This window comes from Phyllopteryx taeniolatus, chromosome 20 (genome assembly GCF_024500385.1).
Source record: "Phyllopteryx taeniolatus isolate TA_2022b chromosome 20, UOR_Ptae_1.2, whole genome shotgun sequence".
NCBI lineage: Eukaryota > Metazoa > Chordata > Actinopteri > Syngnathiformes > Syngnathidae > Phyllopteryx > Phyllopteryx taeniolatus.
The window spans coordinates 6,327,175-6,561,137 of record NC_084521.1 but is presented as its reverse complement, the minus strand read 5'-3'; the positions used below and the strand labels follow the sequence as shown (position 1 = coordinate 6,561,137).

General features: G+C 41.7%; 7 protein-coding genes across 15 annotated transcripts; 4 read left to right on the top strand and 3 right to left on the bottom strand.

Moving 5' to 3' along the window:
• Positions 1 to 1,089: 1,089 nt before the first annotated feature.
• On the top strand, positions 1,090 to 4,109 carry si:ch73-174h16.4 (leucine-rich repeat-containing protein 14). The gene is given in 4 exon segments (XM_061757800.1): positions 1,090 to 1,943; positions 1,945 to 2,021; positions 2,137 to 2,898; positions 3,172 to 4,109. Coding segments are annotated over 4 exon segments (1,611 nt in total). The 5' UTR covers positions 1,090 to 1,739; the 3' UTR covers positions 3,740 to 4,109.
• Positions 4,110 to 5,278: 1,169 nt separating this feature from the next.
• Positions 5,279 to 14,997, bottom strand: dync2i1 (dynein 2 intermediate chain 1). 5 transcript variants are annotated; one of them, XM_061757795.1, is made up of 23 exons: positions 14,090 to 14,997; positions 13,746 to 13,894; positions 12,865 to 13,169; positions 12,735 to 12,793; positions 12,511 to 12,663; positions 12,391 to 12,441; positions 11,484 to 11,528; positions 11,085 to 11,280; positions 10,909 to 11,017; positions 10,493 to 10,622; positions 10,297 to 10,408; positions 9,760 to 9,848; positions 9,402 to 9,531; positions 9,154 to 9,329; positions 8,869 to 9,031; positions 8,511 to 8,618; positions 8,380 to 8,441; positions 8,244 to 8,295; positions 7,299 to 7,359; positions 6,973 to 7,072; positions 6,774 to 6,905; positions 6,148 to 6,371; positions 5,279 to 5,620 (listed from the first exon to the last, which is right to left on the bottom strand). In XM_061757795.1, exons 1-23 carry the CDS (start codon positions 14,102 to 14,104, stop codon positions 5,449 to 5,451), a joined length of 2,793 nt encoding a protein of 930 aa, XP_061613779.1. In that variant the 5' UTR covers positions 14,105 to 14,997; the 3' UTR covers positions 5,279 to 5,448. The 5 variants fall into 5 exon arrangements, with proteins under 5 accessions (XP_061613779.1, XP_061613778.1, XP_061613780.1 ...); XM_061757794.1 differs by lacking the exon at positions 14,090 to 14,997 and having other exon boundaries at positions 13,746 to 14,078; XM_061757796.1 differs by lacking the exons at positions 11,484 to 11,528; positions 14,090 to 14,997 and having other exon boundaries at positions 13,746 to 14,079.
• Positions 14,998 to 15,004: 7 nt separating this feature from the next.
• On the top strand, positions 15,005 to 43,183 carry esyt2b (extended synaptotagmin-like protein 2b). The gene is given in 24 exon segments (XM_061757799.1): positions 15,005 to 15,920; positions 19,601 to 19,642; positions 19,889 to 20,023; positions 20,361 to 20,437; positions 20,576 to 20,648; positions 21,864 to 21,953; positions 25,630 to 25,685; positions 31,406 to 31,526; positions 32,780 to 32,842; positions 32,844 to 32,957; positions 33,042 to 33,124; positions 33,867 to 33,915; positions 34,568 to 34,657; positions 34,729 to 34,824; positions 35,396 to 35,497; positions 37,356 to 37,430; positions 38,586 to 38,672; positions 38,761 to 38,910; positions 39,459 to 39,805; positions 40,864 to 40,962; positions 41,370 to 41,501; positions 41,609 to 41,714; positions 41,850 to 41,899; positions 42,328 to 43,183. Coding segments are annotated over 24 exon segments (2,622 nt in total). The 5' UTR covers positions 15,005 to 15,569; the 3' UTR covers positions 42,362 to 43,183.
• Positions 43,184 to 44,316: 1,133 nt separating this feature from the next.
• On the top strand, positions 44,317 to 57,524 carry ncapg2 (non-SMC condensin II complex, subunit G2). Of its 2 annotated transcripts, XM_061758493.1 has the most exons (27): positions 44,317 to 44,464; positions 44,559 to 44,674; positions 45,573 to 45,740; positions 45,846 to 45,951; positions 46,030 to 46,187; positions 47,124 to 47,258; positions 47,357 to 47,451; positions 48,462 to 48,618; positions 48,934 to 49,026; positions 49,116 to 49,232; positions 49,614 to 49,790; positions 50,138 to 50,290; positions 51,193 to 51,415; positions 51,494 to 51,591; positions 52,478 to 52,651; positions 53,078 to 53,148; positions 53,226 to 53,382; positions 53,474 to 53,641; positions 53,933 to 54,043; positions 54,117 to 54,266; positions 54,649 to 54,745; positions 54,946 to 55,130; positions 55,432 to 55,557; positions 55,797 to 55,900; positions 56,870 to 56,970; positions 57,050 to 57,140; positions 57,238 to 57,524. In XM_061758493.1, the coding sequence occupies exons 2-27, from the start codon at positions 44,597 to 44,599 to the stop codon at positions 57,296 to 57,298; spliced, it is 3,354 nt and encodes a 1,117-aa protein (XP_061614477.1). In that variant the 5' UTR covers positions 44,317 to 44,464; positions 44,559 to 44,596; the 3' UTR covers positions 57,299 to 57,524. The 2 variants fall into 2 exon arrangements, with proteins under 2 accessions (XP_061614477.1, XP_061614478.1); XM_061758494.1 differs by having other exon boundaries at positions 44,317 to 44,674; positions 52,478 to 52,600.
• A 1,136-nt stretch (positions 57,525 to 58,660) lies between these two features.
• On the top strand, positions 58,661 to 178,731 carry ptprn2 (protein tyrosine phosphatase receptor type N2). The gene is made up of 22 exons (XM_061758492.1): positions 58,661 to 58,860; positions 65,166 to 65,216; positions 69,641 to 69,754; positions 75,970 to 76,214; positions 76,450 to 76,828; positions 77,191 to 77,484; positions 78,051 to 78,094; positions 79,383 to 79,741; positions 83,749 to 83,835; positions 88,494 to 88,573; positions 117,581 to 117,645; positions 144,067 to 144,282; positions 149,556 to 149,762; positions 156,898 to 157,045; positions 158,483 to 158,556; positions 160,794 to 160,871; positions 163,572 to 163,691; positions 164,678 to 164,844; positions 166,829 to 166,882; positions 170,128 to 170,192; positions 173,048 to 173,121; positions 176,155 to 178,731. The coding sequence occupies exons 1-22, from the start codon at positions 58,773 to 58,775 to the stop codon at positions 176,224 to 176,226; spliced, it is 3,081 nt and encodes a 1,026-aa protein (XP_061614476.1). The 5' UTR covers positions 58,661 to 58,772; the 3' UTR covers positions 176,227 to 178,731.
• Positions 178,732 to 182,970: 4,239 nt separating this feature from the next.
• dnajb6b (DnaJ heat shock protein family (Hsp40) member B6b) lies at positions 182,971 to 198,837 on the bottom strand. 3 transcript variants are annotated; one of them, XM_061758661.1, is made up of 11 exons: positions 198,726 to 198,837; positions 198,200 to 198,329; positions 194,793 to 194,886; positions 193,144 to 193,253; positions 192,968 to 193,071; positions 192,705 to 192,809; positions 190,698 to 190,811; positions 190,459 to 190,618; positions 189,536 to 189,606; positions 184,339 to 184,494; positions 182,971 to 183,353 (listed from the first exon to the last, which is right to left on the bottom strand). In XM_061758661.1, the coding sequence occupies exons 1-11, from the start codon at positions 198,820 to 198,822 to the stop codon at positions 183,238 to 183,240; spliced, it is 1,257 nt and encodes a 418-aa protein (XP_061614645.1). In that variant the 5' UTR covers positions 198,823 to 198,837; the 3' UTR covers positions 182,971 to 183,237. The 3 variants fall into 3 exon arrangements, with proteins under 3 accessions (XP_061614645.1, XP_061614646.1, XP_061614647.1); XM_061758662.1 differs by lacking the exon at positions 198,726 to 198,837 and adding an exon at positions 198,441 to 198,577 and having other exon boundaries at positions 192,968 to 193,036; XM_061758663.1 differs by lacking the exons at positions 198,200 to 198,329; positions 198,726 to 198,837 and adding an exon at positions 198,055 to 198,151 and having other exon boundaries at positions 192,968 to 193,036.
• Positions 198,838 to 200,516: 1,679 nt separating this feature from the next.
• Positions 200,517 to 233,754, bottom strand: ube3c (ubiquitin protein ligase E3C). 2 transcript variants are annotated; one of them, XM_061758740.1, is made up of 24 exons: positions 233,636 to 233,754; positions 232,335 to 232,445; positions 230,273 to 230,326; positions 230,084 to 230,158; positions 228,915 to 229,046; positions 228,711 to 228,826; positions 228,305 to 228,462; positions 227,781 to 227,934; positions 227,007 to 227,227; positions 226,728 to 226,879; positions 226,452 to 226,639; positions 222,977 to 223,063; positions 222,549 to 222,706; positions 221,891 to 222,117; positions 219,129 to 219,233; positions 218,949 to 219,036; positions 216,899 to 216,996; positions 215,942 to 216,074; positions 214,693 to 214,940; positions 207,811 to 208,023; positions 205,442 to 205,630; positions 205,295 to 205,361; positions 204,936 to 205,066; positions 200,517 to 202,097 (listed from the first exon to the last, which is right to left on the bottom strand). In XM_061758740.1, the coding sequence occupies exons 2-24, from the start codon at positions 232,398 to 232,400 to the stop codon at positions 201,927 to 201,929; spliced, it is 3,231 nt and encodes a 1,076-aa protein (XP_061614724.1). In that variant the 5' UTR covers positions 232,401 to 232,445; positions 233,636 to 233,754; the 3' UTR covers positions 200,517 to 201,926. The 2 variants fall into 2 exon arrangements, with proteins under 2 accessions (XP_061614724.1, XP_061614725.1); XM_061758741.1 differs by lacking the exon at positions 233,636 to 233,754 and adding an exon at positions 233,258 to 233,577.
• Positions 233,755 to 233,963: the final 209 nt, after the last annotated feature.

The following is a 233,963-nucleotide window of genomic DNA, read 5'->3' as shown; positions in this document are numbered from 1 at the left end:
TCAAAAAAAAGTCTTAGTATTAAGAATATAGTCTTGTTTTTACGGGAAAAAACTGTAACATGACAATATTAAACTAATATTTACTTTACAGAAACAAGTCATAATATTAAGAGATTAAAGTTGTATTTTTTTTTCACGATAGAATTTTTGCAATACTACAAGATTTAAAGTCATATTTTTTTTCCCGAGGGGAGAAAGGTGTAATAATATGATAATAAAACTCCATTTGTCAAGTTTTATATAAAAAGATGTAATATTATGAGAATAAAGTTGTATTACTTCAAGAAAAAGGTGTACTATAACAAGAGTAAAGTCATTTTTAATAGGAAAAAGGGGACATATCGTGTGATTAAAGTATTATTTTTGAGGGGAAAAGAGAACATTAAGAGAATACAAAGGTAAATTGGGGATTAAAGATTTTTTTCAAGTAAAAATTTTGTAATATTATCAGAATAAAGGTGTTCTGTTTTGACAAAAGTAACCTTGGTCCCTTTCGGAGAAAATGGTGAAAACTATAAATTATTACTATTAATATTATTATTAATATTACTGGACTCAAGTTGTTGTTTTTTTTGTGGGGGGGGGGGGGGGGGTGTAGCATTACAAGATTAGTTTGAGGGGAAAATATGTAATATTAGGAGACTTACGTCTAAGTCTAAGGTAATGGTTGTAAAATTCTGCGAATAAATATGTATTTTTACAGAAAGAAACAACAATAGTCAGTCGATGTCGCATTTTTCCGAAGAGGGTGGGGGGGATTACCCCTGATAGAAAAGCGGTTCCTCAGCCTTGACATAAACACATAAAGATTGAGGCTTTGCTGCCACCTAGTGTTGCATTTACAATCGCTACATTCCCTTTCAGACATTAAGAAAAAAATACAAATAATCTACTTTTGGGATATCCTAACTAGTGTACTCCACCATACTGTCACCCAGGAGGTTTAATCAACATCTGCTGTGGCATTTCATAACAACCAAATGAAATCTGCACGTGTGAGTGAAAATTCAGAGCAACATTGAAAAACAATGTTCACTTTTAGGGTGTACAATACCATACCAGGATGTGTCACCCATGTAGTTTCATCCGCATGGGAATACTTTCCATTTAGTCGTGCAATATCTGCCAGGTTATGTGGTGTATGCAGCAGGGCGCTTGCACCCCTTTCACCTCTCGCCTCTGCAGCAAATAAACAAGCGTCAGCCGTGCTGATGTGTCCTGAATGTGTGGTGGGCTAAACTGGGCGGCAATGACAGCGCTTGGTCATCATGAAGCTCTACTTGATGTACACCCGGATGCCAAAGTGGACGACGTTTCCAGGTACAGTGGGAGGGGAGGGTTCTTGAGCAGATCTACGTATCCAAGAATCCACACCCAGCGTTGAGCCCGTTATTTAAAATAAAAACATTCTCAACATATTGTTACCCAATTAGAAAAAAAAAGTTTTAACTTAAATATGATTAAATAATAAAGGGTTGAACAAATCCAAAAGACAAGACGATAAACAAGCCACCCGTTCTGTTTTACAGCTCTATGGCCGTAACGTGAGTCTCGTGTGGATACGTCACAATAATGCGACAGTGTAAAAGTGTAAACAGATTCTGCAGCTTCCTCACTCGGTCGCTAACATGAAGGACCAATGTTTAGCTTTCCGGTCGTAAATGTTAACGTGGTGTCAATAATCTGAACATTTGTATTACCAAAACAAAATTGAACGTTTTACCTCGAACGTCTACCGAATGATGGCGCTTTCCTTGTTGAGCCTGTGCGCCAAGGAGGTGGTGGGCGACCACAGCTTGTCGACCCACTGGCTCCGCTGGGTGCCTCGCGAGCTCTACGGCCCGCTGCTGGAGGCCTCGTTCGCCGGATGCAAACCGCTGGCCGTCGGGGAACTGGTGCAGAAGTGGCCCGAGCGTCGGCTGCGCGTCGGGGGGCGCAGGAAGCCAGGGCAGCGGCCCCCCGTGTCGGCTCTGTGTGCAGGCTCTGTTGCTCGCCGTCGTAAGGGGACTTTCCGATCAGAGGTTGGTAGTCGAGGATCGATTATTGTTATTTATTTTTTATTATTATTAGTAGTAGTAGTAGTATTATGCTGCAAAGCGAGGATGCATTTCATGTCCCCCCCCTCCTTGCATCTAGATGTGCACTGCGAGTGTTGGACCTCTGCGGGTTGCAAGGGGATGAGGGTCAGACGGTGGACTCGATGGGGGGCTGGTCCCTCACCATAGCGCTGTGCACCATGGTGGTCCAGGCCCGAGCCGGAGAACGGAAGACGTTCTGTACCCTGGAGCGAGAGAAGGATGTGAAACGAGAGAGGGGACAGCGCAAGAGAGTCAAGGAGGCAAATGGTGACAAGAGCATTGAGGGCTCTGCGGGGCTCTTCGGAGAAGCAGATTTGATGAAGGGGGTGAGGAGGAGGATGGAGACAGAGAGGAGGCGACAGAGCGCGGGAACGGATGGCGACGAGAAGGAAAGTCACTCGCCGTTGCAGGTGAGGGCGGACATTTTCGTCAACGCCCGCTCTTGGGAGCGTGTGCGCGCGGCCCTGAGCGCGGGGGGACCCCTGGAACTGCAGTGCAGGTATCTGCACGTGGAGGAGGTCTCCATGAGCAGCATCGGGACCCTGCTGGACTTTCTGCCACCCCGGGGCCTGCTGGGCGTGGACGTGCGCTACAGCAACCTGGGCGTGGCCGGCCTGGCTCAGCTGCTGCCTCGACTCGCTGCCTTCCCCGACTTGAGCTCCCTCTGCCTTCACTATTGCAACTTGGACCTTCGCCGGGACCGGCCGGGGCAGGAAGAGGCGCTCCGAGACCTCTCCCGGGGTCTGGCACAGCTGCGGGGACTGCAACGCCTAAGCCTCACGGCGCTGCGTTTGCCTGGACAACTTCGTGTGCTGCTCAGGTATGAAAACATTGGTTAAAGATGCGCGCAATGAATATCCTGCCTTTTGTCACTAAGGCAAGGCGTCCATCAGAGCGGCGGCCACTATTTGAAGTAATAAAGTAATGCCTTGATTTTATTATTGAGACATCCATTAGAGTGGAGGCCTTTATTTGAAGGAACAGTATCCACATACTCTTATGTCTTATCTTTTGATAGTTGAGTTATTTTATTCTTTAATGAGTTGAAGAAATGCAGTGTTGTAATACTCTTCAAGTCCTGTACTTGTTCCAGTTCCTTGCCTCAGCCTCTGGAGGTGCTGGAGCTGCCTTACTTGAGCCTCAGCGCGGCCGATCTGGCCTACCTGTCGTGCAGCCGGCACGCTTCCTCCCTGCAGCGGCTGGACTTGAGCGAGAACCGACTCAATGCCGACACGCTGCCCTCCGTACGCCGCCTCCTGTCGCAGGCGTCGGGCAGCCTGCGCCACCTGTCGCTGAGCGGCTGCGGGCTGAGCGACGACCTGCTGGGCCCGTTGCTGCCTTCCCTTGGCTGCTGCTCGTCCCTCCGAAGCCTGGCCCTCGCCCTCAACCCGCTCTCCACCGCCGGTCTGGTAAAGGCGGTGAGGACGGTGGCGAGGGTGCCCTCCATGCGCCAGCTGCTCTACCCCAACCCCCTGGAGGACTACCAGCCAGGCCTCCCCGAACTGCCGTCCAGCGCGCAGCTCCTGGACTGGCCTCTGGACGAGTCCACGGATATTCACGCCACCAGCAGCCTCCTCAACAAAGTTCTGCAGGACTGCGGACGCTCGGATATTGTGCTCACTTGCGACCTGCTCAATTATGATCAAGACTTAGCAGAGTGATGGTCATTAATGCAGCGTTCTCAAAGGATCCACCTTTTCATTTTTATATTAAACGTGAGCAGAATGTCATACTCGTGCAATGTATTCTTATTTTCATACTTCATTTCTTAATATATCAAATTTCCATTTTCAAACTCATTTTGTGTCCTATGCACTAAATCTCTAGTCAGTATCGATAGGCAGATTCTAAGGCTGCCAAATTTTTCCCGTTCCTATTTTTTTCAGGCGCACCTAATGTTCTGAAATTATTTCAGATTTTTTTTTTAACACCAGATATTTGTTTCACATACAATAATCATCTTTCATGGCGTAAACATACTGAAAAATGTATATTTACGTGACATTTTCATTAAATGTTTTGTAATTCTAATACTCTTGAGTCTGGTGATGTTTGCTGTTGCTGAGTGGAGGCCAGGAAATACTCTATTGTAATACAGTTGATACCCGCATACTCGCAGTGGATTCAGCTATTTGTTTTTCTTCTTCCCATTCCGAAAACACTGATGGCAGTTTATCTCTGCTTATTCAAGAATTCTTCGGGTTGGGGAAAAAAAAAATTCCCAAGGCAATTATCCGAGGATTACAGTGAACATTAGCTGACCTGTGTTGTTTTCTTTCGAGATTCCAGCTAAAATTCGGCGTCCCTACCGTTTCAGTGAGTTGAATTTACACACCACGGAGTTTTCTTTTGCATGTTGTTGTACATATGAAGCCTTTGTGGTTGAGGAAGCCAAATTTACTTACTGTTGCGTTAACTGTTCTCTCAGTTTATTATTTACATCTCGAACCTTTCACTTCCGCTTGTGTCCCTCAGTCACAACACCGCTAAGGTTGCAAGCATTGTGGTGGTGGTGGTGTTAGTAAGACATCAATGTAGTTGTTGTTTTACAAAGTACTTCTCCCTATTAGCACATTAATGAAGTTGAATAAGAGCAGATGAGTGCTGCGCTCCACAGAATATCCCAAGTCTGGCCAATGCAAGAACGAGACAAGACCAAGACTTTTGGGGCCGAGTCTGAGACAAGACCAAGACCTTCAAAATGCGGTCTTGAGATCGGTCTCGAGTGTTCCAACACATACACCTCCGAAATCTCCTGTCTTGTGTTATTGAGGCACAGTGTCCATTAGCGAGCGAATCCCTATTTGAGCACCTACAGTAAGCTAAAAGTATCTTCAGAGGTGTCAATTTTACCCCGCTGGGTTGCATGTGTGGTACTTCACATATATGTATTGTAAAACTGCTCCTGAATGAAGTACAGTGTACCGTAGGTAACACTATTATTATGCATGTCATTAGACGTTCTATGTAGGTGTTACATGTACTGCACGTCCGCCACAGGGAAGGCAGGTGGAGGCCACCTTTGCAGTAGTGCTGTGCACGCCTATTTACAGGAGGTACAGTAGGTCACAGTGAGGACAACAACAACTGCTCTCCACTTTTGTCCCACAATACTTGAAAGGATAGAGATGATAGTAAATATAATTTTCCCTACACTTCCAAATGACATACTGTATATGAATTTTTTCTGTGTGTGTGTGTGTGTGTGTGCATACACAGACCAACAGATGCACGATGTAACAAACCCTCGCCATTCGCTCATACTAGTACACAGTAAAAGTTTATGTTTGTGTAACTATACACTATAAAAAATATACACAATCTATTTGTGTCATGAGTCCCAATTGACAATAAAGGTCCTTCAAGTGTTTCAAAAGGATTCTACAATCATTCCCTCTAATGCGTTTTCTTCGTGACCACTTCGGATGGCGAATTCCCTTGTGAAATAGTGCATTTCTATTTTACCCGAGTGGTGTGCTGTCGCTATTCCTGAATATGTGTTCTGTTGTCCCGCATCTCCAAATGCAGCCATGGCCGTCAGCCTGAGGATGTAAAATAATACAGTGAACACATACACTATTAAGACATTTAAAAAGTAATTAAGTGGGAATCCTTGAATGAACCTTGTGCACAGTCATAGTGAAATTGAAAGTTTCTTTTTGCTTCTCTCACAATGCAGCTACTAATTGCTCTTGTAACCTACTTTGCGTTCAAATCTGCCAGTTTTCCCTAACATATATTTTGTAAATATACCAAAAAGTGATTTTAATGACTTACATCGTTTGTCCACAGTGGTAGTGCACACTTTAATTTGTGGTGGTTTGTTTGTGTTGATTACTTTAACTACTGAATACAGTCATTTATGTAACATGGCTTTATGATTGTGTACATGCTACATGGATGGTGTTGATGCTTATGATCCTCTCCGTTTTAAGCTCTTTGTCGGCATCTTGTAGCATCTACGTTTTTATCGCAGACTTTAAATATTTGCGGCAGGGCTCAGTCCCTGTCCCCCGCAAATCGCAAGTGTTCGATGTATATGAACACATAATACAAGTGTCAAAATCACCTGTCAGCGTCCAATTGCTCTGTAACCACAGGCGCCGTGTCGCTCTTCAACAGGTCCCAAATGTGAAGGCGGGACGCAGCATCCAGCACGCAGAAGACCGCCGGCCTGGTCTGGCTCCACTGCAACGAGACCACCTCCTCGCCGGCAGTGCCGTCCGTCCACTCGGCCGCCGGTTTGTCACGGCTGACCTCATGTAGCCGCACACTCCCGTCGCTGCAGCCCACCTGGCACGCGACCACGGTAACGTTTAAAAGGCTCACTTAAGTTACAGTGCAGTCATTAATAGATTTATGAATGTGATGGATGTTGCTCTCCTGTCATATAAAATCATGTATCTAAATGGGCAGATAGATGTTTGCACTTTAAGTGCATCTGGGAAGTATTCACTGTGCTTCACTTTTTCCACATTTTGTTACATTACAGCCATATTCCAAAATGGATGCAAATATTTCTTCCCCTCAATATTCTACACAAAAAAAACCCATAAAGACAATATGAAAAATGTTTTGTTGAGAATTTTGATAAATTATTGAAATCAAAAACACACAAAAAAAACGTTTTGTTTCTAGATGCACTGTATACGTATAGCGCGTTTTCCTACATAAACACGAAAGGCTGTTGCTCACCAAAAACAAGTGTGGCCTAAAAGGAGAAAACTGGATGGCGGTGACATCAACAAGGCGGGTGGCAAGCTGCTGCGAGCTGTAGCACTTGGGCAGGGCTTTCAAACCCTGAGTGGTGCCGTGACTGACCAGACCCTTGAGCGGAAACAAGTCGTTTTAGAGTCCGTATGGCTTTTATTTCTGTATTTTGAATCATGCTCACCATATTGGTGCCGATGAAGAAATGGCTGGGGTCAGTGGGGAGAAATTTTAAATGAAGCGACTGCGGCGGTCCTGTTTTGTCCGCGTGCGACGGCGAAACCCTGTGAGGTCGATCAAGGTCAGGGGTTATAAGATTCCCATCCAAAAACAACCCGGAACAGTCGACACTCGTACGCAGATATGTTTCCATTAAATGTAAACAAGATCGTGTGACCCCTCCCCTCCATGAACTCCATTGCGGCAGCTGTGTGCCGCTTTATGGCCTATTTTGAGAGGGCTCGCCTGGCGCTGACAAAGGATCATCACATGCTGTTTATCATAGCTCACCCTTTGGCCGTCACGCAGGCCGAGCTGTGGAGCAGCTTCACTTTGCCACCCGGCCTCAGACCTGCGAAACCACATGCGCGCGCACGTGTGAGAAATACGAGTACATACATAATGTTCATGACCCGAGCCAGCTATGAGGTCCCGACCTCCGGACTTCTGTACATTCTTTCTCTTCTCAGACTGACATTTACATGATTTGTGTAAGTGAATGAATAGACAAGTCAGTTCACATGATGAGTCTATGATAATTGAAACGTTTTTACATTATGTGTGTTTATGGAGAGACGTGTTTATGATTATGTGAATGGACGGACAATTTTGTATTGTGCCTGTTCATAAATGTACATCAACATGTTTTGACTGTGTGGACAAAAAAGTTGCTATTGTTTGTATGTCAGCAGAGTTATTAGTGAATAACTAAATAAGGACAGTTGAAACCTTATGAAGTTTACAGAAAACGCATGAGTGGATGGGTTCCCAAAGGGTTATTTTTTTTATATGTAACTTAAGCTCATTTGCAGTTGAAATGTGATATGTCACTTGCGTAGCCATGGTTGAAACCTTGAGTATATTCCATCCATCCATCCATTTTCTGAGCCGCTTCTCCTCACTAGGGTCGCGGGCGTGCTGGAGCCTATCCCAGCTGTCATCGGGCAGGAGGCGGGGTACACCCCGAACTGGTTGCCAGCCAATCGCAGGGCACATACAAACAAACAACCATTCACACTCACAGTCACGCCTAAGGGCAATTTAGAGTCTCCAATGAATGCATGTTTTTGGGATGTGGGAGGAAACCCACGCAGGCACGGGGGGAGAACATGCAAACTCCACACAGGCGGGGCCGGGGATTGAACCCGGGTCCTCAGAACTGTGAGGCTGACGCTCTAACCAGTCGGTCAACGTGCCGCCTTGAGTATATTCATGGGGAAAAAATATGAAACTTGCCGAGATCTGTCTGGGAGCCCGCCTCGTTGGCTTTTGGGAGTTGCACTACCACCTACAGGCCACACAGAGAACAACCTTTAAGGACATTCCTAGAAAACAAAACCAAGCAAAAGAGTAAAACCAAATGGACACCTACCCAAAGATTCAACAGCCCGTTGTCGTCCATCGAAGCCAACTGGAACGACAATCCCAACAACTCTGGACAGGGGAGATCGTTGAAATTAGGACACAGAACACTCCTTCTTCTCCGCAGCCTGGATGCCTCACCTTCCTCAGACGCTAAGAAGACCGCCTCTGGCCCCGCCCCTCCGGCAACAGTGGTGGGAACAATCTCGACGGACGTCACTGATGAGAAATGGACTGAGGGCACTGCATCTACACACACACAGACTCTGATTCGACGTTCTCAACGGTTGCTAATCGTATGCAGCACCGCAACATACGATTCACACAGACTTACTCATTTCTAATTTGCTGGGCGTATGTACGTATCATGAAAGGACAAACGAAAACAAGAAGCCACTGGAGGGTTTCGGGCTGCTATTTTAGGGTTATTTTGACCATTTCCTGGGGTCGTCCCGCCATTAAACTCCACAGGGTCAGAGCCCGGTCAAACGTGACATACCGGTGGAAAAGGTAGGCCGTCTGAAGGTCCACTCGTCCTCGCCCACCTTCAAGCGATGGTGGTTGCCGTCGGGCTCCCGTAGGTCCCACAGCGCCACGGAGCCGATGCGCGTGCCGGCGAACACCAACGTTGCCTTTCCCGGGCTGAAACAGCAGCACTGCACCTGTGAGAGGATCGACAGGGGTCACAGCCTAAACTAAAACGGTACCCATGTACTTGGCCATTTGAAAAGCGCTTCAGCCCGCTTGACAATAAGCACGACAAGAAATAAACCACAAACGGCACCTCTGATTCACAGAGCAGGATCTTCTGCGGTCTGGATGGCTCCCACATGTTCCAGACGCAGATGACGGCGCAGCCGCGATGCCGCACGACGTCGCCGGTCGATGCTGAGGGCTCGTGGACCGACAGGAGCCTGTGCCTCTGCGCTTGAGAGAAGAGCACCCGGCTGACGGCGCGACCTGGATGAAACCGCAATGAGTTGAGTTGAATACGTAGAGTAAACACGAGCCGACGTGCTGGCACCTGCGCACCGCGGAGGAAAGGCAAGTCGGTGTTGAGTTGCAGACTTCCGTCGCTGAACGACAGAGCGTCCTTTTGTGCCGTCCGGCCCTGGAAGGAACTCCTCTCGGCGTGATCCTCCTCCAGCAGCACGGACATCACCTGTCATCAGCGGTAGGAACAAACGAGTACAAGTATTTTGTTACTGTACTTAGGTACAGGGTCAGCAGCAACGTGGTGGAACGTGAACGAGCATCAACAATAACAACAGATTTGGAGAAGCGAGATACCGTGGTGCCCCAAAAAACAAAACAAACAAAAATGATATTGTTGTAATGCCTATTTTAATAATGAAAAATAGCACTCAGCACCCAAATAAAAATGATTCACCTGGGAGGCGGCACGTAGGAACGCGGCCAGGCGCCTCGAATCGAAGTTCATCCCGATCATTTTTCCAGTTTCATGTGACTGGTTTGGATCTGTGACACAAAAAGGCACCACGTCAATGATATGATTTTTGCATTTTAGTTGCGTTATACTGGCATGACTGACCGCATGTTGCGTTTGTTTCACTGCAATCTGTTGCCTCTTTCTTGTAAGCGCATATACTGTATCGCGGTAGATCAGCCATTCTCAGTGTGGTACAAGTACGTGGGCTCCCTCTTGTGGTACGTTCAAGAACCACAGAATTAAACCATCTATTAACTGTGACTGTATTTTATTTAATCCCGTTCTGTTACAATACATTTTGGGGTTTTGAGTTTCTCCTTTTTAGGGTTTAGTTCAGGGGAAGTTGTCCATCTTTGTCAGCTGTTGGCCTATGAAGCCCTTTGCGACTCTATGATTCAGGGCTTTAGAAAAAAAACGTTACTTGACGTGTGTATCTATGAAGGTTCAAAATGTCTGCATTCCAGGTTTGTTTCCTACCGCCACAGGCCCCGCTTTGCTCTGCGGGATGCTGAGTCCACTTGTCACTTAAGTCCACCTCCTCAGTCTGGATGTCCCGGTCGGCATTTTCCTCATTACACTGGACGTAAGCCTGGCGAGGGATTCGTCAGCATTGGGCGAGACCGCGGCTAACTAGAAATCTGGCGATCAGTGTAAAAGAGAGACGTAAACTGACCTGCTTTGTGTTTGCGGCTCCGAAGTTCCTAATGTACATGTCATATTCGCTGACAGGAGGTAGATCCAGAAGGGAAAACGTGGTGGAGAAATCCAGATCAATTAAGCGAAGCAGCTCCGCACTGCGCTTCCTGTTAGCAAGATGCAAAATTGAGGGAATAAAAGTTATTAGCCTTTCAAACATCCTATAGAGATACTCCATTGTAACATGTGACTTTGCAGACTTAAATGCCTCGTGACGGAAAACACTCGGTTAGAGAGTGTTCTAGTTGTTTTGTCTCTATGGTTGATTCTCGTTTTTTGTTTTTGGTTTTTTTTTTTTAACTGTTTTCATGTTCAACATTAAAGTTCAAATAAAAAACAATCAGTTCAGATATTTAACGGGTTAGTGTCACAAGGTTAATATTTGTTGCCTGCCTTTGTTTTATGGCGACTTTCTTGCTGACTTCTCGCTGCTTCGCCGCCACAAAGTCGATGAACTTTCCTCGCTGGGAGCCTCGACTCTCCTTCTCGTCTGAGTGCTTCACTGATTGCGAAAGGTACATTATTATTCCACATTCGTTGATTTTTTTTTACGGAACTATCAGGACTACCTCTGGACCATTCAGGCTTTTCTTTTCCTTCTTCCTCCTCTTTGCTAAAAGTAGAAAAAGATGCCCGGACTCGTTCATTCTCTTCACCCATGGCTCTCTGGATGGCTTTAACCTCCTCGCCCACTTCCGCATTCCCGTTCTCTTCCTCGCCGTCCTTGTCGTCCTCGTCTAGTTCCTCGAAATCCTCTTCGTAATCCTGCCGAAACGACAAACCGCGCCCGAGTGAAGGATGCGACGAATCGGCGCAAACGCATTGTACAAAGGTGCGTAAAAACTCCTTACCGCTTTCTTGTCGAGCAAACCGATTAGGGCATGCAAACGTAACAAATAACACATAGAAAATGAATGACATAAAAGACGCAACGCGATGATATGCGAGTGCAGCAATAATCATTTTACCTCGAAGTCATCTTCGTACTCATGTGAAGGTTCATCCTCGGCTACCTGCACACGTGACAAAAAACACGCATGTGATCGAACTGATTCTATAGATTGTTTCGAGTTGTTGTGTTTAGTTTTATTTTGCAAAGTGGTGATTATTATTAATAACTCGCATTCATCATAACGTGTACATTGTGCGTATGCACGCTCGTGACCGAGGGTGCCGTTGGACTTTATTTTTTATTTTTTTTAAACTATATGGATTATTTCTAGTCGTTCTGTTGATTTCTATTGTGCAACCTAGTGGTTATCATTAAACAGTAAATAATTCAAAATCAACATAAATAATATATAGCATTATTAGAATGATCCATAGGAGAGCTACATTACCCAAATTACCGTAACGACGACTTTAGTGTTAATTGTTTAAAGTGGAGTTCAGCGTTCTAGTTTTACGTCTGCAATCTGTGAAATTGATTTGAGTTTACTTTGTTCATTTAAGACGGGACATTTAAATCTAATTTGTTACCATCATTATTTTGTGCTGCACCGCTGATATGCTCTATTTAAAAAAACAACAACAACATTTTTATTTGTTCAGCTGGTTGGAACAACTGCTGCAATACACCTATTGCCATATAAAGGCAAGGTATCATGTTAGAATACAAAAATATGTGATTTGGACATCACCTTGTCACGTCTAACGAATGAAAGAATTGATAGCACAATCATACAACATGGACATTGCGTAACATGTACCATACATAACCAAGTGTGTCGTGGACTTTTGTTTTATTATTATATGGATTATTGCTAGTCGTTCTGCTGATTTATTTCGCGAGGTGGCGGTCCTCAAGAGTAAATGGCGAGACAAGGAAAAACTGTGTTCAATAACCCATAAAAGTAATCCGGGTTGGAATCTTACTGGGTCTTGTGCGTCTCTAGCTGCCACGTTCCCTGAATGCATCACATCCTCCTGGATCAAGAAGACCAACAAGGTCATGTATTTAGGTATGGCTTCCGTACACATAAGTGACCCACTAACCTCAGCTTTGCTAGTTTTAGTGTCATGGCGGTGACTGGCTTTGGATTCCCTGGAGCTGCTGTGCCGTCTCTCGACGGCTTCTCTGCGTCGTTCCCTCTCGGCTCGCTCTTCCTCGGCTCCCTCCTCCTCTCTCTCGCGCCTCGGCTTTTCATCCTGGCGGAGAGCGACGGATCGTAAAGGCGAACGCGGCCGAAAGCTCCATTTATCGCCGTTAGAATGCTCACGCGGCAGGCTCTCTCCTTGTGTCTCCTTTCTCGGTCTTCTTTTTGTTTTCGGTATTGCTCTGCGGCGTCGGGAATGAGAAACGTTAGAACGGATGCGAGAAAAGTGACTGAAATGCTCGGGAACGTTGACCTCTTTCCTCCCTCGACTGCTTCCTGTCCTCGTGCCTTTCTCGTCCGTCGTGGTCGTCCCTCCTCTCCTCGTGTCTCCTCCTGTCCCGTTCCTCCCTCCGTCTTTCTCTGTCCTCCTTCCTCTTGAGTCTGTCCTCCTCCTCCTGGGGTCCCTCCTTCGGCCTGCCTTTATCCCGCTTGCCTCTGCCCTCTCTGGAGTCGCGCGCACGCCTATTCGCGTCCTCCGGCCTTTCTGGCTCCGCCCTCGCGTCCCGGTCACCGCGTCTCTCCTCTGCGCCCGAGTCCCGTCTCTCTCCGTGACGGTCTCTGTCAGTGTGGCGGCACATAACCAAGTAACGCTACTCTATTTAAGCCATGTTTAATGACATGCTAACAGTTAGCATCGACTTTGCGATTTTAAACCCTTTAAGCAACGGATATTTGAACACAAACGGTGGAGCAATACATGTAGACAGATAATGTAACGATACTCGCAGGCATATATTCTTTATCCTCAGTGAAAAATGTCTATTACAGCATCTTACTGAGCCACTCACAGTAATAATTGTAGAAGAAGTACTATTGTTTCTTTGTCTGAGTGACTCTGTTATACTGCCTCCCGGTGGCCAAGGCTGGCACACTGGAAGGAGCAGCACAATGAATGGGATTGCAGCATTATGGACAAACGCTATTTAATTATATGATTATGTTACGATTTTATAAATTACAATATTATAGATTGCTGTTTTTCCTGGAACAAATGATGGCACTTCGATTCATTCCAAAGGGGAAAGATGATTTGAGATATTCCTGTTTTGAGTTATGAGGGTGGTCACAGAACGAATAAAACTTGTATCTGAATGCAGCACAGTGTTGTTGTTGCTGTACTTTCTGCCCCCCCACCTGTGGTCTCTGTCCCCTCGCGAGTCCCTGTGGCGTCTCTCCGCGGATTCCCCACCGCGGTGCTGCTTTGTGTCGCGTTCCTGTTCCTTCCTCCTGGAAAGTCGTCTTTTCAGCTCGGCAGCGGACCAGGTGTCGTCCATGCTTCTTTTCTGAGCGCACACACATTTGGCGACCATTAAACGCGCACATCAGAAGACACGCTGGTCGTGATTATACGCTTATACCGAGCAACAAGGCTCCGTGGGAGAACCGCACGACAACGTCAATTTACTGACATATTGACGCTACGAAGCAGCGAAACAACAGTTGAGACACAAAATATCCCCAATTTGAAGAGTTTCTACCTTTTCGTGGTGCATCTTGCCATCGGCGTTCGGAAAGCTTACATGTTTGCTAGGACGACACCATTACGAGAAATCAGCTTTTTTCTTCTGGCTCTGCGCATGCGCAGTTGTCCGAAACCAAGGCGAGCGCGTCACGTTCCCCCTTGACGACAGGCGTAATAATCGATAGAAGAGCGCACGGCTCGATCCATTGGTGCATTATCTGTTCTCTTCGAACTCTGATTTTAAACAATTCATGAATGATCATTCGGAGATATATTACGTGTGTTATGTTTTTTATTTGTCTCGTTATTAAGAATATTGTCATCTTGGTACCGTTCTGACAGACCGTTTCAATGCTCAAACTGGGCATCATGTTTTTACGCTGGACCGCGTGTCGTACACTACCGGTCAAAAGTTCTAGAATACACCTTTTCCCTTCTCAAATGAAAGGTAATCAGTTCAAGTCCAATGAAAATCCAATCCAGGTAATATTAAAGAAAAAATAAAGTTAAGCTTACCCAAGGAAGAGCAAACTAAATACAATGTTTTTTTTTTGTTTTTTGTTTTTTTGTAATTTTCAGAATTATACAAAAAGTCACAGTCTCTACTCTGCACTTTTAAACTACACGTTTAACAAATGTGACTAGGTAGGGGATCGAACACGAGTAAACTGGGATCTCCGCACTTAACACCCCCAAAATCTGCAAATACGGGAATGACCTTGTTTTTGTTTTGTTGTAGCATTCACAATTGCAAATCATTTTAGTCAAGGGAATGCCAAATTTAAAAGTGAGTAGGGGTTGAAGGAAGGAAAGCAGGGAAGCAAGGAGGTCCGTAATAAGGAAAGAAGAAAACCAGGTCTGATGAGCAAGACAGAAAAAGCAAGTTCAAGTGATGGAGGGAAAGCTTTAGGGAATAACACAACAGGCGTGATGGAAGGAAGTGAGGGAGTGAAGGAAGGCAGAATAGTAGGCTGATGTGAAGGCAAGAGGGATGTAATGATGCATGAATAAAAAAGGGGTTCTGAGAGAAGGACAGTAAGAAGTGAAGGAGGGAAGAAAGGAAGAGGTCAGGAAGGAGAAGATGCCTGGAAAAACAAAACAAAAAAAATAATAATATTCATCCATCCATTTTCTGTACCGCTTTATCCTCACAAGGGTCCCCGTGAGGGATTTCAATCAGTGTAATAAATGAAATTTGAGACATCAATATCAACAGTATCGACTCCATTGCGTTGCGCCTCCCGCTAATGACCAGTAGATGGTGCTGTTTGTCCAGTTGTTAGAACTTGAGCCTTCGCTGTACGGGATGAGCACAGCAGACACGTTCAAGCAGATGATCCCCGGTGCACGTTTTGGGAATGTTCATTCCCAGCCCCGAGTGAGCGCCGGAGCCGTTCGTCGAATGGCGTCTGGGGGCTTCCCGTGAGGGTGATGGCTCAGCTGCGGCGTGCTTCCCTTTTGGACATTCGGAAGACGCAGACGTGTCCGGAGACAGCATGACGGCCGTGCGAGGAGCCCACGGTGCGAGCACCAGCACCGCCAGAGAGAACGGCCACGCCGCGCCGTGCCCCGCTGCGCCCGGCGATGACGCTCCGGCGTCGGCCACCAGCGAGCTGACGCAGACGTTGGTGCAGTTCGCCAAGACCTTTGTGCTGATTTTCCCCATTTACGCGCTGGGCTACTTTGAGTTCAGCTTCAGCTGGATGCTGATCGGACTCGTGGTTTATTTCTGGTGGAGGAGAATTGGCGGAGGGAAGCGGAGCCGCCTGAGCCGGGCTTTGGCGTTCTTTGAGCGGGAGGAGAGGAGCCTCGTGCCGGGTCTCAGCACCTCGGAGCTACCGCCGTGGGTAAGACGCGCCAGATCGCTCCGTTTTTCCACCTGTACGACTATAACTTTGCCTGTCAGCTGACTGGAGGTGTCAAGCTGTGACTGGGGACCAGCTGTTCAACACCCCCCCACACCCCGCCCGCCCCCCACGTGAGGCAATGACGTTAGACCTATAGCCCCAGCATGAGCTAAATACAGCAGGGGACAATGGCAAACAAGACACCCTGTTATTTTCACATCTAGCCTGCTCACTCTCTGTGTTTTAGTCACCTGTGTTTTTTAAAATTTTAAATCAGGGTAACAGGTAGTGTTGTGTGATACTGGAAGATTTGGTGTCAACTTATTATCGAGTAAAAATAGGGCCAGTTATCACTGATGCCGATATCAGTGTCGTCGATACTGATCATGGTTTACCCCAATTAAAGGCGACTAAAACACATCCTGATATTTTGCGATCTAGCCTGTACACTCTGTTTTAGTTACTTTTTGTGTTGTTTTCAAGGTAACATCAGGTCAACGCTGCAAGTTTTTGGTATCGGATCAAAACCAAATAAGTACGTTTCCACTATCACTGATACAGATAATCAGTACTGACGATACTGACCAGAGCTTTGCCCCAATAAAAATTCATTAAAACAGATGCTGGTATTTTGGGATTATAAGGAATTCAGCCGGCCTCGCAAGGAAAAAGTCCTTGATGGAATTCCTTCTTCCCGGTTCTTTCAATGTTTGGTGGTGATCTTGTTTCCAAATAAGAATCCTGATACACTCAACTTGTCTTTTGGGTATTTATTACAACAAAATCAAGAATACAAGTTTACAAGGCTACGGTCAGGCGGAAGCATATAGCGCGCTGGATTCTCTTCCTTCTCTCGTGGGATCCGGAAGCCGAGTGGCTCCCCCTTTCAGATAACAGTCAGTTCCCTCAGCGGCTCCTTATCAAAACCAGTTCTCGCCTGCTTTCAGTCTGAATGTTATCAGTATGTCTGTGGTGCACGTGTGTGCGTGTGTGTGTATTCATAACATAGTTTGGTCAGTTTTAACACAAAAAAAAAAAGCTGGTTTGTGTGTCCTACTGTCCTGTAAGCAGCAGCATAGAAATATATCTTTCAGGATCTCGGCTGCTCCCTCTGTTGTGGTCACTTTTTAACAGGGTCACATCAGGTTGGGGTATGTGACGTAGAACGATTTGGTATTGACCCGATAGCAAATGAATACATTCTGACAGGAAATCTTTTCAATACTACTCGATGTGAAAAAATCTTCAATCTGCGCCAGCATTCAGTTTGTCCCCACAAGGTGAAATTTTGCAGTGGCTTTATCTGCACTTGTACTCCTAAATCAATAAAGCACACTTGGTCAGTCACAATTAAGCCTCTAAAAAAAGACGCATTATATCCACAGCCTTCTCCCCAATGTTGTTGCTGCCTTAACCCTGTCATGACTTCTCACTTATCTCTTTGTTGCTGTGGAGCTCATAACAAGATGAGTCAATACGTCGCTCTAAGTAGGACTTCCTGTTCCTGTTGCAGCTTCATCCCCGCGATGACATAAACGCCGCATAAGCACTTTGGCGGGGGACTCCGGTGGGAATGGCACCGTGTCCTGCCTCTGCCTGACTGCGTTCCATAACTCACGCTGCTGCATTTGAGGAGGGGGGCGCTCTGTGTACTTTCAGGGGGGGGCAGTTGCATTGACTGGGTGGCGGGGCGTCTCCTTTGGCCTGTGTTCAATCAATACTTCATTGACTATTGGAGCCAATTCAGCTAAGCGTCAAAGTGCGGAAAAAAAAGGTGTGAGAATGTCATCAAAATTGAGGATTTCAGAGCGATGAATTGGATTTGTGCTCATTAACATCAATGAACTTTGCATTGTGACTTGTCTTTTGGGTTTGATTTGAATCTGTACTGCTTCTTTGTCCTTACGATGCAGTGTAGCCAAAAAGAAGAGGGAGTCTGTGTCCAATCCAATTGGGTTTAACTACTTCTGCCGGCGCTGGGTTTATTTATGCGTTTGTCTGTGCGCTACAGGTTTTGATATACAGCCATGTGAAAAATAGCATTCTTGTTTTCGTCAGCATTTTCCACAGCTTGATATAATAAACCTGAAACAGTTGGACAGATAGAGGCATTTGAAATGACTTTAGTAAGGGTTTCATTGCATTTCGTTTTTAGAGAGGCAGACTCAGTCCAACTGGCTGGTTGGGACCCAAAATTGGACCCGCTGTGGGTTGGATCTTCCTATTGTTCTCAATATTGGTTGATCCAGTGAGTTCCTTTTTTATGCTGGCGAAGAGAGACCACCAACTGGATGGCTGTGGATTGGCACCTGGTCCTTCAGTGGGGACTAACCTGACTCAATCCACCTCTTAGTACCTATACTATCACGTCACAGTAATAGTAACAAGCGATACAACACAAAAACACAAGCTAATAGCACACAAATATGCCACATATATTTATGGAGAGGTTCATAATCAATAAATAATAATCATTAAAAACTCACCTTTCTGCACCCGACACCACAGGAAATTCCATAATGATAATCTTTTCGAGACATCAGATAGCTTTGATCAGAATAGCGACAAGTGCTCAAATTTTGCCGGAGTATCAGGACATGTGCACCCAAGGATGAATAATATACTATAAATTGAACCTGTACGTGTAATTTTGACCCTGTTCGTATTACAGAAAATCCCAAACTACTTCACACTTTTGCACCCGATTCTTGTTTTTAAAACTCAGTGAAGCTGTATGTTGTATCAATCATTCCACTCTGGAAAAATAACAATTCAACGAAATCAATACAAGCCCCAGATTATGACATTCATGCTTGTGATGAGTGTATGTAAATCACCAATTTGTAAAAAAAAAAAAAAAAAAATCCCATCTCACATTTTCTGAGTACAAGTATGTATGTCATATAGCGAATCAAACCTGTTTATGTTGCTGAGTTTTCGAACGTGCCATTCACATCCAGAATTTCATCAAAATGTTAGATTTTAGTTGCTAAGTTAGAAGCCAGAAGCCCCGGCATTCAAGTTTGGCATAAACGTACTTTTTGTATGATGTATTTACATAAACAAAAACACTGAACGATTGCGTTAAAAAATGAAATATAGATATTAAAAAAATCCTATTATGATGTTTTTCAAGGTCAGTCTTCAGATTTCCTCCTTTTTCTTTCCAGAAACAGTGCTTTTATTATTTTCTGTGTTGCGTTTTTCAGTTGCATCTTCTCGAGTTTCACCTTTGACTGGTATTAATTTTACTGGCAGTTGTGATGTTAGGGTGAGGGGCCAATCGAAGGTGAAACTCAGGAAGTTCAAAGGAAAGAAAAATGGAAAACTAGAAAAATAAAAGCACTGCCACCGAAAAATCTGAAGACTGACATTGAAAAACACATCATAATATCAAAATATCAATGTATTTTTTTTATGTCTATATTTTACTTTTGAATGCAATCATGTTTCAGTGCCAATAATTCTTTCACTATTTTTGTTTTGTTTTAACGATGTCCAGTTTTATGCCAAAACTTAATCGCCTCGTAATAAATTGTTTGGCTTAAGTATTTATGAACTATTCATGCATTCTGTCAAGCGTGGAAGCAGAAAATGTGTAGTTGACCTTTAAAGACATTTTGGCATTTATCAAGCTTACAGCCCAACTGTGGGATTTGACTGCTCTGTTTTTCCCGCAGGTCCACTTCCCGGACGTGGAGCGAGTGGAGTGGCTAAACAAGGTAAAAGAAGCCAGCGGCCGTCTTTTATTATTATTCGCTTGAATGAAGCCACACCTGTGCAGTACATTCTAAAGCAGTTCATGAACATTCATGCTCCAACTTTCCTTTCTCACTGTGTGATTGGAGCGTCATCCTGACCGAAGCAGCATATTTAATAAACTGGAGTTCTGCGACAGTTGCTGTACACGGCGATGGGCTGTTAGAATAATAACTGTTACAATTATGAATTACTCTCCGTAATGTCAGGCGGTGAAGCAGATGTGGCCCTACATCTGCAAGTACGTGGAGAAGCTGTTCCGCGACACGGTGGAGCCAGCGGTTAAGGAGTCCAATGCTCACCTCAGCACCTTTCGCTTCAGCAGGATCGACATTGGAGACAAAGTGAGCGTCCTTAACGGCTACATTCGTTGTGTCAATTAAGCTGAGTTGCTTGTGCACATCAGCATAGTGAACTAGTGGCTAGCACGTCTGTCTCACAGTAAAAAAGTTCTTGGTTCGAATCTGGACTCAGGCCCTTCCTGTTTGGAGTTTGCTACTTTGACCGGCGCTTGCGGAATGCCGCGTCGCTGTATGAAAGCGCACACAGTTGCGTCAATACCTTGCTTTGCTGGGCCCCAATCACCCCTCCTTTTAAAAACATGAAAATGAAATTGTGGGAACAAAGTCAACATGACATAGATCATGCTGAGTAAAAAGTTTCGCCTGTTTTGCGGTGTAGCCTCTAAGGGTCAATGGGGTAAAGGTTTACTCCGAGAACGTGGACCGCCGACAGATCGTCATGGACCTACAAATCAGGTATGACAATTAATAACTGTGACGAATTTAGTGTTCGTTTGGACTACATAAACAACCTAGTTAGCCGGCTAAGATAGCAAGGCCTGACATTGGCAGTAACATTTAACAATGGCAAATTGTTGACTGTTTCTTTGCCAGCTTTGTAGGCAACACAGAGATCGACGTGGACATCAAACGCTACTACTGCAAAGCGGGAATCGAGAGCATTCAGGTCAGTGCACGTTTGGCGTCGTATTCGATCCATAAAAGTGTTTTGTGGCTCTCTATGCGTCTCCACGGAGATCGATTTCTATCGTGTCTTTCCCACCTGGGCTGCAAACAAACGCAGACTCTGTCGCTCGTTAGCAAAACTGTCAAGTTAGCGCAACGATGGCAGCACGCGTTTTACTTCGATTCGACTTATGAAGAGAGAAATCTTTGTTTTTTTTCTTCTTCATTAGATCCTATTATGGCTCAATTGTCTCACACTGGGCTGTCAAGATGCCATTTTTTAAAAGCGACATTTTGGCTTCATTAGCAATGCTGTTCACACAAATAAATTACACGAGCACACACTTGATTACTAATTTCTTAGAAAGGTTTTAAATAATCAGAATTGTTAAAAATATGTACCCCTTAGCGTTCGATGTACATTTGCATGGTACCTTCGCAACACTGAAGTCCAAATAACTCACAAGTATTTATGGTGGGAAATATTTAATACGTCTCTTTACGTTGCTCAGATGACAATTTTTAACAGTTTGTGGTTTAGTTGCCAAGGCTATTCACGCCAATGAAATTAGCACTAATACATTACGCAAGCTAACTGCAATTCTCAATGTTTAATCTGAAAATAATGAATCAACATTTGAGCCCATTAGCATTAGCGGTGCAATTGTTAGCAGCTTTCTGTATGATTGAAAACTGTTGATTTATTTGATTTTGTACATATTATGTGCTTTAAGCACAATTTATGGATTATAATGTGATATATTATATTATATACATATTTGTGTCAGTTAAGAGTATGTGGACAAGTGTACTTGAGAATGGTGTGCTTAATTACAGTTACTTATTTGGCGCGTCACGTCTGCATTAAGTTTGGCGGTGCTATTTCATCGTTGCCTATGTGATTCACGCCAACGTGATGCCGCAACATTACATTAATAACGTTTCTAACTGTCAAATTACAAATATAAATACAAATGCAAATACAAATAAATAAAAAAACATGCATCTGTTGTTGCCTGGTGTGGATGACAGCAGCTGGCGTCCTCGAACGCACCGCCAGTCCTTTAATCCCCTGTAATTGTCTTAATATGTTATGAATGAGACGGTGGAGGATGATACTGGGATTGAGTTTCCAACCTGCGGGGTGAACACCAGGGTGCCACCATTATGTGTGTGTGAGTGTTTGTGTTAACGTGTTCCTGTTGTAATCCCTCAGATTCACGGCGTGTTGCGTGTGCTGATGGAGCCGTTGCTGGGCGACGTGCCTCTCGTCGGAGCGCTTTCCCTGTTCTTCCTCAAGAAGCCTGTAAGGGTGGTATATTATTATATATTTTCAGGGGCAGCATATATGCCTCACATTTATGGGGTTCTGGGTTGGAATCCCGGGCACTCTCGCATTCAAAAAAAAACACATAACTTTGCCTTTCGAAAGTTCGTTAGCCTAATGCTAACACACAGGGCAATAAAATATAATAATAATAATAATAATACATCGCAAGTAATTATACTTTTAATGTAAATGTAAAATAAATACATTTAAAGAAATTGTTTGAAAAAATATCTTAAAAGCCAAAGAAGGTGTCCCTAATGGAGTGTCTGGGGAGTAGATGTGATATGATTGGAGGCCATAAAATAGGATATTTCTGCCAAGCTTGCATCATTATCCCGGAGCTCATTGCTTTTTCTGTGCTGCAGATCCATTTTTTTCTCTCACAGCCACTCATCTGAGTTTAATCTCTGTTCGCTCTTCCGACACGTTGTTAACCGCCTCGCCGGTTATAACAATCCACACACATTTGACCGATTTACAGCAAATGGGGGCACCCAGTGGAGCTGTATAGCAAAGCTTTTAATAGGCAGCCCTTGTCGTCACACCCACGACTCGGAATCACTAAATTACTAAAGCTCGCTCAACATTGTGCATTTCTTTTTCTATACGCCAGGAATGCCAGTCACGTAAAAAGAATTGCGGCGGCGCTTCTTCGTTGCAGCAAGCCATAAATGGTGTGAGTGCTCAAAGAAATTTCCAGACCTTAAGAGGTCTCGTGGATCAGTGCAAAGTCATGAAGTCAGTAAAGAGATTCTATTGTTGTGTATGTTGACATAATACTGTACATTCAAATATTGAAAACAAATACAGTACAGCAAAACATACTGTAAATCCGAGAGGACGCATCATAGTCAAATGTACAAGAAGTACATGACAAAAACATTGTGAAAAAAAATAGGCTTCAAAAATCAAACAAAACATCATTATGTGTGACTTTATCTACATCTAAAAGATGTACTCCACTTACCAGAAATGGACACAAACAGGCCTGGCTGCTCAGTGCAACATGCAAAGACTGCAATTAATTCAATACAAAATTGAATAAAACTCATTTATTGTATTAAATTGTATATTCATTTAATACCATTGTATTGTTTCTATATTATACTATTTAATTTAATTTCCTGGAATTACACCAAAAGGTCATAGGTTCTTCCCATTGTTACTAAGATTCATGGATTATTCACCTGTTTGAGAAATTAGGGAAAACTTTCTAAAATAAATATAAATCCTCAATTTACAGCAATGTTTGGTTCTTCTTTCAGTCATTAAGTTTCATTCATTATTTAATTGATTGGGGAAATTTTCATTTTGTGTTAGTTTGACTGTCAATTGGGTGTGTCAATAAACAGCTTGAAGCGGGCACACGTTGACTCTTTTTGAAGAACTGTTTGCTATTTGTCAAACGCACAGGCAGAACGGAATAGTATACTGTAGTATGCGACAGGCTGGTAAAGTGATTTCGGGCGTCGTAGTATTGGAGACTTTTTACGTGCACGAGTATAGACAAACAGTATCCGTCTCAGTGCATCCCTGATATAATTAGATTAAATTAATGGATTTAGAGCACTATTTCATTGTTTCTATCTACCAAATATCCATTTTTCCTCCTTGTGTCGTTGTCGTCCACAGAATGGGAATCTTGTTCTCGCCAGCCACATAGCATGTTGCAGTGCTCAATATCTGCTGCAGTGGTAGCATTATGAGGATGGGGAAAGTAGGGTGGGCTCATTAGGTAAACCATGAAAACTGGTTCAGCGAGTGTGAATAGCGACATCATTCCGTTCATATTTCTCCATCATTCACTGTGTTATTTTCTGTACAGTGCCACCCATGTCAACTATGTTTAATTGCATCTTTGCTCATTATACCGTTCAACAGTGCTAATGAGGCCCTGAGGAGGACTGCTGGTGCTCTTATTAAAAATTTAAACAGCTGTTTCCACATGAGAATTTGTGCCCGCTGTCCCACGTGTGGCTATGGCTCATCAAGTGGAGCCAAAGCAGCCCGCAGCAGCATTGGAAACACTCACTGGACACTTCATTAAGTACACCCTTGCAGCCTAGTGAGAGCTCCAAAACATCAGTTACAGCGGTGCCTTGAGATACGAGTTCAATCCGTTCCATGACCACACGCATAACTCATAACACTCATATGTCAAATCATCTTTTTCCCATTAAAAAAAACATTGATTTTTAAGTAAGAAAAATAGCACTCTATAATATTCTTCATAAAAACATACCGTAATAAAAGAAAAAACGTGTTTTACCAGGTGACATTACAGTAATTTAGCTGAGGTTAAAATCGAGTTTTGTACAACATAAGAAGTGATCAAAATGAAAGAAAGTATCTCAATTTAGTAAGGAGTCCTACATATTTTGAAAGCTTTTTTACAAGGAAATCAATATGACTTTTAAAATTTAGTTTATACCCAGAAATTTAGTGGTCCTTGCTCTCGATATTGCCTGTCCATCAATTACAAGATGTATGTGCTCAGCATTGTCTTTTTTTTTGTGGGTGAGTGCGACAGAGTTTGTTAGATTTAAACTACTTATCAATTTCAATAAGTTCTTTGTTTATAATTTGTTTTAGTTCAAAGGGGCCAAAAATAGATTTGTATCATCCGCAAACAAAACTTTGTGGAGCACTTTCAAGGAATTCACAAAGTCGTTGATGTACAGAATAAAGAGAAGCAGTCCCAATATCGACCCCTATGTAACCCCATTTTTAATTGTTCTATTTGATGATTTATGTTCTTTCACATATACATATTGTTCCATTCATAAAGTTATGTGGTTGTTTTCATATAAAACATGTAATTCTCTTTGTTTATTTTTTAGTTTGACAGTAAACTTGTCGCAATAAACAACAAAAGCCCCTTTTCAGAAGAATTGTTCATTATCTGCTAAATTGCTGCTTGTTGTGAAATTAGCTGACTGCCACCATATATTGCCCGTTTCTTAATTTTTTTGCACGTTAGTCAGAGTAAAAAAATCAGCTGAACGATGGCTTGCATTTAAAAAAAAACCTCATTAATCGGGTCACTCGTAGCTCAGGGCACCACTGAACTGTATATGGAGTTGTATTCACACCTTTACAAAGTTCAATTGTGATATATAAGCAGTGGTGAAGGAAATAATTAATATTATCAGTAGAATCGTCACTACACATGAACAATAATACTGTACTATGCAGTAAGAATCGTCAGTAGCATTATACGTATGTGACAACTTTAACTCACTCAACAATGCAATGAATATATGCACAAGCGAACAAACACAATCAGATAAAATGTATACAAATGAATGCAGATTTTGTGTGTGTTGGAGCTCATGAAATTGTGCACGTGTACCTAATGTGCATCATCACTGTTGTAGTTTTTACTGTGCAACAATCTTTGAATGCCTTTTCTATGAACTGAGCAAGCTGAAATGAGTCTCACTTGTGCCCATTAATAATAAATGCATGCAGTCAGTGAGCTGTTGCACCCAACGATATATGTAAGCTTTCATTTATCGATTTACAACATATGTTGCACTCTTCATTATAGATCTGCAGGGCTTGTTGGCCCGAGTGGGAGTTTAATTGTGAATGAAAAACAAATCAAGTGTGCAATTCACTTCAAACGTTCTCCGTCTGCTTTTTATCGTAGCTTCTCGACATCAACTGGACGGGCCTCACGAACGTACTGGACATTCCCGGGCTCACGTAAGTCGCCTTGCTTCTTTTGAGACCAAAAGCGGTGGTCCGCTAAAATCGGTTGTGAGATAATAGCTGAACAGAGGAATCGCTTATTCGGCGGTCGGTAATGTGCGGGCTGATGGGAAAGTCAATGGACTCAAACTTAATTACTCGTGCTAGGGAGTTCATACATTGCTAATGTTCTAAATCAACCCCTTTTTTAGGGGTGTCTGCCGATCCTTCAAAATTCTTCTGCGATTTAAGCTCACTGAGCCAAAGTACATTGGACCACCACGCATTCGCGGTTCAAAATTCGCAAATTCATCTTTGCTGATTTTTGGGGGAACATATCCTTTGTGATTCGGGGGGGAAAGTCTCCGTGGTGAGTTTCTGCAACGTGGCAAAAAAAGTCTGAAATTTTTATTTTCATTGCAAAATACAGTGGTGCCTTGAGATACAATTTTAATTTGTTCCGTGACCACACTCATATCTCAAATCATCTTACGCCATTCAAATGAATGGTAATCCATTCCGGCCTACCCCAAAAAACATTAAAAGTTTTATATTGTACTTAATAAAAACATACCGTAATGATATAATTAAATCGAATGTAAAGAAATATACATTTTTTCCTTCAATTCAATGGACATTGTGCTGCTCCTTCTGGTGTGTCCGCTGTGGCCACCAGGGGGCGGTATAACACAGACATCTGGATATACAATGAGATGTCTCAGTTCCTCAATAAGCTGCAATAATATTAGTCGTTCTTCTCAGAGGATAAAGAATATATGCCTGTGAGTATTGATATATTGTCTGTATACATGTGTTGCCCCACTGTTTGTGTTCAAATATGCATTGCTTAATAGGTTATAACACCATGATGCGTATGCTATTCGTTAGCGCTAATGCGTTCGCCTTTATGTGTTAGCATTATGCTAGCAAAGGCAAAGTTATGTGGTTTATTTTAAGTACATAATGTGTAATTCTCTTTTTTTTATTTGTAGTTCAACAGTAAACTTCAACTAGGAGAGTCAATAAGAATTGCTCATTATCTGCCAAACTGCTGCTTGTTGTGAAGTGAGTTGAGTTCACTGCCACTATACAGCGCTCGTATCTCAAGTTATTGCTTGGAAGTCAACGCAAAACATCGACCGAAGAACAGCTCGTATCTCAAGGCACCAGTGTTTTGTTTCCAGTAATTATGTTATCTATCGTAGTGTCTCTAAAAATGAGAGAACAGTTACTGTCAGCCATAACTTTGCCCAAAAAAGGATCAAAATCCGTGGAATCCGTGACAACAACTCAACGAAACATTGCTAATCCTATCTACGACGCAACTTTGTGTTGTCGCTGCGTCGATCCAGCGGTTTCGGGTCAGTAAAGACCGACGCTGTAGTCATTCTAGCGCTAACTGCTATGTCGCTCAGACCTAGTGGCCTATGGAGCAGATGAGTTTCTCAACAGCACAGGAGCGTCGGCACCATCGATGCTTGACCGAGCAGTGAAAAATGTTTATTGATTTTCATCGGACTGCACCGCTTCCGCAATTCATCATTATCATCATTAGAATTGTTATGTACGTTCAGGTACTGCACATTGTGTTGAACTTAGCTACAAGCCGTTTACTGTATTTTTAAGAGTACAGCAATGTTTGACGATGTTTGGAAGCATTTGAAATGCTGTTGAAGTTTTTTAGGTTCATAGTATGTGGTATATTTATACTTTAAACTATTAATATAGGCAGTTCTAATCACTTTTAGGGGAGCTTCAATTATTTGCAGAAGTTTAGCATATTTTTTTCCCTTTTGTAATTCATTTATCTTTTTCAATAATTGGTTGATTCATTCATTGTAAAATAATAATAAGAATAAATTGTAAAATATATATATTGTTAACATTTCACTATTTACAGTATTTTATTGGTTATATCATTTGTATTGAATTATAAATAACTTGAACTTTGACTTATCTTAGTCTATATTAAAATGAACTATTACACTTATTTCACATTTATATCCATCCATCCATCCATTTTCATTTATCCTCACGAGGGTCGTGGGAGCGCTGGAGCCTATCCCAGCTATCATCGGGCAGGAGGCGGGGTACACCCTGAACTAGTTGCCAGCCAATTGCAGGGCACACATAAACAAACAACCATTCGCACTCACATTCACATCTACGGGCAATTTAGAGTCGTCAATTAACCTACCATGCATGTGTTTGGGATATGGGAGGGAACCGGAGTGCCCGGAGAAAACCCACGCAGGCACGGGGAGAACATGCAAACTCCACACAGGCGGGGCCGGGGATTGAACCCCGGTACTCAGAACTGTGAGGCAGACGCTATAACCAGTCGTGTACCGTGCCGCTCGCATTTATATGTACTTATCAATTTTGTATTTTTATTAATTTACAGTATCTAAATCATTGTAAATAAAAAAATACAAAAATATTTGTAAAATAAGCAATTTTACATGTAAATTTATGTCATTAAATAATTGCTAAGTAATCAGATTTAAATATATTTTAGATAATAAAGTAAAAACTTTTGAATTAATTTATTAATTAGTATTTTTTTATTGATTACAATATGCTATTTTACGTACACATTGAAGTATTACTTTACAGAACCGGAAACGGAGATGCGTGATGTGTCTGGTAAATATAATTTCCATACACGCAATCATTTTAGCAATAAGATGCTTTACATGTGATGTCTGAAACATCACATGACCCTCAGATGAAGGCAACAGTAGTTTGCCGGAACGTGTATAACAAATTAAAAACCGTTAAATAGTATTATTTCTCTGAAAAACAGTGTGACCCTTGTTACATGGATATAATATTGAGCCCATATTTTCCACCCCTTGCGGTCACATTTAGTGAAAGAAAGTTCTTCAATTTGCTGTAAAACGGCTCATAAAAAGTTGGGCTTCCATAAACCTGGAGATATGCTGTTTTTCCCAGCAGGGGCCCCATTTTAGTGTCTTAAAAAGGCCTCTGAAGGCCATACACCGAATGTATGAAACACAAAGAAACCGACAAATGCTTATCATATGTCATGATGATGCGTCAGTTAAATGTGTGCTTTCTTTTCTAACATTTCCAGTCAGATTTTTGTTTTGGGGTATTATTAGATTGTACTGTGTCCTGGGAGTGGTCACCATGCAGTACGGCTAGTGGTGGGAAGTAAGGAAGTACAAATACTTAGTTACTCTACTTAAGTACATTAATTTTACTTTGATACATGAGTTGACTCAGTAAATTTTTTACCAATCTTTTTTCTTTTTAACCTAATTATTTCTACTCCTACTTACGTGCAGACTGTGAGTACTCTTTGCCACCTCTGAGCATGGCAGACACGTTGGCACAAGTGCTTGCTGCCCTTCTGTGGTGTCCTTTGTGGGGGTAAAATAGATCCATGTAGCTTGTGCAATACAATACGTATGTGTGTGTGTGTTGTCGTTTGTTTGTTGTAGGGGGGGGGGGGGGGGGGGTCACGTCAAAGGAGGTGTTGGCAGGTGAAGGAGAGGTCGCGGTGGTGAAATCAGACAGACGGCATCAGCTGGCTGCACAGCACGTGGTCGTAATGTTATGATTCAACACGTGCGCAGTTGATAATGTAACAATGTGTTACAGTGGTGTGTTTGCAGTGGTGTGCAAGTACACCGCATCGCAGTTACTGTATATCAACTTCAATTTATTTTTTTTTTTAAGGGAGCATTGCCCTTCCGGCGTTGCTTTTTTGTTGACATTATTCATTTAAATAAGTTGAATATGTATTTTTTTTCTTTCACGGGGGAAATAAAATCAATAAATACATCTTCCATAAATAAAGTCATAATCAACCTCAAAATATTTGCGAGCCTCGATCAACCGAATTTCTCATTTGTTGCTTGGCAGAATTTACAACAGCCTGACAAGAAATTCGCCACTTGTACTGTACAAGGTTTTTTCCTTGGCAGTGGCTAAAATAAATAACTAGAATTAGAATTGAAAACTTTATTGTTATTGCATAGTGTATAAAGAAATCCAAAATATATATACTTTTTAAATTCTTCCACCATTATCGCTCTGCCTCCTGTTGCTAGATCACATTTGTGACAGCGCGCCCTCTTTAAAAAAATCTTCTTAAGTTTACTGTTTACGTTTACTGTTCTTGGCAAAAATGTGACTGGGAAAAAAAAGTAAAAAAGAATCATAAAAAAGTACAATTATTACAAAAACAAGCAAAAAACAAGTCTCTCAAATAACTGCAAGCCAAGATCATTAGAAGTTGTTCCTGTTGCTAATCAGAATTCGCAACAAACCTGGTAAGAAAATCGGCATTAGCCAATCACCTGCTGTTGCCACGGAGACAGAGGGGCAGAAAACGGTAGTCATAGTTACAATTTAATTAATAGTCGCACTAACTTTGCTGCTAGCAAAGGCTAAACTGTTGACATTTACATGGTTTGGCATTTAGACCGTCGCTTTCTTACCGTGTTTCAAATTGATCAGAGACAAGGGACGTTATTAAGATCAATACTGTATTTGGATGAGGACCCGATTTGATCTCTGGCTTAAGAGAAGACGAAGAAGAAGATGGCGCACCCCTAAAAGCCGCATCGAATCTGTCCCTGACTGATTTTAGATATTAGATGCCTTGTCAAAAAGATGTTTGTTGTAGTGCCCCTTTTGTTAGATAGAGGCTATTTGTTTTGGAGTCCTTTGGACATCATTACAAGCAGTTTGTCAGATGACATTCATTAGGTGGTAGAGTGGATGGACAAGGGCTTGTAACATCCTTCTTGAAATTGCACCATTTTCTCATTGCAGTACTTCCTTGACACCAATGAACTACTTTCGTCTTTAGACAGGGCTTTAGTGGCATTTTGTGGCATTTTAGGGCGTTTCTGAAAGAGTGGGAAACTGTGAATTTACATTTGATTGGGCTAGTGGGGTGAACCCCCAAAATTGATTTTTCACCTGAATTTTGGGAAATTCCAGTACCAACCCATGCCTTAAAAGCCAGCCATTTTGGTTTGAAGCGGCCGTGTAAGGGGCATTTTGTCCATTTGTAGGGATCATTCAAAGAAAATTCAGCCCCCGAAGGCAGTTTTACTTAGCAACATGAAATTTGATAGACATGTTGATCACTGGTAGACCCACAAAAAGTCTCAAGAGTCCGTCCCTCAAAACTAAGCTTAAGTCTGCCATTTTGGTTTGAAGCTGCCGTTTTAGGGGCATTTTGGTCATTTCCAGGTGTCCTTCTAAGACAACTTTGTCTTAGAGATTTTGTTCAAATGCTACCAATACTACAAATTTCTTATGCACTCAACAGATGGGCGACACTAGACTGGAAAAGATGTTAGTTTTAGCCATTACAAGCACCCTATTGATGGCACTTTGTTTTTTATTTTTCAAAATTGGCGAGGTGTATCTGGCTAATACAGTATATACATATTTTCGGGGTCCCGGACGTATCCAAATGATACAAGATTTGGCACACTAGTCCATCGTGACAGGACGTCCCACATCAAAATAGGACCAATGCTGTAAAAGGCACAGACGGTCATCTATTTTGGTTAGAAGGCGTTTTTTAGGGGGGTTACGACACCATGTAGATGGAAAATTGTCAGTGAGAGCCTTCTTGCCCGTGCTAAAATGAGATTAGGCCAGAATATTTGTAACCCAAAGGGTGTACTATTTGACTCATCTTGTTCATAAATAATGCAAGGCTCTTGTTTGTATTGCTTTCCTCACAGCGGCCTCTCTGACAGTCTAATTCAAGACATCATCTCCTCCTATCTGGTCTTACCCAACCGGATAACCATCCCGCTGGTTGGAGACGTGGAACTGGCCCAGCTCCGCTTTCCCATGCCGAAGGTACCGGCGGAAACAAACCTGGGACGGTGTGGGACTTTGGTGGTTAATTGATGGAAGTAGGCAACTAGTTTTCATGAGGGGCTGACAGTCCGCCGTTGGTTTTGCTGCGGTTCAAATTCTGAATCGTCGGTGAATGACATCGCATTGTCGCAGATTTTACAATTTCATAAATACCTGTGGCTAGAAAGCAAAGCGTGGCGAGTCTCTGTCACCGAAATGCGCCGGTTCAGTTTGTAAATGGGCTGATCGATCATTGCCAACAGCCTCTCAAAATATCAAAATACCTTTATTATCACTTGTATTTTGTCTTTGTGGCAATCTGTTTCTTACTTGATAATAACGTTATGTTTTTGTGGTTCAATAAAAAAAATGAAATAGTACTGCATATTGTATGTGGAGCCCTATAACCCGATACAGGTCAGCTTTTTTTTCGGTTGCAGCGCATCGATAGATGTGGGGTGCTAAAGTGCTTGGTGTGCGACCAAGAGTCGTCAGTCGCCAACTTTAATTCCTTAGCGATGTTCCACCAGTCACGTTGGCGGGCGGAAAATTTCCCAAAAATACCTTGATGGACAGCGACGATTGCTCTCAACAAAGGGGAAATGAATACATTCATTTTCACACGCTTCATACTGGAAAAAGTTGGTAAAATACAATATTTTTACGGGCAGTGTGAACGGGGTTCTAGAATCCTGACAAATGTAAATTTGAATGTACATGTTTTATATACCAAATTGAAGCGACAGCACAGTGTGTCAAGGCCTCAATCCCGTAACCATCACAAAAAGTTGAACACTCGCGGGCAACAGCCTCGATTGAGACGCTTACATTTTTTCATCCCACTTGAATCATTAAATGAATTAATGAAAATGTCAACTTATTACTGTTCACTGAAACATGAGTGATGAAGCTACGCTGTTGTAAGCCCTTGGTGGCATAAAAAGCCAAAGCAAGAAATTAATTGAGCAATATAAAACTGGTTGGTACATCAGAGAATATAGGAACAACCACGCCGCAAAATAGCCCCCCAGCGGCGCTGAGCAGTAGGGAAAAAATTCCGTCGAATGACGGCTGGTATCTCGGAAAATGTATAACGCAAGTCACTCGTATCTCACGGCACCAATGTATACTGTCAGTATTTTCCTCCAATTGCTTCAAAGCATGATTCACTGAATGTTTCAAAATAATTTAGACTTTGCATCCTAGCATCCAGTTGGTCAGTAACCTATAATCTGTTCGTCACGTCTTCCAAGGGAGTGCTTCGGATCCATTTCTTGGAAGCCCAGGATCTGGAGGGCAAGGATAAATTCCTGGGCGGGCCTCATCAAGGGAAAGTCGGACCCTTACGGCATTCTGCAGATTGGCAATCAACTCTTCCAGAGCAAGACCATCAAGGAGAGCCTTCACCCCAAATGGAACGAAGTTTACGAGGTGACAAGGATTGAGGATTTGCGCTTTCATGAATCCGCATGTCGGCTGTTTACATCAATAATAATCAATAATTGTCCTCATCAGGCCTTGGTTTACGAGCACTCGGGTCAGCACCTGGAGATTGAGTTGTTTGACGAGGATCCCGACAAAGACGATTTCCTGGGAAGGTGTGTTTCCTCTGATTCTCATTTTGGGGGCCAAGCCTTTATTTCTGTTTTAAAAACATGTAAGGGCTACATGGGGGAGAAAGGGTTCCTCTTGAGTATGTAAAGTGAAACCCCCTTTATCGTGGAAGATACGTTCCAGACCCACTCGCAATTGGTGAAAATCCATAATATACAGAGAGCAATGATCATATTAAAAAAACTTTTTAAAATAGTTTTACCTGTCCCTCATGCTTTGAAGACATTTAGACTTATTAAAACACACTTTTTAAACACATTGTAAACATATTTGAATAAACCGAAACCATTGCAAGCGTAAAATACTTTACGTATTGTATTATCTTTGTGTTGGATATGTGCCTTTAAGAGGCGGGGCCTGCTTAGGTGGCGAGTTGTCGTGTGAGTGTCTGATCATGAGCTGAGGCTGACAGCAGCTACTGTGTGAGTGTGCTCATTGGGTTTATACTTTACTGTTCTCCCGGTGTTTAATAAACGGCTGAAGAGTACATCAGCGACTGTGGCTCCCCTTTCCCACATGCAAGGTCATTACATATTTCCGCAATATGGCAGCGATTTCCCCAGTAGACAAGTGGTAGAGATTTTGTGAGAGACAAGTTCCACAATAAAACCTGGGCCGTGGTATGAAAAGAGTGTGCTATGAAGACACCTGGGAACTGTTTTGATTTGGGTGAAAAATGCCTAATAAGTCCCTTTTAACTCTTTTTTTCATTTCGGTTGCCCGCAGTCTGATGATCGACATGACCGAGCTGCACAAAGAACAGAAGGTGGACGAGGTGAGCTTTTTTTTTTTTCTTCTTCCTCTCCTTTCAGTTTAACTCCACGCTCTCGATGTCTTTTAAAGGTTCCGTTTCAAAAACATCAGCAAATGTGTCGAAGACACCGGCCTCGTGTGCGTTTGTTGAGCGAGCGTTAAAGCAAAGCCAGTCGGCTTTGCATAGACAAGGGCGAATAATGAGCCCCCGGGCAGCTAAATCCGCCTACCGTCTGCGTTTCTTTGTGCAACAATGTGACTCTACTGTTTTGCCATAATGACGATAAATGCCTGAGCTGAATTCTGGTTGAAATAGAGTGGTAATGAGTTGAAATGGTAAGGATGGAGAGAAATGAATCTAGGACATTAACACCAGTTTAAACCTCGCAGGAAATCGTTCCCACGATACTGCTTTTGTATGTTTGTTGTTTTTGTATGTTTCTTCCTCGACTGAGAAACCCTAAGAGAGAGACTTTGAGAGAGTCTTGGTATGTCGGGGAGGAGCTAACTTTTGCCTAGTTTGTCTGTGTGTTAGTTACGGAGAGTCTTTGCCGCGTGTGTTTGTTAAGCTTTTTTAAAACATACAAATTCAAGGACGGTCTTGGACTTTTGCTTCATACTGGATAAGTAAAGTAAAGCTTCACATCCCAAAGATGTTCTTGTGCGCTCGGCAGTGGTTTGACCTCGAGGAGGCTCCGACCGGGAAGCTTCACTTGAAACTGGAGTGGCTGTCTCTGCTGTCCACGTCAGAGAAGCTGGAGCAGGTACGCGACCGTTTCTGTCTCGGGCCGTCCGTTGCCCGTTGTCTGACTCGGCCTCGTCTCGGACCAATCAGGTGCTGCGGAGCGTGCGAGCCGACAGGAGCCTGGCCAATGACGGCCTGTCGTCGGCACTGCTGGTCGTCTATTTGGACTCGGCGAAGAACCTGCCGGTAAGAAAAGTCATACATAAACACACAGGCAACCAGTTTAGTAGGAAATGCCCACTTGTTCAAATAAAAGGGATAGTTCAGTATTATCACAAGGCTTAAGTTTCGTCTACAGTTTGCTTTCTGTGTTCTTTGGTTTCCATGACAACTGAACTCCTTGTGAACCCGATAGTAGCAATCAATTCTCCCTTTCTTCATTATCTTGATCGTATGGATGTACTTTTGCTTAAACCCGTTCCTTTAAAAAAAATAATTACGCTCGAGTTAAACGGTTGCTGTGTTTTCTTCTCGCTGAGCCAACATTTTAAATGGTTGAGCGCAATTTAAAAAATCCCAAATCAAACAATTCGGAACACAGATATATCGCCAGTTAAGTGTGCACACTTGTGCAACCATAGTTATCTTTTCTTCAAATTGATTTGTACAAGTAATAGGTCACAATGGTAAAATGTATCGCTATCACAAAAACCTGGCATTTGTAGCAGGGGTGTGTTGACTTTCTATATCCGCTGTGTGTCTGTTTTAAGTCGCGCCTCTTCATCTTCATTGTATCTCCTCCTGCCCTCCCCCCAAGAGCATCTTCAGCGGCAGCTTAGGCTGCGGCAATTTAAGCGAGAGACGAGCTTCTGGCCTGGTGTTTTGCGAGAGCAACAGCTCGGAGTATCGCACCATCGGCGTGAGTCGTTTAGCATGTCGGTTGTGTTTTGCCTGCACGGCCTGGTGACTAATCGGTTGGCTTGGAGTGGTCATAATCGGTTGCGATTAATATTAATAGTAAAATAGCAACAAGAAAGTTGAGAATATCTACTGTAATTACTGTAATAAACAAAAAGTAGTCTGTCTAGTACAGTGTTTTTCGAAAATTTCACGCAGCGTACCACCTAAAAAAATACTTTTCAACTCAAACAGGCTTACTCCAATTGTACCTAACCTAACCATTTTCACTCGTTATCGTCCCCAAAAAACAACCGGACTTTCAATCTCGAGGCGACATAATGCCACCAGTGCGAGGGAATAAGCGGAGTTTTACAACACTGCTCAGACAGTTGAGCGTTCAAGAGAGTTCATAGATTTGTTTTCAAGCTATTTTCAACATTTACACACGACAGTAATAATGCTTAACATTAGCAGACGGCATGGAGACAGAGCAGTAGTATCGATTTGGGTAAAAATATGAAATATTTGGACGAATGAGATTTCGTCCCACCAGTGATGATATGCAATATTATTAAATATAATAATAACAGTAATAGATAATAACAATTGAATAATGATTCTTTTTAAACGTATTGCACATCAAATTTAATTTTACAAATTGTACCTAAATGAACAGACAGGTCTTAACGAAAGCAAATGTCATGCACTTCAAAGTTGAGTACAACTGTACTTTACTGAGGCAATGATTATTTTACTTACCACTAGGGGGCGCCCATGTACCACACTTTTAAAATTACTGATCGAGGTTCTTCGATCACCCTTACATTCATGTTTTTGGAATGTGGGAGGACGGCGGGAGCCAAGATTTTAACCCAGAACTCTTCGACTGCGATGCAGGCTCCTAACCTCTTGCCCCCCGTGTTGCCAGGCTGAAACTATAGAAGAATGTCACAATGGGGAAATTGCATTTTGACTTTCAATTGAGGACCCCTGTTATGTGGTTCTTCATTATTACTTTCAAGGCTGACTTACACTATGTGATTTATAACAGAAAAAAAGCTAGTAGACAGGCTGTTATACTGCCCGTCAGAAAGGCTAGCTTGTTAAAGTGTTCCCTCCCTGCAGTCCCGACAAAGTCATACCATTCATCTTTTTCGACACGTCGCCCAACTCCAACCCTCCTAACTGTGGATGTGATTTGTTATTTGTCTCCCTTCAAATTCTCCTCTTTGGCTTGAAAAGAACAACCTGTCAGATTTCACCTGTGACGGGTTGAAGCAGGTCTTTAAGGCCCTGAAGGTAACGTGGGATCAGTATACACACGCGACACCACGCGCACCTGCACTTTCCCCGAGTTGAATCGTTAAAATATGCATGTGTGATGTCATCTTGCATGCTTTCATACTTTAACCACTCGCATGTCTTGCACTTTATCTAATTTGCTTGCATTGCGTTCAAACTGCACATTTCAAACTCACTGAATGCTCACTGAATGCTTTCTCCCTAGTAATGAGCTAGGTGACTTTAATAATAGGACCAAAACAACCAGATGAATGTCATCATAAAGAATTTTGAATGGAGTATAATGGATAAACAGTTTAAATGTCCAAATATTTGAAACTCTTAATCTTATAATTCATTTACGATATATTTTTAAATTCTAAATGTTGAAAACATGTTTACTTATTATATACACAGAATATATTATGTGTAAGGCTTGTCACGCCGATAGTATTCATGCGAAACCTTTCAGATCTTGCATAAAAACATGGGACCGTCGCCTTGCGTGTGCAATGGGGGTTATTTGTAAGAAATGCAATAGCGGAATCGAAACGTCAATGTCTCGATATCGATCCCCCCTGTGATTCTTTACATAGTCGGCAAAGAAGAGCAGCAGCGAGCCGAGTCCTTACGTCCAGTTAACCGTCGGGCACAAGACGCAAGAGAGCAAGGTCGGTATCTCCTTTGAGCCTTTGCGTTTGATGCATCGACTATGTTCTATGTATGCTTGAACATTGAAGTTTAACAACAGCTTGGGCGACTTTGAACTTGGAATCCATCCGGCATGCCTGCAAGTGGCTGATTTCTGTCGCCTGTCAAATGAGGAGAGAGCGAGCGATGAAGTAGGAAGGAAATACGCAGTGGATTAGCGGACACACCTTTGAGTGGCTGCTTAACAACTGTGGGCCAATAGGGATGGCACCTTCCTCATAGTGTGTAATGGACACTACGGTTGCAGCTATCGATTTTGCGACCGATATTCCCGTTGATTAATTGGATAAAAATGCATTTTACGTTATTGAACAACATAATGTGGACGTGTGATTATTAAGTGTTTAATGAAGCCATTGAAAGAGTACCGGCGGTTGTTTCTGTCCTTGACCAGTAGTGGGGGCATGAGAAAAATGTTCTAAATAGCGGTGGTATCTACCATCAAAACCTTGTGTTGGTGATCATAGCTGTGGTGTTGTAGTACGTTAGTTAGTTTTGTTTTGCAGCTTCCATGGCGGCAACCTATGTCTACAAGGTGTGGTGCGTCTGCAGTAGCATTAGTCTGTGTGGAAAAAAGGATCACTGCGAAGCTATGAGGCGAAGATTGTGTGTCATTTTTTTTAAAATTGAAATATTCATGTTATTTGATTAATCATCTCAGCCTTAATGGAATTGTTACAGACCAACAAGCAATAGTGTGCGCATGTGTCTCAATGCCTTTTCATGGGTGATTATGTGTATGTCACGTGTCGTAGTGTGCCTTCACATGTGGCCATGTGTTGCGTGTGTGTTCATGTCTCTGTATGTGTGGGCGTGTGTCATTGCGTGGTCACGTCTGGTAATGTTTCAAGCTTCCTCGGTCGGCCCTTTGAAAGGCGCTTTCTAAATCTAAGTTATCCTATTACTATAAATGTGGTGGTCGGTCGGTTTACACACTGTATCATATGCGACCATGGGCTCCTAGTTATCTTTGTGAAGGCAGATTTAGAAGTGTGGATGCAGATTTGCCTGATAATGTGTTTATAGCCAGCGAGAACTTTGCTTTAATGAAGCCCGTCTAACTAATTGTCTCCACTGCACTTTTTAACGAAATGATTTCCTGTCTGCTCTTAAAGATCCGCTACAAAACCAAGGAGCCTTTGTGGGAGGATTCCTTCTGCTTTCTGGTGCACAATCCCAGGAGACAGGAGCTAGAAGTGGAGGTAAGATGCACATTTGTTTTGTTTGTTTATAGCTTTGCACCAATTTGTATGAGAGTCTCTGACATTGTCTTCTCGCTTCCTTGTGCAGGTGAAAGACGACAAGACCAAGTGCACCTTGGGTAATCTGACCGTGCCCTTGAGTGGCCTCCTGCCCGAAGAGGACATGACGCTGACGCGGTGCTTCCCGCTCAAGAACTCTGGTCCCAGCTCCAGCATCAGATTTAAAATGGCCTTGCGGGTAAAAGTGGTCCGGTACACGTTCATTTTAAACCAACTATAGCCTCTAAAACAGGGTTGGGGGGAGGGGGGGGGGACATTTTAAAGACTTTCCCATCCTCATATGCCTGTTGACATACTTTGAAAATTCGGCCCCCGTGCCCAGTTTTACTTAGCAACATGAAAATTGGTAGGCATGTCTGTCATGCGTAGAACTACAAAGACAATTTTGTTTGGAGTGGCCATTTTATGGCAAGTTTGGTTGTTTCCATGGGTCCAAGACGAACTACCATCGCCGCCACCAGGGAGTTTGAAATTATAAGTGTTTTGGCCTTATAGATTGTGGTACATATGCAGTTGAAACGACAGTATTAATATAGGCAATTATAAACATTTTCAGGAAGGCAATTACTGACGTTTTTTTTTCACTATTCGCAGCAGGGCTTGGCCCCAAGTCAAAAGTCACTGTAAAATATTGCGGAGAAAATTTGATTCCCCTTTCACGAGTCTAAAACAAACCTTATAATATTGCATCAGTCAACAATGTCATGTGTCATAACTCCTCCTTAGATCCTATCACTAGAGAAGCAGGTTTCCTCAGACCAGCCTTCTTCAGTCCGGGTCCGCAAGTCCAGTTTACCCCAACCGTCCGCCTCGACGAGAGCGTCCCCCTCCGACTCGCCGCCGCCCCATTGTCCCACGCCGCCGCCCGCTCACGCCTCTTCCCTCACGCTGCATCACCGGGACGGCGAGCCGTACGCCGCCAGCCCCCTGCGCAGCGTCTCCAGCCTGTGTGTCAACATGTCGGCCTCCCAGAAGCACCTGGCCCACAAGGACTCCACGCCCAGCCTGGTCTCGGACATCTCGCTGCCCTTCGCCACCCTGGAGCTCCAACAGAGGCTACGACAGCTGCGCAAGTAAAATGACAAATCTATTATTTATGGTTCCATTTCCTCTCGTCACATTTTTCTATATTGCCAAACAACTCAGTCAAAACCCCTCCCTTGCTGCAGAGAACCACAACCTCTCATATCAGACTGGCGACACCATCATCATGTCCGCCAGACCACTTTCGGCTATAAAAACTGCAAGTGGGATGTAAAACGGACTCCCAAACTACAACATCTAACTTTGTTCATCATTTAAAGAGACATTCTGCTCAGTAGATACCGGGAAATTACTTAACCTGTTCTTAAGTGCAAGACAGTACTGGGACTTCACTAACATCCATCCATCCATTTTCTGAGCCGCTTCTCCTCACTAGGGTCGCGGGCGTGCTGGAGCCTATCCCAGCTGTCATCGGGCAGGAGGCGGGGTACACCCCGAACTGGTTGCCAGCCAATCGCAGGGCACATACAAACAAACAACCATTCACACTCACAGTCACGCCTACGGGCAATTTAGAGTCTCCAATGAATGCATGTTTTTGGGATGTGGGAGAAAACCCACGCAGGCACGGGGAGAACATGCAAACTCCACACAGGCGGGGCCGGGGATTGAACCCGGGTCCTCAGAACTGTGAGGCTGACGCTCTAACCAGTCGGCCACCGTGCCGCTTCACTAACATTAGTTTGATATTATTGAAAGTTGAAGGTAGCTGACATTTTTGTTTCGTCTTTGACTCTCGAGCCATGCGGAAATGTGCTTTAAAATGGTCAGTTAACAATGGAGTTAACAAAGTAGTCATGCTTTTAAATGTGGGTACATTTCAGTTAAAAACAGCACACTACACGGAAAAAAATATATATGATTTTAAAATGAAGTGAATTTAAGTTAAAAACTGCACATGCAGTAAATTAGCTCCTAGATAAATTGTTTGGAGATAAGTGCTGAAAATGTGCAAAGGCAGAACTACGTAGTACTCATTTGTGGTGATATAGCGTAAAACTGTTTCCCACCATTTCAGTTTTCCTGATTGTTTTTTTTGTTGTTGGTGTGGCTAATATGGTGCCGAGTGACGCACTTGTACTTTCAGTGGCTCCAGCTCCTGCCAGTTTCCCCTGGGGGAGGTCCACCTGACCGTTCGACACAGCACCCAACGGAACAAGCTCATCGTGGTGGTGCACGCGTGCCGGTAAGCTTGCCAAGTGGCGTCAAGTATAAATGCTTGACGTCTGACTCTCTGAAAGCTTCGGAATTATTTTCATATTTCCTCAAATTTCGGGGTTCCCTCTCGCCGGGTGCGTCATCCACCTAAGACCAACTAAGGCCTCCCTGTTCCCAGTTTATATTTCATACAATGACAATGCTCACAAACTCAGTGTGGAGTCTTACCGAATGTTGTAAATGTTAAAGATGATTTTACGTTATGTGGCCATGGCAATTCAATGTTCCAGTAGCCTCTGACAGTGACACGTCGCTGTCCGTAAATACTGTAACAGCATTTTAACTCTTGGAGGCAGCAGTTCAAACTCAAACGCAACGACACATCACCGAACACAACTTTTGCCTTTTGTCTGTATGCGTCTGTTTTTCCTTCAGAAATTTGATAGCTTTCTCCAAAGACACATCGGACCCTTTCGTCCGCCTCTACCTGCTGCCTGACAAGAGCCGCACGGGCAGGAGGAAGACCGGCACCGTGAAAAGGACCCTCAATCCCGTTTACGATCAGACGTAAGTTTCACGTAGTAGGATCACATGACACGGGAGATTGAAAACTCATGTAGTGTTTGAGAATCATGAAGTTATTCAATAATATGGTGTGTGTGGATTCATTGCAGGTTTGAGTTTAGCGTGTCGATCGTGGAGCTCCACAGGAGAACTTTGGATGTTGCCGTAAAGAACGGAGGGAACATCTTGTCCAAACACAAAGGCCTCTTGGGAAAGGTCATTTTCATTTTCAGTTTTTTTTTTGTTTGTTTATTTTTGTTTTCTTTGTGGGTCTATTTGAGTATGTGGCTGTTTTTTAATGATAATAATCTCCAGTCTCTGCATGTTGAAAGTTACCATGTGTAATTGCAGGTGCTGGTTGATTTAAGTGGAGAAGATATAGCGAAAGGATACACGCAATGGTAAAGTTCTATTTTATTCTATTTTGAAGTCTTTTATAAACATTGTATTGTATATATTATGGATAGTCTGTCAGCTTTATTTTGTCATAACGGCGTATTCACAGGACATACTTTATAGGATTACTGGTGAGAAATTACAGGAAAAATTGCAGGAGAAAGGAAAAAAGGTGACAAAAAGCAAATTAAAACAGTAAAAGGTAGAACAAATACATACAAATATAGGAATAAAAAAGGGGACTCACAACATCTCTATTTTTAATAATTGAACATTATTATAATTCCTATTATTTTTTTTTTTATCTTTACTCACTATTACAAATATGAATTAAAATGTTTTTTTAAAAGTAAAATTATATCTATATAATCTACAGTGTATTAAATAATTAAAAAATGTACTGCTACAGTTATTATGAATATTTCCTTTGCAGGTATGAGCTCAGTGAAGGTGGTTTGTCATCGTAAAGGAGCATCCAAGACACGTGGTGATTTGAACCATTTTATTTATGTACTGCACATTTTTGTCATCTTGAATCATTTCAGCATGCGTTTTCCTATCATTTTCCCAGACTGACTGTTGTCAGAGCATAAAAATATTGTAACATATTGTAATCTAATCATAATGAAAGGTCTTGTCACTGTTTGTGATGTTGTTCGTATGTAATTTAGCAGGGCATTAAAAAAATAAAAATAATAAAAATGTGACAAAATTCTTACCAAAGGAGCAGAATGATCCCCACAAGTTGGCCAAGTAGCAATCGCGTTTATATTGTGTCCTGCAGTGGATGCTTTGACTTTTGTTATTTATTTAGTTTGATTTCAAACATGGAATGCACATAAAATTGAATGCTTTGTGTATTTTTAGGTGGACTTTGTGCAATATTTTTGTTTTGTTTTTGGACATGCATGGTCTCCACAGCGAGGACCTTTTATGGGCATTTTCTAAGGATGCAAAAGAAATATCTATACTTGAATTTGGAGTTTGATGGTGATTCAGACCAGATGTGAGCCAAGAAACCAGACTAGAGACAACTGTTCACGTGTGTGTGTGTGTGTTTTTTTAATATTCAGGGCTGCCAACAAACTGTAAAGATAATAAAACAAAGGTTTGTATGTTTGTTTTGCCATGCAGTTATAGATGTTTGTTTATTGGAGCTTTTTATCTATCATGTGCCTTAAAAAAATGAAAAAAACCTCACCACAGTGTAATTTTTGCCTTCTTAAAGCTATTGATTTTGAATGACGTGTGGCATTTTGATAAATAAATTGTTTCTTTTGTGAAAATGGTGCGACTTGTTTTTTTTTTTGGGACTGGTCATCAAAATAAAGCCTTCGAGTCAACTGTATCCATCCATCCATTTACTACAGCAATTTTCACCCCATGTTTTTTTGTAATACAATAAATTTACAATGACCATAATCTTGAAAAAAATCATTGTATAATATATTATAATTATGTAATCATTACATATAAAAAATATTTAGTGGATTGTCACAAGATTTAATTAAAAAATGTAACCCACATTTAAATTAATTGTGAATCAATGTATTAATGTTTTATTGTACTATTACAAAATATATTTTTGATGGGTAGAAATATGTTCTTTAATGCTCTAAATATTTTCAGCCATCTTTTTGTTACAGTAAAATAATAAAATTAAAAAAAATGTTAAATCAAACCCACCCATCATAAAATTGGTATTTTTGAAATTGTAATTTTTTTTAGATATGGTCACCCATCGTGAAATTATTATTTTTGTAATTGTTCAATAATTTCACGATGGGGGACTATATTTTTGGAATGTCATTTGAGCTAGTGTGGAAAACAATAATTCATCGGTAAAATTATCGATGTTTTACACATTTTCAAAGAAAAACAGAACGTCAAAAATACAATTTTGTCAAGTACGTCATGACACTCCACACATTTATTTTAATGATGGGTGAAAAGATCTAAAACTAAATAAATAAATAATTGTATGACTACAAAAAATATATATATTTTTATGACGAGTAAACATATTAATATATAAAGTATGTTTAAACATTTTCAACTATTTCAAGGTATTCATATCTTTTATCAAAGGCAAATTGTTTGTCCAGCTTTTGTGCTGGGATGCGGGTCCTCGATTTACGACGGGGTTCTGTTCCAGCAGTGCCGACATAGTGTTAATTTATTTCCAAGTCGAAACCAAGCATTAGTAAAGTCTTAATAAAAATAATTTTGAAGGAAAAAAATGAAAGTCAATTGCTCGCAAGCAATGTATATCGGGGACATCGTAAAGGAGGTCAGTGTATTGGATATCCAATGTATGAACATCTATAGGACGGTGTCGCCATCAAGTGGCAGTAAATGACAACTACATATTATTGACGTCCCCAATGACGCTGTACGTCATGACGTATCGCAGTCGTACGAATTTGAGCGGGTCCTCAGCGGCTGGTATGGAGCTTTGTAAACATACGAGCTCACCGAATTATCGCTACAGAAGCTAGCTAAAGACGATTATAGCTGAACGTTTGAATGTTTTATGACTACAAGACACATTATTGTCTGGGAATAATTCGGTAGGGCTTAGTTTGCTTTTGTAAATTGACGTCTGTTTTAACCGTAAAGTAAGTGACGCTCCCCCATAGTTCACCACCCATAACTACTTTTCAGTTTTAGTCCATCACTTCTTTCCAAATAAAAGCGACAACATGTCCAAGCGTGAGGCTTTCGTTGAAGCCGCCTGTAAGGAAAATGTGGACGACTTCCTTCAGCTCATCCAACTTCACGTAAGTAACCGTAAACCGTACAGAATGTCCCGTACTATAAACTATAAATGCTACATCTCAACACGTTAAGTCATACTTTTAATTAAGTCACAGTTTGAACACTAATACTTCATGTAAATATAAAAAAGTAATAATTTAAAAAAAGGCTAAAAATGATTTAATTCATGTGTATTTTACACAAACGTTAAACAGAAAATGTACTCAACTCAACTTTATTAATCAAAAACTTTAAAGAACAACAGCTGAAAAACAGTGCTGTACATAAATAAAAAATGGAAATCTTGAACAAAGCATATACTGTATTTTGATGGGTCGTCCTAAAAAATAAATTGTGTAGATTCTTGCGGAATTTGAAATACAATATTTAATCTGCAGGAATCCATCTTGAAATGAAAAAAAATATATATATTTTTTTACTGTTATAAAAATGTGTTGATTGAATTGGTGATTTAATGTTTTCACGCATCAAAAATATATTTTTAAGTGAAATTAATAATTTTTGATGGGTGAAAATATTTAAAATTATTTTAATATGGCCAACTATCATAAAATGATGAAAATGAACAAAAGTTTTTTTTTTTTAACTATCCCAACTATTTGAAACAAAACAAAAGCAGAAATGTTATATAAATATTATATATTGTATTATCCATCCATCCATTTTCTGAGCCGCTTCTCCTCACTAGGGTCGCGGGCTATATTGTATTATTCATTATCAAACTTAATGTGATGCTATTCTGCATAATATAGTGATACACATACTATACTGGACCCCAGAGAACAAACTGTAAACATGTCAGGTGCTGTTATAACTTGACAATGTTTAAGCCTGTGCTCTTCATATTCTAAATTGTGTCTTTCATGATTGTTTTGCCCCACTTGCGGTTTTGCTGAGCAGAAGGACAAAACGGATCCTTTTGACGCAGAGGAGGTGATGCAGGAGATGTCCAGGGACCAGCGTGAGGCTCTGTGGGGCAAACTGGCCTCGCTCCTTCGGGACTTTCTCCTGGAGGTGCCCCCTGAACGCTGGGAGGAGGCTACAGATGCTGAGTCGGCTGTGGATGCCGTGAGTTGTTTTAAAAAAAGATATATATATATTTTAATTTTTTTTGTGGGATGGGGTAGGTGTAGGGCAAATATTCAGCTGAATCTTTTGGCTTTTTTTCTCCAGAAACGTGTTGTGGCCGGTGTGACGCTTGTGGCCACCGTGTCGCTGAAGGTCCTGCAAGATGGTGACACCTACAACGGCCTTCTACAAATTGCCCACCAACTTCACGGTGAGTTTGCTACTAATTTGTCAATTTCTCTTCAGAAAATTGTGTCGACCGAGCGTTTTTCTCGTTCTTCGCTCCCAGATGTTCTGGTGTCACTTCCCGTGACGGAAGCTCATGTGCTGCTCCACATCCACATGCTGTGCGAGGCCTGGTGGAAGAAAGACCTAAAGGACAAAGACAAGTTTGGTCGCACCGCTTTTGTCATTGCTTTGAAGAAGAGCTTCCTTTTGGCGAAACCGGTTAGTAAGTTATCGGAACGTTGAGGGACGCAGCTAGATTTCCAAGTGGAAGCCATCCTTTCAATATTTTCCATAGGCAATAATGTAAAGTGACTTAATCATTGATAAAGGCTTTACATCTTGCCCTGTATTTGGGTACTACTTCTAAGGAAAATTGATGAAATGGTAACATGCTAGCAGTTGGTATACCAACATATAGCAAGATGGCAACTTAGTACTAAGGTACTACTTTCAATGACAATTGATAAAATGCTAACATGCTAACAGTATGTTAGCATAGAGCAAGATAGCAACCTGAGGAGTAAAAGCGCTAAGGCAGATCAGGAATGATGGCACACATTTCTCTGTAGTCAGGTGTTTATTAAAATGAGAATTGCTGAAATTCTAACATGCTTGCATTTGGTATGTTAACATGGCAAAATTGCAATTTTAATAGAGAAAGCGTTGAGGCTCATTGAGAAGAGTTTTACGTACGGATGGGTGCGTATCGATACCATGTTGGTATCGGGCCGACACCGGCCTCATTTCACGGTATCGGGTACTCATAAAGGTTGCAGATACCAGCCACCGATACGTAAGGCAAAAAAATCGGACATCGAGTAAGTCCTCCTCGCCAGTAGTTGGCGTTACACTGCAGCGGTTTGAAACATCATTTGAATCATCATGTGCGAGAAAGAAACAAAGAGGTCTTTTTTTCCCATTTATCTGTCATTGTGTTAATTGAAATTTGATGTGTCAAAAGTAGTAGTGGTATCAGTGAGTTCTCGAGAGTGAATACACGAAGAGTTAATGGTCTGGGAAAAAAAGTAGTATCGAACAGCCCTAATTTTACAAATACTCTTGTATTCAGATAATATTTGTAATGAGAATTGATAAAATGGTAACATGCTATCAGGTGTGATGATTGCATCGGTAATATTTATTTGATCTTGTCAGGGCGCTGAGCTCCAAAGACTCTGGAGCCTCCACAAGGTGCTCTCGAATGTGGACTACGCGTCCGAGTACGGCGAGCAGCTGGGCAAGCAGCTGGTGCAGTGTTTCCTGCGTCCCCCCTTCATCCGTAACGACGAGGCGAGCGCAGAGGGGTTCACGCCGATTGCCCTGGTGTCAACCAGCTGAGAGTGTGACCGTGCGTGCGTTTGTGTTTGTGTGTGCGTGCGACACCACAGGGCAAGAGGTTCATGGTGTTTCTCTTCAGCTGGCACGTGGACTTCATCCCGCTCATCCACGGCACCATCAAAAATCAGCTGCAGTTTTTTAACAAGTGAGAGGTCACCCTCTGTCTTATACCCTTCAAGCATTTTTATTTGGAATATTCAGTTTTCAAACCATTTCGGTTGTGTTGAATGAATGCAGGTGGAATTTGACGGAGGGTTCGGAATTGAATTTTTGGGGAGAGTTGTCAACTCTGTGCTTTAAATTAGCCTTAAATGGCCAAACTAAAAGCAACAAGCAATTTGGACTGTTTGTCATCTCACTGAAATGATAACTACTCAGCCTTTATCTTAACATGTCTGACTAATGCAATTCCTTACGTTAACTTCCGGCTTTTAGGGTTTTTATATTTGTCCACCAGGTGGCTCTACTTCCCCCATTTAAACTACGCAGCCAATTTTGACACATTTTACCATTTTTTGAATGGGTACCTTACGACTTATCTGATCATGACTTCAGCCTGAAATATATGAATATATTGGTGCATTTTAACTTTTTACTTTTTTTATAACTTAAAGTTTAGACTTCTAAGAAAAAAATACGTTGACACATACACACCTACTTTCCTTTTATATACCGTTATCCAACATGCATAGTGAAACGCAGGCATCAGTTCAATAGCAAGGCATCTTTTTTTAGAAAACAGAATGGAAGAAAAAAATGTTTGCTTCCAAAATATTTAGGTACAATTTTTATTTAACTTTGAGCAACGCATTTTTAATTAACTCATTTGTCTTCCTATATTTAAGCTCAGTGTCAATGTTCAAACTGTTCATAATGCTTACAGTGTTTTACTGTATTTTAATGTTGGTCGTGATGGTGGTTCTTGGAGAGCTAAGTATTTTTTTGAGCTGGTACTAGAGTTTAAGAACGAGAGTTTTAACCTTTTAAAATCGACTCGTTTAAAGGGGGGGGAATCCTGATCGAATAGGTGTTTCATATGTTTTTGGGAAGTTGGCCATTTTTGTGGTCTAGGGGAAAATAAGTGAGGATATTTAAACGTCCTCTCAAGGGTTTTAACATTGTTACCTGTCCTCACAATGTCATCGTTTCTTCCAGGATGACTGTGGCGCATATCACGGAGATCTACTTCAGCGCGTGGAAGAAGGCCAGCGGCAGCTTCCTGGAGGTTATCGAGAGCGAGTGCGTTCAGGACTTCATGAAGTGCGCCATCTTGATCCGCAGGTCGTCACCCGTCCGCAACAAAGTCCAACAGGTAGAAGGAAGAAAAATCCTACAAAATGGCTTTTGATGGTTCCATTTTAAAGCATGGTATCTCATTGTTCAAACTTGCAGCCTGTCTCATGCAAGTAAGCGACTGTACACCCCGACCCGATATACCGTTTGGCCTATGGCGAGCCCGTCTTTCGTTACCGTGACAATCAAGTGTGGATTTAGGGAATTGAACCGGGAATCAAGTGCCTTGTACTTGCAAGGGCCTCAGAATGTGAAAGTGTGGAAAAATAAAAGTGCCCCTAAAAAGATTGTTAAAGAAAAACCTTAATGTTTTCCCTCACTCGACTTCCTGCAGATTGTCTTCTATTTCCACAAGAGGAAAGTCTACCGGCCAGTGGTAAAGATGCTCAGTGCCCTCTACAAGCCCATTCTTTGGAAATATCTCAATGTGCGTATATCTTTTTATCCTTCTTCTTTAGTCCTATTTATCTTGGCCCCACGCGCGTCCAACGTCTGCACCTTGTCTCATCGCCACAGGTCCCTAATTTTGAGGTTCGCGCCAACGCCACCTTGCTGTTCACCGATGCCTTCCCCATCCTCGACCCCGATCAGGAAATTGAACAGGCAATTCAAAAGCAACTGGACACACTCATGGTGCGAATGTTTATTTGATATATTCATATAAAATAATGTGTCTGTGTGTATGTGTATGTGTATATAAGAAACGAAGACGAGCGTAGAGTCTGGTGGAATTACAAGTAAGAATGCTGATGCCATGTTACCTCTGTGTCTTAACTACAAAACGTGAGTTAGGCTGGTAAATTAATATTGCTGTCGTAGTATCGGAGCATATTTTCAGGTACGAATACAGATGTACCCCTATAATTAACCTGTGCGTTCACCTTTTTTGAAATTGTTTTGTTTTGTGGTGTTCTATGAGATTTTGAAATGTAAAATGTGAGTCTTGGCTCAATAAAGATAGAGAAACACTGGTGAAGTATTTTCACTAACGTATCCGTCTATCTGTGTTCTAAGGTGCTGCTGTTTGACAAACACCCCTGCGTCCGCTGCAACGCCATCCTGGGCGTCTGCAAGATCCTCGCCAGGTGCTGGGATTTGCTGCCGGGGGTCATCATCGTTGACTTCCTGAAGAAGTTCGAGGAGCTGGCGGGGGATTGTAGTTCAGGCGAAGTCCGCTGCGCTGTCTTCACGGTGGGAAAAGTTTTGAAATATGATTCTGTATATATATTTTTTTAATTAAGGCCTTATCCTCAAAGCATGACATAATCCTCAAATCTACCCTTCAAAAAAGGTCACATTGTTGTCCAATTGTGTCGAACCAATTGACAAGAAAGTAATAAGATAGATGATATTGTCATCGTCGAGCGGAAACCTCCTATGTCCAAATTTGATCGATTTCACATTTTTTTCACAATCTATCTATCTCTTCTTTTTACGGGAGGTTTTAAATATGAACAAATTGGCCTTGCATTTTCTTTTTGTTTTTTTAGAGGCTTCCTCAAACCTGCAGGTATTAATGACAGCGTTGTTCTCCTTAGTATCTGTGCATGGTCTTGGACAATGTGCTAAGCCATCCCGTGCTGGAGAAGCTGGTGCCCAGGTTCAAGTACAGCCTCCACGACACCTCGGAGAAGGTCCGCGTGGCTTTTGTCGACATGCTCCTCAAGCTCAAGGCGGTCGGTGCGGCCAAGGTAGTTGAACTCGCCATATGTGCTCAAGGGAATCTTCATGAGCTACACCGCACCATCTCATTTGGTCCAGAAATTGAAGAAATGCTCTGGTATGATTCCCAAATGTCCAATTTGTTTCCCCCTCCTTGTGTGCTACATGAGCAGGTAAAAAGAAACCAAATTGTTAGATTAGTATTCTTTTTTTTTTTTTTATTACCATTTCTGAATTAGCCCTTACAAAATGGATCTCATTACTGTGCCAGTGTACCAAATGAAGGTAGGTGAACACTGAGCCTTGTATATTATGTGACTTGTGCTTTATTGGTTTTCATATTGCTCCACCAAACTATTCAACATGTATTTTGTATGAATCAAGATGGCTAAATAAGTCCTGTGCAAATGCCTAGCAGATAGTAGTCCCTTTCACACTACCTCTGGCCTGTGCCTTTCTGACAGGCAGAACAATTACACACGGCCCTAAACACAAGCCGCATTGTGTGCCACATGGGCATTTTAAGCGGAGTATGTGCATACCAATAATCAGAACTAATTTGAGCATTTCCCCCCCCCCCCCCCCCCCCTTTCAATCAGTGTCAACAAACACTCGAATGTCAGACGTCTCTAAAAGATACCGTGATGATTTATCCTGTGGTGTGCTCACGAATCACTGATATTATAGTGTGGAACATGAGGATTGCGACTCCAAGTGGAGTGTCATGATAACAATAATACCTGCAACCCGCATGCACATTTTGTTTAATAATGCAAAATAAGTTTTTATCCGATTCACCGATGGGATAATCGATTGTAAAAATATTCAATAGGTGGAACTCTGGTTTGAATACAGCTATTTACTTAAGTGACTAGTGACTGTACATTAGGGTCTCATCTCTCCCCACCCCCATCTTCACGCTCCGCCGCAGTTCTGGGATGTGTGCAGCCTGGACCACCTGGTGGTCCGCCTGGCCTCCGACAAGCCGCACGTGTCCAAGCGCCTTGCCGCACTGCTCTTCGACTCCTACTTCCCCGCCGACGCCACAGAGCGGGACTTGTGCGGCCGCTGCATCTCCTTCATCCAGATGAACCCCGTGGCGGCCCGGAAGTTCTACCAGTATGCCCACATGCACACCGCCCCTGCTAATATAGGTCACACTTTTAAGCATTATTATCTCATTCTAGCATGTAGATTCTTAAGATTAAACTCTGTTGTATGCTTACAATCAGTGAAGTTGATGCTGGCCATCCGCCGTATCCTGAACAAATGCATCCAGAGCAACGGTGACAACACGGAGCATACCGAAGGCAACAAGGAAAACAGCATGGTAAGGAAAGACTACAGCACCTCCCACAGAGATCTTGCACGGGTTTTTTGACTTGCGAGCGTAAACTTGATACAACAGCTGTATGGTGGCTTTGAACTCAATTCACTTCACAATGAGCAGCAGTTTGGAAAATAGTGAACAATTCATCAAAAAGAAAGGGTTGCTTCAAGCTTTTTCATGTCACTCCCAGTTGAAGTTCACTGTTAAACTAAACAAAACAGAGAATTATACGTTGTGTTTTTAAAACAGCCAAACAAGTGCCTAAAAAGAAATTCCCTGCTACATATTACTGTACAGGTGGAAATTAAAATGACCTCTCAAAACCTTTGAATGCACAACAGTTCAACTCTTCCGTGTTGCAATACTTTTGGCACAACTTGCTGTTCTTTAACAAGGAGCTGAGTGGGAAAATTCACGACAGGTGTTTAATTCATGTTTGGACCAATAAATATCCTGGTTCAATTCAGTCAACACGCAGACTGGCTAACGGGCTAGCCGATAAACAGCCAGCCAACTCTACGATCTCATTTGCTGACTCCCACGCCAATCACCAGACCATGCCCTACCTTTTAAAGACACACTCAAAGTCAAAGATATTATAGTGCGGAACGTGAGGATGCCGACCCCAAGAGGACATTGTTGTTTCATGATGCAAAATCATGTTTTTCATTAATTGATGGTATAATTGGTAGAATAATCGACTCTAACAATATTCAATAACCGCAGCCCTTATAAGAATCCTAAAATAACAGTGTGGACTGATGAACGATACGAAAATGTTTTCTTATTTGTTGATTTTATTGTGATGTGCACTGCACCTAGTTTGTGCCTGCATTACAACACAAACTTGTAACACACTGAGATACAGATGCGTAGTTCTCCTCAGCCTCTAGGCGAAAATCCGCTGGGACTGGAGAAGGACGTGGTGGCCAGTCTACTGGAGGTGGTGGTCATCCTGTGGAAGACGATCAACAAGACGCTGCATCACAACGAGGAGACGCAGAAGCAGGTGTATGCCCGCTTTGGCGCAGTCATGACCAAATACTTCAACGCCTTCACGGTACTCAGTCGCACCACTTTGACTTGATTCCTTTGTCCTTTATTTGGTAGCATCACATCTCTGGTTGTTATGTATGTGGTTGTTTTGTGTATGTTGTGTGTGTTATTTCTGTTTGTTTTGCCTGTTAGCATGTGTGCGGTGGTTTTGATAATCAATTCGTTGTCACTTATTCGATTAATTGTTGCACCTCGGTTTGGATGTTTTGTCTGTGGTTGTTTTTTTCTGTTTGTTGCTTGTGCGTTCTTGTGAGTATTTTGTTAAATTCCAGACATGCATGCCGATGAGAAGTTTGGATATTGCTGCTCTGATGCCTTAATTTACTTGTTCTCATTTCTGTACATAACTACTGTAAACCTAGGCAGAGTAATCAAAACTTACCTATGTATCTATACTTATTGCGATTAATCTAATCTATCTGTTGTTCAGGATGAGCGATGCCAAGATGCCCTCATCCAGATGGCGTCCTACATGCCCGCCAATGCGGTGGCAACATTTAGGTGAGTAGACATCCAGCAAGTACATCTATCTGCCCCCCTCTTGCACTGACATCTTTATGGGGAATGTCTTGTCCCAGCTACGGCGTGCTGTCCCGCTTGAGGAAGATGGACTCCGGAGCGCCGCCCTTGGAGTACGGCCAGCTGCTGGACTGCATTTGCAGTTGGGGCAAGACCGCCGGCATCATTGAGCTCATCAGCGACTGGCTCTCCGAAGCCCTGCCCAAGAAACGAGGGGTCGGTCTGTCTGGCTGTCTGGCTGTCTTTCTGTCGTCATGGCAACAGTAACACTCAAGTGACTTCGCCTGGCTGTCGCTCAACCCAACAGGAAAGTGCCAAGCGGAAGGTGACCATCCAGGTGACGGCGAAGGCCAAGCCGTACCTGGCGCTGGCATACTTGGACTACTTGCTCCTCCATCCGTCCACGCGGGACAAAGTCCTAGCGCTCAGTCAGGGTCCACTCAAGCAGCTCCACACGCTTCTAGGGAACTGGAAGGTGTGTTGGAGTCATATTTTAACATGGTATAATTAAATGTGTGTGTTTAATATATGCTATACGTGTGTCTGAACTGTACAGTATGTGTGTGAGTGTGCGCATGTGCAGCATATCCATAATCGATATACAGATTAAAATATCTATATATACTACATGTATATATGTATGTATGTATAGGTAGTGTACATATGAGTAAATATAGCATGTATTCTGTATGCGCGTATTTGTCACTCTTTGTTTTGCATCAACAGTAAAAGAAGCTTCTTCGTGTTTGAACGGTCTTGTCCACAGTCGCTGTTGTACTCTCACCTCAGCTCTTCCACTGATGGCGTGGCCGGCGCGGACTTGGCCCTGAAGGTTTTCATGTTTCACGCCCGCCTCAGCGTGCACCTGCAACACAAGGTGAGTCTCATCCATGTCTTTTAAGCCACTGAAGGAAAGCCATCTTCTGTAAAGTAACCTCAGCTCCCCCTAGCTGTCCGAAGGCCGTGAGTACCTGCTGTCTCTGGAGCACACTGCGACGTGGGTGGGCGAGAGGGTGCTGCCCTTCCTGGCCAACAGGCGTCAGGGAGACGGCGATGATGAGGCAGAGCAGTCCAGAGGGTTAGGGGCAGAGATAACCAAGGTGAGCGCCATATTTTTTTGGTTGTGCTCGCTCCAGTTGTGAAGTAACGTTGCCATTTTGGAAACATATATAACATTGAGTAGAGAACTATTGAATTCAACCAAAGGTTTCCTGGGGGGGGGGGGTTCCTCGGAAGTACTGTAAATCTGGCGATACTTAAGCTCACTGGGAACACAAAGCAAAATCTACCAGGCAACGACTCTTAACTTGAAAACTCGCGAGTTAAGGCACTGTTATTTCGAGGTACCAGCGTAACTACAGTATCCAAAAGTGTAGGGAGGGAACTTCGTGGTAAACCAGAGGTCCCGCTGTATAGAATGAAACCCAACTGTAGGGACACCTTGAACTGGAACGTGACGTCTTCTCTCCACTCCTCCATCAGAGCTTCCTGTCAGTGTGCACGGACGTGCTCGTCTGTTTGGCCGACGACGACTTCAAGGCTCACGTCCTGCACCTGTGCTCGCTTGTCGTGCTCTCAGGTGACGCTTCTGAAATTCTAGAGTTTTATTAGGAACAAAAAAAGTACAACTAGGTAAACGTGTCACTTGTGTCTTTCTCTCTCTCTCTCTTCCCTTGTGCGTGGGTGTGTTGCCGTTGATGTATTTCTCTCTCGCTGACTGTGTGTAACTCTCTCTACGTCTCTCTTCCCTCACTCACACTCGCTCACTGTGTGTTACAGAAACGGGCTACCTGTGCATTCCCGCCCTACTGCCAGTTCTGAAGGAGTTGACGGAGAGTTACCAACTGACAGGCGAGGAGCAGGATGTCCCCACTAAGTGTTTGGTGGTGGTAGCGAACATATTCCAGAGCATTATAGAACTTTTAGCTCGTCGATTTAAGAAAGAGCCGGAAGAGGGGAAACGGGTACGTAGAAATTTGTATTCATGACTTACTTTATTATTCTGCACCAAACTTGTTTATATGCAATAGGGATGAATGGTAACATTTAAAATGGTTACTAAAGGGAGAGGTAGAGGGAAATGTGTGAAGATTCCGTTTGGTTGGTGCTTAATCTTTTTAAAATTCTAAATCAAATGTGTAGCAGTGCTTCCGGTGGATGTATTTGTAATTTGGTTTCTTTTAGCAATGTTGTGATTGTACCGATAATCAAGATTACTTTGGTCATGTTGTAGTTGTCAATCAGTCTGTCGTTGTTGTTTCTTAGCTGTGCCAGTCGACTTTGAGCAGCCTCGCTGACTTCCTGCAAGTGGCTCAAGCCTGTAACCTCAGTGGCGTCTTCGACACCCTTTTCGCCATCGTCATCGTGGAGACCAGATACACCCTCCAGAAGGTGAGTGGAGTGGTCAGCTAAATGGATGGGTACCTGTATAGGTACTGTAGTTGGATGGATAGCAGGGCAGCCCAATAGATAGCTGGCTTGTTACATAAGGAGATTGGTCGATAGATGGTAGGCAGATAGCTACATGGGTATGTAGGTAGAGTAGCAGATTGGTTGCTAGATGGATCGACCTCCCCACTCGCGAGGTGAAGGGGATATTAATGTGCTTCCCCACTCCCCTCACCTCCAAGATGACGCACCCCGAAGAGGTGGTGACTCCAGAGACCATGGAAGACTTGCCTCCTCTGTCCGGCACCCTCTTGTCCGTCATCCTCAAGTCGCCTCCAGTTGCCAGGTAAGGAAGAGACTGACAGGAAAAGAAAACTAATATGCTAATAAGTCTTAAGAGAGTTGTCATAAGAAATATGACTATAACATTATTTTCTTGAAGAAATATAAAAAAAATATTAGCTTATTCTCATAAACTGACTATTTCCCCCCCCCAAAATCTCAAAATAAGTATTTTTTCTTGATATATATATATATATATATATATATATATATATATATATATATATATATATATATATATATATATATATATATATATAATAGTAATGAGAAAATTGGACTTTTACTCTCATGGCATTACTACAAAAATTAGATGATTTCTCATAGATGACATGGATCCACTTCTTAAAAAAAAAATCAAATCAATGTATCCGTTGAAGGCCTTTTAATTTGTTTGCTGTTTAGATGTGCAAATGTTTGTGTAATGGTGGGATCATTATTTAAAAAATATATATTAGAATAATTAAAATGTACCTCACAAAAAAAAAATCTATCTACTTGTTGGATTTATCTTACCCAACATTATAAAAAATAGACACAAAAGGAATGAAGACGCTGGTTTCTTTTTCTCATGAGGAGGGCGTATGGGAGATTGTTCAGATCACAGCCTCTCAACACGCTCTAAACAATCCCCCCCCTCGCTCCTGCTTTTATTTGAAATAGGAGGGATTTACAAATCATAATGTTCTAAGCAATAAGACACAACACAAAATATTTGATAATAAGAGGGTTTTTCCCAGACATAGTATTCTAAGTAATAAGACACAACACATAATATTGAACCAACACCTGTCATGACCCGACCACATCCGATCACATCCTTGGTCCAGGCGCCCTTCCATCGGATGATGCTGAGTCTTCTTTTTGAAGGCGAGACATCTAAAATTGTCCATTATACTAATGCAAGCTAAGCAAATAAATGATAACTTCTACAATTTATCTAACACTACTGTTATTATTGTGTTACCCTCAGGGCCTTTTCGGCCGAGGTTCTCTCCTCACTGGATTCTGACACCTTCGGCAGTCTGACTGAGCTGGCTGCTGTCGTGCATCTCCTGGCGGTCCTGCGGCACGGTGGGCTGAATTATCCTGCTAATACCACGTCATTTGTTATTATTAGCATATTTAACTGTGATATTTCATTTTTTTCCAGTGGGACAGTCCAATGCGTGCTTGAAGAGAGCCGCCGTAACCGTGCAGCAGCAGATACACACGCACGCAGATGCAGGCGGTGACATCCAAGGGTAGGGCCACGTCAAATAAGAGTGGATTTTTGTGCCTCAATTAATTTGAAATATATATTTGGTTTATGAAGCAAAAATTTTGTCATTCTCTTTGCAGGGTCCTTTATCAATCTTCTGTGACAACGCTCAATGAAATCCTGACACATTGGGCTGACTGAAAGAAAAAAATACTTGAGCTCTCTGGAGTGGCTACATTTCTCTATTTTCTATTTGTATTAAAAGCATGTATTATTTTTCATGTATACATGAAATGTTTGGGTGGGTGATAAAAATATGTATTTGGTGTCGTGTTCATATGGTATCCATGTGCTACTATCCTACTATATGAGATTTGCCGAAAATGGCTGCTTCCAAATAAAAGGGCTGACTTCCTGTTCAATTTTGCGCATGAGTCCTAAGACTATTTACTCTATACAAAATAATATTTTATGTAATGTAGTTACTACAGTGTATAGAAGTATGTTAATAGATGGGTAGCTCGGTTGGTAGGATAGTTAGGAGGTAGGTAAATAGAAAGCTAGATGGCTATGTAGGTAGTGGTACGGTTAGGTAGGTAGAAGTATATTTGAGTAGATTGGTTGATAGATGGTAAACAGGTGGATAGATGAGTGGATTAATAGCGAGATGGGTAGTTAGGTGGATAAGTAGTTTGGTCGATAGATGAAGAGCCAGCTACAGAGATTGGTAGATGGGAATATACATGAGTAGGTGGATTGGTAAATAGATGGGCATGTAGATGAATATATGTAGATTAGTAGCTAAACGATAATAGGTTCATGGGTGGGTAGTAAGGTGGTACGTTGATGAAGCGGTAAATAGGTGGGTGAGTATGTAGATGGTAGAGTGGTAGGTACAGGTAGTTAGCTGGGTAGATAGGTGGCTAGTTACAGATTTGTGAGAAAATGGCAAGTAGATAGCACGGCGAGTGGGTAGGTACATACCGCGTGTATGTAGGTGGGTAACTGGTAGGTACATAAGTAGGTAGGTGGCTAGTTACATAGAATGATAGGTCGATAGATTGTAGGCAGATAGCTAAATTGGTAGGTACATAGGTTATATGGGTAAGGGGATTGGTGGTTAGATAGGAGTTAGATCGCAAGATAGGTAGGTAGATGGGCAGCTCGAGAGGTAAATTTGGAGCTGGATTGCTCTGTACATATAGTCGGTACTTAGTTGTGGAAGTAGATAACTGGATGGGTGAGTAGGTAAATAAAATGGGTTGGTCATCGAGATTGGTGGGTGGGAATGTTCAAGAGGCGTGTCCCAATACTTTTGTCCATGTCAAATCAAATGCCAGAGCGCCCCCCCCCAGTCTTCCTCCATTGTATTGACGCGGCCCTGCCCGCTCTTTCTCGCACGTTTCCACGCCACGGCTCTGTGACGTCACGGCTAGGAGGGGCTCCTCAGTCTGCCACGGTCGCTGTTCTCGGTGCTGAAAGCGACGGTCGCGTTCCGCTCTGCTCCGCTCTCCCCCCCACCCCAATTTGCAGCCATTTTAGGTTCTTCCTCCAACCCCCTCCCCCCGGCCATGCGACATTCCCCTCTAGCCCCCCCGCCACTACCCCGCTGCTCCCACCTGGCGTCGGCCGTCATGCGCTCGTAAGGCGGGCACGGATTGAGCCAAACGGCGGGATGGAGTCTCCGTGGTGTCCCGTGCTCGTCTTCGCGTCGGCCGTCTTCCTCTGCTGCTCCACATCTGCCCGCGCCAACGGAAGCTTTGGTGAGCACGTCTCTTCTTCTTTGACTCCAAAATGTCATGATGTGGGTCCTACTGTTAAACCGCAAAAAAGAAAAAAAAAAAAAAAGGAAAAAAAAGTTAAGACCTGGTATTAAAAGTGCTGCAAATTCATACGATGCATGTTTACTTCCTGGAAAAAAAAAACAATGTTCTCATAATAGTTCTGTGTTGCAAGGTGAAATCCATACATCCCCGATAGCAAAGTTACATAATCGACAACAAGGCCCAGTTAGCGTCATGATATACTCCCACTGGTCACATTATTAGGAACACCTGCATCTAAATAGAACTACCATTCGAAAGATGATAATAATCACGTTTGAGGTATTCATTTAACAGTATTGTTATTGTGCTAGTTTGCACTGCATAATACGTTTGAGAGCTGTGCCTAATATTTTAATTACCTCGTGGAAAAAATGTCAGGAACGACTCAAAATTGCATGTACTGTATGTTTATGCAGTGCGCGCACATACACACACAAACCCCAATTCCAATGAAGTTGGGACATTGTGTAAAAAACAGTTAATGTTCAAACTGATAAACTGCCTGCAGCATGTTCCCAAAAAAGCTAGGACAGGGGCATGTTTACCACTATGTTATATCACCTAAATACACTCAATAAGTGTTTGGGACCTGAGCTTTGAAGATGGAATTGTTTCCAATTCTTGCTTGATGTACAACTTCAGTTGCTCAACAGTCCAGTGTCTCGCTTGTTGTATTTTGCACTTCATTATGCGCCTGCACAGATTTTCAATGAGAGACAGGTGAAAAGATGTTGACTGGATGGCAGCATATGTTGCTCCAAAATGTGTTTGTACCTTTCAGCATTAATGTTGGTTTCACAGATGGACAAGTTACCCATACCATCACAGATGCTGGCTTTTGAACTTTGCGCCGATAACAATCCGGATGGTCCTTTTCCTCTTTGGCCCAGAGGACCAGACGTCCCTGATTTCCCAAAACTATTTCAAATGTGGACCAGACACATGCAGACCAAAGTACACTTTTCCACTTTTGCGTCAGCTCGGGCCCAGAGAAGCCAGCAGGGTTTCTGGGTGTTGTTGATGTATGACTTTCGTTTTGCATGATAGCGTTTTAACTTGCATTTGTTGACTTTTGGCGATTCTCTGAATCTTTTGATGATATTATGGAGCTTCGATGACGAAATCCCTAAATTCCTTGCAATCGTACATTGAGAAACGTTAAATTGTTGGACTATTTGCTCATCTCTTCCATGCTTGTTAACAAGTGAGCCTTTCAGAGATGCTTTTATACCCTATTGTGACACTCACCTGTTTACAATTAGCCTGTTCACCTGTGGAATGTTTAAAACAGGTGTTTAAAATTTTTTTTTTTTTTAGCTTTAGTCTTTTGTAGCGGATTATCACCTTCCTTCACTGATTGTCTGGGATAAAGTCATTTATCGTGAAGAGTGTGGCGTCCATTTTGACTTCAAGTGACCAGCCAGTAATGCAAACTGACTGACGCGTGAGCATAACCACCATACACTATGGGTACTTAACACACGGCATTTATAAATCAGCTTAAATATTTAATAACATCCGCTGCATCCCATTCAAGCATCACATTAGGGCGTTAAAGCGCTCCTTGTTATGGAGCCACAGCGGGAAGTTGAGGGATGATTCATACAGGCTGCTTCGTATTGATCATGTGGTGTATATTTGGAAGCATTCATTTTGCATACATATGTCAGAAGCGCGGCGTGGGAGACAAACTTTAGCATGCGATTGCACATAAATTGTCGGCCAGCCTGAAATGCTTTTCAGTTCAGCATATTAATGGGTTTAGAATATGAAACGGCGACAGCCTTTATAAATTTCCTTCTACGCAGTTGTATTCATTTGGTTTTGTATGAGAAAGGACAAAACAAATCCTTGGATGGCACTTACACTAGTAGCTGTAGTTGATAGATGGGTGGGTATATACAGTAGGTAGTTAGACTTGAAGGTAAATGAGTAGGTAGGTAGGTAGTTAGATGATAAATTGGATGGGTAGATACTGTAGATGAGTCAAATAGGTAGTTGATAGATGTGTAGCTAAATGATTTTGATTAAAAAGATTTTAAAAAAATATAAATGAGTTGTGCAGGTTATAGGGCACATTAATGCTAGAAAAAGTTTTGAAATGTTTCATCTTGGACTAATTTTTATGTCCCAAAAACCTGACATTTTATATCCATTGTACATAGGTAGGTAGTTAGATGGGTAGGTATATAGATGAATGCGTAGGTAGTTAATAGAGAGTAACTTGAAGGATATATGGGGAGTACTAGGTTGGCAGGTAGGTAGTTAGATAAGTCTACTCGTAGGTAGATGCATAAGTAGGTAGTTCATAGATGGGTGTGTATATCCTAGTTAGATTAATGGGTGGATAGAGGGATATTTAATTAGATAGTCGGTAGATGATTAGATATTAGATGTGTAGCTACGTAGAGGGTAGATAGGTAATTCGACGAGTAGACACGTTGTTCATATACAGTAGGGAGTTAGATTGCTAGGTACGTTGTGTGGTATAAAGTTGAGTAGGTAGTTGATAGATGTGTAGGTAGGTAGTTCGTAGATGGGTAGCCAGATGTATAATCAGTTAAGTAGGTAGGTGAGTAGATGGTTGGGTTCATGGGCATTTAGATTTATAGATGGAAAAAAATATAAATGCACTTAAAACTAACTGTATGGTTGCATATCACTCATAATAACAATAAGCTAACATAGAAAACAATCAATTTCCGACCACTGAGAAAAAAAATCATATAGGAACCAATGGAAATATAAACTGTCGGCGTCACAAAACCTTGATTTAAAATTCTTGCTAAATGTACTGTCATACAAGTGTAAGAATACACTGATGCTAACCATTATGCGTTTGTGTATGCTTGTAACATCCTGACTGAGCTGAGACGGCATTCATTCACAGTGGCCAAATGTGGCTGCGGCTCTATATAGACGGACGTACAGCGTTTGACGGGCGTCGCACGCCTGTGTCGTTGCACTGTGATGTTTTAGTCGAGCGTGATAGTGAATCATGGCGGGGGACGCTGACATGCGGCGTCATGTAACATTGATGTATGGGTTTTTGTTGCCTCGCAAACAAGGACGCCGCGTGGCAGTTGATTTGTTGTCCTGACATATGTTGGTTGTCATGACGTTGCCTTCTGGCAGCCCTGCTCTCGGGGACAACATCAGGCACATGTCAAAATCACAATCCATAAAGTCTCCATCTATCTAGATATGTATTTAAAAAATTGTCCGCTGCGTATCGATCAAAGATATTAGATAAATAGATGGGTATGTAGGTACGTAGTTTCATACGTAGGAAAGTAAATGGGCATATAGAAAGGTAGATAGATGGGTAGGTAAATGGAGAGATCACTATGTAGGTAGGTAGTAGATGTATAGATGAGTAGGTACTGTATGGAGGTAGTTGATTGATGGTAGCTAGATGGATAATAGGGTATTCACATTAGTAGATAGAGGTACGTAGGTAGGTAAATGGTTGGGTAGATTTGGATGGTAGCACACATTTCAAAGTGATGCTTCCTGTTCTGGCTGGTGTGATAACAGAAGGAGTGTGAAGAAGAAGTAGCGAAGAATTAAATCACGCTGGAGCGCGCATAGCCTCCCTCGGAGACGCTGTTGGCAAAATAAAGCTGAGCGCTCTTGTCGCTTGTGTCGAAGTGAAAATCTCGCCTCACGGGGCCCGGAGTGTGAAAACAGCCTCGGGTATTAAGAGGAGGGCCGCCGGTGAGTCATCGGGTTCTAACGAAGAGAGAGGGAAAAAAAGAAGAAAAAAAGAGAGGTCGGAACAGGGGTCGTCTCATGTCGCGTCCATTCTGGGAGCTAATCCACGCGTGATAATGAACGGCGTCGTGTCTGCTTCCTTTCAGGGTGATTAATACCCTACACCAGTTCTCATTGCAGCTCGGAAGCACACAGCTGAGGCGGCAGATGGAAACCCAAAGGTGGCATGTTTTTTTTTTAACATTATTATTATTAGTTTATATATATATATATATATATATATATATACAAAATCGCAGCTAGTAAGAGCCATCAAATTACTCGTTATCCACAGCTTGAGGACAGGCACTACCGCGCAATGCCACCGTGAAGCTATAAAGCTACTATGCTTCCACCATACTACACTGCATTAATACAATGATCCAGTACAGAGAATCCAGTACAGCAAATAGAGACATGTACTTGATGCATAGGTAGATATATGGCTAGGTAGGTAGTTGCTAGCTATAGATGAGTATGTAAGTAGAATGCAGGTAGGTAGGTATGTACATAGGTTTGTAATGGGTGCGTAAAGAGATAGGTTGGTAGATTGGTGGATAATTATGTAGACACATAGATGGGTGGGGTGAAGAGATTGTTGGGCCCATCACTAGAGGATTAGGTAGGTCAATTGATAGGTGTGAAAGTAGGGTAGCGATTCAATGGTTAGGTAGAAAACATTTTAAAAATAAAAATGTGAAGATTGCTAAGTAGGTAGATGTAGTGGTAGATGAATAGATGGGCGTGGTAGTAGGTAGGTAGGTAGGTATCTGGGTCGGCAGATAGATGGGTATGTACGTATGAAGGTTGTTAATTTAATTGTTAGGTAGCCTGATGGGTATGTACTGTAGGTAAGTAGGTAGATACATAAATGGGTCAGTAGGCAGGTAGACACTTACTGTACACGCGTAAGTGGCCATAAATGGGTGGGGAATCGTTGGCTGATCTTACCTGTCAATCATTACAGCAGCTCCCACCTCACTAATGCCGATGCTAAGCTACATGCTAACTAACTCGTTAATGTTTTTATGAGTTTTGAGACACACTTAAAACAATCCTAACCCGAGAGACGAATCCGTCGTGCAATTAAGGCCAGACGCGAGGTCGAGCTCGCCTATTTCTGGTTGCTCCGTTGCCGTGGCGACGCAGCCATGTTTAATTCATGGCCTGGCTGTTGCCGGGTGGACGGGCGTGTCGCCAGGAACTAGCAGAGAGCGACCTGCATGGGAATTCTGGAAGACAGTCGGTGTCGAATGTGTTCCGCTCGGTTGCACCTGCACTCTCGGATGTGCTGCGTGCACTCCCACGAAAATCTCAAATTATTAATGTGGTTAAAAATAAACTATTGTAGCTCTATACGTCAAACTGGGATCATGTAGGAAGGCCCCAAGATTTAGGTGTACTTGTACTTACTCTAGTCAAGATGGTACAACATTACCTTTTATTAGTTTGTTTCCCCCAGCTGGAAATAAAAAAAAATGCACAAAATTTCACTTTATCGTTAAAATCTTTTTAAAATAAATCACTGTTATTTTGCCAGCTCCTGCAAAACCTCCACAGCCTCCACGCTTTTATGTAACAGGTTGACCAATTAGCATGTGAACATTGTTTTAGTCTGGATGCTTCATTAAGATATAGACTGGATAATTGTTGTTCCACCTGCATTTATTAATTGGTAATCAGCAGCATCAACATAGATTATATTTTAATTAAATGGGGTCGTTTTTAATCATATCTGCCGTGGCGGCGGAGGAAGACGATGGAGCTTTTATCAGCTGCGCACATGCGCGCACGCTCGGCCGGATGCTTGATTTAATGCAAGGTCATAATTAATATTGAGAGCTGACGTGCTCCTCGGTTAAATGAAGGCAAAAAGTGATGAGGAGGTAAAGTAGGCCTGCCGCTCTACAATATGCAAATTGCATGTTAAAAACCCCAGTGGGCATTATTTTAACTCCAAGGTGGAACAAGTGATGTGCACTTTCTCATTAAAACAATTTTTATTCTCTTATCGTTAAAAACGTGGTCTTCTCAACCTTTAAAAAAAAATCCGTCATCAGCTTTTAACTTTTGCCTCGTGTTTGTGCTAAACACAGAAATCTAAATTGTAGTTTAAATAGATCTTATGCAATATGAATATGTAATATCATAAAACATTGACATACATGCTTTTCATTGAAAAATAGAAATAATAAATAAAGTAAAAAGTAAGTAAATGTAATGCAAAAAGGATTTATTGCAATAGTATTTAAGATAAAATAATTGTGCCAGGAAAGTAAATAATAAATAAAGCAGAAATTCAGCAGTAAAAAAAAGTAAGTACATAATAAATTAAAAACATCTTTGAAAGTGTAATTGTTTAATCAAAATTTTTCCCCCTAAAACCAAAATGATTTTTGTTTTTGACACACACACACACAAAGTTCCTGTATTAGCTTAGCCTTACTTCACCTTGTGAGTCTTCAGTTACGCTGTATTTTTTCTTCCAGGTTGCCTGTTTGAAGACGATCTCTGCCGAGCTTACGAGTTCTGCGTCAACGGTATGTCCACTTTATTGTTTTGTTAATTTTCTAGTTAATACAGTATTTCCCCCAAATCATTATACTGTATGTGTTAATTCATGCTGCGATGTGGGCATCTGCAGATTTTCACCCAAAAGCCAAAAAAGAGAACAATAAAGCAATTTAAAAGAAAATTAATAATTAAAGCTAATTGTTAAGTAGATATCATGCAAAAAGTGATTTATTCCTAGACATTTAGGATAAAACAATTGTGCCCAGAAAGTAAAAAAGATGTTTTATTAAATTAAGTAAGAATAAACATATTATTAATTGTTAATAATTAATTTGGAAGCACTGTGAGCTCATGTGGCTCTATGTGGAATGGAGGAACACAGTTGAAAGGCCGTGTGACGGTTCTGCCATTTCAAAGACGACACAGGTTTGTGTATTTGAAAACCGCGATTTTCGGTTTCCATACAAAATCGTTACATACGTACATACATACATAACATAATTATGTAGCTGTATATATTGCTTTAAAATGAATGCTGAACTACATGTATTTAGCCATATCATATGAATCCTAAAGAGCTGAGGTTGCCTTCATTTACATAAGAACACAGTTTGCAGGTTGCTGACTGGTGTGGATGCTTTATGTATTATTTTATATGATGTCACAGACAATATGGACAAAATGAGGGCTGGTTTGGTTGCCTGGTAACCTGGCATTGCTGGTAAGGAGTGGCAGGAAGTGCCGGGGACGGGGTGGGGGGGGGCACTGCACTTCCTCCCTCCCTCCCTGCTTTACTCTTAGCCCAGTTTCTATAACAAAAATAAGGTTTTGTCACCCCGTGGGAATAACGCTGGATTCTTTTTTCTCTTATTATATATGTAAGGAAGGAAGGCACACTGGCGATGACATAACAGGTCTGTTCAATGTTTAATGTGCTGCATCTTTCGCAGGTCTCCATGTGAACGGGGGTCTATTTGAAATACAATTTCCTTCTGGGATTGTCATTATTGTGTGAACGCTGAATATTCATTATTATTAATTTTATTTTAGTTGAATATAATCTCACAATAGATCCACTTGCGAATGTTTTTACGGAATTAACTATTTAGTTTTTTTAATTATTATACTTCTATTTTCAATTTTCATATATTTTATTTGATTATTTAATTAAATATTTCACAATTGATTTACTTATGAAATATTCTCTAGTACATTATATCATTTCATTATAATGAATAACAATTACTTTATTTTTAGAAATTTCTTTTTTATTTTATTTCTATAATCTCACAATGAAGAAACTTGTTAAAAGTAAATTTAATTATTTAATATTTTAATATTAATATTAATAATATATATATTTTTACATGACTTTTTTTAAAACATTTTTTTACATTATTTGATTTGATTTCCCTGTAGATCAACTTGTGAAATACTTTAAGATAGTATTATATTCAATTACATTTTTGAATTATTTTGAATAGATTTTCAATTTTTATTTACATTTTATTTCAATAGATCCACTTATTTCGTGCTGCAAAACAATACACCTCCTGTGCCGTGATGGCCAAAAGCTATTATTTTATTCTATTCTAAACAACCATAAAGTACCTATAATGAATAAAACTGTCCCTCTATTTGTCATGTCCGGATCATATTGAGGGGTATAAAAGAGGATTTTCTTTTTTTTTTTTTTTTTTTTAAGTATCAAAACAGTTAAGAGACATAAATCCAGACACTCCTCCACCCAGACACTAATGCAGCCTGCTAACACTATCTACAGTGTGAACGCTAATGCTTTTGGAAGGTGACAGCAATGCGTTTATGCAAAAAAAAGACGAGGAGGAGACAAATGATGACTTATTAGGACGACGTTTGGACCGGTGCATTAGGAGCGCAAATCGATATGTCCAGACAGGCCACAATGTGGAGTGTAGATAAAATGAGCCATCAGGGTGTGTGAATGATGAAAGTGTTGCGATTTATCTCATCAGACTGTTATGTCTGAGAAGTAATGACACTTATTGTTCATACAAAAAAAATATATATATATGCTAGCTTGTCGCTTTGAGTTCATCCCTTCACAAAATGGAAATTCTTACAATGCTAACAGTTAGGCTGCTAACAGCTAGAATGCAAACAACCTGTGTAGACCCATGATATTAATTCTACAATATTTAGTGCCTCAGTGGACATGGGACAGGCGGAATGCTATAGTAGAGTGAGTGTTAAGAAAGATTGGAAAAAGGCTTTTTTTGTAATCTTGCCCTGTAGTCTAGTACCATTTCTAATGACAGTTGCTAAAATGCTAACATGCTAACAGTCTATATGCCAACATATAGCAAGATAGCAACCTAAATCGAGAATGCAATGCACAAAGGCAAATTGATGTAGATTTTACATCATGCCGTTATTGTGTCCTCATTCAAAAGAGAGTTTATAAAATGCTAACAATTGGTATGCTAACATGTAGCAAGATGATATATATTTTTCTTTTGAATTAATAAAATAATGCATTTCCTTTATATTGACAATCTTAAAAGTGCTTATGATGCAGGTGAAGTGATCCAAAGCTGTGATCAATAATAATGTCCGCTAAGACATTCAAATGTAACATACAGCGTGGGCTTTAATGGCCCCAAGCAGGGTCGAGGTGACCACATAATCAATAAAACACTGCTGGTTAATTGTTTGTTAGGGGTCTGGGCTACACACTTGAGGGAGGTAACATGTAGCACTTATCTGCTGGATTTGAGCTTATAAAAGCAGTGAGCCAAAGAGCCACAAGAGAGAGTTAAAGGAAATTAAAATGCCTTTCTGTAGTCACGCATGGGTTGAGTGGTCTTCTATAAGCGGTCCCCTAAGGACATTGGTATCATTTTCACTGATAAAAATGACGCTTGGTTAAAGGAAGTAACTTCGACAGTCAAGTCAATGCATGAAACGTTGCTTGCTGCCATGCTGCACCGAAATTAAGAAGGATGTGTACAAATCTGAGGACAAATAGCAGCGTGAATATTGAACGATGCAGTTGTATGATATTTTAGTGGGGTAGTTTTCTCTTTTTAAGGCAGTGCGTGATATGCTGCTTGCTGCCATGCTTTTCTGAACGGAAGATAAAAAAAATAATCCACTGGCACCAACATTCTGCAAACAAATAGCCTTGGTGCATTAGCATCACATAATCGGATGGTACCTTTAGTCAAATAGTGCATAAAATGCTGCATGTTTTACTCACATTGGATCCCAAATTTCCACAGATATGCTGGCCTCTTTAGATGATTAGATGATGAAGATAAAATTAAGGCTGGCTGGCTTGATGTCACATTTGCTACCAAGCCTTGCTAAAAGGAAGATAAAAAGAATCTACTGGAACTACATTTTTCACAAATTTGGGGACAAATGGCATCCTTTGGTTGGCGTTGCATAATATCATTAGTCGAGACAGTGCATGATATGCTAAGACATTGGACCCCAAATTTGTACAAAACGTGCTAGCATCTTATTGGCTGATAAGATGCTAGCAGATAAAAGTTAGGCTGACTGGCTTAGCCAAAGTTTTTAGAACTTTGGAACTACAAAGAACTTTTTTTTTTTTAGAACTTTGGCTAGGCGTACTTTAGTCACATTGTCTAGAAAGCGCATGATATGCTGCATGCTGCCATGCTTAGCTAAAATGGAGAAAAACAAGAATCCACTGAAACAATCTGCAGATTAAGAAAATGGTTGTGCTGGTGTCATGTTACCGACTGACATCATTTAGTTAAGATAGGGCATGATATGCTGCATGTTGCTATGAATCGCTCAGCTTGGAAAGACAAATGTTAAGCCATTAGACCCCAAATTTACAAAAGTTAGGCTGGCTGCCTCTGAATCACACTGCATGCTGGACATTCATGGGTGGGCTAATGTCAAGATAGTACATGATATGCTGCTTTCTAATGTGCCTCACTACAAGAAAGATGAACTTATCTATTGGAACCAGAATTTGCACACATAGTATTGTTATATTATGCTGTCACTTTATCAGCTAACACCTTTTGTCAAGACGGTGCATGATATGCTGCCTGTTGCCATTCCTTAATACGCCACAGTATTAATCACGGTGTTTTATCCTTGGATTTGTGCCATTTCTGTTCTGCCAAATGGATGGAATTATATGCATCTTTATTACATTTCAGCCTTCTCCAGAGGTCCCGGGCGGTCGTCCAGTACGACAGGTCGGCTCAGGTTGCCTAGCGACCCGCATCTACCCAGGCTGATGTGCTAGATTAGCGGAAGCCCCCCCCCCTGCCCACCTCCCGCAACCCCACCCCCACATCCCTTGATAAAGTCGTCGCTATCACCACAGGGGGCTGCTTATCGGGGTAGAATGTCACAGAGTGGAGACAGCTTGCTTCGAAATGGTGTCGGCACATTTTGTTCATGGTTTTCTTCTTCTGGTTTGCAGATGGAGTTTTCGGGAGGTGTCAGGAGGTGGCCGGAGCCGACCTGAACACGTACGACGTGTCTTCCTCCGGCTTGCTGCGCCTCAGGACGCTCTTGCAGAAACTGGCTCACAGAGGTACACGCGGACTTTTAATTGCATTGATCAAATGCTAACACGCAAAAAGTTGCTATGCTAACATATACCAAGATATAGCCTAAGTCGAGAAAGCACTAAGGTAGATTAATAACTTTATTTTTCCCCGTAGTCAGATACCATTACTAATGAAGTTGCTAAAATGTTAACATGCTAACAGTTGATCTTCTAACATATAGCAAGCTGACCACCTGAGTATAGAAAGCGCTAAGGTAAATAGATGATTTTTATTTTTTTTTATTTTTTTTTTAGGACGTTTTGGCCTGTAGTCAGGCACTATTTCAAGACAAGTTTGCTAAAATGCTAACATGGTAACCGTTGGTATAAAAACATGTAGCAAGATGGCCACCTGAATAGAGAAAGCGCATACTAATTTTAATATTTAATATTAATAAATATGTAATATTAAATATTTACATGTCCATTTTTTAAGAACATTAAAAAAAGTAGATGAGAAATTCTTACTCTGAATCAAACATTAAATTATAGTGCCTAAGTCTGCTGGGACAGGTGGAATGATAACATGCTAACAGTATGTGCATCTGCTCCGATGCAATTTCCGTTATTTTGTTATATATATTTTTTACAGCTAACGGTGGCCGACTGGTTAGAGTGTCTACCTCACAGTTCTGAGGAGTGGGGTTCAATCCGCAGCCCCGCCTGTGTGGAGTTTGCATGTTCTTCCCGTGCCTGCGTGGGTTTTCTCCAGGCACTCCGGTTTCCTCCCACATCCCAAAAAAAAACATGCATGGTAGGTTAATTGAAGACTCTAAATTGCCCTTAGGTGTGAATGTGAGTGCAAACGTTTGTTTGTTTGTCTGTGCCCTGCGATTGGCTGGCAACCAGTTCATGGTGTACCCCGCCTCCTGCCCGATGATAGCTGGGATAGGCTCCAGCGCGCCCGCGACCCTAGTGAGGAGAAGCGGCTCAGAAAATGGATGGATGGATATTTTTTACAAATGTAGGTGTATTGCTTTTCATAAAAAAATAACTGATAGATTCTCACTAGTTTGTTTTTCTGTCTATTATGCATTTTCAAATTAATACAAAGTCAAAATAGATGCATACAAATAAGTCTCTGTGCTTCTCAAATCGTGCCTAGCAACAAGTGGCTGCTGCTGTAGTTTTCCTGGTGGTTTGTGCCTCTCCACTAGCACGTCTGCCTCTCAGTTCTGAGGTTGTGGGTTTGAATATCGCCTCCAGCCTTCCTGTGTGGAGTCTGCCAAAATGAGCACATTAGGTTCACTCAAACCTGTCCATAGGTGTGAATGTGAGTGTGAATGTTAATTTGTATTTACCTGTAATGTGCTTTGTGATTATCTGGCGACCATTTAAACCTGCAATGCTTATGAGGCCACAGTTGATAATTGATGGATAGATGGATGGATGGATGAGTCACATAGTCTACGCTGAACAAATTGTAACTGCCGTTCTTACCCACCTGGGGGCAGTAGATGCCTTCAACACAAACAGGAACATAAACCTGAGGATTAAGCCCCCACCCACCTGACCGACCCAACCACCCACCCAGTGCAAACATAATTGGCTTTTGCAGGCCACTCTGAGCTTAATATCTTGTAACAGGCGTGAACCATTAACAGTCAGCAGTCAGCTGGGATGGGGGGGGGTTTAAAAAAGAGAAAAAGGGAGGGCTGACTTGAAATGAATTAAACGTGTAGAGCGCTCCGTTTAAACTCCGACCTTGAAGCAGTGATGTCATCGTTTTGAGTTTTATCTCCCCCACAATGCACCGCTGCGCTTTACTTTTTTATCGGCGAAGCATCATCTAGCGGTCCCGTTGGGAGGCTTTGTCGAGAGCATTGTGTTCTGGGAGTTAAATTGAAGAAAATCGAGAGGGGTTGTGAAAATGGCGAGGAACGTCCGTGGAATCAATTTACAATTCCCCTTATCTCCAAAATAGCATGTCAGTCACATCAGAAGGAATTGAGCCTTGTACAAAAATAGAGGAAAAGAGGCATCAAAATACCCCAGTGGTCAAACTTACAATACACTTTTCGTGCTGCTTATCAGAAGCTATCCTAGTAAGCAAACACCAATTTGTGCATCCAACAAATCTCAATGCAGCTCTGCTTACCATTTGGCTTTGACATGCTAGCAGAGGCGTCGCACCGGTGGAGAGTGTAGGTATTTTTCTGCATGATCGTGCCCCTGAAGTTTTTCACTGTCCAGTGGACCCCTGGATACTCACGGTTCGGCACCCGCAGATTCACCTATCCACATATTTTTTTTTCAATCTTTTTCTTCCCCCCCTAATTCTTCCCCCAAGTTTTCCAAATTTGTTTTCTTTTTTTGTTCATCTTGTTTTTTCTTTTTTTTGGGGGGGGGCAGGGGGGGCAACCACTAAAACACTTAATGGTGGTTATCTCCGCTTATTCAAGGATTTTTGGGGTTTGAAAAAAAAACAAAATGAAAAAATTCCATTGCAATTCTAATGGTCGTTAATTATCTACGGATTTTCGCTATTTGCGGTCCGGCCCGGTTCCTCTCCCCCGCAAATAGCGGGAGTCCACTATAGTCTGATGACTGAACTCCCGCCTCCTTGCTTGAAATTGGCTCTGGATCTTCACCAAGCCTAACTATCGTGTCACAGGTGGAGAAACTCAGTGTAGCAGCAGTTATTATCTTAGGGGGTTGCGACAAGGCAAGTGGGGAAAGAAAATGAGCACCCATAGAAAGATGGATTGTATTTTCACTAATGGAGGCCGCACGAATTACACTTGTCAATTAATCTGTGCATGTGATAAACAGCCATCCAACCATTGACTCAGTCGGAATGTAGTAGTCCTCTCGCTATGACTTTGGTTTCTAATAACGTTCTGCCTTCCTGCACGGTCTGACTGAATCATCATTGGCTGGCGATTGGTCCCAAACAGTGTATTTAGCATATTTAGCAACTGACTTTTGACTTCAGTTCAAAGTCAGTAAAATTGCAATTTAACCAATTACTTTCAAGTATGAATATATAATACAAAACCCTTTTTTAATAGTTATTTCAATACACAGTGTAAGGGAATTATATCCTCAAGTTGTTTTAACCTGTAATCATACAAAACCGTCTAATATCTGCATGGTATCTGGGAATTTATATGATATTCTTTAGTGTAATAATGAGTTAAAGTGCTCTGTTAGTTCAGTAGATTCTTTCTCCCACATCAAACAGAACTGCGTTCTGTGGTTGCTTTTATTATCTAAAAATGTTGCTGTAAAACCGTGCAAAACCAGTATAAGTAGCAACAACATGTCATATGAAAACTTAACATCATCAAAGGACAATGCATTATATAGTTCTTGTTATCTCTGGTACAGTAAAGTAGCACAAATAACGGTTTCTGCATCTGAAAAACATTGACACAAATAGTCAAGGCAAGCCCGTGACCATGAACATAGAGTACATGTCATACGATGCATTAAGGGGAGGGAAAGCTCTAGCAAGCTTTAATGTTAGCATTCATTCGCCGTGAGTGTGAGTGTAGGCGTCGGGGTCATTTTAAAGTAACCTGCTTTTAGTGTGAGCAATATGATTTCCTTCTTTGTTGTTTTGTGCATTTGTTTGTTTGCTCCTTGTCAAGGTTTTCGCCGTGACTACAATCTGAAATGACTGAAGTGGGGAGTTTGTGATGCATATTAGTTTGGCCTTTGTCTGACAAAGACTATAATGATGCTTTTAAGCCATCGCTGTGCTGTCACAAGTGGAGCTTTTGTAAAAAAATTTTTTTATATATATATATGTGATTTTATATATATATATGTGTGTGTTTATATATATATATGTTTATATATATATATTTATATATATAAACATATATATATATATATATATATATATACACACACACACGGCTTTTACGGAAGCTTTTGTCAACCAATTTTAATATTTTCCCAAGTCTCACATTTCGACCTTACATTTAAACATCATTTTCAGCATTTACGTGCAATTTCTTCACTGCTTTTTATTATCATAATTACTACACCATCTAGTACAGCATCGCATTTTGATCGTTTTTCGGATTCGCCATGAAAAAGTGGGTTTGAGAGCCCTTTCATCGCTACTCGTAGCTTTAATTAATGTTGAATTTTGTGTGGGGGGGGGGGGGGGGGGGGGGGAAGAAGTTGAAAAGTACTAACAAAAAGCAGGCCTCTTAAGATTTTATCTCTTTTTTTGCCATGGTTGTCTTGTTAAATGTGTTCGATATATTGAAGTTAAGGTAGATTTTTACACTTTTTACTTGACATATCGACTTTCATTGTTGCTTGTGCATACTATGAAATTTTTCACGCTCGCTTCTTTTAACGCCCTTAAAAATCATACAAGCTAATTAAAATCGGCATTTTCAAAAGCTACCAGATGAGACCACAGGGAATATTTGAGAGCGGCGCGTCTAATAAGCTCGGCATGCTTGGAAGGCCCACACAAGCAAAAAAGACCGAGACGAGTACCTGAGTTTGATAACGAGGTGTTGGTTAACTGAGGCATTTGCCGGGGACAGAACGGATGGACGGACGGACGGAAAGACATTCATCACATATTTGCATCAGGCTCCTCAGTGGCGTAAAAAGCAGCTGACCACCGATGCAACCGGACAGTAACAGTGGGAAATGAATCAATACCAGAGTCCACCCTTTTATCTGGATCTGCGCCAACATTTAAAAGCCTAATTTGCTATGCAAACATTTTTTGACCCTAACTCCATCTGGTTGGTCACTGCCCCACTTGGTCGCGATGCAAGCGGACTGTAGCTCTCTAACTAACTCGCAATCTCACTGTTTCTGTCGAAGCGAAGACAAACATCATAGACATCAAACGCAAACGTCAGTCATGTTACTGATTCAAACCACTGATGACATCTTGGCCATGTGACCGGCATATTTGTGTCATCAGCGTTGACAAGCCTGTGTGTTTGTGCGTACGTATCTCAGAATTAGCTACACTTTAAAGCAGTAGTCCGTTGTGATTGAGGTGGTAACAGTACAATGCAAAAATAATATTAATAATAATAATCTGCATAGCTGGCTTTATTTGAATTTCAGAGCAGAATCCATTTTAGTTTTTATATATTTGTAGACGTTTGAGTGGGCCGGCACACTAGTGCCCCCTTTTGAACAGTTGGCTCGGTGAGTAACATTCTCTTTGGGAAAAAAAAACCCCAAAACGATTTGATAAAATTGTAATAATAAAGTAATAACATTAAAATAAGACAATATCGAGCAGTTTTATATAAACACTTTGATTTGCAGTGCATGTGAGCGTAGAAGCATTATCAATGGATGTATGTGGCCCGGTGAATTCTGTTAAGTGACCAGCCCCCCCTGCCTTTTGAGCAATTCTGTTGATGTTGCCTTTTAAATCCTGCCAAGCAACAAGTGATTTGAGTAAAAAAGAAGAATGAAATTGGCCTAGCAACAAGTCACCAGGCAAAAAATGTCTGAGCCATTGAATTCTGCCTGTAATTCTACCTATACTGTACTTGTATGACAATTAATAAATCAACTCTTATATTATTATCAAACACATTTAATGATACAGCTTAAAAACCGTAGAAACACTGGACTTCTCATGTGACAAAGAAGCATCATCAGTGATGATCTCTGGTATTTCCACACTCACCAACCTTTTGGCTCATTGAGAATGTTGGCCATGTTTGGGCTATGGTGTTTTTCCCCTCGCTTGGGTAGCTCCATCTGGTCCTAGCATCCTGGCACTGTGCCCCCTCTGCCTCTCTGGAGTTGTGTATTCCAGCTATGTGTTGGCAATTAGTAGAGATGTTGGCACTGTGACACTCTCCCTGAGCTTGTTGTCTGGCTACAGTGTGCGTGTGTGTAGATATCTGCCGATGGCCCACTGCAATGCATCACAATGAGAGGCCCCTCTCATGCGAACTACACTGCCGACCGAAGACATTGATCCATGTATTAGCTTCTTGGAGGATAGTGTCAATCAAAACTCAGCATTATGAGACTGCGTTTTGGACATTGGCTCTCATAAAACTGTGTAGATGTACTTAATGTCCATCACATTGTTTGCAGGATTAGCTGTAAAAAACTGGAATTTTGTTTAATGTTAGCAATACCTTTAAAACTACACTAGGTGGCAGTGTCTTTAAAATGTCAGTAGTTAGATCTACGTATTTATTTGAGTTTTATTATAAACACAATGTCGGTGCTATTACCTCCCTCAGGTCTGACGTGGCAGGATGACATCACCCAGCAGGTGATCTCCCGAGAGCTCTCCAAGCTGAGGAGCGGCCCCCTCGGCCACCAGGAGGCAGTGGAGGTGCCCTTCAGGTCCTACGGCAGGACAGTGGGCAGCAATGCGAGGCCTGGGCAGGCGGAGCTGAGCAAGAACCTTCAACGCTTCCTGAAAGGTCTGCACTTCCTGCCACAGCTCCAGCCTGGAGTCCAACAAGAGGCAGCCAGCACGCAGGTCAGAAGCTTTTAAATATGTATTTTACATTAAATACAGAGGCGTGACAGTAAAAAAACAAAAAACTGTGGAACAATTCTATATTGCCCAATACATTCTGCCTAGCAAAATGTGACCAGAAAAAAAATACATTTGAGCAATTCTGTTGATGCAACAAGTGCCAATCAAAAGTGAGCATTATTGTATGCGTACTGACTCTCATCAGACAGTTACTATTGTTGTGTCGTGATTGTAGAATGAAGGTATCGCCTACGATGGTCCTCCGGATCGTAGTCCGCCAAAGTCGGGCTGGAAGGAGACCAGTGTCTACAGCCTCCAGAACGGAGCGGACCGACTCCCCGTCACCAAGGTTTTCTCTCAGAGTGGCGAGGGCAGGCACCCCAAGCTTAACGCCCCCTACAAGCCCCTCTCCAACCACTTGGATCAGCTCGTTGGGGGAGGTGCACCGTCAGAGTCCAAAGGGAAGCTCCGCTACCTCGGCTACATACGTCCGCCTCCAGATGAGGTCCGGGTGGATTTTGGATCCAAAGCCCCGAAAATCAACCTGGATGGACTTTTGTTCAGGAGTGGGTCCGACCAACTGACCGCCAAGAAGCCCCCTAATGTCATGAAAGGTAACATCCTGTTTTATATCGGGGAGCTTTGTTTACTTAACTGCAGATGTGGGAGGCAACTGGAATATTGATGCCAAATTATTTGTGTCTTTAAAAAGTTTACTCTTATGACGTAACATAGCATAATGTTAAGATCAGCTTTAATGCGGCGCAGGCAACTTGTTTTACAACATGTGGTAAGACTCCGAATCTGTTTACTTGCTCTTTCCTTGCTGCTGAATAGCAATGGAGTAGTTCAGTTAAAATATTGCTAATGTTCATCAGTACGCTAGTAATATAGGGTAATACTAAGGGATAACATCAGCATGCTAATAATGCTCCTGCTAAAAATTGTGTATATAATTTCTTGTCTTCTGTCCCAGATCAATTAATTCAGGGTATGGTGAACCATTTGGGAGGGCACAGCTTTAAAATGGACCCGTGGCTGGCCAAAGACCTGGACCAGTTCGCCGACGTCATCACCGGAGCGCTGCAGGAAGCCGAGGTGAGGCAATCGGATCCAGGGACCCAACCGGGACCAGGAACCCCAGAGTCTGGCCGGATCATGGAGGGAGAAAGGAAGCCAATGACTGACATGGAACCAAACCAAGTGTTGAGTGTGAAACCGGACAAAGTGCTAGATGTGAACCAGAAGGGCCCTTTCAGATTCAGACAAGGTAGGGAAATACTGTCTAAGCGCAGCTAGATAGCTAGTGGCTAGCACTACAGCTGTTCACAAAGGACATGCGTTTGACAGCTAGCCTGTTGGAGGCTAGCAAGCTAGCTACTAGCGCAGAAAGCTAACATAAAAGTCTACATCTTCACTCATTGTTCCTTCTTGTCAAACATCACAAACAGATGTGGCTACCTTTTGTTCAAAAGCAATAAGGGTTTGACAGCTAGCTAGCAGCTTGCACAAAAAGCTAACGTCGCAGTCTACCTCGCCACATAGTGTTCATTCTTGTCATACATCACAAACAGATGTGGCTACCTTTTATTCACAAGTAACAAGCATTTTAAGAGGTAGCAAGTTGATGAATAGTTAGCTAGCAGCTAGCACAAACAGCAAACATTGTCTAGCTGCCAAGTCTTAGGAGGGAAACTCGGTGTCGGGGGTGGTGTTTTATAAATGGACCCCACTGTTACATCACAATGCGGCAAAAGTCAGAAATGCTTGCTCACAGACACATTTTGAGAAACTTTTCTGTTCAGAAAGTATTCTTTTTTGCCCACTTGTTTCCAGGCCAACAAGTTGATGGCGCAGCCGACAAGGAGCCTGTTGACAAGGTGAATTCCAAACGATTGATCTCCACAAGCGTCAAATTGGTTTGGGGGAGGGAGCCGCATGATCAACCTAAAACGTTATCAAATCACATCGGTGAGACATCTAGACCGCCATGCGTGACAAAATTCTGGGAACCCGGAGGGAAATTCAGCAAATTTCAGTAAATGAACCCTTTATTAAAAGCCCATTTTGAGTCACTATTTATCTCAATGAAACCTTTTGGTAGAGGCTCATACTGTATTGAAAAAGTCACAACGTGAGACTATAGAGACTTAAATGTATTTGCAATGTCACTACAATGCTACTCACACAGGAATTACTTTTAATCATAAACATTTATTAGTACATGCTTTTTTAAAAACATGCATGACAATTTTTTTTTCTTGAAAACACCATTTCTTTTCTCAAACATTTAAATTATTTCTTGGAAACATGCAATTGTTTTGTCTCAAAAATAGATGACTTTCATTGACTGATTATTTTTCTCTATATCTATTACTTTTTTTCCCCTGAAAATAAATGCTTTTCCCCCCGCTAAATGTGGAACTTTTTCCTGTAAATACATGAATTTCTTTTCTAGAAATATACAACTTTTCCTCCAAAATATCTAACTTTTGTTTCTTGAAAATACTGAAATGTGTATTTATTATATTTATTTAAAATATTTCTATTATCTATAAAATATATATTGTTTTTAAAATAAAAAAGAATTAGACTTTTTTGTCTCAGAAATATACATTGTTATTCTTGTAAGATTGTGTTTTTTCTTCAAATATACGTTTGTTATCCGACAATATATTTTGTTGCTTGAAAATATTTTTATTTTTCCCAGCAGCACATATGATTGTCTTCTGTTACGATTAGGATTTATTTTTTTTCTTGAAAAGGTAAAACTTTTTGTCTCATAAGTATTTGAATTTACTTTCATAACTTTTTCTCGAAATTACATGAGTTTATTCTCGTCTCTTGTACTCAAAAACATTTACATTTGTTTTCTCTGTTTACATTTTTCTTAAAAACATCAGATTTTATTCTGTTGAGATTGTTCTTTTTTCTTAACAATTTTTTTATTTTATGATTTTACTTTCATAAGCTTGACACTTTTTCCTCAAAATATACACTATAATTGTTGTGTCTTGAAAATACAGAACTTTTTTTCTCTAAAATAGAATTTATTCATTGTGGGGTTTTTTTCCCTTTCCAATGTGGGCCAACTTAATTACTTCTCATACATGTAATGTAGATCAGTCACAAACTTTTTATTATTACTTATTTCTTGATATGTCACAGCATACGGCCATTTTCTCCAAGCTCCTCGACTACCTCGACACGTTCGGTGACTCCTCTACAGTCCAACCTGCTCCTGGTGAAAAAGTGGTGGGCCTGGAGAACATCCATAGTCGTACTACGCAGTCCCAGGGTGCGGAGAAAGCTGTGTCGGCGCCCGCCGGGGAAGGCTCCACCTTGCGTTTGACCGGTGGTGCGGCGACGCCCCTTGCCCAACAGGCCGACTCCAAGATAGGGAAATGGATGCAAAAGCCTGCCGGGAAAGACATGAAGGTGAAAACTCAGCTGGTCCACATCGGCTTGAAGGAGTTTTCCAGCAGGGGGAAAGACAGACATTTTGGATACATCATAACCGGCTCAGAGTGAGTACATACAGGATGGCTTTCTTATTTTACCTCAAGTTCATAATATTTAACAACAATGCCAATAAAAATGAATATGAGCTGTTTCTAATGAAAAATAACTATACTTACTTGTCCAGGAAATATGGAAGATGCTAGAGTAATATGAAATTTGAAAACTACAATTTTAACATCAATAGTATGACTTTTTTAATCGCAATAATATATTACGTTTTATCTAAAAAAATATACAATTTTATTCTCTGAATATTTCAACTTCAATCTGAAAAAACAAAATGTTTCATCCTGAAAATATAGGACTTTTTTTCTCGAAAATATTTACTTTATTTTTTTAATGTTCCATTCTTTATTTTCATATTATGATTTTAATTTAAAAAAATACTTTTTATCTGAAAAATATAGAATTTTAATCTTGTAATATTTAGATTTTACTTGAAAATAGGAGACTTCTTAGCTCGAAGATAAAAAAAAAAAAAAAGATTCTCTTGAAAATATATAAATATAGTTTTGGGGGAGTACACAACTTTGCTCATGTTAGATTACGACTTTTTATATCGAAAATATATGACTTCATTCTCATAAAATTACATTTTTAATTTAAAAAATATGCAACCATCTCAAATATACATGACTTTATTCTCATAATATTCAATTTTTTTAATCCCCAAAATATAGGATTTTTACTTAATGTTAATCGAAAATTTGGGATTTATACTTAATCTTGTTTAATTATTTTCTTTTCTTCTTCGTGTGTCCCCAATCCTCCTTCCTAATAGTTATTTGTTGTTAATCACCACCATTTAATTGCACAAAAACTGCCTTTGATAATGACACAGTTTGTCATATTTTTCATGGGAAAAGCTATAAAAAAATAAATCTGTGTGTTGCTGTGCTGTATTTAATGATGATACTCTGCTCGGGCTCTGTAATTGTTATCCACTGTGTCTTCGCACCCCTTCCGGCCCTCTTTCAAATCCCTTTATGGCGTTATCAAGTGTTGCGTCACGGGCCTGTCCTTCACCTATGTCGCCCTGCAAAGACACCACACTGTGTGGGTGCTGATGTTCCAGGAGTATGATTGTATTTTTTATTCTCTAAAAAGGACATGTCATCGGCCCTCTGGAGAGTGGAGTCTGCTTGCAGGGAGTGGACGCCAACCTGCTTATCTGACAGACAGCTCCTGACATGATGCCGGTGCTTGGGGTATATGAGGGAAGGCCGGGATGTGATGTGGAATTGGGGGAAGTGAATACAGAAGACAGAGAGTAGTATCCCCATGGGGCGGGGGTAGGGGGAGCGCTAGCATCAACAAGCGAGGCACTCGTGGATTTCTCCAGTTGCCAGAACCGCCGCTGAGAGACGTAAACGTGCCTGGAATGACTTTCGCCGAGGCTGAACAATCCTAAATAACGCCGTCTGACTAGTTCAAGGTGACGCTGTTCCACTCCGGTGCTGTAGGTGGCGGTAATGCCCACAGCAAGCTTGTTTTTGCACTGTAGCGCGGCCTGATGGATCTGGTGGGTTGCTGCCGCTCTTTGTTCAAATCCACACCAAAATGTAGCCCATGCGCCACCCCCCCTTCAAAGTCACTACTATGCGAGCATAACCTCTCAACCTCAGTGACTCGGCCAAACACGGTGTTGACCACGCACGTAAAGATTTGCAATCGTATATTTAACAGATTTAGCATTTATGATTGTAGGCCGAACGTTTTCCGAGCAGCTTGGGGAGGACAAATCTCTCTTAACACACCACACAACACAGGATCGTCACTCAGTATCTCTTTGAGGCATCCGACAATAGGTCCTTTGCTAACTTTGATTGAAAGCGTGGAAACTCAAACTTGGGCCTAATATCAGTGTGTTTACCTCGCTTAACTAACTGGGTTGCAAGAAAACACTGATTCAAGCAAAGAAATATCCTTGAATACTTTTCAACTTTGAATAGTTTTCTACATGAGAGCCTTGGTTAGTCGTTGCAGCGTGGTCTCAATACGACCCCTGACGTTTTGTTGACCTTCCCGCCTCTCAACGCATTCTCGGTTAAATCGACAGCAACCAAGTAGCTTTCTTGTGTGTCCTTCTCATTTATTTCGCCCTGTGCTTTTCTTTCCCCATCCCCCCTCCTGCAAATTACCTTTTGTTTGGTCTATTTCCTCTGCGATTTAGTCTGCGAGAGTGAGAGAGAGCGAAGACGTGGCCTGAGCTGAGATGAGGCATGGCTTTATCAGACCGCCATTACACTTCACCTCCATTCCATTTGCACCTTATTATTCTCGTCTGGCGGCGAGGGGCGCGTGTTCCTGCCCGCCACGTTTGTGTACTCTCACTTTAGGCGTGAGAGAGAGAGAGAGAGGATGGTGCGGAAAGAGCAAGAAAGATGAGTGGAGGAGGACGTGGAGGAGGGAAATGGTGGAGAGGTGCATCCATATGATGCAGCCATTACACCTCATGCAGGTTCCATTTGCACCTTATTGTTTGTCTCATTGCGCGAACAAAAGCAGGTGATTTAGCAAGTGGCAGATGATCCAGCACCTTGTCCTAGACACTGTTTGTGTGATTCTTGGACAGTGGTAGTACAAATATTTTGTTACTGTACTTACAATGATTTTTCAGGTGTCTGTAGTTGAGTATTTATTTTTCTGATGACTTAGTTCTTCAGTTAGCGCTACCTTCTATTCCATACTTTGTCAATTTGGAGTGATGTGAGGCTATCAGCATTTGACAGCTTAGGCTTGCCCATGGCTCGCCAGTTGTTGTTGGAGCAGTGTTGCAAAGTCAACAGCTGACACCAAGTGTTTCTGTGCCCGAGAAGCTTTACCTGTACTAACTTTAGATTGTTGAACATCAAAATCTTCAACTTCAAACTTTTAAACAACCTGAAGTAAAGCTTTGCAGCTCGCCAAAGCATCCAATGAGTCAAAATTTTGTTAGCGAGGAGTCACAGTGCAGCGCTCTGGATAGATTTACCCTTTACTTGAACGCCTGCTCTAAGAGTTTGTTCTTTTTATCTGTGCCAGTAGTAACAGGCCGTCCGTTGCCTTGGCCAAGCGTTGTTGGTTTGTGTAGAACAGATCCTGTTCCGAGAAAATTGCCATGGATAGTGTAAATTGTACTTTGCGTTGGAGCAGTGTGTCGGCCATAGCTTCTCAAGCTGGCGCTGAACTCATGTTAGGGACAGAAATACTTCTTGCCAGGTGGCAATTTTTCAGCTCTGCTCCAATGTCAATTGAGCAAGGGATTGATATGCTTACAAAAAAACACAAAGCCTAAGCTGTCAAATGCTGATGACCTCACGTCTGTCCGAATGATAGTATAATATAAAAAGAAGGAAGCATCAAGTGACTTTTATGGACACCCTGTATGTAAAGAGAGGTAAAGTCAACCGAGGATGATTGTGATCTTGGAGTCTTATAAGGTCGAAAAAGCAAGGAGAGTAGCAACATGGAGGAACGTAGCACTACATTTGTCAAAATGAAGCTCCTCAACTGACTTCAACATAGTCACAGTCATAGCTACAAAATGGCATCAAAGTATTACTTTCGCCCAAAGAAAGCGGCTCAACTCACTTCAACATAGTTCCTTGGTACTAAGATGCCACAAAAGGTTTTTCCGCAACTGAGGATCAGTTCCCTCAAATATCTGTGACCATGCGAATCTGTGAGTCAAGAATATACGGGGGAACACTGTACTTGGATACTTTTCAGAGTCTGTACTTTTAGTTTTTTTGTTTTACTTAAGTACGAGAGTTGAATTAGTACCTCTACTTTTAACAGAGTCTTGTTTTTAACATCTGTACTTCTACTTAAGTACAAAATCTGAGTACTTTTGCCACCTCTGGTGTTGGAGTCCTTCCATTCCAAGCACCATAGTCTCTCCTAGTATGCAATGGCCAATTTGTGACTATGTATCGAGCACATTTTAACAGCCGACTGTGTTTAACATGAGTGTCGGACCTCCAAGCGTGACGGCCAGCTGTCTGTGTGCTTTCCCCCTCCCCCACCACAGCTCCCTCACCTCCGACAAGGCCATGGTCTTGATGGAGCGACTCACCCAGGAGCTGAACCTCCACGTCGCAGACCTCACACAGCTCTCGTAAGTACCCGTCCTGTAACACACACCCACATTGTCACAAGTAATCACTGAAGCAATTTATAGATAGACTTGGTAGCTATACTAAATTAGCTACATGGACCAGTATGCTAGCAATGGCCTTGTCCATATTCTGAATCATATTGACGCTGAAGTTGTTCAACCGTTAACCCGATTTAAGCAAAGTCAGCTACAAGAACCACAACGCGCACAATGTCCTTGTTTGAAATTTTGCACCTCATTTCCCTTGAAATGTTTTACTTTAGAGTAGTATCGTCACCACATCCTGTGGAAAGTCAGCTATGTGAACCACTACACTACCGATGGCCTTGTTCAAGTTCAAAACCATATTGTCCTTGAACTTTTAGAACATCCAAGTTATTCAAAATGTTCTGTGGATAGTCTGCTATATGAACTACTAAGCTACAAATGGCCTTGTTTAAATTCTAGACCATACTGAAATGTTCAAGTTGTTCAATCTTCAAATCAATCTGAGGAATGTCAGCTTCGGAAATCACTCAACCATCGGCCTTGTACAAATTCTGGACAATATTGAAATGGTCAAGTTGCGAGTCTCTGCTGTAACTGACTACATTTGAAATGTTCCACTTCTCCCAGCGTGGGAAAAACATTGTGACACATTGCGAGGACTGCACTAGTCTGGAAAAACTTTGCGACAGAGCCAGTGAACGTAGGCGTTTGTTGTTTATCTGACCTTTTAGAGTGTTTGACTTCTCCAAGCGGCCCTAATTACCTCCAGAACAGTTGTGATGCCTCTTCTGTATTCAAAACACTGCCTCTGTCTCTGTACGTCTCATCAAAGTAAAAGAACAGTCAACCCATCAAATCCTTCTCCATTAGAGTCAAAGAGTAAGTGGAGGCAGCGGATGTGTGGATAGCGTTGGCTGCAAATAGAGAAAGTTGTTCAGCGGGAGGCGGTTAATGTATTCACAAGCGGCCAAACTGTCCTTGAACCCGCTCAGGTTTGCGCCAGTACCACGGCTCCGCTGTGCGTCTGGCGTCAAGCCATGTAGGCGGCAGACGAGACGCAAATACAACAAGAAGCAGCAGCATCCTGGTGGATACAGTATGTAAGAGATGGTGGTATCGTTGATATGCTGACTTTGATGGCCTTGGGAACCGCACTCTATTCCATCAGTCTGTGTTGTAGGTGTACATATAGTACATACATACAGTATAGTAGTACAGCAATACAGTAATCGTATATACCTGTATATATTGCAATCCCCCGGCAACAAATGGTTGTTGGTCCACGGCTGAAAACGTCCGTCTGTAAGCCATTTATTTTTAAGGGTAATGTTGTAAGATAAGTTTGAAATTCTTATTATGTTTAGAGATCATAGTTTGTGGTAGATTTATGGTTTAAACTATTAACATAGGCAATTATCAACATTTTGGGGGGGTGGGAGTTGTCAATTACTTGGTTTTCAGCTTTTCGCAAAAGGCTTGTTCCCGAGCCTCCCTAGTTCATTGTGTGCTGTTTGTCACCTCGAGGATTTTTCTCTAATAAAACAGCCCAAGATGCTATAACCACTCTGTATCCAATGCATTCCTGCCAAATCTCTCCTTCATGACCTCGAAACAAATTCCACCAAGGAGACTCTTGATCTTTTTACGTTCAAGCTTCCAATTTATTTGTGCCGAGCAGGAACACCGGGACATGTCATCAGGCCGGCACTGATTGAGTTAATCCTGTTATTACAGCTGCCATATCACATCACCGCTAATCAACCCTGATGCTAACGCATATGATGAGCGCTATCTGTATACTGATGAGGAGCCCGTGATAAGGCCAGATGTGGCTAAGGCATTCACATCCTCTACACAAGTACCGATTACTACAATAGTAAAAAATAATGTTGTTTTTTTTTTAAATGGGTCATATGTATTCTCCAAAACCAACTTCTAGTATTTGTGATGTAATATTGTCTCAGTAAATATGTGAAATATGTATTAATATGGTGCCTCAGTAAACATGTGAAATATGTATTAGAATCGTCCACGCATTCCTGAGTTGCAGGCGTTTTTCTGCCGAGAAGCCAGAAATCAGGTAATTCTTATTTCTCGAGCTTATCTACATCACTAGCGACGATCCTCGCCTTCCCATTCCGCTCCCGATCCAGCGCTGTCTCCATAACAAACAAGTCTGCTCTCACAAGTGGGTCTTCTACCTGGAAGCAACCAGTCAGAGGAAAGTAGGCACCCTTAACCAAATATGGATACAAGCGGATACAAAACTGGGTCAAACAGAAGTAGCTGTCAGAGGGGCCTATTCTGGGCACTCGTATGACAAAACAAAGGTCTTTTTTTTTAAATGAACTTGACACTTTTATACTAAGTCCATGTTAGAGAGTCACTCTATGGAGGTCTAAATAGCCAAAATACCGAACCTTCAAAAGGAAGCGCTGCCGTGAAGGATGAAAATCTGCCTGTAAGTAACCCCCCCAAATAAGTTCATAATTGCCTATAGATGTCACAAGATGTTGACAAAGCATGACCTTTTCTCAGTGAAGCTCCTCAACTAACTTCAACAAGTTTGGTTCTCACCAAAATGGCACAAAAACAGCAGAACAGAAGTGGTTTTTTGTTTTGTTTTGTTTTTTTGCAAAAACAGATAGGTTTCCTCCAAATCTTTGCTAGCAAGTCAAAGCATCACTCGTATCTAAAGGCACAACTGTACTTTGTTACTTCGCACCAGTGGATTTGCCGGCTTCATATACACCTCAACCGCAGTCTATTAAAGCTGTAAGGATGGCAAACTTAGAAGCGGACATACAAAAGATAAATGGAGAAAATGTCCTCCTTTGTTGCCCAAAACCTTGGCTTCCTATCCTCTAATGAAAGACCATTGGAGTCGAAATAGCCCAGACGGAGGACGCGCTGTGACGTGAGCTCATTGTGCCGCTCGCCATGGGGACACGGCAGGTGAGGTTTTGAAAACGTCGCCCAGTCTGAATATGCTAGGGAGCTGGGTCAGAGCGCACCGCCCCGCTTTTCCGCACCAGCTCTTTCTCTAAAGCCCCCACGCCCCCTGCCAATAAGGAGTCGGTGGGAGAGATGCTGAAATGTGACAAACAAGCCAGGCGGATATTTTGATGAAGAAGCTGGAGTTTTAAGATAGTCGTGCCTGCAGTAATCATTTTTTTCACATTTTTTTTCATTTTTTATTTTTTTCAAGAGATGATTGACTGAGGGGGGATATGAGCTTATTTTGAGATGACGTAAGGGCTTTACCCAGCTGAGGCACTAGGGGGAGTGGGACACACAATTCCAAGCACCAGTCTGCACATACACACACTTAATCACATCCCACCAGCAGAGCTAATATGAAGTCCATGCTTACACATCAGATAACAGAGGAGAAAGTGTGAAGTCCTCTAGATAGCTTATCATCCTTGACTCCAACCCCCACCCCAATCCACGCACCACCACCACCTCGCCATGCAACAACGTGCTTGTGTTTCACCCTTTACTTCATTTCAATGGAGTTTGGAAGGAAAAGGAATCACTTCAATTTGAGATACACTGAGATCTGCGGCTAAGGGGAACGGAGGCTGGGGTAAAGATTGTGGAAATATTGACATTTACGAGAGCAAACAGTACCCAGGTGAAGCATTAGAGAAGGCCATTTTTTCCCCTTAGAACTGTGCGTCTGTGTGTGAGGGATGGTGTTCACAAATCACTGCATGGCTGGGTCCAGCTGTCCGAAGTATTGGCTCATATTTTGCTCGCAGCACTGGGTGTCTGCAGGTGACCTGACGGTGGAAAGAGTTTGTGTCATAGAACTCCAGTGGTTATCAGTGATGCAGTCCGACAGGAAGTACTTGGGATGCAAGTTTTCCGAGGTTTGAAGTACATATGCTGTGTAGTAGAATTGTTGAAGTTTACTAAACATAAAACAAAGAGAATTGCACGTGCGTTTAAAACAACGACATAGCCTTGCCTTCAGAAAGTATGTTTAGCAAAAAAATGTGTTTTATTCGTTTCCTGACCACGCTCGGCACGCAAAACATTTGTATCTCAAATTATCTTCCCTCATTGAAATGAATAAAAATGCCATTAATCTGTTCCACTCTCCCCCCCAAAAATTGCAATGATTTTTAATGAGAAAAATTTCACTCTATAATATTATACTTTATATAACATACAGTAATGACCTAAGAATTAAACCGTTTTTGCTTTTTCCGGTTCGGCCAGGTCCCGATCCCCCTCGAATAGCAGGGGTCCACTGTAGTTTCATTTGGGATTTTACCATGTTTTCAAATGTAATGCACATCCAGCAGACACACGTTTTCCTTTTTCTATTATCCCTGTGCACCGCAGGGAGTTCTTACACTCCGAGAGCACGGTTGTTAGCCTTAACTTGACGGCCAAGCTCGGGGACCTTTAAACATTTATTCTGCTCCAGGGAGTGATGGGTCCGCTGCCAACTCCTGACCGGACAGTGAAGAGTAAGTGCAGAGAGTGGATATACATAGACACGTTCCTGAGGGTTAGATGGAGCCAAGTTACTTAGCTTTTTGCACAGTCACAGGAAAGCTGAACTTGAGACCCAGTTCTCTCCACACAGAAACATTTTATTGATATTCCTCGAGGTCAAAGCTGAAATACAATCGGCAGTTTTGTTTCTTTTCCTGCAGTGTTCTCGGCCCGGCGTTGACTTTTCGAGTCGGCCCCAACCCCGCCAATGTAACCGCGGCAGATCTGGTCCAAGTTGCAGGTAAGAGAGCGGCCTTTTTATCACCTACTACAGCACATTTGTCATCTCATTTTTCCCAGCGTCAAATTGCCGCTCGAGCAAATGAGAACACAGATTAGTCTCTCCTGATACGGCCTCCTTGTACAAGTTGTAACCCTGATCGTCGACGATTATTAACACTGCGGTGACAGATGACCATCCATTACCGAGGAGTCACGTCCACTCTCCACATATTGGCCGTGTTAGGAACACATTATTTGCTGTCTTTTATTAAGATGAATAGAAGGATGTAGAAAAGAACTGGTTGCTATACTGCAAATATGCAAATCTAACCTATGTCAAATCAAGGCAAAATATGACACTGAGGACTAGAGTGGGCTAAATCCATTATCATTTACAAGTTAAGTGCAAAAAAATTCATAGAGATGAATACTGTCTTGTAGATGAATACTGGTCAAAATCAAGGTTTTGTTTCAATTTTGACATAAAGGGGGGCAGTCCATTGTTGTACACTTTGGTGGTTTAGAATGTTATTTATCATCTTTCATGAAATATTGATAGATTTGATGGATGTTTGGATGTAGACCACTATTGCACAAAAAGAGTGGCAGCCATTTGGCAACAGACATAAAACTTTAAATAATTCCCACAAAAGGACATAAAGATACCGTTATTTGTGCGGTATGCTATTTTGGTCATCTCAAGTACTCCAAACACGATAAGAGCAGTTAGCACACCCATCCATCCATCCATCCATCCATTTTCTGTACCGCTTTATCCTCACTAGCGGGCGTGCTGGAGCCTATCCCAGCTATGTTCGGGCGAGAGCCATGTTCTCCCCACGCAGGCACGGGGAGAACATGAAAACGCCACACAGGCGGGGCAGGGATTTGAATCCCGGTCCTCAGAACTGTGAGGCAGATGTGCTAAGCAGTCGGCCAGCGTTCCGCCGTAAGCACACCCTCCCAATTAAATGTGTGAGATCGCTCACATTTTGAAAAACTGTTAAAAATTGGTATGAGTGTACCAATGCCGCTTAGCCCGACATCTCACAACAGCTTTTGGTCCCTTCAGGGCCTCCGTCCACTCCCTTGAGCCAAAACAAATCAGCGTGGGAATGTAACACATCACCTCACATTTGTTATTATGTATTTTTACACACACCATGTAAAAATCATGTTAAAAAAACAAAACAAAACATTTATGTATGATGATAGAGATTTGTTGGTGAGCTTTGGTTCACTGTGTTTATGTGAAGTCTCAAATAAATTACAGATACATTTACTTCCGTTATCTTTTATTTCAACAAAATGGAGAAGATGTATAAATTAAAATGTAACATTTGCCAGCCAATGTTTCTCAGAATTGCAAAAACCTAACAGTGGTGTTTCAAATGTGTTTCTTCATAATAACGCTTACAGGTGATTGTTTCAGTTATTACGTTTAGCCAGGTTGGGGTTTGGCATCACTGGCGTTACAGTAAATAGGTATTCATTGTGCTAGTGAGAGGAGAAATGAGGAGGAGCTGCGCTCACCTAGTACTTTTTCATGCTATCCTCGGTCTCCTCACATGAAATCTGTCAGCTTACAATGGCGAAGTAAATACGGGGTCCACCCTCTCCAGTTGTTTGTTGGCATGACTCTTTTCAACTGTGTTCAATATGCTGTGGGTTTTCCGCAGTACGAAAAGCGGCATTCGTCACAACATTTTCCTCAAATTCTTTCTTTCTCTGGCTACCCCCCTTCTCCGGTTTGATGGACTTTGATGCGTGTAGTGAGCGCTAATGAAAGGCGTGAGCGAGGCTGAAATGTCAGCCCAAATGTTAAGTCAACATGATCGTCCGCCTGACCCGTGTTGATGAATTATGAATCTGGGCCCACCTGAATAGCAATTGGTAACCATTCAAACTCACTCCAGCTTCTAATTGGTCATCGTTATTCACAACGGATGTGAAGCCTCGACAAGGATGAAATATTAAATGGCAACATTTCTGCCCCAGCTGACCTAAAGATCAAACCATCCCAGAGCTTCATTTCCTGTCTACCTTACCGCCGCCACCATCACTGTGAAATAGAGCGGACTTCCCACCCAACCCCCTTTCATATTAGCAAAGATACAAAGTGAATAAACGGTTCAAATCCTGCTGTTGCATCAGGGCTCAGAGTATCTGCTCGATGATGACTCGAACGCAACATGGCGACAGCATGTTCTTTCTGTTTGTGTGTGGGTGCGGGTGTGTGCGTGTGCATGTGCGTTTAGTTAAAGTGGTTACCAGGTTGTGAAGCAACAGCATGCTTTAAGTGGAATCTGAAAATCAAACTGACGCCCACATGCAGCGGCCACCTGGGTAATCCCGGCTGACCTTTGCCTTATGTGTGACTGTGCATAAATGACATGGCCTCCTAATGAACTCATCAAAACCCCATGCTGCATTCTGGGATCAACCTGCTGCTGGGAGCCCTCGTAGCATGCCTTATTACGGTCATGGAACAGCAAATATCGTCTTTCCAGCTCCACAAGCGCTGAAACTACTGTAATCAGGCAGTTATCAGGAGAGTAAACCATGCTTTATTGTATTTCTGTACAGGCGACATCATCTTCACCGATGATTGTGAAGCAATACTTGAGAGAGAGAGCCTTACGAAATTTTATATTTTGCATGATTTCAATGTTTAGCTAGAGGAATAATTTTCTAAAAATGTCTACTAACTTTACTCTTGATGCAATGCACAACACGGAATATTCTCATGAGTCTTGACATTTTGGATAAATCCAAAATGTAGCTTAACTTAGTGCAGTTCTTCAGTGTATGTGGCTCTCCTTAGAACGCTCTACTTTATGCTTACAGTAGCACAGTAGACACATTTCCTAGTTTAGCAGGTTGGGGTAATGCATCACGCCATCCGGACGTTAAATATGAATTCATTGTGTTAGTGAGAAGAGATGCGAGGAGGAGATGCACTAATTTAAGAGAAAGATGGCCAAATTTGGCCACTGATAACACAGAGAAACATTTATGAATTGATTAGTATTTCTACAAATTAAAGATAGTGGTAGAGAGAGAGAGAGAGAGAGAGAGAGCTACAACTACTCATGAAAGAAAATCATATTTGACTAATGTGTAATCTCCAATTGTGTCTGTGCCGTTTTTTTCAAAATTATTTTTCCAAATCTGGGCCATGCATTGTATCCAATTAAGACGATACCTTGATGCACGTTTTTTTCCTCCACTTATCTAGTATGTAATAATCACTAACAACAGTCCTACCCCATTTCCTATTGTATTGCTCCTATTCCTTCATTCACCCATTGAAATTGTGTCAGTCTTTGTCCTATGAGAGTAGCAAGGTGCGATATCATGTATAAAACATTTATATGTGGTACTTAAATTCAATGTAGAGTGTTTTTCAGACCTTATAGACCTATTAGCGCAATGCTTCTTTTTTTTATACCTGGCTAATTTTCTGCAGTTTTGCATAGGTGTATGTTCTGCTACAGAAACACATTGTATGTGTGTGAACCACCACTGGTACTACCTTGACTGTACCCGGCATTGTCTGACGGAGGTTAATATGGCTCCGCCGCATACTGCTGTCCATCTATCTGCCCATCACTTTCCATTTGATGTGCTCAATGCCCCATTGAAAAGACGAGACAAAGAGACTCGGTTGAAAGGCACGGACAGTATTGAGGAGATTTGATAACTCATTGAAAAGCATCTTTTGGGCAGCAGGTTCTTAGCGGCTGCGTTGGTGAAAGGCCTGCTGGGAGGTCTGACTGTATTAGCGGAGGTAGAGGCTCTTGTGTTCTGCTCAACTGGAAAACCGCAGGACAAAGGCGCACGTTGCCTAATCCCTGCTCGGCTGCAAAACAAAAGGGAAAGCTGCCGCTTTATCGAAACTACAAGGTGTTGTGTGTGTCTGTGTGTGCGTTTTGTTTGCGTGAGATTTTTATTTTTGCGCAGCTGTGTTCATACTGTGCCATAAAAATGTGTTATTTCAGCACCCTACTGTTATACTCTTGGACTCTAGGCTTGTTCTGTCTCGCTATGCTTCATGTGTCAGCCGCCATGTTATAAAATTCCAGGTTGGGCTTTGCTTCCTCTACACACTGGAATTCACCTCGCCATTTCTTCACATTGAATGCTTCACAGTGCATTTTACATCGTGACCAAGAAGGGCTTCAAATTGTGTTCTTCTGAAGCTAATTTCAAAGCCACGCACTACCTTCAACACCCCGACAGAGTTATTTGCACACCCTACAGCGAAGTAGCGGGTTACCAGGCTAATGTCATACTAGCCCAAAAGCGAGCGATTCCGCGGATCATCATCGGGGTCTTCCAAATAGTCACCGCCTCACCGGGTTTTGTGTCACGTGTGCGTCCACGTAACAGCAGTCTAGCGGGCTAGTGAGCGGACAGGCTGTCAGGTTTTCTGGGATGATGGCACTCGGTACTTATATAGTGGGGAAGGGCAGACTCATGCCAGAAAGCCCAAGTGCATACTTGGACTTGGTTTTAGCCACGCCCCAAAAATACAGACAGCTGTTTAACGCTATATCTCAGCAATTCAGTACGAAATTGTTCTTAGACTTTGCACGTTTTCAGCGTTTATCTTACAACATATTAATGTATTTAGAAATAAATGACTGAAATCCCTTTGAACCGTAGATATACCACAAACTGTGACCCCAAAACACTTCCACAGTATATCATTTAAAAATCATCTTAAAACATTACCCTTAAAAATAAATGGCTTACAGATGCTTTCATTTTGAAAAAATGCACCGGAAGTGCACATTTGTCACCTTCGCAACCCACAATAAAAACGAATTATCAAGCAACAACAAGACCTCAGTCATTTGGTAGCTTGAACTTTTTCATAGCCACTCAGCAGAGCAAAAACATACACCTGCGATGAACACTCTGTAACTTCAGCTAACAAACCAGGCTAAACTCAGCTCCTCCCTGAGATACAAAGAGGATAGGTTCTACAAAGAATGCAAATGTCAATTTGTGAATAACGAAGCGCGAATAGGTGTGGGCTCACTGTATTACGGTACTCTCTCATTGGGTGGAGGGCATTTTCTTTTCCTAATGGTCAGTGGATTTTCCATCACATGTAATTTTTTAGGAACACGTCTTTCTGCCTGTTTGAATAATAAGATCACTCTCACGGATCTCTTTTCTGTCGTCACCGAAGTGTGAGGAAGCAACACGGCGGAAGACATTGTCTGCATCCATGTCTCTGCCTGCCTCCATGGGGTGACAGCCGTGTGTCAGGGTCTCTTGCTCTCTTGCTCCAGATGGCCCAGCCGCTTGCTCTCGGGGTCCCCTTGGCTCTCAGCCTTCATTGACCGGGGGCCGGGGTTCTCACGGCCCGGGGGCCCGCAGACTTATTGCCTTTGTGGCCTCTGAGGGGCTCCGGGGTCGCCCGGGCGTGACAGCCGAGACAAAAGAAGAATCCTCGCCCAGCTCCCACTGACTTAACATCAGAACTCCCCACAGCCTGATGTTTGGCCTGGACAGCCTTGGCCTCGATGTGGAGACACTGGCCCGAGTTGTCAAATGATTATATAACACATGCCTGAGGATCTTGCAGCCTGGGAGCTCAAAATGTAATGTAAATAACAAAGGGATGAATGACATCCACCCCTTTTGTCTTGGATTTGTGCTACTTTTTGCAGGTCACAATATTTTCTGGTTCGAGCCACAATATCTTACTATCCTGACTGCTGCTGTTGTAATTTTCGCTACCGCCTTAGTTTATGATGGTGCGCAGTGAAGTAGTCTGTGGTCACACCGTACTTACTGGTTTTCATTTGATTGTTTGCAATTTGTGTTTTTCATCCAAATCCGTATTTACAGAATTTATGACTACTACTGCGTTAGGTTAGTGCTACACTAAAGCACGTTCTGACTAGCGTACGAATTCGTGTTACCAGCGTAGGACAGGAACTCCGCCCTAAACTGAGGAACCACTGTATTTGCTTGTAAAATGGTCCTCACCGGTGAACCTCGGTGTTTGATGTCTCTGCCCTGCCTTGTTAAGAACTTGTCCGCGCATCTCGACAGCACGCTAGCAATAACAAAGGGAGCTACATTCAGATTGTCAAGAGTAAAATGCTGTATGAAATTTTATTGTCACACATTCTGTTGGCAAAGGGCTTTTTTGATTCTTCGTCATAATAATTTCATGCTTTTGTTTACCATTCATTTGTATATGTTGACCTTATGGCAATATATTACAAGGATTCTTCAGTTTATGGCGTAAGTCTGAATGAGCTATATTCCATCATTAACGTACACTAACACAAAAACAGCGAATAAAGAAGCATAGGGTCCCGAAAGAAAATCAGCAAATGGGCAAATTTGTGAATGCCGAACCACAAATATGTGGGAGAACACTGTAATGGATTCAAACGCTCGAATGGGGTTTAATTGCACAGTGTATGCCCATTTTAAGTTGGAATGTCCATTCTCTAGCTTTGATCTGCTAGTGAATGAGAACATGCACACTGGCAGGCCGTTTTTGATGTGAAAACGCAGCAGTTGCAGCCGGCGTTTGAGTGCTAGTCTTCTTCCAGCTGAGCATATTTGCATAGATCTCCCACGCAGACAGAGTTGACCTTCACTGTGGCAAACACTTGTCAAAATGCCAATGATAATTACCTGCTCTCTCTTTCGCAAAAACAGCACAGCGCTTCATCTGTGGTGCTTTACAAGCCGCCCATGTTGGGGCCGCTTGTTGTGGCCCAGCTGAGCTGCCGGCGTTCCATTTTGCCTCTGTAATATTTTACCACTCTGAACCAACAAACCACAAGAGGCTTGGAAAAAAAAAAGTGAGAATTACATTTTCTCACCTACATTTTTGTTGTTGTCCCTTGACGTGCTGTAGTGAAATTGAGTGTTTTGGTTTTTCTTTAATGATAAACAGAACTGTGCACCCTCCCTGCACATCTGTATCAATGAGCATAGAGGTCAGAAAACAAGTCTCCTCCATCCCTGCGCTCCCTGGGCGTTCTCCTCTCCTCCCCATCGCTGGCTACCACTCTTTCTGCGTGAGTGCTTGAATGTGCTCAGTTCGGTGATCAAAGTCTTCCTCGGTCTCTTCTCCTCCATTTCCCCTGGCTCTGTGAGTGTGTGTCGGACAGAGGCGAGCATGTGTGTGTCGTACACACCGTCCTGCTTTTGCATCATCCGCCGTCTGCTGGAGGGCACGCACACGTAGTGTACAAAGACAGACAGATGCACACACACATTGACGAACGGTGACGCTAATGCGACATGACACGGTCCGCATTTTCCGTCTTCCCTAACCGTTTATGCATTGATGAGCTGACAAATGCGTGCCGTAAGAAGGAAAGAACACATGTTGCCGCTTGCTTGTAGCTGGGCAAACGTTTTCCTCTGTCTGTTCTGGTGTGGACCTGACCAACCTATGGGGGTCTCGAAATGTAGGTTGCTGCTCATGACAAAGAGTTTCAATGCAACGACAAATGATCAAAAATTCTACATCTAACTCAAAAACTACACAAGTATTTTTTCAGTTGTTATCATTAGCTAATTAGAATGTTTTTGATAGTCAGTTCACAGTGTCAGCAAAACTATGCGAACATGCCGTTTTGCCAGCACAAAAGCCTGTGACAACGCTCGCTCTTGCTTGAAAAAAAGTTATCAAAACAAAACATCAGTTTTGCAATTGTATTTAAGTGCATTTCAGTGTGTGCTTTTTTTTACTTTTGCTTAAGTAAAGGAGTAGAATCAGACTTTTTAAACAAGTATCTGTACTTGTACATTAGTACTAGTAATAGTTGTGTGAGTACTTTTTCCACCGTTGTACACATGCGGGGAGGACTCTCTGTAACTTCCACTAACAACCCAGGCTAAATTTTGCCTCCCAGACATCCAGTACTAAGATCTTAAACAGTCCAGATTTATCACTTCATAATACAGTACTTCCTTTACACCAACTACAGCTATTTGTTGGTTCATTCTTATTGGACACAACATTCTTGTGTCCAATAAGACAAGACAGTCTACCTGGTTTGTCGCAACACATTTTGGTTGGTGTGGATTATTATTATTTGTTTTTTCCATCAACGGATTCGGACCAGAGAAAGCCAGCTGTAGGTGTGAAAACACTCGCAAGGTCCTTTTCTTCTCTGAACGGACTGAACGGAGTTGTTTCGGACAGTTATTAAAAAAGGTCCTCTTTGGGAATCCTGTCTTTTGAAACTTTCCAGAGAGTGAGCTCTCATCAAACACTCTTTCATTGTGCGCCTCTTACAGGAAAGTTGTCATGTGGAAACATTTCTATTGTGCCAAGAAGCCAAGAACGTTCCAGACGATTAATGATTCAGGCAGTGTCTTTAGCTCCCTTTTATCCTGTTTATCCTCGTCGGTCATGCTCTTCCCCTTTCCTTTGCCGCTTCTCCATGCTCTCGTGCTCCTCGTTACTCCTCTCCACCACGCTCGAGTGTTCCCCTCAGCGTTTCTCCTGTAAACATGTTTACTGTGTCAACGTGGCTGCTGCGAAGAAGCTCAAGACAGTAACAGGTGCCTGTCAACAGCCGGCCATATCTCCAGTGCATTAAAGGATCTTCACCCGTAGACGGGGATTAGTGTCGCCTGGCATTGTTTGTTTGCTAATTCCATCTCTGAGGTATTTGTGGAGAAATAGTCATGAATAATTGAAAGTGATTTCTAGTGGTTGAAACCGAGCTATCAGCAAATGGCGGAAGATTAATGAGAAAGGGACTGGAACGCAAATTGAAGCAACGGAGCGTACCGGGGAGACCCAAAAAAACTGAATATGCATTGTTGGGATGGAGAAAATAGCTTCGAGATGGCATACTAATGTATGAATGCCTGTATCTGGAGGAATTTAAAGTGTGCTCCGTACATTATATAACACCCGATAGTTCTGAGGTTCAGATTTGGAATCTTAACCTCAGCCTTCCTGTGTGGACTTTGCATCTCCCACATTCTTGCGTGGGTTTTCTCCGGCTACTCCGCTTCCCCCCTCGTCCCAAAAACATACTTCCTTAGGTTAATTGAAGTCTAAGTTGTTCAACAGGTGCAGTGTGGTTTTTATCAACGATGAGGACGAAATGATTTTGTTGATGCCCCTTTTTTTGTGTCGATATCGTGGCGGTGATGAGCTAAACATGGCTCTTTGATGAATGAAACACGACAAGATGTGTGAGGTTTTCTTGATGAGACGTTAGACATTAGAAATGCTCACCACACCGATGGCCATTTGAAGTTAAGATACAGCAAGTCCTCTTAACATGTCTTACAACCACATGATACATTTCATGTTAAGCTCAAAGTTTTCCACGTAACTCCTTGTGAAAATGGGCTACTAGCTAGCTTCAGGCTAAAGTTAGCTTTGTTCTGCTGACAAAATTCACTAGCTTATGTGTGTGTTACTGTTGTGTGTAGAACATGCAGGGATTTTTGGCCTGGAAGCAAGTGTAATGCGTTGTGATATTAAAAGACTAATACGTTTTTCTTAAAACTAAAACTAGACTGAAACCTTTTTGAGTTTTTGTTGACTGACTAAATCACTAAAGTGTGACTAAAACTAAGAAGCATTTTCGTCCAAGAGACTTTGACTAAACCTAAGATGGCTGCCAAAAACAACACTGCATACGTGTGAATGCAAGTGTGAATGTCTATAATTGTCAGTAATTGTTTATATGTGGCCAGTCCAGGGTGTACGCCTTCTCTCCGTCCAAAATCAACTGCGATAAGCTGCAGCTAACCCGCGACCTTAATGACGATAAATGTGACGTATTAACTGGAGAAATGTGCCTCAACTGTTAAGCTTCACACCCCTGCCCCAGTATTGTGGAATCCCTTTACTCACATGCATTGTCCCACCTTTGTTGTGGTTCTGATACCACACCTGAAGGCAGAAAATATTGAGTTTAGCCACCGCCCCCTCCTCCCACGTGTCCCAGGCGAAACAATGCCAGCTTTCGAAGGCATGCGCTCAAAAGTTAAATCAAATCAGTTAAATCGTCAAATCGATCTGTAGTAGAACTTGCCGTTGGGTGAGTAGGAAGCATTTTATCCAGCTACGGATAATCTTTAGTGGATGTTGTCTATTTATCCTCTTTATGATTCTGCTTGATTGAAAACATTTGTGGATGCAAATGCCTCTGAAGATTCACACTCATCGAGATTGTGTAAGCGAAACTAATTATCAACCTCTTTTATTTGGTGCAGACTGTTCCCGTTTGCCGAGACTAGGCGTTACATGACACCAAATGTTGTAATTGAGCTCCTCTGGATGGAAGCCAGAGTTGGCTTTTTTTTTTCTTTTTTTTTTTAAACTATGCGACTAAAGATTTGACGTCATGACCTCATTTCCAGCTGAGCCACGCAGGATGGCCTGCTGGCAATGGCAGCCTAATGACTTGCTTTATGATTTGTGAATTGACAAAGTGTGTTATTAAAAAGGACAATTGTGCTCCACATTGCATTTTTAGTCTTTCACGAGGAACTGAACTACTGTCATAAATCAACAGTTTGATATGCTCCAAGTTAAGCAATGTACTGGCATTATCTTTAGAATAATGGTATGCTAACATTGAACTTGTTATTATTGGGGCTTGTAACATTAAGCGGCGCACAAATATACCAGCAATCTGGCATTTTCCCTCCCTCCCTATCAAAGTCAACAAATGCCCGATTCTCAAATGTCTCTAAAACCTAAAATATCCTGAGCGATTACACTGTTTTGTGGAGTGCGTTGTGATTTTTATTGCTTGATCCACTGTGAAAACAGCTTGGGGGGTGCGGGTGGCACAATCATAAATGTTAAACCTGTTCAATTATCTACGAGTCCTTATGTGTGAGGTCAAAATATGGACTCCGTGATTGTGATGTGAAACAGAACGAGTTGGGCACACTCATACCGATAATCAGGAAGAATTTCAGTATGTAATAAGAATAATTTTCCTCCCCGATCTGCTCGGAAACAATCAAAGCAAGCAATCGTAAATGTGTCTTTTACGTGGTCTCTCCATATTGTAGAGTTAAACCTATAGCATTTGGGTCTGGAACGTATCCCCCGCGATAAACAAGGGCTCACATTAATAAATAAATGGAAATCTACCGAGCACCTGAGTGACAAAGCAACAGCATTCATTCTCACCATTGCTTTAAAGCTCGGTGTATGTAGCCCCTTCTATGCTATGTTTAGCAGTCTCCTTGAGTTTTTGTCACGGCTCCATAGATTGGAGGAGCAGGAGAGAGACGGCGGGATTAAAGCACCATGTTGAGCAGAAAATCCAACCTCCTCTTCAGTGGCGACCCCCAATGGCTCCCACCTTTTCCTCCTTTTTTTTTGCTCTGCGCCGACCCTCTCAGCCTTCATCTCTTCTGTTCTCTCCGCCCTTCATCTTCCCGCATCGAACGCCGCCTCGCTGATGGCTCTCACCATGTGGAGAGCAGCAGGTTATTGTATGCAGTGTTTTTTTTTTTTTTTTTTTTTTTGGTTGGTTGTTTTTTTTTCTTTTTCTTTGCATTATGAAGCGGCTTGTACAAACAGCCCAGTAAACGAGCATCTCCCCATCTCCTGCTATGACTCATAATGTAATGATATCAAAAATGCACCATCCTCCATTATGCTAAATTGAAAGAAGCTGTGAAGATGATCATCTCGAGGAGTTCATGAAAGGGCTTTATGTAGTGCGGATTCAATCACGCCCCCCTGTCCAACTTTACGGGGGGGGTAGGTGACGTTGACTCGCTGTAAATCATTAACAACACCCACCCGGAACAATGTTGAAAACATTGGCACCCACAACTGGACCCTCAGCAGGTTATAGTGTCAGCCTTGAAGTACCTCTCCCACATGCCTTAAATTTATTACAAATGCACTTTATGAACACACTGTAAATGTATCGGCACACACAAAATGGAAAAATCTCTTATCTAGCGAGATTGTGATAGGTGATATAGCGAATATTGTTGTAACACCAAAAGTAACACACTTCAAATGTGTGTGAAGTAAGCTATTTCTAAAAATGTGTACGTGAGTGAGACGTTCTGTACTTCTGCCTAATTTACATAATCACCGCCCCCACACTGAGCACTACGTTTGTCAAAATGAAGCTCCTCGAATCACTCCAACATAGTTTGTTAGCACCAAGGTGCCACAAGATGATGGCAGAACACTACGTTTGATCAAATGAAGCTCCTCAACTCACCTTAACATGAAGCTCCTTGGCACCATGATGCCACAAGATGGGGCCAAAAGCAGTAGCATTCCTGTCTAATCGGAAAGTACTACATTGGTGTCATGGAAGTATGTTGAAGTGATACCTCTTGACTGAGAGACAAGCTTTGTTTGTCAGGGAGGAGCTAAGTTATGCCTGGGTTGTTAGTGGAAGTTACAGAGAGTCATTGCCACATGCATGTAGACATGCACACTTATTTTTGATTTTCTTTCCCCAAATCAAATAATCTCTAAGCATTTATTTTTAAGGGGAATGTTGTAAAATGAGTTTGAAATAATACTAAACTGTTTTGGGATCATAGTTTTTGGTATATTAACTAAACTATTAATGTAACCTATTAAAATAGGCAATTGCAATACACTAATATACTCATCAATGGCAAAAAAGCGTGCGTGAGGGCCTGTTAAATGTTTATTTTTATTCGTATGTTGTACTTGTTTTGGAATAATATTGAATAGGAAGAAGAACATTATTTTACTAAGAGTATATTTTATGGTCGCACACACACACACATTTACAAGCACATCAAAATATAGCCACCTTAAGTACGAACCTCTTTTGCGGCAGTAATGCATCACATCAGCATTGTGCCTACCTTTGTGTTACATAACCTTGTAGTGTTTTTGTTGTTGTTTTCAACAAAAGGAGCTGTTGTACATGTACATTTGTTGGCTAGTGCAGGTGTGGGCATACAGGTGTTTCTACACTAAGAACAATATAAGAGCATGTTTTTCCCCCCGTGTGTGTGTTCTTTGCTTCCTAATGGTGCCTGTGTACTTAATTGGCCCCGCATGCAGTGGTTTTAGTGCACTACAAGTGTAGAGAAACAAAAGGGAGCCGGCGAGCTTCAAACCACGCGGGTGGATGTGGCGGGTGGAGGATGTTCTGCCTTTCCCATCTTCAAAGCGTTATTTTTTTGCTTTTGTACTTCACTTTTTTAGGGGGGAGTATGGTTATATTATGTTTTTTTTTGTTGTTGTTTTTTTTTAACCAAAAGTCTGCAATCATAGTGTACAATTTAGGTTCCCTTTCAGAACATTTTCAATAGAGGATGTTCAATGTGCTGCCTGTTTTTAAGAGCATTATGCTTGAATTCGATTTATTTAAACAATAAGTATGCGTTATTGAACACAATGTTGGTCTGGGTTATAGCTCTTCAAATGTCACTCAGTGCTTCGGCTAGTGTTTAGGCCATCAAAGAAGGCCACATCGGGATATCATGAAATATTGCAATAATATTGTTTTATTGTACAGGTTACTCGGCGAAGCAACATTGTGGTTTAATAGTTAAGTTTCCAATCTCCGTTGGAACGCCTCTTTGTGAGTATGAGTATTTGCCTGTACGTGCCCTGCGATTGTTTGGCGACCAGACCAGGGTGTACACCGCATTTTGCCCCAAAGTCAGCTGGCATAGACTCCAGCTCACCTGCGACCCGAATGAGGACAAGCGCTATAAAAAAGGGATAGATGGATGTTACTCGGCGATTGCCCCCCCCCCCTATCACTGATCCAACAGAACCCCAGTGACAGTCTCCAGATGGCAAAGAGATGCACTGCATGCCCCCTCCCATCATTTTCATCCACCTGCAAACTTTCTTCCACCCCCTCGTCATGTCTATAATTCATGACCAGGTGCAGCAGCATCTTTCTTTGGCATGCGCCTGAAAGAAAAAGAGAGGGGAAAAAAAAGACAGATGTTCAATTTCCGCTTCCTTTGTACATTTTGCAGTCTTTTCCTCTATGCTTTGGCCGCCCCTTTTTACTAGATGCAAATTGTGGTATTATGGTAATTTGGTATACAAAGTCACAGCCTTGACTGATCGATGCCCACGTTGTACTTGTCAGAAGTTGAGGAAAGCCCCATAGCTACAAACTACCGGGGTTCGATATATTGGAAGAAAATCATCACCGATACATCGGGTTAGCCATGTCAGTGAAGAAGAGAAGAAACATTCTACATGGGTTTTTCGGTTTATGACGAAGTTCTGTTCTTACGACGTGCCCCAAGTGGGCGCCCACTATAATTGCATTTTTTAAAAAACAAAAAACAATAATTCTTGAATATATAGGGATAGGATGCCAATGAGCATTGTCGGGGCAATAGAAAAAAATGTTAAAAAGAAAAATACATCTGTGAATAGGTGAACACGTGGGTGTCAAACTGCGAGTATGCAGGTGTCCACTGTATTTTGTATTGTCAATCTTCTGCTTCGAACATTAAGACTTTGTTTATGAAACAAAGCCATGACTGTTATCTTCATTCTTGGATGCTCATCAAAATTGTGATTTAAATACAAACCTGCTTTCATTAGTGTTGTAATTACACGTGCAACACTGATGTTACCTTACTAATACTGAAGCGTGATGGCGATCCATCACCATCTCAATATTTTTCCTTAGCTCTCTTAACGCCACTTCCGTGTATATTGCTCTTTAAAATCAGCATTTCCTGCCATTCTGCCACCAGAAAGAGGAAGAAAGACCGCACTAAATTATGGATATTCTTTAAAAAGGGATTTTGCGGGTCCCACCTCCCTCTGTCCTCAGCCTCCTCTTAAATCGATACCGGCTGACTGTCACGGGTCACTGGCCTGTATACACGGGGTCAGACGCCCACAGAGGAGCGTTGTCTCTCCTTAGGGCTCTCTGCCGAGGTGATAACTCGTCTCTATCTCCGAGTTCTCTTTAAAGGACACCCAACCCCTTTCAATTTAACTCCAATATCCGCCTCAGATTGACTTGGAATAGCATTTCAGTTTCACTTGTTAAGTCTGCTGCTTAAGTGGTCGTTTATATACGCGGTGAAATCCTTTTCACTGCGCCAAATGTGCTCTACGGATTAACATTGTTCTGGAGCGGGGCTGGTTTTAATTGCGAAAATGCTATTGGCCTCAGATTTGAATGGTAGGCAGCTTGACGCACATGTAAGTATTTATTTCTCTGACAACTTTTTACTTTTACTCCCTGCATTTGAAAGCAGATATCTGTACTTTCTGCTCCTTACTTTGTTACTTTTTTTTAACCTCTGCAGATGATGGCACGACGTAAAAAAGATGCAAAGACAAGTATCTTTAATTTGACTTCAGTACAGAGTGTGAGTACCTCAGCCACTTCTCTCCATGTTAGTTTGCAATCAAAGTGTGTTTCACTGATGTGTGCGCGACTGTCGCCGGTGGCGTACTCAACACCAGATCCCTGTGTTAAGGCGACACGTGAGTGGAGGATTACTGAGCATTATTTCGGAGAAAACAACAGTCCGTCCACTAAGCCGGCAGCGAGCCGCAGATGCGCGTGAGCGTGAAAGGTGCGAGAGGTGTTACATTAGCACCTGGATGTGTGAACAGCACACTCCTAACCTTTTAGCGGCGACTGATAACCCGCGCGCCTTCTGTTAAATCCTGCACTCCTTCCTTCATCAATTCCCATTGTCTCACTTTTTTTTTTACCCCACCATTTCCTGTCATTTGCGGCTATTTGTCTTCTGAAGCTAAAACAGCCCTCTTAGGAACCGTCGCCTTCTGTGGAAATTCTCCTATTTAAGACTGTTGATGATGATAATAAACTGTTTTGTTTTCGTCAAAAGGAGGGAATTCATGAATAGCTTCCGACAAATTAATTGCTCTTGTAACTCACTAATGAAACGACCACTCCTCAAGTCCAGAAGAAAATCATGAACAAACGACTGGACCCTCTTCCTTTGATGTGGTGCGTATGATTTTGTTGGACTGCGCACTATTTGCGTGTCCAAAACAACTTGTTTCTCTTACTACACTACCAGTACACTACTGTGTACAATCAGTAAACACATGTAAAACTCACATTAGGATCCTTTGTTTCGCTAAGGTTACCCTTTTGCCCCACATCTTAAGCCACACACCCATTTTTGTGATCACGAAATACTCATTTGTGGCTACAAAACATACTAATTTGTGATCATGAAAGCCTAAGGATTTGGCACACCCAAACTTTATTTTTATAATAAAACGGATGGTTATGTTTAGTCATGCAAACCTGATTCAAGTTTCATTTATAGTTTCATTATTGTGCGAAAAGGTTACGCTCAAGGGGTAGTGGAAATGAAGTTTTATTCTGTAGTCAAGCGCGCCAGTTTGTCAATCGTCGGCCTTTCAAAATCCCGACAGAGTTGGCGCACCCGCTGCCTCCGCTTGAAAAAAAAACCAAAACAAAGCCATCATGTTTCCTCACACTAACCTGGAAATGAAACTAAAACACCACCAAGGTTTCCTACCACCGGGGATCTTCGGTTTATGACATTACTAGCACAATTGTTTTACGTTCATGGCTTAGAAATGTTTTTCATATATTTACTGTAATAATAACTTTAGTCCTGCCTTATGTTGCTGACACTGTATGACTAAAACGTTACTGGGGGGAGGGGGGGCGGGGTGGGAAATATAAAAATATCACATTTGTGTGGGAGGGGAAAAATAACGTCAATGTGTAATTATTCTACCAGAGTGAATTCCATTCTTAGTCTGGCGCACCCCCTTGGCAATCCCTAGCTTTAGAGCAGCCGCTACAAACCGTTGCGCCTTGAACACTGGCGACGCAGACAACTTTCTTCAACTCACCTGCCAGGGGCCCTAATTAGACTGATAAGCAGTGCAAGTGGAATCAGATCTAGGCTGTAATCAGCCCCGCGGAGCCCTGACAGACGGCTAAATGAGGAGGAGATGAGCCGTGGCAGCCCAACAGGTGTCCCTTAAAAAAATAGGAGTCTCTCGCTTATGCGCTCTCATGGAAACTGCCTCGCGACTTCAATCACAGGAGAGTTTTCCCGACATATGTAGCGGATATTTAGGATACGCATGCCGCAGCCGCCCGCGTAAAGATTTATTCGACACGCTGTGACTCGAAATTGCAGCTTCGTGTTCTCAAAAGAAATCGTTTGGGAGGAACTGTGCTGTAAGATTGATTTTTTTGATGCGTTGATGTCAAAAATAACAATCAAAATGTGGCTTTTTTTGGTCTGCATTTTCTTCCCCTTTCATACCTTGCTTTGTCTGGTCTGTAGCATTATCCAGTCCCCCAGACATCACATGGGGGCGGGGGCGGGGGAATAGTGGCCACAATATGGTTACAACCTGTGCAAAAAATGCTCATTTGTGGCTACAGAATACTTATTCATCATGGAATAAAAAATTAAAATAAAATCCCCATGTCATCTCTGGGGTTCCATATATTTTGTTCCTGAAGAAACAAAAGGGTGGAATACGAAATAATATCAGTGCTAATAATGTCTCTGACAGGCAATGTCATGTTTCGAATGGTGACAGCTGAGCGAGGCGGTTGTGTTGCGTCTTCTTTTGACACCCACCACCACTTCCCAGCTGCACACGCAGATGACGAGCACTGCAGCCTGACGCGTCGCCAAAAAGCTCGTCGACGGCGCGGCGAGAGAGAGAGAAAGTGAGAGGCGGTTCGGGGTTACTTGATGCGGCGGAAAGGTTTTCAGGGCTTTTAGATTGGCAGCTGACGGCACAGCGAGTATGCGTTCACTTTTCAAATCACCACTGAAAGAGTGTTGTACAAGAACTCGTCGTGAAAACGGGCATTCAAGGGACACATATCCAAGATAACTGTGTTTGCATTGACGGAACATTCCTACAATGTTACAAGATGGTGCCAAAGCCCTGGCTGATTGGAAAGTAGTAATTGACATCAAGTAATTATTGTTGAAGTGATGCATCTCGACTGAGAGACTAAGATCTTTGTATGTCGGGGAGGTTTAGCCTGGATTGTTAGTGGAAGTTACGGCCAGAGAAATTGGGGATTTTGTTAAAAAATAAGATAAAGGTTCCACCCTGAAAGGATTTATCGGCACCCCCTACTTGCAGAAATGTCTCTATTGTCTCAAAACTCTACAGTGAGTGGATTTTTTTTGTGTGCCGTGAGTATCAAGTGCAGAACATACAGAATCTTTCAACACCCTGTCTACATCTAGTTATCAAACGTTATGTGATAATTGTTGTAACCCTTGCAGACCCCCTCACCCTATCTCTCATGCCCCCTCTTACACTCCTGACTTGAGTGATGGCGTCTGTGATTGCTAATGACAGTCGGAACAAATTTTCAGTAATGAGGTCACATGGGTTGTCCTTTCCCACCCCGAAACTCCTTTCTTTTTTTTCTTTTTTTTAAATCCTTTCTGAAATCACCCTTCACAGCTCTGACTGTACAGTCAAGCTGTTCCTGAAACACGAGTCAGCCAGCCGGCGAGGAACGGATCAATTCCTTCCTCTGCAAGGCCTCCCTGCAGCCAAAATGGAAGCCTTGTCTGTCTTTTTTTATGATTTTTTTTTTTTTTTTTTTTTTTTTTTTTACTATCTCCTGACTCACTGGAGCTCATATCCTGCCCTCCTGTCCGTGTTAATCCCAATTTGTCTCCAACCTCAATGCTGGTGTACACAAAAAACAATACAATAAACTGATAGAGACCTTTGTTATACATGTGTATTTTATATATATAGACGAACTAAGTTAACCAACCGCCTTCAAAAGAGTTTGCCCACCCACACTCACCTACTCACCCGGATGAAGGCAAAATGTAGGCATCTATTTGAGGCAGGTGTCTTTTTAACAAATTGGGATAAAAAGCGTCGATTAGTCTTGGTGTCTATTAGCGCAGTCTTTTCCAAACTTTTTCAGCCACACACCGCCTTCAACAAAATTTGCTCACGCCCTCTACCGCTCCCACTTCCCTCCCCAAAAAAACTAAAAACGGAGGTGTCTACAGTTTTTGTAGGAGGTATTTATTGAACTATCCAGAGGTAAGGCACAGCACAGTGTCTGTTAGTCTTAGTATCAGCGCCTAATAGAGCAGTCTTGCCCCAAATTTCAAGCCGTGCATCACCTTCAACAGAGTTGAAGCACACCCTGGTTATCACTCATACATACTGGCGTTTGTGTGCGTACGTGCATGCGTCTGTGTGTGCGTGCGTGAGCCCGTTCACACGTCATTCTAACGACGCGTGCTTCTCCTGGCGTGAGTAGGATGTCCGCACCAACACATCATCGGCTCGGGCCATTAGCTTATAGAGAGCGAATTGTGGATGAAAAGCGCATTTGTGTAGGTGCGAATATGTACACTACTGCAGGTGCGCATTTTGCCCATCCATGCGTTAGTACACGCACTGACTGTGTATTTGCTCAGTGATGTGGTTAGTAATGCGGAGACTTGCAGGAGGTGGTCCGTGGAGAGAGCCTGCAGGATAATTGCTGCCACACTGACAGGTAGGGCTGCCTCTGTCATTGTTGCCTCAGTGGGGAAGTAGTCGTGTGTGTGTGTGTGTGCGCGTGTGTGTGTGCGCGTGTGTGTGTTGGGGGGAAGGGGCGCGATGTGCATCACCATCCTTTCCTCCAGTAAGCATTTCCCCCAGTTGGCTCTCTTCAAACAGTAGTTGACATCCAGAAGTTTACATCCGCTGTCACTCTCGCGGACATCTTAAGATGTCAATTTTAACGGCACGTATTAAGACGTCAATTTTAACCCCAAGACACAACTCTTAATGATATGTTTTTAATCAAGCTTTAGCGCATTTTAGTGTCATCACACAAACAAAACATCCCTAATGAGAAATTTCAAGTTGATTTCAAATAAAAATTTCACGGCTTGACTTGTAACAGCGGCCCGGAGGCGTTTCTTTACTCAACTGCAGATGGAGGAGGAGGTCTTAATATGTACAATATTGACGGTTTACAGTATTCCCTCGCTATATCGCTGATTTATCTTTTTTAAGTGATCATTTTTTTTACAGTATACTTAGTTACTGTAATTCCCTCGCATGTTGGAAAGGAGAGCAACAGTGGCAGATGTACTTTTCAGCCGTTCATTTGACACCGAGAGAGCAGTGAAACACAAACAAAATGAACACACTCACGCAGGAGCTGCTGTCAGCCACAGCTCACGCCCAGACACTCACACACAGACTCGCCAGTGTTACATGCCCCTCCACCAGGCACCGCCTCTTAAAGGCACATATCCAACACACAATACCTACAGTATTTTCTAAACATTTCATGCTTGCAATTTCATCAAATATGTTTACAATGTGTTTTACCTAATAAGTTTAAATGTGTTTAAAGCGTGTGAAAGGGGTAACATTATACTTTAAAAAATGTTATCGTGCATTTACACATTTTATTCCCTGGGGTCGCAGATAGAACCGATTGGATGGAATAGTCCATTTACAATCGCAAATACTTATGCGTGTGATCAGCACCCAATTGGACCGTGGCACTGATTCCGTAATTGTGATACATGTACCAATTAGAACAATAGCCACTTACTCGAAGTACAAAAATACAGATAATCGGGCTGACTCGCAATTGTCGATGGAGACAATTGTGTTATCGGTTGTGGTGTGCACACACTTGCCACATTTTTCCTCATGTGTGGGGTCTCTCACGTGTTCAAAATCACCACCATGTGCTTATTTTTTCCTCATTGTTTGCCGTCATCCTATCATTTGTGAGGGATTGTCATTGATCGACATTCAATGAGGATTCTGCCACATCTGGAGGTGGCGGCAAAATGTGAATCATTTGCTGGCTCTGCCGCTCCTCTCGTCATCTCCCGCCGTCCGTGACGAATTGGTGTCAGCACCGATCAAAGCCAAAAGTCAGAACAGCCAGAATCTAGTTATCAAGAAACCAGCCAAGAAACTAATATTATGCGCGTGTGCATAAGAAAGTATCACATTTATGCAAATAACGGAAACACTCAATGGAAGGTGCGGGCTTTATTGGTACATTCCAGGGATAATACTAAACAATGTTGCTGTCATATTACCAGTAATGTCAAAGGAAACTAGAGTATTATATAGAAATATACAAAAAGTCATTTATTTAACTTATTGGGACACTTTTTATTTGAGCAGTCTTTCCTGAACATTTTTAGCCACGCACCCCCTTCAACAGGGTTGGCGCAGCCCCTGTAAACCCTCACAAACAGTCAAAACACAAATGACTGTTTATAGCAATAATTGTCATGTTTATCCATGCAATGTAACATTTTGACAATTTACATTTTTCATCTAACGCCCACCCAGGGGTGCGCGTACCACATTTTGTTAATACCTTTATTAGAAGCACGGCGCTTATTTGAGATACGTGCAGTAGAGGCAAGGACTTGTGAAGGTTTATTATTGAGCCATCTTCCAAAAAGGCGCCCTAATAAGAATAAGGAAGGGGGGGTACGCAATTATAAAAGTGTCATGTGGGTTCCGTTTGAAAGAGGAAAGAGCCTGTAATGTATTTGATATCAGAGACAGGGTCTTCGGCGGACCCGCGGCGCATGCTAATTACGCCGCTGCCGCCATTACCGTGCCCAAACCAGGGCCACCGGCGCAATTTATTACCTTCAACGTCATTTGTAATTGTCAGGCAGGAAAAAAAGAAAGAAAACTGGCATATGAAAGGATTTTTATTTATTTATTTATTTTTTTGCTTTAGCTTTTTTTGTCGCAGAGCCACCGGTCATGTTGATTTTAGGCTGAATAACAGCAGTTGGTTTGTTGCGGGGGGCCTTCTGTTGGCTTATCTGCGTGAAACGATCGATCGGGGTGAATAAACACCGAGGCAGCCAGGAACCCCCACCCCCGACCACCCCGCCCTCCAAACCCTGCCGTGATCTGCACGTTCCGACATCAGCGCGTGATTGACACCGCTGACTGGATGCCTCGGTCGGGTGATGTCACCGGCACACAGCAAAAACTGAGCTTCGCAGAAAATGAGTAATGAAATTAGAAATGTACAGTGGTGCGTTGAGATAAACATAAAAAGAAAACAACTTGTTTTACATTTGGGTTAAGTACGGGTCGATTTGTCCTGTCTGCACACCACTCTGCAGGAAACTGTTACACTTGGGTTGGGAATTGAAACGTCGGCGAAATGTGCACGGTGACCGCTCAACTGTTATGTGTCCAGTAAGCATGTTATCAGGATTCGAACACAGGAGAAGCTTTGTCATATTGTTTCCTTCCTTAAAAGTATATGTTAAGTAGTATATGTTTCAAGGCAAGCTTGCAGAGAGTAAAATGTCTGTCGACAGTTTTTACTCCCTCGTTGTTATATTCAATGGTGAAACCAAAATGAATCCACACCAGAGATTTGAATGAAGCCGGCGTTCCTTCGAATGTTCAAACTCAAATCCTGCGCTCGAGCTCGTGGCTTTACGTTTGACGTCATCCATGAGCTGCACTTTGAAGCCGTTACAACTGTGAGTTGGGTGAATGTGCAACAGACACGCACCCACACAAAGCGTCAATGCAACGTGAATTTCAAACCCGAAAAACCGCCGTCCATAAGGGCGTATTGTCCCATGTATGATTACAGCCAAAAATCAAAATGTTTAATGACTTGGCCAAAAGCAGCATGAAAGCGACAGGGGAAAGTATTGCAGCTGTTTAATAAGCTAGTCCGCTCGTAACTTCACTGTGTGTTCCTAATTCTGTCCACTTTCCTCGCTCTGTCTTTGCACACTGTTAACAGTCCAACACGAAGGAAACAACACACGTGATTGCTGTTTATACTAACGTAGCTGGTTAGCGAGCCGCTCCACTAGAAATTCTATTTCCATATTATTGTTGTGTATTCTAACGTAGCTGTTTAGCAAGTTACTCCGCTAACAACTGTTCTACCACTGTCCCCGTGGTGTTGTCCTCCTTCTGTCTGCTTTAGTTTCTCTCTCATTTCAGTGTTACCAATACTTCATTAAGGAAACAACACATATGATCCTTGTTTATTCTAGCAGCACTTTTTCGCAAGCTACCCAGCGAGCAACTCTCCTCTCCCCATGGTGTGCTTTCCTGCTCCTGCCCATGTGTGTGAATCATAAGCTTGTCACCATAGGCTTATCTGCAACTCAGTCTCATTCACTGTAATAATTTTCAATGTTAATTTAAATATACTTCCTAAATGCCTGTTTGCGGCAATTTTACTGTATTTGTTTCTGGTAGAGGCGGCACGGTGGACGACTGGTTAGAGCGTCTGCCTCACAGTTCTGAGGACCGGGGTTCAATACCCGGCCCCGCCTGTGTGTAATTTGCATGTTCTCCCCGTGCTTGCGTGGGTTTTCTCCGGGCACTGCGGTTTCCTCCCACATCCCAAAAACATGCATGCTTGGTTGATTGACAACTCTAAATTGCCCGTAGGTGTGACTGTGAGTGTGAATGGTTGTTTGTTTGTATGTGCCCTGCGATTGGCTGACAACCAGTTGAGGGTGTACCCCGCCTCCTGCCCGATGATAGCTGGGATAGGCTCCAGCACGCCCGCGACCCTAGTGAGGAGAAGCGGCTCAGAAAATGGATGGATGGATGTTTTTTTTATTTATTCAAGTCAATTATATTGTAAAGACATGCTGGCAGAGAGAGGGAGAAAAAAAAAGTAAGCCGAAGACATAAGACTCATAAAAGTGACAACCATATCTGCTGCAATGTATATTTTGACAAGTATCGTCACGTACAAGTCACATCTGAGGAGGGTCACGTGTGATTTATTGTACGCCGCCGCTCGGTGCTTCTTCATACTCAGCGCTAGGAGTCATATTATTGTTTTTGGAGTGAGAAATGGATAGGAGCCTATCTGTTTGGAGAAGGGTGGTGGTAGAGGGATCAGGTGCAGCCTTCTCCTCTTCCTTCCCCCCTCTCCCGTCTTTTCGACTATCCTGATAGGTGCAGACCGTCATTATATGGGCACGTCGTGTGGGGGGAGAGTGATGGGTGGAATGGCGGCTTTAATATCGAAGCCATTGCCTACTGATAAGGCTAACGGCTGTGGAGAGAGTGAGGCGTGAGCATCCCCCCCGCAATAAACACTTTCATTTTGTTTTCGACGGGTTTGACGTATAGAGAGAGGCGGGAGCGGCGATCCAGATAGGGGGGGGGGGGGGGGGGGGGGGGGGGGTTGGTTACGTATCTGCGTATTAACAGATCAGTCAGCGGGGCCGGGGTGAAATCTGCCAACTCGGTTCCCCCATTTGGAGGCATTACGACACGCTGAAATACCGAATACTTAGAGGCCCACAGGAAGTGATCCATCTCGCCGCGCCTGCATTTATATCGCTTCCAACAATAACAACCACATGTCATGTGTCAGAGAAATGAACATATATATTCATGACTTTAAGCTCCGATGACTTCATGATAATCATTCGGGGGATCGCCGTTAGAATCCACGATGAGGGCGGGGACGCCATTACGTTAGCCAGAAGCATATGGCGGAGAAGCGGCGCATTTTAATCAAATTATACTCGACGGCAGATAATGATGTTGAGTGCATATGCTCGTGAGCAATTTAAAGGTCACATAAAGTCTGGCTCGCACTTCGTATTTGTACTCCTCGTTGTGTGCGTCGAGGATTTCGAATCGCGTCCAAGGCAGCGGGTGATTGAAATGGCCTTTTCTTCCTCGAGTCCTTGATGAACTTTTTAAGTGTTCTTCAGCTCTTCCCACGTTGATTCCGAGAAGAGTTGGGATGCTTATCATTTGAATCACACTTGGTTTGGTGCATACAAGTACTTTATTTATTATTTTAAGTGACATTGGGTTCGTACGCTCACGTCAAACCTGAAATGTAAGCAGTGATGATCTGAAAAGGCCTTGAAAGTAACATTTAAACGAGGAGGTTTATTAATTTGGATGTTGGCCTTTGCAGTCTTTCTTCCCAGTGAGGTGGCCGTGGTCCACAGAATTTTTACTCGTAGGAAATAATGGAAAGTGAATTCAAGTAATCCCCCGCATATTCACAGTCCATTTATTCACAAATTCAACTATTCACATTTTGGTGCTCTTTCTGAAATGCCCTAAAATGGCCAAAGCCCCATCCATCTGAATAGGAATTGGTGTCAAGGAAGTATGTTGCAGCCATACATTACGACTGAGAGACAAGCTTTCTCTGTCGGGGAGAAGCTAAGCCGATATTTAAAGTGGGAGCGACCCCGCCCATGATGAAGGAGATACAATTAAGGATTTGCAATCGTATATTTTGAACACGATTAATATTTATGATTGTTGTCCTGGACCGTTTTCCCGATCAGATCATAGAGGGGGAAAAAAAAAAATCATCTGAAAATTTGATAATCAGGCCTCGTCTACATTAATCGAAAGAAAGGGGGGGGGGGGGGGGGGAATGCTCAAATAAGGCCCGATTATCGGTATGTGTAGCCCGCTTTATTCAAAAACAGGATTTTTTTAGGGTATGTGTCGGGGAGGGGTTACGCCATCGCTGCGCCAAAAAATGTCCATCTTGTTATATTGAAAGCTGATAAATATGGAGCACACGCAGATTCTCTTTTTATCATGGGCTCAGCGTCACTGGGAAAACCGCAAAGATCAAAAAAGAAGCAGCAGGGAGGGGATCACATCAGGGATGAGACGAGATAGGCTCGGACAATGCCTATTAACGATGTCTGGAGGAGTCTCTCTGAAATGAGACCGGACGTCTCTTTCCACAGTCTGTCAGGAATATTTGGCGGCTCATTTGAAGCTCATGAAATCGGCACGTGCGGTTTGCAGTGCCAAGTTACTTCCCGTATGTAATACGTGACATATGACTAGTTAGTGTCTTATGAAAGTAATCATTTTTATTACAATACTACTGTTTGAATTGGAATGCGTTATTTTGAATTACCTTAATCAAAACAACTGCGATTTTCCTGAGAATTTAAATACTTTATTTTTTGTTTCTTGTTTACAAACTCAAAGTCACTGTGATGAAATGAAAACAAATGGGGGAGGGGAGGTGGCCATTTGGTGATCGATGAGTTAAAAGATTGGTGGTCGGGTTCTTTAACTGCTCGCACCAACAACGAAAGGGGCGGGCTCGTGTCACGTTTAAAGTTTTAGCGGTTTTGAATCTGTGATGTTAAATTGCGGCATTCCGGTAACTGGCACAGAAGTGTAATTTCTTCACTGTTGTCCCATGAAAATATAATGTAAGGGGTAAACTCCCTTTTGTGAGATACTGCATGTGTTTTAAAATGTCAGGAGTAAATATTAAAATAAATACAGAAGTAAATAAAAGATAGCTAAAAAAATCGACTCAAGCAGATTAATGATTTATTTGCACTGTGATACTTCCCACCACAGATAGTTAGTTACTCGAATTACATTCCCAACACTGGCGTTTTGCCAAAAGAGAGACGATTAGCAGAACGAAGAGCAATGAGCGGCCTTGTGTACAGAAGCGTCCATGGTCTGGACGCTCACTTCCACCCCTGATCCGTCCAGCGGGCAGTTTAATGAGCTCTGTGAGTAGATTGTGTTCCCATTTAAAGTGGGCCCCATTCCTTTCCCGTGCATTGATTGCAGAGTCCTCCACATTGATTGGCCGTTAAATACCGACCCGCTTCGGCCCGCTACAACGTGTCAGCCGGCGAGCCGGGCGGCGGTCACGTGTCATCTGGTGTTGACGCAGGGCTAATCTTTCCTCCGTTTGACTCGTGACGCCGACACCGCCGCTGCCCCGGAGGGGTCCTCATTAGCGGCGAAACGTTGCGTGACCTTTTGAGCGCCTTCGCTCCTCCCCGCCACCTACGCCCTCGCCCAGCTGGGCCCAATTAGCTGGCTCATTACCCCCCCCCCCCCCCCCCCCTCCTAAACAGCACCCAGGTAGCTCCACCCTGGCAGCCAGACGACTAAATACATAACACGAATTGAAAATGAGCTTCATCTTGGAGATGCGCGTAGAAGACTTTTCACCTCTCGCTAATGGCACATTTTCTTGACTTTTGTGGCATTCAACCCTTTAGTGCTTTGAATGTACAGGGTGTCCCAAAAACAATGTACTCACTCTTTGACTGCTCATTACTCGTGTATTCACTTTGATTTTGGTGTTTATTGGCACAGATACAAGCCTAATGAGTTCAATTAAAGAAAATAACATTGTAAAGGAAACATTACACGCTAACTCGGTTCAGCATTCGCCCCCTGCTATATTACAGATTCTTTTTGTGGAATATTTTTTATCGTGGATTATTGTGTATTTTTGCAGTCTATAACGATAATTTTTTTTCATGGATTTTTATCGTATAGTGAACCGAATAACCGAATCGCGGATAACAAATACCCGAGAGTAATTGCGTAAAATATACAAGTCGATAGTAGTTACGAACTTGGTCACGGATCAAATTAAACAAGCTACCACTCTTATTCGCACCTGAAATAAAAACATCAAATAAGGTAATGGACATTCAAACTGTGAGTACATGTTTATGGGAGACACTGTATATGCGACCTTACCCAGCACCTGCCCCCCACCTCCCCCATTTCTCCTCCTCTCTGCCTAAAATATACGCCACCACATTGACGAGATGATAGGATGATCAATGCGTTCTACTCAAACCGGCAAGATGAGAGGGTTCGAGCGCGGCAGCCAGCGAGAGAGATGGATGATTATCCTAAAAGTAGCATGCTTAATTAAATGGAATGCCACATACATTGTGGCCCGAGTGGAATCACCGGGATAGATTAAAATACTAATTAACACAGGCCCTCGCCCAATGTGGAGTGCGAGGTGAGCTTCAGTCTCTGCAGGGTCATTTGCATAGCCTTCATCTGGGGGAAATGGGATTTAAAGGACCTGCTCGCTTTAACTCACATTCACATGCTAACAAACTCAATTAAGAGGATGCTGCATTTTCCCCGCATTATTTCATTCGGCGTAATCTATGAAAGCCCCCTTTGATTTTTGTTTTTCAATGTACGTGTTTGCTTCAAAGGTAGGACGTGATGGATGTGTCGGATTTACATGAGAATATGTCTGACGAAGCGGGTCGGTGGAAATAGCTTCGGCGTATTTTGATGAGATCACCAGATTTGCGGTGTATTAATTATTGTAAGGACAAAAGGAGGGAGCTTAAGTTATTAGCGAACACACTTCAGCTTCAGTCGGTTGCACTCCCGAATGTTACAGTGTTGCTAGATTTAAACAGTGGCAGTTAGATCTGCGGCCATTTGTAGGCCTTCAAACCAAATAGTACAGTGGTACCTTCAAGTTTGAATGCCTCATAAATTGGCCAAGTACTCGTGTGGATTTTGCTTTGAAGGAGGACCAAATGGAAGTTGAACCAGCATCACATAACGGATTGTGGAGCCACTGTACATTCGAAACCTAAATCCCGCCTTACTGAACACATGGACTGAAGACTCTCCATGACAACCCAGGCTCAATTTAGTTGATCCATGACATGCTTCCTTGACACCGATTTCTGTACTACTTTCCTACTTAGACAGGACTTTGGTGGCATCTTGTGACATCTTAATTTCTGTTTGGTAAGTTTTTTCAGCAAACAGCTGGGGATAGGTTCCACAATAAATACATTTGTGACTAGTGAACCGCGAATATGCCGGGGTTCACTGTACTCTGCTGTAGTCATCATTCATCCACGTGACGACTGGAGCTCATCTCCAACTATTACGACATTGACTTCACGGTAACTACTGACAGATGCTCGTCTTTCTTTACCACCGCCGTCCTTTCAGAACAATTGATTGTCTGTCGAAGAAACAGCGGTTCATTTTCCCAGTTGCGTTGACCCAGCAGTAAATGACGCACGCTCAGGCGTGGGCCGCTCGCTCCCTGCGATCGTTTTGACATCTGACTCACGTCGTCTCATCCGTTGCATCACTCTCGGTATCACTGACCAACTGGTTCCGCCCCGAGAAGTGGGAATTTAAAAAAAAAAAAAAAAAAAGTGCTACTTTGTCATCCTCTGCTCATAGTCACTACCGCCTCCGCTTTTGTCTCCCGTGCAGTTCGAGCAAAGCAGCAGCTGGAGAAGGAGACAGGCCTGAAGATAGTGGAGGCTGGAGTCAGTGACGTAAGTTACAGTCACTAAAAATATATCCATCGTCCATTTTCTATCCGGCTTATCCTGCACAGAGCAACTGGAACCTATCCTATCTGACTTGGGGCGAAACGCAGACCACGACCACAGGTGCCAAATTAAAGACCATTCATGTCATTTTTTTTCTTCTTCCCAATTTTTTCCTTGACTTCTGTTCAAAACTTGTCAAAACAAGTGTACTCTGTAGTAGGGGTTGAACCGATAAGTCGACTTTACTGCTACACATTGACATTCAAATCTTAAAGTGGACTAATTGCTTGTCCTAATTTTATGGCATCTCATCTTCTAATAGGTCAAATTACAGAGGACTTCAGATGCTCTGTAGAGTGGCGAAATTTCCAATCAGCAAGGCGATAGTTTGCGCAGGTCTGAGTGATGATTACTAGTGTATTATGTTCACAAATCGGACCTTGAGACAAATCAGAAAATGGAGCAAACTATTTTTTGATCCTGAACGAAATTATGTTTGTTCACTGGGCGTTTTGAAGGTAAATGTTGTTACTTTTAAAGGTAAATGGTTTCTTTGCATCTTTGCGTATCTAGAAAAGCTCTACAGTGTGATTGAAAAGTATCTCCCTATTTTAAAATACTTAATTTAATTTATTCATATGTTGTAATATTTTTCTCAATTTTTTTGTGTATGTTCCATTATTAAAGGAGCAAGTCTATTCTACCAACAACTTTGGAAGAACTTGGAGGGTGAATACGAGAAGTTATGTCTTCCATCCCATAAGACTTCCCCGTGAAATCGGTTAATGCGGTTCCCTGACGGCTTGAGAAACTGGTGGCTAATGCTGGCGCCCATATCAAATTTTAAATAAAACTCCATGCAATACACTTTACACACACAAGAAATATAGTTCAGAAATAAATTACAAATACTTAAAAATGTAAAAAATTAAATGACCCGGTGTATAGAATCAATTTATTAGTAGTAATCGTCAGGGGTGGGTGGATGTGGATGTCGCAACCTCCCCTAAGACCACCCCCAATGTTATTTTGAATATATGCCATGGGTGACGGAAAAATGGACAGCAGGTTGTTAATGGCTGGACTGTGGACACCCCGATTTAGTCTTCAATGAACCGAACGTGAATGTTTTTGGAATGTGGGAGGAATAAATATGGAAAATTGAAAGAAATATGTGAGGTGAAAACCCTCCAACTAATTAGCATATCATTGTGTTTGCGCTCATGGGCAAAGAAATAACAGCCACTTGTTTTGGCATCCGTTTCACAACTGCAGCTTCATTTGTGCGGCCGCACGCCATCATCTTAAGCCGGCCGACGTATCGTCGCCACATATCCGCTTAAGTGTTTTTGCCGTGATTGCCATCCCTCCCCCTGTTAATTTCCTTTAGGTGCCCAAGAGAGCTTTTGTCGCCATGGCGAATATAGCACAACAAGACAAAAAAGCCAGAGGCGTTTTGTTTAAAAGCTCAATGCGCAGTCACTGTGTCCAGATTATCTGGAGGGCTTTTTGGCCCCTGGCAATGCATCCGTGACATATTCATTGGGCAAAAATTAAGAGGAGAAGCGGAGGACCCTCAAGCGTGATCCAGATGAAAGGAGAGTAAATGTGTATTCACTCAACGCTGATTAATATTCATATGTGTCAGAGGTAAGGATCTAATCAAGCGCCCATTGACGCGTCATAGCTCGCTTAGTAAACGAGTTTCTGTGCGGAAATGAGACAGACAGCCTCGTAGACCCCTGAGCTGGCCTGATCACCCGGCATGCTGGGATGGATGCTGCCTGTGGATCGCGGGACGGTTGCCATTGGCAACAACCGTCGCGCGCGCCATAGACTCTATCATTTTGTTCTGTTTGTCCCTTTTGGTGTCTTTGTTTGCCCATCTGCCTCGCTTTTATATCCCTCGTCTTACTCTATGTTGTTTCTCTATATTCTCCTCAATTATATCTGATTCATTCATCTGATCCCCCCCCCCCCCCCCCCCCATTTTTTTTTCATTTCATCACAGTGACTTTTATCTTGTTCCTATCCTTGCTTCGCTTTCATTCATTCATACTCGCACTGACTGATTTAGTGCACTTAGTGGCGGGGGCTGTGTTTGTCATATCGGGCCTATTTGTAGATAATTAGCTGCAATAATAGTCCCTCTGCAGGAGAGAGGCAGAGGGAGGAAGGGGGGAAAAAATTGCCTGCCTTCCACCTCATGGGGAGAAAATCTGCGCCTTCACTTGTGTTTGTAGAGATGCATGTCGAGGAAGTGCCGCATTTGCCGTCCCACACAAAAAAAGTTGTCGATAGATACTCTCTCTGGAATAGGGATGTGAGAAAAAAATATTGTCATAATCGGCTATGGATGCAATGCTGCAGCATTATAATCGATTCTTTTAAAAAGCCGTTTTTTTTCTTCCTATGTACAGTAAGTGATGTTAAAGATTGTCTTATTACTTAGTCTCTTTCACGTCTCAGACTAATCTCATTTCCCCAAAGAGCTGTGCCAAGTTCATCCAGATTTTGGATTGATCAATAAAGAAGGCAACGAGGACTGGAAGTCTCATGCTAAAACAAAGTTAATTACTCACCACTTGAACATGAAGTCGTAGACATGACTTGTATCGAGTCGTTGGAGGCAATAGTGCTGCTTGGTAATTAGAGTGAATCAAATCATATTGTGGTTGGAGTGAATCGTATTGCATGGCATCATAATTTCAATGTATTGTGCGTAATTGAAATGTGTATCATTTCGTAATCGGAGTGAATTGTATTGTAATTGCAGTTCGTAATCGGAGTGAATTGTATTGTAATTGCAGTGATTTTTACGGTATCGTAATTGGATCGTATTTTAGAGTTAGTTTACGTATCATAATTCGAGTGAGACATATTGGAATGTATCGTAATTGGAGTGTATCGTAAAGTATCGTATCGTAAGTATAGTACAGTGAATCGTATTGTAATTAACGGGGTAACTAGAGTGATTTGTATTGTAATTAGATCAAATCAGAATTTTAAGGAATTGTATCATAGTTTGAGAGAATCACGTTGTATTGTCATTTGAATAAATCGTATAGTAATTGCAGTGAAGCTTCTTTATTGGTCAATTTTTGTCATTTCATAATTAGAGTGGATCATATTGCACTGTGATTAGAGTGTAACGTAATTAGAGTGAATCGTTTCGTAATTGGAGTGAAATCCATTTTATCTTAATTGGAATGTATCGTAATTGGAGTAAAGCGTACAGTAATATCGTCTCATACTAATTGTATGGTAATTAATTGTATTGTTTTGTGATTATAGTGGATTGTATTGTAATTGGAGTCAATTGCATTATAATTCCAAAGAATTGTATCATAATTTATTGGTTAACATTGGAGTGAAACGTATGCTATCACTTAGGTAGCTTTACACATGGATGTTTGGTATCGTTGGAAGTGTTTCGAGATAACATGTCGCCGCTCTCTCGGCGATGGAAATGCACGTCCTTGTTCCGGATGCGATGATATCACCGCTCTGTAGTTGAAGAAGCGGAGAGTTGAGAAGAAGTTGTGCAAAATAGTCTCTTTTCACAGGAGAGGTTAGAGTGGCCTCTTCAAATGCATTAAGTTTAAAAGGTGTTAAACCGAAAGCCTGTCTTCCCTAAATTTGCTCTAAATTGACAGTTATGAGTGACTGCATGCAATGAGCTTAAAGAGTGAGCTTTTCTTTCTATCTATTAGTGGCAACAAAACAAAAAACATTTTTAAATATGCTGGTTAAATTGCTCAGAGAATGCCCAAGACAGACAAATTAAACGTAGTAAAGTATTAGTGCGGACGGCGTACTTCCACAAGTAGGGAGTAATGGCCGCACTGTGGTGGGTGTCATTAAGTCTTATCGCCGGTAACTCCCCTCTTCTTCCATTTCTATTGAAGAGGTGACAAATGACACAACAGCTTAGCAGATGTCCCGATAGAGTGCACGTCAATCGCGCTAGATGCGGACGAGGATAAGCAAATGTCAAAGTGGGGAGAAGGAGACATCCATCAGTAGGCGAAGCAATATCTAGTCCATTCCGGATCCCGGCGTTGCCGCACCCCTAACGACAAAATGCAAGAAAAATTGTCAACTTTGTTTTCCGTAAATGAAGTATGCCGATGATGAGGAGGAGTGGGGGGCGGGAGATGTCATTGTGATTAACAGCCAAGTCCCAAGTGGTAACACGCGTGCAGACCCAAATCGCTAATGGAGATGGTCTCGCAACATCTCACAAGTCTTGCAAGTGCTGTGGGGCGGGAAAAAAAAAAATGTGGGACAAAGAAATTCTTGCTGGTCGATAAGGGTCCAGTGGTAGCGCAATCGGTTCTGTGACACGAGTCGGACTTCCGTTTGGTCCGCCTTTGAAACAGAATGTCTCATTGAGATCAATCACAGGTCCTTTTTCTATCGAGTAATCCCCAACTGCACATTCACTTTTTGCAAATTTGGGGAGGGGGAACTATTCCCCCCTTCGCTGACAAACACACTTTTTTGAATTTTTTTTGTGCTCGTTTTGAAACGCCTGAAGAAGCCACAAGATGGTGCCAAAGCACTGTCTCAATAAGAAAGTAGTACAGTTGGTCTAAGGAAGTATGTTAAAGTGTTACATCCTGACTAAGAGACAAGCTTCGTGTGATGGGGAAAGAGTTCAGTTTAGCCTGGGTTGTTACGGAGAGTCATCATTGCGCTTGGTGTGATTTTTGTGTTTTTGTTTGTTTTAAACACCACCGCTGTCTTTTCTGCAACTAACAAGTCTTTCCAGCACAAACCTTCGATGCTGGCTGAAATTAGGTTTAGTAATGGCCTGCGTGATATGATGACATCGCCCATATTGACGAAAAATGTCAAACTCCATATTGTCCAACCTCTGGGCTGTCTGAACATGTTCATTTGGCACTTTGGTCAAACTCCAAATTTCTACAACTTCTAGGTGTCTGAACGTATTCATTGGGTTCTGCGGTCACTTGACGAGTGGATGCAGCATCATTCCACGTCACCGGAAATCATCTCTCTTCCCCCGATAACCTCCTCCCCAATGGGCTGGAAAGAGTGTGTGCGGGGGGCTACTTTCACTGGTGTGGAGAGGTGAGGGGAATAAAAGGGATGCTCAAAAGGATATTTTGAAAGGGAGCCGTGTGATGTTCAGAGGGACGGTTTGAAGTGAAAGACACCACAAAGACAAGCGCACAATGCTGTGAAGCCTCAGAGACCGTCTGAGGAGGGTATGGTTGCGTGTCTGCCGATAGTTGGCCTGGAGCTTCGATCTTGTTTTTGGGGCAAGACACGTTATATTCGAAATTAAATGATTTAGATGCGGGCTAGTTTTTAGAACGTCTGCCTCACAGACAAGAGGTCCTGGTTTAGAATCTCAGCTTCCTCGTATTAAAAAAAACAGGCAGAATCCCGTGCTGTTTCCCTTTATTAAAACACATAACAGAAAAGATTGTAGTGGTTTTTTCGCGGGGTTAGAAAAAATTAATGACATTTTAATTCATTTCAGGAGTTAACTGAGAACACCCCTATCACCATTCAAATCATCTTTCTCCATTGAAATGAATGGAAATGCAAATAATCTCTTCCAACCTCCCCCCAAAAAAGCTACAGAAATCCTTGTAATGTTTTTTTTTTTCCATGGGGAAAATACCACTCGATAGTTTACTTAATAAAAACATCAAGTAATAACATAATTAAACAGTTTGTATATTAGGATTAATTCATTGTGGCTCCTGATGTGCGTGACTTGGCCAAAAACTCCCCCATGCATAGATTCGACTCCATTTTAAAATGTATCACCTGCACTTGTTGTTTCTGCTAATGCTTTTCAAGAGAGATCTTTCGTCAGGTTTTTCCTTGAACTTGTCACCGCACGTGGTGTCGAAAAGGGCATTCGTTCCTGCTTCCCCTTGCTTTTCCGCCGCTGGATTCGCCACCGCGTTGGGGCCCCCGCTGGCATGAGTGCCGGGGTCCCTGTGGGAGCAAGTCGGTGGCTGAATTGAGATCCGTTGACATTTTGACAGCGGCCTCTGTGTTGGTAGATAACTCTGCCATACTGCTTATGTTAAGAAGGTCTCATTAAGGGCCAAATTCCCCGAGCTGCATGTCAACTGGTGATTCAACCGCTCACATGTAAATCATACATGGCAGCGAGGCAAGTGCTCCACTCGGTGTCGTTTGCTAGTTTATGCACAGTAGGTATTCAGACTTGTATATATTTAGTGGTTAAGTAAGAAGGCCCCCAAAGTTGGATGATTTGGAGTGGCAAAAAAAAATCCCCAAAACTTTTGGGGAGTCAATAAATGTGATATGGGAAGCACGGTGCACTAGTGCTAAGTTCATCTTAAGCTCCTGAGGTTTGAGGTTTGAATGTCGGCTCTGACCTTCACATGGTTTTCTGCTGGTACCCCAGGTTCCTCACATGAGTAAATATTACAGAATGCTATTTTCCCGATAAAAGCACATTCCCAAAAATATTTGTATTTTTGTGGGGGGTTGGAACGGATAAATGTCATTTCCATTCATTTCAATGAGGAAAGATTATCTGAGAGTGTTTTAAGCTACAAGCATATCTCAAGGCACGACTGAATTAGTGTCACCTGCATAAACTACTTGATTGCATACCGTTCATAACTTCAAAGTGTCATATTATAGTAAATACAGGTAAAAAAAAAACACTTCTAGGCTATGAATCTAAAACTATCAAAGGAAGAAACTCAGTACGGCGGTAACTGAGTGTGCCTTCTTGAGCTGCGTGATGACGTACTCATCCGTGCACGTTCGTAACCTCGGAAACAACTAACCGCCTGTCGTTAGTTGTAAACATAACCCAATGTAACTGAATGCCTTCTAAGCAGACAAAAAAACAAGAACAACCTTTTAATCATGCCTATGTGGCAGGGAAACGCATGTTTTGACACTCATTAAAAACAGACAAGTTCACTGCTCTCCCCACCACCCGCAAGAAGCATCCATCCAGCTATATAGCGAGCCAAATAACAAACTGGATGGCATGCTATCAAAAGCATTTCTGCGGTCCAAAAGGTCACGTGATGGTAAAAGGTTGCCGAGAAGCAGAGCCGCCGTACGGCCTTTCATCAGCGGGGAGGCAGCTGGAGTCCTCCAAAGAGGCCGACTGACTCGGGCAGGGCTGCGGGCGCAGCGGGGCTGCTCCGCGGTGACATTTCACATCCACATCCACCGCGATAATGGCATTTGAGCCACTTTCAAACACACACACGGCCGCGCCGCTGAAACATTTATAGGCGGGCGATGCTTTTGTTGTTTGGGTTCATGACACCGTCGGAAGGAGTTTGCATAGGTGGTGTGCGACAAAAAGGCAGTTGAAGGCCAATGCGCAATTGATTGGAAACACACACATGTATACACTATAGATACGCACATAACATAACAACTCATCCAGTTAAGGGGGGGCTCCCTGAAGTGCAAAGAAGAAAAGACATATCTGCAGTGTATTATATGGTATGTTGTGTGCGTGTGTGCTGCCTAATCACTGAGTTATTGCCACTCCCAGTGGGAGTTTACTGTCAAAATAAACATGAAACCAAGAGCATTGCACTTTGCGCATTTAAGACAACCACGTTGCTTTGCCTTAATGGTCCGTTTAGCTTAATGTTAACAAAGAATAAAAAAAAAAAAAACACCATCGGCGTCACAGTGTTATAAGCCTGCGAGCGATGGATATTTGAACACAAATTGTAAAGCAACACATGTAGACAGATCTGTATTGTCGTATAGTCTTTTTCCGCTGTAAAGAACTCATATTACTGCGCTTACTAAAGAGCTGAGTGCTGAAGTAAAAAATGTGGCAAAAACTGTTCAATTGCTCTACATTCTATTTAATCATGTCATTACTGTTTTTATAAAGTACAGTATTATAAAGTGCTATAACAACACAATTGATTGTTTTATTTCAAACCTATTGTAGCAGAGTATAAAGGTGACCTCGTAAAAAGTGTTTTTACCCTACAGTGGCGTCAAGCCTTCCTTCATTGGCCAACTTTTATGCTTTTCCTGAAAATGACGTAAAATTGTATTTTGCTCTTCTAATTCAGCTTGGCAAACACGTTTTGAAGTAAAGCGTAGTATATACGATACATGCGGCATCCGGATCAACATGCACAGCTCTCATGAATTTTATTCGCTCTCATGTAGGAAAATGGTCAATATATGCTCTTGTCCTTTGAAGTGTCCCCTCGTCGGAAGGATTTGTCTTCACTGGTTGGAGGAATTGCATTTGCTGCCGGTTGGTGCTTGTTAGTAACACGCCTGCGATATTCTGCCCTTTTTTAGATTAAAGGAAGACAAAATGGGACTGATACCGCCTGATAACAACAGTGCGCTGGATTTAAAAAGAAAAGAAAATGGCAAGAATAAATATTCATTAGACAAAGTCTTCTAAGTAGAACAAAATAGTCATTTATTATTTATAAACTTCCACTGTAAGTATGAATATCTTGTTGTTCGACTTAGTGTTGTGCATTTGATATCAAACGGACACATGATAAGAAGATGAAAGGATTGTCGGTCTCATCTTTTGCACTATGTAACCAACTAAATATTGGAACGCTAATATTTTATTGCTAAGTACTGTTTGCTTTGAGACAATCAGTTCAATGGTACCTTAAAGTAGTAGTTCTCAAACTGGGGTCCCCGAACCCTCAGGGGCCGCAAAAATAATGTGCAGTGAATTAAATGGTATAATTTTAACAAAAGTGCTTAACTACATATGGAGATTGAAGTGCCAATTAAACATAATAAAGTAATTAGGCGTCCTTACTTTAGCTTTTGGTGAATTAAAAGCTCAAAAGTGATTGTGACATATCGTCACATAAATATGACATCCCTGCATGAATAAGGTGTTGTTGTTGTGTTTTTGAAACTAAAGCGTCGTTTCCCAGAATAAAAGGTGACCAACTAATATTAGTGCCGTACTTAATGCAGTGCGACAAAAACAGTTGTTTTTTTTGTAATTCTCTTTAATTATGCGATGACTGTATATTTTCATAAAGTACAAGATTATAGAGTGCTATTTTAAATTAATTAATTATTGAATTAAACTCAGGGCACCGCTGTATTTGGAGGTTTGAATCAGTTGGGAAATGTGAAACGAGTGGAAGGACAAATAAGTGGGCTTGAGAATAAAAATAAAATTTGTACAATACGTACAATTTCGGGTTACTTTGCCACCGTAGGAATGGAACTCGGTTGTAAACCGAGGACCCCTCTGCACTGTGTTTATGTGATAAATGACAAATGACTGCAGTGTAAAGTATGATCTTTACCCGCCACGTGCTTTGAAAGCTGGCTGTTTATGCAAATGGTTTGACTGGCACTGGCATTGGGGGCCTGATGGCTCGGTGCCCGGGAGAAGCTGAAGGAAGGCGGGGTAAGGAACCTGTGGTGTCCACAGCTGGGGTAGCATGGCAGAGGCTTTAAATGTCAGCTGGGAAGGGATGCGGATGCCATTTGGCCCGAAAAGCTGCATGCCCAGGGACCGGCGGTGGGATGCGAGAGCAGGGGGCTCACCCGCTGCCATTTATCATGCAGCTACTCGTCTAGCACATCTGGCACTTAGCTACTGGTAGCCTGCTGGAAAAGCCCTCGCTGCAGGCTAACAGCGCAAAATGGCAAATGACTCCATCCAGTTGCGTTGTTGTTGGATAGAAGCAGGCATTTATTACAGTGTGTCAATTGAATTATAACAGGGGGTTGCTATTTAATTAACACATTTAAGTCTGCCTGGATTTTAAAATTAGCACTAACTGAATACCTAACTCGCGGAATTGGACATTTTGGATTAGCGGCCGACGCTAAGCGGGAGGTTAATTATCGCTCGCTGAGCACGCTTTGCTCCCCGTGAATTGAAAGTAATCGGCTGTCCAATCAGCTTTTATTTATGCCAATGACCGTAATTGTCCATCCGGACGCAAAACGTCGTTTGTTCTCGTCTGCTAGATTTCTAATACAGTAAACCCGCGCTATTCGTGAGCCCTGCCACAAATAGCGAAAAATCGTGAGTAATTGATGTCCCACCCATAAACTGTTCTAGAATTGCCTCTATTAAAAGGAAAAAAACTGTAATACTGCATATCAAAAACTATGATCCCAAAAACTACATCCTACATTACCCTAAAAAAATAAATGGCTTACACATGATTTGATTTCGAAAACATGCACGTGGTATAGACTCTTCGTAACAACCCAGGCTAAACTTAGCTTAGTTCCTCCCTTACATACAGCACAAGAATATAGTTGAGATTTACAGTGGTGCCTTGGGATACAATATTCATTCGTTCCATGACCACACTTGTATCTCAAATCGTCTTTGCCCACTGAAATAAATGGAAATGTCATTGCTCCGTTCCAGGACCCACCCCAAAAAAACAAAAAACAAATTGTAATGTGTTTTTTAATAAGACAGTATTATTTTTATTTCATAAAAACATCCAGTAACGACATGATTAAATAGAATGGAACAAATTAAACAGTTTTTGCCACATTTGTTGCTTCAGTTCAATGGACATTGTGCTTCTCCTTCTGGTGTGCACGCCTTAGCCACCTGAAAGCAGTACAATAGAGACATACGGATATAAATGGAGATGGACGTGACATCACAACTCCTCAGCAGTAATACTAGTCATTCTCCCCAGAGGATAAATAAATATTGATCTGTGAGTAGTTTACTATTGTATCTGTCTACATGTTTTGCTCCACTGTTTGTGTTCCAATATCCGCTGCTTAAATGGGTACAACACCGCGACACCTATGCTATACGTTAACCTGTCTATGGCGTTTTGCATTGTCCGTTATTTGTTAGCTTTACTAAGGCAAAGCTGTGTGGTTGTTTTAAATACACAATTTGTAATTCTTTCTTTTGTGTTTAGTTTGACCGTAAACTACAACTGTGGGTGGCAATTTAAAAAAAAAAGAATTGTTCACTATCTCCCAAAATGAGTTGAGTTCACGACCATATCTAACAGCCATTTTCTATGCATTTTATGCTTTCATTTAGTTTTTTTGTGTGTTCAAATACATGTACAATGTGTTTAAAAACTGAGTTTTAAGTTGTTTTTTCACCTACGGCGGGTGGGTCTGGAACGGGATAAACGGGCGTTCACTGTACCGACAAATGGGATTATCTGTTCGTTAGCAGAAGCTGACACTAGCGGACCCGCATAAACCCATTGAAATATTGATTTTGTGTCCCGTTTTAAACGCTAAATGTCGTACTTATGCTCGAGTCAATATCCAGAACGAGAAGAAAGGATTGTATTTAATTGCCGCTTGCTTGTTGATCTTGGGAAGTGGCGTCCTTGAATGCATGCAATCACACGCCAGTCACAGTTCATTACATTGACGATGGAGTGGGAAGGCATCACCGCGGCTTCAGCGGAGGCCTCGCGCTGTAATTATGCTTGTGGGTGAAAATAGGTCAGATTGATTGTATGCCTTTACAACAATGAGCCGTCAATCTATCGCCGAATTGCCAAGCTATCAAAAAAAAAAAAAAAAAACCTTGATGAAAGTCATAATTAATTCTGTTTGCGATCAGCCGAACGTTTTGTTTGTTGTTTGACGCAGTGGCGGGCAGACGACTGATGTCGTCTACGGCTGTAGCTACAGAGTCTCGGGGGGGATTGCTTTTTTTAGGACGGAGCTGCCTGCTTTGGCTCGAGGGCACACTTTCTTTCAACACACATCCCGATAATCGGGCCAAATTTGAGCACTTTTCTCCAGAACAAAGTCAGCAAATGCCAAATTGTTGAGTGTCTCAAAAAGATTATCCTGACCGATTGTCCTGCGGGGTGGGCTGTGTTAGAAGTTTTCCTCTTTTGTCAAAGCTGACAATCGTAAATGTGAAACCTGTTCATGATTTATGCTCACAAATTCCTAGGAGTGTTGTGGACACCAGTTTGGCCGAGCCACGGACCATGTGATTGTCACGGTAGCCGATTAATTGGGGCACCAACAATTGGGCCAAATTTGAGCATTTTCCTTCAGTGTGATCAAATTCGGCAGAGGCCCAAATATGGGATGTCTCTAAAAGATCATCCACAGCGATTATCCTGTGATTTGGGGTGTGTTGAGATTTTTCCTTCTTGATTTGCTCAGGAAAACGGTAGGGGCCGACAATCATATATGTTAAACCTGTTCAATGTTGAAAATCACAAATTCCCTGGGAATGTGGTCAACCGAGCCACAGACTCCATGATTATGAGGTGAAGCAGAGCCAATTACTCTGAACACACCTTACACCACAGGATAATCTTTTTAGAGATCCGGCAATCGGTCATTTTCTGACTTTAATCGGAACAGAGCCCAAAAAAAATCTCAAATTTGGTCAGATTATCAGTATGTGTGTATCCCACATTTTTTATTTTATTTTTTTTTTTAAATCAGTGCATAGCCCCTCACTGTCCCTCATCAGATTGGCCGGGCTTCATTAGCATGTACCACGCGGTTCCTCCGATTAACAGTAATTAAGGAGAGAAATCAGAGGGTGACTCGGCAAGTGAGGACATGTCTCCAAACCAGTTTACCGAGTTTACCCTCTAAGCAACTCTTGGCTGCCGTCCCCATGGCGATAACGGTAGAAGACGAAATTCTTTCCTGAGGACGCGGCTGAGAAAAATGCACGAGCAAGGACGCGACCCTTATGTCCATCACTTGCTGCCCCCTGTGGTTCGACATCCGTAGTGTCGGTTGCGCAAGACCTGGCTGATCATGGAGGCATATGCTCAGGCAGGTGGTCTCAATATGTCCAGGAACAACTCCACACACTGGAACGGACAGTATTGCCACATGTACAGTACATGCCTCAATAGGTGCTGCTGTTTTGGTCAGCAACTGGGTCGTATATAAGAGCACAGAAAATTCGGAAGTAAGAATCTCCCATCGCATTAAAAATATTCAAGTACCTGAATTGCATCAAGCAAATGTAGGGAAATGCCAAACTAATGTAGTTGATTGTGTAGGGCAGTGATTATCAGGTGTGCCACAGGAAATTATCCAATTCCACTTAATTGATTGGATAATTATTGTTTCCTACAAATAATGGATCTTTGTTCCTCTATCTATGCACGTGACGTATAGTGACAGTCACAACAATTAAATGCTGTTACACTAGATGAGCAAATTCCCAATTAACCTGTGTATAGAAATTCTAAGTAAACTGAGATGAAATAATCATTGTTTCACTACCCAAACTACTACTACTACTGTTAGTGACTCAGTAAGATGCTGTAATATTTGACATTTCTTGTAGAGGATAAAGAATATATGCCTGTGTGAGTATTGATATATTATATGTCCACATGTATTGCGCCACCATTTTTATACAAATATCTATTGCTACTAAAACTGCAACTATTGATGCTAACTATTAGCATGTCAATAGCGTGACTTCTGGCCTGGAAAAAATTCAAAGATTGACTTTGCCACCATAGCACCAAGTATTGTAGAAGGAAATGTGTTCCATCTTTAATCCTGGTGGCAGCCACTTGTTTTCATAGTTGCCGTGGAGATGACACACACTCGTGAATAACACCACATCACCAAACGGGGCTCATTGTGGCGCCACCGTCACCATCGGTGTCACACTTTCCCACCCCACCAAAAGTCTGCGACAATGGCAGTTGTAATTATGAACGCTACCTTTTGCCAACCTCTGCCGTCATGCCGCCGCCGCGCCCCACGTAGGCGCCGGCCGTCGCCACTACTCGTGCGACTTGATGTATTGTCTCTCTGTTTTGCGTCCCTTTTAAAATTAATTGCAGTTTTATCTCTCCCCGAGCCTTCCGAGAACATAATAGTTTTAAAGTATCTTGGATTGTATTCAAACAAAACAATTAAAACCTCCCTGTTTTCCTGTCCGCATTTAACTCTGGATGAGATTCCTTTAGTGGCAGTGCTTCTTTTATCTGTCATACATTAGAATTAACCATTAACCAAAATGTCCGTTTGTATTGGGTCATGTTTAATATGTTTAAATAACCATGTATCACGTTTTGGAACTAGCTTTTTTCTATATTTTAGGGTGAAACCCCCAATTGAATAGACCCGGATTGGAGATTGTGAAAGCCCATTTTGAGAGTTTCACATTTCATGGCGAAGCGTCAAACTTCACCCACACTCTGTGATGAAAACTCAGAAATTTTGCAATTGATCCGTCAGCTCTGCTAAGCACACGTGGGAGACTCGAGTCACATGACTTGACTCAAGTCAGACATAAGTTGCCAATTTTAGGACTTGGGACTTGACTTGGTCAACATGATTTTACAAGTCTTGCCCGTTTACATTTGAGAACCTTAATTTTCAAGGTAGTGTGCCATGGGACCTTCAACTTAAAATGGCCGACTAGCTCTAGCTAAATAGCACCGCTTCTTTATTGATTTTCAGCCGTCCTGTCGTGATGGACATGCCAATTTGATTCCGTGGGTGTTCATATTTTTCCCACTTCCACCAACCACCCAAACAAACTTCCAAACTCTAATGTCATCAAATGCTGTTTACAGTTCCACATTAGCATTGTGTACCTGCAGATTTAACTGACGTGAGCTACACCAAAAATAGTTGTGATTCAGCTTGGCTCTTTGAAACTGGCTGCAATAAATTATTCATAAAAATAATATCTTGAGTGCCGAAGCTCCATTTGGGGAGGTGATGGGGGTTTTCGCTTTGAACTACAATGCGCTAAAGGAATGTATTTTGATTTTTTCTCAGCCCCACATTCATCAGCTGGTATAGTTAAAGTGATATTAACGCGGGGTGCACCTTCTGGGCTTTAAATCTATTTTCAAGCGCATTGCTTATCCGCTTACATTTGAAACTATTCCGATGTGCATCGCACTGATGTAATATCGTTGCATTAGGTGGTGCCTTCCGGTGTTGAAGTGTAACTTACACAGAGATCAAATGCAAAAAAAATGACACCGCTCATCCATTTGATGCAATCATCAGCAACAAAAAAAAGAATGCCCTGAATGTATCGTGCTTGTGCGTGTTTCCAAATAGTTTGTGATCAAACACCTCGAAAGGGTCCCGATTTAGCTGAATTGCAATGTTTCACGACGCTCATCGCTAAGCTTGCGTGTGTGTGTGCGTGTCAGTCTGCTATTTTCTCCAGTCAAATAAGTCTGTGTCTTGTACCCGTGCCAAGCGGTTCAAAGTGGCACACATCAAGGTAAATCCGATCCACGGTTGTCACGTCGTCGTCGTTTGAAGGAGGCAGCCCACACATGCGCAACATTGTGCTCTTCCAAAAAGAAAAGTGATAACTTGGGAAAATAACATCCTGTGTGTGCAATGATGGCAACGTTATTAGCTGACGAAGCGAAACATCGCAGTCCTCTACATGCACGTCGTTGCTGATAATACATAATCTATCGAAAAGCCTCTAGGCCCAAAAAGAACTAGAAAGCCGCCATTTTGGTTTGAAATAGCGTCATTTCAAACTATTTCCAGCTGTCCTCCAAAGAGGAACTACTCATTGAGATTTTGACAGATTGCTTAAAAGCCCTGCAGGAAATAGTGAAAAAACACAACCAATTGACATCACCAAAATATGAATAATGGCCTTTATTAATAGTTTAAACCCTAAATATACCACAAACAATGAGCTCAAAACAGTTTCATATCATTTCAAACTCGTCTTCTACCATAAACTTCAATATGAATGACATACTGTTGATTTCATTTTGAAAAAAACATGTTGACCCTCCATAACTTCTACTAACAACCCAGGCCACACTTCGCTCCTCCTCGACATACAAAGCTTGTTTCACAGTTGAGATGCATCACTTCAACATACTTCCTTGACACCGACTACTTCTTTACTTATTAGCCAGGTCCTTGGCGAATAGTCCAAATAGCTGAGGATAGGTTCCACAGGGAAAAAGCACATGAATAGCTAACTGCTAATTGGCGGGGGTTCGCTGTAGTTGGGAACTAAATGGATATTATGGATATTTCCGAAATATTGGGTTTTTCTGAAACAACAGAACCAATGATGTCATGGCATTGCCTACTTGGTGTTCCATGAGATTGCTCTGATCACACAGAGTATATACATACCTCTTGATATGACGGTACAGACATACGATGTTTTGAGGTTTCGCACGGTCCGGTATGAACTGGCAAATTCAGGTGAGGTTTCTTCCATATATTCTAGCGATAATACTAATACTTCAACATGGATTGTGTGTTCAGTAAACCCTTACCATTCACGGCAGAGCTGTCCCTATCCGCCATGAAAAAAATGCAAGTAATTGACACCCCCCCAAAGAAAACCTTCATAATTGCCTTTATAATAGTTTAAATCATAAACATACCACAAACATACCAGGGGACTACAGATGAAAACTAGCCTTCTGGCTAATTCTGGCTTTTTTAACCATGTGTACTTCATGTGTTTTATGAAATTGCATTGTCCCCTTTCAAAAATAAACTGAACTGAAACTATGATCCCAAAACACTTTCAAATCATTTTAAACTCCTCTTAGAACATTTCCCTTCAAGAGAAATAGGAAATGCGCCGCAGTCATTTGTTAGCTCGAGCTATTTTAATAGCCACTCAGCAAAGCAAAAACATACACATGCGGCAAAGACTCTAACAACCCAGGCTAAATTCAGCTCCTCCCCAACATACAGACATCTTAATTTCTCAGCCGAGATGTATCACTTCAACAATACATCATAGATACAATTACTACTTTGCTATTAACCAGGGGTTTGTCACCATCTTGTAATATTTTACGGTGTTACAGAATAAAACAGGTTAGCATTTCAGCGAATAACAGACCCCCCACCTCCCAAAAAAATGCGAATTCATGAATGCCAAAGCGTGAATATGCGGGGCTTCACTGGATTCGTTTTCCAAGCAAAAACGACAAACGACTGTGTATTAATGCTCCGTGGCGTGCTTGTAAACAGGCTGTGAAGGTGAAAGCAAACAATCAAACTGGTTATTGTCTCCTGATCCCTTCTCGGTGGCCAGCGCCGCCATCCCAGGAAGTGCACTTGATCCTGACATTTGTTTAACATTCATCCTCCCTCGCTTTTTTTCCGCTGTTGTTTAAACACGTCCACTTGCCTCTCCATCCGTTTTTTTTCCCCTTCTCCTTTTTCATTATTAGAAATATGAAAGGTGTCATGGAGGCAAACACCAGAGCGCGGTGAGGAGTGCTAAGACAGATAAGCCACGCTGGATTCTCGGCGACTGTCAGAAGACGCGGCACCTCGAAGAAGTACTTACTGCCGGATCAAGCAGGCATGACGCCATAAATATATCTATATTTTTACAGCCAGTGACCGTGGGAGAGTTTCAGTATGTTCTCGCCGGGTTTTTTGTCAGAACGTATCGATGCACGTCAAAGGCTGCCGGCGTGATAGCCATTAGCGCTGGAGCCGCGACATGACTTGTGATAGCGGGCTGTGCCGGCCTTTGCGCTCTGGACATGTGAAAACGTTTCCATTTGCGCCCTCGGTTTGTGACGGGAGACAAGTGCCAAACTTTTAATTGACCCTTTGATAAGCCATGCCCCTCAGAAACACTTTTATTTATTTATTTTTGCTCTTAAGGTTGAACAATAAAGTTAACCGTCTTCATGTACAGTATATCAAATATGTCTGTATTATACCACCCCTAGTGGCCAAGGTATGCACACCAGAAGGCGCACAGATAGCGAAAACTATTTCATTCTTTACATTCTATTGAATTATGTCATTCCAATATTATAGCATATAGAGTAGTATTTTTCATAGTTGCCCAGCAAAGAAAGGCATTCAGCGTGACTCTGTGTGAACAATAACGTCTATCAACGGAGGTAATTACAGTTGGTACCTGTTGTCGTTTTTTTCCTGATGGGAAAACCAAGGTGTCTATTTGAGGGAGGCGTTTATTTGTCTGTCGTGGATGACACGCGGCGGCGGTGGTGCTTGGTGGAGTTCTCTCTTGGGGTAAAATCTTGTCATCTTGTGCTGGCAGGTGGTTGACCAGAGGGCGTAAAGAATAGAGGACAGAAATTATGGCTTTGGATTCTTTCCACTCAGAAAAAAAAAAACCTCTCAGTCACACTAATCGTCTGCTCTTGTATCCGTCTCGAATCTCTGCAAAAAATACAAAAAATAATAATAATAATTCTCTTCAGCTGGCGATAAGCCTGGTATGGACCACATGTATGCCCTATGGCAGAGGTTTTGAATAATTCCTCCTAAATGAGTGAACAAATGTGCAGAGAGCATGACGGAAATTGTCATTGTGAGGGTGACAAAATAATATTTGAAGGAGGGGAGGATGTTTTGATGCATTTCATAGCCCAAAATAACCAAATTGACTGTCAACTTTATATATAGAAAAAAACAGACTCACTTTGATGGTCTGTTTGTTATAAACTGATCAAGACATGCTGAAAACAAAAGAAAAAACAATTCTAATGGAACAAAGTCTTATTTTTTTATGTTACAAAAATTAAGTCATAATGTAATGAGAAAAGTTTTATTTTTATTTTTATTTTTTTTACAAATTTTTCATGCAGAAATTGTACAATAATATAATGATCTTATTACGTTGTAATATTATGGGAGTGATGTGGCGCTACAACAAGAAAGGTCAGAATGTCACGGGAATAAAGTGGTATTATTGCAAGAGTCGAGTCGTAATTAACGAGACAAGATGACCTAATTTTGCTATCATAGTTGTATTATTACAATAATAAAGTCAGAATACTACAAAAAAAATTTACAAGAATAAAGTGTTATTATTACGAGTCATAATTGGAATGCAATTGTAGTATTAGTCGTAACTTAACAAGAAAAAGGGTAGTTAGCTATCATAGTTGTATTATTACAAGAACAAAGTCATAATATTAAAAGAAAAGTCTTAATTTTGCAATACGGAACTCCTATTATAACAAGAAAAAAGTTGTCATTTCTTAAGTGAATAAAATATTGTTACAAATATGAAATATTGTTAATAGAGGAAGTTAATGGGGAAAAGTGAATGTCATATTTTTACAAGTCTGTTGCTGTCCTTTTACAAGAAAAAAATGGTAATTTCACAAGACCAAATGTATATTGAGGCAAAAGTGAAAACAAGATTACAAAAAAAAAACATTTACAACCAAATTTTTTTTTTCAATAGAACGGGGTGTTCTTGAAACATTACAAACTTATTCTCATCATTTTACAGTGCTTCCTCGAATGTTGCTCATGTCTATCCTGTTCCTAATATTCGGTCTCAAGCTGCATTCAAGGACTGCTGGCAATCAGAGAATGTTTGTGATGCTAGTAAGGTGTTGCACGCGTTTTTTCCACGACATTTTGGACACTGCGGGCTGGTCAGTGAACTCGTTTTTTTTTCTCTCTCTCCTTTTTTGTTCTCCTCTTCACATTGCCACCTCCAGCTGTCACACAGAGGGACAATAGAGGAGAGGTGGGGGTGCGCTCTGAATGGAAAAAATAAACTGGAGAGGGCCCCCCCCACCCCCAACTCGAATCTCCACCTCCGCCCCCCTCCCAACCTCTTCCCCAAAGACTCGTCATCTGCATTTGACAGGACCCCTGTTCTCCTCTCTTCACCGCCCCTTTTCTTTCTCTTTTCGCTCTCCCTGTACGCTCCATAATCCTCCTCTCTCTCTCTCCTCTCTGCTAAGTGCAGCTGTTGCTCTCCATTGGAGAGATCTTTTTTTTTTTTTTTTAACATGCAGATTACTAATTAGGATAACATTTTAGCTCGAAAATGTGCACTTTTTCTTCCTCTAGACGCAGGCAGATGTTGGAGGTGTTTGAACAATTAGGCGCAATTTGCATTGACAAAGGGTGAAGTTGTTTCATTGGCTTTTTACTGTAGCCTCTCAAACTCCAATTTGAACGGTGGTGGGACATAAAATAAAATTCACCTATCTGTGATTTACTTGAACATTTGTTTTTCTGACGACTTTCTACTTTTAATTGGATAAAATTGGATTTTTAATTATCAAACGCAATAACGTGATTGTGCAAGTGAGATGCAGGTATTATTACTTTGGGTTGCCAGCCTCACGTTCTCCTGTAATATCTGTGACTTTGAGTGTGTATGGCTTCAAAAGGCAGGGCCTGGTCTGGTAAGTGACGTGCGTGTCAGCGAATGAGAGTGTAGAGATGGCTGTCTGTTCACTGGCTAACCCGTTAGCCTCGGAGTTGTGGCCATGAGCAGCTGATGTATACATGCTTGTTACATCTTTGTTTTCTTGTCGCTCGTTCAATAAAGCGATTGAAAGTGCACTGGCGGCTGTGTCTATCCTTGACCACTTGGCATTACAATATGTTCTAACTAGCGATGCTAGGCGATATTAAATTAGCTAATATTGCTATTTGACCATATGTGTTGGTTACTGTAGACTTACTGTTGTGGCCTTGAATTGCTTGATGTTGTTGGTTACAAGAATGATTCGTGGCAAATGTGCTGTTTCTTGTGCGAGCCTAAAAATGCTTCATACAAAAAATACATATACGTAAGGCGTATTAAGCTAATTTAGCATTTTTATGTTAGCCAATTCACATCGTTACCAAAGCTAGCTCTTAAACACCAACCTCATTTTTTCTTCTCAGTACGTGTGTTGTATACAATTGACAATGAAAATTTGTTTTTACTCTTGTACTGAAATACATTTCCAAGTCCATACTTTTTTATTTTATTTTATTTTCTAAATTTTTTTTTACTTACTGTAAGTACAGGAGTTGAATCGGTGCATCTACTTTCCCCAGAGTCTGTTTTTCTTTGTTAGTTTGTGTTTTGTACACCAGTATCTGTACTTCTTACGTAAAGCATGTGCGTTCTTTTACTTTTTTTACTTTTTAAAAAAAAAAAAAAAAAAGGGGATAAGCCGCCACTTTTGAGGAATCACGGCATACTCTTCTCCGGGAAAAAAGAGAAGCCTGAGAAAACAGCACAGCAAACACAGAGACCCCCGATTGCTCAACAAATGAGCGACGAGTCCCTGCGTCCATTCACGGCCCCCGCACCCACTCTATCCTCCCACCTCGGCCCGCAAGCCTATTAGCCAGGCATCGCTCCTCCGACATTCACTGTCGACAACATGTGGAGGTGTCGCCATGGCAACCCCTGCTTATGACATGTGCGACCGACAAGGGGGGCTGAATTTAAGGAGGGGCTCAGCCTTAACTAAAAAAAAAAAAAAAAAAAAAAAAAAAAGATAGGGGAGAGAGAAGAGGGAGCCCAGCACCTCCCCGTCTCTTTTCACCAGGACGGCGGCGGTGCTGAATGGACTCGCTCTTCGGGGGCTTCTGCACATTCTTCCGCTGCTCGGAAAATCAGGCGGGCATATCCCGCATTCTTCTCCCCTTTTTCTAATACCCCCCTTTTTTCCCTCGCTCCTTTGTTAAGACCCTTACTGGGGAACTTTTTTTTTTTTTTGGGTGGTGGTGGGGGTTAGGGAGTGGGCGGCCCGGGGACGCATAAACGCGCCTCGTAGCCTCGACCGGCGTCAGTGTGTGAAGTAAGCGCCTCTGGAATACAAGAAGACGGCGTCTATCCTGCCCGGCGACATGGAGTCGGGTAATTATTATTATTGTTTCCCCCTGATCTATTCTGCATGCAGTGCATAAAATTTTGCATCCGCTGAGGAACGGCGCTGAAAACTTGTGAACGTCGTGTTGTGTTGGTGATGATTTCGGTGCGATTCCTGGTGATCATCCCTCCTCCCTCACCTTTTTCTCATACAAATACGTGTGTAGATTGTGCAAAAGGCAACCATTATTTTTTTTACTGACACATCTGCCACAGGTTGCTTGAACCTCTCTGCATTTATTAATACCATTTCTATGAAATTAATTAAAACTACACAAATTGGGAATTTTGTCTTACTGATTGAGTTCATTTAATACCAATAATTCAACCAAATTCTGGCGCCTGCTTTTTGACTATTGAACATCATTTTTGTTCTATATTGGATAAAAGTATCTATTTAATCAATGCATATGACAGAGTTTCTCTTTTGCACAAAAAATGCATTTTACCGGGTACCAAACGGACCGCAGCCTGACCTTTCCCCTCCCCTCATTTGTATAATCCAAAACACCGCCCCCCCCCCCCCCCCCCCCCCCAAAAAAAAAAAAAAATCCATCTGGCCGTCGTCGTCCTCTCTTGATTGACTTACATGTTCAGGCTGTGAACAACAGGGACAGACGCCAGGGAAGGATATCATTTTATTGATTTGATTGGGCTTTACCAGCCTCATTGGGAAGTATTTAATGTTTAATCTTTCCAGAACTTTAAAAGCTTTTCAGTCACGCACCCCCTTTGACATCCAGTTGGTGCACCCCCTTCCCCACCCCCATTCAGCATTCTAATGCAGTCTTTTCCATAAAATGTAAGCCACATAACACCTCTTTAAAAAAACAATTTAAAAAAACAACCTTCATTTTGGAAGATTGAAACATTCAGTATAATGGAGTCCTTCTCAAACATTTGAAGCCACACATCCCCTTCAACATCCAGACGCACCCCCCCTTCAAAAAAAAAAAACTAATTTAGAAGATCTATTCATTCAGTCTAATGCAGTATTTCCATAACGTTTTATGCCACGCACCCACTCCAAAAGAATAAAATCTCATTTGTAAGATCTACTACTAGTCCAGTACTATATTTTTACATAGTCCAGTATTTTCGTAGTCTTTTTAAGACAGCCATACACCCCTTTCAACATCCAGTTCAAGTTGGCACACCCCCTCAGGGAAAAAAAAAAAAAAAAACTTTATTTGGAATCTCTAAACGTTCAATCTATTGGAGTCCTTCCAACATATTCAGCCACGAGCCACCCCCCTGTTGAAAAAACACTCAATTGGAAGTTCTAACCATGCACTCTTTCCCCAAATTTTAATCACGCACCCCCTTCAACATCCAGAGCGAGTTGGCACACCCCCTCAAAAAATGTAATTCAGATAATCAAAACACATGAGTCTAATGGAGTCCTTGCAACATTTTAAACCACACACCTGCCCTTCCCCCCAAAAAATTATTTGGAAGAAATGTGCAGTCTTTCTGTAAATGTTAAGCCATGCATCCCCTTCTACATCCGGACTGAATTGGTGCACCCCCTCCTGAAAAAGAAAACAAAATAATTGGCTGTTATGATGAAATGGAGTTTAAAAATGCCCCTTTTTATTTTTGTGCAGACAGACGATCTTTCCACTTTTTGAATGGCGTGTGGGAGGGTTAGCGCGCACCACACTTCCCCTGCTCTGATGGATTCGTTTAATAAGGATGCATATTTTTTTGGGTACATTTTGTGCTCAAAAATCCAAAGTCAATGTTAATATAATAAAATAAATAAAGTTACATCTCACATTTCAGTTAGTCAAAGAAAACAAAACAACCAGTAACATCCCGTGGCTGTTATGAATTATCTATTGATCTTTTTTTTTTTTTTTATGTATTAATTTTCACTCTGGCTGATGGAATGAAGTTTTTTCTCTCCTCACCATGGTAACTTTTTTTTTTCCTTCATGTATTTGTGATCATATCAAAAAGTATTATAGTGACTTTTGAAAATATACACTCTCAATGGAACTGTTGGCGTTTGGGTGGGCGCCATTTTTCCTCCTCCGTACAATCCTCTTCCAACCTCTGATCCTTGGTTGTCTGGCCCACCGTCGAAAAAGAACCCGCTAAAACTGTCAAGCCGCAAGGTCAAGCTAGAAGGGTCTTGTTTTTAAAAAAGTGCTCTGACGATGTCACCGTGCTTCAGCCATCGGGGGACATTTCCTCCCCATCTTTTAATATTACGAGCCTCCTGATGCATGTGTTGTTACTGATTATTATTATTATTTTTTTTTTTTTTTTATGAGTCAAAAGTGTGGTGATTTTTGTGTCCCTCAGTGTCCAAATGTAATGCAGCGGTAAAGAAAACCTATAAGATTTCATGCATCATTAAAAATTCGTGCTTCTAATTCTGCTGTCAAAATTGGGCTCATTGGGAATTTATCGCTAAAGCAAATGGCCACGTGTGGACCAATTATCGACATGCATGTGGAGCCTTTATGCCGGCTTTTCCTACAACCTTCTTATCCACGCACCCCCCACCTTCCGCACACGCCTCTCCCCCCGAAAACACGCCAAAAAACATCAAAACGAGGCCGTTTATAGCCAATAAAGGCATCATGTTAAGACCACTTGAACGAAAACACCACAGTAAAGTTTTACTATTGTGTTGTAATGGAATTTAACGATAATTAGGTTTGTCGTTAGACTTGGTGACGCAGCATGAGGCTCATTGCCCAACATTATTTATGAACATCTTCCCAGTTACTGTAAACAATTGTATGTTTGTGATCACGAGGCGACTCATTTAGTGTGTGACAGGAGCTGCCGTGTTAAGTCATAAAACCTTGATGAAATTTCTAAACTTTTAAGTAATGGAACAATTGTATGTTTGTGATTCCAAGGCTGCTGGTTGTAGTGTACGTGTTACAGGAGCTGCCGTGTTAGCCGTGAGCATTCAGTGTCTTCTTTACGCAATTTCTCCTTTATTTCCGAATGACTGAACAATTGTATGTTTGTGATCACGAATCGACTTGTTTCGTTTAAGAATGGAAGCAGCTGCCGTGTTCGTCAGATGACCTTGCACACACCATTCTGCGTTTGATTCTATTTATCTGTTTCTTTTCCCCAAATCACTGAACAATTGTATGTTTGGAATCAGGAGGTGACTCGTTTCAGTATAAGGTTTGACAGCAGCTTTTGTGTAGGTCATAAGACTGTACACTGCACTCTGTGTCTGCTCTATGCAATCTCTTCCTTTTCTTGCAAGACAACCCTTTACTGTTTTGCTGTGTTTAATTACAGAAATATAAGCAAACTGAATCCCTGGCTAAACAATTTTGTACGTCGTATTAAATACAGACAATTTCTTCAGAACTTTTTTTTTTTTTTTTTTTTTTTTTTAAATCCGTAATCAAGTCTTTGCTACCCATTGGCCGTGTGCTTCCTACACACTCTAATCCAGCCAGGAGCTAATTAAGCTCACAAGCTTTTAGGCTGCCGACCTCTATGCAGCTGCACAGCGCCCGGCCTGGCCTTGCCAGCTCTAAATGGGATTGTGAATGTCTGTAGTGGGAGACAGGAGTGGACTAGGGGGGCTGGGGTATGAGGGCTCGTCTGAATGCACATTATGAGGCCGGTATTAGCTGGCTAATGAGTAGGGGGTGGATGGACTGAGATGGACATTCTGAATCCCATTTTTGTTCCAAAAGAGAAGACTTCATGTATGAAAGATAAGATATAATGGCATGTTAGAAGCATGTGTGGGTTAAATGTTTTGGGGCTTTTATAACAGCTCCTCAGATGATTTCTTTGTTTTTAGAATTGCATGCAATGCTCTGCTTTGGCTGAATAGTTGCCCCCCTCCTGCTTAAAGCATTAGTAGGTAAATCATTCTGACTCTCTCAGGAGAAACAAATAATTAAAAATAGGCAAAAATAATTCGAAATTGGGTCAAATTTTATGAATATTTTCTGACATTTTTTAAAACATATAACCACAGGCTGTAGGTTCTCCACCCTGCACTTAAGCAATAATAGAGTAAATATTCTCTCTGTTAAAAAAAAAAAAGAGTCAGAACATCAAAACAAAAATATCGATACCAAATCTTGATTGTAAATGAGGAAAATAATTAGACATAAAATGTAATGATTTTTTTGTTGTTGACTTTTTTCTTTTTTAAGGACATGACCACAGGCTTTAAGTTTGACGATTGCAAAAAACAACAACACACAGTATGACCTCCTGGAACAACATCCTTCATCAGGAACCATTTTCTTAACAGACACCTTCCCAAATTATGTACACTTTTATGAATGTTTTTTTTTAAATAATGACCACTTGCTGTAAAATCCCCATCGCTGACTTAGGCATTGGGAGGGAAATGATCAATATTCTCCAAGGAAAGGGATCCAGAACCTCAAAATATCAAAAATAGCCTAAATTAATTCAAAATGAGGCAAAATAATTCCACATGATGTAAAATGTTATGAATATTTCCTGGCATTTGACTACTCGAAATAAAAAGAGCTAATACTGCATAACAAAAAACATATTAAAAGTGATTGACAATTATGAATTATTATCAGAAAAATATATGCATTTGCACTTTTCTCTCTCTCTCTCTCTCTCTCTCTGTCTCTCTCTCTCTCTCTCTCTCTCTTTCTCTCTGATATTGTATTAACACTTTGCTTAAATGTTTTGGGGGCTTTTTCCTAACAGTTCCTTTATAGTCTTATTAGGTTTTGGAATTGCACCGAATGCTCCCGAGGGCTGTACGTGCCCCACGGGCCGCAGGTTGCCCATCGGCGGTGCACTGTTTTGACCGTCGCTATCCCCTCTCTCGTGTGTCCTTCCAGAGGGGCAGCCTGAGCCACATCCCCGTGGTGAAGGAGACCCGGGTGGAGTCGGGCCAGCTGGTGGTTCTCTCCGTGCTGTGCGTGCTTTTCGTCCTGGTGGCGCTGGCGGTGTCGGCCACCTTCTTCTGCGTGCGCCAGCGCTCCCACCTGCGCATGAAGGAGAAACTCTCCAGCTTGGGCACTGACACCGGCAGCGATGCCACGGCAACCTATCAGGTTTGTGCACGCCCCCTCTTACGCTCGCTGTTAGCCAATCGGGAGCCGGCATGCTCGAGCACGCATCTGCCATTGGACTCGCACACATTTTTGTCCATGATTTGGCGTTTTTAATTGAATTCCCTTTTCTACTCTATTCACAACAACACCCCCATTAGGTGCAAATCCACAATATTCAATTCAATTTTTTTTTCCCAATTCAAGGTACAATTAAAGATTAGGAAAATAAACTAAATCTAGTTCAACTGTACGATACCTTCTCAAAAACTATACAACCTATGTGTCTTAGACAGTAAATGAGGGTGTAAAATATTATGACAGACGGTAAAACCCACATTCACTCATTCCAGTCAGCCTAAAAAATAGAAGTGCTTTTAAGTCAAATGTAATTTTAGACATCATAAAATAGAAACATGCCAATGGCGCAACAATAGCTCGGCAAGTGAAAATATTTTCTAAAACAATTGTTGGGTGCAGCATATCATACACTCAAAACCTCAAAATCTCATATGCAGCATTTTTTAAATTAGACTTCTTAAAGGGCTCCATTATGACCAACATTAAAATACAGTAGCTAGGAGGCCTAAGGGTTCATCAAAAACGAGACAGAGCTTTTATTCCTAAAAATTATATTATAATATAATATAAATAATAATATAATTGTAATAATTATGAATTAATATTATTGCCAGTCACTGTAACATTATTTAATTATCCAATTAAACTGTACAGCGTATAAAAGTTAAATGCACCTAAATAAATATTTAAAATCACACAGTTCTTGAATATTAAATGCAAACATATTGAACTTAAAAGGTAATTACAACTGAACTGTACTTTGGCAGTGAGTGGTTTTCGTACCTCACTTTTACAATGACGGCATACAATCACCTTTTAAATACGATAACACACTTCTTAAACGTATTTGAGCACTAAAAAAACAGATTGCCACCGTAAAATGGTTAGAAAATACATTACGTGTTGTAGTGTGTCTGTTAGAGATATGGCTTTAAGAGGCGGGGTCCGATGGTGTGGCTTGCTTGAGTCTGTGTGTGAGTGTCAGGGTGTAAACAATGGCCGACAGCAGCTACCGTGTGAGTGTATTCATCGTGTTCATGCATTTTACAGTTCTCTTGGTGTTCAATAAACATGTAAACAGCAAATGTGGCTGTCCTTTCCCACATTCGAGGGAAAACGATCGCTTAAAATCCATCATTAAGCGGGAGAGCGAATGATGAACCGCGATATAGCGAGGAAACACTGTATTATCAAGATGTGTGAGACGCCACCGTGACCTATTCCTCCTCCTCCCCCTGGGCCACAGGTGGCCGAGAGAAATGTTGATTTACCGCGTTGGGCCTCAGCTGTGCCTGGTATGGCACTCAGAACACATTTAGCTCCTGTGACTTGTTAACATTTTCAATATTTAATCAGGTTTACGCCTCAAAGGCTGCTGAAGGAAGAGCATTCAATATGTATATATATTTTTAAATAGATTTGATCACATATGTCTTAGTCACTATCAAACCAGGATGAATATTTTTTGGGGGCATGCAAGCAGCATAACAGACAGCATATGGGTGCTCCCATACCAACCGTAACATCCATCTTAAAAGCATGAAATAATGTAGTAATGTTGCAGCATTAAAACAAAGCACAATGTGTTGGTTTACTCAACTAGATTACTGGCTGAAGAACAGTAATGTCATGTATAAGCTCAAAATAGGAGTGAAGAACATTTGGATGATCCCATCCCCTTATTATTATTATTATTTTTAAAGAACTATTAATTTTTAGACAATGAAAGGATAACGTGATGTAAGCTATGGGTAGTTGATCTACATTGACGTAATGGCTCAACTTCTCCGGCCAATACCACACTGGCATGAAAGTAGGAGTTCAGAACATTCGGATAGATTGTCCCATCACGTTTAAAAAAAAAAAAAAAAAAAGAATATTTGAAAAAATAATAATTGTTTTTTTAGACAACTAAAGATCAACAATGTGATGTTAAGCCACGACAAGTCAAGGCACATTGACATTATGGGTGAAAGCCTCTGGGCAATACGACACTGGCATCAAAATAAAATTTAAACATGAACATATTTTCCTTTACAAATAAAGTTTAACAAATGATGGTATTTTCCTCCAATATGTTTTTTATAACTTCATTAGTAAGTACAGTGGTGCCTTGAGAAACAAGTTTAATTCAATGGAGACGGTCACTCCTGAGTAAGTCCGAGTATTATTAGTCGTTCCTTGGAGAGGATCAAGAATATATGCCTGTGAGTATTGTTATATTATCCGTCAAAGTGTGTTGTTCAAATATCCACTGCTTAAAGGGTTATAACACTACAGCACAATTCGTTAACGTGTCTATGGCCTTTTGCATTGTTTGTTAGCGTTAGGCTAAGCGGACTTAGGGCAAAATTGTGTGGTGGTTTTAAATACACACGGTGTAATGCTTTTTGCTTTATGTTTAGTTTGACGGCAAACCTCAACTGGGAATGGCAATAAGCAGCTTAAAGCCTTTTTGTTGTTGTTGTTGTTATTATTGTTGGTGAATTGCGTCTTGATGCAATAGAGGCAAAATGCTGAGCACTACTATTTGGCTACTACTTGGAAGCTGAGTCAAATGTGTCAAAAATGTCGACCCCTGGTGCAAGTGTGGATTCTTGATGTTTCCTCGTGTTGCTACTCTATCTTTGAAAAGAAGTCTGAGTATTAAAAACCCGTCCGTATCTCCCCTCTGCATTCAGGCCGGGCTCAGCTTCCCGCACGGCGGCGGAGAAGTCCGAATGACTTATGAGGTGGACTTGGATGTTGCCCCAAGGCCAAGGCTCGGGGCAACATTTTGCTTCATGACTCTAATCATTAAAGTCTTGACGGTGGCGGTAGGAGAGGAAAAGAAAAAAAAAAAAAGCGGATCCAGGAGCAGGGGTTAGCAGGCCCTGCAGCCCTCGGGAAATATCACGTTGATAGATCAGCGGATAGCGTGTGCTGCTTTCCGCAATGCTTTTTCTGAGGCCTCAGCTGTTATTGAGCATGGAAATGAATTCTAAAGGAAGCGTCTGGCTGAAACGGTACACGGTGGTTTTTGAAGATTGTGGTGGCTTGAACAGATAAGAAATGACACATAGAATAAGATAAAATAAGCCTTTATTACTCCAACAATGGGGAAATTTTTTAAATTTATGTAAAAAACAAATTTTTAATAACATTATAGTGGAGCCTAGAAGCACAAGAATAATAATATCGAAGAATCCAAAGTATATATACGTTCATATTTGGAATAAGACTGAGCAGAATGAGAGCAGAAGTTTAATTGCAACTCCACTGTACTTGGCAAGTATACTTGAATATCTGAATGTAAACAAAAGTAGTCAGCAGGATCGTATGGAGCGACATGGATCAATAAACGCTATAAGCACTATAAGTGGAAACTGCACACGAATAATCGACAATTTATGTGCGGATGTGAACGTAACCAAAAAGCAGAAAGAATATACAGCAGCTTTGTATTTAGTAAGTATTTATGGATCAATAAATACTATACTCGTATATCGAATGTACAACGTCAGGTGTTGAGACTGAGCAGGAGCAGTGTAAGTGGCAAGTGTACTTAAGTGAGCACTACTATCACTAAACGTAACAAAAAGGCAGCAAGAATAGTCAGCAGCATTGTATGTAGCGACTATACATGTATACAGCGTGCACATTTATTTACAGTATTTAGGCAATGAGACAGTGTAGTTGGCAAGCATACTTGAATAATCAATACTATGTCTGAATGTCAACAAAATGCAGCAAGACAACACATAGACAACACATATAGATAAACACTATATTGTAATATTCTATATGTTACTGAGACCAGTGTTGCTTGGAAAGATTTTTTAATGGGAAATAAAAACATGAGAAATAGGCTCCTGTATTGTTTTAATCAGTAGACAATGGCTTGTCTTCATATTTTGACTGCACAGAGGTGCAATCCTAAGAAAAAGATGAGTCACTTGAAAAGTTGTAATCTTGATAAAAGAAGGGGGAAGCACTTTTTATTGGCAAACTGGAGATATCCATCAGAATATAATGCATGAATGCATCCCAGTCCCGGCTGGTTATTTGAATGATGGATGAGCTCCGCTGCTTTGTTTTGGGGAAAGGCTCTTTAATCCATCTTTTAAATGTCTGATTTGTTTGACGAGTGCGTGGTGTGGCATATTGTTTTTTAAGAGTTCCACAATCACTACTATGCTTCTTATGGACAGAATACAATAGAATGTGCCTTTCTTAGTCCTCCAATTCCAGTTGTATGGCTGCAATGTGGACTGTAGTAGCACATTACAATAATGACATAAAAGAAACAATCATCCACAAATATCCTGCGTATATATTTACAACACCAAGCAATAAGACTGAGGAGAATGAGCGCGACAGTGTACATATGTATGTACAGTAGGTCCACATGAAGGGCAAAGTTTACATGAAAATAAACACTATTTGCATGCAATTGAATGTGAACAGCAGCAAGAATAGTCAGCAGCATTGGAGGTGGCAATATATAGCTAGTAATTACTATATACTGCCTGCTGACGTGAATGGAAAAAGAGTCCTTGAGTAAAAAGATACAATGTAAAGAGAAGTGCATGTGAACAGCAGCAAGAATAGTCAACAGTGTTGTAGTCAGCAAAACATGAATAGTCATTACTTTTATGTAAATGTGAATGGTAAACTACATGAGAATCAAGCTGAAATGTGGACGGACACGAACCAAAGTAATTGTGAACAGTAGCTAGGCTAGTCAGCGGCGGTGGAGGTAGCGATACATGAATCGGCAACAAGATGTGAAAGGTAACCTACATGAAAATCAATATGTTGCATACAAAAGTGAATGTGAACAGCAGCAAAAATAGTCAGCAGCATTGTAAGTAGAACCAAATGAATAATAACTGGAGCTGCAAACAGCGATGAACGGGCCCTTTCACACCTCTGGGCACGTCGTGGATCCATTGAAAATGAATGGAAATTCCATTCAAACATTCCAGGCCCCAAAAAAACAACACAAATCTGTTGCTAGCGGTCGCTGCTTGGGCCCTAATTAATACTATATTTGCAGATGTGAATGGAAAACTACATGAAAAACAGAGGCGAATTTAACAGCAGTAAGAATAGTCAGCAGCATTGTATCTAGTAATAGGAATACTATTATCTATTATCTATTATGTATCTATTTAGAGTCTAATGGACACACCCTCTTTTTTTTTCCTCCCCAGGAGCTGTGTCGCCAGCGTATGGCCATCCGGGCGTCGGAGCGCGTGGAGCGTCCAGAGACGCTACGCCACTCGCGGCTCAACAGCGTGTCGTCCCAGTTTAGCGACGGCCCCGGCGCCGGAAGCCCTTCCACGCGCAGCAGCACGTCCTCCTGGTGCGAGGAACCCGTGCCGTCCAACATGGACATCTCCACCGGTCACATGATACTGGTGAGCAATGCGATCCTCCGTCTTGAAGCAATAGAGCCAGAATGGGGTGCAATACTTCACTCTCAATTAGTTTGCTGTGTAAAGAAGTAGACCAATTTCAAAATATGTACCTCCTGTTCAGAGCACACCTCTCCCATTCCCTGTTGCTCTAAAGACGAACAAGAACGAAATCAGACTGAAAGCCGATTGCCCTTGCTTTCTGTTTTTTGGGCTTTTGCCAGCAACTTTAGATGTTGGCACTTGGTCGGTAGCTCAAACCCTCGCACGGTTTTGAGTGTATGATTGAAAATAAAGTAAAACTTTTCCGAACAAAGACTGATGTTTACAGGTAAAAATCAAATAAATTAGCGACAAAGCTGGTTGCCATTACTTTTTTTAAAGAAACCAACTGACGACTTCTAAGGTTGTTGACACTCGGTTTCTTCCATTACGATGTTTTGCAGGTATTGAGTGTTCTATGATCAGTGGCGGTTTCTGGTATGTGCAATATGTGCAGCCACACACAGCGCTATTTATGCTGATTCCATTCTGAGCATGTTTATTAGTGATCTTTAGAGGTGTTAACAACTCCTAACTTTAGACGGATTGACAATATCGCTGTTTAAAAAATATATATATATATATATATATATATAATATGTCTGTTTGTCATTCTTTGCTCACCTCGTCCTCTTTAGAACTCTTTTATCATATCATCCTGCTTTTTATCTCTACTCAGTTGTTTTTTATCCCACTTTTGGTGCGCCGCTGTGTGATTTTGTCTCTTTATCTCGGCACTGTCATTTACCCGCTCACTCCTGCGGCAAAATAAGCCTGACTTTTTTTTTTTTTTTTTTTGCCTGAAATATGTCCCTGTATGTGATTGTCTTTGGGACGTTGGTAATAATTGTCTTCTTTTTTTGTTTTTGGGTGAAAAAGCCTTTCCTTCCACACATGCATAGAATAGATTGTTTTAATTTTACAGCACGTCATTCATTTGAGACAAGCCTGATAAAAGAGACGGATTGATGCCTGGCAGTGTTTCCATTAATGGCGGGCGCATTCATCACACGCCATGTCTGCCTATTATATAGGGGGAGGCTGTAATGAATGAGAGAGAATGTGAGTAATGCCTTGTACTGCTGCTAATAGATGGCTTTTTCTTACACTCGTCAAGGCTTGTTTGTGCCGAGCCCCCCTTTGAACGTGACGACAATAGCAGAGCGCTAACAACAAAAAGGGGCCCTGTGAATCATTTCTAGGAGGCGTGCTGTTATTATTAGTAGCCTTAGCTTCTCCACAGCAGCTAATGTAACGTTGTGAGTGATCCGTACTATAGTTTAAAATGCCAAATTAGAAATTGGTTTCCTCCATGTGATCCAAGTGTATTAACAGACGTCATGTATTGCCATAACATCGACATATCCATTGACCAAGACAGATATTCAAAAGATATAGATCAATTTGTTGGTATACGGAAAATGGATATAATCGGCAATTATGTTGCACCTGCTGTACATAAACTAATGCTAAAGAACACAACAGACATGAATTTGTTGTAAATATGTATCATGAATCGTGGTCCTGCTAATAGCTCATTTTAATATTTTGCACTGATAGTTGATGACCCAATAGAAATTAACCCAAGCACCATTTTAGTCCCTGACCCTGAATTTTGTGTGTTACTAAAGTGAGATTTCAACATAAGCCCAAAAATGTTATTTAAATTGTTTTATTTTATTTTTTTAAATGTAACTGAAAGTGCTTGTTGAATTTAGTTAATTATTTTATTTTATTCATTTATTTTTAATTCTTACTGCTGTTGTTCATGGTTTTTTGTTTTTTTTTCTATTTAAGCAAATAGATTCTTTTTAATTGTTTTTATTTTATCTATTGTATTATTTTATTTTATTATTTTATTTTTAATTATCATTGCTTTCTGAAACGCTTTGAATATGGAAAGAAGCACTATACAAAACTCAAGTATTATTTTTATTTTTATTTATTTATTTATTTACTTTAATAATTTTAACTTAATTTATTTATTTTATTGTTTGATTGATTATTTTATGTATCATTAGTATTTTATGTATTATTAGTATTTTAACTTCATTTTCACTTTCTTTATTATTTAAAAAAAAAGATTTTTATAAATGTTATTTATTTTATCTATTTAATTATTGTATTTATTTATTATTTTTCATTCTCATTGCACACATATACAGTCTCCTGTAGCTTGGAATGCGATTAGTTTTAAAAGAAGAACGGTTTAGGGACCTCTCTGTTTTGGAAAGGGGCGCTCACGAGGGTCTCTTCTTAACATTCTGGCCGTCATCCCCCATCAAATCATGTGTGTGATTGCCTTTTTATCGCTCATCTCAGGCCGATATTTGCCCCGCTCATCTCATCTCACTGTCGCTCTCTCGCTATTTGGAGCAGCGCGGCGTGTGGAGAAGGGTGATGAATACGCAGTGTTCCAAAGCTCACACACTCGCTCACAAAAAAAAAATAAAAAATAGGGAAAAAAAAAAAAAGTCTTGTGTAACTTCTAAAGTGAAATTGGAAGCCTCCGTGTGCTGAGTCATCATTTCCTTGTTGTTTATTCGGAGCTGCTTCGACGCGCCCTTTGCTGTTTTGCATTGCCTGACTATGTCAGAGCCCCTCTCCCAGTAGCCAAAATGGCTGACTAGTGTTCCCCCACTATATTGTGGTTCATCGTTCAGGCCCCCGTTATATCGCAGATTTTTTGAAGCGACCGTTTTTTTTGTTGTTGTTTTAGCCCCCCAAAAACAACCACCATTTTTTTGCTTGTTTTTAATTTAGAAAAAGAATAGCTCTGTGTCGTATAAAAACGAAGAAATAGATTGGTTTTATGAAGTGTAAATACTGGAGGTACTGCAGTATCTGTGTTTTGAATGTATGCCTTTAAGGGGCATGGCCTCGTGAGTGACGTCAGGAGCTAGAGCTGGAGTGGTTCCTTGCTGGTGATTTTGTATTTGTGTGTTTGAATGTTTGTCCCGTTCAATAAACGGCTTGACGACTGTGGCTCTCCTTGCCCACATGTGAGGGCATTACAGTACCGTAATCACTCGAACAGCTGCGTATCTGAAGGTTGCAGCACTAAGCAAAAAATAATCAACCAAGCATCAGCTCATAACTAAAAAAAACTCACAAGTTGTGGCACTCACAGTACGATTGTACTTAGTTACTGTAATGCCCTTGCATGTGGGAAAGGAGAGTCATAGTTGCCTATAGCAGATTCCAACCATTTATTTAACACCAGGAGAATAGCTAAACACTTGAACACAACGAATACACTCACGCTGTAGATGCTGTTGGCCACAGCTCACGCCTAGACACTCACATGCAGACTCACCGACGTCACACGCCAACCTAATAGGCCCCGCCTCTGAAAGGCACTCATCCGAAATACTCTACAATATGTACAGTATTTCTATACATTTTATGCTTGCAATTATTTGTGTGTTCATATATGTTTACCATGTCTTTAAAATGTCTATTGTAATCCGTTTAAATGTGTTTAAAGCGTCTGGAAGGGTTACATTTATTTGTTATATTATTTTTTTTTAAATTATATCGTGTCTCTATGTCGTGCATTTTTTCTACTGCGGGTGGGTCTGGAATGTATCCCACGCGATAAATGCTATTCACCGTACTTTGCAAACGGAGCAGGAGCCTGCGTGATCACTACAGCACCATGGACAGCACCGCACAGGCCTCATGGAAACATTCTTGTCTGTCCTTGCTTGTAAACAGTGAGGCTAGCTTGTGGGATCCATACATTTATTCATAATATTGCCCTTGGCATGATTTACCAAATTCTCACACCTCTGGGCTGTTTAATTTAATTTTAGAGATGAATTGTTGAGGACAATAGTCATAGAGTTGCAATTTTCATTGCAAATCTATCACAGGGGTGGGCAAACGTTTGTGCTCAAGGGCCACCATTGACTTTTAAACAGACTGATAGGCCAGCTGTTACAGAGGAGAGCTTTAATAAAAATGGTTAAAATGTGTATGTAAAATACTTAAAATAATTTATCTCATAATCAAATTATCATTCATTCATCCATTTTCATCCTCACTTGGGCGGCGGGCGTGCTGGCGCCTACCTCATTTTTTAAATGTTATTATTAACAACCAAGTTAATAAACAAATGTATTCATAATTTATTTATTTTTTTTATATTTAAACTTATTCATTTTACTTTTCATTGTTTTATTTATGATTAATTTAATTATAGTTAATTAGCAAATTATTTAGGTAAAAATGTCAAATGTATATGTCATCTTATTTATTTTATTAATATTTCTATTTACAATAAGTCAACTAACACATTTTTTCATGAGGAAAAATTAGTAAAGAAAAATATAAATGCACACATATAAAATTAATAAAATAGTCCATTTTAACAATAAAATAAACAATGAATTATGTTTTTGTTATTATTTATAATTAATGTAATTGTAACTAACCAATTATTTCATTCAATAAATATACTAATGTTAAATGTACTATGTATTTTTCATTTATTTTTCAGGAACAAATGAGAAACTGTTCTCAATTGCCTTACCTAGATAAAAAAAAGGATACATAAAATAGAATTTTACTAATAGTTTTCATTGTATTATTTACAATAAATTAATTGACTGATTATTTAATAAGGGAAATAAATTTTAAGAATGTTGGTTAATTTTAGAGATTAAGTGGCTGCATTATGAATGCAACAAATATTACAGGAATCTTGATCATGTGTAGCATATTAAAGTACGGCGCGCCTCTGATGTACACAAATCCCAGACTGTTGTGGACTACTGTTACTGTTAGTTTGATTTTGACAGTAATGTGTTACCTGTTGTTTGTCTTCCGCCTTCATCCCAATTTCACCCAGCCGCCTCGGCCGCTGAGCAGACTGTTTATGGGATTAGACATTGTTTCCCTGACACCTGGGCCTCCCACATCCCAAGTCCCTGATTGGCACACATAATCCTCCCCTCATTCGCTAAACCTTCGCTAGCCTGTCTGCGGAATAAGCCACGGTCCGCCGCCTCTCGCCGGGAGCTCTCCGCCTTGATAAGGTGGCCGCTGGCTACGTGGCGTTAAGGCAAAAATATGAATGTAGAAGGCAATCAATTCAGCATGTCGTTTGAATAGCATGTGATGCGCTTGGGAGCAGATGTGATGCTGGGAGAGGCGCGCAAAGAGAGAGTACAACATGACAGGTGACAGGCAGTGGGGGAAGGATATTCAAATATTCTACCCGTGTACAAGTACTTTCCGACTGTCAGGGAGAATACTGAGATCAGCGTAAGACTCGGATAGTCAGGAACAAATACTTAACAAGGAAGGAACAATATCCAAGTCGTCAGGAACAATACTCAGGTCGTCTGGAACAATGATCAGATTGTGGGAAACAATCTGGAACAATACTTAAGTAGGAAGGAACATTACCCAAGTTGTCTGGAGTAATACTCAGGTAGTCATGAACAATACTTAACTGGACAGGAGCAATACTCAGGTCGTCAGTAAAAATGCCAAGGGGGACAGGAACAATACCCTGGTAGTCAAGTCAATACTCAAGTAGTCAGGATCAATGCTCAGATGGTCAGGAACAATACTCTGGTAGACAGGGGCGTTACTCAGCTCAGAACAAGTAAGAAGGACCGGTATTAAAGTAGTCAGGAGCCACACTCCAGTAATCAGGGGCAACACTCAAGTAAGGAGGAACAATACTTGAGTAGTCAGAAACAATACTCAGGTAGTCAGGTACGATACTTGCGTAGGAAAGAACAATACCCAAGTAGACATGAGTACTACTGTACTCGGGTAGTCAGGAACAACACTTGGTTAGTCAGAAACAATACTCAGGTACGAGGAACAATAGCCGTGTTGTCAGAAGCAATGCTCAGGTTGGCAGGAACAATAACCACATAGGCAACAATGATTCAAAGGTAGTCAGAAGCAATGCTCAGGTACTAAGGAACACTTCCGAAGTCGTCAGTAGTAATGCTCGGGTAGTCGGCACAAATACTCTGGTAGACAGGAACAATAAATACCCAGGTAGTCAGAAAAATACCCGTTCTTCTCAAACACAAACACACACACACACGTGCTTTTCTTGAAAACACATGCAAATACGGGTAATTTATGGATTATTTTCTTGCGTGAAATTAAAAGCTCCCGGCAACAGCAGAGAACAATTATATTTTAGGAGTCTGCCATTAAAGGTGGAGGTGGAACACACTGTGCTGTCTCATTATGTGCCTGCATGAATCATGAGCGCTTGATTTTAGGACCTCGGTGGCACTTTAGCTTGCATATCAAACAATAAACTTTGATTCCCATCATTAGGTCCATTTGTAAGCGTCTTAAAGACTAGCCTAATATCCTGTTGGAAGCGTGAATTCATTAGCCATCAAAGGGCAATTACCCATTGTGTGCTGGACAGGCCTATTTGTGATTATCTTCAATGCAGCATTTGTGTTTTTTACTCCGCAAAAGACATGCTTTTGGCATTTGACAGACTGTAACAATGAAGCCGCTCAGCCTACCTACGCCGCCTTTAATACGGGATAAACCCGCCCCGCGTGTGGGTATCACTTTCATTGTATTAGCCAGCTGATCCCTGACATCAGTTTATGAGTCTGTAATCTTCCGCCCCGCACAATAGCGGACTAAACCATTTAACCCCCAACGGGAGGGGAGCCATAATATAGGACGGAAAGGGGAAGAATATGGTGCCTTCTTTAAAAGAAAAAATCCTCGCTTTGCCAGCTACATCCTCTAAGCTCCCTAAGACTTGCCCTGGTTTGGGAAAATACACACGCAAACACGCACAAAGGCGTCCCCCTTCTCTTTTGCCATCTTTGTCCCTCTAGCGAATTCAATTTTGTCCTCTGCGAGCGACGGCTTAAACGCAGACAATCTTATCAGTGGCAGTGCAAGCAGTAAAGGTCGACACTGAAACACCCCTCAAGTATTTCCACAGCTAACAAACCTCTCAGGAGTCTTAATTGTGTTTTCCGTCGCCCTTAAACTAAAAAAAAACATTAGCTCCCCGCCCCCTCCTCACCTACAACCTTTCTCGCCACCTTTCACGCTCGTGGTGTGAAATGGAAATCTTGTTTTCCCTCAGTCCTACATGGAGGACCACTTGAAGAACAAGAACCGTCTGGAGCGCGAGTGGGAGGCCCTTTGCTCGTACCAGGCAGAACCCGGCACCTGCAGCGTGGCCCAGAGCGAGCAAAGCACCAGGAAGAACCGCTCAGATGCCGTGCTAGCATGTAAGTGCTTTTGCTCTAAGCGGGAAACAGTGGCTTTCATTCCGAGTTGTTGTTGATGTTGATGTTTTCAATAACCAGATCGTCATGAGCAATGTCAGAAACAATACTCGGCTAGTCAGGAATCTAGGCAGTCAGTATCAATACTTAGGTGGTAATATTCGGGTAGTCATTAACAAGATGCAGTTAGACAAGAACAATAAGTGAGTAGTCTGTAACAAAACGTGGGTAGTTCGGAACAATGCCCAAGTAGTCAGGAACAATACTCCGGTAGTCGGGAGCAATACTCAGGTAGTCCAGAATAATGCTTGGGTAGTCAAGAATGATACTCGTGTAGTCTGTAACAATACGCAGGAGGTCAGGAACAATACTCGAGCAGTCAGAAACATTGCCCAGGTCGTCAAGAATAATACTCAGGTTGTCAGGAATCCAGGTAGTCAGGAATAATACTTGGGTAGTCAGTCACAGTACTCAGGTAGTCTGGAACAATACCCAACTAGTCCAAAACATTACTCAGGTAGAAAGGAACAATACTCAGGTAGTCAGAAATCCAAGTCGTCAGGGACAATACTCGGGTAGTCAAGAATGATAGTCGTGAAAGGGAGGAAGTCATAAACAATACTCTGGTAGTCAGCAATGATATCCAGGTAAACAAGAACAATACTCAGGTAGGCAGTAACAATACCCAGGGAGACAAACAATACTTGGTTAGACGGGAATAATACTCAAGTAGTCCGGAACAATACATAGGGAGTCAGGAATAATACTGGGGTAGTCAGTGACGTCACTCAGCTAGTTCAAGAACAATACTTAGGTAGTCAGCAACAGTACAGGAGCATTACAATGTACAGTAAATGTCAACTGCCAGTTATGTTTTAGTTCACTGTTGCTCTCCTTGGCCCTGAAGAAAGCATTATGTAACAGCGAAACGTGAAAATAAAATCCCAAATCTGCACCTTGTATTTCTTCATCTGAATCGGCACCAGAACAATAACCAACTGTGGCTATTTTGTCTTACTGCAGCGTGTTTACAAATGTTCACGTCACAGATTGCCGTGCTCCCTAGAGGGAATTAGCTGATGCCAAGTAGCAGTTGGCTTGTTTTTTGAGTAACTGTCACTCAAACGTGACACAAACACCCACTCTTGACTGGTTAGAACACTTGAAAGTCTGCGATTAGAAGCTGGGCAGTCACTCAAGGCGAACACCGAGTGTGTAGGTTTTCGTGGAGATACGAACGACTTGAGGGACCTTCTTTTATTGGCGGTGGAGAGATTCCGGACGTGTGCGTGACGAAAGCGTGATGAAGGCGCTCTTCTCCCCACGCAGCCTCTCTCGGCTTCATTTTGCTGCTGAGACGCGCGATATTCCGTTATTTTTTGGGCGCGTGGGGTGGCAGGGAGGGAAAATATGCTAATGAATTCTGCATCTTTGTTACAGATGATCATTCTAGAATCACCTTGAAAGCAGAGAATAACCACAGCGGCTCCGATTACATCAATGCCAGTCCAATCGTGAGTATTGTTCAGTCACTATGTTCTTTGGCTTGTATCTGCTGTTTCTGTGTTTGGCTCATCATCGATTCGAGTGTATTGAGCTTCTTTTTTTTTTCATCAATACAAAACAAACTTAAGATACGCATCTTTTGTTACAAGCAAATACGTCTCCAGATATATCCAAAAGTATGCGGGAGAGGGCCAAGTCTATTTTTTTTTTTAAGTACTCCCACCACCCCAACATGTTGTCAGTTGTGATTTCCCCTGAGGCTTCTGCAAAGGGACTGCATCAGAACAACAGGAAGTTATGCATTTCAAATACAGTACCTAGGATTTTCGAGGGAGCTGCACTAAAAGCTTAATACGCCTCTCAAACAAACAATCCGCGCTTTTACATGCTCCATTTTCTCTGATGGCATATTCACACATGGCTTTTTCAAGGTTGGGCGGAACAACGAATAACATTTCTGGGGTTAAACGACCGAGGGGATGCAAGTGGGCGAGGAAGTGGCAGGACGCAGGACGGGGGGGGGGCGGATGAAAGGAGGGTAATTACACCACAATAGGGCCCCCCGGCTGTGTCTAGCAAAACTGATAGTTATGTCTGTCAATGTGGCTTCTTCCTCTTCATTATCTGCGAGGCAGCAGCATCCGACCAAAAATAATCGAGCTCTTTTCTTTCCCGGAAAGTTCATAGAAGCTAATGAGCTAATGTAGCCCTCTACAGCTTCACTCGGTGTGCCTTCTTGTCGAACGTCACAAACCCGTGGACTTTGCTGCATGCAGTTGGACTTGGTCTAACAGTGGGCCTCATTCACAACGTTTTTAATTCACACTTTTCATGTAACTGGGTAGTCGGGAGTAATACTCGGGTAGTCATGAGCAATACTCAAGTAGTCAGGTACCATTAATTGGGTAGTCAGCAACAATACTTGAGGAGTCAGTAACGATACCCATTTAGTCAGTAACAATACCCAAGTAGTAAGGAACAATACCCAAATAGTCCGGAGCAATACTCAGGTAGTCAGGAATAATCCCCAAGTAGTCGGGAACAATACGCAAGCGGTAAGGAACAACTGACACGAAACAAAAAAGCAGAATGGCTATCTAACAATATAGAACATCAGTGAGCTTGGGTCAGGTGTTTAGCGTGTGAGGTTTCTTTTGTAAAACACAAACTCAAGGCGCTAGGCTAAAGTGGCGAACGCAGAGAAGATATTTTGTGCGAGACGTTGTACCTCAAAACCAAAAGAGAACGACTTTCGTCGGCCGCGCTGTCGTAATCGTAATCGTAATAACAACGGCGGAGAGGACGACGGCCCAAACGGAGGACGGCTCTTTCATGTTTGCGTTTTAGTATTCAAGCCGTGGTGGCAGCAGCGCGTCTGTGTCCTTGAGATTGGCTAAACGAAACGGCGGCGCTTGCGTTTGGCTTTCATTTCAGCGGGGCAAGGTTTTTTTTTTTTTCCTCCTCTGGCAAAAACCATGTGAGGAATCTTAAACAGAAAGCATGAAAAAAAATGTTTTATTTAAGTACAGCAATGTTCCAAAGATCTCCTTTTTGCATGCGTGTCATTATTAAGGAACTGTACATCATTGGAAATAAAATGTTTTTGTTTTTTTCAACTTAAAGATAATTGACACTCTAGACCCTACATTAGGTACAGCTGCCTATGTGGAGATAAGACTTTATTGATCGCTCACTGTAGAATTGTACGTTTTTGCTGAATTTATTTTAATTTATTTAAATACATAGCCAGGTTTAACATGTATGGTCATTTTGTAAGGAAAATTCCCATTTTAAAATGTTCCTGAAGCCAACAACTGACTTGGCCAGAATACAGCTCGGCAATTCCAGCAAAATGTGCTGTGTTTATATTACTTTTACAAATGTAATAATAATGTTGGTCATGATGGTGGTACTTGTTTTGTTTTTTTTATGTGGCACATGCGTGGAAAAGGTTTGAGAACCACTGTGCTACGTGACTGCAATGACATCATCACACAATGACGACGTCATGAAGCGATTTTTAGCAACAAATGGACCCGCCTTTAGCAGCATCCCCCGAAAATGAGTTGGCAAGGACTTTGAGACTTCCACACAATTATAGTTTTGTGCTTGGTCTAAGAAGCAGGTGACCTGTTCGAACATAAATCCCAGTGATAGTCTCCGTCCAGATGGAGGATTTAAGATGACATCTGACCCGTGCGTTTCCATCCGTCAGCCGTGTCACAATGTGTTCTCCCCCTCCCAGATGGACCACGACCCTCGCAACCCCACTTACATCGCCTCGCAGGGCCCGCTTCCCTCCACCGTGGCCGACTTCTGGCAGGTAAGACTCGTCTGCCGCCGCTCCCATCACTCAAACAGATTTGTTTCTTCAGCCGTGAGGTGTTGGAACAATCACGGTGGAGGCGCACACAGTGGGGAGAAAGGGAGGGAAAATAAAACATCTAGCTTATACGTTCTGTGCTTTGTGATGGAAGCGCTCAGCGGGAGATTAGCAAGCCCCAGTTTGCGCCTCTCGTGTATTATTCCTGCTATATATATTTACTCAACTATGTTTTTAACAAGCCCGATGCTTTAAACTATGCTTCATACTCAAACTGATATTTCCTCAAACAGTGGGAGTCCCGTGACCCAATTTCTACTGAAATCAAATAAACACCTGCCTCAACTAAAAATAAAGTTGAAATCTTCTTTCCACCCCAAAAAAGTATAATGATGTCAGTTCGTAGACGCAATGAACGGGTTGAAGGCTCGTTGACGAGCTGCTAAACTGCTGCTTGTTGTGAAACAAGTTGAGTTCAACTTCATTAATGTCATCATAAGGAGAAACACAATAACTATAACGCAATAACTTCATGTTTTACTAATCCCCCACTACCCCTGAGATGACTGCAACTTTTGCTCCTAAAAGTCTTGGTCTTGGATAGTGTGCTCTTGAGTACAACACTACATGGGTCCCAAGAAAGTGAGAGCTGTGAGGAAGAAGCGAATGATGGCCATTGATTTGAAAGCTTGAAGTCATGGAAAAACATGATAGGTCTCCGTGAGTCGTTATGATGAATTCCATTTGAGTTTTAGGCAGGACATGCCCAGCTGCAATATGATCAGCTGCCCCATCCAGGCACGACTGCCTAGATTCATAACAACGCCTCAATGACCCATCCGTCCGTCTGTCTGTCTTATGCTGTTTTGGTGGTATTTGGGAGTCTTGCGCCAACGATAATGACACCGATGTATTCCCATCCCTTTCTCAGTGCATCATTAATCACCTAGAGCTACTAGCTTTTGTTAAACATGGCCCGGCGCTTGCATGTAGGTGCGCACTAAATGATGCGTGCTGGCCAAATGGCGTCCCCGTGTGTTAATAAGACGCCTAGTGTAGTCATTAGCGAGGTCGTCGCCTCCGTAGTCGCGTGACGGGAGTCCGGGAGCAGCTGGGGCCTTTCGCCACCGCTCGCCAAAGTTTTTTTTCTCAAGTTGGGACTTCCTCTAAAAATTACTTTTCACGCTCAGACCTCCTTGCCCGACAAAAGCCTCGCAGTTAATTAACAACACAATACCTCCCTAGCTTTTAACTGCTAAGTGCAATCCTAATTGTGTGCCTCGAATGAAACGCCGATAATTGTTTTGTATTTGTTTGTCGGTGTTCGTGCCAGGTGAATAGATGCGCGTCAATCTATTATCTGCTCGGCCATGAAACCCACGCTGCATCTTTTCCAATTACGTACTCGCGGAAGAAGTGGAAAACTCTTCTGGGACTGAATGAAAACGAGTCAGTAACCGTTGATGCATCATTGGACCAAATAGACGCCAATCGTTATGGCAGCACCATCGATTGGCTGTAATTTCATGTAAAAGTATGTTATGCCTGGCATTTATTGTTTAGTTTAGTTAGTCGGCTATGTATGTATGTTGTTTATACAGATTTAATTTTGCCAAAATGTGTCATCTCTTCCTCAAATTCATTAAAAGCAACATATTTGTTCCACATGTACCATGGAAAACCTACCTGCTAGTGTTTTTTATTGATTTGGATGATGGCGTCTTTTCCCATAGAAGTCCACATTCGGGTTTTAAACAAATTCAATTACATGGGGTTAACATGTTTTCAAAAATATATTAATTCACTCATGAAGGATACAATTATTCATTCATTCATTTTCCGTACCGCTTATTGTCGCACGGGTCGAGGGCGTCCTGGAGCCTATCCCAGCTGACTCTGGGCGAGAGGCGGGGCACACCCTGAACAGGTCGCCAGCCAATCGCAGGGCACATAGAAACAAACAACCATTCGCACTCACATTTACGCCTTGGGGAAATTTAGAGTCTTCAATTAACCTACCATGTTTGTGAATATTCTGCAACAAAAATATTTGTTATTTTTATAATGATTCCATTCAGTTTTTTTGACGTTCCAAAACTTCCACACTTGGTCTAGTATTTTTCACATTTCGCAAATGTCCACTTTTCCCATAATTCCACATTTTCCACACACAAAAAAATCGACTTAAATGAATCTATACATTTAACAAAATGAACATTTCTCAAGTATTTCAAACTTCATAACATGAACATAATCAAGTACCTCGATCCTAGTCTCACAATTTACATTTCCTGCATTTCAATTCCTTCTACTCAGCATTTCAGCAGTAGTTATATATGGTCTAAATATGATCCGATCGGAATATTAATACTGTAGTTCACGTATGATTTTTGTCTCTACGTCTTTCTGTGACCAACCAGATATGAACAGGAGAAGCTCCATATAAGTCGCACGTACTGTACATATTTGATAAATGTACGGAACGCTCATAAAACCTGAGTTTTCCTTCCCATTTGCCCTAACGGCTGCCGTGGGCTTGTGCATTTCTCCCGAGCGCACTTTACATTTTCCTGCGTCGGTGACGGTTTATTCGTGCCTCCTGGACTCGGATTGAGAAATCCAATTCATCCTCATACGCCGTAATGCGGAATATTCCGCCACGTGTCAGCCTCGAACGACTGCGTCTCCTGTGGTGCGCAGATGGTGTGGGAGAGCGGCTGCGTGGTGGTCGTCATGCTCACGCCCGTCTCGGAGAACGGCGTCAAGCAGTGTCACCATTACTGGCCGGACGAGGGATCTGACGTCTACCACTTCTACGAGGTACGGCGTTTCGGGAAACTGAATGTGCTTTGCAATATCACAAGTGTTCAATTTAAGTTTATCACACTCTTCAACACAATATATTCTAGGTATTATATTTTGAGAAGTGTATTTGTTCTTGTGTGGGAAAGCCAGCCGTAGGCAATAATTTTAAACCACGTACCCCCTTCAACATGGCCGCCCACACCCGAAAACACGTTTTTTATATGCATTATTTAAGGATGGGCATTTTCTCGATTGTCAACGGATGCCTTTTACTCAACTGTTTTAGAAGCACACCCCCTCCCCTCCACACAAGGAAATTGCCAAAAGAAAGCAATTTTTAACCAATGAAGGCGTCACGTTTTGTCACGCAAACCTGCAAATTCAACTAAAAGATATCATGGTGGGTGATGAAACCTGACCTGTGCGCACTCCGCAGTTTGGGAATCTCTACTCTAATTGATCACTTTTAATTCCGTTAACCACAATTTGTAAAATCAGTGCTCTAATCGATCACCCCCACCCGAACCCCATCGAGGGTGCTCGCCGCACCCCGAGGTGGTGCGCCTACCACACCTTGGCAATCTCCATTCTACTCTAATCACTTTTAGGCTTGTGAACCACAGTCTGGAAATCTCTACGCTCATCGTTCACTTTTAATCCCGCAGGCCCTCTAGAGTGCACCGTCGTACCCCCGTGGGTGTGCGCACACCGCAGTTAGAGAATCTCCATTCTCATCGATCACAATTAATATCACACACCCCCTGGAGTGCACTCACCGCACCCCACAGTTTGGGAATCTGCTGTAATCAATCACAATCTTGCCCACCCCCTGGAGTGCGCTGACTGTACCCCCATGGGGTGCGCGTGCGCCACAGTTTGGCAAGCTCTGCTCTAATCGATCCCTTTTAAGCTCACGACACGCCCTCAGGGCCGCACCGCCGCTCGTGATTTAGTAACGGATGGAGTTAAACGTGTCACCGTGTGTGGTGGTGTGCATCCAGGTGAACCTGGTGTCCGAGCACATCTGGTGCGAGGACTTCCTGGTCCGGAGCTTCTACCTGAAGAACCTGCACACCAACGAGACGCGCACCGTCACGCAGTTCCACTTCCTCTCCTGGATGGACCGCGGCGTCCCCAACACGGCGCGCACCCTCTTGGACTTCCGCAGGTACAGTAGAGCGACGGGACCCGACCCCACGGCCGACTTGATGAGCTCGTTCACCTCCCCTCTCTCCCTTTTTCCCCGTTTGGTGGATCTAACAAGGTTTCTGGACTTATCCCCTCCCTCCCCCACCTCCTTCCCTTCCCCTCACCTCCCTCCAGCACATGATGCAGCAAATTAACAGCCCCGCACTGCCTGGCTTGGCTTGGGAAGAAAACACCTCATTCAAAGAGCCAATTAAACGAGAGCCGCCTGACTAAAAAGAGGGAGAGAGGGGTTTGAGGGGTGGCGGGGGGTTGTTAGCGACAGGATACCCTCGCCCGCTTCTTCCTTGAGCTCCTCAGGGAAACCACAGAGGGACAACAAATGAGAATAGATGCATCTGATTTGTGGATGGAATTCAGTCCCCCCGTGCTTGTTAATGCAAAGTGAGGGGATGGCGTCCTCTTTGGTGCTTTTTCCCTTCCAATTAGCGCGTATGGATTGAAGTGCAGCTTTGTCGGCTATTTTTGGGTGTACAGGGTGTTGAGGTTCAACAAACATTTTCCCTTTTTTGGGGGGGCGGCGGGGGGTTGGTTTTTGAGGTTTCGGCCATATTTTGCGGTTGCCAGTGTCATTTTTGTGATGTTGCAGCTAGTAATATGAGCCCAGTTGCATAGTCACAAAAGTGATCATTGGAAACTGTGTCTCCTCAGCCAGGCCTGTGCACAACCTGACTCTCTCTCTCTCTCTTTCGCTCTCTCTCTCTCCCTCACTTCCCTCTCTCCTTCCCCCGCCCCCCACTCCTTTCTTTCTCGACACTCTCCCTTTTGCATGGGAAGTTCGGCCATCTTTGTGCCGCACCCTTTGACAGGGACTTAACATGTATGACGTTATCCCCTTCCGCCCAAACATGGAAACTGTATAGATGCTGCCCCCTGTTTTTAATATTCAGTACTTTGCAATATGGAATAGCTGGGCTAGGCTCCATCTCACCCTCAATATTAATTGAGGAAAAGTGCTGTAGAAAATGAATGGATAGGAAGGAATACACTTTATAAGCTTTAACTGTAGTGTGTATGTAACCAGATCAATTTGGCTCTCTTTTTATGTATTCATCCATCCATCCATCCATCCATTTTCCAAAACCGCATAGGAAAATGCTTTTGAGAAGACTTCATTTCTATATTAAAAATATTTTGTTCTTGTTTCTTGTGCATCATTTTAATTGGGGTTTTCGTTCGCCGTAAACTATAAATGTCATAATTCGAAAAGATAGTCATTCAATATTTCACGGCTGACTGAACAGATACAGTAGTTTACTTCCAAAATGTCCAAAATGTTCTACATGATAATGAGATGATAAAACAATAAATTAAAGGTGAATTAGTTAGTTTAATCAATGATTCGGTCCTAAACTTATTAACTATGATTATTTTATTATCCTTGTGAAATATTTCACAGTTTGTATTAAATATATATAATAAATGAGTTTCACTGTTTTGATTTAATTACTGAATTAAAGTAAGTTTTCGACAATACTGAAGATATAAGTAGGATAAGTAAGATATAAAATTGAACATACAGGTAAAGTTTTATCAAACAGATACACTAGCGTACTTCCCAAACTTGCAAAATGCTCCGAATGGTATTAAGTCAATAAAAAAAATAAGGAAGAAATAAAAAAGACGGTCCGGCCTTTACCGCACCTGTCGATGCGAGGCGCTCGTAATTGGCCGCCGTTAATGTGTGGGCGGCGGGCAAAAGCGCAACATGGCGTCCGTCGCGTGTCACAACTACTCGTTCTGAAATGATGCTCAATTCATTTAAGTGCCACCACTCCAGTTCAAGCGATTGTTTGGCGGGCGAGGGTGCGCGTGGCTAGCTTGAGTATTCCGGCCGGGCGCACCGTATGAGTCGCGTTTAACTGGCAGCATTCATCTTTGTTTTCCCAACATGATCCTGACTACAATAACGTGGTTTGTTTTTTGTTTGTCTTCTTTTATTCCAGAAAGGTTAACAAGTGCTACCGGGGTCGATCTTGCCCGATTATTGTTCACTGCAGGCAAGTATTCCAAAAGGATGATTATGGAGATGATGATTAGGATGATGATGATGATGGTGATTGGATCTCTGCTTCCCTAACGCAGATGCACATGTTTTGCGATGTAACGGCAGTCAGGTACAATACTAATAATAATAGTTAAAGATATCTCTAAAGAGTCCAGTGCTAAATGTGCCCTCGCAAATCCTTTTTTATGGCAAATCCTACAAATAATCAAACTTGACACCATGCTACGACCACTTGTAGATGTCAAACTCATTTTTGTTGTGGGCTTCATTGTAGTTACGATTTCCCTCAGAGGGCCGTTGACTGTAAAACCATATAAATATTTCACCCCCTCATCATCATCATCGTAAAATACATATACACAACAAATTGATTGATAACTACTTTTGAAATCAGAAGTCATGGACAATATTTTGTTCAACTATTGTTCAAGTAACAGTGAAAAAAACAGTTTGGTAACAAAAAATGTTGCAATATCGTAACCTAATTTATTACATGTGACAATTTGAAATTTGGGAACAGATTTCAGCAAGTTTCGTGGAAGTTGACACACATTATTTGTTTTCGCGGGCCGCATAAAATGATGTGGCGGTCCTGATCCGGCCCCCAGGCCTAGAGTTTGATACCTTTGGTGTACAGATCTGGCTGATTTTAAACCAAAATGGCCGACTTTTGGGATTTCCGGCATGAGACTTTTTTGTGCGTCCTGTTACGATAGACACATCCACCAAATTTCATATCGATGGGTGAAACTGGTATCTGGTGCTGATTTCTTTGGGTGGGGGGGTAACAGCAAGTTTTCATGGTAAATCCTTGCTTTCCTATACAGAAAAATCCATTTGAGGGGCTCAAATTTGGCTCTTAAAAGTCCATTTGAAATTCTTGTTCAAAATGGTGAAAAATTGTGAGCGCACTGAAATTAAAAGAATCCGCACTAAAGCGCTTCAAGGGGCTTTTTTTCATGACAGGTAGTTTTGTAAATGTATTGATCGAGAAATCAAATTATATTTATTTGACCGAGAAAAAAAACATTCTGTGGTTGAGTGTTTCTGGCTAAAATTTCAGCTTTCAGTTTGAATTTCCTCATTACTGCTCAAAAACATCGAGAGCTCACCGAAATTGAAAGAGTGTGCGTTAAAGCACTTTATGATGTTCGTTAGATTTTCCACAAATTATTTTTTTTTAGCATGATTCTTTTTGTCAACCTGTCCAATCAGTTATTTACAGTTTTGTATGTGTGAAAAGGAATTGTTAAAAATTGTTTTAAGTGGCTCAAATTTGGCTGTTAAATTCAAATTGAAATTCCTGAACAAATCGAGAGCTCATTAAAATGGAAAGAGTCCACATTAAAGCCATACATTTGTTAAGCACCGTACAGACTGCTGCTATGAACGACTTTGATTTGCTGTGGGTTTTTGTTTTGTTTTTTGTTTTGTTTTTCAGGGGGATGTTGACGGGGGTGGGGGGTGCAAGGCTTAAAAAGTTGTCGAAAGGCTGCTTTATGCTAAACCCCCAATATCCCGCCTGAGCACTTTGAACAGACGCACCCTGTGAAGTCATGCGTGCGGAGTGCGCCGAGCGCGGATTCATGAAGCCGCCGTGCGCCTCTCCTGGCCCGTTGGCCTCCGCCTTTACCGGAGAGATGTGCACGCCTTGTTTGCAATTAACGTGCAGCGCCGGCGGGCACAAAGCGAGGCTTTTCAACACACTATCTCTGGAGTAATGGAGAGAGAGAGAGAGAGAGAAAAGGAAGGCCCTCAAAAAACAAATAAAAAGCTGTTCTTCAAACCGCCCCTGGTCTCTCAACCTCCGATGTGCATGCTCTTAAAAGCCTTTGTCCTCTGGTGGACTCTCAGAAGCAAGGTCCCCACCCCTCCACCAACACAACACCCCCCCCCCCCCCCCCCTCGACACACCCTCAGACCACACATAAGCCAATCACAAACATTGCATCATCCAATATTCACGTTTCAAGCTTCATTTTATCCGCAGTGTGTGTGTCTCCCTTAATTACCCCGAAAACTTTGGGATATTACGAGAATAGACTCATAATATGGAGGGGGGGGGGGGGGGTTGCAATTTTACAAGAATAAAGTGTACACATTTTTTTCAAGAATAAATTCTTAATGTTATAAGAGAAAAGTCCAACATTTGCGAGATCACGTCGTACTTGAAATGTGATTTTCTGAAAATATAGTAATGATATTGCAAGGGGAAAAAAAGTAATTCACCAGAATACATTTATGATACAACTGGATAAAAGCAGTTTTTCGAGAATGTAACATAATGCCGAATAAATATGTGATTTTATGAGAATAAATACATATGAGAAAAAGTCTAAATAGTGCAAGAAAAAGTCCACTTTTTATGACAATTTTTTTTAATGATGACAAAAAAATTGAAAACAGTCATAATATTGCAAGGGTAAAATACAATTCACTAGAATAAATGTATACTGGAAAAAAGTTATAAAGTTTTTTTATTTTACAAGAGTAAATTCCTAATATGCGTAAAAAGCTGAAATTTCCTAAGAAAACGTTTACATTTTATCCGAATGCTTTTTTATAATGAAAATGTTTTTCTGAAAATAGTTGCAACTTTTTTATTTAAACAATAGTTTTTAGTTAGTAGTTTGTTTGTCATAATATTGCAAGAAAAAAAACTGTCCATCATGAGAATAAATTTGTAATGAAAAAACTATTCAAGAATAAACTCAGAATAAATAAAATCCAAATTGTGTCATTTTCACAAGAGTAAATTTGTAATATCCTGTGAAAAAAAATTTTTGTTTTTGTTTTTTTTTGTTTTTTTTTTTATGAAGTCTTAACAATGTGAGGAAAAAAAACATTCGTTCACAAGAATACATTTTGGGAAAAAAAGTGGTTATTTCCAAGAATTTTTATTTATTTATAAACTGAGCATTTATGAGAAAAAAAAATAATATTGTCATAATATTTTCTAACAAGAATAAATGAATAAGTGAAAGTTTTCACAGAAGCAATTTGTATTTGTGTAAAAAGAAAAATGTGTAGAGTGCTGTGTGTGCTGAGAATAAATTTGCAATATAACATGCAAGAAAATGTGATTTTATGAGAATAAAATCATAATGTAATGACAATAAACGTGGGCTTTTATGAGAACAAAGTCATATTATATTGTCCAAATATTTCTTTTTCTCTACCGCCTCTGAGCAGCCTCTTAATGATCTCCGTCTGTCCCCGTTGTCTGTCCGACTGCAGTGATGGCGCTGGCAGGAGTGGGACCTACATTCTGATTGACATGGTCCTCAATAGGATGGCGAAAGGTAAACACTTGGCTTTTTCCATTCCCTCTGCTTGTGTTGCTCTCCTTTTCCACAGAGGGTCTCGGTGAAGCCTTGGGGGCACAGCGTGGAGGGAGTTGAGGGAACAAAAGCCCCCCGCACAAATGACAAATAGAAAAAAAAAGAAGCTATATGATCATTAGTAATTTAGTAGTCATTTATGCTGCTGTCACGCTGTATCGACCTGCATCACAATTGCCACATGAATTTAGATGGCACATGCATGGCAATGAAACGGAATCCATTTACAGTCTGAACACCACTGACATGAATGTTTTATAGAAGCAATGTGTTCATCTGATTTTTTCTTTTTTTTTTTTCTTTATCGTTCTGCTGCTGCGCTGTCTCAGAATGAACACTCCCTATTCGCAGGGGACGAGGACCGAGCCCTGTCGCAAATAGTCAAAAATCCACAAATAATTTATGCGCCCCCCCCAAAAAATGTTTGTAGTTGCATATAGATGCCACATGATGGCGGAAAAACACTTTAAACAGAAAGGATCATAAAGCATCAACACCATGCTTCTATCATGTACACAGTCGTGAACCCATGTGACATAGGCAAAATTACGTATTCAGTAGTTAAATTATTCCACAAAAGCAAACCACCTTCACATGAGGCTCATCAATATTATATAGAAGCAATGTGTTCGTTACATTTTTTTCCCCCCATTTTTCTGCTGCTGTGTTATTCTCTTACAGGGAACCCCATAGGGAACAAGCCCTGCCACAAATAGCGAAAATCTATCCAAATAATTGACGCCTCCCCCCCCCCCAAAAAGGGTTTGTCATTGCACATAAATGCCACAAGGTGGCAGAAAAGCACTTCAAGCAGAGAGAATCATAACACATGAACACCATGCTTCTAGCATGTACACAATCATGACCCCATGTTACATAAACGACTCTTCATGGGTGTAGCAATAAACAACTTGAAGCCTTTTTTTTTTTTAAATCGTCCAAGCGACGGCTGACATCCCGAAAAACCCCTAAGTCAGATCAGTTCTAAGTTGAGGGAGCACTGTGTGCATAAATGTTTTTCGAATAGCCTTGAATCTTTCTGTCTGGATTTGGCTTTGGGTTTATCGTTCCATGTCCGTAAATAAGTGCTTGATGTGTTGAAAAATGGGTTCAAAAATGATTTTGCGTCCACTGTGGATGTGCGTCAGCCAGTAAAAGGCAGTCAGCCTGTGTCAATTAGAAGAGCTCCTCTGTAGCTGAGCCCACCCTCTGACCTTTAACCTCTCAACTTTGCCCTTTGCCCAACTCAAAATGGCCGCTCGTTAGAAGAGGTTTCGGCTGGCGCTGGTTCTTGTGTGACAAATGTCCCTGTTGTCCGCGGCGATGAAAGCGACTCGGCGCGTTCTTTTTAACCTTTTGTTAACTGGGCTGCGACCCCCCCTAAGCCCCCCCTGCTCCCGCCGTGTTTAAAATGGACATAATCTGGCCCGCTAAAGCTTTTCACTCGCTTCTCCTCTACTCTGGATTCCAGCCCTTGTCAGACATGAAAGTCTTCTTGGGTCCACTCAAGTACTTTTTCGAGTTGAGCTGCATTAAATCCCCCTTTTTTTGTTTTTATTTTACTTTGTACTTTAGTCTCATGTTCGCAAACACACATTGTCTGCGTTAACATCTAAATAATGAAATTTACTTTTAAAAAGTATACATTTTGTGAGAGTAAAAAGTTAGAATTTTATGAGAATACATTTGTAATTTTATGACAATTAAGTCGTAATAATGAGAATAAACTTCTATTATCATGAAAATATTAATATAATTCTATGGGAAGTCATCATTTTGAGACAAAAGAGCATTTTCTTAGATAATAAATTTGTAATTTTTCGAGAAAAAAAAATGTTTACGTTAAAAAATAACCTATAATTTGATGAGGAAAAGGTTGTAAATTTGAGGAAAAAAATCCTAACTTTATGAAAAATCGTAATCCTACTTGAATTCATTGAATTTAAGAATTCATTTTTACAAGAATAAGGATGCAATTTACGAGGAAAAAAAAGTTGTAATTTTATAAGAATGTCGTCATTTTACAGTACTGCAATAAATTTGTAATTTTATGAAAAACAATAAAGGGAAATGCCATTAATCAAATCCAGCCCACCCCACCCAAAAAAAATGTGTAATGTGTTTTAAACAATGTCTTGAAATAATTAACTGGAATGTAAAGATTTAGTTTTTATTACACTTTTCGGCCATTGTACTGCTCTTTCTGGTGTACGCCCGTTGACCACCTGGGGGCAGTATAATACTAACATACAGATATACATTGAAACAGAGGAGTCATCACAACTCCTCAGCAGTGGTCTTAGCACTTCTACACAGAGGATAAAGAATATAGTGAGTACTGTTATATTATCCGTCTCCATGTGTTGCTTCACCGTTTGTGTTGGCTTAAAGGCTTACAACACCGCGCGACATTGACGCTAGATTTGTTAGCCCATCGATCCGGAAACACTCCTAAGTCAGGTTACTCTTATCTCAAGGGCGTCCCTGTGTAGTGAGGGCACAAGATGTACTCGCGGGGGGACGTCATTTTTACGAGAATGAAGCCTTCCAAAAGAAATGTCGAACTGCGGCGAGACTCGTCATCAGACGGGCCGAGTTGTGCAGTTTTCCTTTCACATAACCTCCTCTCGCATACTCGATCAAGACGCGCAAGTCGGTGGGCCGCCGTCCAAGGCTTTGCGGGGATGAATGTAAAATGTTCAATTGGCCTTCCAACGGGAGCGCCGGCCGCGTAGAAAAAGACAAGATTGACAGATGTGAGCTGGATTAGCCCGATGGCTTTGAACTGCCTCCAATGTTGTGTGTGTGCGTTGCAGGTGCCAAAGAGATTGATATTGCCGCTAGCCTGGAGCACTTGAGAGACCAGAGAGCCGGCATGGTCCACACAAAGGTAAGACCCCCACCCCCGCCGCCTTTCAGCTAGCGGGCTGACTAGATCAAAAGAAAAGCCGTCGCTATTGTTTATCTCCTTCACGATGAATAAAGTTTGAATGGTGGCGTTTGATTGGTTGCCAGCAACAGTCTTTTTTAGTATTATTTGTACCAAAAAAAGTCTTAATTTTCTTTAAAAACTCTACAACTAAGTCCCGGTTTCACAAGAAAAAAAACAAATAATCTTAATTTTACAAGCTACAAATTGTAATTTTACAACAATAAAAAGTGTAAATTGACGATTATAGTCGTGATGAGGAAGAACTATTGATTTTATGAGAATAAAGTTGCAATCGTACGAGCAGAAGGTCATATTATCCATTTTTTGGGGAGTAGCCCTTCAATCAATTTATTTCATCGAAGTAAATAAACAGACCAATCGAAAAAAAGAACAAACAGTCCATAGCTGTGTGCATGCACACTGCAGTCTGTTGTGTTGTTTCCTGTTGACGAACTGGCAGTGGAACTGTCAAATATTCTCACATTTTCCCCGATTGTGCAAACACTATCGCGAGTGTTACAAGCTCACTGCGCCGCTGCTGCTGGGCAGAGATTGCTGGCGTCAACGTTCCTTTGGACATGCATCCCCGAAGCCACTTGCACTTACAACGTGTCATTTGGGCAGCACGTTTATCATGAGTGAACCCGCGGAAAAAAAAAGTTTCAAGAACCCATTCCCAAAAAGACACAGCAAGTCAGGTATTTTGGTTTGAAGTGTCCATTTCAGGATCGTTTTGGCCATTTGCAGGGGTCCTTGAAAGAAAACGCAGCCCCATAAGCCAGTTTCACTTTGCGACATGAAATTTGGTCGGCATGTTCATCATGAGTAGGCACACAAAAAAGTCTCAAGAAGCCATTCCCGACAGTACACACAAAGTCTTCCATTGTGCTTTGAAGGGTCATTTTGACCATCTCCAGGGGTCCTTCAAGAAAATTCAGCCCCTGAAGCCAGTTTCACTGAGCAATATGAAATTTGGTAAGCATGTTTATCATGAGTTGGCACAGAAAAAAGCTTCTAGAAACCATACCCGTAAAGACACAGGAAGTCTGCCATTTTGGGTTAAGCAGCCATTTCAGGGTAAATTGGGCCATTTCGAGGGTGCTTCAAAGGCGAACTATTCCTTGAGATTTTGTCCAATTGCTACCAAATTGGTTCACCGTATACTGGACAGATGGGGGGGGGGGGGTTGCAAAACTGTGAGCCCCTCCCAACAGAGCTTAGAAGCCCATAAAAGCCGCATAGAAATGGATGGATACATTTTTCTAACATCACACAACGCAAAAAATAGAAAAAGTTGGTCGGCTCCTGCGTATCGATCGAGTCTCCCTTCAGGCCTCGCCGTGTGTTGACACATCGAAAGGCCTCCGTACTCCTACGCTCCTCCTTTTTTTTCTTTTTTTTGCCCCTGAGCCTAGGGAGAGGAGTGTAAAAACGGCAGCAGCATCTCTGTGGGGGCAAACATCAATCACGCTGTTGCTTTCCTCTGGAGGGGAAAAAGCAGCAAGGCACAAACAAATGTGAAGCAGGCTCACCTCCACAGGTCCATGAAAGCAACACACACGTTTTCCTCAGCAGCAGTTTGCTATTCCCCCCAAAGAAAAACAAAACACAAACAATGATTATATTATTATTTTATTATATTACATAGAACAGTCATACAACATATCCATCCATCCATCTTCTGTACCGCTTTAGCCTCACAAGGGCGTGCTGGAGCCTATCCCAGCTATCTTTGGGCGAGAGGCGGAGTACACCCTGAACTGGTCGCCAGCCAATCGCAGGGCACATAGAAACAAACAACCATTTACGCACACATTCACACTTAAGGGCGATTTAGAGTCCTCAATCGACCTACCACGCATGTTTTTGGGATGTGGGAAGAAACCGGAGTGCCCGGAGAAAACCCACGCAGGCACGGCGAGAACATGCCAACTCCACACAGGCGGGGCCGGGATTTGAACCCCGGTCCCCAGAACTGTGAGGCAGATGTGATAACCAGTCGCCCACCGTGCCGCCCCTTACAACATATAACAGTTATTATATTGCATCTGACAGTCATTATGACTTGACAGTAGTACATGATACGTAAATACGATCTGTGCCAAAATGGTCCCTCTGTGGTCTCATCTCGAGCCTCTAATTTGATTCGCAGGAAACTGCAGCGCCGGAGAAAAACGACCAATCAGAGACATAAGGCGTGACTGATGAGATTTGAATGACTTTTTGCGGCCACATTCGTAGCAGGCACAAACCAATGACCTCGCGATGACCTGGCGTTACCTTGTTACCCCAGAAAATCTCCTTTTTGTTACGATAGTTGATGTTACCATCACATCAACTGTGTTATAGTAACAGTTTTTATTTTTGGGGGAATGTACAATCTGGTCAGCGTCATCGTTAATCATCCTTGGTTCACGTCCTCAAGTTTTCAATCAATCAATAAAGATCTCAACCGCGGTTGACTTTACCGCTCTCTATTTACGTTTTTTTAATGTCGTGTCATCATCTGCGGATGTTGAAAAAAAGTAACAGGCCTATTTTGGCAAAGTGAGCAATAGAAAGTACAGCTATGTGCTTTCAAAAGTAGAATGTCATGTCGTTAGAAAAATAAATACGTAAGTACAGCAGATTCCCGCATGTTCACGTTTCGCCGTTCGCAAATTCACCTATTTGCATGGGAAAAAAACGGGGGATACGTTTAAAAAAAACTGCGAAAAGGTGAATTCACAAATGCTGAAATGTGAATATGCGGGGGGCGGGGGGGTCCGCTGTATTTGTATTGCAGTACACTATTTGTACTTGTCTTTCATTGACAGTATTGACAATTTTTCTGTACTTCAGTACATTTCAGTCTGCAGTTGTTTTACTGCAGTTGAGTTAACGCAGGATTTCTACTTTGACCTGACTCTGTAGCTGTACTGCTACTTAAGTACAGCATGTACTGTAAGTACTTTTGTCCATCAAACGTTTCTGCCTTTTCTGGTCCCGCAGGAGCAGTTTGAGTTCGCGTTGACGGCCGTGGCCGAGGAGGTGAACGCCATCCTCAAAGCGATGCCTCAGTGAAGGCGCGCACCTCCTCTTCATCGTCATCTTCATCCTCTTCTTCTTCTTCTTCTTCTTCTTCTTCTCTATATATACGCGGCGCTAGCCCTCTTCTGAATGTGGTGCCGAGATCGTAGCTGGAAGCACAGTGGCCAAAGGTTGCGTTCAGGTACCACCAGCTGGTACGGGATCTGAGCTGATAGGATTCCCCGATTAGGTCTGAAATGACAAGTCCGTCATCGTCCAATGAAAAGCATGTCAATTTGGGGATTTTTTATTTTTTTTTATTATTATTTTTTGGGGGGGCAAATTTTTATTCCAAAACACCAATCTATTAATATGAGAAAATAGTTTTTATGTGAGAGTAAAAATGCATGAAACAAACCAAAATAATATCATAAAATTGTGACTTTTTTTGGGTCTTATAATTTTGCAGCTATTTTTGCGTATTCTTTTTATTTCTTTTTTATATAATTTATTTTAAAATATATATATATATATTTTACTAGAATAAAAATGAGCTTTTTTTCTTGAGAATTAAGTTATAATATTGTGAGAGGAACGTGTAAGTTTACAATATAATGGAAGAATTTTTATTTTTTTCTTGCAATCGTACAATTTCATTCTTGTTTATTTTTCTCTCTTCTCTTTATTTCATTTGACTTTTTACAAAAAAAAAAAAAAATTCGAGAATAAATTATGAGACTTAAGTAATATTACGGCAAAATAAATATTGAAAAAAGTTCTAATTTTACAAGAATAAAGTCATACAATTTTTTTCCTCAAGAAAAAAAATAATTGTTTTACAATAACTACGTCATAATATTAAGAAGAATGTCAAAATATTACAATAAAATGTAATATCGCAAGCATTACGTCGTCCTGTTATTATTGTAATAACGCCACTTCATTTTCACATTATTTCAAGAAATACATGCTTTTCATTGGACAGCGGCACAGACGTACTTGAAGGCACCGTTCTCGTGCCACTGGCCAGCTGTGACGTCATGTTGAGTGAAGAATTACAAAGATGTAAAAAAAAATAATAAAAAGCATATAAACTACTTTGACTATGTGCAGTTGACTCTATGGATTTTAATATTGAGCAAATGATGCAAATGACGTTGGACTAAGACACTATCATTGTAACTGCAGAAAACAATAGAGAAAGTCATAATCATGAGAACGATGTAGAAGTACGAGTGTGTCATTTAATACTATTTTAGGAGAATAAGATTAAAAAAATGTTTTTACAAGAATAGTAAAATAGAATAGCAAAAATGATGTCCTAATATTACAAGAAAAGGTGGCAATTATTATGAGAATACACTCAATCACGAGAGCAAGTCATAATATTACGAGAATCACTTCGTAATTCCAGCTATAAAGTTAACGTTTTCAAGAATGAAGAATGACCGGTTGCTAGAAAACATAAAGTAACATGATGAGAAAACCAGAATAGAAGTCATAATTCCAAGAATAAAGTCAACATTAACCAGAATTAAAACCTAATCTTACAAAACAAACTAAAATTCACGAGAATAAAGTATTGGAAGTATTTTATAGTCATAAAAGTCAGCCGTCAGTAATAAAGAAGTTATAATATCAAAAAAATTAATGGTGTGAGGAAAAAAAATGCAATTTTACGAGAATAGTCATAATTCCATAAATAAGGATGATGTCATAATATTCTGAGGGGGGAAAAAAAGAAATGTTTACAAGAATAATGTCATCATGTCACAAGAGAGAGAAATCGTGTCATTTTACGAGAATAAACACTCAATACTGCGAGAAAAATACTTGGAATTTTCCGAGAATAAAGTCATAAATTTACAAGAAAAAATTGTGTCGTTTTACGAGAATAGTCGTAATTCCGAGAATAAAGCCACGGTTTACGAATGAAGTTCTAATTCTAAGTAAGGACGTCAATGTTTTACAAAAATCGTCATGATTTCACAAACGAAGGCAAGATTTACGGATATTGTTTGGTAATATTACTAGTCTAATTGTATTCTAACATTACATTAAGACTGCGCAAACATTTGTGACTATTCTCGAGAAATAGACAGTCTCCGACTGTTACGTTAAAACAATTCTCATATCGCTGCTTTATTCCGCGAACTCCAACCTTTCCCTGTCACCTTTACATAACCATTATTCTTGTTTTTAACTGCGGCCCTGTTATTACTTGCTCCGAATTAACCTTACACGTAAATATTGCCGTGCTAAAAACTCCAATGATAACGCTACACTATCGTTCATTGACACCACATGACTGCTAATAATTACAATAAATAACAATAACTAGAAGTAGTGTCTTGTCCTCTTACTATTGCTAGTAAGTGTTCCATCTATTTAGCGACAATGTGTGCTAGCATCGTGGTTGCTGTATTCATGTATCACGGAAACATTGTGATATGTTGTGCAACATGACAATAGTATGATTTGGCTCTGTAAGAACAATGCTGTTTATTTTGTGTCCACGCGGTAACATTTATATTGATAATAAAGATAAATGAAAACTAACCTGTCTTGTCTTTTTGCCAATCACACACATTGTGAGAATAGGTCGTAATATTACGACCTATTAGCGTTAGCGTTTTTACGTGCACAGTGTGAGCACCTAGCATAATGTTCACAAGAAGAATCAAATAAAATCAAGAATAAAGTCATTATATTTTGAATGGGAAAAGTATTTTTTTCTGCATCAAGTTGTAATACTATTAGTAAAAAAAGTTAAGGTTTTTGTTTTTCAATTTGTTTTTATGGCGCATAACCATATCAATTGTCACCTTAGACGTTACATTGAAAGCCAGTAACTCAAAAATATTTTATTTCAAAAAAGTTATATTACGAGAAAAAGTTTGTAGGTCGCAAGCAATTCCTTTGTAATAACATAGTCGTAAGCTGTATTTTATTTTTAGACAAAAAGTCATGATATTATAAGAAGAGTGTAATTCAATGTATTTTTTCGAGGTAAAGTCATAATATGAGAAAAACGCATAATGATACAAGTAAAAACGAATTTTACAAGAATTAAGTCATATGAGCGAAAAGTTGTCATTTCGTGAGGGTGAAGTTTAATATGAGAAAAAAAATATATATATATATATATATTATTTTTTTTTTTGGGGGGGTCGTTAGTGTTGCAAACAATAGGACTTCAATTGTTAGCTTTGACTTTACGTCACCAGGAGATTAACTCACCGTGTTTTAGTGTTAGGACGATCCCCAAACGTGCTTGTTTGGAAAAGTGCCTTGGATGCTTTCCAGGATTCCCGGAGAGAGAAAAAAGCCCAGCGTGTGTGTCGTGTCGGTTGGTGAAAGGCGAGCAGATCGGCGCGACTGAGCCTTCATGTCGCTCCAAGGCCTCAGCGGCTTTGATCGTCTCCACAAACAAAACGCGCTTTTCAAGTCAGCTCAGTCGCCTGAGAACAATCATCCTTCCTCCTTAATCAAAACTACACTTTTAACACAAACATGTATGATCCACACTATAAATGGACATTTAATTGAATTTTTTACTTATTTTTTTAAAGCTAGCAGACAGATGCTACCATTATCTTGCTAGCATAAAAACTACAGATTAAGAGGAAAAAATGGAATATGGTTGAAAGATTTCCCCACAGAGCTAAAGACAGAAATCACCAAAAAATTTAAATATGATGTTTGTTTACATTTTTAGCTAGCATCAGACAGCTAATGTGCTACCAGAATGTCTTGGTTTACCAGCTAGTGAGGTTTAGCTTGTTAGCATAGAAACTTCATACAGATTTGGATGTGAAAGGGGGACGATGGGTGACATATTCCAGCACAAATCTAAAGATATAAAGCACAAAACAGTTCTAAAATTGAACTTTAAATAAATGACGGTGATGACAGATGTTAAGCTCGCTAGATAGTGAGATTTAGCTAGTTAGCAAAGATACTTGGTAAAAAAAAATACAAAATCAAAATACAAATTAGATAAAAAACTGGAATACGGTTTAAATCTTTCATCACAAAACTAAACATATCAATTTAAAATAAAATCAGACAGTGGATATATCCTTTTTAAGTACAAGCAAACAGGCTTGATGTTACCGTTAGCTTTGTAGCTAGAGAGGTTTTTAGCTTGCTAGCAGGGAAACGGTACAGCTTTTGATGAAAAGGGGAATATGGTTGAACGATTTCACCACAAAACTAAAAATTGTATCACTAAAGAAGTTATAAACGTCAAACAACAAGATAAAAACTAAAAGCAATATTTGTAGCTGTCATTTTGAGGTATCTGAAGCACGTCATCGTCATAATCGACACGGGGCTCGCGGTGACATTTCACGCGCCTCTTTCCGTGTCCCATCATGCACCCGGGGATAACGGCTTGGCATTTGGCGGCCATGTTTGCGCGTCTTCGCTGACCGCCGATGGGGGGGGGGGGGGGGGGGGGGGGGGGGAACGACTGTCGCTCATCCTAAATGAGTTCGTAAACACGTCTTTGTATCGCAGGTGCACCCCGAGAGAACCTTGTTCCTTTTGCTCAGATGAGCACGCAAATCTGTTTGCATAATTAGCACTGAGAAACACGTTGGGAGATGTTGGTGTTGCGTACGCGACAAGATCAGTCGAAGGTCAGACTGCAATCGGCGACGTGAGCTCTGACGAGAACGAGGCAGTCATCTCCTTGGCCGTTAGTTTCCACGACGTTTTGGAGCCAGGAAAATGCGACTCCAGAAAATGCAACCGATTATTACAAAACCGAGACGCAAACGATCGACCAACGAAACCGATGACAATGTCGTCGCCTTCTTGTTGATTGGCTGTGGTGGTGGTGGTGGAGGGTTGTTGCTGTTGCTAGGCAACTGTTACTAGGATGGTTGCCATGTCGGAGGCTCACTAGTAAACGTCATGAATCATGGATGCTCGACTTTTTTTTACCTCCTCCCTCATCTCTAATGCAGATGAGGCCCCGATACACGCACGCACACACACAGAGACACACACACGCACACACACGACATGTTCCCGTTTTTTCAAACTAACTATTTTTTCTATTTTTTTTTTTAACACCATTTTGAGCATCTAGACCAGGGTTGGGCAAACCTTTGTGCTCAAGGGCCACATTTGATTTTTAGAAGGGAAATATTTATCTTTATAATAATTCATTATTAATAAGTTCAAATATGTCAAATAATTCATTTAAACAATCAAATGAATTCATTCTTTTTTTTAACCATTTTGTATTTGATTGTAATGAATTGCCCAATGATTTAATGTATGTAAATATGTGAACTTTTATGAATAAAATAATACTTCATTGTCATTAATCATTTATTTAAATGAATTCACCAACCATCAGCTTTTGAAGCCAACACTGAACGTAGGCAACTACAACGGTGTTGTTTTAAAAACACAGTTACTAGTCATCACATGTGCATTTTTCACAGTTTTTCACGTTAAGACTTTTTGAGATGTGTTTTTGGTCTCATGTTATGAAATGCCAAGCCTGTAAAACCTGTCACGGTCACTTGCTGTCTGCTAATCTGCCTGGCAACAGTCGCAATTAAGCGTAAATCGTAACAAGTGCTTGTATGATATCTGTCTTATCCCCAGAGGACGGCAGGTAGTTTTTTTTTGTTCCGCATTCGTTTCGTCTTCATCCTCCACAAGTGCTTTTAAGGGGGGGGGGGGGGGGGGGGGGGAATACTTTGGCAGCTCTTTCAGCCGAGCTTGTTTTCTTTCATCCGGCGCGATTCGTAAGTCCTTGAACGCAACAAAAGCCCGGGCTGCCGAATGCGTTTTTCCCTCGGCAGCGAGCGTTCAAAGCGTGTTTGATACTTGGCGGAATTACCAGCAATGTATGCTCCAAACTAATTAGAGGCTGGGTGAGAAGAAACAACAACAACAAGAAATGGCGTCTTGTTGGGCTTTTTGGGTGACTCAATGCAATCAGCACCACTTCTGAATGCACCTTTATTCATTTGAACGACATTTGTCACCAGCCCGCTTTTGAATGACAAAATAAGCTCCTCGCTTCTTCTTTTTATTCTTCTCCATGTCGTATGACATGAATAAAAGATTGGCCACGCTACAAATGACTAAGTCCATCAGATGCCTGCTTGTTTCCTCCATTTTGTTGCCTTTTTCATGTTGGAATAGTTCAAGGAGATGTACTGTCGTCATCCCCTGACCTCAACTCTACTGAGAACGTTTACATTTTTAAAAAAAATTTCAATAGAATCTGTGACATGCTTTTGTCAAAATACCCTGTGTCACAGAGACCACGTGGTTTCCGATATTTATCGGGGGGGGGGGGGGGGGGGGCAGCATTTCATCACCTAATCATTTATCCTCTTCTTTCCTTTTCTTCCAAACTTGTGCATCTGATGGTTTTGACCATTTCTTCTCCATGTTTACGGTCAATTCAGTTTCTGATTATTCCCGAAGAATCACCCCTCCACACACACTCACCATCTCTTCTTCCGTGTCTTCGACAGAAGGGGGCGCAAATTGCCCCCCCCCAAAAAAATGATTTGCATGCTATGATGGCAATAGAAAAGCAATCCAGCCGCCCTGTGCAGCCGCACATATTGCGCATACCAGAAACAGTCACTATATTTATGTGAAATGTTGGTAAATAAAGCATGTAGTCTCTCACACACTGCCCCCAAGTGGCCAAACAAATAACGTGGGGAAATTTCCCCTCGTTCTCCTTCTAAATATTACGCTTTTATAAATGATTACCAATAACTATTTATTTCTATGTTGCAAAAACTCATTAAAGACAAGTTTTCTTTGCACATTTATTGCTTCATGAGAGTTCATAAAAAAATAAATGAATGAACATTTCTTGAATGCATCCCTATGTTTATGAGAAACTAAAAGTGTCAAATACACAGAGGGAGGCTCATCTTTACAAAGAAAATCCCTTTTTTGTTGAAGGTTTGAGGACACGTGCTGCAAATTATGGGAAAACCCATTGCGTATCGGGGATTATGGCAAGTTGAAGTGAACATTTTCAAAGATAACGACAATCAGAAATAACAAGTTGCTTTAGAAAAAAGGACCCAACCCGCCGAATGAGGGGAAGAAGAGTCGAGGCGGCGGCGGCGCTCTTCTTCGTCTCGACTCCTTTAGCCAAAGTTTCTTCCTCTTGGGGTCCGTGCGACCTTCAGCAAAACAAAGCCACAGTCAGCCACATCAGGACTATCATTCTTATTCACGTGGTTTTATTATTTATTAGTCTTTGTGCAAGGAATTTTATACCAGAAACTGTCTCATGGCAGTTCAACTTAATTCACATCATTATTACAATTACAAAGTCATTACTGTAATTATTAAAATTACTAAATGGCATTATTATAACTACAAAATACTCTACAAAGTCCTAATGTCCCAACATCTAATTCTTAGAAGTCGTTAAATAATGACATCATTATTTTCAAAGACTAAATTAAAACATTGAAATCTGTTACCCATGGATGAATGACAAATAAAAATACACATCTGAGATTTATGGGATTGATTTTTATCAGTGTTTCATTCCTTAAAAACATATTAGTAATTTATGATTAGATATATATACATATATATATATATATATATATATATATATGGAGAGTAAAGTGAAAGTTCCCTACTTAACTAATCCAATAAGTAGTTCATAAAAGTAATAATACAAATCAAAATTGTACTCAAACATTGAATTAAATGTTTTTTTAAATAAATTGAATTCCATTTACAAATATGTGAACACAATATGGTAAATATTGTTTTTTAAAATATGAATGTAGTATTATATAATATATTATATTAAAAGTATATCATATTTTAATAAAAATACATTCAATTGAATTCTTAGTTATATTAATAAAATCACATAATACATAAATAGATTTTTTTAAATACTATGAAATTAAATCAATAATACATTACATTTGGTACAGGAATACACTAATAAAATGTTAATAATAATAATAATAATAATAATACAGAAAGATGTATTTTAAATGAATAAATGACTTTTAATAACACAAAATGAAAAAAAAAAACCTTGGGATTAAGGCAAGACATTTGATCGACAGCGTTTCCGGCTGTCCATCAAGCCGCAAGACAAACGAGCAAGCAATGAGCGTGGCCTGTTAAGTTCGTCACCTCTGCTGTGCCCGTACTCTCCTTCCTCCTCGTCCTCCTCGTCGTCAGCGGCGGGGTTCTGGGCCGAACTCCTCAGGTGGCGCTGGTGGTGCGAGCCCGCGACAGGAAGTAGATTGTGTCGGCGGCGGCGATGCTCGTCGTCGTCTGCCGTGACGTCTGTTTCACAACAAACAATTACCTCCTTTGGTCATCTTTCATGATGGAGTGATGACTGGTGGAGGGATGCTGGGTTTATGTCAACAAAACGGATGGCACCTGAACATAACACTTAACACTGACACCGAAAACATAACCCTCAGCCCATGTGGCCCTAAGTGATTCCCAACCACTGTGCCGTGAGCGATCGTCAGGTGTGCTGCGGGAAATTATCCAAATTCACTCAATTCCTCCGAAAATGAGTTATTCGCTACAAAAAATGTATGTCTTTGTTCATTTATCTATGCCACCGACGAACCCGTAGCTTGGGGCTACGCACCGCCACCTCATGAGTAGTGAAATTCCGCCAATAATTGTGTGTAGATGCCACAAGATGGCTGCAAAGCACGTCAAATGGAGATGATCATAAAGCACCAACACCGTGCATCTAGCATGTCCACAATCATGAACCCATGTTCCATAAGTGAGTGTCTTCAGTAGGGAAATTATTCAACACAAACAAAATCACCTCCACGTGAGGCTCATCAATAGGATTAGCAAGCATAGCAGACCAAAAAACATGCACAAACTGATCACCTTTTGGCATTTACACACAAAAATAAATGTTAGGGAATACGGGCAAATTGTGAATGCGAAGTAGACTGCATGGACGATTAGTAGCTGCATCGGGAGACAAGCACAAACAGACTTTTCCTTTCACTTTTGAAAGAACGAGATACATTCAAGTCTTGCCAACAACACAGGACTTCAAACGTAGACGACAACACTAGCATTGGATTAATGCGACTAAGAACACTCAGACTCCCCCAGATGGGGCCCAAGTAACGTAAAAGTAAGTCAAATATTATTGCTTTGTACAATAGCTAATAAACCAAATATTCAGCGAATAATGTAGGTCAGGTTGCCCCCCAAAAATGCACGAACGTGTGAATATTTCAGTTTGCGAATGCCGAACCGCAAACACGCGAGGGTTTTCTGAATAGTGACAGGCAGAATGATAAATGTTCTTCCACAAGATGGCAGAAGGTACTGCATAATTAAGATGGGGTTCCACCTGTTGCCATTCATGCATCAGAATAAGAAATAAGATTTCTCTTATCAATAAAGGCTGGGAAACATTGCGGTAGACTGAGGTAGGTAGTAGATGGTTGAGCTCCTCCGTCTTCAGATGCGTTTTTCCAAAAATATCTTCATTTAACCGTAACAAATTGTGTACTATAGTCTATAAACTAAAAGTCTTGAGAATTGTAAAAAAAAAAATAATACAATTTAAAAAATGTAATAATAACAAAACTCGTGGAAATAGTGCAAAACTGTCAAAAAAAATGTATGAAAAATTACAAATTAAAAACAACGAACTAACCAACAGTGTGGAATGAGTGTAAAAACTAACATTGGCCTAACAAATACAGTGTAAAACATTACAAAAATGGCGTAAAACTGAACATTTGAAAAGTGAAATAGTGTGACAACTGTCAAAGCAACACGTCAAACATCCTTGAGACGCGCACGCGCACACGCACTCCATTCATATTTCATGCGGATGACTTGATTGCGATTAGTCATGTAAATAAAATGAGATTTTCTTATTGTTCCCTGCAGGTCATTTACATTTATATTGAATTAGTAGCAGCACCGGGGAGACAAATGACGCCGCCAGCCGCCAGATTACGCGACGATCTCGCCGCCATTGTGTCGTGTAATTAAGGAGGCGGAAAAAAAAGGGAGGCCAGATGCTCACCGAGCTCGCTTTAGACAACCGCGAACACTCTTTATCGCCATATTGTTTCCTACCTGTGGGAGCAAACAGCTTCGTTTTGCTTTTTAGGGGTAGACAAATGAGCTTTTTTAGGCCACGTTATTCCCACCATGCTTTGCTCCAGTCCACAAGATCAATATTTGTCTTATTATGAGGCGGTTACCTAGGTGATGAGATGGCCTCCGATACGAGGGGGTCGGTAATTAACTCACGCAAACAAAAACAAAGAGATGTGATGATAATTACAAGCTGATTTTGTTGTTGTTGTTGTCTAGTGGATCACATTTGAGAAGCAAAACATTGGCTGGGTGCTTTTCATTTGTCGCTATTGTCTTCAGAGGGGCTTTCATTATGCACTGCAGCAACACTTGTCAACATGGAGTGCCTGGAATAAATCACTATTCAGGAACTGTGAAATACATAACTTATGAAACAAAATGATACTGTACACATTTTGTTATGTTATAAGCAATAACCTTTGTTTTTGGTCCGAACAAATCATCTGATTTGAGGAAACTCCCGTTTTGGAATTAGTTAGGAAAAGGCCGAGGGGGGCACGACTTGTTACGTCACAGCCAGCGTCTTTAGTGGGCAGACAGTGACATCCAGTGGCAATAGGGGGTATAGCATTAAAATCTATGGAAAAACGCTACGTTTTCCTTCACCACTCTTTTTGCTTCTTTTCACTCATTACAACAAAATTAACACACTTTAATATAACTCTAATGAAGAAATAGGAACTTTATGAGTCAAAACAGCCTCATGAATCATGCTTCTGTGAAAAAATTGTGTATTGTAAAAAAATGTTTTGTCATTGTGTAAAAATAGTCACAGCAGTATTTTTTTAAATATACATAATCTAACAACAATTGTGTAAAGTGTGTAAAATAGTTTAGAAACTTTTTAAAAATGTGGAAATGTTTATAAACTGTGAACTGGAAATAAACTGTAAAAAACAAAAAAAAATGTAACATGTAAATAAAAGTGGAAATAGTGTAAAAACTGTTGAAAAAAAGTAACAAAAAAGTGTGAAAAATGTTTCCATAAAAAACGTGTGTGGAAATAGTGTACACATTGTGCAAAAAGCCCTAAATAAGCTATAAAAAGTGCACAACCTTAAAATGATCATTTTGTGTCCTGTTTAAACCTGTGACAAGAACAATGTGACTATTTGTCTATTCTGCTTTTGCCAACATTTCCATTGCTATTACCTGTGGCCGGCTTGTCATTACTGGAGCTCAGATTTTGCTCATGGCGGCACAAAAATGATCACGTGACTACGGCTTCCCTTCCTAAGAGGGGTTTCAATGTGGGTGGGGCTGTGGGGCTGCAGCGTCGCCTAGCAACAGTGTACGCGCGGCTGATGTTGAGGACTGGTTGCATGTGCACACTATGTAAGGAATGTGACACACCTGAGCCAGGTTGCCCTTCCCTTCGTCATCATCATCATCTTCACGCCAAATATGCAAATAGTGCTCCTTGTGTCAATACGCTGGACTGTGTGCGCGCGCGCGCGCGCACACACACACACGTGCATGCAGGAGTTTCCATTCACTTTTTGAGGGCGTTTTCCAAAGAGATGCACTGTTTACAACCCCTGTGAAAAAGGTCCTCATTGGAAGGGGGCACATTCCAACTTGCCCCGTGATGGGAGAAACTTGCAGTGGACAGAACCTTTGGATCAACCGTTTGTATGAGTTTAAAAAAAATCTTTGACAAAGATAGAACGCAGATTTGGCTATGTTTTACCAGTCAGGTGCGCACACGCGCGCTACTTTATTAAACCCAGCAGTACTTCTACACCGCCACTAGGTGACAGTGCCGCGCCGCAAAACACATTCTTGTTCCCTCTCTGTTCATCAGGTCATCAAACCGCAAATGTTTGTTTTCTCTTTTTTTTTAAGTTTATGTAACAGGTTTTAGATTTGTGTAAAAGTTACAAATGTTAAAATATTACAGAAAACAGTGCCTGGACAGTTAATAGTCCAGTGTCTTCAAAGGGCGAGTAGATTTGATTTATTTAAATTTTGACAGATGTTAGACTTCTTTAGTAGTATTTAGTTAGTTAAGGTTAACATGTTACTAAAATCTTGCCTGTAGTTGTCAGGTGTCTTCAAAGGGCAACTAGTACATTTTATTTTTGTTTTGCGTTTTTAAGACTTGTACAAGTTTGAAATGTTAAACCTTGCCTGCATTTAATTTGAGGCCTTCAATAGGTGAACAGTTTTACTTTATTTTTAGCCTTTGTCGTTTGAGTTCAACAATTTAAAACTGTTACTTAAAATAAAAACTGTCGTGATGCCAACAGCGTGATTAATTTCCATTGGGGAAAATTTGTTGGGAGTCAACCAGCATTTTGTGTGGAAAATGGAGGATTAACATTTATAAAGGCAGACTTTCTGTCTCGTGTACCGAATCAAGTGGCTGTTGGGTGGGATAGAAAGCGCAGGCAGACAAAAGTGGTGTGGTCAAGCGGTAAAAGGTGAGTTATACCTGTACTGAGATGGACATGAGTTTTTAGGTTACACACACGATGATGAACCAAGCAATGAGTCAGTCTGAAGTCTCGGTTTTGGGTGCCAAACAAGTTTCAAGCAACTTGTCAAAACAAACCAAAGTGTGAGAAGTAAGAAAACACACAATGCAAACTTGCAACAACATTCTACACAACCACAAAGTCAAGTTTTATTGAACATTGTCCTCCCGGTGTTAATCAATGGCGTTCCCGGGTACAAAACACAGGGCGAGAGCGTGAACGGCTATCCGATCATGCAGTGTGCTTTTCATGGAGAGAGGGGGGGGGGGGGGGGAAAAAAAAAAAAAAAAAAAAAAAGCATCACGTTGTTATTCACACGTTCATTCATCACACATGATGGCAGCTAACAGGTTAGCGAGGTGGAGTTAGAAGACATAAGACAGGGGTGAGGAACCATTTGTGAGGCTTTTTTTTTAATTTTTCCTCTGACGTTTCGTATTTTTTAGAACTAAAATCCTCACCACAGGTTACCCAACTCTGACTTAACGTGTTAAAGCTCTCGACATGCCAAAAAATGTCAGTCGAACAGAATACAAACATACATCATAGAATACGTAAAGCCGTTTTGTGCGCTGAAATCGACTCCGAACGAAGGAACTGCAATAAATAGACGAGTAAAAAGAGGCTACTCCCTCAGAGAGGCTGCTGCAGCAGACACGGGCGGGGAATTCGGTGGCGGTGGTTTCGGTGTTTGTCTGCGAAGTGACACTTTTACTTGTTATTGAGTCTCAGGAGCTGCTCCTCACCGTTAACCGTTAGCGACTTGAGCTGGCCGTCCTCCTCCACTTCCACACGCTCCTGTCCGTTCTCCACCGTCCTGTCCGCACACGCACACGGTTTCAGAGACACAGGCGGCTTCAGCTGGAATTACACTAGGTGGTGCATTGAAACAATTCCGATTTTGTATTTTTTTTGCTCAAATTGGCAAGATTGGGATATGAATCATCATAGCATAAAGGGGGGGGGGGCATGTAATCGGTTATTTTCAGATTTGAATCAGGCCTCTACCAAACTGATGTGTTCACCATTCAAACTAAGCTATTCCAGTATTTTTGTGCCCTTTCTGCAATACCCTAAAATGCCACAAGAGACCGCCAAATCCTGTTGCTGTGACAATTTGGCGGCTCCCTGAGAAAGATGAAACTCGATCAATCTGTTTTATTCTTACTACACAAATGTAATACTAATCAGAATATCGTGCTTAGACTAGTGGGGGAACATAAACATAAACAATAAATAACGGGCTTTAGATCGACGTTGAAAGATGAAGTTGAAATGTTGAGATCGTAATTGGTGCTATATTTATGGTTTTGAATAATACAGGAAATTCTAAACATTTTTAGGAGATGTGAGTTACTCATGAATTTTCGCTATCCATGTCAGGGCTTGGTCATCCACCGATGGGTGACATACCCAAACAAAACAAACACCCAAGGTCAATCTAAACCACAGCTAAACATCGACAATTAAATAAGGTTGAAATGTACGTTAGATTATTGTCCATCAGTAAACGAGCCAAAAAATATCAGACAGTGGACTAATGTGGAGGGGAGTACGGTATGTAACAATTAATATTTAATATTGAATATAGGCATTAAATCAGAACTGCGCACTTGGGCCTCCATTTTAAATCCAGTTTTAAAAAAAAAAAGTAAGTGAAATTACGTACCGCTTGGTGGTGATTTTTCTGCCGTTGATGAATTTGGTAGAAGTCGAGACTGATTTGAAGTTGGCCATTCCACCTCCGCCTCCTCCTCCTCCTCCGCCGCCGAACGACGAGGAGAAGGAGCTGAACCCGCCGCCCCCCATGTCACCGAACGCGTTAAAACCTACACGGAGGAGAGACGTGTACGTTTGGCGAGGGGGCGTCAAAACGTTCCGAGGAGTCGTAGGTTCCGACGTACGCACCAGAGTCGAACGAGAAGGCCCCGAAATCGAAGAGCCCGCCGCCTCCTGTTCGGGTTCGGGTGGCCCCCCTGGGGCGAGCGTGCCCGATAAAGTCGTTGAGCGGGTCGTTGGCGGCTGAAAGACACAGAAAGTCGCATTACAACCTGTTTCGGTACCGCACAATAGTCACGATATCGCGATATCCCAAAATGAAAAGTGCCTCGATATCGTTGTGGGATTGTCTCGGTATAAAAATAATTAGCTGTTGTGTTTAAAATTTTGTTTTTGGGCGGCTATACGCTGAAAACCTTAGCGAGGCTGCTCAGAAAAATAAATCATCCTACAATATCACGAAGCGGAGGAAAAGAAAATAAGGATTCTTATGCTCCTGCGTTTATAACTTCTCTTGAATTGTTGATCTCAAGCAAAGAAATCACTGTTAGTATCCAGTTTCCAATGTTATAAATAAAAAAATATGACAATACAGTAAATACTGTTAATTATTGAACAGACCAGTTCTCATTGGACAGTTTTGTTATTGTGAGCATATATTATTACTGAAGCAAAAAAATGGAGGTAGAGCATTTGAATGTAAACATTGGATGGACGGGGATAGAAGCGCATGGTAATATATGATTTGAAACGGACAGAAACTACTCAAACTGACTGAGAAGGGCTCGGCGAGAGTCAAGAAGAAGAGCAAGAAAAAACGGGTAGTTTTGCTTTTCATCTGCATACATGTAAAGTATTGTTGCGTCGACACAGCAATGCTGCCGACTATCGTTACTGCTTTTTGTTATAGTTGTCCTCCACTGCTGTAGTTAATATCGGGGTTAACTCTAATTCTCTATAGACATTTTACTGATATAGTATCATCAGTATAGTAGATACATATTTTTTTTGCTACATACAATGTTTCTGGTTTAATTCACTTCTGTGTGTATGTAGTAGTATGTATTTATTAATGTACACTTTGCCATTCACGTCTGCATTTCTAGTGTTCAATATTCATGTACAGTTTCCAAATATGCACTTGATATTTTAGGATTTTTTTATTCTTGACTGCTTTAAAACCTAAATTTCTCCATTGCGGGTGGAATAAAGGGTCATTCGGAATAAAACGAGGCACGATAACAGCTAATCGAAGGGGAAAGACGACGCCTCACTCGACCTCTCTTGACAGAAAAGCCGAAAATAAAGAGACCCACGAGAAAACCTGCAACCGCATTAACCGGATGCTCCCTTTGGAGGGCGCCAGAGGACAACTAATGCCAACCTGTCCCATTTGTTTCCACATTTTGAACCAGTGTTCCAAAATATGTGCAAACAGGTTAGAAAGGTGGGGAATATGAGGAACATGTTGCTGACAGAAGTACTTGAAGAAGTAGTATGCAATAGTGAAACCATTTTTTTGTTAACAGTGATTATTCTAAAGTCAATATGTTAAACATGAAATGTGACAGTGTTTTTTCCACACGCCGCCATTATTGCATGCGCTTTAATACGGCGGCTATTTTCGACAGCATTCCAGCCGAATGATGTCGACGCTCGCGTTTGTCCTGCGCCTGTGGCCCAGCTCCATATTTAGAGCTGGGCCCTGCGTCCAGCACACATGCCTTCCACACGAGCGGCCTCCTCTTGCTGCTGCTGCCGCCGTACACTTAATACGCAGCTTGTGACATCATCGGCCGCGGATCGTTACTGCCTCTTAATGGAGTTTAATAACAGCGGCGAGGGCAAATTAAATGGCGGTCCATCCGGGGGTGATACTTAAAACGTTTGGCAGCATCCTCACAACAGCTACGCACGCCGTCCCTTGGGTGCTAAACTCCACCGAACACTTGCAACATCAGCTTTAAACTAAGTGGTGGAGTTCAGTCGGGAAAGCTGCCAAATCTACAAAGTCAAATAAATCGATAAAATATATTCATCACCCCAGCTGTAGTGCGATTGTACCTACATAAGCCAAACTGTGTTGTTCCGCAGTCAATGCTCGTATTGCACCGTTTTGAGTATGCACACACTTACCGAAAAAATCTGCAAAGGGATCTCTGCCGCCAAAGAATTCCCGGAAGACGTCCTCAGGGTTTCGGAATGTGAAGTCGTAGCCGCCAAAGTGATTGTTGTGGCCTCCTGTGCGACACACACAAACACACAAAAGCTGATCAATTCTGTGCAGAATTGATTGGTCATTTTTTTGATGGATTGTCAGTTTAAAACGCTATTTTACTGATCAACAAGCAGGCAGATTTAAGAGCGTGTGCAGTGGAGCTCCGCGTTCATCTCCTTACCTGCTCCCCCACCGCCTCCTGCAGACAGCCCTTGTTTGCCATATTTGTCATAAATATTCCTCTTGTTTTCTATGTGGGAATGATGGGAGAGACACAAGTGCTTGCTTGAGGGAATCATCAATCAATCAATGCATTATTTATTATGCATTATTTGTCTGATTTCCTGTCCTTCTCACCATCCGAGAGAACCTCGTAAGCCTCGGCCAGCTCTTTGAACCTCTTCTCGGCCTCCTCCTTGTTTTCGGGGTTCTTGTCCGGATGCCACTTTAGCGCCTGTTTCCTGTACCTGAAACACAATGCAACCAAAAACACTTTCATAAAACAAAGAAAAGGAATGGGAATAGTGCATTTGGGAATGAATGACTAGCTATGAATCACTTCAGGGCACGGCCATCATCCCACACAACATTAGTCAGTCTAACCATGTGGAGCAGAGTTATTAAGAGTTTTGCATTTTATGGCGACTTGGCTTCACATTAATGAAAACTAAAATAGTCCAGCTGTCTAGGATACAATTATCAAATTTGGCAGCAATCGGGGAAAAAAACAACGCTAAGAGTAACTGTCTAAAATGATCGCTTCAAACCAAAATGACACAATTCCTGTTTTTTTTTGGTGGGTCGACTCCAAATCGAAATGCCGGGCAAATTTCATGTCACTAAGTGAAACAAATTCTAAACGCGTTTTATGACGACTCATCAAATGCCACGCCATCAAATGCCACATGCAATGGCAAAAAAAATGTATTCCTCAAGATTTAGTGTCGTTTAGTGTCTGTCCCTTGGGAGTAGTCCAAATGTCCCTAAAATGGCCGCTCCAAACCACAATAGCAGACTTCTTTGTTTTGTCAAGCAAGCCTTTGTGAGCCTTTTTTCTTTGCTCTCCTCATGATAGACATGCCTACCAAATTTCATGGACTGGCCTCAAGGGATTTTTTTTATTTATTTATTTATTTTTAATTCAGGGGGAATTTACTGAGCCAATCCTTTTAGCTCAGCTAGCATGAACATTTTGAGACTTCTTGAGTATGCAAAAGCCGTCCAAATGGTAATTGAATTGGCCTTGGCTGAAAAGACTAAGATCTTTTTTTGTGTTGGGGAGGAGCTAAGTTTGGCCTGGGTTGTTAGTGGAAGTTGCAGAGTCTTCGCCGCATGTGTATGTACACACATTTCAGTTGATCTTTTTTCTTTCTAACTCAAATCATCTGTAAGCCCTTTATTTTTAAGGGTAATGCAAGATGACTTTGAAATTATATTGGGGCCATGCGCAACCAACTTCTGCATTGGGAAAAACAGGAACAAACACTTGAAATGATGCAAAAACTGTTTAATTATTTACATTCAATTTAATGATTCTATTTCTGTATGCTTTTTTTTAGATAAATTACAATACCAAAGAGTACGATTTTTCCCATATATAGAGATGTTACAATTTTTTTTGTTGGTGTTTTTGGGGGTTTGGAACAAATTAATGGCATTTTCAATTTAATGGGGAATGATTTTAGATGAATTGAATTACAAGCACGGTCATGGAACAAAGTACACTTGTAAATCAAGGCACCACTGTTTTGACTTTTTGTGGCATTTTTGTTTGGTAATGTGACATGAGTAGAAAGTAAAATATGTGCCTTGGCTCAATCAAGGTTGGGTAACACCGGACTACGGCACGTTCTGACAAATCTTGCCATAGGAACGGAACTCCGGAGCAGCACCTTTGCAGCCAAATTTGACACTGACATGCAAAAGAAAGTCAACTTCCTCTGTTGTGGTCAACGAACAACAAAGTATTTCCTCTCCATAGAGCTGTCATTTTAGAGCACACTTACGCTTTTTTGATGTCGGCTTGCGTTGCATTTTTGTGTACTCCTAATATCTGGTAGTACTCCACCATGGCTCACTTGGACAACGAGACGCTCCTTCCTGCGTGGAGAGAAGAGAGGGGGGAGTTGTTTTCAAACAAGAAGCAATAACTGGCCTTCACTGTCTCACTGGGCCTCGACGACTAATAAACTCAAAGCGCAAAAAGTGCAAAAAGCAAAAGCTCGCCCGTGGCACCGAGGTTGTCAAAGTGTAAATCATGGAGCGCCACGAAGAATGAAGCTTACGACAAGTCGCAACAAGTCTCACTCTCTCTCTCTCACACACACACACACACACACACACACACACACACACACACTAACTGTCTGCTGAATGTTGACAATTCTCATTATAACAAAGTTTGGATTTTTTTTTTTTTTTGTTCAAACTGACTGAACCACCACCAAAGAAGTTACTTTACTTAAGGGTCACTTTAGTAAGGTTTCACTACCATGGTCATAGTTAGTTAGTTAGTTAGTGTCCATCATTTTATTTTATTTTTTACATGCAAACTTTCTACTTACGCTTTAGTTAGTTAAATCAAGTTTTTGTGTTCTTTCATTTGGTTAAGTTTGGTCATTCTAATTGGTTAGTTAGTTCCGCAAGCTAGGCAAAAATACATCTGGATAAATGGTGCTGAGATTTTCTTTTTTCCAGTACAATTTTTTTTTAATTCCTAGGTTATCGTTCATGACTTTGTTTGTTCATTAAAGTTCATTTTGCTCTGCTTGTTTTGATTTAGTTAGTTCAATCAATCAAGTTACTCTGCTCCTTACTAATTCGTTTGTTCGTTCAAGTTCATTCGTTTGGCAAACAACAAAATACATTCAGGTAAAGATGCTGAAACTCAAACTTTGCTAACTTTTTAGAACAGATGTCATCATTTGTTAGCACTGAAGTCATTTAGTTAGTTAGTTCAAACTTGGGTTGAGTTTATGAGTGAGTTAGTTTGTTCGAATTGGTTTGCAAGGCAAACTGGGCAAAAGTACTGCCTGATAAGCGTCAATCATGGTTTCTTTTTCCATGCAAACTTTTTAACTTAGGTTAAGTTTTGAACTTCAAGTTACTTAGGTAACTTTTTACCTATACTACCCTTTGACTATGTTATCGTTCCAGTCAGTTCATTCATTCCAGTTACTTTGCATGTTCAAGTTTATTGGTTATCTTATTAGTTAGTTAGTTAGTTAGTTAGTTAAAGAGTATTGTAATTTGAGATGCTTATTTCATTTGTGAATTACACAAAAATCCATCCAGATAAAAGGTGCCGATGGTAATTTGTTTTCTAAACTTTTGTAACTATTTTCTACTTTGGTTGTTGTTTATGACTTGGTTAGTCCTTTAGTTTGAGTTAAATGTATTAATTTAGCTGATTTGAGTTGTTTTCATCGAAGTAAAATCTTGATCGAGTGAATTTGTTCAAGTTATTTCATTCAATTAGTTCATTTAAACTAGCCAACAATCTAAAGTTGTTTCAAGATGTTTTTTGCCGTTTGAGTCAATATGGACAGTCCAGCCTATTTTTTTGTCCTCCAACAACCAGCAAGTGGCTCCCTCACATACAAACCCCAACAAGCATTTTTTTTTCTCCCTTTGGGCTTGAACGTCTAAATGTAACTGTACAGCATAAATGTCTGCTATGATTTAACGACGAGCTTCTTGTCGTGGGCTCGAGCGAGGGGAACCTTGCGAGGCACTGGAGGGCAGCATGTTGCTAGTTTTCTGTCAACACGCAAGACAAAATATATATCTCCTCTGTATTTTGGCAAAAAGCCTCATTTTCACTAAAACTGAACTTATTTTGTATGTTTTTTCTTTTTGCTACCAACATTGGGAGCAAAGGGCAGTAAAGACAGGTTGCCCCGACAGATAAGACATCGGTTGAGCAAAGATGTCAAGCAATACTTTAGCACGCCGTCTGCATCGTTGACCTTACAGGAATAGCGACCAGACGTCTTCCTCAACGTCCAGCGAAATTACAGCAAAGACACACGCGCGGTCGTCATAGTGAAAGCATACACAAACTCAGACTGTTTACACTGCGAAGCTTGACAGGCCCCGTTTTGCTCGCTATTTATATCAGTGGCCTTTACAGTTACATTGTGTTTGTATTACAAGCATGTGGGGGGATTTTTAGGGGGGCGGGTGGGGATTTTGGCAGTGCCAGTGTGAGGTGGGCCATGTTGACGATGTGCAAACTGCCGTGTGGAACACCAGTTAGTAGAAAGAGAACTAAGTGTAGGAAGCAAACAAAAAGCATGCATGCCGAGTTGTGAATGTGAATGATTGGTGCTAGGGTTAAATAAACACCTGCTTGGATTTTTCAAACCTCCTTCAGATGCCGCGCTTTATAGACTAGTAAGGTGACAAGTTTTTCTGCACAAAAAGGCTGATTCACGCCAACTCGGTAGGACTGTGTTTGATGACAAGCATGTTGCTTAACTGATAAGATTCCTCCAGGGACAAATTGCAGCAACAGCAGAGCGGAAGACCGACAACAGCCACTCAACAGCAACAAATAGAGCCGGGCGATGGCTTGGAAAAATTATGATGGCTTATAAAAATTCGTAAATCAGGTCACTCAGAAATTAATGTACCAATGAAACGTTATTTTTTTTATTTTATTTTTTTAATTGCAACTTTATTAAATTAAAAACCTGTTAAAATATACAACTTTTTTTTATTATTCAAAATACAATTTTTTTCTGTGGGAAAAAAAATATATAAAAAAATTACTATTCTCATATTATGACTTTTAATTAAAAAAATATAAACTTCAGTGTTTAGTCGAACCAAAATAAGATTTTATAGAAATCTCTCACGGTTTCTTCTCTCTCAAATTGTAGGACTTTCATCATCCATTTTGTTTGTTGAGACTCTCACAAGCCAAAGTTTCTGGAGTATGACGTCACAAAACCCTCAAACATACGTCACAAGAACGGTTCATGCAAGCGATAGGGGAAAATTACAGCAACCTTATCAGACAAAAAAAAAAAACATCTAGAGAAGTCTTGAACGAGCCGAATCAACGGTTTAATCGTGCGTTAAGACACTGCAGCCGAATATTGGTGAATTACTTCTTAGGTCCCATAACCGCTGGAAACGTCACGAAAAATAGTCACGTTGACAGTGAAATGTGGTTTGGAGGCCGGCACATTTAACATTTGTGGTTTTCAAAATGAAACGCTTGGCTAAAGCTTGGTTAAATACCCCCCTGTTTTGTTTACTTACAGTGTTTTAAGCTAGCCCCCGGTGCATTTATTTTCCATATGCGTTGAAAATGTGCATTCAAAAAAAGATGAGATTGAGAAAATGCGGCAAAGAGACGATACATATAAACAAAGACCAAAGCAATTCTCGTTAAGCGTCCGCTCACTCGTTTGGTTGACGGAAGCAGGCCCGAGCAGACGAAGCTCCTGTAGCCGCTGTGGCTGTCCCTTTTGACGGCGAGCAGCAGTGGATGAAGGCTGCTGGTCCTCCGCAGCCAACCAAATGGAAATGTGCTCCTGCCGTTGCGTTCAAAGACCGTAGTAGATTAGCCCTCAAACAGCAACAGAATGTTTATCGTAGACAGTCGGAACAGCCAAAAGGCTATTAACATTTGTCATATACTGTACCTAATAACTCTGTTTTGTTTTTTTTAAAGATCGATGCCACCTCTATCAAGTACTAATGATCTATGCGTCTATTACGAGAAGTACGCGAAGGCAGCACGCCTTGCAGCGTCGACTGAGATGACGCACGACACACTCAAGAGGACCGCCTTCCAAGGTCCAGCGTTGTAAATCAAACGGCATTTAGTCGTTGTAAAGTTGAACAAAATAAATCAATAAATACATAAATAAGTACATTTGAACGGAAGATTTCAATTCCCTGCCCCTTCAAGGGGCGCGAAAGGTTACCTGCGCCACCTGTGGAGCACCGAGGGAAATCCACGCCCTGGGACCATACACTTTTCAAGGAGACATTTGAAACATTTCCCCCCGCAATTTTAAACATTTACCAACGTTTCGTCAAAATACCAATATGACCTCGCTGAAATTAGCCTGTTTTCAACAAGTTTAATTCATTCAGTCACTCAATTTACTCGTATTTCAAATTGGTTTTCCCATGAAAATGAACTGAAATGCCGTCAATTCATTCCAGACACCAAAAAACATTGCTTGTTTAAAAAAAAGAAACAAAATGTAACAGGAGAACGTAAAGTTTTTTTTTTAAGCCGAATGATGACTGTCACAACTGTAGCGTTGTATGTTTGCCTTTAGGGGGCGTGGTCTACTGAGTGACGTCAGGAACTTGGCTGGTTGGTCTGCGTGTGCGTCTGGGCGTGAGCAGTGGCCTACAGCAGCTCTTGGGAAGTGTTCTCATTTTACATTTGATTTCTGTTTGACTCGTTCAATAAAAGTGCATCACTGACTGGGGCTCTCCTTGCTCACTTGCCAGGGCGTTACAGCACCTTAATTGCAACGGAAAACGACAAAGTGACAACACGGAACTAAAAAAAAATCTTGCAAGTTGAGGCACGTGTAAGTCAATGGCCAGTCCTTATGTAAAATATAGAACGAATATTTGAAATGACAGACTCACATTGATTTCCGATGGGAAATGAAGGTCGTTGCTGCCGTTAAGGCCGACCACAGCTCGTCTTGGCAGGCGAGAGGGTTGAAAATGACAAATTGCCTTGAATTACAGTGGAGCTTATAATCGGTCAGTAGACTCACAACTGCAAGAGGAAAAAAACAATCATACAGGGCTTATCATTATTAGAAATTTGCACCCCCCCCCCCAAGAAAAAAAAATATTTCCATAACATTTCCATGTATTTTCCAAAGAATACATTTGCATTTGCTGTATTTTGACCTGTACTTCTCCATGCAGTTGCATCATCTGGCCACTAGATGGTGGCACAAACTAAGAAAGTAACCTCCTGTTGGGATTCTTTGTCAAAATAATTACAGCACTTTTCATTTTACTTCTTCCAGCCTGTTTTGATGAGGTTGTCCTGTCTCATGCAAATGAGCCAGTGCTCACCCCGCCCATTTCTCCTGCAGGCCCAATGAGAGCGTGGGTTTCGTTACCATGCTGAAATTTGCGACCAGTGGGAAGGATGAAAAACTTCCAACAGTGGATTAAAAAAGAAACTTTGTGAAGTTTTGCTTAAAGACAAACAAAGACTAAGAGCTTTAATTTGCCCTTAAAAGGCTTTTACAGGCGGGCTAAAGTGTATTAGATGCTGAGGATGATTCACAGCATCCCGCATTAACATTGTCAGTTATAATCCATCACCAGGTAATAGTTCGGAATAAATCTCGGGGTAATTGAGATGAATCCCTCATTTCAATGACAAGTCGGCTTTTTTAAGACCCAATTACTACTTTTGAGTCGCACGCAGTGAACGTTTGGGGGCTCCTGAGATATGAGATGTTGCCGAGAGAGGAGGAGGAGATGGCGTGGGTCCAAAAAAGCGATGGATGGCTGGGTTTGGATTTATGACAAACGCACACAAACTTAATTTGCACCCACCCCGGTAATGCATCTCAAGGCCAGAATAGTTCTGCTCAGTGATTCTTAACTGGATGTTTCTTTAATTATATGTCAGAGGCCATAAAAAGCCAGGACGAATCTCTCCCCCCCCCCCTCCCCACACACACTTTATGTTGCCACCATTACTTGCCAAGCCACAAGGAGAGAACTGAAAAAAGAAAGTGGATTTATTCATTTCCATACGCTCTGTTGTTGTTACACTGAACTTTTGTAACCACGACACAATCTCGCTCTCACACACACAGGAAGGAAAACTGTACAAATACTGAAGAAATAATGAATCGCACAAGAGAAAATGTCCATATTCACAAATCCATCAGCCTATTGAATAAACCCGCAAATCAGTCTTAACAAAAACCTTGCACGCGTCAGTTGCCATGGGTAAGAAACGATAAGCATATTTGAAGAAATCATAAAATCAATGTTGTCGTGGCGCCCATTTCACAGTCACTCTATTCTTGTATTGTCTTTTTTAATATAATATATATGATGCCACATCATCTTTGGTGGAAAAAAAAAAAAACAATATACACAACAAAGCACTACTGCTGCTTTTCCACTGCAGGGCACTACTCGCCTTGGTTTAGATTCACCGGCCAATTTTCCATCACGGGACACTGCGAAGGACACGTAAATTAGCCATACTGTTACATCACAATTTGGCTAAATTGACAGCAGCTCGCTCAGAGGCGAGGCCAGGCTGGGTAATGTGCAATTTGTATACATACATTTTCTATATGTCCCCTTTTTTTTTCCTTTTTAACTTGATTGTTTTAGGACTAGAATTGTGTCTAAAAGTGGGCGTATATGTGTACGCATGTGTCTTTGATGTCCATCTCTCTTCTTCCACACTTCACATTGTAAACCCATCAAAAAGTTAAATAAAATTGCCCAAAATATACGGTGCTGCCTTCAGATACGACTGACAAGAGTTTTTCGAGATACGAGCCGTTATTAGGCTAATTTTTTTGCTTTGACTTGCAAACATGAATTTTGCTACATGCTTTGAATGTGGGGAAAGTGGTGCCATCTGGGGGACAAATATAATAATCTAATTCCGACACAATGGGTCCTTGGCTTATCCTGCCTGACATTTGATGGTTTATATTTATGGCCTGGGAATGTTTTTTATGCAAATATTTACTGTAATTATGACTTTACTACTGTGTTAGCATAGGGTAGCGAAAAGACTACGGCGCATTCCGACTTACAAACGTGTGTTTCGTCGCCGTCAAAGGAATGGAACTCAGTCGTAAAAACTGAGGACCCCCTGTACTAGAGACAGTACCTCGTAATACCATTGGAAAAGCGTCATTTGAGAGTAGGTGTCATACAGTGGAAAATGGCTATTCATTTGTTTCCTGACGAGCTAATTCTATATTAACTAAAAGCAACAGCAAGAAAAAAAACGGTGAAAAATGGTGACTATGCCCTCTTAATGCGAGGCTGGTCATCCCCTGGTGCTCAACACACACACACACACACACACACACACACACACACACACAAAAAGCAGGAAATTCAGTGCGTGTCGTTCCCGAGATTCGGCCGCCGTAGCCTCAGCTCAACTCGAAGCCGGACGACGACTCGATGGCGTAGAGCAGCTTGATCCTCATCTGGTGCTGGCTGTAGAACTCGGGCAGCTTGAGCAGGTTCATGCAGGTGCTGGCCGTGGGCAGCCGGTCCAGGTCAGTGCCGCCGTTGTGGACGCAGAAGGCCGGATACAGCTCCTGGAAAAAGTAATCCGGCTGTGATAAAATGTGATAAATGTCAAATTCCACAAGGGAATCAATCTTAAACGTGGGGGACATTAAGCTAATACAGTGAATCCACATCTGTTTTTAAGTTTGGTATTACCAAATTCACTGATTTGTGGTTTTTTTTGTGCTTTCGAGAAGATGCCACAAAATGGCACCAAAACCATGTCTAAAAGTGAAGTAGTAATTGGTGTAAAAGACATACAGTGTTCCCCCACTATATCAAGGTTCATCATTCGTGCCCCTGTTAAATCGTGTTCAGGGCGAGGTCCCGATCCACTGCAAACAGTGTGTGTGTGTGTGGGGGGGGGGGGGGGGGGGGGGGGGTTAGAGTACAGCGCAAGGATACATTTAGGAAGCAGGCCGCACTTTGACCTAGCAGGGAATGCTCATTTCATGTCGTCTATCTGCCATTTTTTCCCCCGCCACCTCATCTGCCGACTGTGACATTGAAACTTTCCATCACGAGCCGTTCCGATTTCCTCCCCGCTATTTCAAGTCAGCAAATGCCCCATCAACCCGATTAAATGGCTCTTCGGGGGCTCAGCCGCAATGACCCCATTTTTCCGACAATTACCGTATTAAACTATCGTTGCTTATTGAGAACGCATCGTTACGGCAGATATCGTTCCAGAGGAGAGAGAAGGGGAAAAAAAAGTGCAGTTTCCATCATCTTTTTTAAATGGCTCTGCCTGACAGCGCCTATTTCTCCGCTAATGAATCCCGGGCTCCTTTCACGACAGCTAATTAAGGCGGAGCTGGCACGAGCCGGGGGGCCGGGTCAGGGGGGCCGCCCCCGCCGGCCACAAATTAACGCCCGGAGAGGGAGGACCTCCCACGCGTGCCGGCCAAAGTCAAATGGATTAAAAAAGGAGGAGGCGACCGGAGGTAACAGCAGGGATTTTTAAAGAGTTTGGATCCTTCGTGCTACCACAGGACAACCATAAACTTTTAGAAAGCTAATGACGCTAATAAAAAGATACTGTCCCAATGGACGTCTTTGATTCATCTCAAACCTTTTTAGCTCAAGGCCCAAATTAGAAATGCGGTCTTGTAAAGTGCTTAACACACGTGATTAGACCACCACCACATATTTAGTCTCAAAGACCATCCAGCGTCATTAAGTACTTTAATGCGAATTATTTCAATTTCAGTGAGCTCTTGATTTTTTACCACCAAAAAAGCATGTATTTTGTAAGACTCGTTCTTAATCCATAAATCATCAAAAATGATTTTTTTTTTTTTTTTCCCCAAGACAAAATACAAATACAGTGGTGGCTTGATTTAGGAGTTAAATTTGTTCTGTGACCATGTTTGTAATGCAAAATTCTCCCATCTCAAATCATCTTTCCCCATTGAAATGAACAGAAAGGCTATTAATCCAGTCTCTGTGTGCCTTTGCCACCGGAGGGCAGTATAATATAGACACACAAGAATAAGAGTTTCACAACTGACTAAGTAAGCTGCAGTTATATGAATTGTTTAATGCAGAGGATAAAGAATATATGCAGTATTGCTATATTGTCTGTCTACATGTGTGGCTGCACCGTCTTTGGTTAAATATCTGTTGCTTAAAGCGTTGAATGATCATATTCAAGCTCATTTGGGTTCAAGATCCCTTATGGTGTATTAACCATTACATAAATATAAAACAATGATTTGGGAAATTACCAATGATGTTGAAGTAAGGCAGGGGTGCCATTGACCTTGCAGTACATTGTGTGGCGGTCTCATAAATGCCTTAAGCACTATATGTCACGTACTGTATAGAGAACACAAATGTTGCCTGCGTACCTGCTTGATGAGCAATACAAAACTCCCAATGACCCAAAAATGTCATACTGTATATTCATCAAAATTGAAGGAGGATAAGACATTTTGGTCCCATGTTACACTGCTATAAACATGCTCTTTTCCTTGTATGCTGCAGTATAAATCATCAACCAGCTTCCAATTGAGGCTCTCCTAATGCTGTGATTCAGCAACAATGCAGGAAATGATGTCACACAAAAAGTTCAAAAGTTCAGCCTGCTGCTGACTTTTAAAAAAATTGTAATATTTGTCCAGACCAAGCAGAGCAAGGTCATGAACGGGGGCTGATAAGCCTATCACGCCCGTCTTATCTGTGGCTGCTTTAAAGCAGTGATCTCCTTATTTGCATCACAAACACATCAAAGCCACGTTTTCACTTAATAGGACACTTCAGGTTGGTGCGCTACACATTGTATGCATTCTGTTACATTTCCTTTCCGATACTGTAAGCTCCTTTTACATACCTGTAAAAGCTGAGATTTTTTTTCTGCATAATATTATTAACAGTCAACTGTATATATTATTGAATATTTTATGTTTTTGGACTAGTATTGAGGAATAACAGAGTAATGAAAAAGGTTAAATATTTGTTGTGATTTGATTTGTTTATATTTGTTTTATAGACCATTTTATCACCTCATCATTATTCAAGTATTTGCTTGACATTTTATTATTTCAATTTGATGACTGATTTTATTTGTTGTTGCAACGAACACATTATTTTGTAAATAGCTTTTACCGTTATTTGAAATTAAAAATAATAAATCAGATGCAACTTTTACAGTGAATGCAATGACTTTAATTGGATGAGTTTCAGTGTCCAACCACTAACTGCTTTATCAACCTCACATAAGTGTATAATAGGTATATGAATGATCAACAATCAATATTGTTGTTGTGCTGTTTTGTATTGAATGGAACAGAACAAGAGGGCAAAATTGACCCGGCAATTTTCAATCTGAGCCACAACATGAAATGATGCAGAAGATGGGGTCAAACCTTGAAGCCGAGCAGAGGAGGTCTGGAGCAGCTGGTGACGAATTTGAGCAGCTTGCGCTTCTCCTCGTCTGTGAAGCCCTCCACCACCTCCCAGAAGATCTGGATGACGGGGTGCGTGGCCGTGTAACCACCTAAGGAGACTCAAAAGACGGAGCACCATCAGCCGTCACCGTCGGCATACACTGACGGACACAGGGGTCAAACTTGAGACTGAATCAGCGTCTCTGATGGTTGCAGCCATGTAGTGCTCAATTGCTTCAATACACTATTAATCAACCATCAATATCACACACAATTAACAGAATTCTTTGTAATTTTCAACTAATCGACTACATTCATGGGGTAACATTATTTCTTACCTGAGTAGTTTGTGAACTTTTTCAGGTCATCAAGACAAATTGGCACATGAGCGCCGGATATCAGCACCTGTTTAAAAAAAACAATCGTTTAATTTGCCGAGTTGCATGGCGGGATTGACACAAGGTGTCCTTTCACATGCCAGCCACCTGGATCTCCTGCTGGTCGAACATGCGCAGCCACTCCAGGTTGACCACGTTGGCGAGGCCCTGCCTGAAGGCCAGGCAGTGCGGCCGGATCTGCTTGTTGAGCCGGTAGTCGGCCACCAGGTGGATGTATGCGATGCGGTTGGCCGTGGTGACGGGAATGTCCTTCCCGCCTGGCTTTAGCTCCACCACCTGTGCAGACATTTTATGACGTACATCAGCTCCAAAGCAAACCCCCCAAATGGCAAAAAACCCGCAAGTAATTGAGGCTAAGTTTTACAAGTTACAAATTGTCACCGCTGCTGCAGTCCCTGTGTATGCTTCCGGGTTTGGTCACACAGGGCATACGCAAAGAGTCTGTGAACCTGTTGTTAGCAGACTCTCTGGATTTTGTGGGTACTGACATGATCATTTGAACAATATTTGAGAAAGTGCAGGTTCAAACGATCATGACAGCAACCCGCAAGCATACAAATGGAGTCTGCGAACCTAGAAAGAACACAAAAACAACAAACAGATGAACTCATGAGTAGTGAACCGCAAACAGGCGAGGGTTTACTGTAATTGTGCGAGTTGGATGGAACTCAATCACAACGAGGTAATTAAAATGTTATCCCGGCGCACTCTGATTAAAGGTGCGTCTCCCCTGGTGAGTGCCCGCGGTTAAGTGCTTGGCTAAATATAGCACGCCAATGAACATCTGCTCCAATACAATTTGGCCCCGAGCTCTCTTTTCATTAGCTTTAGAGCAGTTAGCGCTTGATAAAATGTGCTCATCGCGGTTCATAAAGTCGGGTTTATGATGACATCATAATGTCTGCGGATAGGACAAGAAAGGCCGACAGCAGCCGGTGCGCTTAACAAAAGTCGTTTGCTGCTAAATACAAGATCACGTTTGTCAAATCTGACGTCCATTGTAATAGGCGCAGGTTTAAATGCAACAGTTAAACACGAGGGGAAATTGAGCGGTATGCAGTTAAGTCGCTTGAAACGTTTAGAAAAGGTGCAGGTTTAAATGCGACAATTAAACACGGTAAACAAGGTAAGTAGAACATTGGATGAGTCTGATTCGAGAAAGTGTATGAATCATTTAAAAAATATATTTTTATAAAAATCCTCTTAACACGACATCTCATAATCTTTTGATACTTTCCAGGTGTCATTTCCATCTAAAAGATAAACTTAAACTCAAAATGTTGACATCTGTATGATTAATCCCCGGTTTAAGTAGATGTATAAATGCCCAAAGTGGTCATTTGGAAAGTAGGATTAAAGCTACATCCTGATATTTTCTTATTTCTCCTGTGACCGAGACACACTGGCCAATTTATTTACTCAACAGTCAGATATTACACCAGAGTTGGATCAGGGCCTGTCTGACGTGGTCCAACAAAAACCCGATAGTGATAAGCTTCACAAGACTGTTGAGTCAGATTATACTGGAATGAAAGTTGTCGCTCATATTTTTTGGACTTCGGCACGGCGAAGAGTGCGATTATGTGCTAATGTACGAGAATTACAGTGCTTATCTGGCCATTCGCTATCTCGCTTGGGGGCAAACGGAGGGCAGGCTGCTCCCGGGTGTGTGCCTAATCTCCCGCAAATTGTTTTCCCCCCTATCGTGTTTGTCGAGGCAGCATTGCGACTCTGCCATTTTCAGGCGCTGTTTGACGAGAGCTAATAAGACGCGTTAAGGCCCTGAGTAAACAGCTCTGGCTCTAGCTCGGAGCTTCAGGGGCCGAGACGTGCCTAAGAGATGCAGGTTGCTTCTGTCAGGCGTGCTGAGATCATCTTGAGAGGAGAAGGTGGTGCGAGGTGGGGGTAGATGAGGGACTGTCAACAGTATGGCTGTGCGTGTTCTCGCCACAGACGCTGAAAAATTGAGGAAAATGAATTTTTAACGCCATTGAAATGCTAGCTATGCCTACACGCAGGAAATATGCATCTTCCCGTCGGGAAATCCGGTGGCAAGGCCGCTTTAGAGCGCCGCAATGTCGGTCGTAAGGGCACGTACGTCACGCAGACAAAGGCGGATGAGACAGAAGGGGAGGGCGTGTTCAAAATTGACAGACAGCGTGTGGACTGGGGCTTTGGGCTGGCATGGCCGATCTAGAGCGCCTCGTTGTCGCTGCATGGAAAACCCCGTGACATTTTAACAATTTTATAGAGGGAAAACTCATTTTGTAACTTTTATTCTGTTTTTATGATTTAATGTGTTTACTTTATTAGTAGTAAATATATATTAGTATATGTTGCTGTTGTTTTAGTTGTAATATGGACAGTATAGGTCCTTCAGAACATTTTGATTGACTAAGATTTTTGCCACGTGCACTTCATGTAATTTATAGATCAAGGGAATGCGTCCTTGTCACCTGAGCCTCTCCCAGATCATTGTTGACCACCGTGAAGTTAAGGCCCAGCTCCTCCACATCGCCCTCGTAGCTCTTGAGAAAGAGAAGGTTCCGGTACATCTCTGGGTCCAGAGAGGCCAGGTGGTGGATGTCCACGTCGGCGCTGGTGCCCAGCAGCTTCGACAGGAAGAAACTGGCAAAGGGCAACTCTACCAGCATGTTCTCGTACAAAGCCTAGGGAATCAAATCACACCCTGCCTTAGAAACACAAACACTGACTCTTTCTTAAATATGAAACCACTATTCTTTTTTTTTTTTTTTAGAAGTAATGCATGTATTTAACCTTTTTATTTTGCAAAAAAAATGAATAAATAAATAAAATAAAAACGGGGGGGGGGGGAGAGAAAAAAATGTGACATTACACTTTTGATCTCACAAAGCCCCTGGAAGAAACTTGCGCACCACCACTTTTTGGGAAAACTTGATCTACAGCACTCAGATGCCTTTTGTGATTTTCTTTTTAAGCCACTCACTCGTTTCAACGCCCTAACGAAAATGCCGCAGTCCCTTCATCTGCACACGAGGGAGGGGGGGGGGGGGGGGGGGGAATCCCCCAAAGCCTGTATTAAGAGTTGAAAATTTCATTTGATCATGACGAATCCCTGATAGAGGGTAGCCTTTCTGAAATTTTAAAACCACGGAACATCACAACTAAATTGTTACACCCCCAACCACACAGAAAATGCAAAAAAAAGTCTACTTTGGAGTTAAAAACAGCATTACTGATCATTACGAGTCCCTGATCGAGTGTAGCCTTTCACAATTTTTTTAAAGCCCTGTCAAGTGCACCCCCTGTTCCACGCACACACCCTAATAAACTCTTTTTGAGTTGCTGGCAGAAAAGAGGTTTGGTGACATGCATTATAAAAAATAAAATAAAAAAAAAAACCTTTGGGCGTTCGAACATCAAGGTCGCACTGAATTAAAACAGATGGTGCAATACATCAAATCTCAGCGACTTTTTCTGCGATAAGATCGTAAATCCGCTCGCGCAACAGCCTGACTGAGAGCAAAACACAATCCATCTAAAGCGCACCCGGCATCTGCTCAGGCTGTCTCAAACTTTTATAAATGCCAATTCTCACCTTGACCTGAGACGCCATTAAGAAGCGGCGGCAAGCAGGTGACTCATAAAACCCCAAAGCTAATGCAGTGGAATAGTCCGAAAAAGGATCCCATTGGAGGCGCTAAAATATGCGGCGCTTTATAAATGATAGCGCTAAAAACCCTGACCGCATCAGCTAAATGGATTATAAATCTAGAGGATTTCCATAATGCATGCATCTTAAACACACACACGCGGAGTCGTAAATCACAGCCATTTTCTAAACACGGGTTAATTGCGCAACTTCAAACATTGTCTATTTTTTATGCAAAATAATCCACTTAGTATTTCGGCAGTAGCCAGTGGTCATAGGGGACCATATGTGGCACGTGGCCCCTTGAAACCTATCAATAATCCTCATGCCGGGAAGAAGCTAAGTTTATGGACGGGAAAGAAGGTGGGGTAAACTCCCCTCTTGTTTCTTTTTTCCAATGCCACTTACTTTATTTATGAGTGTTTATTGCCAGAAATTGTGCCAAAATGACTTGGGGACGTTAAGAATTAATTATTATGGCCCCCGGGCGTTTTAATATAAGTGAGTGCAGTGGTAGCGCAATTAAAGCAGATCGAGGCGCCATCAGGTGGAATAAATGCCAACAACATTGCAGGTGCATTCTGTTGGCTGCCAAATAGATCCCTTAATTTACAACATTAGCGATCAATAAAATTATAATGCCTTTAAAAAGCATCACCATCTATCAAAGGGGGGCCACCCACACAGCTGGGTGCACTCACCTTCATAGGGAGCAAAAAAATGAGGTTGAAGAAGCACATCCTGTGTCTTTAGATGTCATTAGAAATTCATTTATTAAGATGAAAACACAGTGTCGGGGATAGCGTTGGTAGGTTTGAGGGCAGCATTAGGAAAATACTGTGTCCTCTATATCGCGGTTCATCATTCACGCCCTCACTATATCGCATATTTTTAAGCGATCATTTTGACGGAATTTTCCAGTATAAAGGCAAATCCGAATTTAGAGTTGCATGCCGTGGGTGTAGCACCACGTTGTGCCGCGCAATGCCGGGCAGCACTGAGCTCTACTGCAAAAGATTTGCAGCGTAATTAAGAGCAAAAAGAAGAAGACATCCCCTCAGTGTAACACAGTACCGTGTTTTGCTTCATTTTAATATCATTGCTCTCACGCAGAATATATGTCTTGAGTATTGTTGTAAGTCTGTTTGTATGTATCGCTTCTCCGTGTGTGTTAAAGTAGCAGTTGTTTGAAGGTTTAGAATTACAGTGATAGGGACAGACCCCTGTTGTGAAAAGTGACAATCTGTGTGTAATTGACGCACCACTCGAAAAGGTTTATAATCGCCTAGATACTTTGGCCTGAGCACAAAAGCACAAAATAGCTGACTGTTGCAGCGAACAACAGAGGATAGGTTCTAAAAAAAAAAATTGAGAATGCCTAAACATGAATATGCGAGGGCTTACTGTACGGTAAGTAACATCTATGCTAATTTCGTTACAGTCTACGGCACTGATGTCAAACTCAAGGCCCGGGGGCCAGATCCGGCCCACGACATGATTTTATGTGACCTGCGAAGGCAAATCATATGTGTCAACTTCCATGATTCTTGTTAAAATGTGTAACCAAGATTTCAAATTGTCATATTTCGTAAATAACATTGAGATATTGTAAGCATTTTTGTGTTACCAAAGTTGTGTTACCAAATGAACAATAGATGAAAAACCCTTTACCCTTGATTTCTGATTCCAAAACCAGTTTATAAATTTCGGGTGTGATAATATGATGAGGTGATGAGGCTGTTACAGCCGAACAGGACACACAAAAGAAATGATGAGGTGATTAAATATTTTTATGGTTTCACAGTCATAACGACTCTCTGAGAGAATCCGTAACTACAATGTGGCCCGCGACAAAAATGAATTTGACACCCCTGGTCTATGGTATTTCACATGACCTAACCTACAATTCCATTACAACATGCTGGCAATTTTTTGACTTGAGTTCGTTGTCACATTTCTGTGGGGCCAATTATATATTACTTGTGCACTCACTGTAGTAGTCTCGCCACGCTGCACTATTTGCATATCTGCTGTTGACCAATACTGGCCACTCATGCCAGAGTAGCATCTGGCATCTCCATTTGCACACCGATTGAGGAGTATCTGCAACATTTGCACAATCAACATTGTGCCAGATTATCCCGCTACTCGTCACTTTAAACTGCATACACTGCTTGAAGTCTCGGCACCCTTTGCACAATGGTCACTGCACCGGACTATTGCAATATTAGTCATTCGAACTGCTCTAAGTGCTAGAGGACTCTGCATCTTTTGCACAATTGTCAAAAAAATAAAATAAAAATGTACCGTCATTATCAGACAACTAGCAACCCTTTATTGCTCAGTGACTGTTTTTTTTGTTGTCAATGTCTTTATGTCTCAAAAGTGTCTGTTGTCGTACCAGAGCGGCTCCAACTACCGGAGACAAATTCCTTGTGTTTTTTGGACATACTTGGCAAATAAAGATGATTCTGATTCTGATGACATGTTAGCATTAAGCTAGCAGACTTTCTGGTTAGACAAAATTATATGGTTTGGCTGAACATTTTGGTGTTTAAATATACGTTTAATTCTCTTTTGTTTTATGTATCTGTTTTACAGTTAACTTCAACTAGGAGTGAAGAACATTCTGAGAACTGTGCGAGTCAGTCTTCTTTTGTTTCCTCAAAGTGATGTTATATGACAGTCTCCCAATTCTTGACAGAGTGAGAACAGGCGCTAAAGTTAAAAGTTTGTCTTAACAATTAATTTTCTGTTTATGTTTGAAGTGTATGGGAGAGATAAAACTATGACATTTTTGATATGGTCTCTATATGCAGATTTTCACCTATTGCGGGATGGTCTAGAATGTATCCCCCACGATACACAGGATTTCACTGTAACCCGTTTTCATGCTTGCGCCTTAAATCTTCTCGCGTGTCACTTGGTATACAAGTGAGGGAGAAGGATGACGAGCGGCCGCTGCTTCTGATGCGCAATCCCATTTGGGTGAGTACTCCCACCAGACAAGCCACTCACACCTGTAATGCATCACCCTCCGCAACAATGGCACGCCTCCGACATTAATTAACTATATTAATCGCTCATGTCGTTTGAGCCGCGCCGGTGATGCAATCCCAATCTATATAAAGGCTTTGCCTTTTATCCCGGCAACTAAACAAATACCGACGGGGCCGCACAAAATGGCTGCTCAAAAGTCCATTTTTATGGAGAGAGGGAGGAACTTGAGGTAGGGTTAATTGAAAGTCAAACTCACATTTATTTCCCCAACCATTAGCGTTGGAGTATGAGAAGAGTGGGGGTGTTGTTGAAGAGAATACACAAAATTGATGCTCTGATAAGTGGACTTTATGTTCATCTAAACCAATAATTGGGCATAATTTGATCATTTTCCTCTGCTCAAAAGTCAACAAAAGCCAGATAACCGAACCAGATATCTCTGAAAGATTATCCTGCGGTGTACGGTGTGCTCAGGGTGATTTTTCATCACGATATACTAAGAAAATAGTCGGGCAATCATAAATGTGAAACCTGTTCAACATACACAGCACAGCTCTGTGAATGTGCACTTCCTCATGCACCCACTGGAGGATGCTCACACAGCCCCACAAGTGCAGCCACCAGAATCCCTGATGAAGAGCTGCTTTTTCCAAACCTTTTAAGGCAACCACCCCCTCATAATAATAAGGGAACCAAATTAATCCCTCATAATGCAACATAAATTGTTGCCCTATTGGATAACAATTGATGTGGCATTATTAAACAACAAAATGTTCATGTGAGGTGAAGGTGTTCCTGATGTTTACCTGGGGTTGCCATCCTCATGTTCTGCAGTCCACACTATAGTACTCGTGACTTTGAGTGGGTTTGGCTTTAAAAGGTGGGGCCTGGCCTGGTGAGTGACATGGGAGCCAGCAAATGAGAGTGTAAAGTTGGCTGTTGTGTACTCAGGTTAGTGCCTGGCTGTTACACGGCTAAGTGTTAGCCAGTCTTCGTGTTGTTAAACGCCTGGGCGTCAGTTTTGGCCATAGCTGCTCGTGTATGAATGCGCCCATTTCGTGTGCATTTTGTTACTGTTTGATCAATTAATTGATGAAAGTGCACCGGTGTCTATTCTTAACCACTTGTGGGGGCAATACAATATGATCATAGATGTGCTGTTGTGTAAGCCAGTTCTGCTTTGTAGACACATTGCACTTTACAGTACATACATTAAGTGTGAAATGATCCCAAACTCTGGACTTCTCTTTTTTTTTGGACTCTTTTCTCATCACCATTGTGCCAACTTATTTCTAAATGGAGTGGCGTGTGAGTGGTGAGTCTTCAGTAGCATTACTGTAGTCCTTGTGGAAAAACGATCAGTCCGAAGCTTCGAAGCAGAGATTTAGCTCTGACTTTTTTTTGTAATCGAATTATTCATGTTCAATTAATCATTTCAGCCTTGGTACATCATATAGACAAAATGTTCATTTTATATCATATAAATATTTTAAGAGCACACTAGGAAAACTTTGCACACCCCCTGTAGTATTCTTGCACACACCCAGTGGTACACCGCCATATTTTGGTAATCCCTGTTCTAGAGCGGTTTTTCACAAACAGTTTAAGCCACGCGCACTTTAAGTTACTGAGCGAGCACGCCACCTATCCACCGCACCTCCCCTAAAAAAAGCCTGTTTTTGACATTTATTCGTTTACATTTTATAAAGGGGATTCTCATCGTAATATATTTCCATGACAACATAACTGCAATACATGATCGTCGCTTGGGGTCCCAGGAAGAAACCACATTTCAAAAGCTTGATCTAAAAGTGAAAGCCGGATGTCATGACTGTAAAACAGATCAAAACACAATTAGCACATGGTTTGAACGCTTATTTATGTGCAGTCTGCGTGGGCGCACTGATTTAGGGCCAACCAAACGACGATGACTACACAAACAAGAGGATAGGAATCATCAGCTAATGGAAGCCCTAATTGAGAAGCGACCGCTTGTCATGAGGTAATTCGTCTCCGTTGGATATGATAGCCTTTCACTTTCACAAGGAAGCTATCCTGATCATCTAGCACATGCATTAAGGATGATTTAGAATTAGGCTAGAATACATGGTCCCACATCAGGGGCAGAAAAACAATGGAGCAAACATTTATGATTAAGCATTGAGCTGATTCAACTTCTCTCCGACTTTGTTTTTTAAAGATATAAATTACAGGAAGTTCTCTAAACACTGCAGTTTCTAGAACAAACAGCAAGGGCAGCCTTGGCAATGATTTAAACTTCACCGTGGCTCTTAAATCAAGCCTCTGCAGTTCTCCGGATAGAGAAACAGCTCATTCAACCCGTTACAAATTATTACGCAACAGATATTTCTCTCAGATTTTCCTTAATAATCAAAATAATGCCGACTGTCATTTGCATCAAAAAATTAGGCAAAAGCAACAAAAAATATCATTTGCATAATAATTTGGAGCGTGCATCTTCATTTAGTCTATAGTACATGCCTTGACCAAATTTTTGAAGCCACGCACCACCTTCAACATCCCAACTGAGTTGCCGCATTCCCTCCCTTCACACCACAGTTTGGGAATCCCTGATCTAAAGCAGACCTTTCCCAAGCATTTGAAGCCACGCATCCGAGTTCAGGCATCGCGTCGCAAATAAAAGTGCATTACGCTCCAAACATAAGGGTGCTTGAGAACTCACTTTTCCCAGGATCCTGCCAAGGAAGTAGTAGTGTCGCGTAAAGGACTCCCCCACCAGCGTCTCGGCAGCGGGGTTGGGGTACAGCAGGCCCTCGTTGGTGGTCTTGAACACACCCTGGTTTGGGTTGAAGCCACACTTGAGGAGCTCGTTGAGGAACTCGCGGAAGATGCCGCCGCCGTCGATGCCCGCCTCATCCAGACCGTGGGCGTTCAGCAGGTGCACCCGAATCCTTTTCTTCAAGTCCGGTTCTAATAAAAAAAAAATCTTACAACGTCTGTACATGCGGCGAAGGCTCTCCGTAACTTGCACTAACAAAACTTATCTCCTCATCCTGGACTGGTCGCCAGCCAATTGAAGCGCACATATAGACAAACGCCTATGGACAATTTAATCTTCCATTAAACTATCATGCATGTTTCTGGAAAGTGAGAGAAAGCCAGAGTAACCAATTTCCAAACAGAAAGATTCAAACCCTCAAAACTGTGAGGCAGAGGCATTAACCACTAGTTCACCATGCTCTATTACAATGTACTATATAAAATAAGTTTTAAAAAAAAAACATTTTACACGGGTGTTTTTGTTCAATTTATTCACTTTTTTTTTTTTTTTTTGCACAAACCCTTTCAGCACCAGAACAATGTGCTACATAATAAAATAAGTAAAAAAGAAAGAAAAGAAAAAAAACATTTTTACATGGGTACTTCTGTTCATTTTTTTCACATCTTTTTTTGCACAAACCCTTTCGGCGCCAGAACACTGTGTTGACCCACGGAATAGTCTAATCAACTTCCACAAAAGGTCATCTTTCAGAATAATTAATGCGTGGGGGTAAATCAGGCAGCTATAACTTATAGACACATAAATGATATAGATCTTGTCTTCAGCCTACTACTCTTTTTAATCAGTGGGCCCCCACTCGGGTGGCCTTTCATATTCAAAACACAAAAGAGGTGCCTTAAAATAATTGATTCCGCCTTTTATGCCTTCCATTATAATAATCGGAAGCACGATTATGCGCATCATGCTTAAAATCCAATACACGGCGCAGTGCAGGGGGCGAGGCTAACCTTGATTTTTACCTTGATCCTCCATATAAAGATTTTATAGGGCCGAACAAGAGTTTTAGAAAGAGTGTGAATGTTTACAGCCCTGCGGTTGCACTGTCCTGCCAAGCGGGAGTCAAAGGAACAGTTTCTACCTCATCATAAGGGACTAGGGGAAAAAAATAAGCATTCGAACATGGCCGTACCATTTTCTGGTGAGAGTTTGTCATAGGCGTCTTCGTAGATGTAGTTGCGCCGGATGGTGACGACGATGCCGTTGGAGAAGGGCCCATCCCCCTGCACCTCCCGCTTGTCGGCATAGATTAACCTCTGGAATATCTAACACACCATATTGGAACATTAGATGGACAAATATAGAATTGAAACAGAGTAAAAATAAAACATTTTCAAATATGCAAAAGAATCTCAGTCCATTAAGATATTGTTGAAAAGCTCTTTATTTCTGCAGATTCTTTAAACACGAGAAAATACTTTTTCAGAAGTACCTCAGTTCTTTATGAAAAATCTTTTGAATTGTTTGTATGTAATATTCAAATGACTTCAGATGGTGAATTTAGCGTTTTCACCTAGTGTAAGCTATAATCATCAAAATAAAAAAATTTAAACTGTATTATGAAATATTTCACTCTGTGTCATGAATCTTTGAGTTTCACTTTTAGAATTGAACTGCAGAAATAAATGAACTTTTGAACAATATTCCAATTTATTGAGATGCACCTGTACATAATAATAATCATATACAGTAATATAGAACAAATAATATGTTTAATTACTAAATAAAAAATAGTGGAAAAACAGCAGCTGAATAGAAAAGGGTTTCTACCGGTTTAAGGACGATGCATTTTAAGAGCTTTTTAAGGCCACTTTGTTGTTATTTTGCAATGACAGTTCAATTCAAACAATTTTGTTTTTGTCAGCTGGTTCGACACAACGGGACACTTAAAGAAAAACCTTTGAATTGTAGATTTAAGGATGAATTTGTCTCTTATTTTCTTGTCAGTTTTCTTTAAGCCAGTTTTTGTCTTTGTTAGTTTCTAGCACCTTTTACACTGCCTGAACAAGCTGCAGTTTTATGCCTTTTTTCCCATGTTGCTGTAAAAACAGCACCAATATTAAATTTTCTGTGATAGCGCGGGTATTACCTTGACTCGCTCTTCGAAGGGAACAACAAAAGGGAGCTCAGTAAGGATGGCCAGATGTCTCTCTTCGGACACGGACAGCTGTGGAGGCTCCGAGCCCACTGCAGAGGGAAGATACAGAAATGAAAAGTGAATGTCTCTGCTACTTAAAGAAACTTCCCTCCAGCCCCTTAAATCACCCTTTTCCTTTGAGTTTTAGAAAGAATCCAAGTAAATCAGGGATCTCAAAATCAATTTATCTGAAGGCTGCACACCCTTCCCCACCCCTGACTGAAGAATTAGTCTGGAAATTATTAATATTCTTTCTGTAAAAAGAGTTAACACAGCAAAACAAAAAATACAGTAATTAAAAAAATGAGGGGGGGGGATGAAATAGATACAATTTTTATACAAAAACAATTATGTTTAGTAAAAAAAATAAAATGAGAAAATACGGCGCCATGTGCTGTAGGTTCTCCACCCCTGACATAAGCAATATTAGGGAAACGATTCAGAAGTAAAAAAGAGACAACACAGCAAAACAAAAATACTGTACAAAAAAACATAAAAAATAGGTAAAATAATTCCAAATTATGCCAAATTTCATAGATATATATGTTTTTACATTAATCACAAAAAATAAATACAGGACTGCACACCGCTGACTAAAGCATTAGTAGAGAAAGGATTGAGATTGTCTAAAGTAATAAGAGTCAACACAGCAAAACAGCAATGCCAGAAAATATTTTAAAACAATCACCAAACCAATGTTCATCAATATATTATGAGCCTTTGTGGATTAAATGTTTTTTCCCCCCCAAATAACAACTCATCTGAGGTTTATGTACAGTACAGTATATGTATATGGCCCACGTGCCGCAGGTTGCCCACGTCTCCATTAAAACGAGCTGTCCATCCGCCTGCCGGGCATTCATCCATTAAACTGACGTTTGTTTTCTATTAAACTCCAGATTTAGACTGTTAAGCCCAAATAGGAAGGGGGAAGAAAACGCCGCAATAGCAAAAGTCCTCACTAAGCCTCCACTCCAGCTCAATTAATCTGCTCAATTAGTCAGTCTGATCTGCATTTTGCCATCAGGTTTCCTTCTTTGAGGAGAAATATGGGGTGGTCAATATGTCGCTCGTTCATCAACTCGCAGGAGGAGGACGAGAGGTGGCGGGGGGGATGTCCATTTACGGAAATGAGAAAACGAGCGAGCAAACAGCGGGAGCAGATGTGGCCGAGTTCAGCAGGTACTTTCAGGCTAATTGAATGGAGGCCATACAGCCTGGGAGTGACATTAGGCAGCTCATACACACATTGTTATCAGCTTGTTTTCACACCACGCATTCACACACACACACACACACACACACACACACACACACACGCCTGGGGAGGCCTCTTTTCTTACTATTAGAGAGAAACCTCCCTAATGTTTTCATGACCTTATTTAGCTAAAGGAGACTCAATAAGCTGCATTACAATATTATATTATTGTAGATTAACACAAAGAGAGGAAAACAAGAGAAGGAAAATGAATTTTACATTTCTTCTGTTGTTCCGCTCTGTGCCTGTAGATGGAAATAATGCTCATTTACTTTATAAGTGAGTGGTAACTGCTAAACAGCAGTCCTTTCCCAAACTTTTTAAGACATGCATGCCCATTTAACATTCCAACGGAATTGGTGCACCTCCACCTTCCCCTGCACTCCGCCCATCGCATCAAACAAAGTCAACATGTCCTGTTAAGAGACCTAATACAGGCATTATATTTATTCATACAAATGCGATGAACTATTTGCTGAAAAATAGTGTTTTTATGAGGTTTCTATTATGCTCAAAGATGCCACATGAAGGCGCAAAAGCCCCGTCTAAATAGGAAATGGTCTCCAAGAAGTATGTTGATGTGGTACATCTCAACTTCGAGATGAGAAAGTTTAGCATGGGCTGTTAGTGGAAGTTAGGAGAGTCTTTGCCACATGTACAATATAATGACATTTTAAATTCAAACATAGTCTTGATTATAAGTAAAACAAATTCACATTAAAAAAAAAAAAAAAAAGATAGTACCATCCAGTGTTGACTGAAGGGGTCCGATGCGGCCCATCCTTCGCGTTCGCCACATATGCCGGGCAGACGGCACGTAGAGCTGAGTGACCTGAAGATGCGAACAAGCATTAGCTATACTGCCAACCGCTGGGATTTTTCAAACTCAATGAATGAAACGACTTTTTATTTAACAAACAGTACCTTATCGGCTCGGATGTTGACCTCTTGAGAGAGCCAGTGACCCGAGGGGCAGAAGGGTCGTCGGATGTCGCGAGCTTTCAACATCTTCACCAAGTTCGTGATGACCTGTTAGGTGGATCGCACCCACAAGTTGGGGGTTAAAAAAAACAACAAAGTGCAGTACTTTTCAGAGCAAATGATATATAAGTGAAAGGGGAGGGAGATTAGGGGGAGAGAAGCAATTTGAGAATGAAGACATTAGTGCGTCGTTTATGGGGAGCGGAGAAGAAAAACGGCCCAGCCCCGCCTCTTAGACCTTGTTAGATACTAACGGGGGCTGCTGACATCAGCCGTCGGCCGGAGAATGCAACACTGACTCACACGATCAACGGGCTTCCTGAAAGACCTGAACTAGAGCATTTTATTTGTCACTTTAGGGTGTACTCAAAATAGGTCATTTTCACCGCGCTTGAGCCCACTTGACACCTAAGGTCTGGTACATTTGACTTGCGTGAGCACTTTGATGCATAGGCTACTCAAACTCAGCAACTTAGACATGTCACACTGCTAGCATTCCTTGTCAGTTATTCATGATACTTTTCATAATAGAAATATACAATGACTGAAAATAAACCAAAGAGTAAAAAAAAAAAAAAAAAAAGTCCACTGCACGTTCAATCACACATGGGCACATCTACGTGTGCAATCTATGTGTGAAATAATCAATGCTCCTGTTGTCAGTTATTCATGATAACCGCCTCCGTGCACAATAGAGATAAACTGAACGACTAGAACTAACTCGTAACCCGTAAATCGATGAACGACTGCACTAGAAATAATCCATAGACTCAACACAGAAATGTTCACGGCTCTATCTGTCATGCACAAGCACTTGCAATCGCTCCTCTTGCCAGTTATTAACCGTAACGCTCATCTTGCACAGTAGAAATCAACACATGACTTGGAACTAATTCACAGAGTCCGGAAAGTTGCAGTAATGCAGAGGTATAAATGCTTAAACATTGAGAAGGGACAGAGAGAGAAGGAGAATCTGTCAAATTTGGCATGGTTCCAAGGGCCTAGTGCAAGTACCCCTTTACTCCACCAAACTACAAGTCCCAAGAACTAAAGGTTGCTGGAACTTTAGGTGGAAACGACAGCTGCGGTTTAACCTCACTTCCGAAATGAGTTCTTATGTCCCGCCATAACAGTTACGCCGGGACAATTTCCATATCACGCCCCAGCCGGATGGTCCAAATCGAAGAGTTCTCCCCTAAAGCACGTCATTTAAATAGGACGCCAATCAATGGCACGGCGTCGGGCAATAATGGCGAGTGCAAAACGCTGTAAATGGAGCGTGGCAATGGGTTCGGAGCATGGCTAGCCCCTGACTCACAGAATGAATAAGCATTCCTTAATTAGCCCATCGGGTTAAGTGCGAGCCTTAATGGGCCTTTCCCAAACTCCGGCGTGGCATGGTTCTCCAAACACGGCCAAGAAGAAAGTTCCATTAGCAATATTAATACAAGCTTAGTTGATCATTTTCATTCAATTAGCTTCTTTCAATTAAATAGATAGCTCGACAATGGGGGCGATAAAAGATGGGGAGGGACAGCTGATGACACGAAGCAAACATTAGCGTGTTAGGGGTCAGCGGCGTTAAAGCGACTGTAAATCCCACCGCTCAATTTGGAAAATGCACTTTCCCTGCTCCCCACTTCTTTAATGGGTCGTTTTAGCTGACAAGAGGCCTTTGAGCGGATCTTTTATGAAAATCAACCCCGGTCGGCTTTTCAGGTATTCGCCCACCATCCGCAAAAGAATGGTCACTTTCTACGGTGGCAGCGATAGCTACAAGGTCGCGTAATCACTTTTTTGCGCCATTACAGAAAGAGACGTGGAATGAGAGGGAAAGGGATGCATTTTCCGTCTCATTTCCTTTGGGTAAATAGCCAGCGGACGACCTCCACATCTGCTCCTCCTTGTATTTGCCCATTCATTCGTATACGCTTGATTTCCACCAAAGCACCGGTCACTATGCATGGAGGACAGCACTGACAAAGCACTCATGCTAATGTGCTTCCTAATAAATCTACCACTGCTTATTTTTATTGTGTGTAATAACTTCCCACACGAAATATATCCGGAGTATAGTAATCCTTCGCATAGTTACAGTTCAATATATACATGAATTCACCTATTTGTGTTTTTTTCTGAGGAACCTAAGCCCAGCCACACAGAGAGGTAAACTCGACCATGGGTCAGTTTTGGATTCATGGATATTCCCCATGCATGACCTGAATTAAGAGAATTGTTCGGCTCCAAGAATGATTTGTGACGAATGCGCTGTGACTTGTGCCAACCTAAAAAACACCTGCTTCTGGCATTCAAACATTCTCGAATCTAATCTAGTCTAATCGGAAAGACATTTTTTTCCAGTTGTCATCATTACCTAATTTAGTATTTTTTTGTTAGTCAATTCACAACATTAGCAAAGCTATGGGAACATGCTGTTTTGATAACATAAGTCAGAGCCAACGCTAGCTAGCTAACTACCTTCTTTTTTGACATTTTACGTTTTTTTCCCCACTACTGCTGCTAATGGTTTTGCAATGTGCACTAAATTAGCTTACAAGTTAGGACAAATAGCATACTAGTAAACAGATAATTCAGTGCACTAGTAGGAGAGTGAATAAATGCTCGAGTGGCTATCCATAAAGAGTGTGAGTACTTTAGCCACCTGTGACTGTGTTCAAGGGTAACCCGCGAGGACACGCACTGACCTTAAAGAGCTGCACCCAGCGTTTCTGCTCGGCCTGGATGCGCTGTTGCACCTCCATGTTGGTCTTGACGCCAACGCTGCGGAAGGCCGCCATGTACTCCTCGCGGTGCTCCGTCTTGGTCTCGGGGTAGGCCAGCTTGATGATGCCGAGGCACGCATCCCTCAGGCAGCGGGACAGAGTCACCAACTCCAACAGGGTGAAAGGCATCATGGACGACTGCGTCTGACCTGGTGAAAGGGGGGCACATGCTCGTTGAGAATGATGGCTGACAATAATTTGCTAAACCGGTGATTCCATACCACTGTGCTGATTAGGTTGACTGAAACAAGTTTCAATTTCTTCTTCCGTTATCGCAATATAGTGGTGTAACGTCATTGGTTGTCTTCCAATATATTGACGATCGCATTATCACTATAGCGTGATATTATCGTGCCATTGACAACTTTGAAAGGATGTAAATAAGAAATGTATGAAATGTTGAATGTCAGACTTTGACAACAGATTTTTGTATTATATGATAGAGGTACATTTGTTAAAAATAAATAAATCAATCAATCAATTTGGGAATTTTCTCCTGGAAAATATGCACCTATTAAAAACGTTTTTGGAACGTTGAACATTTTTAGCTTAGAAAGATTTGTGTCGGGAAAACTACTACCTTCCATTTCGTGTCCAAAGAACTCGCTGTCGTGCACGGAGATAAGCGAGTGGCTAAAGAGGGAACTGAAGAGGTAGAAGAGCGGAATGATGCGGTTGGAGTCTTCGTAGGACATGGGCGAGCCTCTGGAGATCAGCTGCAGCAGCGGAACCATGGAGCTGAGGAACAAGAGGATATTTGTTTTGTGGCATTCCACTTGGCTGCACCGCTTCCAGTACATGTATATGTGGATGTTAGATTTTTGTTTTTGTGAAATCAGATTTCAGCCTCTGTATGCTGCCATGTAAATTGAATCTGCCCAGGGCCTTCAGAATCAGTTATGCAGTGCGATCGCTTAACAATGCGGCTGTTTCTTTAATCAATCAGATTTCAAATTTGTCATGCACACAAAAAGCCAACAAGCAAGAGTTTAATCCACAAATGCTCACCCGGTAATCATTTTGGTCGTCATGGAGGTGATCAGGTGCCAGAGATGCCGCAGGAAACGTGCGTTGAAGGCTAAACTGTACAGAAGTCTGCAGGAGAACAAAAGAGGAAGGGAGGGGAGGCTGCGTTCAATGTCAACATTCATCATTCAGCACTTTAACATCCCGGCGAGAAGAATTATAAAACGACTCTCCGCCGATGTGGCTGCTTGTGCGCCCTGTTAACCAAGCGAGGACACCCAAGAAATAAATGACACTGTTCACTAACGTGGAATCTTCTTGGCCTCCCCTCTCTAAAAGGAGATTAAATGAGCCATTAAGCTTTATTTAGGCGAGGCACCTTCCATTAGTAAACTAGTTGCTGCTGCGAAGGGGGTCATAAACAGCCTCCGCGGCTTCCTGCTGCAGCCCCATTTAACTTAATGGCCAAAAGGGGAGATCAAGACAATGGAGGCCAGAGGAGGAGGAGGGAGGTCCTGGCTGTGACCTCACACTGCCAAACGTGCTTGCACACTCACACGGAATTACGTGATAACACCGAGGAGGGCCCCGCATACCTCGCCTTTAGTGGTATGGCTGTGGCGCCGAGGTGCGAAGCGGCTCTTTGTTCATGATCTGTGTTTGTTTGTGAAAGCTCATACAATGCATCGGTCACACAGTGGGCAAGAGCAGGTGACAATAATGTGCTAAGTATGCCAGCAGGCCCTGCATATAATACAAAATAACTGCAGGGAAATTTAAGACTCTTTTTAAGACCCCTTCGATCAAATTTAAGACCTCTCATTCACGACGTACGAACGCAACGTTTCACACCTGACACTCAATTCTCCTGCCCTGTTGTGTTGAAAGCATTTATCTGAAGCATTTTACACATTTCACTGGCCAATTTTTGCCTTTGGAGGTAGTATTAGAGGCAATACAAAGGCAGGACGATGGCTGTGCGTAGGGGAATACCGGAAAGACGGGACAGAAGTGTGACGTTTTAACACTTGTCCCATCCTGTTGTGTTGAAAGCACTTGTCGAATACTAATATAATTGATGTTTTCCATGACTTAGAGACAGACCGTGCAACAAAAAGCGCTTTTTGTTGCACAAACTTCAATGTGATTGGTTCACTATGAACGATAGAAAGGTTTTGGAATGATTAATCTTGGTCTATTATTTTTATATCACAAAAACCTGACATTTGAACAGGGGTGTGTAGACCTTTTATACCTACTGTATAAGGAGGATTTTGTTTTGAAAGCGCATCAAGTGTTGAGGGAGCAAGAACGTGTTAATCTCAATGGCGCTGCTCAAATTCCGCCTCTCCAATCAACCGATTCAAAGGTCCCCCACGCCCCTGCCACGTGGAGCTAACCCGAGGGTCGATAAGGAGGGCTTGAAAAATGGTCCGCGGCCCGCCACGCGCCATCTGCCAGCGCTACAAGACTCTGGAGAGAAGCTCGGGGAGGACACCGGTGCAGTCGGCTCATAACAAGCCGTGCGGGTGTTTGATTGAAATGGGAAACAAAGCACTAAATGCCAGCTGACACGCTGATTTACAGCCCGCCAGAACCCCCAAAACCTTTTTCAATCACGGAATGAACCGCTAATAAACAAAGTCAAAAGGGGTTGGGAGGCGGAGAAAGAAAAAAAAAAAAAAAAGCAGCATGATGAATCATAGTCAGGATCATTTCATTTCAAGAGGTCTGAAGAAAAGATCCTGCCTCTGTGTTTTTTTGTTGTTGTTGTTTTTTCCCCTCTCAACTCTTACAAACCTGATCAAAATCACAGCAGACGCCCAAAAGTGAACGAGAGGCTCGAGCTCATCTGTGCATACTGTTTTTACAGCCCGGCGCCGTGTGGATAAACGACAGCAAATATCCAATGCTAAGTTATGCTAACCATCAAAATGGCGTTACGAGGCAGGAGAGGGGATCATTAGAAAAGCAATTAAAATCTATTTGCGGTACCGAGTCGGGTTTTAATCACGCTCCGACTTCAAGGATATTTATGAAAAACGTAGGGTTGGCAAGATAAACCCGGAAAGCCACTTTTTTTTTCCCTTCAGCAGATCAGAACAGTAAATCAAGGCCGGGATGAAATTTGCTCCCCTTAGCCTCTTGTAAAGCTATCCCGTCCACTCCTGCAGTGATTAATCTTCCCCGGCGAGCTAATTATTTTGTACAGATATCCAATAATGATGGAAGACGAAGGGCGGGATTTATGGGAAAAGTGGCGGGAAGGAAGGAGGAATGCCGTAAAAATATTAAGGCCATTAATGGAGCGCACTTGAGATCCTTCAGGAGAGGCAAAATGTACAATTATGAGTCAACCGTCTTGTTCGTGTTGTAAATTTTAAGCGCAGAGAACTAATAAGACACGAGGGGTTAGTCATGCTTAAGAATTTGGTCGATTGCGTCAAATAAGGAACAATCGGTCCAAATTTGAGCATTTTCCCTCCTTTGCAATCATAGAAAAGGGCCGATTCTGATGTTTCTTAGTTAGAGATAACAAGTATAAAGAAATAATTGATCATTTTTCATTATTTCATATCTCCCAATGTGCGTCTCACTGGGGTTTTTAAGCCCTGTTTAAGGAGGCCTCACATATACACATCATGGGGCTTTTACTAATAATTAACTAACAGTTAACCGAGCACGGAGCCTCAAACACAGGCAGGCAATCAGCACCTCCGACATCCTGGCCCTAATGTAATCAGCCTCCCGAGAAGAGGTAATTGCCCTCATCCAGCGCTGACAGCTTCACTGACATCTTCTGCTTCCTCTCGCCGGTTGTAAATGCCAGCGAACTGCGCACCGCCGACAGCTGTCCCACCTACTCGCTCTTTGCGCCGTTATTTACATTACTGCTTGCTGTGCGGAAACGTGTCAGGATGCGCTTTTGCTGTCAGTGAGACCGCTGTGCAAGGCTGAGACCCTTTCGAGATACACACTGTTGTGTATGAAGTGCTGCCTCCACAAGTGAAAATGCTTTCATTGTCTTTACGAGTGCTCGCTTATTTTCCCACACTGCCGCAACTAGAAGCTATTGGCTTGCCTTAGATCCACCACCGTCATCATGGTAACGGAATCTGTACTCGCCATTGACCCAGCAATAGATGCGCCAATATCCTAATTGGCACCAACCGCCTGCATATGGCTGAATTATGTCATTAAGATTCAGCATTTTTCTCTTTATAAAATCAGAGAGAAACTGATGGAAATTGCCCTCTTTACTAATATAAACAAAAGTGAGAAAAAAACTGCACCTTATCCAGTACTACTCTGCACCTGAATTTTATGGGTTCTTTGTTGGCCGCCCTACACAAAAAAAGTATTTTTGTTAGATACTGCAAAGTCATAAACTTGGCAAACGTTAATCATCTGATGCTGATGCAAATAAAGTCTACCAAGGTAAGTGGCTTTCTTACCAAAAATTAGTGTACAGAATAGAATAGTTAAGTTTTTTTTTTTCGTCGCTGTTGTTGCTCACCTGACTTTGGGAACCAGGAGACGATGCTGCACCATGAGCGTATGACAGATGGACGCCATCATGGTGAACACCTCCTCGCTGGCCGAGTCCCTCCACACCAGGTTGAGCAGCGTGTTGGTCTGCTGTTTGGTGTCCAGCTTGCGCACGCATTCGTCGGTGATCAGCTGCACAGAGATGCGACTGTCATCCTAATCGGCGACCAGGAAAAAAATAATAAAAATGACGTTAGGTCAATGAACGTTCTCTATATATGTGGTGTGCGTAATCGTGCGGTACCTTCATGGGTGGCGGGTGGACGTTGGCGTCGTCATCGTCCTCGGAGTCGCTGCCCAACTCGGGCCGGCTGCAGCTCTCGGTCACCGGCAGCAGAGGCAGCAACGTCTGCAGGGCGCTTAAATACAGCAGCAGGCCTTCCTCTGAAAGTGAACCTGTCAACATAACACCAGTCGCGTATTATACTCAGATTTTAAATTGTGGGTAGGTTACGTACATGTGATGACAGCTAACAGAATCCATCAATAAATTTGATAGGTCGATGGTTCGATAATTACCCACCTAAGCAATTCTCTCCTGCAGAGAGGACAAAGTAAAATATCCAGGGCGCGCAGCTCTGCGCAACGGGGGAGGACGTGACGGTGCCCTGGAGGGAGCTGAGGAAGGCCTCGAAGGCGAAGGCCAGCCGGGGATCCGACAGGGCCGGGATGAAGAAGTGGAAGATCTGCTCGGTGAAGGGCACTGAAATGAACTCCTTGGTGAAGGCGGCAAAGACAAAATGCCTGCAAGGCAATATTTGTGAACACAACACATCAGGCGTACACATGGTAGTTATGTTTCACTTGAATTAAGATTATGAAGGGAATCTTGGGGGGGGGGGGAATAAATAAAATAATCTAGAATTTGAGAGATCCCTGGATCCAAAAAGTTTGAGAACCAATTAAGAATTAAAATGAGTTGCAGACTTTATGATGTGCGAGGCGTGTTGGTCACTTCGCTAAATGACCACTCGGCTATTATCTCCCCAAACAGAGCTGCTTTGTGTGGCTCACATCTGGCGCCCCCTCCTCCTCCCCACCCTCCCCCCGAAGTCACATAATGAGCTGTCAGACAGTGTGTGTGTACACAAGTTCCTCTCACTCCCGCCTCGCTTTTCTTCAAAGAAGAAAAGGGAGCCCTCTCGACGTTTGCTCATAAGAATGTCTCAGACTCAAGGCAAACAGTCACAGATTCTCCTCGGAGGGGAACGAACATGGCTTGTGGGTGGGGGGGGCTTTTACAACTAAGAGGCAAACAATGCACACACAAAAAAGAAGAAACTGTAGCTTGTCGTACCTGGCGCCCCCTGTGCAGGAGGAGTAGCTAAAGTGCAGAGGTTTGAGGATGTGATCCAATAGTGTGCTTGCCAGGGGAATTGAAGGAGAGTCGGTGTACTCCAGACTGGGAGGGAGGCGGTGATTCACCAGAATGTACAGCGACTTGTAGTATCCTAAAAAAAAAAACAACAACAGAGATTTCAAGCAACCAGCTTCGTGTATTAGTCACAGGATGGATTTTAGCTCAGCGAAATGGAACCAGAATATTGTTAGCCAACAAAATCCACAATTCAAAGTGATATAGCAATATTCATATAAAATGCTCATGGCGCTTAGATTTGGCCCAAAATGTCAACACTTTAAAATAAAGCTTTTTAAACAATGTGATTTCTACTTCATCATATGACAGATTTTAATATTTAATTTTTGCATTTCCCTCTGCTGATTGTTCTTTTTAAATGTATGTATGTAAAGTGAAATAATATGTGGCGACCATTTTGGCTGTTGATACACTAAAGGGACTGACTTTTGCTTCTTACTTACCTTTCTGGACCATATAGTGCAAAATCTGCTCAACTGTTGACGCCACTTGGTTGGCGTCAGCCAAGACGGGCAGGTAAACTCTCTCTGAGGAGAAGATTTCTAACATCCGCATGGGAACGGCCACGTTTAAGCTGTCGTCGCCGCAGTTCTGCAGGAGTCTAGTGGAACGAGAGCAAGGACATCCATCGTAAGGGTTGCAGTTGAGCTGGAGCCTATACCAGTTGACTTTGGGGCAAGAGCATAGCATGGTTTTATGCTATGTGGGAGGAAGTGGGGGTACTCGGAGACAACTGGCGATAAAATGCAAACTCAACACAAGCAGGGCCCGAGTCGAGATTTGAATCCCAAACATCAGACGTGGAACGACACATTGGGAGCAAACTTCATCATTGGACTGTGACGGTACCTGCAGCAGAATCCCAGTATCCTCTTGATCTGAAACATACACGTCTGCCTGTGCGGACCCACCAGCAGCTTGACGAACTGACAGTTGTGTTTCACCAGGTTCTGGCACAGCCATATCTGCGAAAAAACACACACAAATATAACATTGGAGGAACGAGAAAAAACAGAGAGTGAGAGCCGAGTGTAATAAAAGTTATCTTCTCACCAATCTATGCGAATCCACACTCTGTCTGTAGAAAAAGATGAGTTGCCTCGACAAGAGGCTGAGAGCGGGCGCTTCCAAAGTGTGCTGGGTCTGGCTAGCGCACTCGTCAAACGTGGCCCTCTGGATGGCGTACTGAAGCAAAAAAAGCGATTTAGGAACAACTCCTCTGCATCGTTTTAACTACAGTAGTACAAAGGAGAATTAAAACAAAACTGAGAAGAAAAAAATATATACTATGAGATTAAAGTCGTAATCTGAGGAGAAGGAAGCTGAATATTTTCGAGATGAAGAACCAAATATTTTTTAGATTAAAGATATGGTATTTCATGATGAAAGACGGAATATTACAAAAATAGTCATTTTTCGAGAAAAAAATGTTTTATATTTCCAAGATTTTAAAAAAAATTTACTTTTTTTAGATAAACTGCCAAACATTTTAGAGAAAAAGTTGTGTATAGGCGGCACGGTGGCCGACTGGTTAGAGCGTCAGGCTCACAGTTCTGAGGACCCGGGTTCAATCCCCGGCCCCGCCTTTGTGGAGTTTGCATGTTCTCCCCGTGCCTGCGTGGGTTTTCTCCGGGCACTCCGGTTTCCTCCCACATCCCAAAAACATGCATTAATTGGAGACTTTAAATTGCCCGTAGGCATGATTGTGAGTGCGAATGGTTGTTTGTTTCTATGTGCCCTGCGATTGGCTGGCAACCAGTTCAGGGTGTACCCCGCCTCCTGCCCGATGACAGCTGGGATAGGCTCCAGCACGCCCGCGACCCTAGTGAGGAGAAGCGGCTCAGAAAATGGATGGATGGAAGTTGTGTATATTTTCAAGATAAAAGTCCTATTATTATGAGAATAAAGTTGGAGGTAAAAAAAAAAATATTTTCGAGATAAAAAGATGGGTATTTTTAAGATTAAAGTCCTAATATTATATTTGAATATTCTAGATTAGGGTCAGAATATTACGAGAAACGTCATTTATTTAACAATTTGTGTTAGTGGTGATAATTTGTAACCTGCAACAGATTAAATTCTATTGCCTTTATTTCCTATGGTGGTGGGAATTGATTTGAACAAACTGAAGGGGGAGCAGCATCCCAGAAAAAGCACACTGCGGTCAACTCCTTAAAGGTTCCACTGATAGTGTAGAAGGAGATTCCGGCTTGATATCCTACCTGTCGTTTCAAGTCTTGGTAGCCGCGTACGTATGACTGAATGATGATGGCATTTTTCAGTCGTTTTCTATCATCCTGAGATGTGGAAAAAAAGCAAAACAAAGCAGGTGAAATTTTAAAACATCTTTTTAGTAGATTTTAGAGGTTGATATAGTATGTAAACAAAACACTGGATGACATATTAGTCACCTCTCTTTTTCTTCTTTCTTCTTGAGTCCGGTGCAGCAGGGACGCTTTGGCTTCCTGGTCAAACCACACATAAAGGCTCTAATTAAAAGTGAAGGTCCAGTATATCGCATTGGCAAAGATAAAATACGTACATTGGATATAAGAAAATCTCCAAAGCCTTGTTCAAATGCCTGCTCAAACATCTGAACTTTATTTGGGGTGAATCGAGACACTAAATAGTGGCAGGTGTGTGCTGACTCACATTTCACAAGGTTTTTTTTCTTTCAATTGAGTTGTACAGGTTATACGTCACAATAATTGTAGAATTTTTTTTTTAATGATCTAGTTTGGTCGAATTTTTTTTTATTGAAAAGGGGTGTGCGGACTTTATATCCACTGTCAATAAAAAAAAAAAAAGCATTCGTTCAAACCAGTGGGTGGTGCGGGACATGTGCCAGCGATCAGAAGGGTACCACCTCGGCCGCAATTCGAACCCGTTAAAACCCCAACGTGGTTGTTTAATTTTATACTCGATCAGTGGGAAGGCACTCCAGCCAACCAAAAGCCATTTTTCTTTAATTATATCCTCTTAAAGACATAATTCTTCTCATGTGATCGAATAATTCATATCAATATACAACCCCAATTCCAATGAAGTTGGGACGTTGTGTTAAACAAATAAAAACAGAATACAATGATTTGCAAATCATGTGCAACCTCTATTTAATTGAATACACTACAAAGACAAGATATTTAATGTTCAAACTGATCAACTTTATTGTTTTGAACAAATAATTATTAACTTCGAATTTTATTGCTGCAACACATTCCAAAAAAGCTGGGACAGGGTCATGTTTACAGCCCCTTTTCTTTTACCAACATTCAATAAACGTTTGGGAACTGAGGACACTAATTGTTGAAGCTTTGTAGGTGGAATTCTTTCCCATTCTTGCTTGATGTAAAGCTTCAGCTGTTCAACAGTCCGGGGTCTCCGTTGTCGTATTTTACGCTTCATAACGCGCCACATATTTACAATGGGAGACAGGTCTAGACTGCATGCAGACCAGTCTAGTACCCGCACTCTTTTATTACGAAGCTAGGCTGTTGTAACAAGTGCAGAATGTAGTTTGGCATTGTCTTGCTGAAATAAGCAGGGGCCCCATACCATCACAGATGCTGGCTTTTGAACTTTGCGTCCATAACAGTCCGGATGGTTCTTTTCCTCTTTGGCCCGGAGGACATGACGTCCACAATTTCCCAAAACAATTTGAAATGCGGACTCGTCGGACCACAGAACACTTTTCCACATTGCAGCATCAGTCCATCTTAGATGAGCTCAGGCCCAGAGAAGCCGGCGGCGTTTCTGGGTGTTGTTGATAAATGGCTTTTGCTTTCCATAGTAGAGTTTCAAGTTGCACTTACGGATGTAGCGCCGAACTGTATTTACTGACATTGGTTTTCTGAAGTGTTCCTGAGCCCATGAGCTTTACACATTGATGTCGGTTTTTGATGCAGGGATCGAAGGTCACGGGCATTCAATATTGGTTTTTGGCCTTGCCGCTTGCATGCAGTGATTTCTCCAGATTCTCTGAACCTTTTGATGATAATATGGACCGTAAATGATGAAATCCCTAAATTCCTTGCAATTATACGTTGAGGAACATTGTCCTTAAACTGTTCGACTGATTTCTCACTTGTTCACAAAGAGGTGAACTTCGCCCCATCTTTACTTGTGAATGACTGAGCAATTCAGGGAAGCTCCTTTTATACTCAATCATGGCACCCACCTGTTCCCAATTAGCCTGTTCACCTGTGGGATGCTCCAAACAGATGTTTGATGTTTTTGCCACCTGTCCCAGCTTTCTTGGAACGTGTTGCAGCCATAAAATTCTAAGTTAATGATTATTTGCTAAAAAACAATAATGCTTATCAGTTTGAACATTAAATCTCTCGTCTTTGTCGTGTATTCGTTTAAATATAGGTTGAACATGATTTGCAAATCATTGTATTCTGTTTTTATTTATGTTTAACACAAGGTCCCAACTTCATTGGAATCGGGGTTGAAGGTCCACCTGCATTTTACCTTTTTACTTGCTCCTCCGAGTGACACCTTGGGTCTTGTCTTGAACTCGCCCTCGAAACTAAACATCTTCACCTCTTTCCCATTGACTGATGCTGATATTGACACTTATTCCTGCAAAAAAAAATAAAAAATACAAAGGTGGAATCCAGGTGTAGACACAAGCTAGTGGGAGATAAAATAAAGTTGCAAGGCACTTAGTTGTAACTAAGGCCCAACCGATGATAAAAATTGTCCCGTTTCAGTTTAACTCTCTCTCTCTGTACAGCATGTATTTAAAACACAACTATGTCAAAGATGACATGTCTTGACATCTGAAAAAGTCATCACTTCATGGCAAAGAAATTAATGGAGTACAAGAAATGTGATTTAACATTAAAGGTCATCTTGTTTTTGCCAGCAACTTCACTCATTATGTTGCTTATATCCTGCATACATCTATGGCCTAGATCACAAGATAAATTCATTAGTTAATGCTTTTTTTGCATGTTTAATTACTTAAAAATTCCTCTCTGTTGTAAAGTTAAACAAATTCAACAGGACAAATTTTTTTTTTTTTTTTTTAAAAAACAACCATATCTGTTGGGCCCTAATTGTTTTCTCTCCATGTGAAATGTCATTTGTTGTGATTCGGCGTCGACCATAGTGAGCTAACGGGCTTCCCGAGCTTGCAAATGACTCAGCAGGCAGGCTCCGAACGCGGCCATCTGCGTTAACTTCATCCATCCATCCATCCATCCATCTTTCGTACTGCTTCTCCTCACGCGGGTCGCGGGCGTGCTGGACCCTATCCAGGCTATCTTCGGGCGAGAGGCGGGGGTACACCCTGAACCGGTCGCCAGCCAATCGCAGGGCACGTAGAAACAAACAACCATTCGCACTCACATTCACACCTACGGGTAAATTAGAGTCTTCAATCAACCTACCGTGCATGTTTTGGGGATGTGGGAGGAAACCGGAGTGCCCGGGGAGAACATGCAAACGCCACACAGGCGGGGCCGGGATTTGAACCCAGGTCCTCAGAACTGTGAGGCAAATGTGCTAATGCCGTAACTTGTGATGCTAAAAATGATAAGAAATTGAGAGTGACATTTGTTTATTAGCGACACGTTTAGAGTTTACAGACGCCCCTGTTCGCGTACCACGACTTTGTTGACGTTAGCGACGGAGCTAACTCGCTAACCGGGGAGTTAGCACTCGTTGGGGGCTACCCTCACGGTGTGGTCCCCCCTTTTTTAGACGTCTGTTATAGTTGCACGGAACGGAAGTAAAGGTGGTACATTGACAGCATGTGGAACGGTTACCTTTGACGTGTGAACTGCGTTGGGTTTATTAATATGGTGTCCGAACGACCTGTTTCAGTCTGCTCGCAAGAAGTCAACACAACACCGGGGTAAAGAGGGAGACCCAAGTGCTTCCGCTTCCCGTGACGTTCAGGAAGCCGATTGGATGAAGGGCACGTCAATAATGAGATTCAACGTAGAGCTGCCTTCGTGTACCAAATAAAATCGGATTTTGTAATTTTAAAACAATACAGTCAGAACAACTTTGTCATCCCCTCGATGCTAAAGACAAACATTGTTATGGGTAGTCGCGTATTTGGATGAGAATGGATGTGTTTGCCGGTGAATT

What these genes read in the sequence shown, in the direction of transcription:
- dync2i1 (XM_061757794.1), bottom strand. Translation starts at nt 13,921, where the DNA reads ATGGTCGCCAAATGTGTGTGCGCTCAGAAAAGAAGCATGGACGACACC. An exon ending in AAAGTCGCCATAAAACAAAG is followed by an intron (nt 10,623 to 10,908) that starts GCAGGCAACAAA and finishes TCTTGCTAACAG; the next exon opens with GAAGCGCAGTGCGGAGCTGC. An exon ending in GAGCCGCAAACACAAAGCAG is followed by an intron (nt 10,409 to 10,492) that starts GTCAGTTTACGT and finishes ATCCCTCGCCAG; the next exon opens with GCTTACGTCCAGTGTAATGA.
- ptprn2 (XM_061758492.1), top strand. Translation starts at nt 58,773, where the DNA reads ATGGAGTCTCCGTGGTGTCCCGTGCTCGTCTTCGCGTCGGCCGTCTTC. An exon ending in CCGCGCCAACGGAAGCTTTG is followed by an intron (nt 58,861 to 65,165) that starts GTGAGCACGTCT and finishes TTTTTCTTCCAG; the next exon opens with GTTGCCTGTTTGAAGACGAT. An exon ending in TACATCATAACCGGCTCAGA is followed by an intron (nt 79,742 to 83,748) that starts GTGAGTACATAC and finishes CCCCCACCACAG; the next exon opens with CTCCCTCACCTCCGACAAGG.
- ube3c (XM_061758740.1), bottom strand. Translation starts at nt 232,400, where the DNA reads ATGTTTAGTTTCGAGGGCGAGTTCAAGACAAGACCCAAGGTGTCACTC. An exon ending in ACGACCAAAATGATTACCGG is followed by an intron (nt 222,707 to 222,976) that starts GTGAGCATTTGT and finishes CTTGTTCCTCAG; the next exon opens with CTCCATGGTTCCGCTGCTGC. An exon ending in CAAACTCTCACCAGAAAATG is followed by an intron (nt 214,941 to 215,941) that starts GTACGGCCATGT and finishes TTTTTTTATTAG; the next exon opens with AACCGGACTTGAAGAAAAGG.
- dnajb6b (XM_061758661.1), bottom strand. Translation starts at nt 198,822, where the DNA reads ATGTTTAAAATTGCGGGGGGAAATGTTTCAAATGTCTCCTTGAAAAGT. An exon ending in GTGCTCCACAGGTGGCGCAG is followed by an intron (nt 198,330 to 198,725) that starts GTAACCTTTCGC and finishes ACGCAACGGCAG; the next exon opens with GAGCACATTTCCATTTGGTT. An exon ending in TGCTTCCGTCAACCAAACGA is followed by an intron (nt 194,887 to 198,199) that starts GTGAGCGGACGC and finishes CTCTCCACGCAG; the next exon opens with GAAGGAGCGTCTCGTTGTCC.
- ncapg2 (XM_061758493.1), top strand. Translation starts at nt 44,597, where the DNA reads ATGTCCAAGCGTGAGGCTTTCGTTGAAGCCGCCTGTAAGGAAAATGTG. An exon ending in AATGCGGTGGCAACATTTAG is followed by an intron (nt 53,149 to 53,225) that starts GTGAGTAGACAT and finishes GTCTTGTCCCAG; the next exon opens with CTACGGCGTGCTGTCCCGCT. An exon ending in CCTGGCGGTCCTGCGGCACG is followed by an intron (nt 56,971 to 57,049) that starts GTGGGCTGAATT and finishes ATTTTTTTCCAG; the next exon opens with TGGGACAGTCCAATGCGTGC.